Source organism: Vicugna pacos, chromosome 4 (assembly GCF_048564905.1).
Source record: "Vicugna pacos chromosome 4, VicPac4, whole genome shotgun sequence".
Taxonomy (NCBI): domain Eukaryota; kingdom Metazoa; phylum Chordata; class Mammalia; order Artiodactyla; family Camelidae; genus Vicugna; species Vicugna pacos.
This window is the reverse complement of record NC_132990.1, coordinates 60476658-60732878: the sequence shown is the minus strand read 5'-3', so window position 1 is coordinate 60732878 and position 256221 is coordinate 60476658. Positions and strand designations below refer to the sequence as shown.

Sequence of the window (256221 nt, the reverse complement as noted above, 5' to 3'; positions counted from 1 at the left end):
TGCAAATCAAAAACCACTTTACACTCACTAGAGTGGCTGGAATAGAAAGGGTGGAAAAAACTAAGTATTGACCAAGGTATAGAGAGACTGGAACCTTCATACATTGCTGGTGGTCATGTAAAATGGCACAGTCACTTTGCAAAAGTTTCGCAGTTCCCCAAGAAGTTAAGCATGGTTACCAGCTACTGAATTATCTACATACAAAAGAGCAATTCCACTGTTGGATATATACCCAAGAGAAATGAAAATATGTTGAGAATAACCACTAGATGGCACTGGTATGTTAAAATTCAAAATTATGTAATACTGCAAAATAATTTATGAACAATATTGTGATATACATTATAATCTGACTTGGATTAAGGCAAAAATATCGCGAAGTTCTTTGTAGGACCCACACAAAGGGGAAATAGGAATAAATTTTAAAATCCTCAAAAAAAGTAATACTTTGTATCATTAAACAGGATGTGATAAGTCAATTCATTTTACATTTTTTAAATTTTCATAAAATAGTCACTTATTTGTGACTTCTAAAGTCTATCAAGTTTAATTCTCCAGTATTAAAAAGTGGTTTTCAAATACATAGGAGATTGAAAATGCCAACTTAAGTTGAAATATCCAGATAGTGACATTTAAAGCAATTTTAATTTTAAATTATCAAATAAAGATTCTTCTAACTCTGACCTTGCATAAGACTATATTAAAATGTATGATGCAGACACATTCAACTTTGTTGACTACAACCTACATAAATAAATTATTCATCCAGACCTAGGACACACACAGTTTTAGCCATTCTATTTTGTTTGACTATATTGTATACTATCCTTTAAAAAAAAGTGATCATAACCTACAAAATTATTTTGATGACTCATTAATGGATCATAACCTACTGCTTGGAAAACACTGCTTAAGTGTTGTAATTTGCCACTGTGATTTTTGAACTTGTCTTTTAAGATATTCTAGGCTTCTTCAGTCAGATATAAAATTACTAATTCATGGTCAGAGGCCAACAATATGATGTGACTAAGAGCAGATGATTTCAAGGGTGTTAGAAGAGTCAGTGAGCCCTTGAAACTTTCCATTTCTTTTACCCACAAGACAGCTCACCCTGGTTCAGAAGTTCAAATGGGAAAATCCTTGGAGTTTTGAGAATATAGCAATTGTTTCTGACAATGTACCAAATCTTCCCAATAGGATCCCTAGCTGTACCTTTTGTTACTCAGTGAATTCTTGCCAGTCATTTAATTAGTTAACTTTTGGATATTAACCTCATTGCTGTCCATATTTTTCTGACAATACATTATTCCAACAAACTAGAGAAAATGAAAATTTCCCTCTAATTATCACCCTGCAGAGATAATCATTGTTAAGAGTTTGGTATGTATCCTTTATGACTTGGAAATTTTTATATAGATTTGGATTGTTTTTAAAGCATAGGGGAGATCATATAAGTATATTGTTTGGGAAACTGTTTTTGTTTTACTTAATGCATCATAAGTATCTTTCCAAGTTTACACCCAAAAGTTTGCCTTAACTTTTCTTAAATAGGTGCATAGTCTTCTTTTATATGAATGTATTCCGAATTAATTTTACCATCAGTGATGGCAACTGAAGGTGTTTCAAAATTGTCTCTATTATAAACAATTGCAATAAAAGCCTTTGTGTGTACATCATTGTTCACTAGTCAATGCCTTGTTTAGTTCTGGCAAATGTGAGGTCAGCTGGGAAAGGTTTTCTTAATTTAAGAGACCACAGAAGAACAGATTGCCTCTTTTCTTCTAGATGTTTTTCCTGGATGTGATGCTTGGCTCAGCTGCGTCTATCTTGCAACCACGAGGGGAACGAGACTTTCCTTTTGGTAGGCAGTTGTCTCAGAACCCTCCTGAGTCTCCCACCTAGTTTTATGATACTCCCACTGCTCCAAGATACACTGTGGGTTTTTCTCACTTTGTGCTGGACATCTCTTAGAATTCCATGGGAACAGTTCCCTTGCACAAACAACTGCTCCCTTGCACGAGTGGACGTAGAGGAGTGTTTGTGTGTGTGGATCACGCCATATTTCACTTTTTTGCTCTGTTGGTTTGTTCACTACACCATTCCCACACAACTCTTTGCTAAAGAGTTGAGGCTTACATGAGGGAATTACTCTCTATACATACTTTTAAAATTAACTTTATATAACAACTGCTATGTCAGAAACTATTTGCCTACCCGTTACACATTCTCCACTTCTTACCAACGGTGGCAATATGTCCATTAAAAACACTCCATCTCTCAAGGCACCCTTACTACTAGGGGTGACCAAGCCACCAAATTATGGCTAACGAGGTAAGTGGAAGATGTTGGAAAGGACTTCTGGGAAAACGTCTTTAAAAGGCTTCCAGCCATTTTGTGACCTTAAGAATGAAAGTCATATGCACCCATAATGGAACAAAAAGGAGAGAGTTTTAGATGAACATGAAGTGTCATAATAGCCCTGAAACAACAACTACTAGGCTTCTTTTGCATGATAAATGAATTTTTATCTAGTTTAAGGCACTATTATTTTTGGTTTTCTGTCATATGCATCTGGACCTAACTCTGAAATTATACTTTGTCTCAAGGCAAAAGTATACATATATGTATCTAAAACACACATAAAAATACATATCAAATACATACAAAAATACATATATATATATACACATATATACGTAAACCACTGTAGGGGTTCCCTCTTGAGCACACCAAATGCCTAGCTTTGCTCCTTGTCTTCATATCTGCTTTTCTGCCTGAGACCATCAATTTTGTTCAAATTTTTCTTTAAAATTGCCTTTAATATTTCCATCCCCTCTCAGAAGATCCCATGCCCTGCTCACAGGAGTTGGTCTCATACTAAGATCCTCCTTTCCCAAGCCAAACATTTTCCCTGAATTATTCATTTTATTTAGAATATGACTTTAGCAAGAGAATTATTCATTTTATTAGAATATGACTTTCATTTTATTTAGAATATGACTTTAGCAAGAGAATCCAGGGTGGGTGTAGATATTCCAAATCCAATTCCCTAGGAGTTATTTCCACCTAGTTCTTCCTGGTGTCCACTAAGTAACTATTATGTCAAACACACCCACATCTCCAAAAGTCAGGCATTGATTCTGAGATGCAGCACTCTCTGTGAGTGTATGTACTCTTTCCATGCTGAGAAACATCAACTTCCTGTAATTAACATAGCATCGCCCCTGGTCTCTTTATATAAAGATAGTATTTTATCATTTTATGTTGCAGAACAGTGCCAGTTATCTTTCATCTTCTAGCTTTCAAACTGTGCCTGGTAGGTTCCAGGCATTTAAAAAAAAAAAAGACACTCAAAGTTAGCTTAAGAATCAGGCCCACACGTAAGCCAGAAAGAGAAAGAAAAATACCATATGAGATCGCTCATATGTGGAATCTAAAAAACAAAAACAAACAAACAAACAAAAACAAAGCATAAATACAGGACAGAAATAGACTTATGGACAGAGAATACAGACTTGTGGTTACCAGGGGGGTAGAAGGTGGGAAGGGATAGACTGGGATTTCAAAATTGTAGAATAGATAAACAAGATTACACTGTATAGCACAGGGAAATATACACAAAATATTATGATAAATCACAGAGAAAAAAATGTGACAATGAGTGTGTATATTATGTCCATGAATGACTGAAAAATTGTGCTGAACACTGGAATTTGACACAACATTGTAAAATGATTATAAATCAATAAAAAATGTTAAAAAAAAAAAAAGAATCAGGCCCACAATTGAGCCATCTATCTCTTAATGGACACTAGTTTGCTACAAAACTCAAGCTTTGGAATTACCCCATGTCTTCATGCCAAATTAAATTCTTCTATGTGTCATCCTCCTACTACCCTCTACTAAATTAAATTCTTGATTAAAGGCTCATACTCCCACTGGTCCTGCAGAAGAGAGGTTATATGATGACTTACTATCCTCTGATACAAGTAATCCTCTACCTCCAAGTGGGGTGTGGAGGTGGGGTGTCGGCTAGGGAGATTTGCTTTTCCAGTTACATAAATAACATATTCTCATAGAGAAGTGCTCCGGATTTTTCTTTTGTTTGTTTTTCAGCTACTGACCTTTTGCTTATTTGCCTGTTCAAGGCTGAACATTTGCCTGGTGCCCTGCAGGATCACATGCAGTTAAAAAATTTTTAGAACCATGTTAGGGAGGGAGAGCAATAGCTCCATCCAGTCATCTGGCATCTCAGGAACCTTTCCACTGACCTTGAAGTCTATGATCAACTTTTTGCACAAGGCTATTTCAACAAAGGGCAAACAAGGAAAAAGAAAAGAGATATACTTAACCAATCTATTTGATTGCTTGTTAAACAGTTTAATCAAAAATTTTAGGGGAAGGTTTGAATTAATGGCCAGAATGAAGGCCTTGTTCTAGTCAAAAATAAAATTTATATTTCCTATTCGTGATATCGTCTCAGATTCCTAAGAAGGGACTGTTTAGTCCCAAATAAGAACATTTCAATATTATAGGCATCTATAATATGTATAAACTTCATGTAACTGTAGACAAATGGAATACCAAGGCAGGGAAGGCAAATCAACTCATTACAGTTAGCTAACTTCAGTTCAGGGAGGAAGAGTTATAGGCAACAGGTTAATTGGGAAAAAGGGGGGGAAAAGGAGTTGATCTTTTTCTTCTGCTACTCAGAGTTATTCCCCTACCTCCCCTTCTTTGAAAAGATTGGGGTGAATCATATGTTAGTTAACTGGTTAAGGATAGATAGATTAAAGGAGAATCCTGATAAGGGCTGGTGAAAGGATAGTATCCAAGGTTTCTTCTGAAGACTGAATATATTTTAGAAAGTCATTAATTGTTATGTAACTTCCAGGGAAGATGGAAGTCTAGGAAAATGAACAAAAATGAACCAAAACCAGAGAAGAAATTTCAAGTATAATGAAACTAGGGAACTGACATAACCTTGCCACAAACTAGGAAGAAAATCTTCCAATTTATTTACAAATTAAGGAAAGCAATGAGATTCGACAGGCATTTCTTTTATTTTTTAATTAAAATATAGTCAGTTACAATGTGTCTGTCAATTTCTGGTGTACAGCACAATGTTTCAGTCATACATACATATACATACACATATTTGTTTTCATATTTTTTCATTATAGGTTACTACAAGATGTTGAACATAGTTCCCTGTGCTATACAGAAGAAATTTGTTCTCTATCTATTTTATATATATTAGTTAATATTTGTAAATCTTGAACTCCCTATTTATCCCTTCCCAACCCCTTCCCCCCCCGGTAACCCTAAGTTTATTTACTATGTCTGTGAGTCTGTTTCTGTTGTATAGATAAGTTCATTAGTGTCTTCTTCTTTCTTTTTTTAGATTCTACATATGAGTGATATATATATTTTTTCTCTTTCTGGCTTACTTCACTTAGAATGACGATCTCCAGGTCCATTTATGTTGCTGTAAATGGTATTATTTTATTCTTTTCATGGCTGAGTAGTATTCCACTGTGTGTGTATATAGATACGCACTCAAACATACATACACCACAGCTTCTTTATCCAGTCCACTGTTGATAGACATTTAGGTTGTTTCCATGTCTTGGTTATTGTATATGGTGCTGCTATGAACATTGGGGTGCATGTATCTCTTTGAATTAGAGTTCCCTCCAGATATATGCCCAGGAGTGGGACTGCTAGATCATATAGTAAGTCTATTTTTAGTGTTTTGAGGAATCTCCAAACTGTTTTCTATAATGGCAGCCCCAAACTACATTCCCACCAACAGTGTAGGAGCGTTCCATTTTCTCCACAAACCTCTCCAGCATTTATCATTTGTGGACTTTGAATGATGGTCATTCTGACTGGTGTGAGGTGATATCTCACTGTAGTTTTGATGTGCATTTCTTGGATAATTAGCAATGTTGAGCATTTTTTTCATGTGCCTATTGGCCATCTGTACGTTTTCATTAGAGAATTGCTTGTTTAGGTCTTCTGTCCATTTTTGGATTGGGTTGTTTGTTCATCTGTTACTAAGTTGTATTGGCTGTTTGTATATTCTGGAAATTAAACTTTTGTCAGTTGCATCATTTGCAAATATTCTCTCCCAATCCATAGGTTGTCATTTTGTTTTGCTTAGGGTTTACTTTGCTGTGCAAAAGCTTGTAAGTTTAATTAGGTCCCATTTATTTTTGCTTTTATTTCTATGACAGGCATTTCTTTTAAATAATAACCTAGTGCTATTTTTTTAGAAAGTATATGAGACAGTACTGAAAGTCCATCAGTAATCTGAAATTTGAATAAGGACTATTGACCTGGGTGGACCATGGGAAAGTAAAGAAGGCCATCCTTCAGGGGATCCATTTCCAGATGGTGAGGAAGGTAGAATTGAAGAAGAGACAATGTGACACACATTTTGATTTTCTAGGACTCAGTTTCCTGGCCCATAACTGAAACTTGGCAGTGAGGGGCTGCTGAAGGGTTTACAGTGAACTGCAACACAGGTCGGCAACTATTGACCAAAATGAAGTGAACAGAGTAAACAAACATTGTTTATAAGATTAAAATCCTATCAAGTGCAAGTAATGGCAATTTGCTTTCTCCTTTCCAATATTCACATCTTTTATTTCTGTTTCTTGTCTTACTGTATAGGAACTATAGTATGATACTGAACAGAAACATTTAAACAAAAGGCCCAAAACATAAACAAAAAAGATTAATCATCTTACTTTGTTAAAATTGAGTTTTTGTTCATCAGAAGACACCATGAAGAAAATGAAGGAAGAGAAACCACATTCTGAAAGAAAATATCTGCCGTAGATATTACCAGGGACCCCTGCAAACCAATAAGTAAACAACAACAGTCAAATAGAAAAAAGTTGGTAAAATGCATTAATAGAAATTATACTGAAGAAGATTCATGACTGGCTAATAAAATATGAAATGATATTCAACTGTATTAATAATCAAAAATGAAAATTAAGGGCACATAAAATATTTTTAAACTCACTGACAAAATTTTAACATTGTATAATACCAATTGAGGAGATGAGCAATGGGGCTCTCAGACACTTGATAGTGGTAGTGAAAACTGATAAAATCACTTTGGAAACATAGTAAAGATGAAGATTAGTAAATTCCATGACTCTGCAATTCCACTTCTGGACGTATAACCTAGACTGTAAAGTCCACAGAAATCTCTATGAGTGCCTCAGGGGATAGGTACAAGAATATTCACAGAAAAGTTATTTATAATAGCATGACAAGAAGAAGCAGCAGAAACTAGAAACCACTCAAATGTCAAATAAGAGGAAATGGATAAATTGTGGCATATTCTCATAAAGAAATACTGCACAGCATTGAAAATTCAGGAACTACATGAAATTAATCACAGAACCAAAATATTGAGTGAAAAAAATCAAATGGCAGAAGAATATTAAAAACATTATACCATTTATATAAAGTTCCTATGGTTGAGGAATTTGCACAAATGTTTTAAAACTATAAAGAAAGCAAGGAAATGATTAACCGAAAGTCAGGATTACCACTCCTTACACAGGATAGGAAAAATTAGAAATGGCATTAGAAAAAGACATAAAAGGACCTTCAACTATACCTTTGATATCAATTTCCTAAGTTCTCTTTGGTGGTCATTTTATGATTATGCTTAATAATTTATGTAAGTGGCATATATGTTTACTTTTTATTTTGAAAAAAAATTTAGACATTCAGAAACACTGCAAAATTTCTGCAAAGCATTCCTGAATACCCTCTGTCCAGTTTCCTCTAATGTTAATCTCTTGCATAACCAGAGTAGTTATCAAAACTGAGAAAGTAATAATTGTACAATACTATTAAATAAAATACAGACTTTACATGTGTGGTAGGCAGAATTCTAGAGGTTTTTCTCACCTTCCCTCCAACAATATTCCAACGCCCTGCTTATTTAAATGCTAATCGTAGGTACTGTTGTAAAGGGATTTTGCAGATGTAATTAAAGTTCTAGTTAGCTGACTTTAGGAACAGAGATTACCTGACTCAAATGAGAGCCCTTAAAAGCAGAAGCTGTCTCTGGCTGATGGCACAAGAGGAAGGCAGGAGAAATCAGAGATTCAAGGTATTAGAAGGACTAACTTTGAAAATGGGGGGGGGGGAGCACATAAGAAGGAACACAGGTAGCCTCAAGGAACTAAGGGTGATCGCTGGCTGACAGCCAGCAAGGAAACAGAGATCTTGGATCTACAGTTAGAGGGACTGGATTCTTACAACATGAAAGCGCATGGGAGCTGACTCCTTAGATACTCCAGAGAAAACCCTAGGCTGGCCAATATCTTCATGTCAGCACTGTGAGACTGAGGAGAGACTCAGTCAAGTCCACGAGGGCTTCTCATCTGTAGAACTTTGAGATAACAAATGTGTTGTTTTCTATTTCCCGTATTCTATGCCTGTTAATTAGAATTATTCTGTAAGGAGGGGCTTTTCCCTCATTTATTTATTAAATTATTCATTTATATTAGGATTGGCTCATGGTTATTTATCTTATGGGCTATACAATGATTGTTATTTATTTTGTTGCTCAAATTATTTCCCTTTTGGTCACTGGGAGATCTTTCAGGTAGACTCCTGTGCCCTTTTGGCATGTCCCTATCATTTTATAAGTACCTCTTTACTTTTCAGCACAAGATACTCTAGGCTCATCTAGTATTTTTGCCTTTACAGCCCCAGAATCAATGATTTCTCTAAACAGTCCTGGTTTCTGTTATTGGGGAATGGTATTTAGAAACTAATAAAACATTGGCATAAGTTAATGGCATGTCATTGTTTAGCCCTGTCAGCAGATAAAGCTTGGGAATACAAGAATATACACCAATGCATGCCTATACATCTCTGTATTTAATTCTATTCTATTGTATGTTACAGAGTTGATCCAGTCCTCTGTGAGGAGGACCTTCTCATCTTAATCAGAGTGGAGGTAAATGTGCCCAAATAAAACGTGGGTACTTAGCAGAATATTCAAAGGATTTTGTGAAAGCATACCTTACTTGCCAGTTGTCTACTGTTCTGAACCTTTTCAGAGTTGTTCCCCACGCTGCCATCCCCACCAAGTAGTTGAAAGGTGAAACAAGAATAAAAACCATTGATATCTAGCTAAATCAAAAGCAAAAAAAAAAAAAAATCAAGAATTCACAGGCAAGTAGAGAGATTTACGAACCCTCGACTCACACTATTCTCTAGTAAATTTCAGGTCAAAATAGAACTGCCATCATTCAAAAATGAGCACCCTTCCCTTCCCCACAGAGACCAAGGGAAAAAAATTCTAGCAGAAATCCATGCCAAAAACAACAACAGCAAATGAAGTAGAAGCATGTTAATAGGTAAAAACATAAATTGTACTCTTAAAGAAGAACAAATATGGGTAAGAGGAAGACTTTAGGCAAAGTACTTCTCTGCCCTATTTAAGCAATTTAAAAAGGATTCCATGAAACACAAGGTTTTAAAATATACATAAGATAATAACATTTTTAAAATTTTTTAAAAAGCTAGCAGAGCTACTGAAAGAGAATAAGGAGAAAACAAAATGATTGTTGAATTTTAAAACACATAAAGAATAACAAGGAATCAATCTAGTACTGCAGAAATCTGTTAGGGTTGCAGAGAATAGGCTTGAAGAAATCACACAAAATATTAAGGAAAAAGAAAAACATAGGACATTAAAGAAAAAATATGGAAAGGATCAAACAGAGGCATAATGAATAACTGGTTAGTAATGCTAAAGAAGACAGCAAAACAAGTTTAATAGAAATTAATACAATAAATAATTTCCAAAACAAAAGAAAGATTGTCTCTGTAAGGTACAATCAGTATTCATGTATTCATTTAATACAATGCTGACTGGCTATTATGTGCTAAGTATAGTTCTAGTTGCTAAGAATACAGTAGCAAAACTATTTACAGTGGCCAAGACATGGAAACTACCTAAATGTCCACTGACAGATGACTGGATAAAGAAGTTGTGGTATATATATATTATATATACACATACACAATGGAAGTCTACTCAGTCATAAAAAAGAATAAAATAACACCATTTGCAGCAACATGGATGGACCTGGAGATTGTCATTCTAAGTGAAGTAAGCCAGAAAGAGAAAGAAAATGCCATATGATATCACTTACATGTGGAATCTTAAAAAAAAAAATGAACTTATTTACAAAACAGAAACAGACTCACAGACATAGAGAACAAACTTATGGTTACCGGGGTAAAAAGGGTGGGAAGGGATAAATTGGGAGTTCAAAATTTGCAGATACTAACTACTATATAAAAAATAGATAAACAACAAATTTCTTCTGTACAGCACAGGGAACTATATTCAATATTTTGTAGTAACCTATAATGAAAAAAATATGAAAATGAATTTACGTATGTATGTGTATGACTAAAGCATTATGCTGTATAGCAGAAATTGACACAACAGTGTAAACCAACTATACTTCAATAAAAAAGAATGAAAAAAAGGAGAGGAAAAAAGAATACATCAGCAAACAAACCCACACAAATATCCCTGCTTTAATCAATTTTACATTTTAGTGGAAGGAGATGAACAATGAATAACATAAATGAGTAAGTTATATATGTTAGAATACAGAGAAAAATAAAGCAGGGAGGAGGACAGATTTAGGAGGGAGAATGCATGAGTTCCAATTTAAAATAAGGTGGTCAGGAAAGGTCTTACTGGGAAAGTTACATGTGAGGAAGGATACAAAGGTTTCCAGAAATGAAGGAGCAAACAATGTAGGGAAGAGCATCCCAGTCAGAGAGAACAGCAAGCACAAAGGCTCCTAGATGGGAACCTGCCTGGTCCCATCCAGGAATAACCAAATCTGATGTTCAAGGAAAAGTTCTAGGCTAGAGAAAAAATGTTGGTAATCATCAGGCTATAGATGATATTTAAAACTCTGATACTGTGTCAAGAGAGTGACTATAGTAAGAGAAGAAGGTCAAATACCCGCTTTGCTACTCTCTTACATAAGTCACACCCATCTCCTTCTCTTTCCATACCCTCCCACCCAGTTCCTAACCCCTGGCAACTACTAATCTATCTGTTCTCCATCTCTGTAATTTTGTCATTTTGAGAATGTTATATAAATGGAATTATATGGTTTGTGGCCTTTTGAGTTTAGGTTTCTTCATTAAGTATAATTTCAGATGTTTCTATTTTAGGGTATATATATTAGTGATTATGATTTTGTATTTGTCAGGGGATAAAATGGTATTAAAATGCCCATCTCCCAGATTCATCTAATGGCTCATGTCTCTCTTTCTCTCTCTTTCTTTCTTTTTCTCTCTTCCTTGCTTTTTCTTCCTTCCTTCCTTCCTTCCTTCCTTCCTTCCTTCCTTCCTTCCTTCCTTGTCCTTCCTTCCTTCCTTTTGATGATGTGGTTTTATCTTTATTGATAGGGCAAGATGTCATGACATAGTGTTTATTTTTTTAATTTAAAATTTTCTTAAAATTTTATTTATTTATTTATTTTTAATTGAAGTATAGTCGATTTACAATGTTGTGTTAGTCTTGGGTATACAGTGATTCAGTTACACACATATATATTCTTTTTCATTTAAGGTTACTACAAGACACTGGCTGTAGTTCCCTGTGCTATACAGTAGGACCTTGTTGTTTATTTTATACTAGTAATCATAGAGGCTCAAACACATTCTAAAAAAAAGAAAAGAAATCTACATTTTCTTACTCCTCTCCCCCCACACTTTATGATTTTTTTTTAATTGAAGTATAGTCAGTTCACAATGTTGTTAATTTCTGGTGTACATCATAGTGATTCAGTTATAGATACATATATACATATATATTCCTTTTCATATTTTTTTCATTATAGACTATTACAAGGTATTGAATATACTACGCTGTGCTATACAGTAGGACCTTGTTGTTTTATGATTTTGATGCCCTCTTTTATATCTTCATGCTTATTCTTTTACTGTTCATTATAGTTATTGTCACATTTCCAATTGTGATTTTTTTCTAGATTCTTGTTTCTCTTCTATTTAAAGACCTTTCAATGTTTCTTTTAGGATAGTTTTAGCATTGCTGTAGTCTCTTAGTTTTGCTTGTCTGAGAACTTCTTTCTCTCTCCTTCTATTCTGTAAAAAAAGATTTTTTTTAAATTTTTAATGGAGGTGCTGGGAATTGAACCCAGGGTCTGGTGCATGCTAAGCATGCGTTCTCCCACTATGTTTTACCCACCTCCATCTCTCCTTCTATTCTAAATGATACTCTTGCTGGCCAGAATATCCTAGGTTGCAGGGTTTTCTCTTTCAGGAGTTTCAATGTATCATGCCACTCCCTTCTGGCCTGTAAAGTTTCTGCAGAGAAATCAGCTGATACCCTCACAGGGGTTCCCTTATAACTGACTTTTTTCCTCTTGCTGCCTATCGAATCCTCTCTGTATCTTTAACTTTTATCATTTTAATTATGATATATCTTGGTGTGGATCTGTTTGGGTTCATATTGTTTGGGACCCTCTGCTTCCTGTACCTGGATGTCTGTTTCCTTCTCTAGGTTTGGGAAGGTTTCAGTGATAATTTCTTCAAAAACATTTTCAGTCCCTTTTTTTCTTTGTTCTCTTTCTGGGGCCCCTATTATGCATAGATTGGCATGCTTTATATTATCCCAGAGGTCTCTGATACTGCTTTCATTTTTTTTTCCTCCATTTGTCTTTGTATCTGCTGTTCTGATTGGGTGATTTCCATTAGTCTATCTTCCAGATCACTTATTCATTCTTATGCACTACTTGGTCTGCTATTTACTGCCTTTACCTCTGCTTTTATTTTGGCAATTGAGTTTTCTGATTTTAATTGGTTCCTCTTTATAGTTTCTTGTTCCTTTTTAAAGTCATCTGCATTTCTGTCGATAGCCTTTCTTAATTCCTTCAGTATTTTTATTATCTCATTTAACTCAAGCTCTGGTAAACTAGAAAGGTCTATTTCATTGTTCTTTCATGGGATTTCTATCGTTCTTTTAATTGACAGTGGTTCCTCTGCTTCTTCATTTTATTTATATTAGGAGTAACAGTTTTCTACTGTGATCTTGAAGAGCTGTTTTTATGTGGGAGCATCCCTGTATAGTCTCTGTGTGTCTAATATTTTTGTGGTAAGGGATGTTTTTAGTATGGTTGGTTGCCAGGTCTTTCCTCTATGTGTGTTGGCTGTTATCCTTTTAATAGTGGGTGTGAAAAAAAAATGTGACAATGAATATATGTATGTTCATGTATAACTGAAAAATTGTGCTCTACACTGGAATTTGACACAACATTGCAAAATGACTATAACTCAATAAAAAAAGTTATAAATAGATAGATAAATAGATAGATAGATAGATCGATCGAACGAACCAATCTGAGAAATTTTGTCGTTTTAGCAGAGATAAAAAAACCGAATTCTAATTTTGCATCAGTCCAATATTGGGCTCTAAAAAAAAAAAATAGTGGGTGTGATTGGTGTGGTGACCAGAGCCTGCACTGGATATTGAACAGGCCCTCTTTGCTCTGTGCTGTCACAGCCCTGTTGGGGGCTGGGTCTGCTCCCCAGTTGTTGGAGTAGAATCCCCCAGGTCCATTTCTGAGCTGTTGTGTGAGGTAGGTGGGACTGGATTACTTCTGCTGGGAGAAGAGCTGCTGAGTATTCTTCCGCAGGAGACGTCCACTGAGAAGTGCATTCTGTGGTGTGGAGTCACCTGTCACCCACCGTGCATGCTCACAAAGTTGTTGGCACTGCCCTCAGCCCTGCTTCAGCTGTAGGAATCCAGGTGGTCTGCCCTGGTGCCCTTCAAGTGCTGTGCTCACAGAGCCACCAAGGCAGATTCTTTGAAGTCAGGCACCAAGACCTGCCATACTTAAACACCTCAATCCACCATGGGCCAGAGTCAGCCCAAACCCTAGCCCCACCTCAGTGTGCACGTGCCTACTATTAATGCTAGACTAGCCCCAGCCATGCACCAGCTCTCCACTCAAGACTCCCACATGTGCCAAGCTCACAAAGGCATCAAGAGCACAGATCTGCCAAAGGTCCTCCCTTTGCCTGCACTAACAATAGGGGTTTTTATGGCAGACCTGTGCTTTCTGCACACACTCCCAATTTCAGCCTATACCCCACTCCAGCCCCTTCAGTCTGCTTCCATGCAAGCCAACTCCAGTCCTCCTCCAGATCTGTCTTTTGTAGCCCGAAACTCAGCACCCGACCCCTGCACATATCAGCAGGCTCACGTCTTGGGTTGGGGGGTACAGGCGGGTGGCCCAGATCCTCTGCACCAGTTTCTTTCTGTTCTGCCTGTTGCGAAGTGGCTTCTGTGTTCTCCTCTGAGCCTCTGCAGCTCCCTTTCTGTCCTGGCTGATCTCCCTGCTAGTGAAGGGGCTTTCTAGGGTGAGGGAACCTTCCTTCTTTTACAGCTCGCTCCTCAGGGTACAGGTCATGTCCCGGTTATTTTTCTTTTTTTCTGTCCTACCCAATTATATGGAGAATCCTCTTGTAGCTTTACTAGTATAAGATCTTCTGCCAGAGTTCAGTAGAAAGTCTGTGAAAAATTGTTCCACATGTACATGTATTTTTGATGTATTTGTGGGAGGAGGTGAGCTCCACGTCCTTCTAGTCTGCCATCTAGAAGCCCCTTGGCTGATCTTATTTCTGACTTATATTGGCATCTTTGCATTATTTTTAGTCTTACCTAATAGGGTAATAAAGTTGGTCAAATGATACCTACCTACCACTACATACTGCAATGCTTCAAGGCAAATGTCCAAAGATTACATTTTGTCCAAAAATAATAATGGAGGGGGGGGTGCTCTTATCAGATGAAGGTGTTTCAAGGGAATTTCTTAAACAAATTAGAACGAAAACAAAAGGAAGGCAGAGTGTTAGAAAATTTATAAACTAAATTATTGTAACTGTCTTACTTTTCAAAAGTATGGAGCCATTAGCAAATAAAGAATGTGTTATTCTCTTTACCATCAAAAAGCGAGTATACAGAACATAAAGTTCTCATGCTAAGCCAGGTCATGTGAGTGATATCTGATCATTCCAGAAACTCAGTGACTTCTGTTGACATTATAGGCCATGGTTTTCCCATACCATATGGACTATGGGAATAGCTAGAATTCTAAAAGTGGGCCTAGAAGAAATAAATTGCATTCTATCTACTGCTTTTAAATCACAAACCTATGGAGCTTAATCTATGAGAATTTTTTTAAACTTATGATCAAGAAGCAGGGGAAAGGGCAAAGTTTCTCCTTGTTTTCTATTGTGAGTTGTTTTTTATTATCTAGGCTTCTCTTATAAAACTGGATGTTAAGTGTTTAGGAAATGCCATACAGTTTTGTTCATTTTAGTCAGGTACACTTTACATTGGAGACTTTGCAAACTTTTCAATATGGACAGAGTTTGAGACAGACTTCACATTTATTTTTTAATACTGAAACTTGTTAGCTATCTTAAGGCATGGGCTAAGAGAAAGGTAACTTTTCTTTTTTAAATACAGTGTAAATGGGTATAGCCTTATGGGAATCATTTTGGCAATATTTATCAAATCTGAAGATGCTTATGCCCTTTATTCTGCAATTCTGCTTCTAGGAATCTATTCCTCAGATATGATTATATGCGTGCAAAGATGTTCATACAAACACGATGTTCTTTGCACTATTGTTAGTTATCTTGAATACTTAGAAACAATGTATATATTTCCACTATTTTGGAAAAGGTTAAATAAAATTACGGCACATAAAATTATGAAATATTATGCAGTATTAGAAAGAATTAAGTAGATGAAAAGTACTGACATGAAAAAAAAAATCTCCAGAATTTTTTTAGTGAAAAAAGCAAAAATTGGCAAGGGTCTAAAACGATGCACACAAAACTGTTAACGCTGGTTATCATGGGCAGGGGGCATGAAGAAAAATAAGTTGTTAAGAAAAGTAATTATAACTTTTTAATACTTAATATTGTTTGAATTTTCCAAAATGAGCATATATACATATATTACTTATGTAGCTAAAAAGAAGAATTAAGGAAAGTTCATCAAGAGAATATATCCGCAAACAATAGCAGCAAGACTGCATCAGCTATTTATCTTGCTGATATTTTTAATATCCATTTGGCAATGTAGGTTGGCAATGCTTACAAAGACAACTTAGTATTTCGATTTAACATACAAAACAGAATATATTTGACCTTTTGGAAAATGGGATTTAAGTTAGCTACAGTACTTAAAGGATGGTCTTCCCTAATACGATACCTGAGCTATTTGAATATTGTTTTTTGAGAGTAAATACATAACAGACTGAGGAATCCATGCAACCGTGAATCCTGGACCTGATTTTCTTGGGTAGCTCCTCAGTGCTTGGCACATAGTAAACAATAAATATTGACTGAATGACGAATGAATCAACAGTTTAAATCTTTTTTTTTTTTTTTTGGTGGCACTCGCTTATTGAAAAGCAGGATAGTAGCAAGGATATCTAGCCGACTGAGCTTCTTGTCACTTGCTTTTCAAATGAGGCTCAGAGGGAGCAATTGCCTCCACTCAGGGAGGTTAAGCATTTGGTGGAGGGCAGCCTTAAAGTGGCTCACGTTTTGGTGATATGCGAACTGAAAAATCGTTCAATTTCAAAACCAAACAGACCACAAAAGGGGGGAAAAAAGCGAGTTGCCACTAGTTATATGCTTATAATTTTGCACAGACTAAGAGGAAAGGGATCTAGTGGCGGGCAAATCATTCTATTCATGTGTACATTTTCATATAAAAAAAAGAGAATAATCACACCCTCATTGTTGTTTGTTGTTGTTTTACAGGGAGGAACGTGGAAACTTTTATAAAATGCTAGCAATATAGTGGCCATTCCATATTGTGCAACGACTGTTTCCTATAAATTCAATCCCAAAACCATCGGGGTCGAAAAGCACTCAGAGATTAAAACTGCATAAAAACGCAAATATTCTCAAGTTTGGGGCAGTCTCTTTCACCTCATTCATCTTCATCCTCACACCACCTATCCGGCCGATGCGGGTCGCCGGGTAGGCGACGGGCGGGTCCCGCACTGGCTGGAGGTCGCCGCTGCCCAGGTCCCAAGCCAGGGCTTCCCTGGGCTGCAGGGCCGGCAGGTTGGAAGACCACAGCCAGCCCCTGGCCTCAGTGCTTGGGGCCGAGTCTCCGACACCCGTGCCCACTCGGGACAATTCCGCCGCGGTTCTGGAGTCCTCGCGGGACACTCCTACCTACTCTCCCGAGTCCGGTTCCCAACGGTTTTCCCGCCGGTAGAGGGAAGTGTCCAAGCTAGGCCGCCCTGGGCGGAGAAGCCGGAAGGCCGGCCGAGCCCGCGGGAGCGCGGGCGGGGCAGCGAAGCGGGAAGCACAAGGCGCGCGCCCCCGTGAGCGCAGGAGGGAGGTGGGGGCGGGGCGCGCGCGCCGGGGCGGGGGGCCGGAAGGCGGGGTCTTAGGGAGACCGCAGGAAGAGGGCGCCCTGGAGCCGAGCCGGAGGGCGGCTGAGGGCGGGGCCCAGGGAGGGCGTCGACGCTGAGGGGCGGGGTGAGGCGAGGCGGGGACGCGCTCGGGGGGTGGGGAAGGCGGGGGCGCGGCGGTGGCGGGAGCGTTCCTGGTCTCCGCCCCTGTTTCCCACTCTCCTTCCACCTCCGACCGGCCGGGGCTCCGGAGAGGCGCCGCTGGCCGGTCCCCGGAGCCGCTCTGCTTCGCCGCCTCCTCCCTCTGCTCGCGGTGAGCCCGTCAGTCCCCGCACTGTGCGCTTCTCCGTCTGGGCCATGGATGGGTAAGTGCTCGGCGGTGCGGCCGCCACCGGACTGCGCTCGCCCGCTTCCTTTCGGCTCTCGGCCGGACGCGCCGAAGCTGGGGAGTCGGGCGCGGCGCCGGCGGCCCGAGGAGTGGACGCGGCCGAGCCCGACGGCGGGTCTTCCGGGCGCCTCCTCGGGGAGCCCCGAATTGCGGAGGGGCGATCCGCTGCAGCCTCTCCTTCCCCCACGGGGCGCCTGGTAATGTCCGCCCGTTCACACCGTCGCCCCGGGAAGCGGAGGAAAGCCCGGTGCAGCCCCCGGGTGTCGAGGTCCGCCCTCCGCCCGAGAGTCCGGGGAGCCCGGCCCGGCCTCCCGACACTTCCTCTCAGAAAATGGTGCGCGGCGCTGGGGGAGGCGGAGGCGGCGCTCGGGGCGGGCGTCCTGCCGCTCGGGGAGTTGCTGTTTACCGGTGAGGTGGGGCGAGCGCCGGAGCTTCCTCTGGCGGGGAGGCGAGTGGCCGCGGAGTGGCCGACGGCGAGGGCACGCGTCGGTACACGTCTGGGCGGCGACGGGGTATCGGAGCCCGGGCCCCACGCGGGGTCTCGGTACTGCCGGGGCTCCCGCCGCGGGCTTGTGCTGTGAGCTCTGTTAACGATTACCGTACCGGGCGTCTGGACTTGGTGACCATGGACGTGCCCCCCCACCACCTCCCCTCTAAAGAAACTTCGTGAATTCCCTGCGCTGTATGCAAAATACTGTATACGTGCAATTTTTCCGGGAGCTTTAAACGCTCTAAAAGTTAATGAGGTCTGTGACCAAAATGAAAAGATTTAGAATCACCGATGTAAATATTTCTCCGGGGACCGGGAATATGGGATGGGACCAGACAGAATTTTGAATGATTAAGGAAACATCTAGATTAGGATCTTGGTGAATTAATTGAAGATCGTAGTACATCTGCTTCAAGATTAAAAAGAAAACAAAACCTCTAGCTCTATTAGAGCCTGCAAATCCATTTATTTTCATTATGCACTTGAGAGTTTGGCCCTTTGCTTGATTTTGATGACTGGATTTCTGCAAACCTCTTGGTGGTGGGATATATGGAACTTGCTTGAACAGAAAAGCTGCGTAGATGTTACCGTATGATTGTTGTCATGCTGTGTAAAGACGATGGAATTTTCAAACAATTTTTGCCTTCATTAGATTTTATTTATCCTAGTTCGTAATAGTAATTCTATACGATACATTGGGTTAACTCATTTGAATGCAGATTGCAAGATTGCACATGGCTATAGACGTTAGACAAAGTGCAGTTTTAGATTTCATTTATGGTCGCGATGTTCTTTCAAGTATTTTTAAAAATTTAACTGAAGCTACTTTTATTGTTCAATTGAAGCTTCGCTGAGATCATTGTTAGACTCATTTCAAACCACCTTTTTCAATTACACTTTAAACGTGGGCAAATTTTTGCTATTTTAATTATTTGTGTAATTATGCCCTGCTTCAGTTGAGAAAGGCTGTGAAATTAGTATTTCATTATGTGTAGTGAATTGTCGTTAGACGGTTTGACTTGGGATTTGGAACCAGGCTAGCTTTTTGTATTGGAAATTTTATAGTGATAATAAAGAGTACTGTTGGATTATGAGTCTTGGCTGTTAAACTCTTAGACACCTGTGATTTGCAAACTTACTCTTTTGGATAGTGTTTAAGAAGTTAACTCTCTTCTCCCTAAATGTGGTTTGAAAGCTGACAATGAGTTTATTGGTTTAGATATGTGGGTCAATAAGGCATAGTGGAAGGTAAGTTCATTTGGGAGTTCAGATAGGAGCATGATTTGCTCTCTTCATCAGGACCAATACCATAGTATATTACACAATCTTATTTTTTATGCACAAATGATAGAGTTATTTATCACACTTAAATTTCAGACAAATGAAATTTAAGTTTCAAAAGTCTAAGGAAAAAATTTTAATCTACATGTTATTGCTTGAAACAATTAAATTTTACATCATTAAACAGTCATAAATTTGTTTACTTTTATTAAGTAATGATTTAATGATACGTAGAATTTTGTTATAGCTTTCTTTTAGGAGATATGGAGTTAAACTTAATTGAGGACAGTTTCTTTGGGGTTAGAAGAGATGGATTTACATCTCGTTATTGAGGGATTATGGTTTTGAACACAGTTAATTGATGGTTTCAGAAGACTAATTAAATTTTTACATTTTCCCACAGCCTGAAAAAGGTCCTTTTTCATTATTTTGGGTGGTTAACAAATAACAAACCACCAGTCAACATACCTTTCTAGTTCTTCCTCAAATCCCAGCTGTCTTGTGTGTGTGTGTGTATGTGTTCATTTTCTTCTGAGGTAATTTATACTTAGACATAGTTTTGATGTGGTAGAATTTTTTTAAGCAGATCTTCAAAATTTTTGATATCTGAAGTTTGATATTTGTATTTTAATTCTGAGAGATGCCTTAGCTATATTTTGATGAGCCATTTGGGGGGTAGATACAAATTTGCAAGCTATCTTCTATTTTCTGTAAAATCCACTCCCTGGTCTTGTTTCATTTAAAACTTTAGATACGATAATCATACCAGTGATTTAGAGGAATGAACTTTAGTGATTGTAAGTTTTGGTTTGAATTTGTTAAATAGAGGTAAATGGATAAACACATACTCATTTTATTGAAGCACAATTATATTTTTCTAAATACTAAAAGAGAATTTGATTTATTTTTTGTTTCTTACATTGCTATTAAAACTTTGCTTTTATACTCTGCTGTTGCTAGACCTTCCCATTCACTTTTCTTTGTATTAATGTTTCATAACTCATCACATTCTTATTTTTATTATTTGTTATTATAATGTCTTTTCTTTTTTCTTTAATCTTATCTCTGTCTTTTAAAAACTTGTTCTCTAACTTTGTTTTCCATTTTCTCTTTACTTTTTCCATACAGTGTTGTTACAGATCTTATAGCAGTCGGTTTAAAGGTAGGAATCTTTTAATATCCTTTCATAAGCATTTTTAAATCTTAGTTTTGTCATTTTTCTCCAGTGGTGAAATCATCTCACCTATTCATAAAATTATCTGTTTTATTGTATGCTAAAAATCTTTCATTTTTATTTAGCTCCAAACTAAGTAGACCTGTAATTCTGGATTTTATATGTGTATAAAGAGTGGTTACAATATTATCTTTTTTATCTAAAGTGTGAACAAAAAGTTTAGCCTAGAGTTTCACTTGAACTATCAGGGTGTGTGTTTTTATTTTGTTTTAGCGCCCAAACGTAACCCGGGCGCTAACTTATTTTGTCATGTTCTTTCTTATATCTTCTCTTGGATGAGCTTATGAGTAATAAAATAATAACAGCTAAAGTTTCTTCAGTTCCTATTAAATGTAAGCTGCTTTACATCTATTTTCACTAATAATTATAACACTCCTTTAAGGTAGGGATTAATATTCCCACTTTAGAGATGAAAAAATAGGTTCAGAAAATTTGTGTTCAGGGTGTGGTGCACCAGAGTTCAAACCCATGTCTTCCAGGTTCCAAAGCCTGATCTTTTTTTCCCATTGTATCTAGCTGCCAGTAATGAGGGTTCTGTCTAAAAGGTGAACAGCAGGAGAGTTAAATAGATAATATTTTACAATAATGATTCTTCTAAGTTACAGGTAATTTCAGTTTTATCAAAGTCTTCCCATTTATTGAATTCTAAATATAAATCAAGTTTATTGATATGAGGCTTTTAAAATATAAATGGATGCATTAAGGTTTCCTTTAGCAATTTAGTATTTGATATAGCTTAGTTGAGAATCTAGTTCTTACAGTCAGATTACTGTAGAAAATAGAAAAATAATTCCTGTGTATCTTATATGTATTTTATGTTAAAAGTCATTCTGTTTTCTGTTCCATCATCTCTTATCGCTAACAATTTCAACACTTCTGTATTTGGGCTTATTAGATCTGAGGGTGGTGCTCATATCCTTAAAACACCATAAAAGTAAACACAAATACAGTAAACGACATTTTAGGCTAACAATCAGATATTCGAGATTAGCATGATTGAGGACTGCTGCTTATACTGTCTTTTGAGGTTGGATGGAGTTAGCTTGCTTTGGCAAACTTTGAACATACTTTGTAAGTTGAAAATAAGTGAGAGTCTCTTTTAGTGGGATATCCTTTTTTTTTTTTTTTTTTTTTTAGATACTTAAGTCAGTTTCTCATCTGGGAATGATGCTCAGAGATTAGAAGCTGCAGCCTCATATCCAGGATCCCTTTTGGTGTCTCTATAGGTGCCTGTGAGGGAAGGGATATTTAAAGTGAGTGTTGTTTCAGTCTTAGCGGAAATGTAATTTGTGATTCTAGAGTTTATCTGGGAAAAATGAATACATTAGACATTTTAAAAACTTACCATTTGGGAGTTGAGGAGTTATGCTTGAGAACTGTCAGGCCAATTTTATTATGGGGAAAAATACATTTTAATGATAAATAAAAATTTTAATATTAGTCTCAGGAACCAGATTTGAATGCACAATGTGGATTTCTGACTATCTGTATTGCAGCAAGCACTTCAGGAAAAGATAACCTGATTAGTTGATTAACTAGGCAGTCTTATATTTTTATAGACTTGAATAATGGAAGTATCTATAAAATCATTATATGGAGAAATTTCTCATAAGATTGTTTTGCTTCTTTCTTGGATCTCATCCAAGGAAGTTTAGTTACCGAGTAATAGGCCAATAAGGCTTATATTTCCTCTAGATTGTATAAACCAGAATTAGCGAATTTAAGTAAGTCTATCAAGAGTGTCAATTACTTATTTTCTTCAGTTTGCTGTCTGAATATGATGACACAACAAAAACTGTTAGCCAATGTCAAGAGGGGATTTCAGATTATGCCCCTTGCTTTTCTGGATGCAGAAATGTAATATGGATTTTATTTTTAAAGATTTGAAGGTACCCTTAAATATGAAATCCATTGTCTTAGGGGAAAAAACAAATATTTTTTGAGATTAAGTGAGTCATTAGAATGTGTCATAAGGGCAGGGATTTTTGCTGTTTCCTTCACTGCTGTGTCCAGTGTCTGGCACATAATAAGCTCTCAGAAATACCTGATGCATGAATGGATGCCAGATTGTCACATACCCAGTTAGGTGGCAAATTTATTCTGGACCCCAAGCCTTCTAATTTGCTAGTGTTTCTTCTAATATGTATATACCATGGTGAGAGAGAATTAAATTCATTTTTTAGGTTGGAATTCTCTTGAAAATAGATATTTTCAGGCAGCTTAGGGCCATGTCATGTTTGAGATTTTTAATACCTAGTTGTATACCCTCGATGTTCTTTGCAGGGTATCAATTCTTGAGCCTTGCCTAAATTAGGCAAAAAAATTGGCTTTTGATACTTCTCAGAAAACATTTATTTTATTTCCACATGTTATTTCATATTTTGAAATGCTTTTAAGTGAGAAGTAATTGCTATCCTTAATTTTCAGTTTTTTTAAATGAAGAACGAACCAGGTAGTTATTAATGAGTATATTGGGCATGTTTCAAGAACTTTATAATACCAGATAAATCAAAGTGAATTGTGGATAACATAGCTTTTTATGTATGTGCCTAAGTGTGCTTTAAATTTCCAGCTTATACATTAATTATTACCAGTTAGTTTATCTTAAACTCAAAAATTTCTTGCATTCCTGGATTTTTTTTAGAATATTACAGTAGCTGTTAAGTGATTTTTTTAAATGATGATCTTCCATATTAAATATGTTTTTGGCATTTTCTCGTTTATCTTCCTATTTTAAATGAGCAGGTGAGTAAAGAAAAATTCACAAATTTAGGAAGGACTATAATTGGCTTCTGGTCACTAGAAAGAACAATGCAGCGTGTTTAAATTAATTTTGAAGTTTGATTTTCTATTTGCTCCATTAGAAGTTAGCAAACTACAGTCTGTGGACCAAATCCAGCTTGCCACCTGTTTTTTTGTAAATAGTATTATTGAAACACAGTCATGCTCTTTTGTTTCCATATTGTCTGGTTGCTTTGACAATACAATGACAGAGGGGTTATAGCACGGACCATATGACTGCAAAGTCTAAAATACTTACTTTCTGACCATTTGCGGAAGAAGTTTGTCCACTGCTTGCTGTGCTTGAACTACAGAAAATATAGAAGGCCTTTGCCAGAAATCTTTTTTCTTTTCAACTGAGGTGTAATTTACATAGAGTGAAAAGCCCAGGTTTTAAGAGTACAGTGCAGTAAATTTTGGCAAACCCATTTCCCTCTGTTTCCTTACTCCCAAATCAAGACAATAGAACATCATTCCAAAAAGTTTCCTGTTGCCCTTTTCCAAACCCAGTCTAGGCAACTCTTTTGATTTCTGTCATCATAGATTAATTTTGTGTGTTTCTGAGCTTCATATAAATGGAATAAAATATTCACCCTTCAAATATACAGCATAAGCTCTTTGACATCTGGCTTTTACTCAGCAAAATGAATATTTAGATTTATCCATGTTGCCAGTATCAGTAGTTTGTTCTTATTTTCTGAAAGTATTCCATTGTGTGAATTTATCACAATATTTAAAAATCCATTCTCATGTTGATGGACACTTGGGTTCTTTTCAGATTTGAGCTATTATGAATAAAGCTACTATAAACATTTGTGTATATCTTTAAGTAGATGTGTGTTTCATTGTACACCATGCCTCGGAGTAAAATTGAATGTTTATGTGTATGTTTAACTTGATTATTTCACAAAATGTTACACCACTTTACACTCTGACCAACTTTGTATTAGAGTTCATGTTGCCCCACATCCTTGCCAACACTTTATTGTTAGCCATTCTAGTGGGTGTAACTAGAATGGCTAGTAGTTTCTCATTATAGTTTTAATTTGTCTTGACCTAAGGACTGGTGATGTGTACCCTTTCATGTGCTTATTAGCCATTCACTTAGCTTTTTTCTTTTCTGAATATTAAATATTTTGCCTATTCTTTTGAAGTGGGTTTCTTGTAGACAACACACAGTTAGGTCTTATTTTTTTTAACCCACTCAGACCATCTGTCTTCTAATCAGTATACGTAGACCATTACCACATTTACACTTGAAAGGATGATTAATTTAGTTGGGTTAATAACTACCTTGTTCATGACTATTTTCTATTCATTGGCTTATTCTTTATTTTTATTTTCTTTCTCTCTTATTTGCCTTTTGATTTTAACTGAGTATTTTATATGATTCCATTTATCTCCTCTGGTAGCATATTACACTTCTTTAAAAAATGTTTTTACTGGTTGCCCTATACATTTTAGTGGTTGCACTATACATTTAAAACTCATTTAAATCCACCTTCAGATAACACTATACTGCTCCATGCATAATGCAGGTACCTTAGAACAGAGCATTCCTAATTTTCTCCTTCCTGTCCCGTGTGACACTGTTATCCTTCATTTCACTTAACTACATGAAATTTACTGTTATTACTTTAAATACACAGTTATCTTTTAGATCAATTAAGCAGTATAAAATATTTTACCTTCATTTATTCCTTCTCCTTTTCCTCATGTAGATCTCAGTTTCTGATCTATTTTCTTCTCCCCAAAGTACTTCTTTTAACATTCTTTCTTTTAATAAACGATGCAAGCAGGAAGAAAGTAGAGTGTAGTATTTAAAGTGTTAATGGTGAGGGGAAAACCCAGCAACCTAGAATTTCACATGAAAAATATCTAAAGTAAAGGAAAAATAAATACTTCCTCAAACAAAAACCGAGGGAATGTATTGTCAGTACACCTGCCCTGCAAGGCATGGTCTTAGATGTGTGGTTTGGTGTCTGTCAATGATTATGGAAAACTCTTGGTCATTCATTGCTTTCAAATGTTTCTTCTGCTTTATTCTCTTTTTTTCTTTTCTTTCGTTCCAATTCTTTTTTCTCTTTGCATTTCAGTTTGGGAAGTTTCTATTGAAGTGTCTTTTCTCAGCCATATCAAGTCTGGTGATGAGAGTTTGTATAAGATTAGTGTTACTGCTTCCTTAAATGTTTGATAGCATTCATCAGTGTAGCTATTTGAGGGTGCATTTTCTTTATGGGAAAGTTTTTAATTATTAATTCAGTTTAAAAAATAGATATTGTGCTATTTAGATTTTTTTTCTTACATCCCACAAATTTTGATATGTTGGGTTTTAATTTTCACTCAATTCTGTTTTCACTTTTCCTGTGATTTCTCCTTTATCCATGATTATTTATAAGTGATTATTTAATTTCTAAGTATTTCGGGGTTTTCTTTTTTTTTTTCTTTTAAAGAGATAGCCTTCATTTTAAGGATTTTTACGTTAATGAACTGAAAAATTGGTAGTTTTTTTGGAATTTACTGATTTGCATTTCAAAGGAACTGCTGACAAAGATATATCAGAAATAATCCGAACAAGTGGAAAAATACATTAATATTACTGACAGCTACTAAACTAAGTCCAGGCCATTTGGTTTATCCAACATAAAAGTACCTCTAAGTGCTGTCACTGGTATGAAACTGGCCTCTTCTTTTCTAAACACTCAGTGGTATAATTAACAATACTCAATCATTTCTGTTCTTTTCTGAATATATAAAATTTAAGTACCAATTAAAAAACTAATATATTCTTCTCTTTAAATGTTTCTTACAGATACAATTTCAATATTTTCATTCAGTAGTGGTGTGGTGTAAGAGATTTTTTCATTCGTGCGTCAAACAACAATCCACCCAAAGGGAACTGATAGTCTGTAGGCTCATAGTGCAAATAAAGAGTTTGAGAATGCAGCAACTGACGTTTCTAAAATACAAAACAGATGAAATTCTTAGGAGATACATGCAAGAAGTTCTCCTAAGCAGCTGGCCACAGAAGTAGAATATCTGATCACTTTACCGGTGATTTCAGTGGGACTCCAGATGTTTATAAACTTGAACTCTCATCTTAGGCTTTGTTTTTGGCTTTTCCAGTTTCACTAATGACACAAACATGATTCACACCCCTGAAGTTTTCATTATAGTGAAGACATATCCTACGACAAACTTATCTGAAATTTCAAATCCAACAAAGTCTGGTCTGTATCCAATATTTTGAGGGGTCCTTTTCACTAGCAAACTTGACCATCTTTGTATTTTACTGCTGACCAAGGACAGCAAGGTTTGCATTGTTTTGCCAGTGTCAATTATATCTTCAAAAATCAAGACATTCTTTCCAGTTAAAGTTGAGAGATCGTCTCCACCAATTACTCTTATATCACCTATTGACTGGTCATTTCAGTTGCTCTTCAGTCTGATAAAATCTACAGCATAGGAACGGATCTCTCACTGTTTCTTTTCAGTGCTTTAATGTAATCCGACAGGTCAGCAAAGAATTTGTAGCTCTCCTTGAGGACAGAGAGGGCCACTGCGTGATAGCCTCCCATATCCTTCATCACATCTCGAGCAAGCCATTGTCCGTAATTAGTCCATGAGGAATAAACATCTTTTCCAAATCCTCAGCATAATGATTACATAACAAAATAAATCTAGATCATAACTGCTTCATCATCACTAATCATGATGCTGGGTCTGCTGGTCGCCATAATGGAGCCCGCTAGCGCGGGCTGAGTGCAGTCTGGGGAGAAGGAAGCCTGTGGCGGGCTGAGCAGAAGGCAGAGGTGCAGCATATTTTGGGGTTTTCAAACGCAAATCTTGGGATGTCTTTCTGTTACTTTTTTTTTTTTAATACTACTGTGATCAGAGAACATGCTTTATACCTTTTCAGTTCTTTTACATTTCCTGAGATTTGTTTTAATGTCAAACTTATAGTCTGTCTTTACACTTGAAAAAAATGTATAGTTTACTTTTGTTGGATGTGGTGCTTTAAAAATGTCAATAGGACAAACTTGTTGAAGTTTCAGGTCTTCTCTAACCTTTTTATTCCGTTAATTACCGAAAGAGGAGAGGAGTATTAGAATTTCCATCTGCAATTGCAGATGTTATTTCTTTTTGTAGTTGTCAGTTTTTGCTTTATGTGTTTTAAAGCTGAACTATTAGATGCATTCATATTTTGGAATATTATGTTTTCTTGATGAATTCCCCTTTTAAAAAAGAAATTTGTAATATACATCTTTATGTAGTTATAGTTTCTGTTCCAGTATCTGCTTTTAATGCAATCATCCTAGTCATTCCAGTTTTCTTATGATTAGTGTTTGTGTACATCTTTTTCCTATTCCTTTTCTTTTAAAGCTGTCTGTGTTTTAAATGAAGGATGGGTGAGACAGATAACAGATAGCAAGATGGTAGATTTAAATCTACTTGAAGAATTAGGTTCCAAAAGACTGGCTTCTCTTGCTTTCTCTTTTGTTTATTCTGATAAAAGTGAGCTGCCATGTTGTGAGCTACCTTGTGGAGAGGCCTATTTACAAAATGAATCCTGCCAGCAGCCACTTGTGTGAGCTTTGAAGTGGAACCTCCATTTCCTCTATTGAACCTTGAGATGATTCCAACCTGTGAGAGACTTTGAGCCAGAAGACCTAATTTAAGCCATGCCCAGATTCCTGACTGTCAGAAATTGAATTAAAAAATACTTTTTTTTTTAGCTGCTAGATTTTGGGATAATTTGTTATGCATTTATACATAACTAATACAATTCCCTAAATCAAAGTAGTGAATAAATATTGAAAAAATGAATAATTAAATAGCTTACTAATGTCCAAGTAGGATTATGTAGTTGCAAATACTTTTTGGTTATAGATCGTTATGCATATATGACTTTTTTATATTACCACATTCTCTCTCTAATAGCTTACCATAGTTTGTATATGCTGTGATTTTCCTTTTTAAAGGTTTTATTTTTTCTTAGTGTACTAACATGAATTTCACTGATTTTTTTTAACTTTATTTTACTACAAACTTACAGAAAGGTTAAAGAATACTACAAAAAATTCATATAACCATTACTCAGGTGGTTCACATTTGCCCCATTTGTTTTATCATTCATTTATATTCTTTCTTTCTCTCCCTTGATTACATATATGTATGTTACTTTCTGTAGATATACATATATCTCTCTACATTTTTTTTTTCTCCTTCTGAATCATCAGTTGGTTACTATGACTGTCAGCCAGGCTTCTCCATTATATTAAGTTACTAATTTTCCCTTTGTATCCAATAATTTGTCAAGGGGATTCTTTGAAACTTCATTGGTATATTATTTTACTTTATTCTTCAATTCCTAAATACTTCAGAGTGTATTGCCTAAAAACAAAGACATTTCACATTAATTTAGCATAATTATCAAAATCTGGAAGTCAATCTGAAGTGTTTCCTCAGTCTTTTTGATTCATGACATTGACATTTTTAAAGAAAACAGACATATTATTGTGAAGGGTGTCCCTTTGAATGTATCCGATCCTTTATAACTAGATTTAGGTTATGTATTTTTGCAGGAATATCACAGAAGTTTTGTTATATTCTCTGTGTTTTGTATCAGAAGACAAAGGATGTTGATTTGTCCTATTATAATGTTAACTTTGATCACTTGGTTAAGGCTGTGTTTGCCAGGTTTTCTACTGTAAATTTACTGTTTTTCTCTTTGTAACTAATAAATATTTTGTGGAATGATACTTTGAAGCCATGCTAATATTATTTTAATTCCCAAACTTCACCTACTAGTTTTAGCATCCGTTTGATGGTTCTTGCCTGAATTGGTTATTATAATGATAGTTGCAAAGTGGTGATTTTCTGATTCTATTTTTGGAGTCAAGATTTCACTAGCCTCTTAAGATGAAATGAGTAACTCATTCTTTGGCTGTTTTGTAGAACAACTTATTTCTTAAAAGTTTGTTTGATCTCATCTGTAAAGTCATGTGGGCCTAGGTTGGAGTGGAGCATAGGGATATTTTGTCTATTATTTTACTATCTTTAATTCTATGGTCAATTCAGGTTCTCTGTTTTCTCTCACTAATTTTGGGTTTGGGGCTTGTTCTGTTGCTCTTTTTCTAATTTTTTGGGATAAGATGATTAACTCACTTATTTTTAAATGTGCTATTTCCTGATAAATGTATTTACAACTGTAAGTGTATCTTGAGTACTAAAGCTGGGTCCCACAAATTTGAACTTGTGTTTTCATTTTCATTATATCTAAGTATTTTTACATATTCTTTATGATTTTTTAAAAATTTCCTTTTTAACTCCAGGATTATTTAGTGGTTTTAAAAACTTAGTTTCTGAGTGCACACTTAGCATACACAAGGTCCTGGGTTCAATCCCCAGTATCTCCTCTGAAAATAAAACAAACAAACAAATAAATAAATAAAACCTAATCAACCCCCCCAAAAATAAAAATAAAAATTTAGTTTCCAGACATTAGCTACTCTTTTTTATTGTTTGTAATTTTATTGTAGAGAGTCTAGTATGTTCCGTATATTCCTTTGGATAGTACTGAGACTTCTTTTATGAACTAGTAAGGAAGTTGTCAAAGTGGCTCAAGGGGTAAACAGGGCTCACTGCCGTCTGTTTTTATACGTCCTGCAAACTAAAATGGTTTTTATACTTCTAAATGGTTGGGAAAAACCTGAAGATTAATATTTTGTAACAAATGGAAAATAGATGAGATTCAAATCTTAGTGTCCATAGATAAAGTTTTATTTATTGGAACATAGCCATGCTTATTCATTTTCACATTGTCTGTGATGGCTTTTGTGAGTTGTGACAGAGACTGTATTGCCCACAAACCCAAAAGTGCTTTACTGTTTGGCCCTTTATATATAAAGTTTGCCAACCTGATACAGTGTCTGTATCTGTTCTTTTTTTTTTTTTTTTTTTTTTTTTTTACATTTTTTTATTGATTTGTATCTGTTCTTGTGTTTATTCTTAGCTGAATGTCTGGTTCTGCATTCATTACTGTGATTAGCTTAAGTTATTGACTGTATTGCTTGTTTTTTCTGATCATATTTTGTAAGTTTAGTCTGTCAGTTTCTAAGAGAAATGTATTAAAATTTCTATTCAGCTATGGATTTATCTTTTTCTTTATATTTCATCACAGTGATCATGGTTCAGAATTTTAGTTTTGGATTTAAAAAGATATACTTTCTCATTTTCTCTAGACCTCAGCATTTTTTTTTTTGACAATAAACTTCACAAGATACTTGATCACTTTTATTTTTTGTATCTCTTGCATCATGTCTTAACTTTGTTTTTCAATTGATTTGAGTACTTTTTTCCAAAAAGTATAATACGTATCTTTCTGTGGCAAATCTCGGGAGGCTTTGTATTTCTGAGAATATTTGTAGGCAGGAACAGAATTTTAAAATCTTTCTTCCAACTTGTTCCTTCACTGAGACTTCTCAACTACAGTCTGTAGCCACTCATCTCCATCCTCCACCCCTCATCCCCCCACCATATACCAGTTCAGGTAGGCTTTCAATTTTCTCAAGGTTTTTCTCGTTATTTTGGTTCCTGAAATCCACACTTCCCTCCAGCTTCTACAGTTTCTCCATTGTTGATTTTGGAGATGAGAGTTAACAATTCATGCCAGTTTCAAGGCTTTAAACCAAACTATTTATTACTTAGTACAGGAAGTACAAAGGGCAATGGTAGTTTCAGGGTTCAGACCAATTCATGCTAGTTTCAGGCTTCAGACCCACCTATTTATTGCCTGGTATGACAAAGGACCATCACCTAGATAGGTTATTGTGAAATTTTAGAATTCCATGGATGAAGAGATGATTCAGAAAACTTCTAGGGCAGGAAAAAAACAAATCAACTTCAAAGAAATGACTTCAGACTGCCATTTTACCAGTCATACTATGTGCTAGATGAAAATAGGACAGTGTTTTTAAATTTCTTAGAAAACGTAATTTTTAACCCAGATCGTCAAATAATTAATAATGAGGATAGAGTTCTGAGGTTAGAATTTTCAGACATGCATGTACCCAGAAAGTTTACATTGGTGTTTACCATCATTTAGGTAGTTAATTAAGGATGTACTACAGCAAAATGATAATGTAAACTAAGGACAAGGAAAACAGAAGTTTAAGAAAAAGTTGAGCCAACCAAGAAGAAAAGTAAAAGGAAGACTTAGGTTAATAGCTTTTCAGAAGTCCTAGAGAACAGTCATTCTAGACTGAAGCAGGAGAAAGAAGGATTTTAGGAGGGTCTTGGGAAGAAAAATGGGGACTAGATAGAATGAATGGTATCATGAAGAGTCTGGGAAAAATGTGAGGTATAATAAAGGATGATAGTGTGAAGAAAATAGAGATAGTTAAAAATGTCATGGAAAGAATGAATGAATGAATGAATGAATAAATGTATAACTGAACAAAATTAGAATGTGACATGATATTAAGGATTTGATAGAATATGAAAGAATCCATTTGATTTTGATTCTAGGAACAGTCTTTTCAAGCGGTTCTAAGGTTGTGATGTTAGACACAGTAAGAAGTGAAGTGTGCCAGGATTATGTTTCCAGGAACAGTATTTACATAGTAATAAAAATGTAAATGATGTTTATTGATTTTCAACTTTGAGTCAACCTTTGGACCAAACACAGATACACAAAGCCCAGAATGCTGTTGTTGCAGAGCAGGCAGTAACAACTATAGGAATAAAAAAGCAGAAATGAAGCTGGCAGAGGAAGGGAGAGAAGGGAAGAACACGTTATTAACCCCAAAAGCTTTCCTTCAAAATGGAGAATCAAGAGATAATGTCAAATTTACAAAATAAGCAATAAACATACAAGTACAGTATTTAAAGTTCAAGGATATGTATATAAGAATTAAAGTTAATATCATATATTTCAAACATTGAAAGGATAGGAAAAGGAGGAATTACAAGAGATAAATTCTTAAGTTTTCATCTTAGAGGTGGGTCAGTTTATTTTTAAAGTTGATAACCCCAAAATAGTAGTATAAGCATATTATCTAGGGTTATGGCCACAACTGTTAGGAAATAACTGTTTAAAGATTGGGTTTGGGGTCAGGAGATTTGTTTTTATCATATAAACTCCTTTGTAATATTTGTTACAGCACATGTATTTGATAAAAATAAAAATTACATTCATAAATAAAATTTAACTGAAGTAATTCAACAAAAAATAAATTTTTGACTATGTATAGAGAACTCTGATTTACAGTGTTACCTCCCTTGTTTTCTCCCCAGAAGTGACAATTTTATTAGTTTTTTTACCCACTTAGTATGTTTTTAATGCAAATATAGGCAACTATACATATATTTCTCTTTTTCTTATACAAGACAGCATATTTATATGTACTGTTCTACACTTTGATTTTTTTCACCAAAACATAGGGAATCTTCCCAAAGTTACCCCATTCTAATTTTTAACAGCTTTAAAATATTTTATTTTGTGTTTATAGAAGTTATTTATTGGGTCCTTTGTTGATGGACTTTTATATTATTCCAGTATTGTGCTCTAATAAACAGTTCTCATGAATACTCTTGCACATATGTCATTTCATGTGTATGCAGGTATATCTGTGAATTAAGTTCAGGCATGGGATTGGCATATCAGAGGTTAAGTGTGTCATTAGGAAATAGTACCAGATTTACCTCCATTGGGGTAGTACTATTTTGTACAACTCAGTTCTTGCCAAGATTGTGTTGTCGAACTTTTGGATTTTTCCCAGTCTTATTGGTGAGAAATGTTATCTAAATTTAGTTGCATTTCTTTTATAAGTGAAGTAGAATATATTTTTGTATTTTTTTATTACCTTTGGGATGTTGGTTCTTGTCCTTTATTTGTCTGTTGGCTTAGCCTTTTTCTTCTCAACTTCCAGAAGCTCTTTATAAATTAGGGAAGTAAATTCTTTGTCTATAATGAGCTTCAACTATTTTCCCCAGTGTGTCATTCAACCTGCTTATGAGACTTTCTGCCATGTGGAGGCTTTTGATTGTTGGATAATTAAATTTATTTCTAGTAGTAGTTGTTGTCATTGTCGTCATAGTAATATAACTCAGGATTTTAAGTCACAGACAGGCTCTCCCCATTCAAGGGTTATAAAGGCATTCGCTTGTGTTTTCTTATAATACTTGTGTGATTATTTTTCACATTTAGGTCTTGATTCATTTGTACTTTATCTTTGTGTGTGATGTGAAGTATAGAGTCAACTTTATCTTTTTCCTGATGACTACCTAGGTGTCCAAATGCTGCTTAATATAAAGTCCGTTTTCTCTACTGTAAGTTGATGATACACTTTGGTACTGTAGCTGTTGCTGCTGTATCATGACCGTGGGTATAAGGCCCTGGTTATTCTAATTGTCAGTTAACCTGAGATAGAATGATAGGCAGAGAGGGAGGAAAACTTCCTTTTAAAAAATAATAAGTACTAAGTCCTTCATGTGTATTTTTGCATTAATCCTCATAACATTATGAGGAAGATGTTCATATTCTCCCCATGTCAGATGTGGAAACTGAGGTGCAAAGAGACAAAATAGCTTATCCATCACACAGTAAGTAGTGGAACCAGGATTTGAATCCGGAGGGTGACTCCATAGCCTGTACCGTTGATCACATTTAATCCTATGATGCTGTATCCTGCCCCTGATCCCATGGAGGCTACACAGAGCCCCTTCAGATCGATTGCTAATGTAGCAACAGCAGTGGTTGTGGATAGAACCTTAACAAAAGAAGTGTGTCTGGATTTTAGCTGTAACAGCTGAAAGAAAAATTAAGACTTGCTTGGCCAATTGGGCTTGGCAAGTGGGCAGAAAGTAGTTAATGTAGCAGGCTGCAGACTGCTATCCTTGGAAAGGCTGCTTGGAAGGTTGGCCCTTAGCTGGTAAACAGTTCCCTATATTGGTATTACCTGTCCTTAAATGATAAGAGTGGCTCATTGTGCCTAGACTGTTTATGTAAATGATAAGGTTTATCCTTCTTTCTGGGAGTTTGAAATTTTGGTACCCACTAGGCAGAGGATGTCTGTATGACCAGCCTCCAGTAAAAATCCTGGGCAGTGAGTCTCTAATGACCTTCTCTGGGAGACGACATTCTGTATATATTGTTGCAATTCAGTGCTGGAAGAATTAATGTGTCCATTGTGGCTTCACTTGAAGAGAACTTTTGAAAGTTTGCACCTGGTTTCCTGCAGATTTTGGCCCCATACACCTCAATCTTTTGCTGATTTTGCTTTGTATCCTTCCACTGTAATGAATCTTAGACGTGAACACAAGTATATGCCAAGTCATGTAAGTCCTTCTAGAGAATTATTGAACCTGGGAGTGGTCTTGATATTAATTCTAGACACCGACAGTTTCAGTGTTAAGCACTAATATTCCATTAGTTATAATCTTGAGGGAAAAAGACTTGAAAGAGGCTCATAACTTAAAATGTAGAAAGGAAAAAGATAGAACTAGTATTTTTAATGAATGAGATACGAGTAATTTTTGAACCAACACTGGTAACCATAATATTGCTCAGTCCTTAGAATTTTGTGAGGATTTGATATTTCATTGATTCAAAGGCACACATTTTTTATATTAACATTTCCAACATCAGGGTGCATCTTAATGTTGATAGTGTATTATAATTTAATTGACAGCACTTTTTCTTTCTAGATGTTAGATGAAATGATGGGGTCTTACAATTGAAGACTTCTTAGATTACAGGAAATATATATGATAAAGTGCATAGAATAGAACTGTCACATGAGCGGTCAGTATTAGCTATCCTTGTACTTTATTTTGTTCTTGTAAAGAATTGCACATACGTATCTTCACATACAGTTCTAATATAAAATAATGTCTAGATGTGGATCAAAGGATTGGCATAATATATTGAGAGGAGGTTGTTCATTAGGCTGAAGAGCAACTGGTATGAGGGGTGAAAAATAAATCAGGGCTGGATTTTAATTGTACCACCTACCACCTCTTATCTCTGTCAGTTAGTGTAATCTCTCCAATTCTTTGAGGGATAGTCATACCTATTTTGTGGATTGTGAGAATTGAGAGAATATGTATAGTATAAACTTTAAAATGTCTATGAACTGACAATAGGACAGAGTATTTTACATTTAGGCCTATTTGGGATAACCAGGGCATCTTTGACTTCTTTCTTTTCTCCCACTCCATGTTGAATTTATTAGCAAATCTTTTTAAGTATATTCAAAATTCAGTCCCTCTCCCCCATACCACACTCCTCTGGCTCCTCAGCTGGATTGTCACTGTGGCATCCTGCAGTCTCTGCTTCCTCCCCTGACTTATTTCAGACTGTCCTCAACACTCCTTTAAAGAGTGTATCAGATCACGTCACTCCTCTGTTCACAACTCTTTGCCCTTCATATTACTCAGTAAAATTTTGTAGAATGTCCTTCAAGGCCCCACATGCTGACACACTGTCCTAGTCTCTTCAGTTTTTTTCTCTCCTTGCTCGCTCTCCTTCAGTCACAGTTGGCCTTCTCACTGTTTTCTAGAACATGCAAGGCATTCTATCTTAGTTTCCATGGCCTACAACATTCTTCCCTCAGGTATATACATATCTTACTCCTTACCTCCGTAAGACCTTGCTTAAACATCACTTTCTCTTAAATCTTTAAGGAAAGATTTAAAATCACAGTTTTCTTTACCCCTAGCTGCTCTTTATCCTACGTTTTAAAAACTACTATGATTTTAAGACATACTACACAATTTTCTTTCTTTGATTATTATGTATTTCCTTCTGCATAATTGTGAACTCCATAAGGGCGGGGATTTTTGTTCACTGGAATTTTCCTTAGTGCTTAAAGAGCTAGCACGTTGTTTGGTGCTTAGTAAATATTTGTTAGATTTATTGAATGAATGAATATTATTGCTAAGACACTTACACCTATTGAATTCAGTATGTATGATCTATGCCTATAAAGTAGGAACTAAATAAGTATTCAAATGAATGGCATTTTAACCAGATGCCATGAATTAGAAGGCATTTGGAGGAATAATTTGCTAGTCATTGAAGAAGTGTTAGTATTTTATTGTTAAGATGTCATGGAAAATGAAGACAATCAAAAACTGTGTCATAACAGGGAATTTTAAACATTGCCACCACTGTATATTTGAAGAATTTACCCCATCTTTACCACTTTTTTTTATTCTTATCCTGAAATCTCAACAATGGCAGCCTTGGAAAGGAAAATGTCACAAATGAACAATTTGCTAACTATTCTTTTTTGGGGTAACTGATCTTTAAGAAATATTTTTAGGCATAATCACACTCATTTAGTAGATGAGAATATTGATGGGGCCACAGTGTTGATGGGGATATGATCTCCAAGTCATTTGTAAGGCTTTGGGGTTTAGATGTGTTTAGAGCAACAGGAGCTATGAAATTGTAGATGTTAACAAAAAGCTAAACGTTAAAAAAAACTTCAAGTTATCTTGTACTGCCTCACAATTAATCTAAAACCCTCACTGAATATTCAGTTTATTCACTTGCCTTTATAGTTATTACTCATTTTTTAAGCAAAAAACTTGAACACAGATTCCATTCCATTATATTAAGTTCTTTGGAAGAGGATATAAAGGTGAGTAATAAGCAAGTGTGTATAATATGATGAGATTATGTAATATCACTTTTATTTCTGTTTATGGAAAAACATAGTAACAGAGCAGGATTAATACGAATTTTCTGTTCTGGAAAATGTTTACAAAGGGTCACAAGACCATTTCCTAGAAATTTTATAGAAAGGACTACCTTAGCTTCAAGGTAGGACTTGAATATTAATTTCAGTATTGAAGATTCTTTATTTAAAAAAATAGTTCTAGTATTATGGAAGATTGTGAAGTGTTTTTTTTTTAAATTTTTTGATAGTTTCTTTTTTATGGTCAGAGTATCTTAATAGTCTAAAACAAATGATATCTTACTCTTGAATTTCATGTGCATTTTAGGTATGATCTGAAGTTTAACCATGAGTTAATGGTTTATTTTCAGAATCTTCCTTATCTGTTACTTTATTGGCTATTTCTTAGTTCTGTGGATTGCCTTTTATCATATTGTAATCTCACTTTAATTCTAAGTAAAACCACTTCCCATCAAATTTGATAATAAAACACTTTATTTGTGCTGCTTAATTACAGTTTGCTTTGTTGGCCCTGTATATTTAATTATTCTTCATCAGGAGAGAGCTTCAGTAATTGATACTCAAGGCAATGAAGCTGATAGGTGTGTGGGCTTAGAGAGCTAACAAGTCCATAGGACAGATGCTGCACTTATGTAAATTTACTGTGTGTTTCTAAGGAGACTGTTGATTGAGAGCTGTTGGTGCCACTACCTGCCTCCTACTCCCGTGATGTCTTCATTATTTGGGTTGTTAAAGTCTTTTTGTGTAATGTTAATATGTTTACCTGTGGTACAGTCTTTTTCCTTTCCGTTTTAAGCAATTTCTTCCTGTTGATCATCTGCAGTCACTCACCCAAATAAGCTTTCCATCATTTATTAAAATGTCTTCATTCTGCTTATCTTCCATCTGTCTCTTAAACTATAATCTCTTACCAAAGCAGTCAGACCTTACGAGAGTGAGAAGTAAAATGTGCCACCCCAAAGTATGTCACTTTGGCATGTTGATTGTTTTGAATTAAAGTTATTTAAAAACAGGTAGGACAAGGACACTCTGACCCTCCTTTGTTCCCCTGAAAGCAGGAAATAAATCTCCCTGTGAAAGTATCCTTATACCAGGAAGGTAGAAGGCATCCTTATCGCCAGAGATAGGGAATTTAAGGCAGAGAAGGCTGATTAAACAAACTTTGTTACTTGTTTATTAATTTGCTACCCCAAATCCTAGCCCCCTTGTTTTGTCAAATCTTCACGAATAATTGTTTCTATGTCTAAAAGATATAAAAGTTGTATGCTTTGGTCACTTCTTGGAGCCTCATATTTTTATGAGTTCCTGTACATATGAAATTAAATATGTTTTTCTCCTATTAATCTGTCTCATGTCAGTTTATTAGACCAGCCAAAGAACCTAGAAGGGAAGAAGGGAAAAGTTTTCCTCCTATACAAGACATATACTCAGTTTTACCTAGGTCTGCATTCCTCTTACTTAACTATAATGGAAAATTGCTTTTCAGACATTTAAGATATAAATATTAAACATGATTTTCAATACTTTTTGTTTTTCACTCTAGTAATCTGTAATTATAGGCAGCAATGTATTTTTAGGAGAAAGAATTTATGTCTAGGAAAGAAAAGTTTTGTTTTCTTAAAAGAAGGGAATCTTTAAAGTAATACAGAACTAATTGTGCTTTTCTCCTTTTACAAGCTTACCAAAAAATATGACTTTTGGGATTTGAGCTTTATAACATTAAAAAACCTTTTTTTCTATAATTTGAAAATGAATTCTTGGGGGAGAAAGCTTGGCCAGTTAATTTTGATTATCAGAATTTTTTTTAATGACTGCATTTTCAAATATAAGCTCCTTTTGCTCTTCATTTTTTGTTTATCTAATCCGAAAATTATTAGGGTCAAGAAGTTACTAGTTTTTTAAAGTATCATAATTATTTGAGATATGTGTTGTTTATTCTATATAACGAATGGTAAATCCCATTTCAGATGTAAAACAATTTTCAGATATGAAACTTTAGGATCAAATATTTTAATTTTTTTATTGTATTTTTTAAGTTAATAAAAATAAAAATAGCCACTCTAGCATTTTGCTTGATACTATAGGACTCACTTTATTTATGCATGATTTTAGGCATATTCTTTTTGAAAGCTCTTCCTGTTACTTTTGAAAGATCTAGTAGAATGACTTAAATGGTTTTATTTTGAAGACTGTAATTTCACCATTTCCTTATTATGATAGTTTATACTTTGTGTCTATACATTGACTGACAGTTAAGATGTTGCATTAATTTGTTTAATATGCCACATAAATTTAATTTTCCCAGTTTTTCAGTACATGAATTTTGATCACATTTTTGGACTAAATTTTTCTTTTACAGTTAAAAGTCCAAATGGTAATTTGGAGATGAAGCATGAAGTTTCAAAAAGTGTTAAATGAATATTTCCTTTTTTTTTTTTAAGTTATATTTGCTCTGTTGATTCATCGTTTATCCATAAGAGGAGTTAGGTCCCCATAATTTGTTAGAATAACTTAGAGAACTCACTGAAAGCTTTTGTGCTCATGATTACTGGTTATTATAGGGAAAGGATATAGATTTGAATCAGGCAAATGGAAGAAACATAGGTCAGAAGTCTGGAGAAGTATCAAACGCAGAGCTTCCTTGTCCTCTCCCCATGGTGTCAGGACACATTAGTTTCCCATCATCGATGTATAACAGTACTCATGAAATATTGTCAGACAGGGAAGCTCCCTTTGCTTTGATGATTACATTTTATTGAGGGGCTCCTTAATCCTTTAGGTAAGCACAGTTGGTTGCTCTTGAGGCTGATCTTAGAATGTAGTCTACAGCCCCTCTAGGCTGACCAGGAGTCCCTACCCTGACACATTGTTGATTTTTTTTGGTGGTACCAACCCTGACTGTAAAGCTATGTGGTGACTCAAAGCCACTGGGTTAAAAAGAAGACTCTTCTTTCAGGCATGACCTTCCAGGGGTTTACAGATTACTTCCCAGAAGAAGGCAAAAGCCAGACCTCTCTTTGAACAAGGTTAAATTCCTTACTACACAAATGGTGAGCCATATTCTGAGTAATATTAAAATGGGGCAACCATAGACTGATTCTAACAATATTTGAAAGACCTCTATAGAATAAAAATACTTCTTAGTAGTCACTTGTAGTGTAGTAGTAACTTGAAGTTACTCTACATTGTTAAGTAGAAACTTGAGATTTCTGGCTGTTTTACTTTCATTCAAAAAGAAAAAATTGTCTGTTTTACTTCTGAATATTTATTCTGTGAATAGAATACAAATACAGAAAATGCTATATTTGTCTGTTTTACTTCTGAATATTTATTCTGTGAATAGAATACAAATACAGAAAATGCTATATTTTAAATTAATGCAGCATAATTTTTGATATCGGTAAATTGCAGTTAATCCAGTATTTAATAGTAGGGGAATATTAAGTATGCCATTATAGAATTTTTAAAATTCATTAAAAATAATTATGATGGAGACTATGTAACAATGTGGCAAAAGCCTATTATCAGTTAAAAGGATTACAGAGAAAAGCATAGATTCATATTATAACTTTGTACAGTGCATGTTAAGGTAAAATTGAAATATCAAAATGAAAAGTGATAATAGCTATTTAACATCTACATATTTTTTCTGAGATAATTGGATAAGTATTCAAAGATGTTTAAATAAGGATGATTATAGTGAAAAATTTGACCTCCTTTCTCTCTAAACAAATAGCATCAGTGTACTGCAAGAAAAATGCTAATGCCCAGACAAATACATGCTTTATTTCTCATTCTCAAAGGTTAATCATAAATGAGACTTTATTAAATCTCCTGTCTGTTCCTCTACATTTTGATTTTATCACATTCCAGTATTTTATCAATTCATCTGAAAGAAAGAACTTTTCTTTTTGTTAGTATTAGGAGTTTGAATTTCTTTTTAAAACTTTAGGAAGTTTCCTTTATTGAAAGAATATCTTTCACCTTTGGGAGATTGCTGTTCAATACTAATTACACTGCATACATTTAACCATTGGCATCTATAGCTTTTGAAAAAGATTGAGTGATAAATCATTAGTATGTGTTTGTCACTGTTTAATGAGACCTGTGTATTAGAAATATTAATCCTCAGAACAACCCATGAGGATGGGTACCATTATGACCCTCATTTTGCAGATTAACAAACTGAGCTTTAGAGAAGTTAAATAATACGTATTATCACACAGAGGTAAGTTTGTGAAGCCTTTTCAAACCTAGATCTGGTCTACTCCAGGAGAGTACATTTTAAATCACTTTACTATTATGCTTCTGTGTCCACCTGTTTATAATAGCTCTCAATTAGCTACACATTAAAGCTTTGGAAATACACAGGTGCCTAAGCCTCAGTCTAGACCTACTGGTTAAGAACCTCTGGAATGGGACATGGTATATAGTATTTATTTTAAACTTGGATATGTGATTTTAATGCATAGCCAGGGCAAAGAGCCATTGTTTTGTACCTGGCGCAATGCTGTAGGGCATGTAATCAAGTGTCAGGCACCATAATAGACCTCAAAACAGCTGAGAAAAAACTTTGTGTATATATATATATATGACAAAATGGGTGATATTGATAGTTATACATATAGGAAGAATATATTATGTGAGGTGTACTAAAATCCTAGAGTCTTGTACATTTTAATGTTGAACGACAATCAAAATTAAGTTCAACCTCTTCACTTTGGGGTTGAAAAATTTCCCAGGATGTGGTACTGTTTACCTGTGACCATTAGGTAGTACTGGATATGTCATGAAGGGACAGTGTTTGAGGTGGGAGAGTAACATAAAAAGAGGCAGGAATAAAGATTACTTATTTGAGGAAAAATTCCAAGACAGGAGTGTTATTGTGACTAAGAGGTCCAGATTAGAAAGAGCTTTTAATCACCATCACAATACATTTAGACTCAATTCAGTAAGTACAAGGAATAATTTCACTTTAATAGTTGATTGGAGATTTATTTGTTAGGAAACTAGGTAACAGAGTTTATCATGAATAAATCATTTCTCTCCCCAAATTGAAACTGAAATGGCATGTGTGCATTTTTGGACTCTTAGCTGGCAAGCCTTGTCTGGGGCAGACCTTCTCTAGATGTCTTTTAGGTAATCTCATGTACCTCAAAGGAAGTTCTTTCCTGAAAATTGATTCTTTGTAGCTTTTTGATATTGAAATTTTTGAGTAAGAATTGATTCCTCTCAGCACGCAACTTCTTTGGAAGATAGAAAGATGTTTTGCACTTCTGGCCCTCTTAGGCTTCTCTGAAATGTTTGACTTGTGGCCCTGTTTCTTGTTTTTCATCAGTCTGTCTTTTAATTCCCTTGGTAGAATTCTGATTTGCCTCTCTCTTGAGCTGTTGTATCCCTTTGTCTTTTATTTAGGAGAGACTATTATATTTTCTAAAATTTTTTTTTCATTTTACACAGAACCATTTGCTCATAATGTAAAGTTGTATAGTTGTTCTGTTGTACGCTGTCTTTTGATTCTTTCCTTTTTCCTTGTATATAGATTCCAATAAGGAACTCATGTGGTTGTTCTTTGAATGTTGCTTGTTTTTGAAGGATGCCTTCTGGACCACCATTGTGTAGACGGATAGTGTGAGGGATGAGCTCTGAGAATATGATAGTTGGCAGCTTGACCAATTTTTTCTTATCCACGCGTGAGGTACGCATGTGACGGGAATGACTGTTCTAGGTTAGCAAGAAATCTCTCAAGTCAGTAGGAAGCCTCTGGCTCAGAATGATGTTATCTCATTGCAGTTTGTTTTTGTTTTACTTTTGAAAAAATTGGAGATTCTCAGAAAGTTGTAAAGGTACTCAGAGAGCTGTGTACCCTTCAGTTACCTCCAGTGGTTACTGCTTACATACTTATAGTACGCTATCAAAACAAGAATATTGACATTGATACAGTACCTGTGTGTAGTTCTATTTTATCTTATTTATTGCATGTGTAGATTCATGTAACTTTCACCACAGTCAAGATACAGAACTAATCCATCACCACAGAGAGCTCCCTTATGTTACCTTTTACAGTCATACTCACTACCTTCCCACAACATCTCTGCCTTCTGGCAATGGCTAGTCTGTTTTCTGTCTCTGTAATTTTGTCATTTTAAGAAAGTTATGTAAATGAAATCATAGAACATGTGAGTTTTTGTTTTGGACATCTGATCTTTTGAGATTGCTGTGTATGTTTAGTTGTGTAAGAAACCACCAAACTTTTCAGAGTGGCTATACCATTTTCCTTTCCTATCAGCAATGTATGAGAAGTCCAGTTTTTGTCACATCTGCACCTTCATTTGATATTGTCACCATTTTAAATTTTAACTGTTTTGATAATGACTGTGGTGATATCATTGTCTTGATTTTTATTTGAAGTAATCTCTTTGTGGTTTTGATTTGCATTTCCTTAATGACTAATGCTGTACTTCTTTTCATGTGCTTATTGACTGTATATTTTCTTGGAGAAATGTCTGTTTAAATCTTTTGCATATTTTTAATTGGTTGTCTTTTTGTTATTGAGTTATAAGAGATTATGCTATTTATTCTTTTTTCTTTTGTCACTTGTGCTTTTGGTGTCAAGAAACCACTTCCTAACCCAGAGCCATGAAGATTAACTCCTGTATTTCCTATTAAGAGTTTCACAGTACACTTAGGTGTACACCCTTCTTGAGTTAAATTTTGCATATGATATAAGAAAGGGGTCCAACATTCATCTTCTGTATGTAGATATATAGTTTAGATATATGATTTAATTTTGACTACTTTTTGAACTCTATATAAATGCAATAATATAGTAAGTGTTCTTCTGTGATTGGTTATGTTTGTGAGATTTTTATATATTGTGTGGAGCAGTAGTTCATTCTCATTGCTATAAAACATTGACTGCATTTACAGAAGTTCTTCACCCGTTCTATAGTTGATGATATTTGCTTGTTTCTAGTTTGGTTAGTAGAAATAGTGCTGTTGAGAACATTCTTACATGTATAGATGCACATAACAAGCAATCTCTTGAGTGTACGCATAGGAGTAGAATAAAAGTATATTTATATATTTAGCTTTAGTTTGTTGGGTCAGTTGCACCCATTTACATTCCCACTAGCAACACGTGAGTTCTGTCACTTCACATTCTTATCAACACTTGATTTTGTCAGTCTTTTTATATTAATATTTTAGTATTCCCTTGTGGTTTTAACTTGCATATCCCTGATAACCATTGAGGTTAAACATCTTTTCATATTTATTGGATATGGTATTAGTCATTTAGATATGGCTTGGAAAAACACTTCTTTTACACTTACAAAGTTGGTGGCTGTTGTGGAGCTATATGTGTTCTTACTCTGAGAATCAGGCTGAAAGTAACAGCCCCTATTTTTCTGCTTGGATTTTGTGTATGTCATGTCCATATGTATTACATAGGCCAAAGCATATCACAAAACTGTGCTCAAAGTCAGTGGGTCAGGGAAGTGTCCTCTCTCAGAGGCACTGAAAGTCACATGGCCTTAGTTGGGAATAAGTAGTTCTTTCACAGGAAAAGGAGAGGGCACAAATACTCTGGAACAGTAATAAAGTATACCACTTTACTTGTGAGGTGTCTGTTCAACTCTCTTGTCCTTTCCTGTTATCTTGACTTAGAGATTCCCAGTGCAGCCCCTGCCTCACCAGCCTAGTTTTTTTCTTTTTCTTAGTAAGTTCTGGATATAGAGTCTTTCTTGGTTGTATGTATTACGGGTATTTTCTCCCACTCTATGACTTGCCATTTTAATTTCCTGTTGATGTCTTTTGATAATAAAAATTTTTAATTACTTTTTTTTGTTATCTTCTACAGTCTTTATTGTTTTTCCTTTTACATTTCATTCTGCAGTCCACCTACAATTAATGTTTAGTTGACATTTTAAACTACTCCTGAAAGTCCGAAGTAGAGCTAAAGTGATTTCTAAGTGGTTTCCAGGATTAGGTTAATTCAGTTTACATAATAGAAGCATATTGATACTAAACTCACATATGTATAGAATATATATCTATTAGTAATGCATACTTGAAACCAAATTCCTCATATATAAAAACACATTGAGCACATTTAAAGTTTTACTATGTTTAAAACTGCAGTAACTTACCTTTCCATATCCGCTAGTGGTCAGCTGCAAAGTCTATCTTTGGCTGCCAATATCTTTATTTCAGATATTATCAATATTTCAGTTATTATCAAAATCTTTGCTTTTAGTGAAGTCATAATGTTGGTCTTCCTGGAATTCGAGATTTTCAGTTTTATTTCATCTTATATGCTCACTTAATTCCTTCCTCTTGTTCCAGGCTGTCTCTATAACCTTATAGTGAAAGAACCAAAGGGAATAATTTCAAGATGGCTAATAAAGGAATTGTTTAAATAATTATTCTTACTATTCAAACATGTAGTTGGTTTGCCTTTCTTCAGCAGAGGCTGAAGTTGTTCCCTACAGAAGTGGTTCTTAGACCTAAACATTAAATATCTGTCAAAGCACTATTGCTATTATAACATTTATAGGATAGTTTGGGGATTAGGTTTTATCCTTTAATTAGACTGAAATATTTGTTCTTAAAGATGGATCAAGCTAAACAAACTATCATTTGAAATAGGTTGGTTTTAAATTTATACTTGGTGTTTATTGTCCTTCCTAGATGTAAACTTTTTAATCTTGGTAATAGACCTTATGTTTACAATGAAAAGATTTGTCTGATTTGTCTTTTAACATTGACAATTCAGCTTTGGAATTGATCAAAACTCTTACCTGAAAAAAAGAGTAAATTACTTAGATAGTAGTTGTTTAAGAAAAAGTACACATTAAAAATCATTTTGAAGATTAATGGGTGAAAAATCACTTATAAAGGATTTGGCCAACGTAGAAATAAATTGCATCTTTGTGTTAAAAAAAATACGTATGTATGGGAAAGTTGGGGAGTGCTGCACAAATTATTTGTATGCAAATACTTTAAAGTATATTACAAAAACTTAACATACTTAATATACCAAATATACTTAATATATACTTAAAAATATACTATGAAAACAATGTCAGGATGTAAACCTAAGTATGGTTTTTGGTACTTCAAACATAACATCTCAGAGGATTGGGTATGGAATATTAAAAAGGATTGTGGGATTATGCCCCCAATTATGGAATGGCAGTTCTGTTTGGTTTTTTTTTGTAACAATCATGTGGATATGCAATAATTTTTCATTACTGTTAAGTTCACTTCCAACCTTTAGATATTGTGATTCTTGAGGACTTCCCCATAAATGGCTTGATATTCAGATGAAGTAATACTATTAGCTTTTAATAGTTTCAGAAGTAAATATGGACCATTATCCAAGACTTGTTTTATTAACAGAATATTGCTCTTGCTTTTCAGCGGGGATCTGATGAGCTTCTTTCTTCTGACATCATTAACAGACCCTTTACCATGAACAATTCCACTTCTTCTACAGGTGTGTATGGTGAGTTTTCATTTTTTCGAAATATAAAATGTTTTCTTTCCCTGGGTTTCAAAACAATTCTTTCACAATGTTTTAATTTTGCTTATCTTATAAACATGTTGAAGTGCTACTATTTGTAACAAGAACTAAAATTTGTTGCAGTGAAGTTTATGTAGATGAAATTACTAGTTACAGCTCTCTTAAATTTTAAGGATTAATTTGGATCTAATTCTGTAATTCTTTTTTTGATTAACATTCTTTGCTACATAGTTATGATAAAATTATCAATAAATTGGTGATTTGGAACTATTGGGTAAAAGAGCTAGGTTAAAAAACTTGTGATGAATACTGATGGATTTAGAATAAAAGTATTAAAACTATAAGATCACATTTTAAAAAACTGAAACATAATTCACATCCCTTAAGGTAGCACATGATTTTAAAATTAAATGTTCTTGAAGTTTGAGGACTGTGAAATGAAAGGGAGGAGTGCAGTACTAGAGTAGATAGCTACCAGTTAAGAGGCTATTGTTGTACAGGAAATCCTAGTAAGGGAGGGTAATTTATACTAGAGCAGTAGCAGTTGTGATGGAGAGAACTAAAGAACTTACAGATGGTGACATTAATAGTAATTGATGATTAACTGAATGTTTGAATAAGGGGATCCATTGACGATTTACAAGTTTTAGACTTGGATAATTGGATAGCTGAATGATGGTGCCTTCATTTATATTGGTAAATACAGGAAGAATAGAATTGGACAACATGGCAAGTTCAGATTTTTATGTATTGAGTTTGAGGTTCCTCTAGAACATCCAAATGGAATTGTCAGGTAGGCAGTAGGTTCTTCTGGTCTCAACATTGTAAGAGAAATTTGGAAGACAGTTGACGACTATAGCCATGAGAGCTGGGAGTCTCAGAAAAGGTGAGATGTTTTTGGAGTTATAGGGAGTTAGGGAAAGATTGGATCTCACTTTCCAGACCCTGAGTTACATGGTGTTTGGGAGAGTGAACAACCTTTATGTGAGGACCTTATAAGAGAAGTGGAGTAGGTTCAGTTAAGACAAAAGATGAAAAGAAAATCTAGTGAAGAGATTAAGAATTATGGGAATTGGTCAACCATGGTACATTGCTCTAGAAGACTAAATGGAAGGATTTTGTGGGCAGGGCGTCAGTAGGGGGTTTGTTCGTATGGAAGTTTGAACAGTGATACAGGCATGAGACTAAGGGGCTTTCTCATACTTGAGCTGACATTAGTGTCACCCGGAGGGCTCGTTAAAGCACAGTTGCTAAGTCCATCCTCAAAATTTCTAATTTGGTAGATTTGGGATGGGCACCGGGAATTTGCATTTCCACAAGTTCCCAGGTAACAGTGATGCTGCTGTTTGAGGAACCACACTCGAAGAGAACTACTGGATGAAGGAAATGCTAGAATCTAAAGTTCCTGAACCTGATTAACCTCTTAATCTGGTAGGCTTTTAAGAACATTTCTGTCCTTACTCCCTAGAGTTATAGTACGTCTAGGGTGAGGCCCATGTGCCTGTTCTTATTTTAAAACCTGAGGTCAGTTTGTTTGGTCATGTTTACAAACTACTGGGATGGATGATCAGAAACACTGACATTCTAGTTGACTGATTACTTAGGAAAAGAGAGTATGAGTTGTGAGCTTAGCTGGCAGCAGCAGTCTGTTGTATTTTGTTATGTTCTGGATTTCTTTTTGTATCTCATTCCATTCTAAATTCAGCGTTTCTTTTCCTGAAGTGCATCCTCTTTAGTAACTATTTCAGCAAAGCTCTATAAATGATAACCTCTCAAACTGACTAAAAATATCTATTTTGATATTGCTATTGAATGGTAGTTAGCTGTTTAAAATTCTAGGTTGACAGTTATTTTCTCATAACTCTATGAAGATACTATTTTATTATTCTTTTGGCATCTTTTGTTGAGAAGTCTTGTCAGTCTAGGTAATTATTTTGTAGAAAAGTATTAGTTCTCTGTAGTTGTTTTAACGTTTTTCTCTTTAATTTTGTTCTGCAGTTTCACTAGCTCTGTCTAGGTATGGATCACTGGTTCTCAACCCTGGATGCTCACTAAAATAGTGTGGGAAGCATTGAAGAAAATACAGATACATTGACTTACTCCACACCAATTCCAAAATTTCTGGTGGGGGAGAGCAGTTTAAGGTCTATTTCTAATTTGTTTTTAAAGCTTTTTAGGTAATAACATATAACATGCAGCCAAGGTTGAGGACCATTGCTGGAGCTTACTTTCATTTATCCTGTTTAGGAGTGACCCAACTCTCCGCAGAATTACCTCCTTCTGGAACTTCAGTTAGATGTGTAAGGACCACCTCATTTAGTTCTGCATTTGTTTTAACCTCTTACGTTTACTGTCATCTCCTTAAGGCCATATATTTTCAGTAATTTCCATGAAATGACTTTCTGTTTCACTCATTATCTATTCAGCTTTGTCTAATGTGCTGTTTAATTCTTCTATGGGTATTTGATTTCAGGATATATATTTTTCTTTTTTTATGTTCTATTTGATTTATTTTTAAACACTATCTGGTTTGTTATTTTCAAAAAAAAAAACAGTATGCTGTTCTGTTCTTATGGTTTCTATTGCTTTTTTCCCCCTAATTTTTTAAATTATTTAAAACAAAATTTTTACAGTCTCAGATTTTACAATTATGGATTTCTTGGGAGTGCTAATATTTCTGTTTTTTCTGTCTACTGATATTTGCTGATAGTATATTATTTTTCCTTGATTCATAATTTTTGGTTTTGAGATAATATATTGCTTAATTATTTTTTCTTCTGTGAGAATCTTCAGGGTAGTTTTGTGTTTACTTTGCTAGTGTATCACCAGCCCCTAACATGTTCTAATATATATGTTAATTTATTGCTTTGGGGATTCCTACCAGAAAGGAGAAAATTTAAAAATCCAGACATTTATATTTCCCTATTCAAATCCCTGAACAGATAGACTTTCTTCCTTTCTTTTTTTTTAATTGGGTTATAGTCAGTTTACAATGTTGTGTCCATTTCTGGTGTACAGCACAATTTTTCAGTCATACATGAATATACATATATTCATTTTCATATTCTTTTTCACTATGAGCTATTATAAGATCTTGAATATATTCCCTTGTGCTATACAGTATAAACTTGTTTAAGATAGACTTTCTTGTTAAATACTTCTGGTAGATGAAAAAATCCTAAGTTTAGTTTGGCCCTTCTGAGGGACTTGCCTGTTGATACCTGGAAATTTCACTGTTTTTTTTTAGGTCATTTATACATTAAAAATACTTCTGTAATGTTTGATTCAAAATTTGCAATTCTCTAAAAGCTTCAAAAATGGAAGAATTTGGTACTCCATTCCTTGACTGCTTTGAATGAAGACTTCTAACTGATTTTGAACAATTAAAGAAAGTTTTCAGGGCTCATTTACAAAGGAGTTTAATCCCTTTGTAAGATACTTAAGTAATTCTTCAAAGACACAAGCAATTTTAAAAATCACATTGATAGTGGGTAGCTAAAAGAAAGCCATGTATAGTCTTGTACTGAAGGATCTTTTTTGTATTCAGTACAATCTTCACAAAGTTTTCATAGTTCAATTAATCTAAATGTAGATTTTAAAATATTTGTAAAATTTGACAACTATACTTTCTAATTTTATCCATAAACTATTACTTCTTTGGTAACAGGAGTTATATGTGCACCAAACCAATTGCAAATACGTCTACTCCATAGGACTATCAGAACAGTGTTTTTACCTTGACATTTTGCCGCACCAAAATTTATATTTGTATTATTACCCCCCAAAAGTTTTATCAGGCAAACTGAGGCATGTGGTCATTTTGCTTCGGTGTTCTTAAGTATTAGTTATTAATATTCCTTTAAAAAGGTCTTTTAGCTTATCGTGGATGTATCTTCTTCCATGTGAACTTTAAATTATTTTCTCTAGTTCTAAAACAAATAGTTCTTCATTCTCCATTCTTTCCCCACAAAATCTTAGGGATTCTAATTAGAATTGTATTAAATTTATATGTTAATATGAAATGCTGATCTTTTTGTGGTGGTGTTTTTCCATCTGGGAACATGACATGTGAGTCAATGTTTTTAGGTCTTATTTTATGTCCTTTGGTAATTATGAAAATATTTTATACTTTTCTAAATAAGTTACATACTTTCCTCCTAAATTTAATCTTAGGAATCATGGCAGAAACTGTTAATTGTATACCCCATTACTTTCTATTTTCCTCAGCAACAGAGCCCTAGTTTTTATCTAGACATGTTGCTCCTAGATTAAATGACTGCTTTTCCAGTCTTCCTTATAGCTAGATGTAGCCATGTGATTAAGTGCTGTCTAATGACATATAAGTGGAAGTGTTACTTCTGGGACATCTCTACATGTGTACACTGTTTTTCCTCTTATTATGCTGCCTGTAGGAATTCTAGTTTTCATCTGTGAGAAAAGTGCTCCATAAATCTGCCCTTAAATTGCTGAATATTAAACCACATGTGCCTTACAGAGGTTGTATACCAGCTCTAGCATAAAGGCTATTCTAAACCCACCCTAACTTTTTTCCAGAAAGAAGTCTGGCACTTTAAAGGGGTAAAACAAATCCTAGTGCTCACAGTGTTAAACATTCAGTCAGAAATTTTCAGACATGGAAAGAACCAGAAAATTGTGGACTCATAACCAGGAGAAAAATCAACCAGCAGAAACAGATCTAGAAAATGATAGATGATGAAATTAGCAGATTGGGACTTCGGAACTGTTATTAAAAGTATGTGAAAGGATTTAAAGGAAAATATCAGCATAACAAGGGGAAAATGAGGAATTAAAAAAACCAAATGGAACTTCTAGAGATAAAAATAATATCTAAAAAACATGGTGTGGCTGTAACAGCATTAATATTCTACAGAAGAAATGATCAGTGAATTTAAAGACAGCAATAGAAACTAAAGCACATAGACCCTGTCCCCCACCCCAAAAAATGAGAAAGATATGAACAGAGTCTTAGTAACCTGTAGAATAAAATCAGGTGGTCTAAACATATGTTTAATTGAAGTCCCAGAAGAAAAAGATAGGGTGGAGAGACAAATATATCTGAGGAAATAAGGACTGAAAATGTTCCAAATATAGTGGAAACTGTAAACCCACATATCCAAGAGCTTCACTGAACCACAGGCAAGGTAAACACAATGAAAACCACACCAAGACTCATTGTAATCAAATTGCTGAAAACCAAGAATGCAGACAAATCTTAAAAGTAGCCAGAGGAAAAAAGTCACATTTTATTCAGAGAAACAAAGATAAGAGTAATGAGAGATTTCTTGCGTAAAACTGTGCAAACCAGGAGACAGTGGAGCAGTGTCTTAAAAGTACCAAAAATAAATACAATCAAACTGGAATTCTATATCCAGTTTAAATATTTTTCAAAAATAAAGCCACCTTTGAGGCACACAAGAGCTGAGTACATTTGTTAGTAACAGACTTAGATTTTACGAAATGGGAAAGAAAATTCCTCAGACTTGAGGAAAATGATAGGGTGGAAACTGAATCTACACAAAGTGGTAAATGTGTGGATATGTGACTTTTCTTCCTTATTTTTTTGGCTAATTTAAAGGATAATTGGGGGATTCTGGGAACATGGTAGAGTAAGGAGCACCAGGAGTCTGTCTTTCTACCTAGACAACAATTGCACAGGCAGAATCTGTCTATAGGTAATCTGAAATTCTGGAGTCTATTGAAGGCTTGGAAGTTCCAGGGGAAGACTTGGAAAGTAAATTGTGGGTAATTTTGGTCAATTTCAGCTCCAAGAACAGTAGTAGCTCTCCATTCCTCACCCTCAGCACATAGCAGGCAGCTGTGTAGTTCCAGAACAGCTTACAAACAGGAGCCAGGGTGGGCATAAAGGACCTTGTCCTTCAACTTTAAGGGATCTGTAGTCTGATTGCTGATTGTTTCTTCTGATCGCACAGTTGCAGACAAAGAGACAGGCAGCCATTGTCCTTGCATCTACCCCTATTGTTGCAGGCCAGCACCCCCCTCCCACACAAACATGACTTCCAGGCGATTTAAAGGTCTGGTGCTTTCCATCACCCTTCATTTTTCCTTTTTTTCCCCTTTTGGGAGCCACACATTGAAGACTAGGACATTAAAAAGACAACTGCATCAACAGGGAAAATTAGGAAGTGATTGTGCATGCCCAGGAAAAGGCTCAGAAGAAACCTGAGAAGAACTTAAGTTTACACTCAGCCTGATCCTTGCCATAGAGACAGTCTAAATAAAACAATCGGGAAAACAGTAAACAAAAACAGCAAAAACTAGAAAACCCTAAGAAAGGGGAAGAATCTGATTTCCAGAGTTAACAAATCCCATTTGATGAAAAACATGAATATAAAGATCCAAGAAGCTTAATGAACTCCAAGTAAGGTGAATTCAGCGAGACCCATACTGAGACACGTTTATAATCAAACCTCAAATGTCAGAGACAGAGAATCCTAAAGGCAGAAAGAGACAATCAACTCATTATGTACAAGGGATCTTCAATAAGACTATGAGCAGATTTCTCTTCAGGAACTTTGGGCAGAAGTCAGTGGGCCAGTATATTCAAAATGCTAAAGGAATAAAACTGTCAACCAAGTATCCTATTTGGTAAATCCATCCTTCACAAACAGGAAAGGAATTCAGATATTCCCAGTTGAGCAAAAACTGAATGTGTCTGTTACCACTCGACCAACCCTGCAAGAAATATTCAAAAGAGTCCTTTAGGGTGAAATAAAAGGACACTAGACAGTAACACAAAGCCCTGTGAAGAGAAATATCTCAATGAAGGCAATTGTAAAAGCCAATATTACTCTTTTAACAGTGGTTTGTAATCCACTTTTTGTTTTCTGCAAATTAAAGAGATGAATATATTTTTTAAAAATTATTGATCTAAAAGCTACCAAAGTCAGAATGACCATCATTAAAAAGTCCACAAATGATGAATGCTGGAGAAGGTGTGAAGAAAAGGGAACGCTCCTACCCTATTGGTGGGAATGTTGTTTGGTGCAGCCATTATGAAAAACAGAATGGAGATTCCTTAAAAAACTAAAAATAGACTATATGATCCAACAATCCCACCCTGGGCATATATCCAGAGGGAGCTTTAATTGAAAAGATACATGTACCCCAATGTTCGTAGCAGCACCATATACAATAGCCAAGACGTGGAAACAACCTAAATGTCCATCAACAGATGATTGGATAAAATACACACACACGTATACACACACAGTGGAATACTACTCAGCCATAAAAAGAATAAAATGCCATTTACAGCAACATGGATGGCCCTGGAGATCATTATTCTAAGTGAAGTAAGCCAGAAAGAGAAAGAAAGATACCATATGATATCACTTATATGTGGAATCTTAAAAAAAAAAAAGACATATGAACTTATTTACAAACCTATAGTGAAAAAGAATATGAAAAGGAATATATGTATGGATATGTATGACTGAAACATTATGCTGTGCACCAGAAATTAATATAACATTGTAAACCTACTACTACAATAAAAAAAGGAAACAAAACCATAAAAGCTACCAAGTGACTTGGTTTGCATTTCACATTTTGTTTTCTACATCATTCAGAAAACTAATGCATTTAAAAGAATTGTGGTTTCTGTTTCTGTGTACACATTGTACAAAGATGTAATTTTGTGATATCAACTGAAAGGGGTGGGGACAGAGCTGTAAAGGAATAGGGTTTTTGTATGTTATTGAAGTTAAGCTGGTTTGAATTCAAATTAGAGTGTTATAACTTTAGGATGTTAAACGTAATCCCTATGGTAACCACAAAGAAAATAGCTATAGACTATGCACAAAAGGAAATAAGAATACTTTGAGTAGTGAAAATCTTAGAGACAGAGAGTAGAATGGTGGTTGCTATGGGTGGGAAGAAGGGGGACATATGGAGTTACTGTTTAATGGGTATAGAGTTTCAGTTTTACGAGATGAAAAGCATTATGGAAATGGATGGTGGTGATAGTTGCACATTATGAATGTATTTAACAATGCTGAATTCTACGTTTAAAAATGGTTAAGATAGTGAGTGAATTCTATGTGTATTACATCACAGTGAAAAAAAGTGTAGAGCACTCTGTGGAAAGGTCTGTAAGACACAATAAGTGAATAAAACAAGATACAAAAAGCCAAAAAGTATTTGACTATTTAAAGCAAGATAATAATATATTTGGGGGTTATAGCTTATATAAAAAATAAAATATATGACAGTCACACAAAGGATATGATAAGGAAAACAGACATACACTTTGAAAAGTGTATAGTATTGTTATTACATGTTGTAGTATTTTTAAAGGTAGACTCTGGTAAGTTAAAGATGCTTATTGTTGATTTAACCCCAAAGCAATCACTTAAAAAAAGTAAACAAAAGAAGTACAGATTATAATTAAAAAGCAGAGATTATCTAGATTATCTACCTTTTATGTGTACAATATTTGTGCCTTTTACTTGTGACATATTACGTTTTCTGGGTAAACTGATCCCTTTATCATTATGAATTATCTCTCTTTATCCCTGGCAATACTACTTTTTCTGAAGTCTACTTTGCCTGATATTAGTACAGCCACTCCAGCTTTCTTACAATTAGTATTTACATATTTATCATTCTTCATCCTTTTACTTTTAACCTGAGATTTTATATTTAAAATGGATTTCTTATTCACACTGTATAATTGAGTCTTGCTTTTACCCAGACTAATAATCTCTGCCTTTCAATTGAAATTTTTGTGTCATTTTCACTTAGTGTAATTTTTCCTGTGGTTAGGTTTAAGTCTGTCATCTTGCTATTTGTTTTCTGTTTGTGCCATATATTCTATGTTCTGTTTTTCCTTAGTTTCCTGGCTTTCTTTAGATTATTTTTTGTATTCCTTTTATTCATCATTTATTTATTATTTATTACTTTGTATTCCATTTTATTTATTTATATTTCTTGATAAATATATATATTAAATATATATTCACCTAATTACAGAGCTTCAGAATACATGAAGTAAAACTAATAGAACTCACCAGAGAAATAAACAAATTATAGCTGGAGATTTCAGTATTCCTCTTTGAGTAATTGATAGCATAATAGATAGAAAATCAGTAGGATACGAAACAGGGGTTAGCAAACCCTGGCATCCGGGATCCATATCATTGCCCATTTTTGTATTGCCCGTGAGCTAAGACTGATTTTTACCTTTTAAGTGGTGAAAAACTTTACAGAGAACATTTTGTGATATGTGAAACTTATGAAATTCAATTTTCAGTGTCCACACATAAAATTTTGTTTTGAACACAATCATGCTTATTCATATACATGTTACCTACGGCTGCTTTCATGTTACAACTGCAGAGATGAATAGTTGGTGACAACCTGTATGGCCCACAAAGTCTGAAATATTTATGTGAACATGGAGAAGAAGTTTGCAGATCCCCTAATATAGAAGTGTTCAACACTGTCAACCAGCTTGACATAACTGACATATAGAATAGTCTCCCCAGCACCATCAGAATACATATTCTTTTCAAGTTCACGTGAAATAATCACCAAGGTAGGCTATATACTGAGTCTTTAAACAAGTCTCAGTAAATATGAATGCATTAAAATTATATAGAAATGGAATATATGGGAAAAAATATGGAATTATATTAGAAATTTTTAAAAACCATGATCTTTAAATAGCTGGGAAAAAATCTCCAGTAGTTTAGAAGAAAAAAGTGACACTTAATCCAGGGGTCAAATAAGAAGTCACAAGGGAAATTAGAAAATATTTTGAAGTGAACACTGCTCTGTTTATGTTCTGAGATATATTTATAATTTTAATACACAATTAAATGAATGATGAACACTGTTCAAAATATTAAAAAAAATTTAAGTCCAGGTTCAATGTTTTTTGTGGTCGTAGGTATATACACTTGCTAAAAGTTGTCAAACTCAATGAATATATGTATGTTCATGTATAACTGAAAAATTGTGCTCCACACTGGAATTTGACGCAACATTGTAAAATGACTATAACTTTTAAAAAAAGTCAAGAAAAAAGTTGTCAAACTCTGCATTTAAAATATAGGAGGATTTTATTATATCTAAAATATACCCTGATAAAGTTAAAATTTTAGAAAGGTTATATTTCTAGGATAGTTTTCCTGGTAGATCCCTTTAGTTTTGAGATGAAAATATATGAATTTTTTAAAAAGCCTCTTCTACTTATATGTTTGGAACTTGATTAATATGTGGTAGGCATTCAGGAGTTTTCACTTTATTCAAAAAATACAAGATTTACGCAAGCTAGGTATTCTGAATGCTTATTTTCATGATAAAAATTTTGGAAAGTCTGTATCTTTTGTACAGAGAATACTTTGTCAGAGTTATGTATTCAGTGCTTTAGAATTTCCTTGTTTCCTCTTTTATTAAATTATGGTTCCATATGATTGCTTATATACATTTTCCATTTTCAGATGATTATATTTGTCAAGTCTTTAGATGTAGCCTTATTTGGGTCATCTAGATGAGTAGGTCTTAGACTTTTAGATTTCCTAGATTAATACAATTTTCAATTAATTTTGAGCAATGTCTTAATTTTGCAAAATAAGATCATCAAGAGAGAAAAACCACTGTTGTCTACAATCATCATTTTAACACCAGAGAAGTAAAAAGAACATAATTTCCAGGTAAAACAGGCCCTCTTAAGAAAATGTAGACATGCATAATAGATCACTGTGTACTAGGTAATGCACCTAGCATTTGAATATGTTATCTAATTTAATTTTCCAAATACTCATTTTACATTTTCCAAATACTGTTATCCTCATTTTATAGGAGAAGTATCTGAGACTCAGTTATGTCAGGTAACTTGCCCAGAACAAGATGTCTGATTTCATGCCCATGCTCTTAACATAGCACAGGCACTTTTATAATGCAGAACAATTAACAACATGAAATGGTGATTTATAATTGCATATTTCTTGATTAAAATTTGTCACCATAGGTCTTTATTTGATAGTGCAGCACAGGCTCAAATAGCTTGTGTAGGTATTCCTTTTTTCTCACACATAGTTTCACACAGATTATGAATATTGCAGTTAAAGAAGCAACCTTCTTAATGTTCATTCATTTATTTTGGAATATTCTGGATAAACTGGTAAGAAAGAGCCTTTTGCCTTGAGGATGTTTTTGTGGTCTTTAACACCTTGTCCTGGTTAAGAATGCACAAAGTGGTGGTATTGTCTAGCCATCTAGGCTTATGGGGAGGGTGCACAAAGCACTTCGTGCTTGGCTTTCACTTTCACTCCTGTCCAGGAGGTAGGGTTTGGTGTTTAATCTAGGGACAATAATTGCCATAATCCTCATAAACCTGCACATACTCTTGTTGTCACTGTCAAGTTGCTTACTTTTTCCTAGGAATGGTAAGACACTGAGATTTTTGTGGTTAAAAAATTATACCTTTAATCTTTAGCTTGAATAATGCTTTTTTCACTTGCTAGCTATATACAAAAATTATTTAATCTCAAGCTGTGTCTCTTCATCTGTTAAAATTAATAAGATTTAATGTAGTATGTTTTTATGTGTCAACTCGAATGAGGCAATGTGAGAGAAAACAGTGTGAAAACTAGAAACTGATGGATACTTTATGTAACTGGAAGCCCATCAGGGTTTTTTAGACTAGAATAATGGCATGATACGATGTTGGATCTGAGTGGAAGTGGAGGGTGAGTGAGACTAGAGGAAGGCAGAATAGAAAGGGAGAAGATTGGCGACATTGGGAGTGGAGAGGAAATGTAATCAGTCATTTTGGAGGGGGAAAAATCAGTATTTCATGATGACTGATAAGAAAGAGGAGGAGAAGGAACCTCTTACCTCCCAGATTAATTCCCAATAAATATTTGTCTGTTATTTTCCCCATCCCCAGTCTGTCCTATATATTTGTAGTATACAGACACAGACCTGTAAGGACCTTTAGGAATTGATAGTCTTTGGGTCAGGATAGGGTGCTGCCTGCATTCATGTACTTGGAGAATTTGTGAGCAAGTGCTACTTTTGATATTAAGTCAACCTGTTTACTTGAAAACAAGTTAGATTTTCTGTCATGGATATGGGTACAAAATATTGCCAGATAATTTTTATGTGGTCTTCATGAAATTTGTTTATCAGATCACAGATATCTGATAGTACAGTTCCATCAGTGTTTAGAAAAATGACAATTTTAGGCATTTGGAAAGATTATATTTTCCTCCTACTAGTGTTAAGCATTGTGTTGAAACTTTTGGTTTTCAGATAATTTGCATTCAGCACTTACCTAGTGCTGTTTCTGGGAAAAATTTTTCAGAATTTTTTCTTAATCTTGCTTTTTATTGAAATGTAGTAGATTTACAATGTTAGTTTCAGGTGTACAGCAAAACGATTCAGTTATACATACACATATATATTTTTTCAGATTCTTTTCCATTGTATGTTACTGCAAGAAATTGAATATAGTTCCCTGTGCTATACAGTGGGTAAAAAAAATTTCTGAATCTTATGTACATAAATTTGAGTATTCATTACAGGCTTATCAGTTCTAGTTATTGTCATTGTTTAAATATAGACTTTAAATAAAATTTGGCTATAAACTGGGATAATGGATTTCTTTGTTTTATAGCAGTGGTTCTCAAACTTTAGGTTGCTTCAGAATCATCTGGAGAGCTTATTAAAACACAGGTTTCTGGATTGTTTCGGATTCAGTGGGTCTGAGTGGGGCTAAAGATGTTCATTTCCAGCAAGATGATGATGTCTGTGTTAAGAACTACCTATTATATGATAAGGAATAAGATTATCCTAGGAAACCACAGTTTAGCTTTTAAAAATACTTCTAAAAATAGATCAGTAAAAATTACACAGCATCTAGGAAATAAACTTAATTTTCATAAACATACAGCTCAAATCCAAATCCTCTTAGGGTGTAATAAATACAAAATTTTATTATAGTCTTTCATAAAAATTATTATTCTTATTTATTTAGTAATAGGATAAATTAGAAAAATATCTTTAAAATATATTTAAGATATTATAAATACTTTTCTCTATGCACAACAAATAGTTAAATATTTAGAGGTTTTAGAAAGCTATTAAGTATGTAGTTCATTTACCCAGCACTTTTAATTGAAGTTAAAAATTGGACTTCAGTGCGGAGGGGTAGCTCAGTGGTAGAAGCACACACTTGGCATGCACGAGGTCCTGTGTTCAGTCCCCAGTACCTTCATGTGCATGTATTTGTATGTATGTGTTTGTGTGCGTGTGTATCTCAAATCAATTAACCATGGATGTATGTTTTTTAAAAAATCGGACTTCAATTTTTAAAAAAGAAAATACAATGAAAAACGAAAAACCCATTCATTGGAAGGTGGATGGATTTGTTTCCCACTGTCTTGTACTCTCCCCCTGTCAGCCCCATAATTCCTTGAATTTCAAAACCTGAAACTCTTGGAAGATCAAATGTGATAATATGGTTAATATAGTATGTCAACCCAAATTGGTTTTAATAATTGTTTTAAAATCTTGTATTTTTTAGCTAATGGGAATGACAACAAGAAATTTAAAGGAGATAGACCTCCCTGTTCACCTTCCCGTGTTCTCCATCTTCGCAAAATTCCAAGTGATGTTACTGAAGCAGAGGTCATATCATTAGGTCTACCATTTGGCAAAGTAACTAATCTTTTGATGTTGAAAGGAAAAAGCCAGGTATGTAATTTTTAAAGATTAATCCACAGTGATTATCTCTGGGTGTTAGTGTTAAAAGTGATTTTTATTTCCTTGAACTTTTCTGTATTTTCTAAATTTCATTCTATTTATATAAAGTGGTTTTTAAAATAGAATTTTTTTAATGACAAAAAACAACAGATTTTAATACAGAATTATCTCGTATTCATTGACTTGTTAACAAACATATTTTATATTGTTAGTTACAAAATCGTTAATGAAAATATCTTATGATTATAAGAAGACCCTGACAGAGAAGGGGAGGATATAAGCCATACCTCATTTGGCAAATTAAAGAACTTTTATGTTTTCTAAAATCTATTTTTAAATGTTTAGTATATTATAGTTGTAGAATTAATATGTAGCTTGGTTAATAATTTGGAAGAGTTTGTAAGAGGTTCTTCATTTCAGAATTTAATCAGTTTTTCTTAAGATGAATAAGGAAACTTGTGTTTGTGGTGACCATGACAAAAATATAATACTTGTCATTGGTTTGAATAATGGTGTGCTTTCTTGTTTCAATTCTGACCTCAGTGGGATGAATTCTTCAGTTCTTTCCTTGTTTTCGGTTGTCCTGAAAATTTTTACACTCAGCATTGCTGAAAAAAAGAGGACCACAAATCTGGCCTTAGACATTTTGCAGTACATTGTGTTAAGTCACTATGTTTCTTGTACTTTTCGTAAATAGGTTTAAGAAACATTATAGATGTATCGTGAAAGAGACTGGATGATGATGTCTGATTCAGACTCCTGTTTTTAGTAAACTACTTACTTAACACCCCGATTTAGTGCAGATGTGGTTATTAAGAACTGGAGAAGTTAAATGACATGTCCTAGTTATGTTTACACATTTATCTTAACATCTTTTGCAGATGGTACATGCACTTAGATCTTTATTTTGTCATAGTTGCCACTATTGAGAAGAGTGTTGTTTACACAGTTTGAAAAGAGTCAGCATGGCCATGTCTAATGGCTGTGAAGTGTCTTAACAGTTACGTGTTATATACATTGTCATGTTTCATATAGTATATCCTATAAATTATGTCAGATAGCTCTGAGAGGCAGCAGAATGTCATAACTTTCCTTTGTCTCTTCTATTGGCTGTAGTTTATATTTATCTGTAGTGTTAATTGACTGTACTGTTAATTGCTTATCTTGATCATAAATCCTGTTTAGAAAACATCTTGTTAGTAATATACTTCAGCAAGAGATTCTGATGTGAGTCACTAGCAGTGCTTGTAGGCGTAATCTTTCCCATGGTTCTTGGAGGTGGTGTTGAAGGCAGAGTAGGGGTTATTTTCATCAGCCTTTCTGTGGGTAGTGACTTGGTTTTCTCTCCACCTTACATTATAAAACTTGATCCATTTGACTAGATACTTTGGCAAAACATAATTCTTTTACTGGACTCCATGTGAAAAAATATATTTTTCCATATGAATTTTTAGGTCATATATGTATTTAAGAAAAATTTCCTCTGACAAGGATCACGTATTCCAAAGACATTGTTTAACCTTTCCTCTGTGTGACTGATGTTAGACGTGGGAATTCTTAACACCTAGTAAAGAGTTTGTAGAAAGAGACTCTCCCCATACAGTGTATATTGTTAGAAGAGTTTGAAGTTTTTTTTGTTGAAAAGATGATTAAATCCAGGTAGATAGGAAGTATTGCCACAGCTATTTTTATTAACCTTGATCATTTTTATCTACTTCTCAGAAAACTTAAGAAAAGTATACTACTGATACAATTGGATACCGGCTTTAAAGTGTGTCGTGGACAGTTACAACTTTTAGATACTGTAAATGTCTTGAAGTCTGTTTTATTCCTCAAAGACGGTGGAATTTCGTTTATTGTGGATCAGTTAATGATATGTGATCCACTGTATTGTGGCTAATATGACTACTTCATAGAATATTGTTAGTTAAAGCGTTTAATTGATTCAGTTGTGACATTTTATTGTTACAGTTAAGCATCATATTTAATATTTGTCAAGTTAATATTCCTTTACTGGAATATTTGCCAAATGGAAACACTTGACAAGTAAGGTAACTATAAACGAAGAAATAGTTTGATTTATAGCTATTTGCAATTTCCTCTGTTTAATAAATTTTGTTAGTAATAAATATATTTCATAAGTAAATTTTAAATGTTTTATACATAATGTGAAGTGGTTACTATATGCTTACTAGTTAAATGCTCTATTGTGGTAAAAAGAATTGAATTGTCTTCACTAGAAATTTGCATTGATTTGGATCTAGGGTTCTTTCTGCATTTTAAATTTGAGATATTCTTACAGATAGTTCTGAGTGCTCAGAACAGTTAGTATATGATTGTACTTTATCTTCTAACCATTAAGATAGGGTGGTAAAACCTGCCACCTTAAAGCTCTGTAAGTATCCGATTCCAGTCTCAGAAGTTACAGGAGTCCTGACAGAATATAAAGAAGAAGACATAAATACCAAGGAGCTTCTTCCATCTCAGTTCTTGGGTTATTCTTCAGGTAGCTAAGATTAGTACAATGATTACAGGTATCCAAGAATGGTTACTTGAATTACTCAAATCAATATTGACTTAACGTAGGAAGTTCTTCCAGAGGCTTTACACATGAATGCTCTAATTATATTCATAAATAGCTGTTTCATAAAAAGGTAAAGGAGAGCAAATCAATATGCCTCATGTCTGAGAATTTTTTAGGAAGAAACTATTAAATCTCAACACCTGAAAGCATCCATTTACAGTAGTGATGTGTACATTTATTTTTGCCTTTTTAATTACTTACAGGTTTTAGGAGAAACAGAAATAAGAGGAAAACCAAAAACCGCGTAAAACCATTTAATCAACGGGCAATTTCCCAACCCAAAATCCTTTATTGAACCCAACTTTTTTCAAAAATACTTTCAATTAATATCAAAGATATACTTTGAAACTAAAGTCTTTTCATCCCTATGGGGGCAATATAATTTCTGTTGCGAATGCATGAGTTTAGAGCAAGCTAGAATGCAGAATAGTTTGCTGCCTTTCAAAAACAGGCGCTTTCACTTTACTTTCTTGTGTTTATTGCAGGCTTTCTTAGAAATGGCTTCTGAGGAAGCTGCTGTTACTATGGTGAATTATTATACTCCTGTTACTCCTCACCTTCGAAGTCAGCCTGTTTTTATTCAGTATTCCAATCACAGAGAACTTAAGACTGACAATCTACCTAATCAAGCTGTAAGTATTAAAGGTATTTTTGGAAACAGTTATGAGAACACATGGTATAATAAATTTAATTTTCTGTTTTTCTGAAGGGGGAAATCATACATTTTTCTTCATCTTAGGATACTCTATTAATAAAGATTGTGTATGTAAATTCTTACCCAAAGGCTTAAGAATAAGAAAGCTGTGCCATTTAGAAATATGTTTGAAAGTAATAGTGTTAGAAATGGCACGTATTTAGTATTCTATTCAAACTGTTTTCACAAGACTTACATTGTTAAATGTCTCCCTTCAAAATCTCAGATCTTAAAGGAATTATAGAAGTCAGTTTTTTCTTTTTACAGAATATATAACAAAAGCATTAAGAAGTTGAGTGATGTTTCTATTGTGATGTTAAGTAACTGAACTTAAGATGTTAATAAGAGTTTGTGTAGATATGTTCATTAAATGATTTTTGACTCTCCAAGATGAATGTGGAACGTAAAATATGAACGTTTCTTACCTTATTTTCCAGTTTTTATTTTGATACAGCTCATATTAAAACTTTTGTGTCTTCCAGGTTGATTTTTAAAACAGTCACTTGAAATTACTATAGGGTAGGAAAAATTTGTCCACAAAGCAAGTATATTTTAAGAAAGAGGTTTTTATTACGTTAAAGAGCATTTTTTGGCCCCTGTACTCTTGCTCTAGGCAAAAGAACTCCTTCAGCTCTTTGATTCAATGTTGAGAGTCATTGTAATGCAATCTGCTAAATTTAAATTATAGTTTTCCACATTTTTAAATACAGTGACATTTCCTGCAAATAATCTTTAACTTGTTTTAAGAGATTTTTATGGCATATAATAAAGTATGTAAACCTAAGAGTAAATAAAATATTAGATACTTTAAAATAGAATAAAACTTTCTAAGTGAAAAATTGCCTTCTGAATTATAAATAGGATACATGCTAATGGTAAAACATTTAAACATTCCAGAAAAAAAAAAATCCGGTTACCCAGATATAACTAATTAACTAACATTTTGCTAACATTTTAGTGTGTACCCTTTTCCATTCAGGTGTTATTATTATCTATGTATATAATTTTATACCGATGGAATCCTAATGTTTTGAAAGCTGTTATCTTTTATCTACAGTATGTTATGGATGTTTCATGACAGCAATTTAGAATTACTTTATAATTTTTTAATGATTAAGTAATATTCCCTTAAGAAGGTCAGCCATAATTGTCATGGGATCCAGTGGGCTGGTGCATGGGTGGTAAAAGAATTTACCAGAGATCAAGGAGTTTAATAGGTAAGCCCCCATAGACAACAGTGGGCCACAGAGGTGCCTATGTGAGCCCTAAGGGTTGGTTGCTGAGGTCTTTTATTAGGGAGGGTTGCATCAGGTACCGAGAGGTCACAAGGTGTATGATTGCCTTGTGCACAAATTTTGTTTTGTTTTGTTTTTGTGCACGTTTTTGATTGGTTGGAGGTGAAGTAAGAAGTGTAGGACAGTGGGATTTATGACTCTGTTAAGGTGAAGACGTGGGCTGAAACAAACCAGCCTGAGCTATTGTGAGATTAGGCATTACCTAGGGGTATTAGTTTGTTAGGGCAAACACTCCCAGTAAAGAATGTACTTTATCTTTTGAGGGATTGCAGGCAGACATCTGAGAGCCCAGAAGTGGGGGTCATTGGACTTTGAAGGACACCAGTTGGCCCCACAATAATTTATCCAGTTTCTTGTTAATAGATATTCAGATGGTTTGCAATTTTATGCTTTTACAGACAGTACTATAGAAGCATTCTTATATATCTCGGCACACTTGCAGCATTGTCTTATTAATTTATGTTTATGACAACAAAATTACTAGGACTAAGAACATACATGTTTTGTGTTTTGATATATGTTGCATGATTGCTTTCTGTAAAGACTATTTGCTGATTCAAGGTGCCACTGGTAACATATGAGCAAGCAGTTTTCCTGTTCATTTTTGTTAATATAATAGATGACAGATTATATCTTATTGTTTACTTACTTTTATTTAATAACTTGTGAAGTATTTATACTAATTTCTGTTAATACAGTTTTTCCCCCATTTTTAAAGTTGTGGTAAATATGTATATATAACATAAAACTTAACCATTTTAACTGTTTTCTTAACACCTTTATTATGGTGTGGTTCCTGTACAATAAGCTATGCATATTTCAGATATACAATTTGATGAATTTTGGTAGATATATGCACCAGTGAAACCACCAGCACAATCAAGATAGCTAACATTTCCATCACTCCCCAGGAGGTGCCGTTTTCAAATGCCAAGTTTATTTTTTCCTACTCCCTTTACCCCCTGGTAACCATAAGTTTGTTTTCTATGTCTGTGAGTCTGTTTTGTAGATAAGTCCATTTGTGTCCTTTTTGTTAGATTCTACATATAAGCAATATCATATGGCATTTTTCTTTCTCTTTGTGGCTTATTTTGCTTAGAATGATGATCTCCAAGCCCATCCATGTTGCTCCAAATGGCATTAGTTTATTCTTTTTTATGGCTGAGTAGTATTCGTGTGTGTGTGTGTGTGTGTGTGTGTGTGTGTGTGTGTGTGTACATCTTCTTTACCCAGTCATCTGTTGATGGACATTTGGGTTGTTTCCATGCTTGGCTATTGTAAATAGTGCTGCTCATCTTAACTATTTGTAAGTGTACAGTTCAGTGGCATTAAGTACATTCACATTGTGCAACCAATCACTACCATCCATCTCCAGAACTTTTCATTTTCCCAGACTGAAACTTCATACCCATTAAACATTAACTCCCCATTTCTCTTACCTCCACGCTAGCAACCACCATTCTAGTTTCTTTGTCTCTGAGTTTTGCCTACTAATGCAGTTTTTAAAATACTTTTTATTTTAGTAGTCAAATCTCTTAAATTGTATTATGGTTTCTGACTTGGGTACCATACTCCTAGAAGCCTAACAAGATTTAAATAAAAATTTTTTTTCTATGTTTTCTTACCATACATTCATGTGTTGGTTGTCTTTAATATTTAAATCTTTGTTTTTTTAAGAATATTTTCAGGATGATGAGTGAGAATAGGGCTTTGGTCTTTTTTTAATCCCAGTGACCAATTTCTCTTGTTTTTTGTATAACCCATTTATTAACCACTCATGTGAAACTTGTTCTTTGTCATATTCTAGTTTTCCAAACACATGCTATGCCTACTTACAACATGCATATATTCACTTGTTAGACATGACTACACATTCTGCTTACATGACCCCCGTCTACCCATATGTGTGTGTTGCTCACATGATATGAATTTCATGTCTAATCTGGACTACCTTTTGGATTCCATTCTGTTCCATTCCTGTTTCAGTGTCTCTGTGCCTAATACATTGAAGGGCAAAGCCCTATTCTTTACTCTGTCTTTTTAGAAAAATGGTTACTATATTTTGTTTATTTTTCCAGATACATTAGAATTCTTTTGGTAACTCCTAACCCCAAAAAACACAATTGGAATTGTGTTGATTTTATAGATTAATTTGAAGATAATTAATATGTCTATATTGCTATCTAATCCTTTTGAAGAGGAAGTTATTTTTTATTTTCTGTCTTTCAGTAGAGGGTTTAATTTCCTTTATGTAAGTCATGCAGTTTCCTCATTAGTGTGATTCCTAAATATGTTAGTGTAATTCTTGAAGAAGCAATAAACAATTTAATAAAACTCTTAAAACACTGGATTATTCTAAAAGGAAACTGTAAGAAATCCCAGTTGCTTGGCAACCAAAGCCAGCCCAAATGACCTAGTTTATTCTTAGATAGCCTTGATTTCTTCCCAGTACCCTTTCCATTTTGTTACTTTTGTCCAATTTTTTGCATTGATGTTTGAGAAAGTCATCATTTTTAAAAATTCAAAGTCCTAAATATATATATATCTGTATATGTAAACTGTACCAGATGTCTTCTTATTCAGGCAGCCCCAGGAAGCTGATAAATTACTGTTTTATTCTCTTTTGTTCTCTGAATAACTGAATATCCGAAAACATGCACATAACTTATTTTCCAGCTTATGGACATAGTTTCCAGAGAGTCGGGTGAATATCAAGTATTTCTGTCCCTTGATTTAAACTAAAATTATAGCTAAATAATTTAGATCGTATTTTGAGATACAGTGTTTGAGAAATGGTTGTATTAAAAGTAGTCATTTTTGTATAGGCACTTTTTCTTGACCTTGTAGATGGAAGTTTATAAATCTGCAAAGAGGTGACTATGGAAGAACTTTTCCTTAAGATTTCCCTAAAGATCATCAAACTGAACACTTAAAATCTGTGCATTTTATTGTATATTCATTTCCATCTCAATTTTAGAAATGACTTCTCCACATTATCCAGGCATGTTTAAATTTTACATGGAGTATGTTGACCTCCCCCATGTCGAAAAAATATTTGTTGGTTTTCTGAACATACTACTGCTAGTCCCTTTACTAATAGTTAATGTAAACATTTCAGATTTGAAATGTTGCTGAAACATTTAAAAATTATCTCCCATAGTAAGAATTCTTCTGCGTCATAATTTTAGCATTAGATACACAGAAAATGTCTTCTGTGTGTCTGAAATCTCTTCATATTAAGAAGACATTGTTTTTCCTCAGACTTTTCGATGTTACTTATTAAATAAATCAATCTTTTCTGAGATTTTTATTGTCAAAAGCCTTTCTTGTATGCCTGCTACACAGAGATCCTTGTACTCGATGCTCCATGAAGTACTAGAGAATATTGACAAGTCTGGAATAATTGGGACAATATATACCATGGCTTCTCATGTTTTTCCACTGTGGTATCCCTTGTACCAAAGAGGAAGGAGTGAAGGGAGAGGAACAGCAACGACAACAGTAGTAACAGCGACAGCAGCAGCAGTGAGCATATGTGCAGAGTTGTTTAATAAGAAGGATTGATAGAATGATTGATGGGGGTAGTGAAGTAAAGTCAGTGAGGTTAAGTTTACTTTTGAATGTGCAGGCTTAGTTTTGATAAGACTTAATCATCCTAATCTAAAAAGGAAAGGAACCATCATTCCATTGAGAGCCTCACTATGATGACGTTTTTCCCTAGACAGTCTAGGCTTGTGATGTCTAATATAGTAGCTGCTGGCTACGTGTGGCTTAATTTAAATAAGTTAAAAAATTCAGTTTCTCAGTTGCATTTGGTACATTTTGAGTGCTCACTAGCCACTTGTGGCTAGTGGCTATCATACTGAATACTGTAGATATTGAATATTTCCGTTATCACAGGAAATTCTGTTGGACAGCACTGTTTATCTTCCGTGTCTCTACTTAACCTTTCCTCTGTGTGTATGTGTATGTGTGTGTGTGCCATACAATTATAATAACTAATGTTCTTATCTGCTAATTCTAACACCTGTGTCAATTCTGGGTCTTTTTTGGATGACCTCCTAACCTCACCCTTGCCTAATGAAAGGCTCAAAGTGGAAGTGTGAACCAGTCTTCAAACTTGAAAGCAGTACAACCCTTTTTGTCCAAATCAAATCTTAACTGGGGAGCCCAGTGTAAAGTAAATAAACCTCCATGTTTGAAACAGGATTGAGTTGCTCAGTATTCCACACACCTGGCTTTATGAGAGCATAGTTTTAAAAGCTAATGACATAAACAAATAATTCATATATTGTTCTCAAAGATAATGATGATGATGTGGAAATGGATTATTTGGCAGTTTATGCATTACCTGATACATAAAAATCTGTGTATAGCATAAAAATGCTATTAAAAGGTATAAAAAAGATTTGTGTATAAGTATAAAAGTGGAAGTTGTTCAACTGTTAAACATACGGAAAGTAAAAGATTGCTAGTTTTCAGAAAGATATTTATTTTAATATTATTTATCATACAAAAATATTGGAAAGCTACTCATCTAATACTGGAGATGTGGTATAATAAATAGTAAACTAAAAAGTAAAATTACGGAAACAAAACAAGAAATTTTACTATAAAATAGCACACAAAGTACTGTGATCTTTAGAACTACAAGTGAATACAATATTTAAAAATGAAAGAAGCTGCATTAAAGTGATAGGATTTTTTTCATTTTGTGGCATAAATGTTTTACTAATTATCACTGTTCTTAAGAATTATAAGTATGAAACAATTTGACTAATGAAAAGTTGCATTTCATTTTAATAGTCATTAATCATGCTTTTTCCCCCTTCAGTTTTCCCTTCTTTCACCTACTTAATTTTTTAAGTATTTTAAATTTTGAGACAGTCACAAAATTTTTAAAGAGTGGTAGATACAATATAAAGAACTTTTAATTTTTTTTTGAGGCATTTGGGAATAAATTGTTAATGTAGTCTTACTTCATTGACCAAAATCTTAGTGTGCATGTCCTTCGAGCAAGGACATTCTCCTACACAACCAGAGTACAGTGATCAAAATCAGGAAATTAACATTGATGCATTACTTCCCTCCAATCTTCAGTCCCCATTCAAGTTTTGCCAGTTGTCCCAATGATGTTTGCTTTAGCAAAACAAACATTATTCATAATCACATGTTCCATTTAGAAGTCACATTTTGTAGTCTTTAATCTGAAACAGTTACTCAGTTTTTCTTTGACTTTTGTAACCTTGACACTTTTGAAAATTATAGGCAACTTATCTTTTAGGATATCTCTCAGTTTGAGTTTTTCTGATGTTTCCTTGTGATTAGATTCAGTGTATGTAGCTTTGACAGGAGCATCACAGAAGTAATGCTCGTTTTTTTCTCATTGCATCATATAATGTGGCACATAATTTCAATTTTTGCATTAGTAATGGTGGGCTCTTCGATCACTTGATATGATGGTGTTTGCCTAGCTTCTCCACTGTAAAAGTTATGACTTACAAAGGGGGAAAGAAAAGTATTTGGGAGAAAGTTACTATAAGACAGTGTAAATATACTGTTCCTTATCAGCGGTTAATTTATATCAACATATGGACTTAAGGTTTCCCATTTTATCTGATGGGTTTTTATTCATTACAGTCATTATTTTGGTTCTCAAATTGTCTTATATTTGGCCAGTGGGAGCCCCTTCAAGCTGTCTTGTGTGTCCTTTTGGCATGTTCCCATCATTCTCTGAACACTTCTTTGCATTCTGGTACAAAACAACAACAACATAACCCCAAAAGAACAAAAAAAAGTTATACATTCATCTATGCTTTTCTTGCTCTAGCTATAGAACTAGAGAGTTTTTAGAGCATATCCTGATTCCTTTCAGTGGAGCATGATATTTGGGAACTTGTCTGCCTGACCTTGCTTGAGCTCTAACATCTCATGCCAGCCTGCCCCTCATGGACTGATCTCCTTTTCACCCTACTCAGACTGTCTTTACTGCGTTGGCTCCCTACACCACGTGGACCCCTTCCTGACTCTTTCTGGGCTTTGACACTCTGGCTAGGCTGCTCTCCTCTGGATGACTTTCTTACCCTTCTCATGCTCCCCAGGTCTGACAGCCAGCAGTGAGCCACCCACACACAGTTAATTTCCTCACCTTGTTTGGGCTCAGGTTACACTTGCCAGGCAGTCCTACCACAGGGATGTGCTCCTCACATTGCTCAGGCTCTGATGCTCCATGCCAGGATGCCTTCGTCTCAAAATGTCCCCTTTGCCCCACTCTGAACTACTGCAGCTCCTCTCTTCCTCTGTATTTACACCTATCATAGGCCACTCATAGGCTCTAGAACTCAATTGTTCAGGGAAGAAAAAAGAAGAGGGACTTGAGTGATTTTTAAAGTGATCTTTAGTATTTTACACTGAATTTTTTTGCTATTGTCATTTAAAAATAGGAAATAAAAATCATATTCAAGCTTCTTTTTTGACCATGTGGGTTTTTTTTTCCCCATTTGTTGAAGCAAATTTAAGCACCTTTCTTAAATATTGTGTCATTATGATAAGAAAACAAGTCTCTTGATTCTTGACTGATTACAAATTTGGGATATATGCATCCAGAGAGAGTAGATACGTATATTTTTATTTAACTATATTACTTCATATTACTTTGCCTCAGCTAATTTTAAGGATTATATCATGCGTCTATGTAATGGAGAGTTCTCATTTTGGATTGTTATATAGAGAGCCCAAGCTGCACTGCAGGCTGTTAGTGCTGTTCAGTCAGGAAATCTGGCGCTTCCTGGAGCTCCCACCAATGAAGGCACAGTCCTACCTGGGCAGAGTCCTGTGCTCCGAATAATTATTGAAAACCTCTTTTATCCTGTTACTCTGGAAGTTCTTCATCAGGTAAGGAGAAACAGTCTTGTGAAAGCAGAGTCAAATGCGACCTCTATACCTTTTGATGTTTTATATCTTTAATTTTTCAGGTTGTTGATTTGGGTTAATGTATTTATTTAAATAATTTTTAGAAATCTTCAGCATCCTGTTTCATGCAGGAAGTAGTATCAGTTAGAGACAATTTTTTGGCAGCCTCCTTTTTCTAACTTAAATACTTGATTTGAAAAGATGTAGAAGAAATTCTGTTTTTTTAATACATAAGCATGAAGATGAACAAAGCATATACTCCTGTAAAAGGCACTGGTAGTATTTATTCCTGAGAAAGTAACATCAGTATAGGAAACAACTAATTTATTTCTATTGACTCCTTCCTACATTTGAGTATTTTTATTTTAAAAACTCTAAAAGGAAGCTGTGAGTAACTCTTCACATGTGACATGGAAGTGCCATGTGAAATACTGACTGATGCTCAGCATACCTTTCGTAGACTGCCCATTTCTGTATCTAAACTGTCTTGATAAGAGTCAGAGTACCAAATCATAGCTGTCTGTGAGTATATAGAATTTTAAAACTGGGACATCGATCAGCTAGTTATATAATTGTATAGTGAATAAAACCAAGATAATTGATGAGTTCAGTATTGTAAAGAGTAATTGAAGAGCCAGTTAGAACTCAGGTGTCCAGTGTGAACTCCAGTATTCCGTTTCATTATACTTGTCAACCCATGTATTAAAATATTAAAACACTAAAACATTATCTGCTTATTTCATATTAATACCTCTATATATAGAACGGCATGATACTAGCCTAGAATCATTAACTGTGTACACATGTGTTTAAGAATTGAAATGCATCCTGTCCTCACCTTTTACAAATAAGGGAATGAGGGAACCTTGGAAGTTGTTACTTTCCCACAGTCACTGTACTGATTGGTGATAGAGCTCAGATATATTTCCTAATATGGTTCATATGCCATGCATGTAAATATCAAAATGTACCATTTATTTTGCCTACTATGTTCCCTTTGATAGTTTCCTGAATACCATTTTCTAACCATGTGCATTTGTGAAGCATGTCCTAGGGAGGGCTTTAGCAGTGATACCCGTAGCCACTGTTGATCCCCAAAAAGGTTCAGCAGTTACTTAAGTGATTGGCTTCTTTGTTTTGGTGGATTTTCTTCACTTCTGTTTGTCCCACAAAGTGGCGTTGAACACCCGGTGATCCATCAGCAGTGTTTTTCACTTTTGCTGCTGCAGCACTGTAGCTGCTGCTAACTTCTACTGCTTTAGGAAAGTTGATCTTGAACCTGTGGCTCAGCATTGCCCTCAGTCAGCAGTGAGGTTAGCCAGGTCATGTGGTCCCGTCTTGTCATTCCACTTCTCTCCTGAGACCAGTAACAAACTTTGTTTCTCTGCCAAAAGATGATGGGTCCTTCAGGTGAAGAGGAGTCATTCTGAGAGTCTTCAACAGTAACCATTGGGGTAGGACTCTCAGCCTTGTTTAATCCTCCTTCCCACTGCTGCTGAAAGAAACAAAACCCCTTACCAAGGCCCCTATGGCCCCCGTATTCAGACTTCTCCCCATCTCTTTAGCCTCATTTCCTAACTCTTCTGCTATTTAGTACCATGGCTTTTCTGGCCCTTTGACCCTCTCCCCCTTCCCACAACTTATTCCTGTCTCAGTCCATTTCTGTCTTCTATTTCCTAGGCCTAGAACACTCTTTACTGAGATGGTCGTTTAGCTGAATCTACATCATTCTATTTTCAGCTCAAATTCACCTCCTCAGAGAATCTTTAATTATGTTAACTAAGTCCCCTCCCCCCGGCACTCTATCCCATTAGCCAGCTAAGGGTACAGGGTCTGGAGCTGGGTTGAATCCTGGCTCTACAACACTTACTACCTCTATAACCTTGCAAGTAACTTACTCCCTCTATGTCTTTTTCTTATTTATATAATGGAGATGAAGATGGTATCTATTTTATACCTTCAAGAAATGTCAGTTGTACATATCAGATGCTAGTAAACTGATTCTTGCTTTTGTGGTCTTGTGGATAAGATAATTTCATAAGTAATAGCATAAAATGTGATAAACATTGTGATTGGGAAATACATGAAGTGTGGAGTTGGTTGCACATGTTTTAATTAGCAGATTACTTTATATTCTTTGCTGAAGAGACATTAGCTAAACTGCTCTCTAAATATCTATCCTTTAGCTCATAATGAGGGGATTAAGAGTGACTGAGATGGAAGTGGTGCTCTTTCAGATAAGGGAAGCTAGGGGAAATATTTCCAAAATGATGACATTTGAGCAGAGGCTTGAAGGATGTGAGGGTGTAAGTTATGTGTAAATGTGGTAGAATAATTATCCAGTCAGAAAGAACAGCAGGTGCAAAGTCCCCAAAATGGAAGTGTACTTAATGTGTTCAAATATCATAAATAAGACTGTTATTGGGGTTTAAAAAATAGGAAAGCCATGAATGATAGGCTTAGAGAAGGGGTTAGGAGCTAAATGATGCAAAGCTTTTATAATATTTACACTGAGTAAAGTGGGAAGCCATGGAGGGTTTTGAGTAGAGTGATAGATTTATGTTTTAACAGGATCACTCTTGTTGCTATGTTAAGAATAAACTGTAGGCATAAACGAAGGCTTTTATCATAGTCCAGATGAGAGATGGTGATGACGCAGGTGGGTATGTGGGCACTGGAAGTGGTGATTATGGATATATCTGGAATGATTTGCTGATGAGTTGAGTAGATGTGGGTTATGAGGAGAAAGAGAGTAATCAAGAATGTCCTCCAGACTGTGAATGTGACCCTCTGGTAAAATAGAGCTGTCTTACACTAAAATAGTACAGACTGAGGGGAAGAAGAATTTGGGGCAGGGGTGGGAGTGAGGGCAGGAACCAGGTGTTGGGACATATTGAATGTGAAATAACTGTTAGACCTCCAAGTGGGAGATGTTGGGGAGGCAGCTGGGAAGTAAATCTGGATTGGGCATAAGAATTTGGGGCTGGAGAATTGATGATCATCGGCGTATGGGTGGTAATTAAGGCCATTGGATTGGATGGTATCATTTAGTGTTTGTAGATAAAGAAAACATTCATTGACTGATCCATTATATAAAGTCAACACTGCATTCTAAAAAATTTCTTTCTGTGCTGAAGGAGTAATTTAAAACAGGTTTCTCGTGGAATCCATTACTTCTAAGTTCTGTTATATATGGGGTTATTTTATGAATGTCCAATAGCTGAATCTCTTCAGGACAAAGGACTGATCTTTCTGAACTGCAGAATAAAGATAAATAGCTTGCAAAAACCAGTTATTATGGTATTAAGTAAAAGACTCAAAACTATTAATATTGTTTCTTAAGTCTTACTGTTTTGTTGGCTACAAAAACTATTACAAACAAATTGTGGCCAACGTGCTTGCTATTTTAAAAAGTTCTAATATAAGTATGCTTTTTACAAGTGAATGCTAGTGAACATTTTCAGTTTCTGGCAGGTTCTGCCTTTGTAAACATCACCATGAAGATTAATTTTACCAGTATTTGATCTTCAGTATTTTATTAGTCCCATTTTAAAGTCTGAAAAGATTAAAATGCCCAGGAGATAACAAGAATGAAGTCTATGTGCTTGTTTGTATTTACGACAGCAAAATGAATATATTAGGAAAATAGTCAAAGACCTTGTAATCAATAAAGATATATGTTAAATTTTACATACTAAGCTTGCCTAAACAATCTTTTGAGACCAAACCTGTTTAAAAATTAGTATTATGAAAAGATGTTAAAAACCACAATTCAGGCATTCCTAAATTCCCTGATGTTGGTGCTCACTTACTTGAATCAAAAGTATCACATTGACCTTTGTAGCTATTCTCTTAGTAAATACAATCCAAGGGGCTCTAGAGAGCTATCCATGTTAGCAGTTGAGTAAATATATATTCTCTTAGCATAGTCAGATGGAAATCACACAGCCCAACACATCTGTCAGTGAGACTATGCTTCCAATTTTTGTTCGAGTTAAATGAAAGTCTAAAATTAACAAAATCTGAAGGTTAAGTGGAAATTAACTAGGTTCTATAGTGTAATATAGTATAAAATCCCAAAGTTTAGAGCAAATTGTATGTTCTTATTACTTCATTAATGAGATATTTTACATTAAAATGTTTATCATTTTAAAAATTGCATATTGCCATAATTCTTCAGTCAGGTCTCAGAGTGTATTTGTTGTCGATTAATAGTAAGTATTTACTTTGTGCCTTTTATATGCCAGGAATTTACTCAATGATATAGAAATGATTGAGACAAGGTATATACCTTCAAGGAGCTTTCAGTCTAGTTAAAGGAGACAGATATGTAAACAAATGTATAGTACAGTATAAGTAAAACAACAAGATAAATATTTGTATGCAGCCAAGAAGGGGATAATAGTATTTGGGAAAGAGAATTAACTCTACTGAGATTTGGGGGAGGTTGAGAATTTACTGGTGGCATTACTCCCTGAGCTGAGTTTTGAAAAACATTGACAAACATTTACTAGAAATTATGCACAAAGTTACAGGAAAAGGGAAAAGCCACATATATAGGCATAGAAGTCTGAAACCACTTGGTGTATTTGGAAAAATACTGTAGACAGCTCCATATTGTTGATATAAATAGAGTGATACAGAAAGTGTCAGGAAATGAGGTTGGAGAGGTACACCAGGAAGAGACTGTATATGGTATACTAAAAAGGTTGGATGGTACTGTGTAGTTAATGGGGAGATAGTAAGGAGTTTTAAGCAGGGACAAATTTAATCTGACTTGTATTTTGGAACACTAACTGTGGCTGCAGTATAAAGGAGGGAGGTTAGGCAGTTATTATATCTCCTTTTATATATTTCCTTAAAAAGTCTATTACTTCTCCTTTATCAAGTGAAAAAAAACTGCCCAGTTGATGCACTTATAATATATAGATTGATCTGTGTGTGTGCACAACACCACAATATCACCAAGAATAGAAATTAAGAAAATATATGACCTTTTCCCAAGAATGCTTACACCTGTATCTTAAAGAAAGATACAACATAAAGTCCATATTCTTAGGCACCTGAGAAGAAAGTAAATTTGGTATTCTTTTATAAACTTTAAGAATATTATCTAGGACATGAGGGTGTACTGAGGAAATAAGCTGTTACAAGACTGGATTTTTCGTTAGAAGAACAAAACAAAAATTTTCCCTAGTGTTTTTCAGAATACAGTTAAATGAGAGGTTAAGGTCTCAAAGTTCTAAGCCCTGGAATATGACCATAATGAAATTAACCACACTTAGAAAAAATTTTTAATTTCTACAAAGAACTCTCAGACTATCTGATTTTAAGGAATGGCATTTTCTGGTGGGCCCTTCTGAGACAGATTGGCTCCACAAATCTTGATGATGATCTTATCTCTTATAAGAAGTATCTGACTCTAATTACATATGTTAAAGAGTATCTTGCCAAAAATGAGTATTTAGACTTTAGTATAGTTATTTTGTTTTATTTTGTGTGGTGGTAAAATATACATAAATATATTTTAGCTGTTTAAAATTGTACAGTTTCAGTGGCATTAAGTAGATTCACATTATTTGCAATCATCACCAAACATTATATATCTCCAGAAATGTTTTCATCTTTCCATTGAAACTCCTATACCCATTAACTAGTGACTCCCTCATACGTCCTTTCCTCAGCTCCTGGCAGCCACCATTCTACTTCCTGTCTCTATGAATTTGTCCACTCTAGCTTCCTCATAGAAACAGGCATGTATCATTTTCCTTTTGTGACTGGCTTAACATAGTGTCTTCATTATGTTCATTAATCACTTAACATAATGTCTTCAGAGTTCATCCATGTTATAGCATGTGCCAGAATTTCCTTTTTAAGGCTAAGTAATATTCCATTCTATGTACATATACATTTTGTTTATCCATTTATCTGTGGATGGAAAATTTGGTTGCTTCCATTTTTTGGCTATTGCAAATAGTACTGCTATGAACATGAGTGTACACATACTTCCTGAATTTCTGCTTTCAGTTTTTGTGGGTATACACCCAGAAGTGAAATTGTTGGATCATATGATAATTCTATTTTTAATTTTTTTTAAGAACCACCGTACTGTTTTCCATAGCAGCTCCTCAATTTTACATTCCCACAAACAGTACACAAGGGGTCCATTTCCTCCACATCGTCCCAACACTTAATCTTTTCTGTTTTTTTGTTTGTTGGTTGGTTGGTTTGGTTTGTTTTTTTTTTTTTAAATAGTAGCTATCCTAATGGGTGTGAAATGGTATCTTATAGTTTTCATTTGGATTTCCCTAATGATTAGTGATGTTGAGCATCTTTTCATGTGCTTATTGCTATTTGATTATCTTCATTGGAGAAAGGTCTATTCACATCTTTAGCCTGTCTTTTAAATTGGGTTTTTGTTGTTGACTTGTAGGAGTGTTTTTTGTATTCTGTATATTAACCTCTTATCAGATAAATGATTTGCAGACATTGTCTCCTATTTTGTTGTTTGCCTCTTCAAGTCTGTTGATAGTCATTTTGTTTCTTTTTGGGGGGTAATTTAATTAGGTTTACTTATTTATTATTATTATTTTTATTTTTTATTTGATGGAGGTACTGGGAATTGAACCCAGGACCTTGTGCATGTTAGGCATGTGCTCTATCACTGAACTGTATACCACCCCACCCCACCCCACCCACTGTTGATAGTCTTTTGATGAATGTTAAGTTTTAATTTTGATGTAGTTGAATTTATCTATTTTTTCTTTTGTTGCCTATGCTCTGGGATAGTTATTCTTGATTATTCTTTCTGATAATTAAAAAGCAGGACCATTTGCCTATTAAGGACATAAATACATAGTATTTGATAGTAGCAAATTCTTACCAGCATATGGAGTACTTACGTTTTTATTCTTAGAAGCAGAAGGACAAATTTCTGACTCATTAAGATCCAGATTAAAAATGGGATGTCAGAGGAAAGCAAAATGCATTGTAGTAACCCTGGCCATGAACCTTTGTGGGGTGTCTACTTCCCCACCACAGGTACTGTATCGTAAGAGCATTTGGTAACCAGGGATCTGTCAGGAAACCTTCTCCCACTCTTGTTTATTCCTCTTCTCCAAAAACAATTCAGAAAGACTGAATTGAGCACTCTTGAGCACTCTTGCACATTCCCAACTTGCATTCCAATTCACTTTCACCCCTTTCCCTTTAATTTTTTTTAAACTTTTTTTAATTGAGTTATAGTCATTTTACAATGTTGTGTCAAATTTCTAGTGTAGAGCACGATTTTTTGGTTATACCCGTTTCCTTTCATTTTTAAAGTGTAACACTTTTTTTTTCTACCAGACATTGTTATTTATTTGCTTATTTATCATCTGTCTTCCCTCAACAACAGAGACTTTTGTCTCTGTTGTCTTCACTGCTGATTTATCAGGGCTTAGAACAGTACTCTGTAAATATTTGATGAATTAATAGAGCATTGAACATTTTATTGAATATTTTGTATTTTTTTCTGTCTGTGAAAATTTCAAGAAGTAGATGCTGATTCTCAGGGTGAAATAACTCTTCCACTTCCATTTATATGCTTTGTGACACAGTTATCTCATAGAATTAGTTAATTCCTGATGTAGCCTCCTATTTTAGTACTGTGCCATTTATAATATGCTATAAAATAAGTTAAATATTTAGTGCCTATTGTGTGACAAGACACTGTCTTAAGCCATGCAGGGGGGTTAACATGAACATCTTCAGCTTGATTTAAGTAATTTTGGTACCAAAAGCTTTAATAGAGGAAATTATTTTCATTTAAAAATGGGATTCATGAATCAAATTGTATTTATAAAGGTATGTTAGCTAAATTTTTCCCTTAGATTTAACCTCATGTGAACTTTTTTCCAGATATTTTCTAAATTTGGCACAGTCTTAAAGATTATCACCTTTACAAAGAATAATCAATTTCAAGCCTTGCTTCAGTATGCTGACCCATTGAATGCACATTATGCCAAAATGGTAATTATGATCTTTTTTTCATTTTTCAGTTATTAATCAGTCACTTCAGTGATACCAAAGAAAGCCATCATATCTTCTCTGCCCCAGATCACCATGTGTTTTTTTAAATTACAATAAAATATGTATAATATAAAATTTACTATTTTTAAATGTACTGTTCCATATGCTCTTTTTATAGTCTAAAAATTACTTCTTCATATGAAATGGTTTCAAATCACCTATCATTTCTCAGTTTTCTGGGACTCATTTCTGTTTGTCATATTTAAGGTCTAGAGTTGAGCACAGTACTCTTGATGTAATCTGACTAATAAAGTAGAAATATCTTTGCCCTAATGCCTTCATTTACTTCTGTTAAATGAGTCAAAGATTGATTGATTTCAGTATTTTTGCAACCACATTCACTGTTTAATCTCATTGAGCTCTAAATTGGTGAACACATTAATTCCTAGGAAATATGCTGCTGTCAATTTTATCTTTTAGTACATGAGTGCTTGATTTTTGACAAGGTATATAAAATGTCGCATTCAGTTTGGTTACATTTGACCCTTCTCCTGTTGAGATCTGTCCCTAACTCTGATTCTATCTTGTATCAGTATCCAAATTATTTCTGATTTTTTTTTTTCAAAGATAGAGACTAAGGTTTATAGTACTTCTGTGTATTATACAGTGTCTGGCTCTTGATTAAGAATAGCCTTTATATTTGCTGTACCCTCTACCTGCATATATTATTTTGTAACTTTATAATGATGTACTCATAAATAACTGATTATGTCAGGGATTTTTGTATATTTGTATATTTTTTGTTTTATTTTTTATGATTTGGTTTCTGGATCTATTTTTAAAAATTTGAGTATTTGTACAAGTCCTAAGTGACTGTAAGTATCCATTTGGTAAATCTTATCTTTGCTGATCTTTGATCTTATATCTAATCTGACTCAAATTTTCCTCAAGCTTAATATTCAAACAAAATTAATTTACAGGAGAAAGAACGTGGTAGATAATATTTCACATATTGTGGTTCTGACAAATACCATTTACAAAGGCTTTATTTAATCTTAACCTGTATAAACTACACTAAAATGAATTAAGATGAAATATAAAATTTAAATATCTTTAAATATTTGTTGTGGACAAAATAATCATAGTAATAGCTAGTACAGTGTGTAATAATGTGTAATAGTTTTCCAAGCTTATACATTTCTCCTCTTTCATTTGATCTTACCACAGACAAGGTAGGGATCATTATCCTTACTTTACAGAAGGAAAAATAGAAATAGAGGTTTTCTTTTTCTCTCTTAGGCTCATGCAGTCAGTGACAGAAGTTAATTAAAGTAAACATAGGTCTTTGGCTTTTAGTTTAGTCCTCTCTGCTTTTATGCCTGATAGCCACTCTTTGTGAAAGTGAAGGCTACTTGATTTATCATTGTTGTCTTGCAAAACATCAGTCCCTTTCTTACGTGCTTTAGGCTCTGGATGGCCAGAATATCTATAATGCATGCTGCACTCTGCGTATTGACTTCTCCAAGCTCACCAGCCTTAATGTGAAATATAATAACGACAAAAGCAGAGACTTCACTCGCTTAGACCTTCCTACTGGTGATGGCCAGCCATCCCTTGAACCCCCTATGGCTGCTGCTTTTGGTGAGTAGTTCCATTTTGGATCACAGAGCAAGTTTTCTGAAGTTAAAAGTTTCATTTACTAATCTGTGTATGTCAGCTAGTTTCTTCTTGGATTCTCTCAGGATTTCTAAAGGAAAGCAAGAATCATAGAACAAATGTGTCCATTAATTAAATCTTCCTATTAGTAGATTCTATTAGTTGGCAAAAACAAGTGGATATTTGAACTTGAATTTATTTTCTAACATTGTTACTACTTATTCTTTATAATCCTTACAACCATCGCATCAAATTAATACTCTTACATATTAACATTGGTTTAAATAAGTTGATTTTTAGTGAACAGAATATTGATATAAGTGCTCTTGAGAGAAATATGTTTCCATTTTTAAGTAGTGATTTTTTTTTTAATTGAAGTACAGTCAGTTACAATGTGTCAGTTTCTGGTGTACAGCATAATGTCCCAGTCATGCATATATCTGCATATATTTGTTTTCATATTCTTTTTCATTTAAGTTTATTACAAGATATTGAATATAGTTCCCTGTGCTATAAGGAAGAAATTTGTTTTTTAATCTGTTTTTATAAATAGTGGTTTATCTTTGCAAATCTCAAACTCCCAAATTTACCTCTATCCACCCTCCTTCCTCCAATAACCATAAAATTGTTTACTATGTCCTACAAGTCTGTTTCTGTTTGATACATGAGTTCATTAGTGTCCTCTTTTTTCTTTTTTCTTTCTCTTTCTGGCTTACTTCACTTAGAATGATGATCTCCAGTTCCATCCATGTCGCTGCAAATTGCATTTTATTCATTTTTATCGCTGAGTAGTATTCCATTGTGTAAATATACCACATAAGTAGTGATATTTTAAAACAAAGGCCTAAATGAGTGTGGTATGTTCTTCTTTTATTCAAAGAAGAGGGTTTGGAGTTTTTTTCGGTTTTGTTTTTTAAACATCCGAACTTTTCATCTATACCTTAAGTTTAATGTGAAGTTGCATTTTTGCACAAATAAAAATAGTCTTCTGCATTGCTCATGCAGATGTTGCTTTGAAGAGCTTCCTTTTTCATTTAAAATTAGTTCTCAATATATTTATACTTTTAAAATAAACCTTTATGTAAAAGGAGAAGTAGTGCATGGCCTAGTTGGATATATCATTAGGCTAGTGTACTTTTTGGTTTTGCAGCTCTCAAAACTGTGGTTTATTATTTAGATAGAGTATTAAATTTTATTGCCCTTTGTGATTGCTTTTTCTTTCCCAAATGACGCCATAAAATATTGAGACCTTAGTGGTATTTAGTCTATCTTAATTTTACAGATGAGAAGAAAAATCTTTAGCCAAACAGTTGTCTAAATTTTTCTAGAAAATAGTTTATGACTTTAAAAGCTTTTTGTTATTTGTAACTGAAAAAATCAAGTGGGTTCAGTTCCTAAATTGTTGAAGTTTCTGTTTGGTCTGACCCAATTTTTGTGTTTTGTAAGGTTGGCCCTCCAATATCTACTGGTCTGGCATCTGCACATTCAGCCAATTGTGGATCAAAAATATTTGGGGGAAAAAATTTCCAGAAAGTTCCAAAAAGCAAAACTTTAATTTGCCTTGCACCAGCAACTATTTACATAGCATTATACTGCATTTACAAGTACTTACATTGTATTAGATATAAGCCATCTAGAGATGATTTAATGTATACAGGAAGATATGTAGAGATCGTATACAAATCCTATGCCATTTTATATGAGACTTGAGCATCCTTGGATTTTGGCATCTATGAGATGAGGGGCTAGGGAGTGTCCTGGAACAAATACTTTGTGGATACTGAGGGACAGCTGTATTTGTTATCAGCAGCAGTCCAGTTTGGCTGAGCCAAAGGTCTTTTTAATTACCATTTTAATCACAAAAGATAGAAACTGGGGCTGTCATTCAAGTTTGCCAACACTTGCTATCAAATGCAGAAATGCACCCATTATACCAATTTTTGGAATTAATGTTCTGCATTGTGGGAAGAAGACGTTTTAAAAGTATGACTAAAATTTTTGGTTTCTGAATATAAAATATCAGACTGTTACCATCCTTTTGTATTGTATTAGTAAATCCTTAGTCACTACGAGATAAGGTCTACATTCCAAGATAAGTGATTCAGCAGAGAAGGATACTTTTTTATTATGTATTGTGTGAAAGTTTACTCTGCCTCTTACAAATACTTGACATAATTCACTATTCCCTCCTTTTTTTCTCTTGGATTCTGAAACACCACTCTCCCCTCTTTTCCTTACCTCACTGGCTGTCCTTTCTTTTACAACTGCTCTTTAATGTTCTTAGGGCTAAGTTGTGAGCACTCTGTCCCTGTTTTTAGAGATGTACATTATACCTATAGAAAAGCTTATAAAACATGTGAAAATATTTTTAAATACTCATGTGATTACCACCCAGGTTAAGAAATAAAATGTTTGCACATAATGGAGAAGCACTCTTCGTACTCCTCATTTGTTGTGTTCCCACCCTCCCTGCTCCAGGATAACCATAGTCTCAACTTTGATGTTATTCTTTTGCTTCTGCTTTCCCTGTAGTTTGTTTTTGTCTTTTTACTACTCATTATGCAGACCTCAGTGCTAATTAAAATTTTTTTCTCCTATGTTTAGAACTTTATGTAAATAGAATAATGCTGTGTATTTTCTTTTGTGATTCCTCCATACTCATATATGTGACTATTGCTTATTCATTCTCAATACTGTTACGTGTATAGATTCCTATTGTATGAATATACCACAGATTGTCTTTTCTACTGTTAATAGACATTTGGGTTACTTTAGTTTGAGGCTATTATGAACAGTGCTACTATGAAATTTTCATCATTACTAGTGAAGTTGAACATATTTTTATTTGTTCATTTGCCATTCTCTTTTATGAATTTTTTGTTAATTCCTTTGCCTGTTTTTATGTTTGGTTTCTTATATTTTCTTCTTTATTTGTAGGAATTCTTTCTGTATCTTAGACACTAGTCTTTTGTTGGTTATGTCTTGCAAATAGTTTCAGTTTTGACTTATTGGTTCTTTCTCTTCATGGTATTTTTATGTAGTCAAATCTATTTGCCATTTCCTTTATATTTGTTTTTTCTGTCATATTTAAGAAATCCTATTTTAGTTTGATGTTATAAAGATATATACTTATATTCTAAAGTTTATAGTGTTTTAGTAACTTTTTATTGGAATAATTTAAGTTGCAAATATAGTGCAAAGAATTTACTTATATTCTTCAGATTCCCCAATTATTAACATCATGCCACATTTACTTTATCATTTCTCTGCTTATATATGTGTGTGTGTTGTTTTTTTCTTCCTCTGGATCATCGGAGAGTAAGTTGCAAGCATGCCCCTTCTGAATACTCATTGTGTGTTCTCTTAAGAGCAAGGACATTCTTATCTAAATACTGTTATCAAAATCAGGAAATTAACATTCATGCAATACTATTATCTAATTCGTAGACCTTCAAAAATTTTTGTCAGTTGTGAAAATAATGTTCTTTCTAAGAAAATTTTTTCTAGTAAGGATCCAAGCCAGTATCAGGCTAATTTATTTGTCATATTTCTTTGGAGTCCTTTAATTTGGAACATTTTCTCATTCTTTGTCAATCATGACCTTTAAATTTCTGAAGAGTTCAGGGTTGGATATTTAATAGAATGTTTCTCGATATATGAGTGTCTGGTTTTAGGGCTGAAATAGTATGTTTTTCTCAGTTTATTATATCAGGAAACACATGATGCCAGTTTATCCTGTTCCTGGTGATACCAACTTTGGTCACTTAAGGTGGTTTCTGCTGCGTTTCTTCCCTATAAAGTTACTGGTTTTCTCTTTGTAATTTGTAGGGAAATTATGTTGAGATTATATAAATAGCTTGTTTCTTATGACTTTTCACCCCCATGGTTTTAACATCCATTACTAAGATTCGTTGTTACGGGGATGATGTTGCCGTATTGGTGATTTGCTAATTCCATCGTTCCTTCTAATTTATTAGCTGGGATTTTAATATAAAGGACTTTCTTCTTACCACTATTTCACTCATTCATTCATTTATTTTTATTATGTAAATTTGTATGAATTTCAGGTATATAATATGCTACTTCAGTGTATTTACATATTGTAAATAATTGCTGATGTAGTGATATTTACCACTTTACACAATTTTAGTGTAATGTTGTCTGTATTCATTGTACTGTGTATTAGCTCTCTATGGCTTAGTTACTACTCATTATATTTATTTTCTTCATGTCAGTATGGACTCGTGTATTCTTACTATTCTGTGGTTAATAATTTTATACTATCATTTTTCATTTTATGCTCAAATTTTCCCAGATTTGGTCAGAGGGAGCCCTTTCACACTAGGTTCTGTTGCCTTTTGACATGTCTTCATCATTGTTGGAGCTCATCATTACTTTCTTGCAGAAGATATTTCAGATCTTCTTTGCCTTCCCTGCCTTAGCTTTGCAATCAGCCATTTCTCCAGCGAGCCCTGGTTCCTTTTAATGGGAAATAGTATTTTGAAATCGGTGTCAAGGTGTTAGATGTGCTCATTGTTAATAAGGTGTCATTGCTCTAAGGCACTTTAAATGGACGTGACTAAGATATGTGTGTATGTGTGCTTCAAAAATTTATTTCTTTGTGTGTGTTTGTGTGTATGTTTTTAAAAACCACAAGTTTTAACTGATACCTCCAATTCCATTTTGGTACCCTTTTCATTGGTAATTCCCTTCTTCAGGAATGGAAATCTAGTTTCCATTGGCCACAGTGTATTTACTTATTTGCTGAATTCTATAATACACAAAAAACAGTTGCAGAATTTTTAACACATACCATTAACTTGAGGTTAATATTTGCATAAGTAGTTTTCTGGGCATTGTTCCATTGGTCTATTTGTCTTTTTATTTTTATTTTTGTCATTACCACAAGTCTCAGTATCTGATAAATTTAAGTCTCTTCTTAGTATCTGATAGATTTAAGTCTCTTTACCTTCTTCAAGAGTATCTTGCAATTCTTGATCATTTACATTTAGGAATTTTAGGATCAGCCTTTCAAGTCCTCAAAAAAAAAAGCTATTAAGGTTTTGATTGGATTACATTGACTTTATACATCACTTACAAGATAATTGACATCTTTACAATAGAGCCTTCCAGTCTGATCATTGTACATCTCTTCATTCATTTGGATGTTCTTTAATGTCTTTAAGTTAACTTAGGTGACTTTTCCTCATAAAGGTTTGCATATGTTTTGTTAGAATTATTCCTAAGAACTATACTTTTTTAGATCCTAATTCTAGGCCAGTCATTTGTGATCTGTGTAACTTTGGGCAAATTGCTTAACTGCTCTGCATTTTCGTTTCTTCATGTGTGAAATGAACATAATAATAGTATTTAACTGGTAAGAACTGTGATGAACGTTAAATGTAGTAATGTACACAAAGAGCTTGGAATGGTACAATGTGAGTTTCAACTCTTGTGTTTTAACCGTTGCTAATATACAAGTGCAGTGTTGTTTCTTGATTTCATATTCAACCTTGATAAACTCTTACTATTCTTTTTCTAAACTCTTATTGATTTCTTTTTCTTACTTTAGTGAGATGCACTGAACTAAAATTTATATAGAAATGAAAAAGTATCTAAAATAGTCAAAGGAAATAAGTGCAGAACTTAATATAAAGCTGCAGTAATCAAACAAGTTTGATAGTGTTGAAAGGAGAGATATATAGATTAATGGAGCAGCAGAGAGTGTAGAATTAGACCCACATGTATGTAGTCAGTTGATTTTGAATGAAATTACCAATGTAAAATTCAATAGTGAAAGAAAAATCTTTCAACAAGTAATTTTTGGACAGGTGGATGTCCATATTGGAAAAAAAATTGACCCATATATCACACCATACTGACAGACTGACTTAAAATGGATCTTAGGTCTATATATAAATCTTAAACCTATAAAACTAGAAGAAAGCATAGGAGAAACTTTTTGCAACCTTAGGATATGGGAAAGTTTCTTAGAACACAAAAAGCACAAGCCATAAAAGGAAATAATTTATATATTGTACATCAACATTTTAAAGTTTCGCTTCTTGAAAGATATCATCAAGAAAACAAAAGACAAGCTGTAGACTTGAAGAAAATACTTGCAGCACATATATCAGACAAATTAGTTATATCAAGTTATATAAAGAACTCTTATAGCTCAGTAAGAAAATAAACCATTAAAAATGGGCAAAAGATTTGAAGAGGTGTTTTAGATTTCAGTAATTGTGCTTTTCATTTCTAGAAGTTTTTTTTTAAGTATCTGCCCTACAGATATTTTTCAGCATGTACTTTATTTGTTCAAACATACTGTTTAAAATCTTCATCTGATAATTCCAGTGTCTGATATCTTTACGGTTATTCTACAATTAGATTTTTTTTTTCTGAGTTATTCATTTTACTTGGAGAATTAATTGTGAGAGTTCTTTGAGGCTTAGTATCAAGCTGGTGAGTTCCTCCAGAAGGAATTTGCTTGTCTAGGGGTTGCATTGGGTCTGTAGATTGCTTTGGGTAGTATGGCCATTTTGATAACGTTGATTCTTCCAATCCAAGAGCACAAGGTATCTTTCCATTTCTTTATATCATCTTAAATTTCCTTCATCAGTGTTTTTGTTTTCAGAGTATACGTAACCTCCTTGGTTAAGTTTATTTCTAGATATTTTGTTGTTTTTGATGCAATGGAAATGTTTATGCCAGTTATAAAATTCTGGTTTTTGAAGTGAAAAAAAAAGAGTGAATGAAGGGCCGCAAATGGCTAAATATCCTTTTTTATTGGTGAGTTGTATTCTATTACATATATATGCTGCATCTTCTTTATCCACTCATCTATTGCACTTAGGATGCTTCTATTTGGCCATTATAAATAATGTTGCTGTTAATAGCAGGGGGTATGTATCTTTTTCAATTAATTCTTATTTTGTGGTTGGCTTTATTCCTTTGATAACTATGTAAGTTTAAAAAGCTAAAGCTCTAAACATTCTCAGAAACAATAAAGAGTACATATATGTAAATATTTAAAAATATGTGCAGTATATTGTTATATGTATTTACATGCAATATATTATATACGTGCAGTCAAATTATAACAGTTCTACTTAATAAAACTGAAAAATGAGAAAAGAATAAAAATAAACAAAGAAATGTGAGGGGAAAATTTTAATCATACATCTGTTAATGTATGTATGGTATCTAAAATACATACAGAATTCTTACAATTAAATAATTTTAAAAATAACAAAATATTTTTTAAAAAAAGAGAATTTGCTGTCTGCAACATTAAAAGATCTGTGTTTGGGACCATTTTAATCTAAATCCATGATTTCATTAATTTTCCTTTGAACTCCTAAAAAATGTGAATTTGGACCGCAGATTTGCACTGGGGCTTGCTTTTGGATAGAAATTTTCAGGAACTTTTTTGTCTCTTTTCTGTTAAACACGAAGGCAGCTTTCCTTGCAGTCTTCTGAGGATAGGAGGAGCAGGAATATGGAATGGGTTATTTTAGGCTACAAGATTAATGTCATGGAGGTCTCTTGTTTAATTCCTTCCTTGGGCTAACCCTGGAATTTGCATCTTGTCTGCTACCTGTGAGGCTAATAAAATTAAATTGTTTCACAGGGTTGTTAGGCCTAGTTATGCTGACCGTCTTATTAGCTATTAGATTTTTTAAAGATCTTTTCTTTTCCTCTTTCATTGGGCATTTTCTGCAGTAAAGTTGGTTTGTATTATTTAGTCTGCTACTGTACTTGCATTTTAAAAATATGTAATAATTGTGCTTTTTTCAAATAAAAATTGTGCTTTTTTCATAGTATATACTGTCTAATATTTTAAATGTCTGTGTTGTGTCTAGTGACTCATCATAATTCAATCATTCTCTAATTTAGACATTAAGCTTGGTTTTTTAGGGTTTTGCTATTGTAAATAACACTGATAAACTGATTTCATAGGTAAAAATGTTATCTATTAATTTGTATTGCCTTAATTGCTATTGTGGTGGTACATTTTCTAAGTGTAAAATAGCTATTTTTAGTTATTCAAGTCTTAAGCCTTTTTCTGAAAAGTTTAAACTTTTCATGAAAATACTGACGAAGTTTAACAGGTTACTTTGCAAAAATATTTGTTTCTGCTTATTTGAGGAATGTAGATTTATGGATACTTTACAAACGATTCTTTTGTCAAATTTTAACAAATGTTCTTGTTAATCATATTTTACTTGGAAATAGTTATATAAAATTTGGCTGTAGTAATTGTTTGCCACTTCTTTCATTTGTTGCTGTTTAATGTTCAATGATAGTTATCTCAAAAATTTTCCTCATTTCTCTGAAACCTACTGCTAGTCTTCTGCCTCACCCTCCCCCCATAGCCATTTGTATTAGTCTCTTTGTTGTGTTTAGAGAGTACTTCCCTTTCCCTCCCCACAAATCTTAGTGGTTTACGGCAATTAACATTTATTTCTTTCACACAACTGACACTTGGACAGCTTTGGATCAGCTTTTGCAGCCTTCCTTCATGTGTCTTTTTGATCAAGGGTCCAGGCTGAAAGTGTTACTACATTTGAGGCATGGCATTTTGTGGCAGAGAGTGAAAATAAGAGAGCTGGTGTAACATATAATGCCTCTTAAAGCTTCTTTACTGAGGCAGTATATGTCATGTCTGTGTATGTGTTCCTATCACATGATCCAGTGCAGTTGGTCACTCCTCCCACAGAAGGCACTACAAGTCACATGACTGGACAGAGTCTCATGGAAGGGTCAAGTAAATACTTGGGAACAATAATACAATCTACCATATCTCTTCTTATGTTTAACTTTCTAGTGTAAATTCATGATTTCTCATATTCATATTCAAGCCTCTTTGTCAAGTCTTCCTTAATGTCTTAAATACACTTATTTCTGTTTTGAAAGTGGATCATTTTACTTCTGATCTTGAGCCTACTTGAATGTAAGTTTAACAGGAGCATAGATTGTTATCTGCTTTGTTCAGTGTTTCCTCAGTCCTAGAAGAATGCTTGACTCATAATGTGCTTTCAATAAATGCTTCCATTCTTATTTCATCAGTTATTATCAATTATTCTGATTTTTTGTATCTTCATTTATTGTCAACTCTCTGCTAGCTCTGTCCCTGAAGTCTGTTAATGCCTGTATTTTCTTAAATTATTTTAATAAAGCACAGCTAGATATTTGACAAATTCTGTTAATTGCCTTTAATGAAGGAAATAAACTTACATGGTCTTTTAAATCCCCTGGAAAATATATGTACTTCCTCCTATAAATATGCATAACACTCTTCCATTAAAAAAAAAAAAACCAAAACCCTCTCTTTGACTTCTGAAATCTAGCTTCTCACTATTGCTCTAAAACTATTCTTTACCTTTTACGTTTTTCATTCTCCTTTTTGAACCCTCTGTCCTCCAGAGCTCTGCATCTCTAGATCTTGGGGGACTTTGATTCACTGTTTGGTTTTTGGGGGGTTTTTTAAAAAATTTTATTTCTATGGCTATTCTCTTTTTCTCAGAATGTTCTCTTTCTTCCTCTATACTTAAGTACTCCCAGGTTCTGTTTTCAGCTTTCTTCGTTTCTTGTCCTGTTTCATTTTTTAATGGAGCTCTCATTTGTATGGCTTTCACATTTATTTATTTATTTATGTTTTTTGTTTTTTTATTGAAGTATTATCAGTTTAAAATGCTGTGTCAGTTTTCTGGTATACAACATAATAGTTCAGTCATACATATACATACATAGATTCATTTTCATATTCTTTTTCATCATAGGTTACTATAAGATATTGAATATAATTCCCTGTGCTATACAGTATAAACTTGTTTATCTGTTTTATATATTAGTATCTGCAAATCTTGAACTTCTGATTTATCCCTTCCCACCCCCTTCCCCTCTGGTAACCATAAGTTTCTTTTTTTATGTCTGTGAATCTGTTTCTGCTTTGTAAATAAGTTCATTTGTCTTTTTTTAAGATTCTACATGTAAGTGATATCATATGGTATTTTTCTTTTTCTTTCTGGCTTACTTCACTTAGAATAATGATCTCCAGGTCCATCCACGTTGCTGCTGATGGCATTATTTTATTCTTTTTTATGGCTGAATAGTATTCCATTGTATAAATATACCACAACTTCTTTATCCAGCATCCATCGATAGATGTTTAGGTTGTTTCCATGTCTTGGCTATTGTAATAATGCTACTGTGAACATTGGGGTGCATGTATCTTTTCAATTTAAAGTTCAGTACAATTTAATAAGTGTTTGATTATTAAATAATCAGAAACAATGCTCTAAATAAGGGCAAGAATCTCAACCTAAATAAAAAAGCTGAATAAAGTAAAACCAAGTAGTAAACTAATAACTCAAACAGCTTAGCTGTACTCTTGAACTTTGAACCCAGTTGAAAGGGGTTGGCCTTTGAAAATGGCATTACGTATTCATTAAGGATCACCCGTTTAATGAAACTTTACTTTGTAACAGAATCTCTTTATCAATAATATACCCTCACATAGCCATTTGGTATTGCTTTGATAACCATATTTATAGAAGATGGTTTTTTTATTTTAGCTTCTCTTTCCCATTAGGTGCACCAGGTATAATTTCCTCACCATATGCTGGGGCTGCTGGATTTGCCCCAGCCATTGGATTTCCTCAAGCTACAGGTGACTGACTCTTTTAAAGTTCAATTTGAAATGATTTTTTTAATGATGGTATATATTTTCTAGGAACTTATCAGGATGAAAAATATTACCATATTTGAAGGACTTACAGTAAAAGCGTTATGTGTATCAATCATGAAGTGGCTCATGCATCATGTATGATGCACAGCTTCCTTGTGTTTATAAATAATTCTCTCTGGTTTTATTCTCAATCCCAAAATTCTGTTGTATTTTCTTCATCATTTATACTTTGTCACAATATACGTTGGCACAGACAACTATAAGTTGACTATATTAGATAACCTAAGATTTGCCTTTTTGGTTGTTATATAAAATGTAAGTTCATCAATTACATGTTAAACAGACTTGTGTCTTATTTACCTCTGTGCCTTTAATGCCTTTGATGGCATTCAGTACATATTATGCAGTCAGTAAATACTTGAACTAATAAATACTTATAGTATTAAACTTATTTGTAAATTCTTTTTTTGTTTGTTTGGTTTTTTGTCATTAATGGATTCTGAAGATTTCCATAGAGGGTATGCATGCGGTTTTATTCTAGGGAATTTTTTTTTCTTTAGCTAATGGAGATAATTAAGAGATAGCAATTGGTTAATATTTTGATAATCACTCTCTTTTCCAAATAGTAAACAAAATGAATTAGATCATAACTTAAGGAGAAGAAGAAATTACTTTGATTTTATCTCTGGAGCGTAGCAAAAACACTTGAGGTTGGTGATTAGAAGAGTGGCATAGTGTTAAGCCTAGTCTACCTAATATATTTCCAGTTTCCAGCTGATCTATGAATATAACTGTATTTTAAATTGCAACATAGCTGCTTTCTGGCAATAATATTTATATCCTACCTTTCTAATTCTGGGAATTTTAACTGTTCTTTTCAGTGGAAAGGATAAAGTTAACTAAAGAGTGATTACAGAGGTTGAGGTTTATTTAAATGTGAAGTTTTTGGTGGTTTTAAGACATCTTAACATATGCTTAATTAAGTGAATATTCTGTCTGTCCCATTAAAGTGAAGACATTACTACATTGTTTTATTTAGGGAGTTGAAGCTTCCAAAGTTTCATTGATACACATTTGGAAGTAGTGATACACGGTTTCCCTCATTTTAGGTATTTCTTTTTGACACAGTGTGTATAAAAAAGCACTGTAATAGATGTTAAGAAAGAGAAAAGATTTTTAAAGAGGGCTCCTGAGTTGATGAGACTTTTAAGGTCTAGTAGGGGGATATACATATACACACACACACACAGGTATATATGCTACAGTGCAGCTAAAGTGTACTTTTGGCAGTATATAACAGACTTTAAAAAGCTGTTCAGAAGTTGCAGGGTTGGATTGGAGGGGCATAGGAAGAGGTCATGTGACAGACTATTGAGTATTAGATTTTATGGAAAAGCATCCAGCCTGAGAAGGTGTTCTCCACAGTTTTAAAACTCAGCAAGGTGATGGTAGTAATATTACTTCCTTAGATTTTCAAGCAGAATAATTTCATTGTAAATTATATTGCAATTTAATTATATGATTCGTGGTCAAGTGGCCAGACTCTGTCTGCTGTAAGGAATTTTGAACTTAAAAGAATCAATAAATTAAAGAACTGATTCATTTTATGTAAACTGGAGATTTTATCTTAGGTAATTTTTAAGCTGAGAACACGAATAGTGGGACCTGCTAGGGAAATGTGCTGTTTTAGATATAAGTATATAGTGTCAATATTCCAGTATTATAGAACTTTCAGTAGTTCTGCAATATTTAGGGGGAACAGAGAGTTCTGAAAATTCTTGCTACGAAAGAGTATTGAATTCTATAAATCTGTTGTTGATGGTAATGTTTTTATAGCACTTTACAAGATTACAAAAAGCTCTTTCCTGTATAGAATGTCATACATTCTGCATGTATACAATTCATCTGTTTTAGGTATACAATTCAGTGATTTTTAGAAAATTTCCAGAATTGCACAGCCATTACCACAGTCTAGTTTTAGAAATGCAGTGCTACCTCGCATGCATATTTGTGACGACTGCTGAAGGACTCTTTTTTAAAAAAAAAAATACCTGATTATATAATAGAAGTTAATACGAAAATTACATCTACTTTATAGAAATGTGCTAGAATATATCTAGTTCAAGAAACAGATGGAGTGCTTGAACTTACAAGCCCTTTGGAAAGCCTAATGGCTTTTAAGACCAGTGAATTTGGTTGCTCTGCAAAGTGCTGTGTAAATAATCAAGTACTAAGTATGATAATGTCAAAGGATAAGGGACTTTCCTTTAGATACACTCTGCAGGACAGAAAACTGACCTTTGAGATCCTTACAGTAGCTTTGACACATTTTCTTCTGTATTTTTGCTTTTGTCCTCATTTATTTATTTAAGTTATATCAAGTGTTACAACTTTCCAGATAACTAGAATATGAAATGCTTTCGATGTTTTGAAAAGGTCTGTCAGTCCCGGCTGGACTAGGTCCTGGAGCTCTTGGTCCTCTCACAATCACCTCCTCTGCTGTCACTGGAAGGATGGCCATCCCTGGAACTAGTGGAATTCCGGGAAATTCCGTTCTGCTTGTCACCAACCTTAATCCTGATGTGAGTTGAAAAGTAACATATGTAAAAAGTCTTTCAGGAGGAGGTGGTGTAGCTTCTGATCTAGGGTTGAATTCAAATGAAAATAAAATTCATCACTAGTATACATAGAAGAAGCATATAAAATAAATGCTTTAACAAAAGTCAACTGTCATTTCTACAAGTAAACTTACTTTAAAATTTTACTTAAATTAGTTGGACACTTACATTTTGTTATCCTTTTCAAACAGCTTATCACACCACATGGACTTTTTATCCTATTTGGTAAGTTGTTTTTTGGGGTTGCGGGGGAGGTTTGCTGTTTTTTATAATACCTGTGATATAAATTGAGCACATTTCATCATTCAGTAATACTTATTACCACTTTGTGCCACTTAGTGTGTCTGACACTGAGGGTAGAATAGCAAGGAATATTTAGTGAGTGATTACAGTTAAGACAAAGTTTTATAAAAAGCGAGATAGATTATAATGGGAGCATATAGCTTGGAGACCTAACTTAGCTGAGGGAAAACAAAGACAATGTACCAATAAAAATGAAAGTTAAACTGACTTGGAAAAATGAGTAAGTGTTAGCCAGGCAGAAAGGGAGGACTCCTGTCCTTTCACAGATACTAGCAGTGAGAGACAGAAGTCCTGGAACACAGGAATGAAGGAAGCCCGATGGAGGATGTAAGGGAGAGACATGTTGAAGCTGGACAGGCTGATTGCGGCAAGGTCATTCAGAGCTTTGTAAGCTATATTAAGGAGCTTGGTTTTTACCTACGAGTGGTGGGAATCCATTGAATAGTTTTAAGCAGGAGAGAGGCATAAAGAGATTCAGGTTTTAAAAGTAATCTTCGAACTTTATAGTAGCGTACCTCTATTAGTTAAAAAAATATTTAGCATGTACTCCTAATCTGTATATGATTAATTATTCATAACTTAATACATCTTTTACTATATTCTTTATGTATAGTATAATCAATATAAACAGAAATGTAAGCAATGAAATAAGCAATATTTAATATTCTGATGATTATTAATGATTTTTAAAATTAAAAAATTACTAGCATTTAGTGAGAAATGTAATTTAAGATGCGTCATTATTTTCAGAAATCTTTTTTATTTTGATTCAATATTCCAAGTTCTGATTCTGAATTCATTTTATTTTAGTACTTGATCTTAATGGTTGTCATAACTGAAAAAGACACCTTGTAACAATATGTGATAGAATGGAAGTGTTTCATTGTCACTTTACCTAATTAATTATGATGCTAATTTTTCAGCCCAGTCTACTAAGTTTTGTTGTACTTTACCTAGAAAAGTTTCATTTTTCCGCTTATAAAATTAACTGATCTTGAAAACTGTTGCATCAGAATAATGAGGTTAAAACTCACTAGTACTCTTCATTTGGAAGAATTTCTAATAGGGTAGAAAACTATTTCAAGTTTTTTGAGTTGGTACTAGGTTTTTTTAACAGCATTTTGGGGGTATATTTTACAGCCATACAATTCACTGGCCTTAAGTATGAAACTCAATGAATGATTTTTAGTAAATTTACAGACTTGTACAGCCATTACCGTAGTCCAATTTTAAAACATCACCCCAGAGAGATACTTCATACCCATTTGCAGTTACTATAAAAGTTTTTATTCATGACACATTTATGTAATTTTTAGTAATAAAATTGTGTATTAATGATAAATTTTCATGTCTCTTCAATAGCCAGAGCACATTTATTTCCAAAAGTAGTTAATTTCTCACTCATTTAGAAAAGTATCAGCCACAGCTTAAAGAACAAAGTGTATGTTATTTTTTAAAGAATGTCTATTTTAGCAACTTGTCATTTCTGAGAAGTACAGCAAATTTGGACTATTTGTCTTTTTGTTTTAAATTTTACGAGTACCATTCATGTCTACGTTCAGTTGCTCTTAGGTGCTTGCCCACAAGATAACCAGCACTCCTTTGTGTGCCTTGAAGATGGACATAGTCATTCTCTCATCCTAGTACAAAGTATGATAATGATGCTGCTATTTTAAGAGTCTTATTTTTGCAATATTGGTGATACCCTCTTCCACATAAACGGCAATATATTTTAATACACTAAATGAAAAAAAGAGAGAATGCCCTTCATAGTGTAGAAACTTCTGCCTAAAATTTCATCTATATATTAAATATTAGTAAAATATAGTTTTTCATATTGGTTTATATAAACAAATCAGTATAAATTACAGCTTATATTCCTCCCTTACTCCAATGAATCATTTTGTATTCCCTTTGGGATGTAAGACCCATTTTCAGGAACACTAGTATAGAAAAATCGGATGTAATAAGATCAATTAAGAGGCTATTCTGATAGTCGAGATATGAAATGGTGATAATAGATTTGACGGTAGTGAAAATGAAAAGAAGTGGACAAATGTGAGAGATATTTAGGCCATAGAATCAATGAGTAGTAAGTACTCGTTGGTGATTAGATCTAAGTGTTTGAGGAAAGGAGTAAGTCAAAAGATGACTCCCAGGTATCTGACTGAAACAAATACATGCATGATGGTACTGTTCATCAACAGAGTAAATGGACATTGGAGAGGACAGGAAAGGGGAGGTGTATCAGTTTGGGACATATTAAATTAGAAGTGTTTATGATAGGTACATCCAGGTGAAGTGGGGCACTAGATTAGTAAATCTGGAACCTAAAAGAGATACAAATTTGGGGGCATATGTATGAAATTGCCCAGAGAAAGTATATAGTATGAGGAAAGAAGCTTTCTTTAAATATATTAGTAAAATTAATTGAACGTTGCACAGTCAATCTGAAAAACTGTTTTGTTTTGTCTTTTTTAATTAGGAGTATATGGTGATGTACATCGAGTGAAGATAATGTTTAATAAGAAAGAAAATGCCTTGGTTCAGATGGCAGATGCAAATCAAGCTCAGCTAGGTACTAGTGATTAATGATCATGACTTACTGCCTTTGTATGTGAATTTTCCTATAAAATAAACTGATAGCTAGTAGGAAGTGTACCTCCTTCTGTTAATATAATTTCTTCATTATTATTTGGATCTGCCTATATTTCAGGATTTAAAGATATTTATTACTCTTTGAAGTTCATTTATCTATTTGAACATATTATGTTTAGAGTTTTGACTCTTGGATTTTTCCACTGAGTTTAAACTAATAAACATGACTTGTTTTCTTTCATTTTATTTGTTTGTTTGTTTTTCTTTCAAATTAAGTTTTCTTGAACTGTTGCATGGCTTAAAAGTTTGTGCAAACTTCCTAATAATGGTAGAAGGAAGTGTCATTCCATGGTCTCACCATTCATTATTATAGTGGCTATTGAAATATTACTACTCAGATTTTTTATAAAAAGTGCTTTGCTTAAAGATTAAACTTATTTATTCAATAACTATTTCCTGAGCATTTGCTATATTCCAGACACTGGAATTTCCTAGCACTCTGCTAGGAAAATAATTATTTTTTGTTGTGTGGCTTTTCTTTTGTGGTAGTGAAACAAAGTCATTTAATGCATTTCCATATGTTGGAGTTTTTATGACTAAATAAAGAGAATTTATGATAGACAGTTTTATAGAGACTCTATCTTAATACTCACACTTTCCTTATTATCTTTCTGTGCACCAGCAATGAACCATCTGAGCGGACAGAGACTGTATGGGAAAGTGCTTCGTGCTACTCTGTCCAAACATCAAGCAGTTCAGCTTCCTCGAGAGGGACAAGAAGACCAAGGTCTGACTAAGGATTTTAGCAATAGTCCTTTGCATCGTTTTAAAAAGCCTGGATCTAAAAACTTTCAGAATATTTTTCCACCATCAGCCACTCTGCATCTTTCCAACATCCCGTATGTATCTAATTAGTTAGTGTTCATTTAGATGATTAATAATCTACAGTATATGATTTGGGGAGGTAAAAACTCTAAAATTACTCTAATGTAGCAGCTGTCCTATTCACTAGTTTCTTGTTAAGATGATTATTTGCTGTTATGTCTTAAGAAGGTTGTATCTCTAACCATACACTCCAGAAGTGAAAGATAGCAATATTTTAAAATTTTCTTTCCAAATAATTAGAAACTAGTTACCTTTCAGTTATAAAAGAACAAAAATACATTTATGCATTAATATTCCATTGATACATACTTGTTTATCCCTTTGTAGAAGTAAAGACTCTTTAGTAATCAGCATAGCAAAATCAAATAATTTATGTATCTAAGAATTTGGTAAAACTGAATTCTCTTATTTTTTACCCACAAGTTGTAAAGCCATATCTGTAACTAAAAGCGAAAAATTATTTTCTTGTGACCACTCTGTATTAACCAGTGTTCCAGCAGAATTGTTCTTTAGTCATCATCTAACTTGGAGATCGACCAACTTCAGCCCATGGGCCAAATCCATCAGTGTTTGTATGGCCTGTGAACTATAGGAATCTCCAGGTGGCTTAGCTGAGTTGTTTTGGCCAAGTCCCTCAAGATTACATCTTTACATTTTCAAATGGTTCAGGGAAAATAGTTTTGTGATTTGAGGAAATTATATAAAATTAAAATTTCAGCTTCCATAAATAGAATTTCACAGAACACAACCACATTCATTGATTTACATATTCTTTATGGCTGGTTTTGAGCTATGACCACAAAGCTAAGTAGTTACAGCAGAGCCTGTGAGGCCATCAAAGCCTAAGAAATTTACTTTATGACCCTTTAAAGAAAGCACCTGGCAACCCCTGTTTTAATTCTTGAAATCCTTGACCTGCAAAGATGGCAGTTTGGTATAGCTTAATCTGATGCATGAAGTGGGCAAGCTTTGGCAAGGAATGGGGAAAAGCTGTGGGATATGGTTATGTCTGAGCATGCTGTGTGAAAATTTGAAGACTGAGTGAATGGAGAAAGGTACAGTTCTGGAACATTTTTGAAAAAGAGAATGGAAGATGAATAGGTTTAGAATAATTATTCAAAATCATGTTGAGTACCCAGGCTCCTAGCTAGTCTCCAGTTAGATAGGCTGCATGGAGAAACCTTGAATTTGAATTGGGCAATGGCTCAAACCTCCTAACAGCCAGGAAACTAGAGGAGTCTAGATTACATGCATCTAGGAATTTAGCAGTTCATCAATATAGTCAGGGAGAGAAGGAACATATTAAGATACTAAAGCAGGCTCCTTCTTAAATACATTTGCCAGGAGCTGGTCTCAGGTTGCATCCTACTTTGGACATGTAGGTAGAAGAGAAAAGGGACATTATTATTTTTTTAATCATCTACAAAGTTCTGGCCACTATGCTGGTGTTTCACATGTGTTACCTCATTTAATCTCCATAATAATCTTTTTGAAATTGTGGTAAAATGCATAACCTAAAACTTACCATTTTAACCATTTTTGAGTGTGCATTTCAGTGTACACTCACGTTAAGTACATTCATATTGTGTAACTCTTACTTATATCCATCTGCAGATCCTTGTCATCATCTCAGACTAAAGCTCTGTACCCATTAATCAGTATTTCCCCACTATCTTACTTTCTGTCTCAAGCAGTTTATCCATAAAGTCTACTTTATCCGAGTCTACTGCCTTGCTGGCAGATGAGGAAGTCTACTGTTAGTCTGTTGATTCTAATGTGATAGACCAGTGTATTAGTTATCTACTACTGCATAACAGATCACCCCAAAACTTAGCAGCTAAACAAAGTAGTAAATATTCATTATGTCATTGTGTTACTGTGAGTCAGGAATCTCCAAGTGGCTTAGCTGAGTTGTTTTGGCCAAGTCCCTCAAGATTACATGTGAAGGCTTAAGTGGAGCTAAAGTGGCTCACTCATGTGCTTGGTTGTTGACAGGAGGCCTCAGTTCCTTGCCACAAGGACCTCTTCATATGGCTGCTTGAGTGTCCTCATGACACAGCAACTGGTTTCTTCCAAAGTTAATGATTTAAGAGAGGGACAGGTGGAGTCCTAGTGTCTCTCAGCCTCAGAAGTCACATGTGTTATTTCTACAATACCCTGAGCATTACAGAGGACATCCTTATTCAGTATGGGGGATGAATTCACACAAGGGTGTTAATACTAGGAGGCAGGAGTAATTAGGGACCATCTCAGAACCTGGCTACCACATACAATTATTCATAATTACCTTGAAAGTAATTGAAAATGTCTTGGACTAGTAATGTACTAAAAATCTACTGGACTAGTAGTGGAAAATGCCAGACTGTAGAAGACAAGTCAGAGCTAGGGAAGTAGCTTTGATAGTATACTAGAGTTAATTACTGAAGCCAGTGGTATGGGTAATAACCCTTTTGAAACAATAAATATAGAAAGATTTTCTTGCTTTTTATATACTGCCCATGTCTTTACAAAAGACTTGAGACAAAATTTCATTGTTTGAGAACATGTATGTGTCAACCTTGAACATCTTTCAGGGTACTTGCAAATCATGTTTTCATTGCATGGCTTTATTCTCTTTGACATGTTGAGATATTCTGGAGACTTGATGATTTCAAAAGTTAATCTGCTTTATTTGAAAATTGGGGCTAAGATAGTTGACTCTCTCTGTGATGTTTTCACAGCCCCTCTGTTACAGTGGATGATCTGAAGAACCTTTTCACAGAAGCTGGATGTTCAGTGAAGGCTTTTAAATTTTTTCAGTAAGTCCATGCTTTCAAGAAATATATTAACATTATTTAATATGATATGCAAATGTTTAAGGTAGCTTAATGAAGTCTTCTAGGGTTGAGAAAAGTTTGTAGGCAAAATTAATTCTATTATACTTCTAATATTTCTCCTACTGTTTTCAGGAAAGATCGCAAAATGGCACTCATTCAGTTGGGATCTGTGGAAGAAGCAATCCAGGCCCTCATTGAGCTTCATAACCATGACCTTGGAGAAAATCACCACCTCAGAGTTTCCTTCTCAAAATCTACAATCTGACTTTTCTGTGAATTTTTCTCCTAAGGCTGGACCATAATTTCAGTAAAACCTTCAGACATAGACTGAAGCACTCAAGACCAATTCTGCCTCTTTCACAAAAATAACTTTCTGAATTTGATATTCGAGTATGTTTAAAAAATCACAGGATGTTCTCTTTTCCCATTTTTTTCCCCTGCGAATTTGTGATCAAAGGTGTGTTTTTCTTTTGTACCATAGTTTCTATGAAAATAACCTTCAGGAAAAAAAATTTTTTTGAATAATTTAATTCCCTATATTAAATTGAATTTCAAGAGGACAGACTTTCTTTTAGTTTGGGTCCAGATCAGCCTTATACAACATTTCTAACCTTCTTTGTACTTTGAGAAATTCAAACGTACAGACTTTTTAAATTACTTGATGCAAGTAATTTAAATTACTTACAACCAAGTTTTTAACTTTATGATTCAGAAGTTTGACTCCTGTGGCAGATTATGTTCATGTATAAGTTACATCAATTATTTGGCATATATTGATACTTACAATACCTAAACAAATTGGGTTGTATTGGAAGCAAGTTTATAAACATGAATGTTTTCTTTCCATTTTTTTTTCACTCTAAGACACTCCTTTGCGTATCTTTGACTTTCTAAGACTATTTGGAAAATGAAGTGTCTCAACTGTCTCTTGGAAAATTAAGTGGAATCCAATCAGAATCTGTTAAGATGTCAGAATAATTAATAATTTTATTAGGAAAAATTATGTTTTAAATTTCAAAATGACACTTACTTGCCTAGTAATATAATATGATCTTGGAAAATTTAAAAAGAAAAATAATCCTACTTATAAACTACTTTTTTATAATTGTTTTCAGAAAAAAGTTTACAGTCTTAAGGAAAATATTCAGGTCTATCATATGGTTTGACAGATTTTTAAAAGTTATTTTTGGTAAGGTCTTCTTTTAGAAAAAAATTAATCTCAAGGGTTTTTTGTACCACTATAATCTCTAATACTTATTCAGAATTACTGTGTATTTACTTAATTTCTTATTATGTGCCTTATTATGTGCTTATGATACAATAGGTTAGAGTTTTATCTAAGTATCTTGAAAGCTATATTGTGGGCTTGGTGAGCGTTTGTTTTTTCTTTCCCTGTTTTGGTAAGGATTTTGAAGTTTTTTTTTTAATTGCAGTTTTAAGTGGTTTTCAGTAAGTAATAGTTTCTATTCAAATTTTTGGTGCTTTGGTGTAGAGATGGGGTGGAGACGGGTGAATGGTTTTGGGACTAACTCAGTGCACACCTGTAGGCCTCTTCACATGGTGACCAGCAGTGGTCATTGCCAGTAATAGCATACCAGTTTGGGGCTATAAAATGCAAGCTCAGTTTCTGGATCTTGTCTGATCTTTATCACCCATTAGAATTTGTCTCAGGATTACTTGATTTTTGTCATAGACTCAAGTGAGAACTTGCTTTTCTTTGTTCGTGTAACTCCATTCCTGAGTGCCCACATACATGGAGTATGAGAAGGTGGGTTCTTTCTCATACTCTGTCTCTGTTTTTGGTTGAATGTAATAGTACGTTTTAATGTTGCTTCAGTGATTGTATAATGTAAAATTGTTTCTTTTTAATTAGATAATTTGCTTTTGTTAATTATTCCTTCAGTGCTTGATCAAATTTTTTTAAAGCAGAATTTGTTAAAAGGGTCATTTTGTCCACCCCTTTTACACTTTTCAGATTCTCAGAGTGGCTCATCTCACCTTTTAAAAGAATATCTCAATCTCTTTGCTACATTCAAGCCTTTAATTTGAACACAGGAAGGTTTTTACAAAAGAAATTTTATAGAAAATTAGAGACTACAAGAGATTTAGGTTGTTAAAAAGCATAGTTGGTGGAACACAAAAGAGGACACCACATTGAGTCCTTTCAAATTGACCCATTTTAGTACTGGCTGAATAAATAGATGTAATCATTTGTCTAGTTTTTATTTTTTCACCTATGAAAAATATTTTCACCAAAACAAAGAGTAAGAAGGGAGGGGAGAAAAGTTTTTTTTCTGTTAAGAAGTCTCCTAAAATTGGCTTAATTTTTTTCCTTCCATACAGGCACTATTGTAATTTTCAATGGCATATTAAATTGGATTATTTCTTCTTCTTTTTTTTCTTTTTTTTTTTTTTTTGAGTTAACTGTGTAGTTTTAAATCTTGATACTCATGACATTCAGTGCAAGTGTAGCAAAACTGTAGCAGAATGGAGATCATAATGGTGTTGAATGTAATTTTGAAGTAGGGAATGGCCTTTATATCTGAGAACATTTGAATCCTTTTCAGGGATTTGTGTGTGTATATACATACATACACTGTTCTTATGTTGTACATACATATGCATATTACATACATTATAATTTATTGACGAAATAAATCAAATTAAGATTTGGAAGATGAGATATTCTTGTTTAAAATCGTTGTGTTTGGAACCGTCAATTTGTGTCTAAAATTAGCTGTAGCACATGGATGTTGTCCATATTGGGCTACTTGCTCTTGGAATTATAGAGGTCTACAGTATTTGTGTTGGTATAGTTTCTGTAAAAAGATTTTAAAATATCAGGGTAGTGGAAAAATTAGATCTTTGTATTTTTGTTTGGCATGCATTTATTTGATATCTTCTAATAAGCACTGTTTGTTTTCACTGTTGAGCTGTCATAGTATCCTATTTTTAAGTTTATTTACTTTATTTTAAGGAGTATTGTCTTACCACTTTTGGAGGTGTCTGACTTTGACACAACATATGTATATATTCAGGACTTTAAAAAATAGCAGTACACGTTTAACAGTAGCAATTTATGCCAAAAAGTTTTACTTTGAGATTTAAATCACTTACATTACAGTAAATTGTGTTTTGTGTGAGATACAAATAGAAAAATGACCCAGTATCTTAATTTGATACCTTACTGGGGAGTATCAGAATTACACAGTAGCTCCTACAAAATGCCATAAATTCATTCTATAATGCCATTTGTAGTGGTGTTTCTGATTTTGTTGTTGAAAGTTGCAGATCTCTCTGTTTTAGAGACACAGTTTCTGCCTGCCTAATTCGTTATGGAATTATAAAGTAATGCCTCCTTTGGCTCCACCTAGAATGGTGGCCATAGGTTCTGTTTCGTCTGATTGGAAGAACTCTCATGAATGTCTCTGTTCAGTTTTATATAAACTTTTCAAAGCTTCCATGTCACTGGACAGCAGAGTTTATACACTGAGTATATTATCATGTAATTCCTCTTCTGTTCCCACTAAATATTTCTGCACAAAAGATGACAAGCTCAAAAGTATGTGTTTTTCTCTCCAATGAGTCACTTAAAAACCCTAAGTCTGCCGAACTATCAGCCCATCTCTTAGAGAAAACCTAATGTGTACTGCTATTTTTAAAACCAAAAAGACAGCATGACTACGCGTAAAAAGCATTTTTCTTAGCCTTTCTTTTGTCTTGATATGTTAACAAGAATAAAACTGCCGGACTTAAAATATTCTACTATTGTGCTAGAAGAAATACAGTTTAGACTGCATGAAACTTTTCCTTGAAAGAAAATATAACTCAGCTGTCTTTTAAGAGCTGGTTATCTACAAGACTATTTGCAGTCTTTTTTCAGAGCAAATTTTAACAGCTAGTTGTGAATGGTTTAAAAAATAGAAAATTACTAAAATAATAGTTTTGGGGGTTTTATAGAGGGAGAAAAACAACACAGGACCAAAGTTTATGTGCCTTCTTCAGTAGTCTTAATTGATCTTTTCTTCCTATTTGAGACTAAGGTAGTATCAGTATTCTGGTTTTCAGGAAATGTATACTATATAGTTTTAAAAGAATGTTATCCCACAGACCATCCATTCAAGCAAACAATTGTAACTGTAAAGTAGAGTCTCAGTTACACGTTTTGTCTTTATCACATAATAGTCATTGTATAGCATCGTGCAGGTCCGAGAACAGAGCTGCTCTAAATCTTTGTGGTAGTCATCTTAGTTTCTGTAACCTGAGGCATATGTTCCAGAGAGCAGGGATACTTGTCTGGTCCAGTGGCCTTGGTGTTAATAGTCATGATTGAAAGCTGCTTATGGCAAGCTGAAATCAGCACTGCAAACAGATTTTTGTTGTTGTCTTGTTATTTTTAGTTCTTGAATCTATGTAGTCGTTACAACAACAAATATTTAAATAGCTATTTTTGATGTCATTTAAAAAAAATCATACTCTGGCCTTTTTTCTCCTTACCATTGTTTACCCAGATCTTTAAAAAAATTCATCCGACATTCAGAAAGTACTAATTATAAAGATTGCTGACCAAGCAAAGTTTTGCATCAAAATGTCACCTCATTGCTCTGACCAAAGACTGACTGTTCTGGTTTAACTCTTCTCTGTTAAACATTGTTTTCCCAAGCTCCTTTCTGAAAGAAGACCCAGTGCAAAGCGGCCTTTATTTTCTATTTCCTATCGGTGAATAGACTACTTAGAGAAAATGGGAGTTTAAATGTGAACAGAATGGATTAGGATGACAAGAGTTTGATGGGTTTTTTCAGTACTGTATTTAAGAAAAAAAAAAATAGCACAGCTAGGAGCCTCTGATGTTGTCTAGTGTTTTACGTGGTCTGTTCATAAAATCCCCTTTTTTCAGTTTATAAGAATGTTCATCTAACAGAAGAAAATGCTGTAAATATTTGTAACAACATTTTTTTTAACCAGGCCAAAAAAGGAAAAAAAAAAACGGTTTTTGGGAACAAGTTAACATATAAAGTGATTTTATATAAAACATCAGTTGTCTTGTATATTTTGATAAGCAACAGAACCAGCTTTTATTTGTAACACAGTTTGTGGCATTGGAAGAAAAAGACTCTGTGATTGTTGAAGTGAATTATGTTATAAATGCAAAGAGAAGATAAAATATTAAAAAAAATATTTTCTAAGTGCGTAGTGCATGGTTAATTCAAGCTTCTGTACACTACAGTATATTCCATTTTCGTTCGGTTTGTATATTTGCTGACTATTACTTGATATCTCAAAGCTCTTTTCCTAACAAGTATAGCATTGTAGCATGCCTTTTAATAAATGTCATGACATCTGTACTCTCTTAAGATTTTTTTCTGTGTTCTTGTCTGTACTTTGGGTTTCCCCTTGTCTTACCTGTAATTCTAATGACGTCATATTTTCTTTTCTTTTTCATAGCCATCATCCAAACTTGTCATAGCTAGAGAATAGCAAGCACTGCTATATTCATACAACTTTAAAAACTGAAAAACCTTAAGTCAACTAATCACCTCTCTTTTAATTAAGGAACAGTTCTCATTTTGAGAAATGAAGTGCTTTTCTAAGTGTCCAGTAATGCAGCTTCTTCAGTGTCACCCCCCCACCTTAGTACAAGTACCTGTTGGCACATTTTCGTGAGTGCTGTCTTTCGCTCTCTTTAGGTGTATCTGTCTGTCTCTCTCTCTCTCTGTCACTCACACTCTCATACACACACACACACACGACATATGTGCAGTGCCGAGCAGGAGTTGGAACACCTTCCAGTTCAATGTTTGGCTTCCTTATGGAGTTGGTATACATAAATTTTGAGACATGCGGTGTGATCTCAAACCAAGTTTGTGTTCTTTTTAATTAAAAGGTAACATAGTTACGAGCTGCCTATATTTTGCTTTTCCTTAGATGTTTTATTTCGAGGTTCTTCAGAGCGGTATTGGATTGTAGGAGTCTAAGCAGTCATTTAATTTTTTACTCTAGGATCTTTTGGAAGTGGGAATTTATTTCTAATGGAATAGAAAACTAGGTGACTACTACTGATCTTTGCTGGCTCATATAAAATTTGTTCTTCATTAAGTATAAATGTAACTAGATCAGTTTTTTTGAGCATGAGGCATTTTTATCAGGAAAAGAGAAAATAACCCTGTGGCCAAATAGGTTTTTATAAACTTGCTTGACCTTGAAATGCTTATTTACACAGTGGAGGGCTTTGAACCATCAGTGAGTCACACAGTTTTGAGTATAAATAGATCTAAGAGACCACCAAGTTCAATTTCCACTTTTTAAAGATAAGCAACACAGAGAAGGAAGTCACTTGCCCAAGGCCACATGCCGGTTGATGGCAGGGTCTGGACTAGAACGCAGGTCTCCTTGACATTACCCAGCACTCTCCATTGCACCCAGGGGTTGCAGTTCTGTCCTGCCCAAGTGCTGTGAGGGTTATGATCCAGAAGGTTTATACACGGATTTGGGGTGTTATGTCCTCTTCTGAGAATTGCCAGAACCAATTGAAAAGCATTTGCATACATGGTGGAGGTGTTTCTGTCTGCTGAAGGGTAAAAATGCCTACCTACTTATGAAAATTTTAAACTAAAAGTGTACTTTCAAGTTGTAAATTTGAGAAAACTCTTTAAAAAATGTAGTTACCATTTGTGTTACTTTGCTAGGACTGATAACAAAGTTCCACAGATTTGGTAGCTTAAACAACAGACGTGTATTTTCTTACAGCTTTTTTAGAGGTTAGAAGTCCAAGGTCAAGGTGTCAGCAGGGTTGATGTCTTCTGAGACCTCTTTCCTTGACTTGTAGATGGCCATCTTCTCCTGGTGCCTTCACGTGGTCTTCCCTCTGTGTGTGTAGGTGTCCTAATCTCTTTTTATAAGGACACCATTTTGGATTAGAGCCCGCCCATCTGACCTCATTTTACCTTAATCACCTCCCTAAAGGCCCCACCTCCAAATACAGTCACATTCTGAGATACCGGGGCTTAGGACTTCAACGTAAGAATTTTGAGGGGACACAATTCAGCCTAGATCACTTTAATAAAAATCACTCCTCCATCTCCCTTAGTACTAATTGTACCAGAATTGAGCTAGGTGCTGGGGAAATAACCAAGAGTTAGGGACATGGTGATTTACCTTTTAGAACTGTGTGGTCTAGTGGAAATACCAGCCGGAATCTGTAAATCAAATAGTCTTGAACTCTTGCCCTCAATGGGAAGCCCTCAAAATGGATCATGAGGACTCTCTCTAGGCCATTCTAGTCAGAATTCATACGGCTGAAGCTGCTGTACAGCTGATTATGAACATGCAGGAACATACACCCTGCAATAATTATCTATCCTTTACTCTCAAAAATAAGCCATTTCAGAGCAATGGTCTTTTCTAAGACGTATGCCGTTACTTGAACAGTGCAGAAATAATAAAGAGAACACCATTCAGCAAGCTGTGCTCAATTTTTATTGCCCAACATTTGCATATCACTGAGCTGGGACGCTGTATTAGGAATGGTTAGGAGTATTAGACCCACTTCGTGTGCTATTTGATCCTACATCGACAGATTTCTTTCCTATTTCAACTTCTAATGGAAACTCTTCACTGTTCTTATCAAAGCAATTTATACTGAACTGATAAAATTCTAGTAACACTTTTCTTGGAATCAGCGCATTTGAAATCATTGGGTTTGGATGCAGAACGCCTGCCTCTGCTGATGTGAAAAAGTATAATTAAGCAGGAAACATTATGATTCTATGTTCCATAAAGATCCCTGTATCTATCTTCTTTCATTCCTGTTTGTTCTAAGGATATAGCCAGGAACAGGAAAAAATCAATGGTTTTGTTGGAATAAATTGCCTGCAGTTAGTAAGCACCTATATCCTATGCCTAAAGTTACAGATTTAACTGCTACACCCTTGATCCTGCAGAAAGCAAGTGGCAAATGCTAACCTCCAAAGAGACTGTCTTTAACTAAATGACAGCCGGTGTTACTTATATTAATGTTAGACAAAGTATGTGTTAGGGCAACAGGTACTATTAGAGATAAATTTCATGATGATACATTTGTATAATGGAATATTTTATACAAATGAAAACAATAAAGCTGCATAAAAGCTTTGGAGAAGAATCTCACGTCATGTTGAACAAAGGAAGCCATACACAAAAGAATATATAATGTATAATTTATTTAGATCAAGTTCAGAAACAGGATAGTGGTTACCTTTGGGAAGGTATCTGAGGGTGTGAGGAGAGATTTCTGGTCTGTGGTTAATGTTTTATTTCTTAACCTTTGTACTAGTTACCCAGGTGTGTTTACTTTCTGATGATTCATTGAGCCTGTACATTTAGGATTTGTACATTTACCTGTGGAGTATACTTCAATTAAAAGGATTTTGAAAAATGATTGTAATTGAGCAAGAGCTAAACCATTCTCCTTGCTGCTTAGATCAGCTGACTATTCCACCCAGTAAGAAAGACTGTATTATAAAGTATTCAAGATACCACGTCCTGAGTTTTCACCATGACACTCTCTCGCATACGTATATATTGTATTTCTCTGACAAAACAAAAAATACAAACTGTGTTTTTGAGTAAATTTTACATCTTTGAAAGGTTTTACATCCCACTGGATTAAAAAAAGATTTCCTTAGTACACTTTAGTTTTGTTTTTGCAAATATAACTTGATCTGGTAAGCTGTTTGATGTCAAACCCTTACATATTTCCATTAAGAATAGCCAAAAAGATCTACCTAGCTCTCTAGCATCCTAAAAAGAGACTTTTATACATAAGGTTTAGGAAAACTTCCTGTCATTAAGATTCTTAAAACATGTACCAATTAGTATAGTATGATGAAGCCCCATGTACCCAGCACCCAACCGCGACTAGTGGCCAATCTCTCACCTGTTCTTCATCCCACTTCCTGGATTATTTTGAAACAAATTCCAGTCATATAATTTCACCTCTAAACATTTCAGTATGTATTTCACTATGTACACATTGCGATGTTTGATATGGTCTTTTAATAGCTTCCCTTTTCATCCTTTTTTTTTTTTCCTCTTGCAACTTATTTGTTGAAGGAACTGAGCTCTTTGTTCCATGAAAATTCTAACAATCTGGATTTCACTGATTATGTCCCCATGGTGTTATTTAATATATGTCCCCACCTCAGATTTTGTAAATTGGGAGCTGGTTCTTTCCTTACTACCTGCTTGCCCCCCCCCCCTCTCTCTTCCCCAGGAATGCTGTATAGATGGCACTGGGCACTTAGGTAATATGTCTTTTCTTGTGATGGTAGTAACCATTGACCATCACGTAGATCTACTACCATTTAGCAATTGCAAAACGGCAAAGCTCTACCATTCCTTTTGCGTGCTTTGTTTAGTTTACTTTTATATAATAAAAGAAACTTCCCCAAATCTACTATTTGGTTACTCTGAGGTACAGTTTCTATGGGAAAGACAAGATAAATGCTTGATTCTTTCACTTGCCTGTTTTTGAAATGATTGTGTTAACTATTATGCTCCAAAAAATTGTTCACCTTGATTTTTTTTAAGTCTGTGTCTTTATGGGAAATTTCAAACATTTGTAAACCACAGACTAGTATAATGATACTCATATTCCTGTCACCTAAATTACACAATTCATATTCAGTGTTTTATCTCCTATAGCCCTATTCATTCTCCCCTTCTACTTGGAAGATTATTATCTGTTAGTTCATTTTATATAGTAGTTTTCAAACTGGTAAAAAAAAAAGTTTATAACATTTAAAAATCTCTGTCTAACTGGTAATAATAGCTATTTTTTAATTGCTGGTTTTTTTTTCAGCTGTGCCTTTTCCCTTTGTTTAGCCATCTTGCCAGAAGAATTTTCAAAGGACCTGTTTTTCACCTGTTTTGATCCTTCAAAGAAGTTTATTTTTTAATTCATTAATGACTTTTTTTAATGCTATCTTTGGTTTTATTTTCTGGTTCTTCTGCTAAAGATTTTTGATGTGTTAATCATAGCTGTCTGCTTTGATTGCCTTCTTTATCCTAAGGATTTCCACTGCATCTCTATCCTTTATGACAAAAACAATAAATATGGGCTTGAGAATGAAATAAAACTACGTAGGATAAAAACTTACTTCAGAAAAAAAAAAAGGTTTAGGATTGCCTGAATGATTCTCTCACCCCTATACCTCTTATTCCTGTGCGACTAGAGTAGGCTGATTTGATAAACAAATATATTTACCAGAGGGTTCAAAGTGGTAAATTTTACTCTAGCTATGCCGTCAGGGAAGTGTATAAAGTTCTGGTATGTCCTTTCTTTCAGCATGATACTAGCTTATGAACTAATTCTAAGGAATTTACCAGACTCACTGACATCTAGTGTTTTTAAACATCTCCCTATATGGTTTAAGAACAGTGGCTATCAGCCCCAGATTTTCCAGAACAGGCATAAGATCTGTATTTTCAGTTCATGCTTCCAGTTTTGTTTTGTTTTTCAAAAATATAGTTCTTACAGCTACAGAATTAACTGTTAGCCTGTGTGGTTGGCATATGACAAGTTAGCTCACTTGTAGACTAGTTTAAATTCTCACAAAGAAAGGCATCAAGACTTGAGACATTTCCGGCTTCTAGCGGTAACCCGTATTCCCTAAGCAAGCAGAGTCTCCTTAAACAAAGCCCTCATGCAGAGACCAGTGTACAGTAGATTAATAAATAAAGTGAATAAATACAGATTTGCCGATTCCTTACAGCTGGTAGGAGCATCTGGTGAAGCCAGCTCCCAATTTTTTTCCCTTGGCAGTCCCTATCCTTCACCCTTGAAATAAAACTACTGAGACCATGACAGGTAGAACCCTGGTACTTCTGGTGACTTTGTAGGCAGCAAACTGGTCTGTTGATAGACCAACACCTTGTCTAAGCCAAGCTGCCAGCTGATCACTGAAATAAACAGGTTGCTGAGTCAAAACAGAAGGAAATGGGGGCCCTGCCTCAACCTACCAAAACCCCTACCCTCTGCTCCGCTTCAGGGCTTTGGGAGTTCGGTGACAAACTCCAATTGCACATCTATCTTTCAGAGGTGTATGTATTCACAGGTCCCTACCCTTACTGAAACTATTGCCTCTGAACTATACATTTTTGGGGGTAGCCATAACTTCTTCCATGATGACCCCCAAAAGCATAGATTTCCCAGATATGATCAACCCCAAGGAAGCCAAAATATCCCCTTGCACAATATATTCGTTTGCTAGAGCTGCCACAGCAAAGGACCACAAATGGGGTGGCTTAAAAAGCAGAAATTTATTTCCTCAAACTCTCGAAGTTAGCTGTCTGAGAACAAGGGTGTCAGCAGGTTTGGTTTCTTCTCTGTGTGTGTCCTAATCTCCCATATGGACAACCAGTCATACTGGATTAGGACCCACCTATCTGACTTCATTTTACCTCAATCACCTCTTTAAAGGCTCTATCTCCAAATATAGTCATATTCTGAGGTACTGGGGTGTTAGGGCTTCAACATGAGAATTTTGAGGGCACACAATCCATAGCACACATTTTTTCCTTAAGAGCTCGTGACCCTGCTAAGAAACATGAGGACCTTGGGAGCCAGACTCCCAGAAAAGCTGTTTATTCTTTCATCTTATTGACTGAGGCCTGTGCTGTTTGTGCAGGAAAAAGAGAATTGAGGTTTGAGCAGCAAAATTCTTAAATTGTTAAAAACAATTCTCATACGTAGTGGACATGAGTTTAAGTTTTACTTAACTCATTAATGAAGGAGTTGGCAGAATGACAGCTGGAAAAAACAGAATTAGAAGGACTAGGTTTCATATAATTAGTGGGGATATTCTGAAATGAGGTTTCTAATTTAAAAATAAAACCATTACCTAAACAAGCAATTCTCCAAGGAAGACATACAAATGATCAATAGGCACCTGAAAAAATGCTCAATATCACTAATTATCAGAGAAATGCAAATCAAAACTACAATGAGGTATCACCTCACACCAGTCAGAATGGCCGTCATTCAAAAATCCACAAATGACAAACGCTGGAGAGGCTGTGGAGAAAGGGGAACCCTCCTACACTGCTGGTGGGAATGCAGTTTGGTGCAGCCACTGTGGAAAATAGTATGGAGATTCCTCAAAAGACTAGGAATAGACTTACCACATGACCCAGGAATCCTGCTCCTGGGCATATATCCAGAAGGAACCCTACTTCAGGATGACACCTGCACCCCAATGTTCATAGCAGCACTATTTACAATAGCCAAGACATGGAGATAGCCTAAATGTCCATCAACGGATGACTGGATAAAGAAGATGTGGTATATTTATACAATGGAATACTACTCAGCCATAAAAACCGACAACATAATGCCATTTGCAGCAACATGGATGCTCCTAGAGAATGTCATTCTAAGTGAAGTAAGCCAGAAAGAGAAAGCAAAGTACCATATGAGATCGTTCATATGTGGAATCTAAAAAAAAGAACAAACAAAGCATAAATACAAAACAGAAACAGACTCATAGACATAGAATACAAACTTGTGGTTGCCAAGGGTGTGGGGGGTGGGAAGGGATAGACGGGATTTCAAAATTGTGGAATAGATAAACAAGATTATACTGTATAGCACAGGGAAATATACACAAGATCTTGTGGTAGCTCACAGCAAAAAAAAATGTGACAATGAATATATGTATGTTCATGTATAACTGAAAAATTGTGCTCTACACTGGAATTTGACACAACATTGTAAAATGATTATAAATCAATAAAAAATGTTAAAAAATATAAATAAATAAATAAAACCATTAATCTCTGCAGGCGATTAAACCGTAACATTTGAGGTTCTCTTCTCTACTGGATAGTTGAAAGAAAAAATCACACCCTTAACAGTTTTTTACACGTTAACCTCCCATGTTACAGGATTGTTAGTCACATAATCATCATTTTGTATTATTTCAAAGTTTTACTTTTCTTGAGTGAATAAAATCGCTGCTTAGAATCTAATACACATTGTCCTTTATCCTGAGCCTTCTTGAACGACTTTGCCAGCCCTGGGCCTTGAAAGAAACAGTTCTAAGACCGGCTTCTGGCATGACAGCATGAAGGGCTCCACTGAAGGGAAGGGCTTCCCAGCAAAACGTGAAAATCATGTTTAAAACAACCATTTAAGAACTCTGAAAATGGTCCTAAGGATAAAAAATGCACCAAGAAACATGTATTCAAGGACATCTGTAAAAACTTGGTAAGAAAGGTCAGAGTGTTTGATGCTTGAACCGAGGTGGTTCCCTCTGTCCAGTCCCAGCTCAGACACAGCAGGATGCAGCCAGGAACACCCCCCAGAGGGTTTTCTTCCTGGGAGGAGCAGAACAACAGCTTTTCTCACCCTGCCCGCAGCCGACTGTTGCTGAGGCAAAATCCCGAGTGTGGTCAAGAGGTGGGGGCTCCCTTCTTCCCCCCAGCCCCCAATCGTGGAGCAGAGGCTCGTCCTCAGATGTGGCGTGTTGGGAATACTGGGCCCTGTCACCTTTGCCCTGGTTTGTGCAAGGGTTGTTCCACGCCGGGAAGGGCAAGCCAGGGGGACCCCGGGCTGCTCCCCACTGACAAAGACTCTGATCGACCAGACTGTAGCCAGTCTCCACTAGGAGACTCTCTTCTTGACTAGGCCTCCTCCTTGGGCCTGACCTCGAGAGCCCAGTAGTAGCAAGAAGTCGGTTTAGAGAGAATCTCCCTCTCCTTGACGTCTGATCACTCTGGCCTACCCTCATCAACTGGTCCGTCTAGCAAGAACTCCCCCACCCTTGATGTCCCCTCTTAGTAATTTTTCATCCACCATCCTACGTCCACACCAACCTGCTTCTTGGCTCTATAAATCCCCACTTGTTCCTACTGTATTTGGAACTTAGTGACACATGACACCTATTGTGATAATCCTGATTAAAGTCTTCCTTACTGTTTTAACAAATGCCAGAATAATTTTTCTTAGCTGCCCCCTCCCTCTTCGACCCCCCACAACAGCTGAGAGCTCAGCCCCTGCAGTGGGGGTGTCACTCAGCAAAAAGCTTACTATTGTCCCCCGTCCCCAGCTCCAGTGCCCTGGCTCAGGGATTGTGCACAGAGGGAGAAGCAGGCCATAAAGCAGGTAACTACACAATCTCCGAGTAGAAGCAGTGTGTCAGGTAGAAGTACTTTCAGCTGCAGGTCACCAATAACCCAAAAACAGTGGCTTAAGCTAGAAAGATACTTTTATTCACATAAAGAGTCTGGTGTTAGCAAGACCAGAGACGGTGCAGTAGTTCCACAGTATTGACAAAGAACTAGTCTTCTCTCACCAGAAAAAAAGAAAATAAAGTATATGAAGTTGTGTGTTAACAGAGTGACTCTTTTCCCAGGAGATAGATAGATAGATAGATAGATAGATATATAGATAGATAGATAGATAGATAGATAAAATCATCACACTGTACACTCTCCTCTTATAAGGACACCAGTCATATTGGAGTGGTGCCCCATTCTTATGACCTCATATAAGCTTCATTACCTCCAAATACAGTCCCATTGGGGATTATGGCTTCAATCTATGAATTTGGGGGATCGACACAATTCAGTCCATTACACTTGGTGTTTTGGTTGCGTCTCTATAAAATGGGAATGATAATAATACGTTTTTAACAGAGTTGTGAGGAATACATAAGTTACTATACATAAAGTATTTACAATAGTGCCCACATGTGGTAAATGTTACCCAAACGCTATCTGTTGTTGACCAGTTGTCTGTTCATCCAGGTCCTCAAATGATATTTTTGATTTTCATCTCCCCAGAAGGAAATGCTCCACACCCTCCAACTAAGTCAGGAATTTGAATTGAATAGGGTGCTGTCAGCATGGCAGAGCCTCTGCAGATAGCTCCTCCTTACCCCTCCACCAGAGTCTTTTCAGCACTATTTTTTTCATTTGCAGCAGTCTTTCTCACCTCTACTCTATTCTCCTTTGACAAACATACACATCTCATGCTTCCTCTAGGGCCATTAGAGGGTTTATCCTAATATAAACATCATGGCTGAAAACAAATAAAACACTGGCAATTTGTTGAGAACAAATGTATTTTGGTCTTTAAAAAAAAAACCCATGTTTTTTTAACCTTATTCAGGTGGTTATCAATGTAAGCACGGAGTACACAGTTTGCCATGAAAGCCTTTCATCTTATGCAGCCGGGAAGGCACAGCATTTTCAAAGTTAAGTCCACCACTGCTTGGTTTACACAGCCAGAGGTGCAGACAAATCACCTTGGCAAATGTACATTGATGGAAATCCTATGATGGCATACAGCTAGGTGCTCCTCTTTGTGATAAACTGGGAACTACTTTACCCCTAAATTCTCCAATGTGCTTTTCTAAATATCTTCTCATGTAACTGATTCAACCTTGTGTTCACTTAAACCCTTCCTGAGATTTTTTTCCTGGCAAAGACTGGATATCAGGAAGGAAGAGATTTCCCCCGGCGTTTCCCAAAGGAAATTTGGGTGTACCCCTGACACGAGGAAAAGTTAGCCTGAATTAATCCCGCAGCTGGACTGGATGGGGCTGGAATTTGTTTCTCTTGGAAGCCAATCTCAAAACCCTTGTCCTTTAGAGCATCATCAAAATGAGAAAATGAAATCCATTTCAATATCAACGGGAAGAATCTAGAAGTGAGTTTTGTTATAAATGCTTAAAGGAACAAACAAGCTTGATATCTTGAGCCTGTATATTTCAGATTCAATGTCTTCAGGGCTTCGATTCTACATTCCAAACAAAACAAGCTCAATTGCCAGTTAGGCCTTTTCTTTTTTTAATTTTTGCAAAAGTTAGCCTCACCCCAGAGTAGGGTAATAGTTTCTAAATTTGACCAAGGGAATATTTCTTTGGCCACCCATGAACTTCAGTATGAAACTGAAGAAATTTGTAGAAATATGGCACTGGCATGCAGAGAGTCACAAAAATAGGCAAACAATCTAGTTGTTTTCTTCTCTCCCACCTCCCACCCCCCCATCGCCTTGATGGCCGGTAGTCCGGGTTCCCATCCCCTCCTACCTGCCCCCGAGATCTCCCTCTATCCACGATCCACCATCTCTATCCGTTGGCCCTTCTCTCCTGTTTCTCCCACCTTAACTGCTCTGCTGGATTTTCCTATCAGCCTTGTAAATATGCTCAAGTCTCTCCCGTCTTAAAACAAAGAAATAAAACCCCCAGTGTTCCTTTGCCTTCCGTTCTCCAGCTCATCTTCCCCTTCACAGCCAAACTTCCAAATAGAGTTGTCTTGCTCAGCCTCCTCCTCTTCCTTCACTCATCAAAGCCACCCCTTTTTGGAATTGGAAGAACTCTAAGTCAGAACTTGCTTTAAAATAAAAACCTATACTCGCCTTAAAACAGAGAACACTTACTCTGTGCTTGCAATAGGAATGGTAGCACAGTTGGTACCAAATGTACATACAGATGTGTGCCAAGCGCCGTCTTTGTCCCTCAGCTTGTTCTCAATGCTTCCTCCTTCCATGTTCCCCACATGCCTGTCAGCCTAGTGTCCCACTTGAATCTCTGTATTTTGTATTAGGAAATGAGTTTTTTAAAATAAAATAAAAATATTTTCAATGTTCCACCCATTCTGAGATTCTGATATGCACCCTTCCCACCCCCTGGTGAGAATCACTGATCTAGAGAGAGAAAATGTTTAGGGAAATAATCATTTCTTTTTTCCTCTAGGTGGACTATGGGCCCAGACTTTCTGCATCAGTGGCAATGACATTGCGAGGAAGTACAGATGACTAGGATGCAAACTCAGCCTTGCAATTAGGGCTTCTGAATGCCAGTGACCTTTTTCTTTCACAGTGGAAATGTCATTGTCATGTTTCTCTTTTAATTTGTGACTAAGAATGAATGTCGTCACCCACAATCTCTTGCTCAGAAGAGGTTACCAGTCACTATATAGATAACACAGCTACATGTAATTGAATTTCCCAAGATTACAGACCTTTAAAGGGAGGTGGTCCTTTATTTATGAAATAGCAGAGATAAAAGCTGGAGAGGTAACGTCCTTGGCGAGACCAAGGCGAATATGAAGATAACTCCTGGCTCTGAACTGGGGAAATTCTTGGCCATTTATTCATTCAACACACGCTGAAGTACTTACTGTGTAAGGTCCTGTGGTCACAAGTCAAATAAAACATGGCTCTTTGCCCTGGTTAGAAGGAGAGAAATAACTAGGCAGGCGTTTATTAAGCATTGTAAGAGACGGGTTTCTAAAACACCAGAGGAGCACAGTGGAAGGGGAAGGAGCCAGAGTGGGGTCTGGGCAGGGTCTTCAATGATGTAAGTGTCAAGGGAGTCTAGGTGATGGGGTGATAACGGATAAAATCTCAAAATTCACAGGTTCCAACAATAAATCGAAGTTCATCTCTCTGGGCCAGGCCACCAACCTCCACCTTGTCTGTGTCTCTAGCATCTAAAATACCTGGCCTCCAAATTCTCCTCAGCAGGGAAAGAGCGATGATTCTTTTTTTCTTTTCTTTTCTTTTTCTTTTTTTTTTTTGCACTCTTTTGTATTGAAGTATAGTCAGTTTACAATTTTGTGTCAAAATTTTCTGGTGTACAGCATAATGTTTCAGTCATACATGTACATACATATATTTGTTTTCACATTCTTTTTCATTATAGGTCACTACCAGATATTGAAAAAGGTTCCCTGTGCTCTATAGAAGAAATTTGTTGTTTATTTTATACATAGTAGTTAGTATTAGTAAATCTTGAACTCCCAACTCATTCCCACAGCAATGATTCTTAAAGACCTCAGTTCTTAAATGCCCCACTTCTTGTTCTTGTTTGTCTTTTGGGGGAGTAACTAGGTTTACTTATTTATTTATTTGTTTATTTAGTGGGGGTACTGGGGATTGAACCCAGGACCTTGTGCACACTAGGCACGCGCTCTACCACTGAGCCATACCCTCCCCCTTAAATGCCCCACTTCTTGTCTGAGCAGGGACACACAGGGCACCCTCATATCATATGCAATATTATTGCACAAGATATTTATATTACATTATGCATTATTATTGCACGGGTCATATTTATACAGAAACAGGATTTGTTGTTTATCTGAAATTCCAATTTAACTGGGCATCCTGGATTTTTATTTGCTTAAATCTGGCAACAGTGAAGGAAAGGTTTGCCAACGTTTTGTGAATGGTTGCCACTCCCAGCAGCAGAGATGGATGGGCCCTGAGCTCTGGCCTGACATTGAGAGCTGCAGCCACCACAAGCAGCACTGGCTCTCGCTGGCACGGAGGTCCTGCTGGAGCAGGCAGAGCAGAGTCCGGACAGTGGCCAGAAGACCACAGCTGTTGGAGGGAACGCAGATCTGCCGCTGTGGGCGGGAGAGCCCTCTCTGCGCTGACGATCCCTCGGGAGTTCCTCCAGAGGCCAAACCTCCCACACACCTGGCCTGGAAGCTCACATGGGCTTCTAGGGTCAAAGCTGCTCCCATTCGATTTGTTGCAGAAGGGAAAGGAGACCCAGAAGGCACTGTGTATGTCCAAACGTCCTAGTGGCCACCCATCCCGAAGCAGGGCTGGGACTGTGCCCTCCATGCAAACTCCCTTCAGAAGCACAGGGCCCATCTCCCAAGCCCCAGCATGCAGACCCAGCCCTCAGTGCAGCAGCACCTGGATGCAGTTCACAGCAGATGCTGGCAGGCCTGCCCCAGGCCTCTGCAGAGCCTGGGGCAAGAGTAAACATATCTCATATCAAATAATACATTTTCCTACAGAATTGAAAAGTAAGGGAAAAGCTCAGCGACTTTTATACGACTAGAAGTTGGCAGACTGTTAAAATGACTGAATCTAATTATTATTGCACACGTCTGGGTGTTCCGTTGAGTAGCCAGGGATGTTTGGATGAGTAATAAAATAAAGGCATACACAATGTATAAGATTTATCTATGTTTACCATAAAAAGTTTTTGCTATTCATTTCAGCAAGATTATGTTGACATATTAAAGATGTTCACATAATTTGTGCTGGTGTGAGAGTGAACGTTCAAAGTAGAAGCTGGAAAACTTTTTCTACAGAGAATTCGACAGCAAAAATTTCAGGTTTTGTGTGTCATTCGGTTTCTGTGAAAATTACTCAACCCTGCCACTCTAACATGAAAGCAGCTGTAGACAACATGTGAATGATGCGTGATGTTCCAATAAACCTTTATTTACAAACCAAAAACAGGTGGTGGGCCTGGTGTAACCCTGCCACATTAAAAATAAAATGTGATTGTGTTCACAGGGTACAAAATTTGAATACATTTGATCAAAAACAGTAAATCAAAATCAAATTTTAAATTCTTTTAATACAATTGAATAAGTTGTTTTCTAAAGTATTCAAAATCCTCTTAAAATGGAGAGTAAGATACAAATTGGTTAATATCAATATTTGAAGTCAAAATCATTTAAATAAAGCTGATCTGTAATTTAATTTTGTAAAGGTTTGACTAAATCTATAAAATCTGAAAAAGAAATCTATAAAACTAAAACTATTCACAGGTCTAGCCTTTAATACTTATTTAGTTGCCAACAATAAAGAACTGGTATCATGCATCATGCACATTAGATATAGAGCAATATGTTTACAAATTCAAGTCATATGAATTGTTAATATTGCAAAAAATGTTTCTTAGCTGTCAAGGGCAATTCTTGCAAAAAAGCTGTACAAATCTGTAAGTACCTCTAGAGGCATGAATTAGATACAATGTGAAGAAAAACACATAGTGGACCCTCAACACTACCTGAAAATGGTATTTCATCACGCAGGAATCTGTTATGTTCATACTATCGCAGAGAAGGGATTTCTTAAATTAATCTGTCTTCTCTCCTTTTTTAAGTACTTCAGTTCTCAATCCTCACCTTTTGAAGCCTCTGCCTCTGATGTCAGCAGTGATACAATGAGAAACTTTCTGGGCATTTGGAAACTGCCACCTCTTATTTCAAGAATGTGGGGCAAGAGTTATGGAGAAACATTTCCTGAGACTGGGTGGGGTTGACGACAGGGAACTGGATATTTAGAGTTACAGGCTGCTTATGCCAAAGCTGTGACTAGAAGACTGGGTGATTTTTAATAAATTCATCTTCATGTTTTTGCCAAGCCTTTCTTTTCTTCTTTATAATTTTTCTGTATTAAAATGCTTTACTTTCCCAGGTGGTAGCAGAGGGTCAGGTCCTGGTGTTGGATGGTCCCGGCCACCTCCCTGGGCAGCTGGACACCCATCATGGTCAACCAGGTACTGCTGGGCTGGGAAGCGGTGGTCGTGCGCTGTGAGGGCATCAACATTTCCGGTGATTTCTACAGAAACAAGTTAAAGTACCTTGCAAACTCTCCTCTGCGGGAGGATGAACGCCAACCCATCCTGCAGCCATAACCACTTCCGGAGCCCCAGCTGCATCTTTTGGACTGTGCATGGCAGTCTGTGCTCAGGACCAAGTGATACCAGGCCACTCTGAGCACCTCAAGGTGTCTGATGGGATCCTCTAGCCCTTGACAAGAAAAAGCAAAGGGTGGGTCCTGCTGCCCACCGGGCTTGCATGTGAAGCCCGAGTGAATGTTTGCCCCCCGGGGGTGCCCGGCTCATAGGGTTGGCGCTGACAGCCCCCTGGAGGAGAAGAGAAAGAAGGCCCAGATCGGTTACAGGAAGGAAGAACGGCTCATGAGGCTACGGAAACAGGCTGAAAAGAAGGTGGAGAAGAGAATTGACACATACACAGATGTCCTCAGGACCCTCCGCTTCATGTCTGAGCCTAATAAAGACTGGTCGTTTATTCCTCAAAGGATAAAAAAGTTCCATAATTCACTGTATTACTTTCATAATCAGACAATGAAGTAGAAAGTGCTATTTTGTGCATAAATACATTTAATTCTTAAGAATATGTTTGTAAAGGCAGGGCCCTCTGAAAAGCAGGGTTCAGAGTGGGGGCTCCTCTTGCTTCAATTCAAGACCATCCAGGTTTGGAGACATTTCCTGGGGAAGCTCTTTGAGAGCACAGAGGCTTAGGGCCGGGCACGAGCAGGATTTTCCTTTTAATTTCTGATTTTATTCTCTGAGTATCTGTGGCAAATCAGATGTATCCGTCCCTTAGCAAACTTCTTTGCAGTTTTTTTTTTCTTCTGAGAAAAGTCCTTTTCTGTCTATCTTGTGTTCCCTTTTCAGTCCTTGTTTCCACCTGTTGAAAACCTTCCCATCTTTTAGGGTCTGGCTTGAAGGCTTCCTCCTTAATGATACCTTTCTTGAGCGGGCCAGCTGGAAGGCCCCTTATCTGAGGCCCAACAGGCCTCTGTTTAAGCCAGATCGAAATGCTTCTTCAAAACTATGTTGATCTAGAAGCCAGAGTCCTTCCTACATCTTTGCAAAGGCTACAAGGGTTGTGTGTAGTTTAAGAAAGCCCTGGAATCTCCTTGTCTCGTACCTCCCTTTTTGGACCACCATGAAGAGGTCCTGGCAGCTAGCCTGAGGAGACTTCAGGCTCATTACTCCCAGGTGAGGTGGAGAGTTGGTCTCCAGAAAGCCATTTCTAGTGTTTTCTGGAGTCATTATGTTCTAAAAGACCAGAGGGTAGGTGCAATGGACTGCATCCAACAACGTAAACTGTGATGGATGTGTGTTTGAGGTCCTACCCTTGATTTATACAAACTTCGTGTTTACTGTCAGGACCTGTGGGAAAAGATTTGATTCTACACTGGTCAGACTAATCCCTAAGCACTGCGTTCAGTTTGGGGTGTAAATAACTCTTTAGGTAGATGTAGTTTAAAACAGCAACAGCACCAACGAAATAAAAAAGTAGTTTACCCAGAATGATCAGAAACTCAAGGTCACGTCCTAGAATGCCACGTAGACAGGAGTCTAGCTGGAATAAGTTTTGATTTGTGAAAATGCATGTTAGTTCAGTCAAAAAGGGAGGAATTCTGCAAAGCCAGTGTGCTCACAGGTTACAGTCACACCTGCTGTTTTGGCTGCCTGGCACCCTTTGCTCTTCTGATAAAACATTACCTTATATTTCCTTCGAGAACCACTCCTTCCCAGCTCAGTTTCCACACTTTGGATCATATTAAGTCACTTGAACCAAAAGTCTCCTAAGTTGTACATGGCAGGGCAATGAAGCAGGACCCAGGACAGAGGAACTCTGACAGCAGCTGGTGAGTGGGTAGTAGGGGAAGCTAGTCTGTCAGGGCAGGTGCTGGTGGCCTGACTTAAACGATGTGTGACCACCTGTGTTTTGTGTGAGCATCTAGCGTTTGCTGGCCTGTCAGCCTGACATTGGCAAGTTGTATTTACGAGGTAGCTACCATGATGAGAAAGAATAATTTGATTTAAAAATTACCCATGAGTGCTTCGGGTCTATTCCACAAACCTGCCAGAGAAAATCAAAGCACAGGAAATCTTTTCAACTGGCTAATACATGCTTCTTTTCTCCATTACACACTTCGGCACAGATTGAAAGTTTCTCACCCATATCCATTTTAAAACAACTGTGTGAGCAAGTCAGTACAATGTGGGTGTCATCAGAGTCCTGGAGACAGCGTGGGAGACAGTCACCTGGGTATAGATCATCTAGGAAACACCGAGCCCTTGAATGAACAGGAAATGAGACATGTAGGGGGATGACTAATCTGAAATTTTTCTACATTGGCTTCCTCCAAGGATGCACAGCTGAGCTGAATATTAACATCCACTGGTAACCTAGGACAGACAGTGACTGACTCCAGTCTTTCCTTCCTTCCTCAGATATGTAGAATACTTACTAGGTGTCAGGAGTTTTGCCAGATATCAGGATCGCTGGTTAATACGGCACTCACCATAGCCTTGAGCAGGACAATTAAATGCTAAAAAGTGACTTACAGGGGGACTTTGGGAGGGGAAATCTACACTCACTATTAATGCATTTCACTGTGTGTAAATAACACCTCACTTAAAAAAACAGGAAGAACAACAACCAAAAAAGAATCACTTAAAAGCAGTACTGGAAATCCAGGCGGGGTACTATCAGAGCACCAAAATAGAGATGCTATATAAAGCAGATGTGATCAGATTCACACAAGCAGATGTGAAGAGATAAAGCAGATGTGATCAGATTCACACAAACACGGAAGAGCCAAGGCACCCACAACCCCATGAAAGCAGAAAGAGCAGCTCTCCAAAACAGTGAACTTTCTGGTTAGAACACCAGAATAACTTCAAGTTCAGAGGCAGTGGGAAAGGGAGAAGGAACTGATATGATGGTGAGCTGGTTATTAATTTAGACGTGTTGAGTCCTGAACATTTTCCCCAAGTGAAAAAAATTTTTTTTTCCAAGTGAAAATTTTAAGTAAAGCTCACTGCTTACCAAATAAGATGAGAGTTACGATACACGAGAAAAGTAGCCATTTTGCCCATTTTCCCCTTCCCGCCCTCAAAACCCTGGGACCGCTGTACCCAAATCTCCCTTTACTCCTGAGAAAGCAGGGATTCTCACCTGGGCTGAGGAAACGTATCCAAACTACCAATTCTACACAAATGTGGTTCTCATGTAAATAATGACAGGCAATCAAAAGTCATGAAACAACTGGCAAAAGAGTCATCAGCTCTACAAATAAATGAACAACCTCCAGATGAAGCAGCTGATCGGGAAAGAAAAGAACTTTCAAATACTATAGTGATATACTCAGAGGAATTAAAAAAGCTCTCACATTCACAGAAATAAAAGCGTCCTAGCAAAGGAAAAGGTTCTTGGAAATTAAAAACTTAGTTGCTGAAATAAATATTTCAACAGATGAACTGAAGAGCAGAATGGGTGTGGATGAAGATCAAATTAGTGAACAGGAGGACTGTGTCTCCCACATTCAGTAAACAATGGCAAAGAAGATGAAGAGAATAAGATAAATTCTGTGCCAGGGAGGTCAGAGGCAAGCTTTTAGAAACTGCCTACCATACACTCCAGAAGGGACACACAGAAAGAACTGAGAGAATGAAATAATCAAAGAGTTCAAAAGAAAAAAATGTCCCTGCTCAAATGTACACATTGAAAGGGCCCGATGAGTGCTGGGTAAGAATGAGAACAATTACATCCTCGTGAAATTTCTGAATTCCAAGGATAAACAGAAAGTCCCAAAGCTTGGGACGAGGGTCGTGGGAGATACACCACCTGGAAAGAATTGGTAATCAGATTAGCCTGGGGTTCTCGTCTGCAGCACAAATGCTAGAAGACAAAATTCTGAGGGAAAATTATTTTGAACCCAGAATTCTAGACGCCATTAGCCTATCATTGAATTATTTTGAATTCAGAATTTGAAACTCAGTTAATCTGTAAGTAAATTATGAGAGCAAAATCAAGATATATTTGAAAATGGAAAGATTCTGAACATTTACCATCCAAGAATACTTTCTGAAAGAGATGCTCAAAGATGTACCAGAAGATGAAGGAGGAGGGTGAAATAGGGAGACACAGGGCACAAAGAACAGCAGTTAGCAAAGAAACCAGTAAAACCTGTACCTAAGTCCACTGCAAAATAATTGAATAAGGTCTGAATCATTGAATAAATATTTTGAAGACTGCACTGTTTCCCAGGGTCAGTGACAGGGGTCTTTGCTGTCAGCTGGTTTTTATCAAGCGATGTCCAGCTCCATCAGCCTTCACAGCTGTTGTGGGCTTCCTCAGCAAATGTGTCAGTCTCTGCTGGCTGTGCCCCACTTCTCCCCAGGGGTGTGGGTGGTTGCAAGGGTCCACAGGCTGATTCTAGGTCCGGAAGTGGGCTGTCAGCAGGCTTCCTTTCAGGGTTTGCGGAACAAACAGACCAACAATTGAGGCTTCCTCAAGTGAGGCAGGTGACTCAGTGTGTGTGTGTGTGTGTGAGAGAGAGAGAGAGAGAGAGAAAGAGATATTGGGTGACAGAGCCCCAGTCTCAGTTGGTGTTGCCCCTACCTCTTGAGGTCAGGGGGAGGTTGGGTGAATACTCTGCCGGCTGCTCCCTCAGCTTCATTTGGAGTTTCTGAGGTTTTGCTTCCAAATCCAAATCTTCCACTCCTCCAGCTCCTGCTGGTGGGATCACAGGGTGTCTGAGTCCCATCAGAGCGCACTTGCCAGTGTAAAGAGAGGAGGGAGGGCATGACTGTCCTGGGGGACCTCCCTGCTCCACGAAGTCATCCCTTTACCACCCACACTGGGTTTGCTTTTCTGAGCGCCCTGGTCTTCTGGGCGGGCTACACGTCAGACAGCACGGTTTCTAGCACAGCCCCGTCTGGCAGCCGATAGTCTATTTGCTACCCAAGCTCCACAGACGAACTCCCAGTAGTGTTGTCTGAGTGTGGGTTTGGGAGGAGGGAGAGGCATGTTGAGGAAGGCAGGCTAATCCTGCTGTTTTCCATGTGGCAACAAAATGTCTGAGAGTCACTGAGCTTTTAAGAATGACAAGTCTAGAAAACATATGTATGTATATATATGACTGAGACATTAAGCTGTATAACAGAAATTGATGAAACAATGTAACTGACTATACCTCAATTAAAAAAAAAAAAAAAGAATGACAAGTCTACCTGTACTTGACTTAGAGACAGTCATCAGCAGAGCATTTCTCCATAGAGACAGGTCCCCGTTATCAGTCTTGACAAATCTCCCTGAGATGATGACTCCATTCTGGGACTGTCAACGTGGCTTCTTTCAAGTGGACTCGCTGTGTTCTCAGATGTCGTGTCGGCCAGGGACAGACATGTGGAAGAGACCTGTGTAAGCATGGAGTGGGGGGTTCCAGAGGGACTCACTTCCAACTGTTTCAAACAGTTCGTCAACCAACATAACTCAAAGGCTTCAAACATTTAAATCACTCCTGTTAACGCAAACTTCCAGCAACAAGTTCAACACCAGAGTATGTCAAACTCATTACAATTAGATATTACAGCTAATATCTAATATTGGGTAAACCAAATACCCACAGGTAAGCAATTTATTTATAATTTGCAAGCCTGCTAGTGGTATTCCCAGGCCAGCCCCTGGGGGAAGCAGTACGACATTTCTGGTCAGGAGCATGATGACCAGGCAAGGGATTTTTCCAGGAAAGCTGCAGGATATTTGGGATCCAGACTCCCTGTCCCTGTCTTCTTCTGGTTTTATATTGTATCCAGATGAGAACCCACCGGGCAAAGCTCAAATTTCACATAGTAAGCAGACACACTGAAAGGCAGCCTGGGGGAAAACTCTAGAGACACTGGACCAATGTTCACCTTCTGTTTGCCTGGCCTCTCCCTCCTCACATCCCTGGTTGCCTCATAACCCTCCAGGCTCTCTTGGAATCCCATCCACTTATGTCTCAGGGACTGGGGGATGGGGCTTTCCAAGGAAGCTTTCCTATAATTCTGATCTGCCAGGATCCAAAATTGATTTGGGGAATCCTATATGTTAGAGCCTGCCTGGTAAAATAATAACTGGTACCTAAGTTTTTTCTCATTGATTTCTAAAAAATCATTTAAACCACTTTTAAGAGTACAGTTCAGCAGTATGAAGTATATTCACATTGTTTTGCAACCATCATCACTATCCAACCACAGAACTTTTTTCATCTGGCAAAACTGACTCTCTACCCATTAAACAGCAACTCTCCATTCCCCTCTCCCCCAGGCCCCTGGCAACCACCCTTCTACTTTCTACCTCTATGAATTTGACTACTCTAAGTACCTCATAGAAGTGGAAACTTACAGTATTGGTCCTTTTTTAACTGGCTTATTTTACTTAGCATAATGCCCTCAAAGTTCCTCTGCAGTGTAGCATGTGTCAGAATTTATTTCCTTTTTAAGGCTGAATGATTTTCCATTGTATCGCTATAACATATTTTGTTTATCCATTCATCCCTTGATGGATATTTGGGTTGTTTCCACCCTCTGGCTGTTGTGAATAATGCTGCCATGAACATGGGTGTTCTCTGTTGTCACAGAGTGTTTTGATTGTGTCACAAGACGCATTAGGATAGACTTCAGTATTTCTTAATCTTCAAGGATGGACAACAGGAACAAATCGGGAAGCTGTCTTGATTGTGTGTCCCTTCCACGATATTGGTCAGTAATCTCAATAGTTTAGGTAGGATTTAAATATTTTGTCTAACCACATGAAGACCCACTGATGAGTATATTATTATAAAATTTTTTTTAAAAAAAGTTAAAAATTGTTTTTTTTTAAAGTGTGGAAATGGATAGTTTTTCTAAAGGGCCAGGAAACAGGCTTTTGGTGGCCTGAAGCCTGAAGAACGGGCAGATTACAGTGAACACTATGTACACAGATGAGGAAAATAAAATGCTTTTAACTGGTAAGAAATGTACTTTCCATTTTTTTCAACAATTCCTACATAGCAGTTCTGGAGTAAATTTAAAAACATAAAATCTGCACATGATATTAATTTGTGGAAATAATAACTTAAAGTGTGCACATAATTTTAAAAATCTTTAAATTACATGTCTTTTTTTTTTTTTTTAAACTCTACCTGCCATGACTTTCAGTGGACTTTTTTTGTGGAGAGGAGAGCATGAGGTAAATCTAGTTCAATGCAGTTCTCAAAGCTATCTGGTTTACTGATGTCATTCTATCCTGTTTGAAAGCACTGTTGCCCGTACTTAGCTGTGGTGTGTGTGTGTGTATCTCTGGCCGTTTTGCTGTGGTATGGGAAGCAGGGGAGAAAGATCTTTCAGGGTTTATGATGCCATCTTGAAGCCAGAAGTCAATTTTTTCTTTGAAGAGTCATTACAATCTTGATATCACGGAAAAAAAGAGCTCTCTTTAAATTGGCTTTTAGAAGATGTTGGTGTATTGGCCGTGCTTTCTTAAAAGAACATTTTTCTTAAGCTAAATATTTTCTCGGTGGGCAATAATCCTACTGCTCCAAAATTAACACTGGTTCAATATTGTCTTTTAGTTCTAGTGACAAATACTGATGAGGAGATAATATTTCATTTTGCGATTCCATGAACTCACCATTGGGTAGGGTGTGGTTTTTTTTTTTAAACAAAAAAAAAATTTGTGTGAAAGCCAAAAATGAGCCAATAAAAAGACCTGCTGAAGGTCACACAATCTAATGTAGAATATAAGGGTATCATGGATTGTACTAGTGTAAAATTTACAAACTATTAAAAACATGGTTCATGAAAACATAAAATGAAAACAAGTTTTTATTTCAACTAATTCATTCATGAGGGACTCGGCAAGATATTGACTTCAAAGGAGAACTAGTAAGATAATAAGGTACAAAGGGAAATTTGAAGAACGTATACATATATAATACAATATGTATGTATATTATGTATATATTTCAGTTAGGAATGATGATGTGAATTTGCTAAGAGATGCAAAACTGGTTAACTGGTTACTATCATATAAGACAAAATCTAATTAGGTTTATCTTATTTTTACCTGGCAGAAATCACCTGTATCTGTACTGGAAAAAATAATTTGCATTTTTATGGACAAGAATCTTTTGCATTATCATCAACTTTCTGCAAGTTAACTTTACCCCTATTGAGAAAGTCCATCAGAGGTACAAGATTCTACAGACTCAGGTAATCTCCAGAAGGGCTCCTATATGACACACAGAACCCGACTGAAAAAACCTACGGAATCTCTTTTGCCTATTTCCAAGTTTTGGATATTTTCCCCTGACATCACCAATTAAATACATATATATGTAATTTATGTGCACATATTTATACACATATATACACAAACGTATTTAAATTTATTTATTCATTCTGCAGGGGGGCATGGCAGAGAAGGAGAGATATAGGTTGGCTTAAAAATGTCTTGAATGCATTTTTGTCGAGACAGTTACATGATTTCAAAGTCCATGGAGAGCTGAGCTTAACAAAAACCTCCCTAAATAATATGAGATAGACTGCTATCCCTGCACTGTTCACCTCCTACTACTCTAATCTTTGCTGAGCAAAAAATAATTAGCGAGAGAGCCTGCTCCAAAAGGGCCTAGGAAGTTTATTTTTAACTCCTTCTTTTTAAGGCTGCGCAATAAGTTTAGCCCTTATATGGGTGTGTTCATGGATGGTTAAGGTTAGAGACAGCGCATGGCACAGAGAGAAATAAAGTGAGAAAAGGGGTGAAGTGGTGGGCGTGGGGCGCTCTGTCCTGGGGAGCGCCACAGGCACCCCAAGCTGAAAGCTTTCAACCTGGAACTTATTTTTTCTCCCCCTGCAGCCTCTCCCTAGCTCAGTGACTCCCACCACCATCAACCCGGTTGCCCAAACCAAAAGTTTAGGCGGCATCTGTAATTTTTCTTCCCTTGTGTATCACATTCTACTGGTCATAAAATCCAGTGGATTCCACCCAATACCACTCTCACTTGCCACTTCTCTCCATACTCACTGCCAATGCCCTGCTCCTGGACCTGTCCTCTCTCGCCTGAATCCCTGCAGCTGCTCCAGGCCGGTTCCCTGCTTCCCAGCCCCAAACCCAATCGCACAGAGCAGACCCTGGGGGCTTTTCCTGATGAGGTCACTCCGCTTAAAACCCTGTGACTGCTTCTGAGCAACCTCCTTTACTTGGTTTATGAAGTTTTCTTTCTGCAGCTCACTGCCTCTCTCCAGCCGTCCGTTCCCACTCTTTGAGGAGGTCCTGCTCCCGTTTCTAGAATGCGACTTGTCTGTGTCTGCCTCTCTGACCGCTTAGATCCCTCTCCCGCGTCCTTCTCACCCTCAGGTCTCCACTGTCTTCTTCCTGAAGCCCTCCCCGACGCCCCAAGCTGAGTGTCCTCGGAGCAGCAGGAACTCCCGCCAGCTCTGTTGCCCCCGACGGTCTTGTCGCCTGGTCAAGTCTGTCGCCCCTGGGTGGCCTGGACCGGCGGCTTCTCGTCCTCTCACCTTGCCCTTGGAGCTCCAGCCCCCTCACCCAGCTCTTTTTCAGCTCCCGGAAGATTCCCGCTCCTTCTGCCCTTCCTTCACCTCTCTTCCTCTGCCACCCCGGGGGTGCCTCCCCGCGCGCCCCCTCGGCTTGGATGCCACGCTCGTTCCACACGCTTAGAGCGCGGGAGACCTTCACTCCCGGCCCAGTTAGGGACTCTACGTTCAGCTGTGTCACTAGGCCGGCCCCGCCGGGTGTCCCCGGGAGCCCCCGCGCGCCGAGCGCGCAGCAGGTGCACGAGCGGGCGAAGGAGCGAGCGGCGGCGTGAGCGTCCCCCGGGCGCGCAGGCCTGGTGGGTGGGGGGGGGCCCGCCGCCCCCGCCCCCGAGACCCCGCGGCGCCCTCCGCTCCTCCGCCCGGCGCCGGAAGCGGCCGGCCCGGCCCCCTCCGCGGGGCGCCCGCCGCCTTATCTCGGCGCCTCAGGGCCTCCAGAGGAGTCGCGGTAGCGCCCGGAGGGAGGCGGCGGCGGCGGCGGCGGCATGGCCCGGGGGCCCCGGGGCGCGGGCTTCCCGCCCGGCCGCCTGCTGCCGCTCCTGCTGCTTCTCGGCCTGGCCGGCGGCGCGCCCCGAAAGCCGCGCGCGGACGGTGAGTGCGGGCGGGGAGCGGGCGGGGGTGGCCCGGGCAACGTCAGGCGCGCCCGGGCCGCTCCCGTGCTCCTGGGCCGGCCGGGCGGGGAGCCCGGGCGTGGGGCGCAAGGGGGGTCGGCTCCCGCCGTTGGGGAGCGGAGGGCGGGGCTCGGAGAAGCGGGAGGACCGGAGAGTGTGCCGGGCGGCCGGCCCGCGCCCCCGGGGGACCTAGCGCGCTTGAGGGCTGGGCCGAGCGGCCGGGGCCCGGGGAGAGCGGCGCCCCGCGCTCGAGGGCGTGGCAGGGCGTTCCGCCTGCACTGTCACGCTTCCGGCCCGGCTGCGGCTTTTGCACGACAAATTATTGGCCCGAAGCAGCTTTCTTTCTACCTTTTAATTTTTGCTTCTTGATGAAAAACCAGATGCTAAGATAGTGAGAAAGAAGTGTAAGGAAATTTACGAGAATAAAGCATTCATTAATCAATTCGTTCATTCAACAGATGGATGGTCCTTGAATGGTTTCCCTGTGAAGGATGTAAGGTCGCTGTGCTGCACATCATTGAGCTCATATTCTGGAGAAGACAGACAAGCAAATAGTCCATTTCCATTCAATTAGAGTAGTTTTTATCCCCCGTGCAGGACGCAGTGTTGAATGTGGTAGGAGTTATGTGGAGGATTCAGACACGTAGAAAAGGTGGCATTTACTCAAATATAACTAATAATAAAGGCAGAACACCATGAAAGCTCTGAAAAGGTGGGTGGTCAGAGGAGGGAAAGACTACATCTAACTTAATTAGGCATCTGGTGGCCTCATGGATGAAGTGACCCTTGAACTGGGCCAACGAGGATGGGTGATACCTGGGTATGGGAAGATGAAGAAAGACATCCCAGCTCATAGCACAGGACACAAATATGTGTAGAATGAGTGAATTCCAGATAGAGGGGACGAAGTGAGGAAGCACATGCAGGTGCAGAAGCATGGAGCCTGTGGGTGTGGTTCAGTTTGGTATGTGGGAGATGGGTGGGAAATGGGGCTGGAAAAGCAGATTGGATTTAACCACAAGGCAGGGTGTTATGACTGGCAGACCAAGATGTTTAGACTTAGCTGTTCCTGGGCAGTGAGAAGCCATTGGAAGGCCGTGGAGTGAGTTTTGGGAAAGGGAAGCTGGTGTTGCCGGGTTGAGCCTCCTCTCCCTGTGTTGGCATTCTCCCATTGTTCACAATCTGGTTTGATTAAGGGCGAGATTCCTTACAGTGGACAATGTGGAGATGTAGGGGCCATTGAGGGAGTTGTAATAGCTGTTCGAGAAGTTCTGAGGCCTGGCCCCACAGTCACGACAGCAGGAGATGAGGACTGCATGTGGATGATAAGGTGGAAATGGAACTGGAGGGACTTAATGACAGATGTTAAGGTGCAAGGGAACAGTAGGAGGGAGAGGGAACACTAAGGTGTGGGGACTGGGTGGTTTGGGTATGTGGTTCCATAGGAGGAGAAAAAAGATTTGGGAAGGAAGATGACTGGTTGTTTTGGATATCCTGAATTTGATATGATGTTAGGACTTTTGGAGGGATGAAATCAATAGAGCGTTGAGACTGTGTGTGCAAATGATGGAGACTCAATGGCCGCTTGAAGCCTTGAGGTTGATGAGAGTAAGAGGGCCAAGGATGGATTCTTGGGAAAGACCAAGTTTCCAAGGTAGATGCAAGTGCAGGAGAAAAAGCCTGAGCCACATAGGTTGGAGGAAGCCTGGGCTAGTAGAGCATCAAGGAAAGCAGGGGAGGGGAAGCTGAGGGAGTGGAGATTGAGAACAAGGCTTTGGACCCTGTGACTCTGGTCAGTGGGGGCCAGAGCTGGCAGAGCAGGGAGGGTGAGAGCCAGATACAGGGGGTTCCGGGGAGTGCAGGACCATGGCTGCAGAGTAGATACTCTGTAAAGAAGGTAGAAGGAAAGAGAAGATAGCATTCAGTAGGGCTGGGCAGATCAGAGCAAGATTTTTTCTTTTTGCTGGGGGTGGTGGTAAAACATTCTCCAGCACATTTTAGAATGAAGGCCATTAGTCAGTAGAGAGGGAGAAACTGAAAATACAAAAATAAAAGATATTTAATGGAGCAGGTCAAAAAGCAAAGTTGCTCTACAAGTGGGAAAGCTTGGTACGGAGAGGGGAGGAAGGGAGAATGGAGAACTGCTCTTTCTTCCCCCCAACAGCGAGCTACCTAGTGAGTGTTGTTCGTTTTTCAAAACCAGCCCAGTTGTCCTCCCTCCTGGAGGCCCCTTGGGGTTACCCAGTTCCCTCTGCAGCGCCAGCGACACCACGCCCTCGCCTCACCTGGTTCCATATTGTCCGGGACACTACACGCTTACTTATATATGTACATATTTATATATGGTGCTCTTACTCTATACACTTCGGCCGTATTGCAGTGATACTGTTACTAGACTAAGAAGTCCTTTTGAGTAGGGTATTAGGGATCTGATAGGGAAATAAAATCTGGAGACCATCCATATGAGAACAGGCAAAGCTGTTTATTCAGAGCTTGCAAGAGAGTCTAGCAAGACTTAACATTTGTCAGAGACTCACAGACAGGCTGCGGAGTGTAAAGCTTTATAGTGGAACGAAGGGGAAGGCGTCAGGAGTGCCCGGGTTGCTGCGTCTTGGCATGGGGAAGCTGGAGATAGCGTCCCTCTAACGGCAGGCGTCCTGTGATTGGTTGGAGGAGCGTATTTGGCTTTCTCTGATTGGTCCTAAGGCAAAAATTAGGGAAGCTGGTTGATATTGATTGAATCCTGACCATTTGGGTTTTATTGCTACAGAGGTTGTGGTTTGACTTCCCAGATCCATGGCTGCAGACTGTGGGTCAGAGTTCTTTCTGTTTTTATGTATGGTCTGGCCATTGTCCATTTGTATATTCAGTCTCTCGCTGGGAACATGTGCTGAATTACATTTAATTGTTATCAAAGATGTTTCAGGGAGGAGAGAGTGAAGGAACCGAAGTCAAATGGCCTGAGTGCGAGGAACCTGTGAGACCAGAGTTGGTAGAGCAGGAGGGTGTTGGTGGGTGGGGTGCCACGCCCTGAGGGTGTAGAGAGGTTAGGAATGGGTGAGAAGTCATGGAACCAGTCAGTCCTGTTTCTTAACCTTTCTCTGGCTTTGCTCCGACTCTGGGAGTGGCTGGGGAACTTGTTGGCTCAGGCCTGGCTGGGGTTTGGGAAGGCCAGGGGATGGGCAGAGGCCTTGAGACTCTTGGAAGAGCGATGGTGGAGAAAGCTGGGGAAGTTGTTCTTGCTGTATGAAGTACACCTGAGTTCACGAATCATGACTCGCAGCAGCATATTCACTGTTCAGAGTGAGGACGAGGAGGAAAGAGGGGAAATGGAGGGAGTACATTGTTTCAGAGTGATTTACAGCTGGTTAAAGTAACAGGGCAGGATTAGAACTGATGAAGACGATCCCCACTGTGGCCTGTCTTCCCCCGCCAGGGACTTGGCACATCCTCAGCTTCTGGTCAAATCCTACAATGGGCTCCCAGCTCTCTGCAGCCCGAGATAGCAAGTGGCCTGTTGGCCTTAGCTCTGCAGAGGAGACTGGGGTGGGGTGGTGGTGGGGAGGCACGGATTGCATGGATTAAAAAAAAAAATGTGCAGCTTGCTCGATGGTGTGAGACAGCCTGTTAGTGAGTGACATGCAGGATATGAACCTAGGGTGTGGCTGCTTCACCCAGAGCTCGAAAGCATTGAGATTGGGGCCCTCAGCGTGGGTTGGTTCCTGGTCTGGAGGCCAGGTGTAGTGGCCCCACTGCAAGTTGGTCTTGGTCAAATAGGAAAGTGGACAGAAGAGGGCAAAAGGGCAAAAAGCAGCTGAGGGCCTGACAACCATTTTTCACAAGGAGAGGTTACGGGTTCTTGATAGGGAATGGCAGTCCCGGGCTTGGACGGGGAAGGGGAGTGGACGAGGGTTCCCGCTGCCCTGCAGTGATTGATTGTACTGCTCGAAAGAGGAGAGTTCTCGGCCTTGGAGGCTGTGCTGTGTTGTGTTGTGTTGTGTTTTTTCTGTTAGGGATGTTAGAGAGGAGAGACTATGAGGTCTCTCTCGTTCCTTCTGTCTCTGGAATTTGATGCGGTCTGTGAAGAGCAGCACAGTTTTCCATCCTGTTGTAGAAGGCTTGCGAATGCTTCCTCTTCCTGAGTTTTGGGCCCCTTTTGCTTATTTCCTCAGGTCACTTGATCTGTTTCCACGTGCCTCCACGAGACAGGACCTCAGGAAGGCTGTGTAGTGGGTTTGGTCTGACCGTGGATGGCTTGGATTAGATTAAGATTTAAATTCAGGCTCTCCATTTGTGCTTTTAAACGTCCTTCTTCCCCTGACAGGGGACGAAATGTCTTCATTCTTTTGTCAAAGCCTATCTGCTGTTATTTCAAGAGTGCATGTAAGTTGTTGCTTGAGAACTGAAATAAAGCGGGAGAGTAGCTCGCTCAGGCTGGCAGCCTCCACTCCATCCCCAGCTCTAGGTTTGCTTGGTGCATGGCGGAGAGGAGGGAGGGTGAGCAGGGCTGAAAGGGTGAGGAAGCTGGACTTACTCCTTCCCAGTCAGGTATTACTCAGAAGGCTGGGAGGATTGTGGAAATAAAGGTTATTATGGTTCCTGGACTGTGAGTCCCAGAATCAGGTGAGCATCTGTCCACACAAAGATACTTCTTTGGTTTTTTGCATCAGTGCAATTGTCCATCACTCTATTCATTAGTATAATCAGGAGCTGGCCAGCTGTCAGTACCTTCATTTATTCATTATCAAAGAGTTGCTGAGTGGTTGTTATAATAATGTCTAACATTTTCTAATTGCTTTACGTGTATTACTCAGTTGCTCTTTAATCCTCACAACAACCATATGAGGTAGGTTGATTATCATGCTTGTATTATAGATTTACATGAAACTGAGGCACAGAGGTTATCAGGATTACACAGCTAGCAAGTGGCTGAGCTGGGATTGTAGCCTCAGTGATCTCTCTTTTAACCCTGCTCTGAACCAGTGTGTCGAACACCGGGCACTGCATCATGCATGACTCATTTCTAACAACAGTAACAATATCTATGGAAAGAGACATAAATATTCATGTAAATTAGCTCTTTGTCTAGTGCTTTAGAGTGCCTACAGCATTTCTATTTCGCATTTAATCCTTGCAACACGATCTCCATCTTACAGATTAAAACCAGAGCTCTGACAGTTTAACTTGCTTTCTAACATTAGTCAGCGAGCATGAGAGAAGACTCCAATGCAGGTTGAGACACTGGCACCTGTCTGATCCTCTCATTGTTGCATGTGATTTTAGCGGGTGTAGTCACTGCAGAGAAGGGAAGTGAACCTAGGGGGGCAGCCCTCAGTTGGGGGACACAATCATAGGAACAAAGGGTACTTGTCAGGCTTTTCCTCCGAGATTTTTGGGGTCCCCACTCTCCTGCTTCTCTGCCAGTACTTCTAGGCATCCCTAAGGTGGAGGGACAAGGTGGGGCCCTGACCTCTGCAGACGGTCCCTCAGTTACTACAGGGCAGCCACCTCTCTGCTCTCTCCGGCAGAATCTGCTGAAGACAGGAGGAAGTCATCCTTAACGTGGATGCGAAGCTGTCCCTGACGCAGTTCCCCCTGAGGTTCTAGCGAAGGCACAGTGATCCTTCCATTGGCCTGGAGGGTCTCCTCCCTTGGGTTATTCTCTGTCCCGTTGGTTCTATCGCTAGGCTGTGCATCAGTCTAGACTTGGTGAAAGACGTCATCGATATTGCCTTTTCTTTCCCCAGGATTCTGACCCAAGTCCTTGAGATTGAACTAGACTTTCAAAGCTACTGGTAGTGTGGTCATCTGGAAGCTTCTTAGAGATGGAGATTCTTAGACCCCACCCCCACCTCCTGAATCGGATTCTCTGGGGATTCTATTCTAATAAGCTCTCCGGGTATATTGACCAACTGCCTTGGTTTGCACCGAACTGAGGGGTTTCCTGGGACATAGGACTTTTAGTATTGAAACTGAGTTGAATTGGTTACCCTATTTCCAGGTGATTCTTAGCTGAGCTAGGAGCTGTTGACCAATGGACACTGTTGTGTGGTCAGAAACAGGCCTCCCCCATCCCTCTATCTTTCCTTTGTTTGGAGTTGTGCTTTCTGTTCCTTTCTTTAGGATAAGTTGTGGGGTTTTTTTTTTGTTTTTTTTTTGTTTTCACCCCTAGAAGGCAATTTGGTCCCTCAAGCAATAAGAATTCAGAGGGCCTCCCTGCCAGGCCGAGCAGACTCGGCTAATCATGGCTGAACAGGAAGCTTCAGCTGAGGTCCCTCTTCCTCTGGAAACCACTTTGCCTTCTGCAGGTGGTCTGGGAAGCCTTTGGTAGCCTGGCACACGTCTTGTCTTTTTTGGCAATATGGGGAACAAACACTTAATGAGCCAAACATGCCAGGTACTGTTCTTGGGACTACACTTAAGCTAAGTTATTCTTAGTGGGTACCCGAAGGATGAAGCGTCAGAATATTAGAAGGTAAGGACTTTAGGGGCCCTTGAACCCTCTGCTGCTCAAAACATGGTCCACTTGGCAGCTTGCTAGAATTGCAAAATAGAGGGCTCCACCCCAGACCAGCTGAATCAGAGCCTGTGGTTTAACAAGCTCCGCAAGTAATTTGGATGTACTTAAAACTCTGAGAAGCACAGATCAAAAACTGAAAACCAGAGAGGCCAGGTGATTTGCCAAAAACCACACGATGACTTAGACTCAGCTAGATTTAGGATCAAGTTCTGTCTCTCCAGTTGAGTGCTTTCCTATATCTGACTGACTTCCTGCAAGGCCGTATTTTGAGGGTCTGGTTCTATTTATTGAGTGAACTTGAACTTAATTCTATTTATTTAAAAACCCTTTAACTTCTGTCCTTCACTAATTCGGATTGGACTTCCTTTAATTTATGAGTGGGTGGTGCTCCTTTGCTTCTTAATATTTTGTGTTTGTTAGATTCACTCAACAGTTTCATGATATATTTTCTATCTAATATAAGTTTCTGTAACTGGATGGATATAGAAATGCTGCCATGTTTATAAAGACAAGTATTCCAGATAGGAAAAAGATCAAACATTTTACCGTGTTATTGTTTATTTCATGAGTACAGTGTTTATATATATCTGCTGCACTACGCACACATGCTGGGGTGAGTGTTCATCTCCATATGGTTGATCACAGCTGGGTTTGTGGACGTGACCCAGGATCCATTATTTAAAAGGCATTTCCAGGATTTTGGTTGCATGTGATTATGAATTGACAGTGACCTTATGGTACTGTTTTAAAATGCACTAATGTCAAAATGGTTAAATCAATTTACCCACTATTGATGGACGCTTAGTATGGGCACGCATTCTCACCTCAGCTCTGACTGTTGCCTCTATAATTGGGAGCCTTCCTGGCCCACTTTCTCCAGGCTGTAAAACTCCATCTTATAGGGTTAGAGAGGGGATCTGGGTATCTAACGACTCCTCCATATTTTTAACTAGTTCCTCGAATTCTCAGCCCCTACCCTTTATGCCTGCCTCCTGGGGGCACTCAGTGACCCCAATTCCTGAGCTTTTCAGGTTGCTTTTTATTTATTCTTATTTTATTTTAATTGATTAATTATTTTCTCTCTCTCTTTCTCTTTTTTTTTTTTCAGGTTGGCTCTTAGTTTTTCCTCTCAGGCAATTCCCATATGTCCATCTCTTCTGTCTTCTGAAATATTATCCACATCCTTGCCTTCCATCATCTTCTCTCCCAGGGCTTAACTTGATGTCATTTTCAAATTTTGTGGGGGTTGAGAGTGTATTAAATCTGCTGTGTTTAATTGGAAGTCTTTCGTTTGTAATTTAAAAGGAATCTTTTAGTGGGGAGGGCTCAGTGATAGCGTGCATGCCTAACATGCATAAGGTGCTGGGTTCAATCCCCAGTATCCTCATCAAAGATAAATAAAAAACCTAATTACCTCCCCCCCAAAAACCAAAAATTAAAAAAAAGGAGTCTTTTATGTATTTTTTGTTATAGCTCTTTTTTATTCCTAATGTAGTGTTTTTGTCTATGCTCTTTTTTCCCCTCACTGGTCTTGAGTTTTGACTCCTGGTCTTTATGACACATTGACTTTGAGAAAACATTTTTTTTCCAATAAATTTGAATGTATTTTCTAATTCTTTAACATCTTCTTAATCTTTACTAAGTACTAACCCCCTCCCCTCCCATAAACCCCTATTTTGTTTTTTCCTGTTTTGAAACTTCTTACATTAAAATTCTAGTTTTTCCCCCCCACTGGCTGCCTGCTTTTCTTTTTCTCTTTTCAAGTATAGAAACATGTCAAACTCAAATTTTCTGGAGTAGATAAGCTTTTATGTCTGGTTTTAAACATATCAATGTTGATATCCTCTGCGCCCCAAGGATTATTTAGTAAAGTGTTCTGTAGTTTACAAGTAGGCTTTCTTTTGGGGATGCAAACCTTATGTTTTATTTTGTAGCTTTATTATATTATTACATCGTAGTCAGTATGACCTCTACAATTTCTACTTTTTTGAAATTTTTTGCACTTTTCTTTATAGTCTGGGATATAATAAATTTTATAAATATCCTATGGTTAATTTAGTATTAGTCATAAGCATGGCTTGTCTCATTTTTGTGTTATAGTTTGTTTAAAGAAAAATAAAAAGCAAGCCTGGTTAAGCGTGTATCTCTCTCTTTCTCAGTTGGTTTCATGCAGCCTGAGGGCTAGGTCTTTATTACCTAGGTAGTAATGGGGCCAAGACTAAGATGAGATTCCATGCTGAAATATTCTCCTCACCAGGTTGCTCCTGATATTACAGACACTGAGAGTGCAAAACACTATCGCACATAGCCTCGGGTAGAAATTCTTGTTTGAGCTTGGGCCATATATAACCATCTGGTAGATTTGGATGTTTCGAGAGTTTTAGCTCCAAACATTTTTTTGCTGTTTATCTAAAAAACTGGGATCTGGTCATCCTGCTGGGACCTGGCTGTTCTCTCACTGACATTTTAAACACATTCGCTTTTTCCCTTAAAGGAAAATGGATAAGGCGATAGATGAGTTCTTTCCCCTTCCATTTGCTTTTTAAGTTGTAGCAAGTAGGATTGCAGACTCCTTTATCCAGTTGGTCAATAAAAAATATATTGAATGTTTATACTGTGCCTTCATGATCTATGGGTGAATGACATAATCCCATAATCCTTGAAAAACTCATTCATCCTACCAAGGTGGGAAAACAGAGGTGCAATAGAACTTAATGACAAATTAGCATGGTTGATATGCGAATGTACAAGGGTTAGGGGAGCACAGAGGAAGATACATTTAATTTTCCTCAAGAATGGAGGAATGGGGAAGACCTCAGGGAGACTGATGTTTAAACTGGGTCTTGAAATAGCAATAGTTGCTGGTTGGACAGAGAAGGAAGGATAGGCATCGTGGATGAAGGGAGCCTCGTTAGCATGGCATGAATAGGACAATGGATAACATGTATGGGAAAGAGTAGTCGGCATCTTGCCTGGAGAACACTGTGTGTATTTGGGTTTGGGAGCCATGAGGCTGCAGAAGTTAGTCTAGAAGCAGACTCTTAAGAGCACTGATTGCCAGGTAGAGAATTTGGGCTTTGCTCCATGGGCAGTGAGTAGCCACCGCAGGTTTCTTTTTTCTTTTCACATTTAAAAATAATACATTTATTTATAGACAGATACCTTGGGAAAGCTTCCAGAATTTATTTTATGATGAGTATGTCCTGAGTTCATGATACAATTTTTAAACATGCGGAGGGACTACAACATGAATATCTGTTAAGTGACTGCATGCAGGTGTCTGTCTGTCTTGCTTTGGTTCATATCTCCTATTTATAATTAAACAAAGTACATGCAGTTTCAAATGGGAAAAAGGAAAGGAAGCACTTACACTTTGAAAAAATTAATGTGACTTGTTATAGATACCATTATAAAGACAGTTGTTGAATTCTTCTTTTTGGGAAAGTAAAGTATTTTGAAATGCATGTTATAATTTAATCCACAGAGTAGTGAACATTTTTCTGTTTTTTTTTTTTTTTTAAGGAACACTGTCCATTGGCCTGGGGAAATATACACTTGTTTGATTGCAGGTTTCTAAGGATGGGATAAGGTCTACCCTTTATAATTTTAGTATTCAAAGTTTGGTTCTCCATTGTGAATGTCTACAATCCCAAATGTGACTCATCTTGAGTAGGTGATCGAAATATTCTTTTCCTGATATATGTGATTTATAATTGAAATTTAGATGTCTGTGTCACTTGCCATGAATATGCCACCTGCCATGAAAGAGGAGGGAAGAAGATGTGTATTTGCAACTACGGATTTGTGGGCAATGGGAGGACTCATTGTATTGGTAAGTCCTGGATCCTGGGTTAAGCTGAAACATTGAATCAAGAAACAAGATTCTCTAGTGTTAAAGAGTTGACGTCCTTGAGAGGAGGAAAACATGGTTATTCTGTTCACATGTTTTTATTACAAGAAGTTTTGTCAACTGTAATAAGTCTTTGTTTTAGTGTTTGGTTATATCCTTTCTCTAGCGTTTGCTATCATATTAGAGGCCATTGAACTTGCATCTCTGGAAACTGACCTAATACAGATTTGAAATCTGTTTCAAGTCTTGAGTTTAACTTAACAACTCGAGTATTTCATTTTTTAATTTCTCTGGTTGTTTTGATATAAAACTATGTTAGTACCATGAGGAAAAATAAAAACATAATTGCCTATTGAACTTTGGGGCTAATTGGTGAAATACTGTTCCTCTGACTCTTATGTCTACCAGAATCCATCCTCAAAATTTTTTTGTAGTTGTGACCCTTTAGGGTCTTGGGTGACTTACGGAAATACAAAGAACTTTAGGCTAGAAGCATTATTTTTTGCCTCATGGCATCCACCGTGCCGTGAGAGTCAGACAACATCCAGGTTCAAGCCCAATTCAGAGAAAGAGAGAGTTTCATAGCAACTTTATAATAGTGAATGTTAGGATAACCACAGTTTCTTCCCAGCAGCCTTGTTCCCTGCTGTAAAAATATGGATCATTTTGCCTTGAAGCTGTGGATCAACAGTATTTACTATACTTGTTGTGGTATCTTTGATTTTTTTTCTCCCTAAGAAAAAACAGCAATTAAGCCCTGAGTTTGAAAAGTCACATTCTACTTCACAGATACAGGTTTTCACAATCACATGCCATTGCCTGTTCCTGCAGGCAGGAGCTGTGCCTTTCTGACCCTCTCTCTTGAGGATTCTGCCCATCAGATTCTCCCCCCACCGCTTGCTAGCAGGGCCTTGGAAATGAAGTTGGAACTGGGGAGCACGGACAAGCCTTTTCTGCTCCCTCGCCTAAAGAAGTCCTCCTCCCGTGAAAGCTTGCTGCAGTCTTGATTGTTCTTTGACTCCTGAGCAATAGAAACTTCTCTTAATGGCTAGAGAGGGCTTTATTAATTCGGGTGGTACTTGCTCTCAAGCGCTAGACACCCTAGTAGGTGGCCTGCTGAGACCAGAGGTTACAGATGAGGTCATACCTGTGCCAGGGGTGCTATCATGGTATTAAGTCAAGGGACCTAAGGATTCTAGAATCCCCTACAAACCCAGATGTCCCTTCTGATGAAGACGGCAGGGGAGACATGCCTCAGGAACGATGGCAAAGGACAGGAATATCCTATCGTATGGGCGGGTGGACTCGTGTCTGAGACCCCCATGCCTTTCCCAGGAAGCTGGACTGAATACTTGGCCTGGCTGTGGCTTGAAGGCCTGTTCTGCCTCTGTAAGCTCTCACACAGATCCTACTCAGATGGTTTCAATGATAAATTGTGTTCCAAGTTTAATTAAAATTTCAGAAAGACAATTTAAAAAAAATTTTTAAAAGAAACACCAGATTTGGGAGTGGGGGAGCACTTTTGAGTTAGCAGGAATTGAGTGCAGTTGTGGGAGGCAGGTGAACTGCTTTGAGGGAACCAGTTGTGTCACAGAAACACTACATAACAGACGGGAAAACTCTGGTTCATAAGCTGATGAGTCCCTCCACCAAAAAACGAGCTGGATCCATCAGCTCTCAAAGAATGTGTAAGAAACCAGTCACATTGGAGTTTCCTCCGATGGTAGAGGCTGGGCACACTCAGCAAACTCTAGCCTGGGGGCCAAACTTCAGACTGCCTGTTTTTATAAATAGAGTCTTATTAGAACACAGCATCCCTCATTTGTTTACCTATTGTCTGGCTGCCTTCGTGCTGGGAAAATTCGAGTGATCAGTTGCATCCAGAGTCTGTGACTGGCCTTTGATAGGAAAGGTCTGCTGACCCCGGGCTAGAGGACAGAGACAGGAGGGAGATTTACTTTTGCTTTACATCGATGTCAAGTTATTGAATTGAAAATACTCCGGGCAAGGTCTGTGGACTCATCAAGCATCCCATGTTCCAGCTCCTCCTCACCGGGTGACTAATGTTATTCGTGTGCATCGCTGACGAGCAGCAGGAGCTGTTCCTGCCAACATTAGCCCTGCCCCCGGATGAAGCTTGAGCACTAATTCCATTGTGTTTCCCGGTAACTCAGAAGTAACAAAATTTTCCAGTTAATCATTGAATGTAAAAATCATCCTACTCTGGTTTTCGTAGAAATGCAAGAGAATGGCTGGGCTGGAAAAGTGGGATTCAGGTGGATTTGTTTCCCCAGGCCTATGACAAGGTCTGTTTCAGTGTGGAGAAGTTCAGAAAGCGTCCCCTTCTCCCAGTCTTCAAATAAGATGGACTGTCAGATTGAGACATCGGGTTTTTCTTGTGGTTTCGTACACACCTGGCCCATGACTATGAGGGGCCCGCGTCCTGTCATCTGAGAGGCATGGAGGAAGGGGAAGGGGCTGGGGAAACAGATCTTTCAGCACTTGTCTGAGAATATTGATTCCCAAATCCACGGCACAGAAGAAGTCTGGGTGGTTGATAGTGGTGAGGATTGACAGCTCTTTCTGTGCGTTGTCTCAATGTATCAACAGATAAAAACGAGTGCCAGATGGGAGCCACTGTGGTCTGCGGGAACCACACGTCTTGCCACAACACTCTGGGAGGCTTTTATTGCAGTTGCCTGGAAGGATATCGAGCCACAAACAACAACAAGACATTCATCCCCAACGATGGTACCTTCTGCACAGGTACTCAGGAAGGGGCTGCCGTGATGGCAACATGGTGATGGCGGGACAGTCCCTGGGATGTGGAGGAGGGAGGGGGAGGGCCAGGGCAGGGTGTGATTTAAGGGAGGGACTCTCCTTGATCTCCGAGGATTTGGACAGGGACTGAGGATCAGTTAATATTAGGGAATTGTTGAGGGGAGGATATAGCTCAGTGGTAGAGTGTGTGCTTAGCATGCACGAGGTCCTGGGTTCAATCCCCAGTACCTCCATTACAATAAATATTTAAATAAATAAACCTAATTACCTCCCCTGCAAACAAAAACAAAACAAAAAAATGTTTTAAAAAATCAGGGAATCGTTCATTTTGTTAGATGGAATAACTGTATTGTGGTATTTAAGATAATATTCTTCTGGGAAGATACATTCTGACATATCTAGGGGTGTTATTATTATACGTATCCAGTGTTATTTTATCTGTTAAGGCATTTTAATTAATTTATTTTTTGGCAGGAGGAGGTAATTAGGTTTATTTAATTTTGGAGAAGGTACTGGGGATTGAACCCAGGACCTCGTGTATGCTAAGCATGCGCTCTACCACTTGAGCTATAACCTCCCCCCTTGTTAAGGCATTTTAAACAGCAAAATATGAACAGTTATTGAATCTTGGGGGTGAGGGTGGGACTAAAAGAGATTAGTATTCTTTTCCTTGTTCTGTGTGTTTGAAAATTTTTACCACAAACGACGAGGAGGGGCTCTCAGAGACGATGTGCCATCTGCAGTTTCCTTGGAGGGACTCTGGTACCCGCCAGCTCCGTGCACACTGCCAGGGGCGGAGGGGGTGGGTCTCGCGATGATGCAGCAGCTGCACCTGTTAGAGATGTGGGCTTATCTCCCAGAGGAGGAAGCCGAGTGAGGAGGGCAACTTTTAGGACCTCAGGAGCTTCGCAGGTCAGATTTTGGGCATATGTTGGTCAAACACAAGGAGGGGGCAAAAGCCTCCTCATTTTCAGTGGCTCCTGTATTATCTGAACTCTACAGCATGTCATGATGATATAGCTCTTGGGTTTTCTAAGAAAATCTTTGAATAGTAATGAAGAGGAAAGGCTGGAAAAGACTCCTGGTTCTAAGATGGCTTTGGATAGACTTAATGGCTCTCCTTCAATACTTTGTGATATTTAAAGGTTTGGGTGGGGGTGTGGGGAACAGGAAGAGAGAGGGGAGCATGTTTTATCTTCTCATTCACCACAGGTTCTGCTACTGTGATTCATTCTCCCTCTTGACCTGTGCCAAGGTAAAAATCCCTCAGAGAGTACATTTCATTTATTCTTGGCATGAACACCTTCCCTCAGAGAAGACATTTTAAAATATCTTGTTGTTTCAGGTAGCAAATTACTTGCTACGTGATTGCAGAAGTGCAATGTTGCAGAATTAAATTAGGTGCCTTAAAAAAAAGATATCAGTTAAAAGAAACCTTACAAGACGGTGATCTAGTGTTCAGTTCATTGAATACATATTTTTCATGCGCTTCCTACGTATCAAGTCTGTGCTAGTGGGAGGTGATGGTGAACAGCTAATTTCAGTATAAACTGTAAGTCATAGGTAAGCAAAGGGCACTTAGCGGAATCCAGAATCTGTGGGGGCACTTACCTTGGAAGTGGCTAAGGGATCAGGAATTTTCTGGAGGATGCGATACCTGAAATTGTGTTTTTAAGGCTGTGGGAGTTGGACAGGAAAAACTTCTGAAAGTGTAGATATCAGTATACTTTCTAAGGATGCATTCTGTTATTAAAAAGGTAGAAAGAAGAAGAAGAAAGAAAGATTTTATGCAAGGGCCAAATAGATGTCAGCCCAAGAAGAACCAATCTTCCTGGAACAAAATCCTGATCTAGGCTCTGCTTCTATTTTTCCCAGTTTCTGTAATTATTTAGTGACCTTTCCCTTTAAAAAAATTGAGTTGTAATTCATATGCCGTAACATTCACCCTTTTGAAGGGTACAGTTCAGTGGTTTTTAATATAATTCACAAAGTTGTACAGTAGTCACCACTATCTGATTTTAGAACATCTCCATCACCCCCAAAAAGAAGCCCCATTTCCATTGACATTCATTCCCCTGGCCTTTTTTTTCTTTTTCTTTTTCTTTTCTTCGGTCCTCATTTATCACTTTGTAAAAGCTGATTGAGGACTTCTCTTGATGACACGGAGTATCTTTCAGAATCACAGCTGCCACAGAAACTTCAGTGGACTTTCTCTCTGGGAGAAGCTTTGCAGGTTTTGGGGTATCAGCAGTTATCCAGTGTTTGCCTGGAACCAGAAGATTGTGAATCCTAGCTCTTGAATTCTGAGAAATCCTGAAACCTGGTGTTGACTGTACTTTTTGCAGATTAAGTCAGTTCAGGAGCTGTTTGTAGGTAGGCCTCTTCGGGTGTCACTGTGTATAGATGAGGGATGAGTTGCAGGGCTTCTTGTGCTGGAGAACTGGCAGATGTTCTGGCCCCCAGGATGCCCCCAGAATGACTCCTGGGGATCATGGACACTTTGTCATGAGCCACAACCGAGAGGAAGAAGCTCTGTGGCACTTTCGGTGTGAGGGCATTCCAAAATACCGGAGGCCTTGACAAAGGTGTCCCTCTTTGGGAGTGATGGGGCCGTGCCTGAGTTCCCCCTGCAGTTGAACATCTCCCACACTTTACTCTTGCCTCATACCTGCCTTTTGGTTGGAGTGGGTCAGGAGTAAGTGGAGACATATGAGACTGATGTGGAAATAGGCCTGGGGCTGTCATCTCCCTCCCAACATGAATCCAGACAGGCATGGACCTAGTAGGATCTGCTGAAAATTGCAAAATGGTTCTCCTGTGCCTTTGAATTCCACAGCTTTCGCGAATCTATCTTGACTCTATTGACAGCAACAGCCTTCTTTTTCATAAACTCATTTCCTGCAGTATCAGGACCTGATGCCATTTCTTCCAACAGCTGTTCAGCTTTGGCTCAGAAATGGGGAAAATGGGGGAAAAAAATAAAAACAACCCAGAGGGAGTAAATGCTTTGCTGTTCAGTTCCTGGAACCTGCTGCCCCAAACCTGTATCTCATAGGTCTGCCTGTAGTGAAGTAAACATCTTTATTCCGAGATGTAAATCTCTACCAGTCCAGACCAGTGTAGTCTGTCGGTCTCTCTCCCGGGTCAGGAGGCTTGTTCTTCGGCTGAGCCTTTGCCCACGAGCTCCTGCCCTGCTGTCGTGGGTCCTGGAGCAGCCGGCTGTGGCCTGGGACACAAACACGCAGTCCCGCCGAGATTCTGCTCGCTCTCCGTGGGCTTCAGAAGGCTTGCAGCTGTCCGGAGGTTTTTCCCAGTGCTCTCTCCAAACGTAACTTTGCTGCCCAAATCCCAACCCTTTATTTTAGCTGGAATTATTCCCCAAGTCATGCTTTACCACTCTGGAAGAAGGGAGAAGCAAGGGGAATCACACTGCAGGGACATTGCCCCTACTGCCCAGAGCAGTGCTTGTGACCCCTGGCTCCTTGCCTACTTTTCCTGTGGAATCTCCGACGCCTGCTTAGGCCTCCAGCTATGGCGGGTGACAGCTTCACCGGCGGGCGCCTAGGAAGGAGAGGCCAAAGATTATGGGTCAAAAGATGGTTAAGCCGAACTCCATCCCCCCAAATGCCAGAGGCCTCGACAGAGACACCATTGTCCCTCTTTGGGAGTGATGGGGCCATGCCTGGGTTCCCCCTGCAGTTAACACCTCCCACACTTTACTCTTGCCTCTTACATGCTCAAGCCCCAGATTGTGGGTATTCCAGCTTCTTCCCAAAGGCCCTGTTGAGTGCAGTAAACTATACACACAGGGTTCTTTTTCATTCCATTAATGTAAAGTTTTGGGAGGAGTCACAGGGACAGGAGCTGGGCTTACATTGATTTTGGAACCATGTGTAAAGTAGGCTTTCCTAAGCAAACTCTGAATATTTGCAAGATTGAGAAGGAAATGTTTAGCCCTTTGAGTTCAAGCTCTTTGCTCATGACCAATGCATCTCTGAGCATAAAAGTGGTTTGAAATGGTTCTCCATTTATTCAGCTGCTGCTTTAGCAAAAGTTACGTGTCAGAAAGGATGGAGCTGTTACCCGAGGATGAAGCTCTGGAACAGAGTAGGGTAAATGGATCATTTACCTCTGACTGTAATGATCCATGATTGCTCTTTCCAAAAGGAAACAGAAGAAATAAGTCAATATTTTTTCCCCCATAGGAAGGACTATTGCTCTGTTTTTCCCATTTACTAAAAAAAAAATACTACTGTAGAAAAGTCAAGCAATTATGAAACATATAGAGGAGAAAGAAAAAAATCATCTAATATTAACTCAGAGGCAACAACTCAATATTATGGGAAATTGCTTTTAAGATGCCTCTGTGCATATTTCCTGCAACCAATATTTTAAATTAATAATATGTATATGTTGTTCCATAATCTGCTGTTTCATTCCTATAACATACGATGTTCTTTTCTCCATGTCTGACTCCATGAAACAAGAGAAGACAAAATTTATTTCACTCACAACACATGATCTTTTCATTTCAATAAAAACAAATATATAACTCAAGAGAAATGAAAATGTATGTTTACAAAAGACTTGTATACAAATGTTCATAATAGCCCAACTGGAAACAGCCCAAAATGTCATCAGCAGGAGAATGGATAAATAAATTGTGATACATTCTCACAGTGGAATACTGATTAGCAATGAAAAGGAACTGTCTATTGATACATGCACAGCTTGGAGGAATCTTGAAAACGTTATGTTGAATAAAAGATGCGACACACAAACACGTGTTTTATAAAAGAGTCCATTTATATAAAGCACGGACAAAACTAATTGATAATGACAGAAATAAAAAAGTGATTTGCTTAGTGGGGATTGACTAGAAAGAAAAAGAGGGGACTTCCTAGGGTGATGGAAATGTTCTGTATCTTGTTGGCTACACAGTTGTGTGAGATTGTCACAACTCATTACTGAGCACTTAAGATCAGTATGTTTTATTATTTGTATATTATAACTCATCTGTAAATTAATACAGAGATAGATATATAATACCTTTTAAATTAACTATATGGAATTCATTAAATGGCTGTACTCTGTTACTAAACAGATTATTTTTTTTCCTCCTTTTTGTGATTATTTTTCTGTTTTGGGCCTTTATAAGAAATGCTATAATGAACATCCTGGTACTTACATCCTTACAAGGAATTATCCCCCTGTTATTAATTCTGGAAAGTAACTTATGTGTCAAAGGGCTACCTACACATTTTACATTTTGATACATAGTGCCAGACTGTCTTCCAGAAAGTTCATGCCAGTATTCTCTCACTCATCATTTCATGAATGTCTTCATTTCTTCATACCCTTGCCAACGCTGCATAATATCAGTAGATGATATGAATTTAACAGTCCTGATTTTAAATGGGTATTTGTGTTCCTTTAATGTGGCTTCTTAAGATGTAGGCTTCTTAGCTGAATCTGGCAATTGAGGAGGGAAGGTGGCAGGAAAAAAATAATTTTACTTTCCAAGATGTGAAGAAGTAATTTTTGCCTCCTCTTACTTCATTGAATTGGAAAGAACTAGTTCTTAGAGCGATGTGGAGAAAGAAAGTAGGCTGTGAGAACATTGTCATGAATTTGAAAGTTCCTCAGTGCCTTTTTCCCATGGAGTCCATTCTGAGTCTTCACATCTTAGAGGTGTCTTAGGACAAGGGCTTGTGTTTAATGGGGGTATTCCCAGACTAGCTTCTTTTTAAACTCTTACCTCTTTGATACTCCTGTTCTTTGATATTCCTGTTCTAGCTAAGGGCCTTCCAGATGGATTTTTCGCTTCTGTCTTAGAGCATTCGAATCGAGTGGAACAAGCCGTGTGGCCACTCCCGGGACTCCAGCCAGGAACTCGGAAGAGTGTGTTGAATGTGTGTGCATGCTCATTGCTCACTGTCAGGGCCAGGCTCAGGCATGGGTCATGCAGGAGTGGCTTGTGCTTCGGGGAGAACTGAGTCAGTAGAGAGGCAAGACCCATTCACGTGTTAGCTAGCACGTATCGAGAACCAAAGGTCAGCCAAGCACTGTGCTGAGTGCTTTCCACATGTTTTATTGAATCTCCACAAAAAGCCTAGTATAATTAACTTCATTTTACAGAAGTGATTTGGAAAGGTTAAGGAACAGACATTGGTACAACTAATAAGTAGCAGAATCAGTTCTCAAACCTGGGTCTGTTTGACTTTCAAATCCACACTATTAATTGAAAGGATTAAATATAGAACATCGGGACCCGGGGACCAGGTCAGAGTGTCCTGCTCGGTCCTGCTACTTTCTAGCAAGGAATTGTTCTGGCTACAGATAAAGCTACATGATCCTGTATAAAGAATGGGACATAGGACATTTCCCCCTTGATTAGTTGTATGTTAGCAAGTTTGCTCAGAACATTTTTCTTCACCAGCAAACATGTTATAACCTTGAAGACCCCCATGGAATCAACTGCTACTTGGAGAAGTTGTTCTGGTGAGTTTCTCATGTTTTGTCCAGCCAAGATCCTAAACGGGATTAAAAAAGAGATGGTTTGTGAGCATCAGGAGGGATTAAAAGTCAAAGTCAGGTCATACTAATTGATCTCAGTGATACGTGTTAGATACGTGTAGACTTCGTTAAGGCAGTTGACATCTTTGACAATCTCTCTGGACGAGATAGAGAACTGTTGATTGGGTGACGGTAGGCGTAGATTGTAAAGGGAGAAACAGTGCAGCCTAGTGGTTAAGAATATGGTCTTGGAAGCGAGATACCTGGCTTCACATCCTGGCTTTCCCACTGCTTAACCTGTGTGACTTCAGCCCAGTTCCTTAACCACTCTATGCTTCAGTTACGTCATCTGGAAAATGGGGATAATAGTAGCGTCAACCTCGCAGGGCCACTGTGAGGATGAAATAAGGTGCAAATAACAGTAATAAATAATGAAATGTTTAGAGCAGAGTTTGGCTTGTGCAGGATGACATGCAGGAGTGGTTGTATTTAACAGTCATTATAACAATTATTGTCATTACGTTGTTGAATGAGTGTACGCAAAGCAAACTGATGACTACGGTGACCCATAAAGAGCCAGTCAGCGCCTAGAAACTCCACGTCTTTTCCATAGCGCTGCATGTTTGCCCTGTAATACTTGTACCACTTATTTTGAACAGTCTACTGAAAAATCCATTTACTCCCACTCACTCTCCTTTGAGGAGTCTGGGGCAGGTGATCAGGCTGGAAAATGGTTTCTGCGTCAAAGGTATATCCATAAACACCTTTTACAAATTCCTCCTTGGAGTAAGAAAATCTTGATAAGCCAAAATGATGAGTCCAGTCTAGGAACACATGCATTTAGAAATGATTTTACCATTTCTTAAAGTTTGTGCTAGATGGAGATTGATTTTATTTTGTATTATTTTTATTTTAAGAAGCCTTTTCTTCCCAGTTACCAAAGCCTCTGTGATTCTGTTATCAACAATTGTTTAAGTTTTACTGGTTTCACTTCTCACCACTCTTTGTTGTGTTTTATGAGGCCTTCCCCTTTCTGGGCATTATTTATTCTGATGTTTCTCACTGGCTCAAGTAGAAACACAAGTGTCTGAAACACAAGAAGTCCTAGGTCAGATTGGTTCTCTTTTCCTCCTAAATTACCATTCCTTTCTCTCAGGAGGTTTATAGATTTTCCTTTTATTCCATGAAGTTCAGAATGACTTTCACTTTTCCACATTCATGCCTGTCACCTCAGAAAGCTACCTGAATTTGAATATGTAAGCTGAGTGTTTTTTTTTTCTTTTGATATTGATTCTTATACATTTATTCCACTCTTCTGTAATTCCTCTCAGATAGATAGTGAATATTTTGGACTGTTCTCATATCATTTTTCTGTCCCATAGTTTCTGTCATATATAATTTATTTTTCTATGTGTTTTGGAAAATTCCTCAGGTTGGAATTTGCGAGTTTATTTTCTAGCAGTGACTAACCTATTATTCAGTGCCTCTATTGAGTTTTTATTTTTGGCATTCATATTTTGTTTTTAATTTCCAAGACTTCATTGTTTTCTCAGAAACGTCCCCCTCTTTTTCATTGATACATTATCCTCTTAACTTTGGTCTCCAACGTCTCTTCACAGGTCAAGATTGGTTATTTCTTACTGCATAACTCTACTCCTCCCACCCTCTCCCACTCCCCCAAATTTAATGACTTGAAACAGCAATTTACTATTCCTCACAATTCCATGGCTGGGTGGTTTTGTGTGTGTGGATATATTCAGCAGGTGGCTGGGCGAGGCTGGGTTGGGCTGGGCTGGCAGATAAAAGGCCTCTCTCACACTGGGGCCTTGAAGTGACCAGGGCACCTTAGTTCTCCCCAGTGTGGCCTCTGTCTTCAGGTGTCATCTCATCTTTAGGGCCTCTCTCCCAAGCACAAGAGTCTGGATTTCCTCAGAGAGGGGACACTGGGTTCCAGCAGAGGCAGAAGGAAGCTGCCAGGCATCTTCTAGGCTCGGTCTAGAGCAGGCACTGTGTTACTTCTGCTGAGTTCTTTTGGCCAAAGCGAGTCTCAAGACCAGCCCAAGGGGAGGGGAAATGGACTCCACTCTTGATGGGAGGAGACGCCTGCAAGAAAGGAAGGGGCAGAATTGTCCACTGCCATCTTTGGAGCCGATCTCCCACAGAGTTCCCCAAAGTGTGCTGCCCTAAAGATGGACATTGATCAGAATTGATAACGTGTGTCGGCTCCTCCAGCAATTGAATGAATTACTGGTTCCCAGACAGCAATCAGTGAGAGAAGAGGGGTTCACCGGTCCAAGACCAACCAACCAACAAACAAACATAAAGAATATAGTGAATTTTAATACAATTACACCAAACAAAAATTTAGAAGGATTCTGAGATTATTTTCTTCCTTCTTTGCAGAGTTCTGGGGTTAACATGTTCTTTCTTTTATGAAATGATAGTAGTTCTTTTTTGCGGGGTGGGGAGTCTTTACCTGGCAAAATACAATATTGGCCACCATATTTCAGTCCTTCCAAAATTACTGGTCTTTGAAATCCCAGAGTCTGGGAGCAACCAGACTGTCTTCAGTCATGCTGCTCCCTGTCCTCTGTCCCCCTGATGGTCCTTGCCGATGTCCTGGGAAAAAATCCCATTTCACTTAAGGTCCTTTTTTCCTCTGAGTGAAATTGTGTGTGTGTGTGTGTGAGAGAGACTCTGATGAAATTCTTAAAACTTTATGTTTTGTGCTCTAAGCCAGGTCTGGGGTAAAAGACCGCTAACTGGCAGAGAGATTTCTTCTTCAGCCTCTGAATCATGTGATGTTTATTCCTGGACCTGCTATCTCTGACCATCTTCAGTCAAGGGGGAAAGTCTGCTAAGGAGCATGTCTTGTCCTTCTTGAAGGCTGGTTTAAGCCCCTCTAATCTTGCTAAAAATTAGTGAGACCCTTCTGAGTTATCTTCTTCACTTCCTGCCTCATTGTCCTGCACGTAGAAGCTGGAAAGCATTTTTCACTCTCGTCTGAATAATTTTTTATTAGGAGTTCTACTTCAGATCTTTTAGTATGAGGGTGAGTCCACCCTTATTTTATAGTAATTGATTTTTTTAGCATAGTTCTTTGAGTTCACTTTGCTGGGCGATTGAGAGTTGGTGATGGTTGTTGGTCTCTAAATATTTTCATAACACATTGTCAAATATTTATCGAGCACCTGTTAGTGCCCACGATGTGAGGGATCTATGAGGAGAACTCTTAAGGAGTAAAATAACATGATACAATTGCAAACAGATGCATCCACTTGTATACGTGCAGACTGAGAACATGAGAAATGGCTGTCACAATGTCCCACCATTTTTTTTTTCCTTTTTCTGTTTTTCTCTCCCTTGCATTTGGGATGGGTCTCAAGATATAGATGAGTGTGAGGTTTCCGACCTGTGCAGGCATGGAGGACGGTGCGTGAACACTCATGGGAGCTTTGAGTGCTACTGTATGGAAGGATACTTGCCAAGGAGCGGGCCTGAGCCTTTCCACCCGACCAGAGATGCCACGTCATGCACAGGTGGGTTTCTGCCAAAGAATGCAGCATCTGAAGGTGAGATTCTCCTGCTCTGAACCTAAGCCTGTGGGTCTGTGTTGGCTGTGTGGGCGGGAGCTGTTCCTTTCCACATGTGTAACCTTTGAAATAAAGCAACAGTCATGATTTTAGAAGGGACTACTGAAAAAGCCAAAACTAGTAACTTCAGGGATTTTTTCAGTAGTCAATAGGTATTCAGATACTAACCATTATGTTAGGTGGTAAACACAGCTGATCTGGAAAGGAGCAGCGTCTCAAAAGTGACCCTGAAACTTACAAAGGTGTATACATCTGAAGATAATGGGCAGTTTAAATTTTTTACTTCATTGGGCCAGGCTTCTCTTTAGTTAGTGTGAATTAATGAGGGCTGATGGCCAGATTCTTCCAGTTTTGTGCATGTTTAGGTGCTATTACCTGTGGAAGGAGAAGATTAAGTAGAGACAGTCACTGGAAACATGCCCAGAAGTCATGTGGAAACGAACCAGCCTATTTAAACTTTGGCTTGGGTGTGTATGTGTGTGGGGAGAGGGGATGAGGTAGAGGAGGAGAGAGGTTACGAATTTTGAAAATTCACATTCACATAGTAATGAACTTGCCATTAATTTATTTTCAGAAATAGACTGTGGCACCCCTCCTGAGGTCCCAGATGGCTATATCATAGGAAATTATACCTCTAGGCTTGGTGACCAGGCTCATTATGCTTGCAAAGAAGGATTTTTCAGTGGCTCAGAAGATACAGTTTCAAGATGCACAGCCTTGGGCACATGGGAGTCCCCAAAATTAAACTGCCAAGGTGAGTTTCCAAAGGTCCAGGATCCCAGCTTATACCATCTTGAGACTGGTTTCATACTTCTCTCTGAATCTCTTTTTGGGGTAGTGAATGAATTAAATAAATCCAATACGTTCTTATTGTTTCTAATAGGTTTTCAGTAGCTGCTCTTGGTATTTACAGGAATAATATTTTATCATCCTCCAACAATAATAATTCATCTTTCATTTTTCTGTATTTGTAGAAGTATTTTTCTCTTGACTGACCACTTAGTGTTTTCAGAACAAAAGTTTAAATAGTAGTATTGACTTTGAATATTCTCTTAGTCCTGACTTTCATGGGAATAGTTCTAGAGTTTCATTATTCATTCACGATCTTGCCTTTTTGATGTTACGCACGTCTGCTCATAGTCTTATGTATACTGGTATAGTACTATGTGCCAAGTGCTGTTCTAAGCATTTATATATATTGACTCATTCAGTCTTTACAATATCCCTATGAGTGTGTACTATTATAACCCCATTTTACAGATTGAGAAAACTGAGGCATGGAGAAATTAAGTAATTTGTTTGAGGTTGTACAACTGGTGATCATGCCGAAATTTAGATTTAGAGTTCTAATTTCCAACATTGTATGCTTAATCACCCTGGTACACTCTGGTATGCTTCTGTTTTTGTGATGATGTTGGATTTTGGTGTGTTTTCTACTTTTGGCTTTCTCTCCCTTCATTATTTTACCAGTTTTTTACTACATGTACATAATCTTAAGGAAGCATTCATTTATTCCCATTTTACTGGGATTTTCTTAAAAATCAGAAATGGTTTATTTTTATCACACCTTTTAGCCATGTATTAAGGTGATCACATATATTTTTTCCCCTTTAACCAGTTATATGATTAGATTTCCTGATAATGATCAGTACTAATTGCTAGAATGGATTCTTCTGGGTCTTTGGTGTTTTATTCTTTTAATCTGGGTTATATTTGCTGGACTTTACTTGGAATTCTTGCGTTGATATTCACAAGTGAGATTGGTCTCGTTTCTTCTTCTATACCATCTTTGTTGGTTTTAGTATCACTGGTATTCTAAATTTTGAGAACAAAAATGTGAAAGCCTTTCCTTCTTTCTCTATTCTCTGGAATACTATAAATAGCATTTTAAAAGATTTCACCTAGAAAACCATCTGGATATGGCACTTTTGGAGAGGCAGACCCCTTGGGATATTTATTTATTTATTTATTTATTTATTTATTTATTTATTTATTATTTGAAGGGGGGATAATTAGGGTTATTTATTTATTTATTTCTATTTGGAGGAGGTACTGAGGATTGAACCCAGGACCTCCTGCATGCTAAACATGTGCTCTAACACTTGAGCTATAGCCTCCCCCTCACCACTAGGATATTTAAAAAAAGTTTGGCACTGGTCTGTTTAAGTTTCTTATCCTTCTTGGTATCCATTTTGGTAATTTACATACACGTAGAAAAATCATATATTTCAAATTTATTTTTAAATTTTTTATAGAGAGAACTGTAAGGCACTCCCCTTTTTTTATTGGCTGTAAAACTTTATTTTATTTTTTAAATTGAAATGTAGTTGATTTACAGTGTTGTGTCAGTTTTTGGTGTAGGCACTCACATTTTTTATTTTCTGAGTTACATTTGTTTATAATAGTGAAATATTGGAAACAATTTCAAATGTCTAACAATAAGGAAATTGCTTAAATAAATCATAGCATATACATAAAATGGACTATTTTGTAGCCAATAAAATTAAGTCGGAAAGAATATTTATTGACATAGGTAAGTATTAACAGTATATTACTGAGTTACAAACTGTGTAACATGCTGTTAACTTTAAAAAAGTACATATGTACATGTAATATTTATGAAAAAGTTTAAAAAGCTATACATCAAAATGTTAACGGTGGTAATTTCCACTGGGAGAGATCCTGGCTGAGTTTTGTATTTTAAATACTTTCTGTATTGAAGGAATTTTTAAAAACATATTAGACAAAGTAACAAAGTTGTTTCCATTTCAGAAAAAAGAAAAAAAACCAGTTTTCACTGAATTTGTTGTGTAACTGAGAAACCTCAGTGATGGCCTTGGCTAAGTTAATTGGCTAGATATTCTAATTTGCAATTCAGGCTCTAAACATATTTTGATAATTGTCATCCTGGGGGTTAAGAAATTCTTAAAAGTACATTTTAATCCTAACATTATCTTTCAATGGATCAATTAAAATACAGAACTTAGATTAAAATATGCCGTAATGCAGATCAAAGAACTCCCTCGAGATTTATATAGGAAACCCCATATAAGACGATTTGTATTAACTTTGAAAATCAGTAGTTGTCCGGATTATTGGACTGAGAATATAGAGAGTTAATTTAGTGGGGATTGCTTGTTATATTCTCCAAAGAACTGTTCCTGAGCAGGTCTTCAATTCTTTCTTCCCTCCTGTAATAACCGTTCCCTTCGCCTGCTGACACCCTCCCCCCGTGCCTCCCCCGTGTCACCACATGGCCACCAGCGTCTCAGGGCTGTGCACGCTCCTTATTTATCCCTCAGTCTTCTTTCGGGCTCCAGAATCTGGGCCGTGTGCCAGCCGGCTCTGTATTTTTAGCTCAGAGTTATAAAGCCACAGGAATTGGGAATTCCACTGAAAACACTAGCCAACTGTGAACTTGGAGGCTGAGGAGCTGGTACTCGAGAAAGGAGCAGCTGTGCATTACAGATGGTGGCGTTAGTGTCGGGTAACAGACTTCCCCATCAGAGGAGGTACCGTTGGCGGATCCTGTTTGTCTTCTCCCAATTCCCATGTCCCTGGAGGCTCTGCTGCCTTGGCAGGGGAGCTGTGACACGAGTTCCCCACGTGAACAGGCCTCGGAAGTTGATGCTCGGAGTGAGGGTGAAATCGTCCAAAATAGGTAGGAATTTATGGAAATGTCCATCCCACGTTTCCATCAACTCTGAAAAAGATAGAAACTCTAGCTTGCATTTCCTTTTACTTTGTTATTATTATTTTAATTTTTAGAAAATGTGCAAGTTGTAAGGGACAGCTTAAAGAACTTGAGTTTTAAAAAATTCAGCCAAGCCAGGAGCAAGGTGAAGGCATCACTTTAACCTTATCATCAATTTATCTTAAGAGTCCCGGTCTGATGTTGTACTTAATAAATAGATCCTGTGACTAGGAAAGTCTGGAGTCTGTGAGGGGAGAAAAGACGGGCACACCACGAACTGTTACATAAGGGTGAGCTCCTAAGTGTCATGTGAGAAGATGGGGAAAGACTAAGAGGATTCAGGTGGGAAGATGGGGTGGTTCTTGAAAGAGGTGGCATTTGTACGCTTCCCTTTGAATAGTTTGCCTCTCGTGAAAGAGTCCAATGACCAGCAGGTTGTACTGTAGGCGGTTGGAGGGTTCTGGGAATGTCTGTCTTCCAGGTATGTTCCCATCCTTTCTGGGGCTTTATCTTCTTTTCGGGCTGGGAATTCTCACCGGCAGTGTGTCTGGTACTGAATAGTCCCTTCTAATAATAATCCACTTCTACACTTGCCTCCCCTTGCTTAAAACCCTTCTGAAAACATTGAAATGGCCACTGCATTTAGAATAAAATCCAAACTCCTAACCATGGCTTCTGAGGCCAACAGGAGTTTGGCCGTTTGGCTTCCCTGCAGGTTACGTCTCCCATCATTCTCTCCCAACCAGCATGGCAATCTCTTAGCTTCAGACCTTTTTCCTTCTGCTTGAAATAACTGCCAACCTGCTTTAACATTTTTATTGTAGTAAAATGCACATAATATAAATTTACCACTTTAACCCTTTTTAAGTGTACAGTTCAGTGGCACTGTGTGTTCACAGTGTTGTGCAACCATCACTGCTGCCCATTTCCATGCGGTGATGAATATTCACTAAACTCACTGTGATAACCATTTCATGCTGTAGGTAACTGGAATCATTATGCTGTACACCTTAAACTTATACACCTCATGTAGATAGCAAATTAAAGAACTAGAAAAACAGTATTTTTTTCCTTGTGATGAGAACTCAGGATTTACTCTCTTAACAATTTCCATATATAATGTACAACAGTGTTAATTATATTTATCATGTCGTATATTACTTCCTTAGGATTTAATTGATTTTACAACTGGAAGTTTGTACCTTTTGAAGAACTTCATTCCTTTTTAAGGCTGAATAACTTTCTTTTTGTTGTTGTTGTTGTTCTTCTTAAACATTTGAAAAAATTTATTTACAAAATTGTCCCAACCCTAATATCCTTTTTAGAAAATTTTTTTTATTGAAATATAGTTGATTTACAATGTTGTGTCAGTTTCTGGTGTACAGCATAGTGACTCATCAAACTCTTCATCTTTTGAGATTTTCATAGTGGAGCCCAATCTCACCTCTGCATGGTTGGGGAGAGTTTGAAAAAGTTTTGACATAAATTGGAATACAAATGAGTGCATTCAGGTGAGGTCATTGCACTGCCATCTCTGAATTTTTAGTTGTGTGCGAGGGTTCTGAGTTCTTAGCCAGGCTTAGCAGGGAAGAGTGCTGTGGTCGACTCATGATGTCCACCTGGGTGAGAGAGGCTGGACTGACAGCACCCTTACCTTGTTTGTGTTCAGCGTCTGTGTTCCAGGCGATGGGAGTTTGGCTTCATTTGAGATAGATGTTCTGGCATCTCACTACGTACTGATCTTTTAAAGCTTCATTGACTTACTCGCTGCCTGCAACAAATCTCTCACGTTACCCCTTTGCCAAGTAAATGCCATTGGAATATGTCACTTACAAATGGTTGGAGCCACTTGAGTGCGCAAAGTAAGTAATGACATTGGTTAGAAGACTCAGGGTGATGAAACATGAGCTTTGGAATAAGAAAGACTTGTGTGAGTTCTGGCGGAGCCACTCACGGGTTCCATAACCACCTCTCAATTTTTCCAAACTCCAGTTTCCTTCTGAAGAAGGGAATAAAACTCATCTTCCCCTGTTAGAGTTACTACAAAGATTTAATGAGGTGATGATATAAAGCACTTGGCATTGTGCTTGATGCAGAGTGGCTGCTGGGTAAGCGTTTGTCATCATAATAAGAGACTCATAATCTAGCAGGGAGTGGCAGGTATTGCTTCTAACAAAAAATTAAGGTCTTTCTGAAACTTCCTACCTTAAAGTGGGAAGGTCTGAAATTCTTCAGCTTTCACTTTACCTTACTTATTGATTTTTAAAATTCAGATATTCTATATACAGCTAGACCATTTAAGTGAAGAATTGTAATGTTATTTTTTGAAAAAGAAAGATCCCTGTGCCTTTCAAAGCATCTCACCTCTACAAATGAAAGATCCTTTCAAGAGGTATATTGATAAACTTTTTCCCCCTACCAGCACTCCTGTTTTAACCTACCCTGTCACCTCCTCTAAGGTTTCTGAAGTGTTCAGATTCTAGCTGTTTCCATATTAGACACCGTTGACAGTAAGTGTTTTTATGTGAAGTGGAAAATTTTGTTTTTCCTCCAAACGATCTGTGAATATCATCTGAAGGAAATGTATTGTTAGTTGAGGTTAAAGTTCACGGGAGACTTTGGAATACAAAATCCATCAAAAAGGAATTCTTTTTTCTTTCTGCTGCCTTAAGGGCAAGTGGACTTTTTATTACTAATGAGCTTGTTAGCTTAGTTCCAGCAGTTTATAAGCTCCTCTTGTTATGTGCTTCATGGAATATAACCCTCCCATTTCCCTTTGATGATTGTGATAACATTTTCTAAGTTCACGTTGCCACATATATTGAGATGTTAGATTCCAATCCCAACATCAGTGATATATGTGATTTAATGCCCAAGGGATCCTGGATTGAGGGTCTAACCATATTTTGCCAAAATTAGAACATGCCATAAAGTGCTTGAAACTTTCTTAGAAGGTTACACTTTTCAACCCCATTCCTTGAGTCATATTTCCTACATATAAACGTCACAAAATTTAACACTCATGGTAATATTAATAACCCACATGACTGCAGGGGAGGTTTTAAAAATACAGGATATAGACACAGCCCACAGAGAACTTACCGTTCAGAAGGGGAGAGAATATTCTTACAAATGAAAGCAATGAAGAAGGTGCAGGTGTAAGTGCTGAATTATCTGACCTAGACCGCGAGTACAGCGTTCGCTCTGGTGTTCATCGGCCGAGACTGTTCGGGCCCTTACAACCTCCCGTGTTTCACTGATTTCCAGGTAATATGTAAACCTTCTGATTTGATCCCAAGGCACAAGGGAGGCGTATTCCTGTTATTGTTGTGTAAAGATGAAAAATGACTTTGATGTGATTTTCTGCAGTTTTCGTACTTGTGTCTGCCCTTTTGTCAGAGCCTTCCATCTAGTAGTTTATTTTTCTGGGAAGTTTTTTTTTTTTTTTTTGGTTCAATATCAATAAGTGGAAAAGGCCTATCATTCATTCCCCTGGCATTTGGCAAAATGTCTGCCTCAATTTGTAGACATTATTGGTCATTTTTTTTTTCTTTTTCAGCCTGGTATTTATTGGCCTGTAAAACAGTCTTAGATTAAGCCTCATATTACTCTGTTTTTTTTTTCCCTATCATCAATCACATAATTGTGCTGATGTGGATAATAAACAGCCATCAATGTGGCTGACATTAGTGACGGAGCCAACTGTGGATTAGAGGCCATAAATTGCCTTTACCTTTCATCGAGCAGATTTCCTTCTGGAATATTTTCTTGGGTAGAATATTAAAGCTAGCAGTGTGGATAAACATTTTTACCTCAAAGATATGAATCAGAGTTACAGTGTAAACGTGGTCCTTGAAACTGGCCCCATACATTTCCCCTGAGGGAGACCTATTTTGAAGGTGATTATTTGAATAAAATCACAGGTAATAGGATAGATAGTAAGGAAAAATTCCCAGCCATGGTCATAATTAGTCGACTCTATTCCTGATGCAGATCCAAACGTTGTTAATTATATAATTTGCCAGAGAAACATACCCTTTAATGAAGACCCCTGTGCATATGCAATACAAAATTTGTGCTGCTTAATTTTTCTTTCCTTTGGATATTAACTTAAATTTTTTTTTTTTGTGGGAGAAGGTAATTGGATTTGTTTGTTTATTTCAGTGGAGGTACTGGGGATTGAACCCAGGACCTCGTGCATGCTAAGCATGCACTCTACGACTGAGCTATACCCTCACCCTGCCCTTAACTGTTTTTAAATGGCTTATTTCCCTGTGATGGTAAGAGCTTTGAGATTTTCATGTCAAACTATATTTCCATTACTTATTGCAGCCTCTACTGAATATTTTGAATACTTCTTAATAGGGGCCACCTGCTTCCTTGGGTACCATTAAGTCTGAGTAGAAGTGGCAGTGGCTGCCATCTCTGGGAATATCTGTGATTCGCTTATGTTCCAGGCGAGACCCCCTGCCAGACCCTCATTTCACGGAGTTAAACGTCGGTACTGGGAAGGCTTCAGGGCATCACGCAGCGGCAGGGGAAGTTCATTTCCAGCAGCTCTGTTGCCCTGGGACAGTTCTTGGAGACAAGACTGGGGAGAGGGAGTTGTTACAGAACCCTTCCTGACTGATGAGAATGTCTTTTCATGCAACCTTTTCTTCTGAGATTTTAGCTCGCCTGTAAGGTCAGTCCCTGTCAAGGCTTAGAGTGGACACCTTCATCGTGAGGCTGCCCAGATTTAATGGGCCTGGACTTTGGGGTCACACAAACCATGGTTTGAACACTGGTGCTGTGTTTAATAGTGCTGTAACTTTTGAATGAGACTTAAACTCCAAGGACCTTCATTTTTATGTCTATAAACTACATGAGAAAAAACTACCTTGCAGGGTTTTCTGTGAGGAGTGAATAAGATAGTGTGCATCAAATAGACTACCTTGTGTTTAGTAGGATTTTGATGAATGCTATTATGATTAAATTTATTGGGGTTTAAGCAGCTTTCCCAGAATTCACTAGTACGAGACTGATACTAGTTTTTGTGGGTCTTTCATTTACCTGGTGTTTGGTAGGTGTGAGTTACTTCTGTTGGATAACAAATAATAGAGGTAGTGTGTTCCTGTCTTGTTGTTTATACTTAGAATTTACTCAGAGGCTGTTATCATATCAAAGTATCATTTATTGCATCTTAAACAATGATAAAGTAGCAGCAAGCTACTAATGAGCAAATACTTATTGACTATTTCCTGTGCAACACACACTTTTTAAAGTAGGAACTATGTGGATGCAAGAGATCCTAAGATAAAGATTCTGGCCTTATGAACTGTCCGTATCTGGGGTAACATATTCATTAAAAAACACTAAATCTTCAAGTAGGAAATAAAGGTCAAATGAATAAGACAGATAATTGTTCTTTTTTCTTTTCTTTCTTTCTTTCTTTTATTTATTATTATTTTTTCTTTCTTTTTCTTTTTTTAATTGAAGTATAGTCAGTTGACAATGTTGTGTCAATTTCTGGAGTACAGCACAATAATTCAGACACATAGGAACATCCATATATTCTTTTGACAGATAACTGTTCTTGATTCTACCTGTTCTCTCGCCTTCACGGTCAGTCTATCACCAAGAAGCTTACTCTGCTTCCAGACTACGTCTCATACCCACCCACTTCTTTCCGTTTCCACTGTCGCTTCTCAAGTGCCTCCAAGACCTCGTCTCTCTCGGCTGGCCTGCCGCTCTGGACCCTAACCTGACCTCTCCTTTTACTCCTGTTCCTCCCATCCATTCTCCAAGCAACAGTCAAAATGGTCTTTGAAAAATGCAAGTCAGATTGTTTCATTTCCTCTGCTTAAACCCTCCAAGGTCATTCAGCTGCTTTTACATAAAATCCAGGCTCTTTCCTGAGGCTAACAGGGCCCTGTGTGGCCTGGCTCCTCTCTTCTGCCCACCTTCACCTCATGCCACTCTCCCTCTTGCTAGCTGTGCTCCAACCAACAGGTCGTATTTTTTTTTTTTCTGGAACACGCCTAGAACTTTCCCGCCTCAGGGTCTTCACATTAGTTATTCCATTCCATCGAAATGTTCTTCCTCTGGTCCTGAACGTGACTGGCTTATTCTCAGCCTTCAGGTCCTAACTCAGATGTTACCTCCTCAGAGAGATCAAACAGTTCCCAACCACTCTATTTAAAAAGTCTTTCCCATCATATTATTTTACCTCCTACATAATAGTTACCACAGTCAGCATTTATCTTGTTGATTTATTATTACTATTATTATTTTTGTCTAATTATTCTCTCCCTAAGTTTTGTAGGGCAGTGATCTTACCCATTTTGTTGACTGCTGTAGTGACTGACATAGTGTCTGGCATGTACTATGTGCTCATTAAATACAGGAATAAATGAACAAGTGAATTTAGGCCACAAAAGTTCAGAGGAAGAAGGGATCCTTCTGTTAGTCATGGGGCAGATCTGTCATTGGGAAGGAGTAGGCTAGGTATGTGGGAGAAAGTATGTACCTGGAGGAGAGAGAGTGTGAGTAAGGTGGAAGGGGGTGGAGAGGGGCAGATACTGTAGATTTTCAGAAGTGGAACTTATCTTGAGGGGCAGTGGGTGTAGGAGAAGGAATCTGATGGATGTAGGTTCAGCTCCTAGCCATCACGTAACTATATGACTTTGGATATTTCATTTAACCATGTTGAGCCATTTTGCCTATAAAATGGGGGGAAATCATCTCTATCCAGGATGGTTACTGTGCATAGTAATGATACATACTTGGGGCCCTAGGGCGATGCATGTGATGATAAATGGTAGCCATTCATACAAATATTTAATTTAGATTCTCAGCTGCGAGTGTGCATACAGATCAAATTGGGAGCTCTGCAGAAATGTCGATGCTGAGAACCCAGCTAAGTACTACTAATTCGGAAGAGTTATGGGTCTGGGTGAGGCTAGGGGTGTGCGTGTGAAAGTCCAGCATGTGTGTGTTTTCAAAAGCTCTCCAGGTGATTCAGATGTATAGCTGTTGTTGAGAACCATGTATGTAATCCAGGTCATGCTGGAATCCTCTCTAAATATCTCTTGCCCAGGGACTGTCCAACTTGAATAGCTCTGTGATGGGAACTCACAGAATAAGGCCCAAGTTGCCTGTCACTGGATATCTACCTGACCCTCCAAACCTTAGTCTCTAGAGAACAGGCTAATGCTTTCTCACCCCCTAAATTAATATTTTTGGTGTTAATTTAAAAAAATCTTGTAGTCCCAACTAAAGCCACCGTGCCTTCTGTTATTCATGGTCATGTCCAAGGTGGAAGCCAATTTGGTTATCTTCTGAATTCTTATCCCTTTAGTATCTATGCTTTTCCCTTAATTCAGCTGTGTGTCTCTGAGTTCTCTGCCGAAGCTCTCCAACGTGCTATTTAGAACTCCAGCGTCAAGGTCCATAAACCTACATAAATCTATACCCTCAGTCTATTCACTGATGATCCCTCTATTTCCTGCTGTAACTGAACCCTGGCTTGAACTAGAAGATGTTTTATATGTCAACAGTGACCGGGCAGTCTTAAGAAACATTAACCACCTGTTCGGTTGGTTGCTCGTGTACACACAAATATACTCATGTCTTGGAATGTTTGGGGCCAGTAAACATGTCTAAAGGTTTGGTGCTGGGAAAACATGCTGAAGGCCAAGGGATCTTGTGTCCGGTAAACGTGTATGAAATGGGAACAGATCCCCGGGAACAAACACTGGGCTTGAGAGGTAGACAGGGTTAGAGGATACATTTAATGACCACCTCATTCTGGTCCCATAGCTGCTCATGATTTGAATTGGCACTGACCAGAGACTAGCTCTTTTTAAAAAAATCTCAGAATCAAGGGACTGATTAGGTGGATTGAACTATTGTATTGAGGATCTTATGATAACTCCAGTGACAACTCTGCTCTGAGAGGCCTCCCTCCAGGAAGTAACTCGGGGATTCTGCAACAGACCAAGCATCCATAATGGGATGGAGAACAGTACAATTCCATTAAATCCACCAGTTCTGTATTAGTATCTCATCTCAGAGAAGCCACCTGTTTCAAAGGCCAAGAATGGTTGATGGGGAATAGGGAACAGATCATGCCATTTTCTCTATTTTGAATGCTTTGTCTCTATAAATGGACTTCTGTTTTAAAAGCTTGGATGTCAGGAGTGCTTAACTTTCTTGACTTTCTCCAGACTGGGGAGAAAACTAAAAATCAGAATAAATGCTGAAAGTTACTTATTTTTTCTTTCTGGATTGAGGTGTAATTGGACTAGTGATTACATTTGGTACTATTATGGCTACCTTATTTTATTTATTTTTGGTTGGGGGGAGGTAATTAGGTTTATTTATTTATTTATTTAAATGGAGGCACTGGGGATTGAACCCAGGATCTTCTGCATGCTAAGCATGTGCTCTACCACTTGAGCTATATCCTCTCCCCATGACTTGCTTATTTTATAATTATATATTTATTATGTTTTCTTGAATAAAATTGTATCTGTGAGCTCCCCACGACTATATGGGAAATTTAGCATGTTTTGTTCTTCTTTTCATCTCACTACTCAGATTTCATTGAAATAATTTGAAATTTAATTTGCAAATTATTACTTTTTCCACACTGTTCAGCTTTCAGTGCTGGAATCCTTTACTGTTAGTTTTCTCAAGCTCTACAGTCACATGTAAATGACTATGATTACCCATACATCATGCTGATTTCATGGCCCACTAGTGTTTCTTCTAAAACCCTGTCCTTCTCCTTTCTTAGAATGCTTATTCTCAGTTTTTTTGTTGGACTGAAGTTATTTTTGAATTTTTATTCAGAAAAGATACATTTTTTTTTAAATTGTAAAATATCTGAAAATGACTCTTTTATTCTTATATGGAGTAGAGTTTGGCTGGGTCTGAAATGGTAATGTCATAATCCTTTTCCCTCAGTTTGTTCTCTGTTAATATCCCCGTGTCTTCTAGTAGTCAGAGTTGCAGAGAAGGAATTTCATATCAATTTTATAATATAATTTTTGTCTCCCTCTATGCAAGTAACTTTTTTCTTTGAAAGGTGTATATAAATTAAATGCTTAGACTATAAATACTTTCCCCATCACTTTGTTTTAAAAAGTTTGGAGATTTTATATATATTTCATTTAATATTCAATTGGTAACAAAACTACAGTTGCATTTTCGTCTAGTCAGGAGTTAATGATCTGAAGATACATAGTAAAAGATACTAGAAAAATCTCAATATTTTAAAGAATTCTGAGATGGATCATTTCATTGACCAAGGAATTCTTTGTAATATAAATAACCTTATAATTGGTATGTTTTCTCTATATACTTGTTTGTAAATTTCATTAAACTCAGAGATACCTGTTTTTCTTACTTCTGAACAATCTTATTTTATATACCTCACAATTGGATTATTTGATAGGGTTAGTGTTTTCTCTTTTCCCAGTTGACTGGACTCTATCATCACTGAATATTTCTTTCTAAAATATGAATGATGGGGTGGAAGTCATGGGGCATAACTAGCGCTGTGCTGTTTCCCATTGCAGAGATCAACTGTGGCCGCCCTCCGGAAGTGCAGCACGCGGTCCTGGTGGGGAACCACAGCTCCAGCCTGGGCGGTGTGGCTCACTATGTCTGTCTGGAGGGCTTTGAGAGCCCTGGAGGAAAGATCACTTCCGTCTGCACAGAGAAAGGCACCTGGAAAGCAAGTACTTTGTCATGCACAGGTACAGACTCCAATGTGGGGGGCTCTTGTTAGAAGCAAATGGCCAGCAAGAGCCTGGAACTTAATGCCTTCATTTGATTGCTCACTCTGTGTACTGTGCCTGGCTGTGCCATTTACCTGCGTGGGCACCTGGCTTTAGGTTTGTCAGCTAAATCCTGAAGATTTAGGGGCTGGATTGGGAAAAAAAGTAGGATAGAGAATCTTACGCATCCATCTTTTGAACCTCACCTTAAATCATAGCAATTCCTGTTTCCTCTGCTTGGCTAGCTGAGAAATTTTTCTCCATGAACCATTTTCTCAGCGGGCCGTGCTTGAAAGTCCTAATTTAGCACATGTTGACAGCTTTTCAGAGAAAGGGTGGTATAATGTATAATGAGGTTTTTAATGTTTATTTTTAATCATGGTAAAATATACACAACATAAACTCTACCATCTTAATGATTTTTCAGTGTCAAGTATATTCACATTGTGCAGCCAATCTCCAGAATTTTTTCATCTTGAGAATCTAAAACTCTACACTTGTTAAACAACAGCTTCCTACTTCCCCCTCCCCACAGCTTCTGGTACCACCATTCTACTTTCTGTTTCTATGAGTTTGACTAATTTACCTCATGTAAGCGGAATCATACAGTATTTGTCCTTCTCTGACTGGCTGATTTCACTTAATGTACTCCAGGTTAATGCATGTTGTCAAAAATGGTGAGTTTCCATCTTTTTTATGGCTGAATAATATTCTGTTGTATATATATGTGTGTGTGTATATATATATATACACACACCACATTTTGCATATCCATTCATCCATTGATGGACATGTGTTGCTTCTACCTTTTGGTTATTGTGAATAATGCTATGAGCATGGACATACACCTCTTTGAGACCTTGCTTTCAATTCTTTTGGATGTGTAGCCCCAAATGGAATTACTGGGGAAAAGAAATTTTGAGACTTCAGTTCAAATTCTTGCAGTGCCATATGTTAGCTGGGTGTAATCAACTAAGGCATTATTCTCTCAGAGCCTCAGTTTCCTCATCTATAAAAAGGGGAAAATAAAGTCTGCCTTTCCTACTTCAGTTATTGAGAGAGAAGCAAATGAGATAGTCAATGCAGGGAGCATTTGGAAAAGTTTAAAGCACCGTGCGTGTGTTCGGTCTGCTGCTGGGATTGTGAGCCTTGCTTGAAGAGGGTCTTCTCACGTGTCGGAAGCGTGCACTTCCACATGCTTTATTTCACGCTTCTTCCTCCAAGAAACAAGGTGAGATAAGGCAATGATTCTTATGTTTATAGTGGTTGACCAGGGCTGTGACAAAGGTTTGTCACACAGTCTTGAATAGCTCTGGAAATTTATTTCTAGATGTTGACTTGCTTGGCTCTGAAGAGTGAAATCTCGAGGCAGCTTTGATCTGGGTCTCTGGTTTGCCTTGCAGCAGAATTTTGGTAGAATGTCTCAGGTCTTATCAATCAAAGTTTTCCATGGGAAAGTCTAGCCAGAGCAGTTTCAACATGCAGACTGCTGGTGATTATTTTCCAAAGAGTAATGTTTGACCATTTAGGGGATAGGAATTTGATGAAATCTGTCAATTTATTCAATAGATATTTATTTAGCATATGCTATGTGTGAACTACTTTGCTGGACACTACCTTCTTGGAATTTATAGGGCAATAGGGTAAATAGACTTTTCTCCAAAGAAATGCGCATACACATACACACGAAATGTTTTACAAATTCGAGGTGTTCAGGGACCTCTGAAGTCCTCGGGCAAAGCATCCTCGAAGTGGATGAAGAACTCAGTTCTGTAGCCAAGACCCTGTCTGTGCCATGTAGTTCCCACGTTCAGTTATCTCCACTGCAGATGCAGCAGGAACAGGCTAGAGATGGCAATCATGGAAACAGAGAAGGGTAGACATGGGTGAGAACCCAGAGATCTAGTTTGGCCTTCTCTTCGGTCCCCTTGACTAGCCCCACTTGCACAGAGAAGCAAGGGAAGACCTGTAATTACCTCCGAGGACTGCAGTCTTCGTAACTGGGGAAATTGAGAAGAGCTATGCCATTTCCAGCCAGACTGATGGTCATCCCAGACTAGTATTGCATCCCCAACAGTCCTTCGAAGAGTTCTTTGGAGGAAGTGAGGCAGCTGCCTCATAGGTTGCTGAATTCAACCTTTGGGGAGGTGGTCTTGGCCCAGAGCGACCTATAGAGTCACCCAGCAGAGAGCTGGGCAGAGCATGTGGACCCTCAACCATTTGCTTCTTTGCTCCAGCTCCTGTGCCTCCACCACTCGGAATTCAGTGGGGGCATGGGGATTAGTCACTACATGAAAAACCAGTGGATCTTCCCAGGGCATAGTAAGCTATTAATTAGCTGATGCTTGTAGAGCACTTTGAAGAACAAACATGTTATGTAACTGCTAATTATAATTACCGACTTCAGCCTGCCACCTTCCACCAAGTCTGTGGCTCCGGCCGCAGCTGTTTCCACGGGTTGATGCAAGTGTTGGTTTAAGGAGAGAAAAGGCATACTCCCTGAGAGCTGTGATCTTTCTGTGAGGAGGCCTCGAGGCCCTCAAACAAGATTGGCAGCTAAATTCAATTTCCGCTGATAAAGGGAGTGATTTACATGCTGATTAATTCCTGGCACAGTGCACACAGCTGCTGGGTGGTTAGGTAGGAGAGGCTTCTGGAACTGCAGTGAGAGATGCTCATTACCATGGCTCTTGCTCAGCTGCCCCCCCCTCCTTCTTTTTCCTGTTGTTCACCCATTTCTTCATACGTCTTCGCCTGTCCCAACTCTCTTTGTGTATTTTATATTTACCTTCCTCAGTGTCGACTTCTGGGTTTTTCCCCCCGTCTTCTACTTTTCTGCCTAACCTCTGAATGTCTTCTACCGCTGTCCTCTGTTTTCATTCCGTTTGCCCCTCTTTTTACATTTGATTGTTTAGTTCCAAGTTGGGTGGAATAATTTATCTTCACTTTACTTGGATTGTTTTTAGTTAAAAATGTTTTTGGAGTCCCTATTTCTTTCGATTAGTGGCACACATCTGTATATGTTTTTAATGGAGTGTGAACTCCGGCAAGATGGGGAGTTTTTTTTTTGTTTGTTTCAAGGCTGGTTTAGACTGGAAACTCCAGACAGCTGAGAATTAGGCAATTACTTTAGTGTCTGGAAAAACCCCAGGTGGAAGCTTGATGTTCAGTGAGTCGGTTTACCTCAAGATCAAAGAGCCTGATTCATTCTTGATAAGACTGTCCCTGGCTTTCATTCTGCACTGGTCATTTGGCTTTTTATGTTTAGAATCTGAGTTAATAATTATGCGGTTGACGCTCACGCACTCCAGGCTCTTCGGGGAGTTAACATCTCTGTTGATACCCAGGCTGTGTGATTGCTGGGATCCCTTCTGAGCCCCTGACCCAACTTGGGCCCTGAGTCCACATGCCTCCAGGCCTCCTGTTAGCCTCTGCCCCGTCTGTTTTGTTGTTGATCCTTTTCTCCAGCCCGGTGAATGCTCACTTGCAGCTCAACGTATTTCAGATAGCAGAGAAAGGTCAGCCGGAATAAATGGACACGTTTACGTCAACAGCCACATGGCTGGGATTTGTCTGAATACGTGTGCGATGTTTAGACCGTCAAGCATGGGTGCTACCTCAGATGGGGCACCGACCTCAACGCCCAGGGTTCTGCCAGGAGCCCGGATGCTTGATTTCATTTTGTCCTCAAAAAAAAAAAAAAGAAAAAAAAAACCCTGTGAAGTCAATTTTCGTTTCATAGGTGAGTCATCCGAGACTCACAAAAGTTACGCAACTTTCACAAGGTCATTCAGTGACCAGTAAGTGGCAGAGACAATTCGAACTCAGGTCCTGAATCCTGGAAAGTCCGCGATCTCTCTCCTACCAGAGTTCCCAAGCTTGAATTATTTGCAGACCACCCTGATCATGTTTGCCATGACAAAAATATTATTTACTCACTAAGTTTCTTAAAATAACTTACATTTAAAACTTAAATTTGTAACTTAAATGTACTGATCAAAGACACTTTGTCATATATGTAGCATCATGAGTTTGATGAACAGTTAGTTTTTGTTTCAGATGTACACAAAAATTGACACAAAACGGACACGTGGAAGTTTATTCATGTGCCACCAAAAATGATCCTAAAGTGTGCAGTGCATTTTAGGAAAGCACTGCTCTAAGCCACGTTACTTCAACCTGTTTTATGTGACCCTAAAGACTTAAAAACAAGAAAGGAACCTGGCAGAAGTCTTATAGCCAAACATACATTTATTCAAGGTTGTCACCTTGGGAAGCCTTACCCTCTTTTCAGTGACGCTGCTTTATCACAATGTGTCTGTTTTGTAATCTCTGTTTGAGAATTGCCTTTGGAGGTAGTTTATTGAGTCATATTAGAAGATTAGTCATATTACTTTTGAAATCTGTTTTTGACTAGAAATGACATTGAGCTTGACCATCTGTTAGGGCCTCCTGAATTTACTCTGTTTTCAAAAATAAAGAGAATGGATATAAAATTGGAATCCAAGAGAGTGTGCAAGGCCAGTCCTTGCCCACAATGGCACTTCTGAGAGTGTAGTCTGTGCTCTCTGTCCCCTCCCACCCCATTCTCTTCTCAGCCTCCTGATGGCGAAGAATCAGGCATCCGACCCCCCCATTCACTGTAGCTCTCTCACCACGGTCACTAATGACTGTAACTCTCAAGTTCATGTTCTAGTTTCAGTCTTGATTTCTCTTAACCTCTCCACAACATCTGGCAAGGGTGATTATCTATCCATACATTCATCATCTATTCAATCAATCAACCAAACAGTGAATATTTAAAAAGCACCTGTGTCAGGGAACTGAATTAGGTTCTGGGGATGGAGAGAGAAACCTGGTTTTTGCTGTCATAGAGTTTACATTCGGGAGAGATAGACATTAACTAACTAATTACGAATTTATTTATTTACAAATATGATGAGTAGCCCAGAAAAATGCTGGATGCTAGTAGAATGCTAAAATACGTAACTTTATATATATATGTACGTTTAGACAAACACACACACGCACCACATACAGAATCTAAAACAAAGCAAAGGTACTTTATTACCCATGGAGGCTTTGGTTCCCAAAGCCCAGTGCAGAGTTCAGTTGGATGCTGTGGGGGCCTCCTTTGGTTAAAGCCAGAGAGGCCTAAGTGTCCTACAGCTGGATGAGCAAAAGACCAGCTCTGCCTGCCTCTAGCCGGAGTCCAACCTCAGATCTAATCATGACACCGTGTGCACTGCACTTGGGGAGAAGGAGCCATACGAGAGGAGAGAGAGAGAGAGATTGAGTCCCCAGTGCCTTATGTTCTGCTTCAGGCCTCTCCTGGGTGAGGGTGAGGAGATTGGGGGAACTGGTGGGAAGGAAAGGAGATAGCTTTTGAGGAAGCTGACACTCCGTCAGATCTTCTCCATCCTTGACTCCCTAAGCATCACAGTCTCACAGCCTGCATCCTGCCTCTCTTCTGCCGGGCTTTCTCCTCTGGTTTGCCCTTGGGCTTTGGGGTGTCCCAGTGCTCTGCCATCGTGCTGCTCGCTCTCCATGTCTCACCTGGGTGTCCCGCCTGCACCCAGAGCTTCAACTAGCATGCACGCTTTGATGACCTTAAGACTATTTTTTCACCTGGTGGTCTAGTCTGTAGATAATTCAGATTTAGCATGCTCTAAGCACAATTCATCAGTCTCCTCCTCAGACCTGGTCTGCTTCCTCTTATATTTTTCATGAGAACAGCAAAAGGCAGTCTGTTCAGACTCTCAGGCTCAAATCTCTTACCTCCCGTTGCTTCTCCTTCAGAATTGTCTCCTGGTTTTAAATATAGTTGGTTTCCTCTTTTCACTTTTTTGCTGAATAACTGCTCCAGTGCAAAGGCTCTGGGCTTTGGCGTCTGACAGGTCCGGTTTTGGATCCTGACTTGACTGCTTTCTCGCGTGTGACCTTTGACAGGCTGCTTAACTTCTCTAAGCCTCAGGTCTATAAAATCGACCCGACAATGTCAGACTCGTGGAGTTATTATGAGGATTAGGTAAACAATACATCTAAAGTACTGTGCGTGCTCTCTGGTTCATGGTAATCACTCAGTAAATGTTCACTCATTTTTGATTTTATTCTTGCTGCCTGTGACTGCTGTGAAGATGTGATCACGTCTATGAAGACCTCTCTTTCAGTGTTTGATGTAATGTAATCACTGAGCAAAGGGGATCAGTTCTTTCCTTGTGACCTCCAGTGTCTCCTTCAGAATACACCCGAGTTATCTTTTTATTTAAAAAAGGAAAAAAGTTTCCCATCATTTTCCAGCTTTTAGCTCTCTGTCGTTCATAGGAGGAAGTCTGCACTGTCTGGCGGTACAGTTCTCTCCCCACGCTGAATCTGCCACACCTTTTACACTTCCAGGCATCAGCCCTGCTGTTCTGTCTGCTTAGATGTCTTTCCCACTGTTCAGCCATTCATCCCGGAAGGTCATGCCCTCCATGAAGCCGACATCCCCAGGTCTTCCAGGGAGAGCTGGTGGCTTCTTTCTCTATCCTCCGTGGTACTTGAGCATCACTGTGTCCTGATATTCATCGTGTTATGCTTATATGTTTGCTCCCTCCATCAGACAACATGTTGCTGTGGGAAGGGCTTATGTTCTGATCATCGTCCAGCCCAGTGCCTGTAATGGGAGAGCGCTTGGCATTCGATAATTGTTCCATTAAGGGTGAATGGCGAATAAAGAGCCTTGGCGTCAATTTCAAAGAGAACTTCCAGAAATGTTTTCAGTTTTCAGTACTATTGGGATTAGGCCAAGTCATCTCTCTTAAAGGGGCAGCATTAATTTGGATGTTTAGTATCTGATACGTTTATGAAGAAGTCTTCCCAGCTGATTTGTAGACACCCTGGAGGGAAAACCAACCGAATTTTATTAAACTGCTCCTTGGGATGAAATATCTGACATCCCTATAATCAGATCTGGGCCCCATCTGTGCAGAGAGCATGGCACAGGCTGGAGGCAGATGGCGTTTTTGAGATGTCATTTGCGGTTGTCATAGTGAAAGAGCAAAAAGGAAGAACAAGAAGGGAAACTTTCATGTCTCCTTTCTAGTCTCTGCTTGGGTGGCAGAGGGGTCCTGAGTGGGAAGGAAATGTGCTTTACTGGCAACTCAGAAAGAAGGTGAGGGGTGGGATGTTTCCTTTTCCTTCTGGACCAGGTGGTGTGTTAGTATCAGAGGGATGTGGGCATGAGCAGAGGAGTCCAGAGCTCTAGAGCTTAGAAGGGCTCTCAAGAAGGAAGGGGTTGGAATATTTGGGACTTGTTCAAGCTCATGAGACTGGTGTCAGCATCATCTTTGTACCCAAGGAGGTGAACAAACAGGGTCTTTGCATCTCTCAGGGAACTAATGTCCAGGAGTGGAGAATTTCTTTGATTTCAAACGATCTGTGCTTGGGGAGAAGCGTTGATGGAGAGACCGAGGAGTGCTTTGGACAGGCATCGCTATCCTCTGGTACCACTCCAGAAGCTTGCCTGTTTTCCTCTCTCTCCTTTATTTATGTTCACATACAGGCAGCTGACCTGAGCCTACCCAAGACCAGGTGTAATGTGCCACCGAGAATCTCGGTAATGCTGCTGTGACTTAGTAAAGATACAAAATCTTCCATGGGCAAAGAGATCAGTAGACCAGCGTCTATCTAAAGGTCGTATTCCTCCTGAGCACAGGAGAAATGAGTCCACCATACAGGTGCCTAAGGTGCAGAATCCCTTTCCCACTTGGAGGCTGAGAAGAGATGTACTAGAAGGAAGGACAGGAGCCGAGATGAAGGAAGGCATCTCCTGGGGTGGAGGCTTATCTTTCTCACCCTTCATGATGGGAGCCTTACCTTGGGTTTCCCAGAAAACAGGGCCTGAGGCAGAGGGCTCATGTTTCTTACACGACAGGGAATGAAATCTCAGGAGGCAGGGGTGAGGGTGGAGGTGAGGGCAGCAGGGCAGGAAGGAGAGCCAGTTTAAGGACGCCGTGTTGCATGGATCTTCACTAAGTGCAGGTGATTCTCGGTCACTGCAATGACGCCCTGAGAGGTCTTTGTAGGACTGGCCTTCATGGGGAAGGAAGATCAGGGGCAGGATCCCCTGCCTCCTGTCCCTTGAGGTGTTCATTCCCCTGAACCTCTAGGTTGCACGTGCTTGGTGTGCAGCAGGGAAGCCCCAGAACAGGGGACAAGACATGGTCATGTTGTCGAAGCCCACATGGGGCTGGAATAAGGGAGAGGAGAGGCTGAGAGGCTCTAAGCGTCCACGAGGGGTGTCTGATTCAATGGGGAAGCCTGAATGTGGGCTGAGGAGTATCCCTGTTTGGTGAGGTGATAATTCCCTCCTCCAGAGCTGGTAGTATGGTAACCTCTATCTGCAGGGAGCTTTCTTTCTTGTGTGTGTGTGTGTGTGTGTGTGTGTGCATATATATTTTGATTGAAGTATAGTCAGTTTACAATGTTGTGTCAATTTCTGGTGTACAGCATAATGCTTCATTTATACATGAACATACATATATTCATTTTCATAAGTTGCTACAAGATATTGAATATAGTTCCCTGTGCTATACGGTATGAACTTGTTGTTTATCTATTTTGTATGTATTAGTATTTGCAAGTCTTGAACCCCCCCATTTATCCCTTTTTTTTCTTTTTGATGCTGTTATAAGCGAATTTTTTAAAAACTTCATTTTTGGATTGTTCCTTGCTAGTGTACAGAAATAAATTGATTTTTGTACATTAGCCTTGTACTCTGCAACCTGGCTGAATGCCTCTCTTATCTTTAATAGTTTGTGTGTGTGTGTGTGTGTGTTTGTATGTGTGAATTTCTTAGGATTTTTTATAGACAAGATTATGTCAATTGCAAATGAAAATAGTTTTATTTATCTGCAGGGAATTTGTTAAGTAGATAAAAAACTAGATCCTTGCTCCCTTCTCATCAGAACAACTTCCTAGGTGGTTTACTGGGTCCACTGAAAACTCTGTTACCTCAGGAACCAAGGCCCTAATACAGTTTCCCACGTTGCCAAATTTATTACATGAAGTACACACAGAATATTTAAAGGAAGCAGAACAACTTGAAGAAATCAGTGACTTCCTGATAAATCAGGATGCAGTAGTGTCAGTTAAAGGAGCCCCAGAAGTATGCAGGGAGGATTTATTCGGTTCACTCCAATGGGTAGCTCCTGAGGAATGGCCCCCCGTGGTGATGCGTGTCATTTCCCTCTGGGGCACAGCAGTCACCTGGAAATGAGCGCTCCATCAGCCAGGTGGGATGAAGAAGGCGGAAGCTGGTCTTACCTGTGCAGCTGCAGGGAAGATTCAGGGCTCAGCTCTGGGCCTCTTTCCACCCCACCTGAGTGGAACACCAGGGGCATCCAGTGGCCTGTCAGACCAACCACAGGTTGGGATTCACACCTAATCTTTCCTTTTCCTCCAAGTCAGGTAATGGGCCAAGCTCCTTCATGATGACATTACGTCGAGTGATTGGCCCCAGATAGCTTGAATTGCTGATTCAGTTTCTGTATCAGAGCATGAATGGTGATCTGCCGAGACACCAGCGGGGCAGAGAAACTGCATCGTGTCCTCTCCCGTGGTGGCCATCGGGATTTTTCCAAAGCCCATTGATGCATTTTTGTGAGTGGACTCTCTCCTTTTCCATTTTAGAAATAACTATAGAAATTAATGACGTATCTGTGTTTAACAACACCTGTGTGAGGTGGCGAATAAACCCAGGAAGAATAAACTCCAAGACTGCATACCTGGTAAGTAAAGTGATCTCCTTTCTCCTGCTAGAGCGGGAATGGTAACCCTCGGGAAGGTGAGTTGGCGGGACTTGCTCCCGGAATTGCTCCTCAATCTCATTGCTTCCCGATCCCATAGTCCTTTTAAAAAGTGGACAGGATTCTTAAGACGTCTGGATGATTTTATTTTAGGTTTTATGGTTAGTATATTTGTCATTCTCCAGGGTGTGTGTGTGGGGGGGATGCATTTTTATTTGGCATCATTATTGCTTGTTTCCAAGCTCTTGTATTTCACTCCCCCAGAGCAAGCCTCGAAGCATCTGCCGCCTCGGTGACAGGATGCAGCGAGTGAGTCTCCGGTGGTGACTGCCTCCCCTGATCGCCGGTCATTGGAGTGTAGGCTAGCACTCCCTAGAGAGACTCCTCAGTTTCTGTCCTGGCTCAGGGTTTATGGATTACTGGGCGGGTCAGATTTCCTCATCAGATACCTGATAGCAGAGGTCTGCCTTACTTCTCTCCCCCGGGATGAGCAGTGCAACGTGAAAGGGAGTAGTAGGTGTGTAGGTCCCAGCACCACAGCGTCTCTCTTGGTTGTTTTAACTGGAGCCATGCTGGGTTCTCTTGTCTTCCCCCCTCCGAAAGGTGCACATAAAAGGACACCGGTTGGACTCAATGGAATCAGTTCATGAGGAGACGGTCAATTTGACCACAGAGAGCAGGACCCCAGAAGTGTGCCTAGATCTGCACCAGGGCACCAACTACACCGTCAGCATTTCTGCCGCCCCTCCCAGACGCTCTGTGCCAGCCATCATTGGGTTCCAGACAGCTGGTAGGTGGAGGTGAAGTCTCATTTCCTCCTGGAAGTTGCTAAGCACAGGATGTGGGGAAATGTGTTTCAGAATCCACTGGTCAGGAGAGTTCACAGTTGCTTTCTGAGATTTGTAGCCAGGGGACCGATTGCTCCAGGAGGTCAGAACCAGAGCGGGTCTAGTAGGACAGATGCCCATCCTGTTGATGCCAGGCTGAACGGGCACTGATGTATTGCTTCTCAGCTAGGTCCTCTGGTTGACGTGGAAGGTAATAAGAAGGCATTTAAAAGAAGAGAGCAGTAGGTGATGGTGCAGTTTCAATTATCCAAGACAGTAGAGGGCAGCCACGTGGCTCGTCTTTGGTAGAAAACTCAAAAGTCATTCCTTACTCTTGCCCATGAGAAACAAGGAGCCAGGGAAGGCTTTACAACTAGGATGGGAACTGACCCTAGGACTGATGAGGGTGGAGAATTGAGCTGAGAGGAGGCAAGTGGATAAGGGGTGGCAGCCCTAGAATGCAGGAGGGCAGATGTTGGGTGAAAAGAGGAGTGGACAGGAAGGAGCTTCAAGAAGTCATAAAAAACCCCAATGCACATAGTTATTATTAAGTGGGTTTTTATAACATTGTGACAATTACAGTAGGTTTTTTTTTTTAATAATGCTGCTTATGGAGTGTCAGGACTAATTAAATACCTTATAAGCAAACCTTGAGAAGCCATCGGTGTCATTTATTATTTTGGGTGAGTTGAGGTTGTTCTCAACTAGCTATCTGATGTCCCACTTAAGAAGACCTAACCTTCAGGTATTGCTGCCCCTAGAAACTGGGAAGTAACACGGATTTGGCAGAAATAATTGAAAAGTCTGCCAATCTTAACAATATAAAGCCAGCTATGAAATTATACAAAATAGGCCCCAGGGTACTTAAATAAAATAAAACGACTTCTTTCTAAGTAAATACTATGTAGGGAAAGATATTGTCCAATTAATACAGTAACTAATTCGAGAAAGTTGTTCAAAATTGACAATAAACTGCTATGGGTTTATTAGGAACATGTCTTCTTTAAAAGATCATCCCAGGACTTCAGACTCATCTGTCACTGTTCAATCAGAATGACAGCTTGCTGTTCAGTGTCAGCTGTTTTTAACTAATATGCAGTTACCTCTTCAAGTTAATTTCCACTGGGAGAAGCATGGTCTTTGGAGGTCAGGCAAACCTGGTTTTGGCTCTTAACTCTGCCGTTTAAGATTTGGGGGACCATGGCTGAGTTTTTTAATGTCTCCAGACCTCCTTCCTCTGTCTGCAATTGTAAGTGGAATTGGATTAAATTTGCAAGTTAATCTAGTGAGAATTGGGATTTATATTGAATCATCCCATCTGGGAACAAGGTACGTTCCTACATTTACTCAATGCCTGTTCGAGTTTTGTCTTTCCTGTTTACTTCTGCACTCTCGTGAAGATTTGTCATTCTCCCCGTCTAGATCCTCTGATTTCATTATTAGCATTATGCTAGTTCTCTTAAAATGAACTGGGAAGTTTTCCGTATTTTTTATGCTCTGGAAGAGTTTATATCACTTTAGAATTATTTCCTTCCTTTAAAATTGGACACATTTACTCATAAGATCATTTAAGTTTCACCCCCTTTGGAGAAAATCCTTTGATTACTGTGTCAATTTCTTTTATGATTTTTTTTTGGGGGGGGTCTGCTTAAGTGTCTTACATTTTATTGAGTCAATTTTTCTAATTTATATTTTCCTAAAAATAGCCATTTATTTGTAATTTTGAACATATGGGCAGAATGTCATATGGAATATTTGTTTACAACTCCTCTGGGGTTACAGGTTATTTATAAACCCAGGTTATTTTGATTCCTAATGTTTTTTCTCTCTTTCTAAAATTGAGTAGCTTAGTTTGGGTTGTCTGTTTTATGACTGTTCTTTTCCCCACAAATAATCTCTGGGGTTTTTTAGTTGTTTTTCTTTCTCTGCCTCATTAATTTCTCTCCTTATTTTATTTTTTTTTTTATTTCCTTCTCTCTGATTCTCTTTAAGTTGGTTATGCTGTTCTATTACTAAATTCTTGAGCTGAATGCATAATTCAACTTATTTCCATTATTTTCTGTTTGATAAGAAAAGTCTTCAATGCTTTCTCCCTTCTGTTTTGGGGGGTGGGTAATTAGGTTTATTCATGTATTTCTTTTTTTAAATAGAGGTACTGGGGATTCAACCCAGGACCTCATGCATGCTAGGCAGGCACTCTGCCACTGAACTATACCCTCCCCTCTTTCTCCCTTCTGGATCTGAGCTTTGGCAGAATTCCTTAGGCATTGATATGTTTTTTCTTTATCTTTACTTTCAAGACATAATTCCTATTCTGATTTTCCCCTTGATTAAAGACTTATTTAGGAAGATGTTAATATATGTTCTGTTTACCTTTACTATCAAAGCATTATATAATTGCTATTTTGACTTCCCCATTAATTGGAGGATTAATTACAAGTGTATTATCAAGTGGTAGGTTTAAAATGTTTTTAAACATTCACACTTTGTTGTTAATTTCTAGTTTTCTTATATTTGGTATTCTTTGGGGGGATTTATTGACATTCTTGAGGATTACTACTTGGCAAAGTTTTGTGGTAATAGACAGAGTGCTTGAAAGTAAGGTAAGATCTAATCTTCAATCAACTCTGCTAGTAAGGGTTTTCAGGATTTCTGGGGTTTTTTGTTGTTACTGTTTTTTGCTTGCTTGGATTGCTGTTTTTCTCAGTTTCTCTTAGAAACTCTAATTGTTTTGTTTCACACATTTTGATGTTACGATATTTATGTTCGTGATTGATATCTTAATTGTGTATTCTAACTTTCACTATTAACAAATGACTCACTTTACCCTGTTCAATATTTTTGTCTTGAATTATACTTTGATAGTAATATTGGTTTTCTTCCTTTCTTTGTGCTTCTATTTGCATGCTATGCCTTTGACTACTCTTGTTCTTTAGGTGGATAACACTGCTATAAATGTACTCTGGGAGACAGCATATGTTGCAAACCTTTTTGAGAAAAGCAGTAGCTAAGTTAGTTTACATTAGTATTGTTTGTGGTATGATTTTCCTCTCTTCTGTCATCTTAATTTTTTCTCTTTTTATGCTGTGTTACTATGTTTATTGTCTTCTCTTTTTGATGCACAGATTTGCTTTTTTTAGTAAGCCAGACAGTATAGGTTTTGCTTTTATTCTACATTACTCATTAAAGAACAAAGACGAAAAAGTTCGATTCGAATGTGTATTTCTCTGATTACCAGTGTTAAGACTGAACTATGCAGATACTAACTACTATATATAAAATAGATAAACAACAACTTTCTGCTGTATAGCCCAGGAAACTATATTTAATATCTTGTAGTGACCTATAATAAAAAAGAATATGGAAAGGAATGTATGTATGCATATGTATGACTGAAACAGTGTGCTGTACACCAGAAACTGACACAACATTGTAAACTGACTGTACTTTCAATTAAAAAAAAAAAAAGACTGAACTGGTGTTCACTTCTCCCCCAGTAATATAAGGAAGTTAGCATTCTTTACTTCCTTTTATTCTTCCCCTCTCTCTTGCTTCCCATATGTAATTGGTTTAATATGGCATTTTATTGCCAGCTTCTTATTTTTAATTATTTTAAACATGTATTAATCGTTAAAGAATTCATTTTTATATTGATTTATAGCAATGTTTATAATAATTATTTAAACAAGTATATGTTTCTATAGTTTCAGTACTGTCAGTCCTTTGGTACCAGTTTCTCTGTTTTTTCTCTATTCTTATTTTTCTCTGTATAGTGACTTTTGTCTATTTACTGAAGAATGGGATACTTTCTGAGCCCAGGATTTTCTGAGAATGTCCTTTTATTGTCCTCACAAGTGAATGGGAGCTTGATTGAAAATAAAACTCTTGGGCCGTAACCTTTGTTATCAGAATTCTAGGGGCATTTCACTTTGGTTTTGGGAATTTAAAGTTTTGAAAGAGGAATTTGAAGGTGTGATTTTAAATAATTCCTGTGTAGGCAATCTGATTTTTCAGCCTGAATATCACAGAGGCTTTCTTTATGTGTGAGGGTCGAGACTTTAGTCATTTACTCATACACACGGTCAGTGTTTATTGACCACCTACTATGTGTTTGACATTGTTTTAGGCATTGGGATTTCCATAGTGAATGAGACGGAAATCCCTTCTCTCATGAAACTTCAGTCGTGGGTTATATACATGTTAATGTTTTTCACTAAGTTTTCCTAGTGCCCCTGTGACTTTCTGGATCTTCAGATTTCAGTTTATCGACCTATTAGGAACATTTTCTTTCATTAAATCTCTGATTGTTATTATTATTTGGATTCTTCAAATACTCCCATGTGGAATTTCTTGTCTGTCTGGATTGGTCTTCTATTTTTTCTTTCTATTTTTTTTTTCAGATCCATGCCTTTTTTTTCTCTGCCTTTTATGAATAGGCAACATTTCTTCTTCTTTTTTCTTTTTAATTGAAGTATAATCAGTTGACAATGTTGTGTCAATTTCGAGTGCACAGCATAATGTTTCAGTCATACATATACGTACATATATTCGTTTTCATATTCTTTTTCATTAGAAGCTCCTATAAGGTATTGAGTATAGTTCCCTGTGCGATACGGAAGAACCCTGTTGTTTGTCAATAGGCAACATTTCTGATGCACTTTAAATTCTGTTGTTGCACTTTCATTTCCTTTGGTTTTTTGTCTTATCTAGTTCCCTTTTTATTTCTGCCTCTCTCAGCCAGTTTCCTCTCTGCTGTCACATTCTCTTACCATGTCATCCTTTATCTGCTTGAATCCATCTTTAAAACTTTTTTCCGAAAGTACGAAACAAATGTTGCTGAATTTTACCATTCTTTTGCTCAGTTTTTTTCCCAGAAGTGTTCATTCTTCGCCTCCTGAGCACGACCTCCCTGTTCTTCTTTGTAGGAACATTTCATAGACTCCTCCCCTCCCCCCAGATTACTTATCCTTGGAAGATAAAAGTTTTATCTAGGTTTGATGTTTCCTTCATAATAAAATGAACGTCAGTCCCTTTGATCTTACATTTTACTGGGTAATGTTAGCGTGCTTCTCTCAGATCTCATCCTGAAGGATTCCCTGCTGGTTGGATGAGTCAGTGTCCTCTGCGGAGCAGCTGTGGGAAAGCCTACTGCCTGGAACTTTACTTCTGAGCACTTTGCCATCTTGACTGGTGAAGCTGTGTAGCTCTTGGGCCAGCTCAGCGTCGCCTGGCTTCATTATGGGGCTGTAGCCTACGGAGGCAGGGAAGAAGCAAGTGCCTCCTTCTGCCAACCCTGGCTCCCTGTCAGGCGGGGCCTCCAGGTCCCTAGGCGTCCCCTTAGAAGTCCCTTCCTGGTGCTGATCTCCATTGTGCTAAGGAAAGGCTATTACTATTATAAGAAGTAGGAATAGTAATCTTACTAGCAGTGTATATACCCTGGGTGCCTATCAGAATTGCCTGGTGAATTAAAAAAAAAAAAAAAAACCACAGATGTCCAGACTTTACTTCAGCTCTGCTATGTCTAGGTGATTCTGATATGCATTTAGGATTGGAAACCACCAAGCTAAATGGCTCCAGATGGAGCAGGGCTCTGGCCTGTCCTTGCTCCCAGCCCCACCTCTGTGGGCACCAGTCCTCCCCCAGTTGGTGCCTCTAAGAATTTGGGACCCTGCCCCTTTGCTCAGAAGGCATGGTGCAGAGTCGCTCTCAGCGAGCATCCTTCTTTGCCTGGTCTCTTCTACACTGTGCTGAGCAGAACCATCTTCATGTTGCTGCCTTGTGGATGGCAATCAACCCTTCTTTCCAACCCAGATGCAAATTTTGACCCATTTTCATGATTCTCAGTCGCTTCTGTCAAAATTGGTGGGTGGGAACTGGGAGCCAGGTGCCTTTGTTTTCCCACTATAATGGCTGTAAGTGGGAAAATCATACTGAGATGGAAACTGTGCAGACAGGACCTCTGCTGTACACTGTGTGTGTGTGTGCAGACAGATACTGTATGTGGAATTTCTCCCATACACATATTTGGTGTGCCTCAAAATCATATGCGTGCATGTGGCAATTTTTGTTTCTGACGTCCTCACGAAATCGTTAAAATAAAAGTCGGGAAGATAAAGGAAGCACATGTGATAGGTCTTCATTCTCTCATAACCATACTTTCACATTTTCCAATTATAGCCAAGACTGTTTTCTCTCAGCTAACTGCCGGGTGCTGTGTATGTCGGTGATATTTGAAATGCTGCGGACAATTCCCATTTTGAATAGAATAATTTATTGTTATCATTACTTCTTAGGTAGCAGAGACTCCCGTGGGAGAAATACACCCAAAAGGTCGTTATCAAAAGCTTCTCTCTGCTAGACATTGAAACTTTTTCTTACTCTTAGAAAATGTATGGATTTGTTTGTTAGGAAATCTGCTTTTCCTTGAAAATTAGCCACGGTACTACTGGACTCTCTGTGAGTTTTTTATTCATTGGTAACAAACTTCTTCTTCGTCTTTTTTTTTTTTTAATACATTAAGAAAATAGAACATCGAAGGAATGAATTAGACTAGGGGAGACATGAAATGACTTTCCTTTTCTGTACAGTGATAGAAATACAGCTGTTCTCTGATTATTTTACTGCCTTAGTACTCATCTGAGTGGCTCTTGAAATACTGTCTCCTATGAGAACCAACATCTTGCCCGATCATCTACTTTCTGGTCATCTTCTAGGTTGGAAACACCTGCTCTGAGAGGTCTAAGAGGTCTAATCCATGACCTTTGGCTTTTTAAAGTAATTCTTATGTTTTATTGACGTGTAGTTGATTTACAATGTTAGTTTCAGGTGTATAGCAAAGCAGTTCAGTTATACATGTACATAGTTTCAAATTCTTTTCCATTACAGCTCATTACAAGAAACTGAATATAGTTCCCTGTGCTATACAGTAGGTCCTTGTTTATCTGTTGTATATATAGTAATGTGTACCTGTTAATCCCCAACTCCTAGTCTGTCCGTCCCCTCTCCTTCCCTCTCTGGTAACCACAGTTTGTTTTCTATGTCTGTGAGTCTATTTCTGGTTTGTAAATAAAATTTGTATTTTTTTTTTTTTTTTTTTTTTAGATTCTACATCATGACCTTCAACTGTATTCAGCTTTTCCCTTAGTCTCAGACTTTCTGGCTATTGATATACTTAATTTCATGACATTTTATTTGTGGACTAGCCAAGTGATAGAATTAACTTTTTAAAAATCTCACAGCTTTGTTGGTTTACAGCAGTTTAAGTTTATGTGTTACTTCATTTGAGTCAACAGCCTGTGATGTAAGAAAAGGAAACCAGACTACTTGGTGTCACAAATAAAGAAACTGAGGTTCAGAGGGGTTAAGTGACTTAGCTAAGGTCATGCAACTAAGTAGTTATAGAGCCAGGACTGGAAGCCAGATTTAATGTTCTTGCTGTCAGACACTCTGTTGGCTCTCAGAGCTTTGGCTGTACTTGGCCGTGGTATGTTTTGCTAAGATGATGCAACCTTCCCCTGTGTTCTCTCTTATCTTTTAGAGGATGATCTCTTAGAAGATGATGGGATTTTCAATATTTCAATATTTAATGAAGCTTGTTTAAAATTGAACAGGCATTCTAGGAAAGTTGGATCAGAACGCATGTACCAAGTAAGACGATTTCTTGTGCTATTTGTTAAAAGAATTGTGTTGCTTAAAAATTTGAGTGCTCTCCAAGTGAAGATCCAGAGTATTTAAAAACACTAATGGAATGAACTTCTAGACTGATTTTTGTTTCTAGAGATGGATGTGAGATGGATGCAGGTGAGGGACTAAATTGAAGGAAGGCACTGTTACTTGGCGATTTGTTACCATTTTCTCTGTCTGGTATTTCACATATATTTTAGTACATTTATAGTTGCAGCTTATTTTGCCATCAAATTCACACTTGCAGATGGATTTTTAAGAACGTTATTGCAGGGTTCTTGGTCCTCATTTCACTTGAATTTATAAACACCACAAATCTCAAGTAACGTTATAAGTGTATTCCGGCAGGAACTGAGATTTCTTATTTTGGTGTCATTTTTAGTGCCTAGCAAATCATCTGGCAGAGAGTAGACTAAATGTTAAATTAAAATTAATTCATTAACCATTTGCCAACAGAATATCATGTATTGAGACCTGGACGTTCTGATTCAAATTAATACAGATATACACATAAACAGATAACTACAATGTGGTATAATGAGGGCTTTGGTAAAAAGCAAATAAATGGAATAGGAGATTGTATGTTTGTGTGTAGATGTCCAGGTGCAATTTTTTTTTTAACAAGAAGCAAAAGCAATGCTATCTGCTTTTTTTTTTTTTTTTTGGTGGCGAGGAGGTACTTAGGTTTATTCATTGATCTGTTTTTAGTGGAGGTACTGGGGATTGAACCCAGGATCCTGTGCATGCTAGGCATGCACTCTACCACTGAACTATACCCTCCCCTGCTGCTGTCTGCTTTTTAACCAGATAAAAGAGGTCAGATGAGGTGAAGAAGGGCATCGTGGGCAAAGAGAGTAGTTTATTGGGTAACAGAGAACATGGCTTTCTTGGGGAAGAGAGAAAAAGCAAGTAGAGGTGAAAAAAGGTGAGTCAGAAATCTTAGCAGTGACCTGATCATCCCTGTATCCTGTGCTTGAACTTGGATCTTATTTTGATGTTTGTGTGGAGGCACTGAAGGATTTTAAGCAGGTGAGTGGGATATAAGAACACTGGACCTAGAAATATATTCAGGTACCCTAATAATTTAATATTAAATAAAGATGATTTTTCAAATGAGCACAGAAATAAATGGTTCTGGGACAGTTGGTTAAGACAACTCTTAATTCTCACTCTTAAGATGATTAAAGAGTTCACTTGAAAAAATTGCTATTTTTTTAATATGTTAGACAAAGATTGATTTGGGTAACATGTGAAACATTCTTAACAAATCCTGTGTGGGAAAAAGTGAGCATTCAAAGGCAGTTTGCAAAAGACAGTATCCACACTGCCAAAACACACATGAACACATTATGCCTCAAAAAAAAAATTTAAACCATGAGATACCATAATTTTTCTATAAACTTGGAGAGAGTATAGTTACACAGCTGTGGGCACTTAAATTAGCATGACTTTTCTGGAATCGTTATGTGCTAGCATCTATCAGTAAACTTTCAAAAGTGCACTGTAATTATTCAGACACATACAGAAAGATTAAACTGTTCTCTGAAGCTTTATTTATAATAGGGGAAATTGGCAACAATTTAAATGTCCATCAGTAGGAATTTGGTTCAATACATAATCATACATTCACCGGATAGAACACTACGCAGACATAAAATATGCTGTGCTCCACACCAGCCAACATTTGCTGCCGTGGGCCAATATTCCTACTGACAGTCTCTTTTTCGCCTGTTGGTTTGACCCCTCTCAGTCTCCCTTCCCCTGCCTAACCCTTAAATTTGATTACTATCAAAGTTGCGCCTTGCCTGTTCTCTTGTCATTGTAGACCCCTCTTTGGGTGTCTTACCCATTCTCTTGACTTCCTTGACTATCTCCATGCGGAAGACCCCTAAATCGACTTCTTCGGGCCTAATCTACTGTATAACTCTGGGCCGTGTTCTTCCCGACAAACTTCCTGCGCGCCCTTCAGCCCTGTGTCTCCACATGTGTGACCCCCCACCGGCAGTGCCCTTCCCTCCCTTACGGTAGCTGGCTAACTCCTGCTGGTCCTTCAGTGCTCAGCTCAGTCATCGTCAGGCCTTCACTGACCTCCTCCTCCAAACGCTGTTGCTGCTATCTGAGCTGTTTTTTGTACCCTGACTTTTCACATCCCCAACTCACCTGGTTCATGCTAATTTTCTTCAGTCCACAATTAAGATGGGGAGGCCTTCCCAGATCCCCAAAGAGGAAGCTCTGGTGTCTCTCCTGGGTGCTCCTACAGCCTCATGTTTTATGACACTTATCCCTGGGTGTCCTATTTGCCTGAATACTTATCTGTGAGTTCCCTGAAGTCAGGGCCTGTATCTTCTTTTCCATTGTGTTCCCTGGCTGGCAAACCATAGGCACTCAATCTATTCATAGAATGAATTCACGATAGAGAAAAACCTTTATGTCATTGAAGAAAAGGACATTATGAAATTGCACATACAGTGTGATTCAAAGTTTGTAGCTAGAAAGTAATTTTTTTCTTTAAAGACTGAACTGCATGTAGTTTAGGATGAGACCGACTTTGTAGAAGCAGCCTGCGAAGTTGTGAGGTTTTCTCCAGCAGATGGCAGAAGTCTGAATGCAGACGGGGTGAAGTCAAACATCTGGATGGACCCAGTGCTTTGGGTTTTCTAGAATGGGTGGAATTAAGAACAAAGGGGCAAGAGTATAAGGGTATGAGGCAAAGAGACTGGTGGAAGTGACAGACAACGGTCTCTGAGAGCAATGGGGAAGACTAGGATGGGGGTGGTAGAATATTGGTAGACAGTCTCGAGTGAGGAAATCTTGGGGGCAGAAATCTTGAGAGAGACCGGGCATGGTGAGAGTGAGTGGTCCAGAAGAATAGGGGACTGTGAGATCTTGGTGGAGCAGTTCAGAGGATGGTGCCGCCTAGGATGTGGCCATGGATATGGGCAGCTAAAGTGGAGTGGAGAAACTTCATAGCACTGAACTCATGGAACCTGGGAGGTCAGGTTTTTGTGGCGTATCTATATGTTACCCAAGAGCATATTAGGAATTGGGGGAGAGAGGAATCTCCCGGTGAGCCAGGTGTCAGGGTCTTGGATGCCTGTGGAAGAATGACAATGATGATGAAGGATAGAGTGTGGAATAGCCAATGACATGAACATCAAAGGAAACACAAAATACATGGATATCCAGCTAAAGCACATTGATTGATCAAGGGCTGATCATGTTACTCCTGGGACCTTCACGTATTTTTTTCTCTTGTAAGTCCCTATATTATACATACATCTTGAGTTGGCGATGATTAGAGTTGTTATTGGGTGAGCAGTGTGTATGGTGACTCGGTGGACCAAAAACTCTTTACCAGAGCTCTAACAGGAAGGATCGAGTGAAGGACAATTGCTCAGTTGCTTTAAATGCGTAATTTGGGGGTAGTCCTCATGAAGTTTAGAAAATCTGTTCCATGAGGCTTATCTGTGGATTCCCCTATTGAATAAAAAGAATTTTACCCAGTCATTCCAGTATAGTTTCCTTTTCCTGGGGAGGCTCAAGGGATTACTTTAGAAGAGACTGGCACTTTGTCCATCTGAAACATAGTTATGCATATTCTAAGCTTAGTCTTGTAGCTGGTTGAGGGGGAGGTTGACTAGGGTAGGTGGGTTAGCTTTGCAAAGTCCTCCCCTAGTTCAGCTTGCTACTGTATTAAAAATAATTCTCTGTCGGTGCGGACAAGGAGAAGGAACCTTTTTGCTTTATTTCCATTTTGCTTATAGTCTAAATATCTGCAAGCCAAACAAATTCAACACGTTACTTTCTTTCAATCTCATGACAGTTTCAAGTTCTGGGTCAAAAGTGGTATCTGAGTCATTTTTATCACGCAACATCATTGAACTTCACAACGAGGGAACAAGCTGCCGTGGTGTGTTTAGATCTCTATCCAGCAACTAATTACACCGTGAACGTCACCCTCCTGGGATCTCCCGAGCAGCACTCGGTGCAAACGACAGTAACCACACCAGCCGGTAAGTGTAGGCATCTTCGGTTTGGTATCCCAGGTCAACGGTACCATGTGGAGGAGCGTAAAGGATGCTAGTCTCGGAGTCAAGAGACCTGAGTTCTCGTTCTGACAAACTACCAACTTGGTCTGGGGTTCAGGGTGCCTGAATCTTACCACCTGTCCCCTTCCTCACGGGGGCTCCGGTCGGAGAGGGTACAGACCAGGAAGGGCTGCCTTACTCAGGGCTCCCCAGGAGTGGTGGGTGGAGAATACTGTAAGGCTTCCTATCTCTCACCCCAAACCTAAGACAGGTGGACCCTGGGGGAGTCATTATGGACTAGAACCAAGGAGATCAGAAACGGGAGCTGCACTGTGTGCACTGCTGGGAGGACAAAGAAGCCTCCTGACTGAGCCTTGTAGGAGCTTGTTAGACACAGAGGACAGTGGCCTAAGCAGGTCAGGCTCCTCCCCCTGTGGCTGGTGAGGAAGTTGCATAGAGGCCGGCTGTGCCAACTCCACAGCTCCCCCTAGTGGGGAGGGATGCCGACATCCCTACAATGTCTTTTGTCTCTTAATTAGGTTTAACACACACATTTCTGGGCAACCCCACAGAGAGGCTGCCCGCTTCGAGTGAAAGACAGTAGAATAGGATGGGTCTTGCGCCTGCCTTCCTGCGGCCTTTCTCTGTTCACCACTGTTCTTTGTGGGCCAGGAGTGGGCACTTCGGTCTTTGGACTTGGAAGGCTCTGAAATGTACTAGACACTACTGAGGGCCATGCAGCCCCGGAAGCTGGAAATTCACTTTTATTCTATTTTTTCATCTCAGATTATACCTTGTATCAGAAGAGGCTGCTTGAATACCTCAGGACAGCATAAACCTAGTCCCCAGATACATTTCCACATCACAATTTGAATATGCATTCCCTCCAATTATTAAATCCTCAGAGAAATTAAAGTTTGAAAATAAAATCCACTTCCCCTTGTAAACTCTAGTGTAAAGGCTCTAAAGTCCCAGATTTTCTTCTTCCACAGCATCTTCTCTGCCAAGCCTCAGCCAGAGCGGTCTTGCTGAGGCGGAGAGTGTGTTGCAGCCTAGAAATCTTGTTCTGTACTGGATGTTACTCCTCTGCTGCCTCCAACGTTGAATTCATCTTATTCCAAGTTTCATTTTCCCCATTTCTCAGTCTAAGTCCCAGAGATACAAAAGTTAGAAAAGCAAAATTATGTGACAGTTCCACAACACTGAATGTACTAAAATGTCACTGAGTTGTACAAAGTGGTTAACTTTATGTTGCGTGGATTTCACCTCCCATTTTTTCAAAAAGCTATGTTCCCTTTTTTTCTTTTTACAGGGGGCGTTAATTAGGTTTATTTATTTTATTATTATTTTTTTTTTAGTGGAGGTACTGGAGATTGAACCCAGGACTTCGTGCGTGCTAGACATGTGCTCTACCACTTGAGCTACACCCTCCACCTGGATTAGATGTTCTTCTTGCACTTGGGTCTCACACCTTTTGAGTGATACAAGTGAAATATTTAGAATAGTTCCTAGCACGTAATAATGATGATGGCAATAATGACCATGTTGACTGAGTCCTGAAGATGTCCAAGTAGTGTTCCCAGTGCTATCCCTGAGTCAACTCAAACCTACCCAACCTTTTGAGGAAGGCATTACTTTTATTCCCATTTTACAGATAAAGATCATGAGGCACAGAGATGTTAAACAACTTGCCCAAGATCACACATCTAGTGAGATGTACAGCTGGGATGTGAACACAGGCTGTCTGGCTCCAAGGCCCTCATTTTAATACACACACCTACTGGTTTTTACTAAATATTTAGTTCTTAAAAAAAAAAAGAAAAATTGTGTTCCAAGAACCTAGTGCATAGTCAGTCCAGACCCAGCTTGCTCTTGTCAGCCTTGGACCATGAGCAAAACCTTCAAATGCCATGGGGGCGTGAATGTATTCATTTAATAAATGTTCATTTCCTATCTACTGTCAGGCAGGTTCTGATAGCTGACCAATGCAGCAGCTATAAAGCAGGCTGGAGTCAGGAGGTTGGAGAGGAGACAGATAAGGAAGGAATGTGGTAGGTAGGGCTAAGTGGTCACATGAAGGATAAAGCTTGGCGAAGGGAGTGACAATTGGTGGTCAGGGAAGCCCTCAGTTATAAGGAGACATTTCAGCACCGATCTGAAGGAAGGGAGGGACTAACGTGGGCAGAAGGGGGACACCATGGGTCTTTGGCATGTTCTGGGAACATCAGGGGAGCCAGCATGGCTGGAGCAGAGTGAGCTGGAGAAAGTGGTAGGAGATGAGATCTAAATTTCAACTTGTGTATAAGCAGGGAGCCATGGTGTCCAGTTCTGAAAGTAAGACCAGTGTCACCTCCTCCTTTGCAGAGTGGACCCCAGATTATCAGTAGTGAGTATAATCTAGCATGTGTTGTTGCAGCCTCTCTAGGTTACTAAGCAGTCTGAAGGCCATCCCCTGTGAATTGAAACTTAACTGGGGAAATCTCTTTTTCTGAGGTTACTTGGATTCAGCTGACACTAGGCTTCCCATCTGCTGTGGGGGAAGGGAATCTGCTCTCCTTGAACGTTTTGGAACTTGACTGGGGTGGCTCCGGGTCTTTCTCAGTGCCCATCCCATGTATTTAGAACCTTTTCTTTTCATTTCTCCTTTCATTCTGTTTCTACCCACCCTCCACCATCGCTGAAGATCTTAGTCTGTTCAGTGAAAGAGCCTTCTTTCTTGATGGGCAGGAGACTCCACATTTACAGTAAGAAACGCTCCAAGTGAAATGCATTGTCTTGCAGCCCCAGTTTCCTGCTCTTTTCTCTGAATTTCTCTCTCCCTAGAGAGATCCCAAGAGTTGTTTTAATTCTGAGCAGCATGCCTTCCTACTATTGAATGCCTTGCTTCTGAGTCCTGCTTCCTCATTAGAAGGTTCCCCTTGTCTTCCCTGGAGAATTACCCTCAGTTGATCCTTGAGCTGCTGTTGAATTTCTGGAACTCATGCTTTCACTGGCCTGATGAGGTCCAGGAAGTTCCCTAGGTCAGTGATTTTCCACCCAAGCCCCACCTTTCCTTAGAACTGAAGTTCATATGACTTCAAGTTTTCTCTTCCTCCCTGATGTGATTTCCTTTGCTTCATTTCATTCTCTCCTAGTCCTGTCCTATTGGCAAGACCAAAGCCTGTTCTGTAAACTGATTTCATTCCTTGTTCAGAGACTGGGCAAATCTCACCTCTAGAAATGGAGGGTTCTAGGCATATACCTTAGTGACTCCTCAGCACTCGAGTTTGTAATCATCCCACTGGGTTTTGTCCACTTCCACCCACAAAGAATCCGTGCTGCCGAACCCCCAGTTGGGAGCTCTGTGAAACAGTCCAGGGCAGTATGAGAGCCCGTGGTGCTGGGGTGACCCCGAGCCTGTAGACAAACCATGGGTTCTATCTTCTCTCAATCTCTCTCTTCCGAACATAATAAAAGAGGAACAGAATTTGGGGCAGCTAACCTACTGTTGTCTGCTAGTGTCCGGCTCCCTCAAATGCTCTCTGAAATCTCTCAGAATCTCCCACTAAGGCTCTTTGTGCTTCTCAAACTTCAGCACACATAAGAATCACTTGGAGAGCTCACTAAAACACTGGTTTCTGGGCTCCATCCAAGAGGCTCTGATTCAGCAGGCTGGGAGTGGGGACCCCAAATTTTCATTTCTAGCAAGTTCCCAGGCCTGGTGGATGCCGGCGGTCCACATTTTGAGCAGCACTGCTCTACCACATAGACCTCCCTTACCTCTGGGCAGTTAAAAGCCTTCACTTGAAAGAAAAGACGTGGTAAAAAGAAATACCAAAAAAAAAAAAAAAAAGAAAAAAGTGGTTCCCAAAATAATTCAATCCCAAAAATAATTCTTAAGCTCACGCTTAAGAAACCTTTGTGTTGAAATTTTGCCTGATTTGTGAAGTTTTCCTGGTAATCGAAACATCATCCATTCTTCCTGTTCCAGCATTGGGAACCGACAGCCTCCATCTTCCCCAGTCGTGCTTTGCTGCTGGGTGGCAGCCCTTGTCTTTGTATAAACTCACAGTCCCTCCCAGTTAGTGTACTCACGTGTCGCAGGCCGGAAAGACTGCATCTTAGCCCTGCTTCCCACAGACTAACAAATGAGAAGTTAAGTATCCATTTATTGCCCGAGCAAGTTCCCAGGAACTGGCCCCCACCCCCACCCTCCCCGGACTCCACCACACAGTTTTTAGTACAAGCTACGCCGGAGCATGAGGCTTAGACGTGTGGGCAAATGAGGTTTCCTGCTGCCTTTCCCGCGGAAGTATGAGCCATTATATCTGCCCACGAACCTTGCCTGGCCGTCCCCCCCAGGCTCAGGCTGAAAAGCCGAGGAGAGGGAGGGGGCGGAGACTGGCTACTTACCTCTTGGAGGCTGGGGATGCTCATGCCTCTTGTGCCTGAGCACAGGCAGGTCCCGGAGAGCAAAAACTTGCATCTTGTTTGGGCAGTGACCTGTAATATATCAATTCCACCCACTAGGAAATATGACCCAAGGAGTTGCCTTCTTACCTGAAAGATTGTGTATTTACTGTTTCTCCCTTGAGGATTAATCAGTACAATGTGGAGAGAGGCCAAAACTGTCTTTTCCTTTATAAAATTGAAAAGACAGGGAAATGGTAACCTTTCACACATGTGAACAAGATAACTGACCTCTGTAATGTCAGGGAGTTGATCAGGAAAGGTCCATTCTAGTTCTAAGAGTCTGTGTTAGGAAAGCAGTTTTAAATTCCTTCAATTCATTCATTTCAACCTCCAGATTTCTTGGCTGACTTATTTACCATGATTATTTCACTTTTCTATTCAATTTTGTGTTCTTATTGACATATGCAACGTATGTATATAGTAATAGTTTATTATTTGTGTCAATATTTCTACTGTTTCATTGTTTCTTTTAATTTTGCTTATGGTGTTTTGACATATAAAAGTCCTAGATTTCTATGCAGTCAAATCTATTGATCTTTTTTCTTTGTGATTTGTTACATTTATGCTAAATACAGAATTTTTTTAAACAGAAGTTTTTACTTTTATCCCATCTTTTTTTTCTGGGAAGGACTTTGTGACCTGCATAGGTATATAAGATAAAAGGAAATAAGTTAAATAGTTAACCTACACAAGACTGAAAGCAAAGTCAGGGACATAAAAAAAGATGTAGGAATGAAGTTAAGAATAATTTATATTCTTATAATCTATTCACTCATTCATTAGTGGCTCACACAATTAGGTTTACGTTTTCGACCCATCCAGTAGGAAAGGGAGTGATTACATTGCCCTAAGGTTACAACAAAGCAGTATTTTTGGAGAGAAGTACAGCTATTTTCAGCACCACAATCAGACAGGAATTTGATTCCGGGAGGCTTCATAAATAGTACAATAGAAGAGCAGCATTTTATGAGGATTTTATGAAGCTGTTTCTTGTGTCGCCTCTCAACACGGCACATTGCATTTCAGGAGAGCCCAGCTCAGTGTGGGGTGGACACGGAATGTTGCCTCAGAAATGCCTGTGTTCTGCTGATCTGGCTTGATTCTGGGGTCAGACTAGATTATTTCAGATTATTTGGAGGCATGACTGGAGTCCATGTGTTTTCAGGTAGTGTTTGCTAAATATTGTTTCTCTCAACTCAGATTTGATATACTGTGGGGCCATTAAGTTCTCTCTCATCAGCGCCCAGGGAGCAGTGGGTCTGTGTTGCCAGTTGAAATAACAAGGATCTGTGCCTGAAAAGAAGGCTGTTGGCCTCTCTTAGAAGGCTGAGCCGAGTTTAGGGAGCTGAGCTAAGGGAGTTGTTTGAATCTGCTTCTCCATGGATGAATCCCAGTTCCTCTCCATATAATCTGATCACATACCTTTGGCCTGGAAATCTCATGGTAGTTGTAACCAGATACCAAATTTGTCTTAAGAAAAATTTCAACAAAATAGCAGTAAAAAAAAAATCTTTGCACAATGTTACATCCTTCTAAGACAAACTGTGAAATGTGCATCAGAGGAAACTAAAGGATAATAAAATGATTACCACCATTTATAGAGCTGTAAAGGGGTTATGGAAACAGTAGCGTTGCTTTCAAGCGAGTCGATTTGTAGCCATTCTCTGTGACAATATTTACCTTGCAAAGCCAACTGTCTATTTAGGCTGCTCCTAATTAAGGGCTTTAAAACCATATCATTTATGACTAAGAGAATGCTAATTTTCCTGTTCTCTTTAGCAGAGAATTGCATGCATTTAGTTACTTCTAAAATAGTGTTGGTAAATTAAAAAAAGAAAAACAAACCTAAAGAAGGGAGAATAGAATAGCTTTTATCTAGTCCCTGGTAGAATGCCTAACTGTTAAGGTGGCTGATGTTGGCAGGCTTTCTAACAGCGTGCACAGTTTGAGATCTGCGGTGTCCTTGTAAAACTTCCCCCACACTGATTCCTGTTCACAAAAGCAAAGTCCGAACTAAAGATAATAAAGGCCATAGATAAATTAACATTGTTTGTGATATCTTCCCCACAAAATGATAAATATTGTAACAGTATTCTGTAGTGGAAGAATTATGTCTGAAGTCTGCCTGCTTCTCTTATAAACCGTCGGTCTAAGAGACTCATTCTCGCAGCTGGGCCAGGCCAGAAGTTGGCCTGTATTTTGCGTGGAATTGCCAGTCACCTGTAATATGCCCAAAATGGGGAGAGTTAATGGCTGTTCTTTTTAAGATAATGACATTGTAGAGCCAGCCTGGTAGGACCATACCCATGGGGTAGATAACATGAATAAGTTGTTTGGACCTGGAACCCATCACTAAATGGGTTTCAAATGGCCCTGGAGGCAATGGGTTCATCTCATTCTTTTCAGGACCACCGTATTCTAAGCATGTGTACAGACAAAGGGGCTCCAAGACGGTCTCCCCACCTGAAATCGGAGAAGACTGCTTACTTCTTACCATTCCATTACCGTTAATACAGTGCAAAGGAAAGCTAACTACAAGATGTTCGTTTTTGTTTTATTTCCTTGTAACTTTGAAATTTGTTACGATTTCAAATTTCTCTTTCTCTTGTTTTCTCTCAGTCTCTCTCTCCCTTCCTCAAGTAAATTTCACTTGGTCATGGTACATTATTTCTTATATGATGTTGGATTCTGTTTCCTAATATTTTCTTTAGTATTTTTGTACCAATATTCATAAATGATGTAGGTTTATAGTCTTCTCTCTCTCTCTTTTTTTTTACACTATCCGTATCAAGTTTAGGCATTAGTATTTACCTTGTTTCATAAAAAGAATTTGGAAGGTTTCCTTCATTATTGCAATTCATGGAGCATTTGGACTATCTGGTCTCAGCTGGTTTGGTAGAATTCCTCTGTGTAGCAGTTGGGCATGAGGGGACTTTCTGTGGTAGTTCCTTGATAACTTTCTCAATTTTTTTTTATGGAAATTAGTCTGTTTGAACTTTTTATGCCTAATGGGGACAATTTTGGTCAACTGTATCAGGAATTGTCCATTTTATCTCTGTTTTCAATATGTATTTGCATAGTGGTCTGCAAAGTGGTTTCATGTAACTTTTTGAATTTTCTTTTATTTCAATGATTACTTCTCCCTTTATTTGATTTTATGTCTTTTTTCTTGATTGGTAGCTAGCAGGTTGTCTATTTTTTGGTATTTTTTAAAAAGCCAAGACTTTGTTTTATTAATTAGATCTACTATTTTTTCCCCCTTTACATCAGGGATTAGCAAACTACGGCTTGTGGGCCAAATCTGGCCTGTCTCTAATTTTTATAATAAAGTTTTATTGGAATACAGCCAAGCCACTCATTTACATATCGTCTGTGGCAGAACCAGCTGTCCCAGAACCCAAGATATTTACTGCCTGACCTCGATAGAAAGCATTTTCTGACTTCTGCTCTACATTCTTAGAGTCTGCTCTCATATTTATTGTACCCTTTCTTATGCTTTACAAAGGTAGTTGCAGTTTATCTTCATTGTGCGTTGTAGCTTTTTGCATTAAAAAGTGTCCTTCATCATAGTGCTTTTTGATTTGAAATCTGTTATATCAGTATTACCAGTGATTTCCAGTTGTCTGCTATACTACTGTCCATTGCTTTATTTTAGGCTTTTTGAATCACTTTGTTTTAGGTCCCTGGAATGTTTAGCATGTAGTTGGATCTTGCATTGTGAGACAAATCGAAAATCTTTTGAATTTTTTATTAGGTAAGTTAAATCCATTTGCAGTTATCGATAAGACTGGTATGTTTGGACTCAGCTCTGTCCTGTTATTTCCTGTTATCACAACCATATGTATTATGTTGTAGTTTTTTGTATTTTTTCTCTATAATGTATTTTCTTTGCTGTTTTACGTATGTATGAAAAAATATATATGTGTATGTATATATATATATTTTTTTTCTAATGATTAACTTTGAACCTTTTTTAAATGCCCTGTCTTCTGTTTTCTTGTTTAACTTTTCACCATCTGGTTTGTTAGTTTTTAATGGCATACTTTAACTTCCATTTATTGCCTGTGTTCAAACTAGCTTCCTGTTTCCCTGTTCCTTCTCCTCTCAAGTTTTCAGTTGCCTTTATTTCTATTTTATCAGAACTGTTTACATTTTATTCTTCCATATGTCCCCACCTTTATTTTAGTCTTAGATCTGCAATTTAATGTATGAGATGCTGACCATCCGTCTTGTTGCTAAAGTTGCCCCAGTTACCTCTTGGTTGAAGCCCATCTAGAGGGCTCCCCACGAGAACAGTATGCCCTGAGTTCTTGCATGTTTAAAACTGTTTCTCTGTGGTCTTGATACTTGAAAGATAGTGTGGCTGGATATAAAAACCTTGATTTACACTTTCTTGATTCTATCTCCTTAAAATTCAGTTCTTTTGTTGCCTTTTTATGTAGCTTTTGAGAAGTCTGATGCAACCTGATTCTTTTACCTTTGGATCTTAGTTGTTTATCTGAATGGAGATACTGAGGATGTTTTTCTTTATCTTTGAAGGCGAATCGTTTTTCTTAGATAAGTCTTAGGGTAGGCTTTCTCAGGTATCTGGTGGGTCCTTTCAGTATTTACATTCAGGTATTTTTATTTTTGTAAGGCTATCTTGGATTATAGTTTCAAATATTTATTGTTTCTGTGTTTTTCTTCTTTAGAGACTTTAATTATACATGTGTTGGATCTTTGCCTATATTCATTCCATGTCAAGCACTTTGTTTTTTATTCTTTTTACTTCTTTTACTCTCATTTTTATTCTTTTTGGTTGTTTTCCTGTATTTATTCAATGCCCTGTAATAAATTTTTATTCTAATCTATCCTTTGGGCATCATGAAATTTAGTCTTCATTTCTGATGTGATTTTGTCTTTTCCTTTTGCTTTTCTCCTGAATTCAGTCACTTGTGTTTCATTTCCTCCCCACTTTTTGTTCATGCTGTTTCTAGCTTTTGAATTTCTAACTCAAGGTGTTTTTTAATATTCCATACTGCTTGTCTGAGGACACTTGTTTATTGTGTTACGGGTTTTTTCCCCCCTATTTTGTGCATTTTTTTAAAAAGTGGAGTTTTTCATAAGCTAAAATGTTGCGATTTTAATTTTCTGTTTTTGTTTTTAAATTAACGTTCCTTTCATTTATTAATTCCACGGACAGAATTGGCCATTTAGGATGGTTAATAAGATTTCTAGGTTAAGAGTGCCCTCTTCTGTCATGAGGTGCAGTTTCCTTTAAAGGATTTTTTTTTTTCTGATGAGGGTGGAGATGAATTGTGTATTCTTTTAGTTTGGGTTCTCCTTTGACTTGTAGGATCTTACCTTTTCCCCATACTTCTTTTTCCCATCACCACTTAGTTTCCAAAGGACATCTATTCTTTCCTTTTTATCCTCTTCTTTCCCAGAAGCAATGCCTTTCTCATGTCACTACCTGAAATCTCATAAACTTTTCTTTCTTTGCTTGTAGTCAGTACTCCGACATACCACGTCTCTTTTTCAGGGTTTTCAGGCTTACGGTGGAATTTCTCTTTCCAGGAGTGAATCTCTTTCCGAATGTGAATCTAACTCATGTTTGAGCCCTTTGTTTCCCTTTTCTCTTTCACACGGCTCTTCTTGTGGAAGAGAAAGTTCTGTGGGAAACTGAGAGATAACTTTGCTGGAGTGTGGTTTATTTTTCTATTAAATGGTGCTTTAAAGTTTGTAGTATTCTCTCTCTTCCAGTTGTGATGACAGCATTGGCTTTATGTTGTTTTATTTGCTTTTCCAGTTGATCCGAAAAACATTTTGGAGAATGTGTAGGGAGATTTGAATTTAAGGGGCCACCATTATCCTTGAACTAATCAGAACTCTAATCTGAAACGAATTCTTAAGTGCTAAGTTTCCACCTCCATATCTCTGCTCATGTCACTTCTTCTACCTGGAACACCCCGCTTCTTTTCTTCAGTTTCTATATTCCCTCCTTTCATAATCTCCCCAACTGAAGGTAAGTTTTCTTCTTTCTGAATTTCCATAAGGGGAAGTACAAGTAGGCGTTTGGCACAGTTACCCTGGCGCCAGGCTATCTAACTTCAGATCTCAGATCTGCAATTTACTATCTCTGTGCCTTTGGGCAAGTTACTTAACCTCTGTGTGCCTAAATTGCCTTAACTGTAAAAATGACACTAATAATGTGGATTTGTTGTGAGACTAAACATGTTAGTGCATAAGGAGAACCAGCACAATACCTGACACACCATAGACATCTATGAAATGTTAACTTCCTTAAATTTACCTTATGACAGTGGTTACATACTTCCTTATATTTTTGTTATACAGTGTAACTCCTCTTCTAGATTAAATACATATTAAGGGTAGAAACCATGTCTTATTCAGAGCACCTGTGTTCCATTTGGTTACTATGATATCGGTGCTTCGCTTTCCCCTTACTGCTGATTGCTTACATTTAAACAGCCAGGAATGCCGTGCTCGCCACTGTCCCGGATGTGAGGAGTCCAAAGACAAACGAGACGTAGTCTCTCATCGTGCACACACACATAATAATGCAGTGGATAAAGTGTGGTTTGAGGTATTTTCAGGGGACTGTGCGAGCACAGAGGAAGTAATGACTCGTTTTGCCCAGAGTTGCTCACCCACATTAATGAGGCAGAAACAAAAGTTTCAAGGAATCTGATAAACTGAGAGCCACATTTTCCTTCTCTAAGGGACTTCCACAGGTCTGGTTTTTCAACTTTAAGCTTCTAGATTAGACTGGCTCTGCAGGTTGGGAAAGGAGAGAGGGAAGACAGAGTGATCGCTGAAAATGGTGGAGAGAAGGGATATTTGTGTGAGAAACAGAGCATGTGCTTTCTATAGCAAAGGATCAGAGAGCAGAGTAGGAAGGGACTCAGGATGTGCCATTAGGATCCCCAAACCCAACCCCCAGTGAATTCAGCACGAGTTTAACCTGTCTGTGGTCCAAGCTGTGAGCCTCTTGACTGGAGAGAAGAGGACCTAGCATGAGAGTCACTCTCTGACCATGGTGGAACTGAACTGAACCAGTGAGTTTCCAGAAAGAAATTGCAGACCCACGACCACTGTAACATTATATGTGCATTCGTGTGTGTGTGGGTGTGAATCCTTTGAAACAAAACCAGGATCATATGTGTACCATTTGTCATCTTGCTTTTTTGTTTCATTTTTTTACTTTTGGCTTTGCAATATTCTATGGACATACTTCCGTATCAGTTCATATAATGTCATTTCATTCTCTTTGATGGAAGCATAGTATTCCACTGTGTGAAAGTTCAGTAACTTATTAATTTAGCTACTGTGGAAGGATATTTAGGGTTTCCCTTTCAAATTTTTCTTGTTATAGACAATGCTGCTATTGGTATACTTGCATATATTAAGTTTTGTTGATTCTCAGATGCACATTTTTTCACATTTTAATATCTGTGAATTCTTAGCAATTGTTATACAGTCAGGTGGCTGCCGTGAGCATAATCGCCATCATCACCCTTGTATACATCAAATTGGTCATAGCTGCTTGCAGTGTTGCTACTTTTAGTTAGTTATGGACATTAATGGTATATGAACATTTTGTTTACCAGAAGTTTTCCAGTGATTTGACATTGCAACAAAAAGTTATTGTGTATGTAGAAAACTATGGAAATAAATCAGCAGCATATAAAAGCGAGTGTCAGCATCAGAATGGCTTGCAGGAAAGAGAAAATAGAACATGTAAAAGAAATACTACCTTATCAAACTCTGAATAGTGCAGAGGATGTGGAAAGATATAGACACAGATAACTCTTTTAAAAAAATGTTTTAAATTGAAGTATAGTCAGTTTACAGTGTTCTGTCAATTTCTGGTGCAACACTGGTAAATCCTAATTAAAAAGTGTTTGAGCAGTGTTACCTACTGAATATGAGAAAATTTTAGGAGTGTCTCAATCAGTTTTGCTTCAATTTTTCTTTTATGATATACTATAAAATTTTAATGTCTCTGTGGGTCTGAAAAAAACTCTTTCAACCAGTATAAAATAATTCTAAGAGACAAGAAAATAATCATGACAGTTTACTTGGAAGGATTTTTTTTCTTTCTTAGTAAGGCAAATAATAATAGTGTGTCTTACAAGAATGAAATCTTCGGTTTGATGAGATGGGCTGTATCTTTGCATCCTTGGGCAGGGTATTTCTATAGAACTGAGTCTTGAGTGGGATTACGAAGATAAAGAGCCCCATAAATTCTTCTCCACAGAGACTGTATCAATTTACACACATACCTGTTTTCCAGCACCTTCACCAATGCTGGATATTCCAATTTTTTTAATGTTTGAGAGCCTAATAAGTGAAAAGCTTATTTGATTTTGTTTCAATTTGTATTTTTTTGCTTATTGAATGTCCTATTACAGTTTTCCTATGAATCACTTTTTCTATTTTTGCTTCTTTTGTATATGTTGATGGTGATGTTTTTCTTCATGGTAGGTTCTTTCGACAGCAAGGCCATCAACTTTTTCAAACATGTTAAAGTTTTTTTTCCACACTTTGTCGTTTGTCTTTCAAACTTAGGTTGTTGTATCTTTTGCCTTAAAGAAAATTAAAGATTTAGTCAAATAAAAAGATATGTATTTTCTAGTTTTCTTATTATTTCTTTCTTTGCTAACCAAGATTATAGAACTATTTTTCTATATTCTTTTCTACTGTATTTTTTGACTAAAAATTTTAATATAGTTGGAATCATTTTTGCCTGATATGTCAAGGCAGGAATCTAGTATTAGTTTATCTCTATGGATAGCTATTTCCCAACTTAATTTATTTCCTACTGATTAGAAATTCCCCTTTTATCTTATACAAGTTCTCCTGCATAGATTGGTTTCTGGGTTCTTCTCTGTTCCATTGATCTCTTTGCTTATTCCTTTGCTATCAGCAAACCAGCAATTTACTTTAGCATTCTCAATGGGGGTGGTGTCACCCCAGGGGGATGCAGAACCTCCCCGCCATGGGCAAAAATTGGTTCTTGAGGAGTGAAAAAATATTATTCTTTTTATATGTGAAGCATTGCTAAACATATAGTAAATAAGAAACATGCATATCTGTGGTATTAAAATTTTATAAAGGGTGAGAGATTAGGGGAAAAAATGTTTAAAAAGGCTCTGGGTAAGGCTATAATGAAAACAGGTTGACAAACACTATTATAACTTTATTTTTTGTTGTTGTTATATCTATTGATTTTTTTAGACATTTTTATTGATTTATAATCATTTTACAATGTTGTATCAAATTCCAGTGAAGAGCACAATTTTTCAGTTATACATGAACATATATATATATTCATTGTCACATTGTTTTCTCTGTGAGCTACCATAAGATCTTGTGTCTATTTCCCTGTGCTATACAGTATAATCTTGTTTATCTATTCTACAATTTTGAAATCCTGTCTATCCCTTCCCACCCTCCGCCCAATAGGTACTGATACCTAGTTGTGTCCTCTTTCAATATTTTTATTTCAATTTTTTTCTTGCTATTCTCATTAATCTCCCCCCCCCCCCAAATGTTAGCAGTAATTACTCTCTGTTTGTTGAATGTCCCAAGCTGAGTCCAACCTACGGGACTCTGACCTTGGAGCCCCCCCCCTTCTCCATCCTCCCTGTCCACCCTTTCTACCCTCACACGATGATTTTCTTTGTGTCTTTACCCGTGCACAAGACTGTATTTTTAAATTTTAGCTTTTCACTTGTTCATTTTCTGCCTTTCTCACTAGAATGAATTCCGTTAAGTGCAGGGACTTGGCTTTCTCACCACGTTATCCTCAGGCATGCCTGGCATATGGTGAGAACTTTCTAAATGTTCACTGGATGAGTGTGTAAGTTTATCCCGTTCTAAGATGGTCCATTGGAATCACTGTTGGAAGTATATTCCATTTATAGATTAATTGGTGGAGAATTGACATCTTTTCGCTTTTCAACCTTTCCCTCCAAGGATGTAGCATTTCTCTCTCTATTGTTTTCTTTTATGTCCTCAGGGGGGAAAAAAAAGTCTTTATATAAGTCTTGGACATTTCTACTTAGATTATTTCTAGGTATTTCAAGTTCGTTCATGATTTCTTCTCTTGTGAGTAGAGATCTTTTAATTTTTCTATTATATTTTATTTGTTTTAGTTTCCTATTGTTGGTATGACGAATTACTGCAAATTTAGTGGCTTAAAACAACACAAATTTACTTACAGTTCTGGAGTTCAGAAGTCTCATTTAGTTTCACTGGGTTAACATTAAGGTGTCAGCAAGCCTGTATTCATTCTAGGAGCTCAAGGGGAGAATCCACTTCCTTGCTCTTTCCAGTTTCTAGAGCCTGCCTACATTCCTTGGCTCATGGCCCCATCCTCATCTTTAAAGCTCATCAGTTTAACCTCTGATTTTGTCCTTAAAGCCCTCTATCCCTGATCTTCTTGTTTCTCTCTTTTAAGAACCCTTGGATAATCCAGGATCATTTCCCTGTCATAGTCACATTTGCAAAATCTGTATGCCATGTAAGGTAACATGGTTACAGAATCCAGGGACCAGGACGTGGGCTTCTTTGGGGGACCATTGTTCAGCCTACCATACTTGTTGTTGCAGATATGTAGATAGTTATTCATTTTTCTATGTTCTTGTGTTTGGGTGCACTTTGCCAAGTTCCTATTATTTGTATTTGTTTTCTATTTTCAAACAATTTCCTATTTGTTTTTCTGTTGATTGTCTTAGACTTACTGGAAGTTGCATCATTTGTTCCCTTTCTTTCTGCTATTTATAGCTCATTTTTTTTCCTTGCCTTTTTCTGCATTGTCAAGAATTTTCTGACTAATGCTGAATAATATCTTTGAAATCATGTACCCTTGTCTATTTCTTAACTTTACTAGAAATTGCTTCATTATTTTGCCACTAAGTATGGTGGTTTCTAATAGACACTCTTTATTTTTAGGTTTATTTATTTATTCATTTTTGATGGAGGTGCTGGGGATTGAACCCAGGACCTCCTGCATGCTAGGAATGTGCTCTGCCACTTGAGCTATACCCTCCACCTTAAACACTCTTTTAAATCAAGGAGTTTCTATCAAATTAAATGCCAAGATTTTTAGTCAGAAATGTACATTAAATGTATTAACCGTCATGATTATTAAAGTGACCATATGGTTATCTCTTAATCTATTGATAATTTTCCCAGTAGTGATCATCTCTGTTTTCCCGGAATGAATCTCCCCTGTGTATAGTGTATTGTTCTTTGAATGTACTGCTGACTTCTAATTGTTAATATTTTACTTTGGATTTTTGTATTCATGTTAATAAGTGAGTTTGACATAGTGTGTTCAGTGATGGGTTATGCTGTCCTTCTGCAGCTTGGGCATGTGAATTACCCAGTTACACTGAACGAATTGGGACACTTTCTACCTTTTTGTATGGTCTGGAACTACTCATATACTGTTGAACTTATATAATTTTTGAAAGTTTCACAAATGTGAGTTTCCCTGGACCACTACTGCTTATCTCTAAAGCCATCTTTCATACCTAGTGGTGAAGCTGAATCATCTATACTTTCTTCCTTCCTCTGTCTTTTAATATTTGAGGTATAGCTTGTGACCAGGTTTTCCCTGGGCAAAGCTGCCCAATCCATAAAAAGGGGCGATGCCTATCAACTGGGCTTCATTCACAGGGACCTGTTGGGCCAGGGGCTTACACAATAAAGATCTGGCTCCCATAAGACTTTCTTTTTTCAGGTGCTTTGGTAATGGTCTTTATCATATATTAATCATCACAGTGTTTCTATGAAACTTCTCAGCAAGTCTGCTATGTTATTTTCAGTTTAAGGACAGGGGTCATCGCTGAAGGAAGTAACCTCTGGTACTAGAGTTTTGAATAACTAGTCTGTTTTTAAAAGCTTCTTGGGGGGAGTATAGCTCAGTGGTAGGGTGCATGCTTAGCATGCATGGAGTCCTGGGTTCAATCCCTAGTACCTCCGTTAACAAATAAATAAATAAAAACCTAATCACCGCCCCCTCAAACAAAATTTAAAAAAAAAAAAAAAGCTTGGGGTATGTGCCTCTACATTACATGGTACCAGATCTGAAATATCTTTTGGATTGATTACTGTGAAATTGAGCAGAGGCGAACAGGTGCTTCTTTGGTCATAAGAGTTGAAGAAGCCCAAACCAAGAGTTACCCCTCCCCACCTTTCATCATGAAAAGCCTGACTGCTTGAGGTAGCCTTTTTCATTTCCTCAAGGAGCAATTCTCAATTCTCTGCTGAAATGTTCCTCTCAGCTCAGAATTTCAAACCTATGCTAATTTGTCTAAATGAGGTTGTCCAAGGCCAGGACGATGAGTTGCAGTTTTATCTTAGTAAACCAAGGGAATCTGCAGTGAATGGACTTAAATAATTTTTAAGAAGGAGCCTCAGAGTGGGTATCTTTTGATCTTAAGTCTTTCATCAGGGCTGAGTTTACATAAATATAAAAGTCATATTCCTTGGGCTGCTACCATTAATTTCTAAATTAAAATAGTGCTATTTTAATTCAAATCATCCTATGTAAATGCTTATCCTTGGAAGATTGTTCAGTTAAAAGGTAGCATTTTTGTATAAGGTGTAAGTTGATTTCTCATTCTTTTCCCCCTGCAGTAAAACAGACCATCAGTAACATTTCAATATTTAATGAAACCTGCTTGAGATGGAGAAGTTTGAAGACAGCTGATGTAGAGGAGATGTACTTAGTAAGTTACTGAAAGTTACTGTATTTATAGGTGTTTGTTTTTGGGGGGTGGGGCTTTCAAAAAATATCAACAAACCAAAAAAAACATATAGCTGCTGTTATCAGTGGAAGATTTATAGTGACAATTGCAATAAGAAGCAAGAAAATGGGCACTTCTGCTGCATAGTTGAAGACAGAGACCTAAGGAATTGATGAGAAAGCCACGAGAGTTTCTTTGTGCAACATAGCCTGATGCAGAGCCAATGTTCAGGGTATCTGTGGGAGGAATCCAATAGCTTTTGCATGTCTGTCTCTCTACACCAGTGTCTCTGATTAGGGCTTGAATGTGTTGCCTAGAGAGTCCAGAGGAACGTGTGAAGCAAGATGTGGTTGTGAGTAGGTAAGGTAAAGACCATGGGATGAGCTGCTGCTGGAAGAAATTAAGTCAGAAGAAAAACGTGTCTATTGATCCAGAGGCTGGGATGTTACAGGAAAGTGTAGGGAATGTCAGAAGGGGGCGGGCAGAGGAGAAAAACCTTTCCCAGATTTTACCAGGCCTGTTAGAAGTATCCTAGTGCACATCCTGATCTCGAGAAGCCTTAGTTCAGATTCTTAATTTTTTTCTAGGAAAATGTTCTTTGGCTTTGCTCCTGCACTTTTGTCCACGGACTTTCTCATTGGTCATGTGCCATTATGTGTGTGAGAAGGAGAAAGAGACAGTTGGGGGCTCAACCTTTTGTGCATTTTGATTTTAAAATATATTTGTTATATTGATAATGTTGCCATTACAATATTTATGGTATTACAACTCTAATATTTGCTTGCTGCCATATTTCACTTTTTGAAGAAAGCTTTGAATCGAGAGCAAGAGAGCTCGTGAGAAAGGGTAAGTATCCAGGCATTCAGAGCCTTTCAAGCAAGCAGTTCACCTAGTGAACTTTTCTATGTTTCAGTTCCACATTTGGGGCCAGAGATGGTATCAGAAGGAATTTGCCCAGGAAATGATCTTTAATATCACTGCCAGCAGCCAGGCTCCTGAGACCTGTTTGGACCTGCATCCTGGTACCAACTACAGTGTCACTGTCCAGGCTTTGTCTTCTCAGAGTCCTGTGGTCATCTCCCTGACAACCCAGATAACAGGTAAATCTTGAATAACAGCATTTGGACGAATGAAGTCACCACAGAGCTGTGTAGGCTCAAATAGGAGGAACATTATTACTTTCTTTCAGTATATAATGAACTTTAAGAGAAAGAGGAAGAAAGACATGGAGTTGGAGGGGGTACTAAAGGGACTGCAATGGGAGCTGTCATGTTTTATTTCTTAAAAAGATACCCGAAAAAAAAAAATGGCAACATTGATTAAATCTGGGTAGGGTGTACATGATGTTGGTTAAATTCCTTCTGGATGTTTGAAATATTTTAAATAGTTCATACTTGAAAAATTTTTTCTTATTACTCTTTCTTTTTCAGTAGCTTATTTGATTGTTATTCTGTTACCGGTACCTGAAGAGAAGGTAACTCTTGGGGAAAAATGACTGCATTCCCACTCTGGTCCCCTAGAAAATTCACTTTCTGCTCATTTCCTCATCTTCCTTCAAATCTGTGATGCTCCCCAACCCCTCAACACACATACTCTGAGCTAAAACTCAGAGTACTAGCTTCTTATTTCTTATTTCACTGAGCAATTAGCAGTGATCTGGTGAGGTCTTTCCACTCCCAAACCTCCCATTGCTACCTGCTTGCAGAACCGTATGTTTTGTCTTGTCTCTTGTCCCCACTCCTAAGGCGACCCCCTCCCCAGCTGATGTACTGGATCCCACCCCTTCGTGCATAATCATCAGTTCCCCCCAGATAGAATTAGTCCCGACACTGCATAGGCATGTTGTAATTTCTCCTCTTTAAATGAAAACAAAGAAAAGATAAACACACTTCTTTCCGTCTCATATTTCCCTCCAGCTACTCTGCCTTCTCTCATCCCCTCTTTACAATAAAACTCCTTGAAAGAATGTTGTGTAGGGCTCCATCCACATCCTTACCTCCTCTTCTCTCTTTCGCTGGTTCCAGTCCAGAAGCATCTGTCCTCAGTGCTTTACTGGAAGTGTCTCCATCTTGCAAAATCCACTGGCCAATTCTGTTCTTACCTGATTTTCTCTGCAGCATTTGGCTTTCCCTCCTTGAAACACCTTTCCTCTTGGCTTTTGACTCCTTCTCCCTTGCTGGCTGCTCCTTCCCAGTCTTTTTCACTTAGTTTCATCTACTTTTCTGATGCCCCGCCCCCTGCCTTCTTTCTTCTCTTTCTTTTTCTTCACTATCTACCCTTTCTGGGTGATCTCTACCCAGTGATCCCTACCAGTCTTATGGCTCTAAAAATTACCTATATGCTGAGCATCCCCAAATTTGTATCCTAGTCCTGATCTTGCCTCTGAGCTCCAGACTCACGTATTCACCTGTCTCCTAAACATATCCTATTGAACATCTAATAGGCAAACCCAACAGAACTTTTGATTTCTCCCCTCTTCTCTCACCCCCAAATCTATTTTCCACCCAGGTTTCCCTATGTCAATTACTGGCATTCCTGTTCACCAACCACTCAGGCCAGAAAGGAATTATTATTAATTCTGCCCCTCCCATCAGTTTCTAATCTTGTCAACAACTCCCACTGGCTTGTTTTGGAAATATATTCTGAATCCAATCACTTCTCCCCACCTTTGCCTTTACCACTAGCAACCTAATCCAGCCAGCAACCTTTTGCTTGAACTCCTGCAGTAGCTTTCTTCTTTTTTTTTTTTCTTTCTTTTCCTTTTTTTTTCTAAATTGAAGTATAGTTGATTTACAGTGTTGTGTTAGTTTCCGGTGTACAGCATAGTGATTCAGTTATACACACACATACACACACACACACACATATATATTTATGTTCTTTTTCATTATAGGTTATTACAAACTATTGAATATAGTTTCCTGTGCTATACAGTAGGACCTTGTTGTTTATCTCTTTCATACAGAGTAGTTTGTATCTGCTAATCCCAAAGTCCTAATTTACCCCTCTCCCCTTCCCCCTTTGGTAACCATAAGTTTGTCTTCCATGTCTGTGAGTCTGTTTCGGTTTTGTAAATAAGTTCATTTGTATCATCTGTTTAGATTCCACATATAAGTGATATCATTTGGTATTTGTCTTTGTCTGACTTACTTCACTTAGATAATAATCTCTAGGTCCATCCATGTTGCTGCAAATGGCATTATTTCATTCTTTTTTAATGGCTGAGTCTACAGTAGCTTTCTGACCCTTCTACCTGCTTTCACAGTTGCCTGTCATCTCCTGTCCTAAGCCTTAATCTTCACCATAACTTTAAAAAGATCAATCAAAGTACTCTTTTTAAAATGCATATTAGAACACGTCACCCTCGGCTCAAAACAGTCCGATGAGTTTGCAATAATGTTCAAAAAGAATCCAAGTTCCTGACCATGGAACATGTGGTTTTTTCCCCCTGCCTACCTCGCTGACTTCATCCCTCTCTGCTCTCTCCCTTTCTCACTAAGCATCAGTTGCCTCCCTGCCCTTGCTGTTTCTCAGTCAAGTCAAACTTGTTCTTGCCTCCAAGTCTTTCCATCTGCTGTTGACTCTTCCTGGGACACTCTCTTCACATGGCTTCTTTGTAATCACTCAGCTTTCTGCCCAAACAGACCAGAAAGAATTCACCAACTTTTGGGCTGGAAAGAGAAGTAATGTTCAATTTGGACATTCTTTCCCATGGTGACTTATTAAAATGAATAGCTATTCAGTCTTCTACTCCTTGGTCCTTCTCACGTTTGGATGGTTTGCATTGCTGAATCACATTAGCATTTCATAGTTTTTGAGTTGGGGAGAGGGAGTTTGGTCTTGAGACACATTTCTACCTTGTTTTGTAGGCTGAGTACAGCCCAGTAGTGCAAACATCCTGCGTCTGTGTTTATGGCCACCAGGGGACGCTGTTGAGCTGTTTAAGTTCCTTGAGACCATGCCTGCATATTTTCCAAAATCTACCCTACTTTAAAGAATTTGCGGTTTTATAAAAGTGTGAAAATTCAAGTTGTTAAGATCTTCTGAAGGGCTAAACAAACAAACAAAACAAGAACAAACCCCAAGCCCTCTCTTTAATAAAAGAATCTTACATGTTGATGTGAAGAGGTATGCCTAGTCACCCAAGATGTGGCTTTGTTTTAGTAAAATTGTGAACTTTTGAATTTTATGAGAAATATGAGGCAAGGGGTTTGGACCTGGAATACGCAGCAGCTGAGTTCCCAGGAGAAAAGTGAATGGAATTTCCCTTCTGAATGTCTTGCATTAAACTAAATCCTATTGATGGGAACAGGATGAAACCACGCGCTTTAAATACATTGCTGACCTCAGAGGAGAGTTTGGGGCATGTTGAAGGACAGAGGCAAGTGCTGCGGTGAAAACAGAAGAGGGTGCTGGTGAGAAGGGTGGTGAAATGGAGTGTTTCTGACTCACGGCTGGCAGCCCGTTGATGGGAGTTCTTCAGAGCAGCCCCGCCATTGACAGTCCCCTGAGGACACGGGGGAGAACAAACTCGTATCCTCGATGGAGACCCAGAGGGTCAGAAGACCTGTCATACATTGGTTATGCTGTTTTCTAGCCAAGTCAAAAAAGCTTGTAGAAAAAAATTTACTTCTCATAGAGAGAGGGAGAGAACCGGGGAGGGACGGGAAAGAGAGAGAGAAAGAGCGAGAGAAAGCGCCTGCGTGAATGTCAAGATGAAGCACTTGTTCGGCACAACATCGTGATCATTTGAGGCTGAATGTTTATTATGGTACCAAGAATGCTGGAGGAGAAAAGGGAAACAAATGTGTAAAGGAAGTCATTCCTTCCCATCTTTAGTACCAAGCCTGGCACATGTATGGGAACTTTTCCATCTCTGCCGGCATTCGTCATAAGAAAAAGAGAACGGACTTTCTCAGATGTTCAGGAGAGCCACTGAAAACACAGGGGTGTCCCACGCGTTATCTGACTCTCCCTTTAACGGAGCGGTCCGGTGAGGATAGCTCTGATTCCCCGCGCAGGACCAGGGACCACTGCCCCCGCCTCCAACACCTCCTCTCTCACCGTTGAGCGTCCTCAGGAAGGGCCGTGCAGGACCAGGTTTCCTGAGTTTTTCTGCTGCGGGCTTCTCTTCCACAAACCACCCAAGGACAGTGTGCTCCTGTGTCCTCAGTGAGAACCCTGTCTCCCCAGGCTGGTTCCAGGGTACCACACTTATTCCTGCTGGTTGCCTTGGCTCCTAGCAGGCAGAAGCTGCACCAGAGGTCAGGAGAGGGGCTGGCCTCCATCCCAGCCGTCTCCCTCTTTGTCCAGCCTCTTTCAGAGTCTTTCATGGATACAGGTGCTTTGACATTTGATGACCTAATGTTAGGTCAGGGCAGGAGAGGGGCACACATGTCCTTCCATACCTCCATGGGCCACCTGTTCCTCTTGTTCCCAGGAAGTTCCCAACTGCTTTCTAGTTTCAAATCAAACCCTTACCCCTCAAGGAAATGGCCACATGGGGATGCATGTCTCCCCCTCCTCCCACTGACAGCATCCGCATCCTGGCTTCAGCCCCACTGAGACCGGGTGGTACCACAGAGAAGAACGGCTGGATGTATTATTTTCCTACATTCACGTTAGCTTTTTACAAAATGTGAACAGGAAAGGTTCTTTATATCAGAAGCCTAAAACCCAGGGTTTTTAATGTGTTAGGAGTGGGAGAAGGGTATGCTATGACTTAACAATTTAATTCAGCAGGTATCTGTTGATTGATTATGTGGAAAGACTGGTGCTAAGTGCTGGAGGGGAATAAAGATAGAAGATTGTTCCTCCTCCCTGGGAGGCCAGGTCGCAGAGCCTCACTGACAGGGGAGGTGGAGCTAGCCTTGTGGTACCTGACGATTTGTGGTGGAAGCTCCGTTTTCTCTAGTGCCATCAATGTCAGTTCATCATACCTCGCGTAGGGGGCGTGGTCTATCGGGGGAGGTGCCCAGGATTCAGAAAGAATTATTGGGGTGTTTTATTTATATGTGTTTATTTGTGTGTGTTAGTTCCTTGCCTTTACCTGAAGTTTATAGCATAAGATTGGGACCTTTGTTTTATTTTGGTGCAGCTCAAAACTTCTTCTACTTTTGGTTCTTTCGGTTCATTTTAGTGGATTTTAGAGGAACTTTAACACATTTGCACTAATGTTACTGCCTTCCTGTCATTGATTTTAATAGTTTGCTTACATTCATGATACTAGTCTTTTGTTATATATACATATTTTACTGTCCCCCTCCCCTCCGGTTATTTACTCTTTAATTTTCTTTCCCATATTCTTTTCAACATTTAGACATTTTAAGTTTTCCTGTGATCAATTCTATTGATTCTTTTATAGTTTCTGCCTCTGGTCATGCCAAGAAAAGCCTTCCCCACCCTGGAGTCAGATCAGTTCTGATTCTCTACTATTTTCTAATGCTTCCTAAGGGTTCTGCTTTTCACATTTAAGCCGAGACCCATTTGGAATTTGTTTAGATATAGGCTCTAAGGCTAAATTTACATGGTAATTTTTTTCCCCAAATGATAAGCCAGTTTCCCATCACCTCTGGAACGACAGTCCACGTCACACACACCAGATTCTCATTTATTTATGTGAGTCTCTTTCTCGACCATCTAGCTTCTTCCATAGCTTTGCCCATCCTGTGCTGGTACCTCACCACTTCAGTTGCTGTAAATTTGTGACATGTTTAACATTTGATAGGACAAGTTCTGCTTCATTGCTCTTCTCCTTACTCTTCAGAGTTTTCTCAGGAGGTAACCTCCGTGATTTCCCTGGTCGCTCGCTGCTAGTGGAGAATGGATGTTGTTGGTACCTCGGGATGGTGATGAGGCTCTCCCTGCTAGGTCTTCCCCCGTATCACACACTACATCCTCCAGCCCAGAAACGACCCATTTCTTGCCTTGGGTCTGCTTTGCAATGAGTAATGAGGCCACTGGAGAGAGGAGCAGGTCTGCCGAGGACAGCCGTTTGGGGGATGGGGAACGGCACCTTGGACAATATGGCTAGAAGGTAAGGTTATTTAACCTCAAAAACGTGGTGGAGAACCAGCCTGATGAAGTTCAGGCTTTGGCATTAGACAGAAAAGGCAGACTGTTTAAAATACAAGATGGGGAAGGCCTTCCGCAGGGAGCAGAAAGCAGCCTAGAAGTCGCGTGTTGATGGGCTCAGCCGCGCAGTCGTGCCCACGTGGAACTGAACGAATGACCCTTGGCTGGAAAAGGGCGACGTGGCGCAGGACAGGCAGGAAGGGCCTCCTGCCTCTGCCGTGGGTCCGCTTCTCCAAGCTGGGGAGCACTTTGTTCTGCTCTTACTGGAGAGGGTGAGAGACCGGGCGGTGTTGAAAGGTTAGCCAAGAGATTAGAGCAGCTCGAATTACTAATCTTGGAGAAGAACAAACAGAGGAAAAAGTTAAAAGAGCTGAAGGAGGGTTCTCATACAGTACAAAGTAAACAGTTAATCTGGGCTGAAAACAGGAAACGTGTGATAAAAACCACTTACTTTACTGTGACAACAAAACGTCACGAATGCAAAGGGCATTTCTATGATAGCATGAAGGGCTGAGCGCAGAAATACTCAGATACTGGCACATTTGGTTAGTGGCCTGCACATCTAAGCTGTGTGACCCGCAGGGCAGAGTGGCAGCTGATGCATTTGCGCTGTGAATGTAACTCCCAGTTCGATGCTAGAACCCTGGTGTCAACCAGTCAGTATATTCTCCTCCTGGTGGAACATCTATTTGGGAAATCTGGTTGCTGGGAAGAGCAAGATAATGACAGAGAGCTGTGTGATGATGAAGGAGCTAGAAGTCTGATGTGGTCCCCCGCCAAGTAAGAACCTATTGCCAAGTTAACCACAATGCCCACAGCATCTGCCCTCCGTCAGTGCTGAGGCATGAGTTTCTTTTTAATTGTGGTAAAATAATACATAACATAAAATGTACCGTGTTAATCCTTTTTCAGTGCACAATTTATTGGCAGTCACTCACCATGTTGTAAACCGTCACCATGATCTATTTCTTAAATGTTTCCGTCACCCCAAAAGGATACTCTGTTGACCATTAAGCAATAACTCCCCATTCCTTATCTACCCCTCCTCAACCCTTGGCAACTCTGATCTACTTCTGTCTGTCTGGATTTGCCTGGTCTAGATATTTCATTTAAGCGGAATCATGCAATATTTATCCTTCTGCGTCCGGCGTATTTCCCTGAGCCTAATGTTTCTGGGATTCATCCACATGGGAGCATGTGTCGGAATGCACTCATCCCTTCTTAGTTTAAAACTTTCCTCTTGTTGAGGACCACTGTCTGCTTCGTCTGATCATACGCCTTTTCTTCTTTTCAACCTGTTTTCAGAGCCTCCTCTTCCGGAAGTAGACTTCTTCGCCGTGTGGGGTAGGGCTCTGCCACGCCTGAGGCTGCGGAGAGCCGAGGAGAAAAATGGACCTGTCAGGTCAGTAGTGGCTCCTTTTCCGTGGCTGCCGCTGAGCCCCCGGGGACGTTTGGGACACTTTGGTTTGAGTGAGGAGGCACCTTCTCTTCTTGGCTTTACTTGGAGCAATGCAATCAGGGCCCCCTTTTTTGTTTCCTTGGGTGCAGCCCTGGCCTTTGATTCCCACCAGCATCCTCCCTAATGAACAGAGAGACTTCTCAGGGGCCAGAGACAAGCATTTGGGCAGCTGAGGTCAGGAAGTAAAATCCATTCCTTTGGTCACTGGGCAAGCGCTGGTTGAGTGTCTGTGACGTGTTAGGCACTGTCCCTTTCACTCCGTCAGTGATGGTGGATCAGGGACATGGTTTACCAAAGGCAGAACAGAGTTTCCTTTATTTCAGGATGGGCGTGTGTGTAGTGGTTCCTACACATGAAAGGGTCACTTGGATAATTCTCTTGATTCATTCACGTGTTGAGATGTGGGCAAGACGCTGCATCGTTAGTGACTGCTTCTGGGAGTCCAGATAGTATTCGGATGGAATGAATGCCCTCAGTCGGTGGGCTCTGCTGTGTTTAATTACACTTTTTATTCACAAAGTTCATGATAGGATGAGGAAAGCAGAATTTTCCCTTTTTGGAGAGGAAGATGGAGGTTCTCCTGGGAGATGAGCACCTTACTGACAGGAGTAAGTCGAGGAGGTGGCAGTGACATGCTTCCTTGACCTAACCCCCACTGCCTTATGTCACCCCTGGTCCTCTGGCCTCATGACCCTACAGTGCAGTCAAGGTGGAACGTGAGATGTCACACAACTGTGAAAAACAGGGTCTAAGATACTATCTGTGTGTCCATTTGGGATGGAACTGAGGCTTTGCCTGCCTTTCTGTTAGTTTGAGTTCAGAAAATGCGCAAAGATCTTTCCAGGCGTGGCTGTGGCCTCGGTTGTTCTGTTTCTTGATTCCCGACAAGTCACTGGAAGGCATCGCACTTCTGTTGCTGTCAGGTGAACAGAAGTTGTGATACCACTGCCTGACAGAATTTGCAAGACAAACGTGCTGTTTAAGCCAGATGACTATGTAAGGTGGGGAGAAAAGGCAAATGGCAGTCTGCGCTTGTGGCTCTGTGCCTGCCGGTGCCTCCAAAACAGGAAGTGGAGACCCGTGAGTCATTCGAGGGAGGGTGGTGATTAGAAAGAGGGGAGGAGTCCTTCCAGAACAGTCCTGTTCTAAACTGCCACAATTGCTTCCTCAGCGTCATCAGGGCTGATCACCAGCAGGTGATTGGGGCGGTTTCCTTGGCGGACTGCGTGGTTGGCGCCGGGGGTAGCAGCTTTGCTGGTGTGTGACGGGCCTGCGTCAGCCTTGTGTGTTGCAGGTGCAGGGTGCGGGGCGAGCAGTGGTTTGGGGCACATGGCGGAGGAGGGGCACTGGGACCAAGTCCCCCCTCCTTAGCTTGGGGATCTGGGGTAGGTGATGCAGCCTGTGGCTGGGCTCTCCTAATGCTAGTGTCTCCACACTTGCCAGATCACAGGAATCACCTGGATGCTTTATCAGCAACATTCATTCTCAGACTCTCCTGGAGATTTTGATTCAGTAGGTCTGGGGTGGGGCCTGGGAACTTGTAAAATTATCAGGCAACTCAGGTGATTCTGATCCTACTAACTGGGGAGACCGCTCTATGCCTCACAAATGGAGCCTCTAACGGGCAACGTACAGAACCAAGTGAATGCAGGTGAGCCTTGACCTTGCACTTGAACACCACCACCTCCATGGAAAGACAGGAGGGACTTGAAGACGTGCTTGTGGACAGCGGGGAGCTACTGTGTGTTTACTTTCTTTCCAGCGGCCCTGATTCATAGGGATCTTCAAGTCCCCAGGAAAGTTCTTGTAGGTGTTCCCTTGGAGACTTAGCAAACATTTGCCACTGGTGGCAGTGGTAACTCAGTGCCCTTAACTTTGTCCCTTTTGTAGAAAGCCCTTTGCTGAAAATGAACCCCGAAACTCCGTGGAAGTCAGGGGCCTGAGAGCGCTTAGGAATTTTGGGAAATGGGTGGGTGGATACTTCCCAAATACGACACCTGCTATCAGGGAAGGCTAGTAACTTATGTGCCCTTAGGAAGCAGGAGATGGGGCATGAGGAGTGTGGAGCAGGAAGTGTATATTTATTGGTAAAACAGAATTATGTGAGCTAATGAGTTTTGGACATTACACTAATCATATTTAGTGCTGATACAATTTCAACTCAAGAAACGTTACTGGGGAGTCAGTCATAGCCAAAGAACTGTGCAGGGATTTGTAAGGATGTAAGAGTAAACCATTCAAATCCCTGTTACCAAGCCTGATAGAGAAAGCAGACATCCAAGCACTTACTCTACTAGAGGCAGGAGATAAGTTCCGAATAGGTGGGAATAAAAAGGAAGGCACGATTCATTCTCAGAGTGTTTTTATTCTTGCACTTCCTTTCACTGACAGATTTTCTATTTGGTGGGATAAGTAATACTACTAAAACACAGGACAGAGTGACACCTGATTGCTAGTGTGTTTCTTTGTCCACGTCTAGGGAGCATGTGAGATTTTCCCTTTCTGGCTGTGGCAGGATGTTGTCAGACTAGATGAACTCATGGTGACTCTGCACTCCGTGCTTCTCGTTCATTTCACAGGAACTTTGGGATCAGTGCGTGAACTGTAGGGAATGTAAATCACATGAGTTCCATTTTAGGTCCCCCCATGTGATTGTGTGGAGCCTTTTTGCCGACTTAGTGCATTAACTCTTGTAGGCAGTTGGCCTCCATGTGACTGTTAAATCCTTTCCCCAGCTGGGTTTTATTTGCCCACGTGAAAAATCACCGATTAGATCAACTTTATGACACATACACTCAGGGCAGCGATACGTGCAACAGCGTCTCCCAGCTAAGGAGGACTGACTGGGCATCCATCCGCAGCCAGAACTTAGGAGATCCCTCACCCGGTGTCATCTGGCATTAACCGGAGTTCCGTGACTGTTGGAGCTGTCAGACCGTCAATCCCACGTGGGCAAAGACTTCGTCTTACCCAGCACTGTATCTCCAGTGCCTCAAAAAGTGTTAATCTCATAGCAGGTGCTCAATACGTATGAATAAATGAATGAGTGAATCCCCCCAGCTAAGGTCTGATAGACATTTTCTTTTTTCTCCCAGTTCATATCAGGTGTTGGTGCTCCCCCTGGCCCTCCACAGCACATTTGCGTGCGATTCTGAAGACGCTACCTCATTCTTTAGCAATACTTCTGATGTTAATGGATACGTGGCTGCAGAACTACTGGCCAAAGATGTTCCCGATGATGCCACGGAGATATCTATCGGAGACAGGCTGTACTATGGGAAATATTATAACGCACCCTTGAAAACAGGGAATGATTACTGCATTGTATTACGAATCACAAGTGAATGGGATAAGGTATATTTCTTTAACAACACTGGTGAATTCTATATTTTCCTCTTCTTGTGAAATTTAAGTATTTGAACATCCGTTCCCCTAATATTTGAGATGAACACTGCATGTAAGAACCCAAAAAATGTGTTGAATACTTTCACTTTTTAAAGGATGACAGGTGACATCTTTATGGAGGTTGATATTGTTAACTTCCTGGGGGACCTGTTTGGCTCTGTGTTTGGACTGGACTAGGTTTGGTTCTTCTTCTTAAGCTTCACAAACGCCCTCCTCCTATTGCGCTGCTGAAGCCTGAGTTGGAGAGGAAGGACTTGATCTTTCTGCGGCTTCCCTGTACTCTGTCCTAGGCAGCTGCCTCCCCTCATTTTCCCAGAAGCAAGAGGGAGGGGCAGATTAAGCTCAGCACTATTTTCTGGCCCCATTTTCTGCTTCCATTACTTCCTTGGCTATCATGTAAGTCCCAGTCTCCTCTCCTTGCCCGTGGAAAGACAATGTTCTTGCAGCGGTGGTTCTTTCTTGAGACGTAGAATTCTATTCATTACATAAGGAGCAAATGTAATGAGCTGGACAGGCAGAAGAGCAAGGGCTGGATCAGTCGACCAGGGATGGGAGATATTCTGAAGAACCATTGTGATGGTTGCCCTGGGAGAACTCAAAGCTTGTTGTAAGTTCATACTGGTTGGTAATGGAAAGGAGAAAGATTGTATTAATATTAAGAGAAACATCTCTTGGTGGATTTGAGCCATCTTGCATGTAAGATTCATCACATACTTAAAACCGAAACAAGCTATTAAATTCTGTATAGGGCACAAGTCTAATGTGGGATTATCACACTTGATATGAAACCAAGAATAGATCCGACCAGCAAAAAGGTCTGGTGGTGTTTTGTAACAATAATGTGAGAATTAAAAACTGAAAGACCAAAGTCCAGAAGATACTGCCCTGAACTTGTTCCAAAGGTGTTTATGGCTTAGACAAGGCCTCCTTGCTAGAAAATTAGGTGGAGATCCTGACTTGGTGTTCCCAGCACTGGGAGTACAACGTGAGTACCATTAGAGGTTGTGCAGAGAGCAGCTCTCTCAGACTGGGACTTTGATCTGGGAGGGTGTGTTGGTCAGCTTGGGCTGCCATTTCACAATGCTGTAGACTCGGCGGCTTAAACAACAGACATTGATTTCTCACAGTTCTGGAGACTGAGAAGTCCGAGGTTAAGGTGCAGGCTGATTTGGTTCCCCGGTGAGGGCCTGATTCCTGGCTTGCAGACAGCTACCTTCTTGCTGTGTCCTCTACTGGTGGGGAGTGAGTGAGTTCTGATCACTCTTCCTCATGTTATGTGGACCCTGATGCATGGGGGCCCTACCCTCATGACCTCATCTAAACCTAATTACCTTCCCAAGGCCCTCCCTCCAAATACCATCACACAGGAGTAGGGCTTCAGGGTACATATGAGTCCATAACACAGGGAATGAGGTGGGAGGTTATGATAAGAATTCTAGTTTGTAGTGTTGTAGAAAAACATGTTACAGCCCAGTGTTGCAGCTTGGTGTTACAGCTCAGTTGTGACAGCAACCTGGATCTGGGCGAGAGACCAGGCAGCACTCGGAGAGTTGGAGAACTCAGGTTTATTATGCCATTGGACCCAGAAGAGTTAATACTCCAAGCTGTGGACCCTGTCTGTAGGTTTACACAGGCTTTTATAGGCTGCCAGTTTACACTTTGCAACATCATATGCAAATAAGGTATAACAAAAGTTGACTAATTAGGAACAAGCTTTGTAGAAATGGACCAATCAGGAGTGAGAGAAATAACCAATCAGGAGTGAGGGAAATGGGCCAATCAGGAGTGAAAGAAAGAACCAATCAGGAGTGAGCTCCATGCAAATGAAGTACTACAAATGGACCAATCAGGAGTAAAGGAAATAACCAATCAGGAGTGAGCTCAGGGAACCAGTAGAATTTTAGGGGTAAGTTCCACTTTCAGTTTTAGAGGCAAAAAGTGAGATAGAGCTGCTGGGCCAGGGAACTGTATGGTGGTGGCAGGAGAGTAGTGGCCCTGCCTGGGGGTCCTGCTGGTCTTTTTTTACGGGGCTTCCCACCTCAGTAGGAAACTTCCCATGATGTCACTATACCTCTTTTTCATACAGTGAAGCCGAACATAGTTTCTGGTGTACAGCATAGTGATTCAGTTATACATCTATGTATTCTTTTTCATATTTTTCATTATAGATTATTACAAGATATTGAATATAGTTCCCTGTGCTATACAGTCGGACCTTGTTGTTTCTCTGTTTTATGTATAGTAGTTTGCATCTGCTAATGCCAAACTCCTAATTTATCCCTCCCTCCACTTTTCCCCTTCAATAACCGTAAATTTGTTAAGCTTATTCTTTGAAAAAATTTATATTTGGGCTCACCTGTTTGAATTGCTGTTACTTCCCCTGTGGGTTTCAAATACGTTAGTGTTGCAGTCATATTAAAATCAGTTGTGATTTATATATTTATGTATTTTCTTTTGTAAACAGCTTCATCGAGATACAGTTCACCTACTGTATAATTCTAAAACGTACAAGTCAATGGTTTTTAGTATATTCATGAGATGGTGGCAATGCAACCGTCTAATTCTTCAACATTTAGTAGTGATTATTTTTTATATTTATTTTTAGTTGTGGTAAAATACATGTAACATAAAATTTACCATCTTAGGAACTGTTTAACAGTTTAGTAGGGTTGAGTACATTTACGTTGTTATGAAACCAATCTGCAGAATTTTTCATCTTGCAAGATTGAAACTGTACCTGTTAAAAAACTCCCCATTCCTCCTTCCCCTCCCCAGATCCTGGCAACTGCCCCTTTACTTTCTGTCTCTATGAACTTGACTACTTTAGATACCTCATATAAGTTGGATCATACAGTATTTATCTTTTTGTGATTGTCTTATTTCATTAAGCATAATGTCCTCAAGATTCCTTCATGTTGTAGCAGGTGTCAGGATTTCCTTTCTTTTTAAGGCTGAATAATATTCCATTGTGTGTGTGTGTGTGTGTGTGTGTGTGTGTGTGTGTATACACATGGCATTTGGTTTATCCATTCATCTGTGGGTGGACACTTGGGTTGCCTCCATCTTTTGGCTATTGCAAATAATGCTGCTATGAACATGGGTATTCAAATATCTTTTTGAATCTCTGCTTTCAATTTTTGGGGGTATATACACCCAGCAGTGGAATTTTTAGATTGTTTGGTAATTTTATTTCTAATTTTTTTGAAGAATCCTCATACTATTTTCCATAGCAACTGCACCATGTTACACTCCTACCAACAGTGCACAAGTGTTCCAGTTTCTCCACATCCTCCCCAGTCCTTGCTGTTTTCTGTTTTGATGACGGCCATCCTGGTGGACGTCAGGTGGTTCCTCACTGTGGCTTTGGTTTGCATTTCCCTAATGATTTATGATGTTGAGCATGTTTTCAGGTGCTTTTAATACTTTGTCTGTCTTCTTTGGCAAAATGGTTACCCAAGTCCTTTGCCCATTTTTAAACTGATTTATTTCTTTGTTGATGAGTTCTAAGAGTTCTTTATAAATTCTGGATATTAATCCCTTATGAAATATGCGATTTACAAGTATTTTTCCCATTACATGAGTTGCCTTTTTATTCTGTTGAGAGTGTCCTTTGATACAGAAAAGTTCTTAATTTTTTTTGAATCACATTTCTTTTTTTATTGAAGTGTAGTTGATTTACAATGTTGTGTTAAGAGTCAGATGTATAGCAAAGTGATTCAGATTGAATATATAATTTTTCAGGTTCTTTTCCATTATAGATTTTTATAAGATATTGAATATAATTCCCTGTGTTATGCAGCAGGTCCTTGTTGTTTATTTTTTTCTTCTCCCCCATCCCTGCCCCCATTTATCTATTTTATATATAGTAGTGTGTATATGTTAATCCCAGACTTCTAATTTATCCCACCCCCTTACCCCCCTGGTAACCATAAGTTTGTTTTCTATGCTTGTGAGTCTATTTCTGTTTTGTATGTGACTTCATTTGTGTCATTTTTTGGGATTCCACAGTGATATTATATGATGTTTGTCTTTGTCTCACTTCACTTAATATGATCATCTCTAGGTCCATCCATGTTGCTGCAAATGGCATTATTTCATTCTTTTTTGTGGCTGAGTAATATTCTAATATATATGTATGTATATCACATCTTCTTCATTCATCTGTCAATGGACTTTAGGTTGTTTCCATGTTTTGGCTATTGTAAACAGTGCTGCTATGAAAAGTTTTTAACTTTAATGAAATCCAGTTTGTCTATTTTTTCTTTCATTGCCTGTGCTAAGAAGTCATTGCCAAATGGAATTTCCTGAAGCTTTTCCTTTATGTTTTCTTCTGAGAGTTTTAGGTCTTATATTTAGATTTGATCCATTATGAGTTAATTTTTGTATATAGTGTTAGGTAAGGGCCCCATGTGATTCTTTTGCTTATAGTTATCCAGTTTTCCCAGCACAATTTGTTGAAAAGATTTCCTTTCCCCATTGAACGGTTTACGCACTCTTGTCAAAAGTAATTTTTAAGCAACCATCTGATAAATATGCCAGAGTTTATTTCTGGGCTCTCTGTTCTGTTCCATGGGTATATGTGTCTGTCTTTATGCCAGGACTACCCTGTTTTGATTACTGGAGCTTTGTGGTAAAATTGGAAATCAGAAAGTACGTTTTCCAATTCCCGCTTCTTGTTTTTCCTTCTGAGTATCTGTCCCAGTAAACAGCATTACCATCTTCCCAGTTGCCAAGACAGAAATCTAGGAATAATTTTTGTCTCCTCCCTTCTTCTTGTGTAGTCCATCATCAAATTGTGTCAATCCTGTCACTTTCATGCTGTTTAAAAATCATCCTTTTCTCTCCTTCATCAGCACTGTTTTTAGCCTTTGACATCTCTTATCTGAGCTTCCGTTTTCTGACTCATCTTCTTGTCTCTGTTCTACCTGTCTCCTTCCTATCTCTGGCCTCCATCCTACTGCCCGAATGAGTTTTATAGAATCTACATCTGATCAAGGCACTCCATTTGAATGAGCTCCCTTCTTCATCTGGCCCTGCCAATTTCTCCCTTTTAGTACACTCCGTTCCTTAGTAACTTGCTGTTTGAGGTCCTTTTCCTCCCCCAGTGTCTTGAAATACACCCCTCACTGGTTCTTCTTGCATGTTGTCTCCCACTGGATGCACTTGATAACACTAAGCATCAAGGCGAAATTCAGTCGCATTCAGGACCTTATGGCCATTCTAAGCCTGTCCCAGAATTTCCAGTATGAATATAGGTTTTCAGTTTTTAATAAAATAAACCCAAAGTGCTCAAGGCTGTCACTTGAAGGAGAGTCTCCTAATGAAGTTGGTGGGGTCTTTCTCTGACCCTTGCTGTTTACTTTCCTCTGGGGAATGCTTTGCTGAGTTTTACCGTAGATTAACAGTGATCCCAGCATCCCTAAACTAATACACATGTAATAACAGCAGGGGAGAGAAAGAGAAGATGTGTAATTCCAGTGGGTTTGTGGGTTGCTTCTGTCATGAGTGAGCTTTCATATATATTCTTTTTGCTTTCTTCTGGTTCTTGGCTACATTTGGGTAAATATCATCAAGGCAAGTGAAGTATTCATATATGCCAGACCTTCTCGTAGCCTTGCCCGTAACGTGCATCACTGCTTCTTGCTGAACCTGGATGTGACCTCAGAATCCTTCCCGACATAGTTCTCCAGGCAGTCAGTGCCAGGTGCTGAGAGCTGGCAAGGGGAGTGGAATGTATCGCCATTCCTGCGCTTTCCCCGCAGTGAGTGCAGCCTGAGATCTATTGGAAAGCTTTAGAAGTGATCCTAGGGTCACTTCTGTCCCTGCTACCCGTGCCAGTCCCCTGAACACGTGGTGATCATATGGCCAAACTGTAAGATGTTAGAGCTAGAAGAGACTTTTAAGGAACTTGTGGTCCAAAATAAAAGATAAAAGCCCTGCGACTTGGGGGGCTAACGTGTGTTATTTGAACTGACACCACATGCCACCTACTCACACGTGTTGCTGTGGCTTCCTTTACAGGTGAAAAGAAGCTCCTGTGCACTCTGGGCCCGGGTAAAAGGTAAAACTGTTTTCTGCCTAAGACTGCTTTCCTTGTTTCTCCTCTGTCCAACTGCAGCGTCAAGTGTATGTTAATGAGATTTCTTTTTAAATTGTCACAGGTGACAGAAATGAATCTCATACTAGCCTAGAGAAAGCCATAGCTGAAAAGGATGAGGGGTGGGGTGGTGGGAGCAGCTCATGGAATCAGAACCAGAGTGGCTCCACCAGGACTCCAGGAACTGGGACTTGGGACTCGACACCGTGAGGAGGACTCTCCTTTTGTGGCTCTTGTCTCTCGTCTCTGTTTCTCGGTGTGAGTTGGCCTCCTTTTCTCCAACTGTAAGCTGTGTGGTGGGGAGGGATGGGCATGAGCTGCCCCAGCTTAGCAGCTTCGGTGGGAACAGACAATTTTTCAATTTGGGAAAAGAGTCTCTTGTTTTAAGTGACCGTTGGATGAATCACTGTGTGTAGGAGATGGAGCAGTATGATCGCCTACCTTGGGTTTGGGGCTCATTGCTATGGCTTGGGCGGGGGTGGGGTGCAGGTCAAAATAACCAGCAAACCCCACCAGGGTTGCGCGGAGAGGGGTTCACGGTCCCCGTCAGGAGAAGAGGCTCAGAAGAACACACTGACAGACCCAAACAAAGAGCTACAGAAGTCCACTCCTTTCCGCGGTTTGGCTGCTTAGCCTGTGCACACACATACATGTCCAATAGTAAGTAAAACACCCTCCTTGATGAAAGTGGAATTATCTTCCAGAGAGCCAAAAATGGCACCCGAGTGGAAGACAGCCCAAAGGTGGGTCCTGTTACCGAATCCAGCTCCAAGACCAGGCTTTTGGGGGCCGATCCATTCCTCTTGGTGGAATCTAGACGTGTTTCTCATGATCTCTTTAGCCGTCTATGGCTAAGTGGAAAATTCAGCCATTCTCAAAGCCACAGCATATAATATGAAATGGGAAAGTGGACCATCACAGTAAGTCCACTGATTTGGAAAGGAAGAAAAGATAAAGGACTGTGCAGTGGTCAGGGGCCCCATAACAAGGACCACATGCAGGAAGAGCAGGCATCTCCTGCCCCGGCAGCAGAACGGGTCACTTGGTCAGTCGGTTTGGCTGCCCGGGGCTCTGCCTGCTGGGGTACCCGTGTCCATTTCCTCCAGAACCTCCCGTAAGAGATGAGGTGAGGACGAACTCCGCTGAGTGCCTCACAGCTTAAACCTTCTGCCTCCCCTGCACGGGCGGTTATCCGGAAAGGGGAGTGGGGTTAGGGACTGAGCAATCGCAGGTCCTTGTTTGCCAGGCTGGGATTTCCCTGGCAGAATGTTTCTTTAAACCAGCAGCCAGCCTACTGGATTTGATTTGTAGGAATTCCATTAGTTTGTAGCTAATACCAGAAATCTTGTCAAGTGTATGACCTTTTGGATCTGGACCTTTTCCTTGTGGTTCATGCGTCCTAGCAACAGCCTGAGGAATTCTGCTCTTAGCCCGGAGGCTCAGGTTAACTCCTCACATCCTGTCCCTTACCTCAGAGCAGCGCATAACAATGGGCTGGGGTGGTGAGGAAGAGCTCACATAACCCTGCTTCCAGGTGGATTCCAGGGCATGGCAGCTTGCAATTGATTTGTTACCCTGTCAGGAGAGGGTACCTAGCAGGAAATGTTTGGAGGGACCTGGAGAACTGGGCTTCCTTCATCTGTCTGCTTATCCCCTAAACTCATTTCCCATCTTTTTATCTCTACTCACACCAAGTTCAGCATTGTAGGGGGCGTGGCTTTTCACCTGGGCAAGTTGTAGTACCTGACCGTCCGCCGTCTTGCAGTGCAGATTGCCAGGCAGTGAGCGCCTCTTCTTTCTTTTTCAGTTTTCTTGAGAAAATAATTTACATATCATGTTTAACGTGTACAGTATGATAATTTGATACGTATATATATTGCAAAATGATTACCACAATAGGGTTAGTTAATACCTCCATCACCTCACATAATTACCATGTATTTTATGTATCTATGTGTATATAAAATTTGTGCATGTGTGAGTGTGTAAGATCTACTCTCCTCACAGCTTTCAAGTATACAATACAGTATTGTTAACCAGAGTCACCATGCCGTGCATTAGACCCCCGGCATGTATTTATCTTGTATCCAGAAGTTTGTCCCCTGTGACCAGCATCTCCCCGCTTCCCCCACCCCCCAGCCCCTGGCAACCACCATTCTACTCTCAGTTTCTATGGGTTCAGCTTTTTCAGATTCCACACGTAAGTGAGATCACACATACTTGTCTGACTCTGACTTATTTGACTTCGCATAATATGTGAGAGCCTCTCTTAACAAAGATGTGTGCTGTTACATTTCTGTGTGCAGACGGGCTGAGCGCCCTTCCCTGGAATTTAATGACGGCCACAAGGAACAATCACACATTCCGCCATTTGGACATTTTCCTGCCAGTTCAGATCCTAAAGCTCTCAGGGTGGGACCGGAGTTTCCACAAGCAAAAAAAGATGCTTTTACCAGAAGAATGGAGGTGTACGAGCATCCTGGACCGGCATAGGAACAATAGTTTCCAGAATAATCCACTGCTTTCTGCAGCTGTTCGGTGTGATTAATAAACTCACACTGAGTTGAAGAAATGGCCAAAGAGCTGGCTGCAGTCATTCTATTGTGATTAAGTTAACAGGAAGGATTTTGCTTTGGGAATATCCAAGTGGCTTTTGGCAGTGCCTTTTCCCTCTCATATGGTAAGAGAATTTGAACCTTTGAGCTCAAGCTACTGGAAAGCTCTGAGATCATAGAAAACCTACTGTTATGTTGAAATTCTGGAGCCAGTTCCAGCATATACACATTTGTGTACCAAATTTACCTGGGCTGTGCACTCACCTGGCAGTCTCCTTTTGCAAAAATTTTGGAGACTGCCATTTCAGAAAGTAATTTGGACAGAACTAGAATCCAAATTCATCCTGAAATTGTTCCCGTTCACTCGTGCCAAACAACAGCCCCCTTGTTGCCATTGCCCGCTGATAAATTATGCTGTTTACCTTTGCAGATTGCCCCTAAAAGAGCTTCGTGGTGATTACCAGGGAACCAGCAGTCAGTTTGACAAGAAATGCAAAGGCCTGGGCTTCCCTGCCCCAGTCCTACTCATAGTCAGCCGAATGTCTTTGAAATTATATTTAACTTGGCTGGTTCTCTATTGTCTCCCTCCGGGATCTCTGAGAGCCCTTCCAGCCACAAAGTAGTAGGAGTCTCTGCTTTCTTGAGTCACAGGGCAAGGTCATTTGATACATGTGAGATGATGATTAAACTGTAATCAGGGAACATTCTTTAGTCATAGGCATGAAACCTCTGAGTCATTAGTGACTACTGCTCTTTCTCTTAGCCCACATTTTGCACTTCTCTGATTTTCATTTCTGTATTCACTCCCTGAGCAGGGGCCGTTGTGTGTGCAGCACGGAAGACGGGCCCAGCCTCCTTTCTCATCTCGCACCATAGGGTTCAGATTCAGCGTCCCCCTTCACCCCAGCCTGCACTACCGCCCGGCGTTTTTCTAAAGTGCAGCGCTGATTTTATGACTTCCCCTGACGGCGCCTGCATAGTTCTCCAACAGTTCTCAGTCTGGTTTCCAAGACCTCAGGTGGCCACCAATGTCCTCTTCTCCATTCAAACTGACGTGCCAGCTCTGTTCTGGATACGGCCCTTGCTTTCCCTCCTTAATGTCTTTGCTCATACGATTACTTGCTCACTTCCCCCCGGATTGCCCTGTAACCTTCCTGTAATTTCTGTTTATTACAGTCCCTCCCGTTCTTCAAGATTAAAATCAAATGCCGTCTCCTCTTTGACACTTTTTACAACTTCCTCAACCGGACAGAATCTCTCCCCCTCTCTCTTTAGCCATCCTGCTGTAATTGCAAGCAGCTGGTGCACTTGTCTCTTCTTACTTGATTTCGTCCCCTTGAGGGAGGGCATTTGAAGAGCTGCATGGTGCCTGGCACACATGAGACGCCTAATGAGGATTTATTGAATCGGGCTGAATGATTCCCGGGGAACCAGCAGGACAGTCTGATTGTAAAAGGAAGCATAGTAGGAGCAATACTTATCAAATTAAAAAGCCAGAGAAGACTGACATCAAGATATAAGCCTGGTGTGTATGTATACGTATGAATACGCTGCACCTGTGTTTGTGTACACACGTACACATGCACCCATTTTAAACCTTCGTCATTGTAGTAGGTAGAATTCTCATACGACCTCACAAATTCCTGGTCCCTGGGGTACACCCACCTTCTCTCCGTTACTCATTCAAAAGCTCTTCTAAGTGTTGCTGTGAAAGGATTTGAAGATGTAATTAAGGTCCCAAATAGAGAGATTATCCAGATAGACCTGACCTAATGACTACATGAACCCTTTAAATCTGTGTCTAGAGGTCACAGACCGGGGAAACTGGAGACTGAAAGGGAGAGATGGATTTGGCATAAGGGTTTCTCCTGCTGGCTTTGAAGATGCAGGGGACCACACGGCAGGAATGTGGGCAGCCCGTAGGAGCTGAGTGGCCAGTAAGAATATGGGACCCTCAGTCTTACAACGACAAGGAGCTGAATTTAGCCCATAACCTGCATGAGCTTGGAAGCAGATTCTTCCCCGGGGCCCCTAGAGGGAAATGCAGCCCACCTGCCTTGACCGTAGCCTTGTAAGACCCTGAGCGGAGGACTCAGTCACAATGTGCCTGAACTTCTGACCCATGAAACTGTGAGCTAATAAATGGGTGGTAGCTGCCAAGTGTATGGTAATTTGTTCAGCTGCCACTGAAGATGAATTCAGTAATGTTGCTGGTTCATGAGCCTTTACTTACCTCCAAATTAGCTATCTACTTCAGTCTCCTTTGCCATCTCCTGCTTGCAGGGGGTTCAAGTGAGGGGACCCCAGAATAGCAGAGATGAATTTCACACACTAAATAGAAGTCACAGTGCTAATTATTATCATACATTTGTGCCTTTCCAACAACCGAATTGTTGCTTTCAGGAAATGACCCTGCTGGTGTAAATCCATGAAAAACTGTCCACAGCCCTATAGGAAGTCCTCAAGCTGTCACGAAGTCTGAGAGTAGGAACAGGGCCTTTCTAACCGGCTCTTCAACACCTGTGATGTTTACGGTAGTCTAAGGGTTAGAGATAAGCCCGTGGAAGCCCTGTCACTCCTCCTGAGCCACCCTGCGGAGATTGGTGGAGTTTGAGCCTAATGGATTTCCTCGCTTTCGAATGAGTCATTGAGAATCTGGGGTGTAACTCGTGATTCACTCATTTGGGTTTTTAAAAGAACATTCTGCAAGTGATTTAGAAGGAAAATAAGTTTGGTTTCATGGCAGGAGACCTTGGAAGGGAGGGTAACCAGAGGATGACAAAGCTCTAAAAAATGTAATTCACGTTGGCCAGTTGTAAGTTTCCTTGGTAAAGAATTAACATGGGAAGTCCCTAAAGAAGCCTGGGGCTACACCGTGAGCGCTCAGGATTAGGTTGACTCAGATGTTCAAGAGAGTTCATATACAAAGCAGAAAAAAGACGTATAACCAGGAACTGTTCAACCAGCAAGAATCATGCCTGGAGCTACAGCCCGAGTCATGTTATGCAGAGTGAATAAGGGTGATTTCCCAGTACTTACCTTTAGAGTAGAACATAGGTGGGCTCCCTGCTAAGGGTGAAGGTCGTCCTGCTGCTGGATGGTCAGGAGAACGTCAGGTTCCTCAGCTCCTACTTTGCTGCTTTCCTGTGGTTTGTGAGGAGGGGGTATTTGAAAGCAAAAGAACAGCTAACCTGCTCTCTGTAAGTTAAAGTCTTCTGACTTGGATGAAGCACCTTCTAGCAGGTTGTTACAACTTGCAAAGGAGATGGAGAAACCACTGCAAGTGATCTTTGAGAAATCTTAATGAAGAAGGGAAAAATAAGTAGACTGGGGGTGAACAAAGAACATAGAACTCTGTATAAGGGAGACAGATTTTGCAAAGTATGGCTGAGGAAGACTTGAAGTCAAAGCCAGGCAAGATCTTCAAGAGACGGTTCTGTGTCTATCTGGGAGAAGAAGCCACGGTTCCCAGCAGTCAGTCTGGGACCTATGAGCAGATTAGGTGAGACTGCTCTTCTCTCTTCTAGCACAGAATCACTAATTGGATGGGGAAATGTGGTAGGTACAATGTATTTTGATTTCAGCCAACACTTGACAATGCCCTGTGGACAGTGTGGGGACGTGAGGGCTGTGTGTGAGCTTAGAAATGGCAGAATGACTATGCAAGTGTTGCTTATTAATGAGTTGATGTCGAATCCAGGAATATGCAGAATATGGGTCGGTGTCTACAGTCATCCTTAGCCCACCATCGTCATCAATCAGTGATTCGAAATATAGAGAGGACAAAACTATAGAGAAAACGTGGATGACCAGCGTTGGGAGGAACACTGGGTAGACTGGATGAAATGAGCAATATAGGAAAGTACCAGCTTCTTGCCACCATTTCCAATGCTCTATTTTCTCTTTAAAAAAAACCCCATAAAAACCTGGGGAATTTAGTACATAAAAACGTCTTCTCAGTATTTTAATTTGCATTTTTGCTTGTGAGAGGGAGAGCTGATCAAAGATTTGTCAGTCGTCTGTATTCAGGTTTCATATGTGGTTTACCTTTCGATAGAATTTGCTCCTTTTGCTATTGAGGTATTTGTCTTTTCCTTATTCATTTGTAACACTCTCTGTATGTTAACCCCTTGCTTATTAATTATTCTCATTATTTTACCCAGTTTTCCACTTGCCCTTTAAACTTACTTATGGTGGTTTTTGGTTTACAGAAGTGTATGTTTTTTAATGTGGTCAGATCTCTCATTCTCTTATTTTAAGGTTTCCATATTAATAAATGTGCTTAGAAAAATTTTACCTGCTTTAGTACTAAATATATAGTCACTTACATTTTGTCCCAATTCTGTAAGTCTTCAGCTTAAGTCTTTAATCCATCCAGATTTTATTTTGGTAGAGGGTATAAGCTCTAGTGGTCAAAATTACTTTATCCTAAATGGTTAGCCAATTTTCTCAACGTTAGTTAAGAATAAGGTATCATTTCCCCAGTGATTGGGGAATGACAATGACAAACAAAATGACAGCAATAATAATTAACAATAGCTAACATTTGCCAATTGCTTACTGTGTGCTAGGCCCAGGTCTGACATGTCTTAACTCATCTGTTTCTCCCAGTAACCTAATAAGGTGGGTACTATCATTATGATTCCTGTGCTGTTACATTATCCCTCTTGTGAGGAGACCGAGGCACAGAATGGCAGAGTAACTTGCGCAAAGTCACACAGCTGGGGAGTGGTGGTGTTCACATGCCAACCTGGACAGCCTGACTCCAGTATTCAAGCTCGGAAGTTATGTTAGTGCTTGGGTTTGTTTCTGGGCTTTCTACGTTGTTCCAGTGCTGATACTGCACTGTTTTAATATCTGGTAATTCAAGTCAGTAATCAGTCCTCTAATGTATGTATGTATGTATTTATTTATTTACTTACTTACTAATTTCTAATTTAACCACAGCTCCTCCTCCCATTTTCCAATAAGGCTTCTTAAAATATCAGGGCTTTTTTTCTTCTGAATATCAAAAGTAGCCAAAATATAAGCCGCATTTTTCGAGAAAGCCTCTCTCTCTCTTTTTTTTTTTTTGGAGAAAGTCTCTTGACAACACTTTCTAAGGTGATGGTTTGTTGGGCTCTTGACCAAGCGGTATGTTCCAGTAGAAAGAGTCCCCTCTTAGCCTGGTTGTCGAGATCCAAGTGATGCCAGTCGGCAGAACTGTCTGCAGTGGTACAAAGACGTTAAAGCCGTGTTGTCCAGTGTGGTGGCCACTCACCGCGTGTGGCTACTGGGCACTTGAAATTTACATGTGCAATTGAGCACTTACAATAGTATGACTGAGAAACTGAATCTTAAATTTAATTTAAATTAATTTAGGTTTAGACAGCCACATTGTGGTGTGGCTGCTGTGTTTGACAGCACAGAATTAATGATGAAGAAAGAAAGCAGCTTGAACTGTTCTCAAATGTGCCTCATTCACTGCCAGGGAAGTAAGTCACCTATGTTTTGAGGGTCTCAAGTCCAGAGGCTACTGTTTTTCCTCTCAAATCCCCCTCCCCTTCTTACAGTAACAGATCATTGCTTTTGGTGTAATCAGCTCTTCCAAGGCAGACTAAGCATATACCTGGGGCACTGGTAAAAGGAGCATACAGAAAAATGAAATCGTCAACCCTCTGTATCTGTGGGTTCCACATTCATGGATTCAACCAACCGTGGATTCAAAATATTTGGGAAAAAATCATTAAAAAAATCCAAAAAGCAAAACTTGAATTTACTGTACACTGGCAACTGTTTACATAGCACTTACATTGTATTAGGTATTAGAAGTAATCTAGTGATGACAAAGTATACAGTAAGTTATATGCAGCTACCACACTACTTTATCTATGGGACTTGCGCATCTGAGGATTTTGGTATCCGAGTGGGGGTGGTGGTGCCTGGAACCAATACCCCGTGGATACTGAGGCCTGACGACAATTTGATATTCCAACAATGACAACTGCAACAAATCGTCTGGAAAAATTTGGAATTGATTGCACTTCCTTCAATTTATTCCATGGCTTGGTGGTTTTAAAATTTTTAATTCTATACATGCAGAGTCAGCCCCCTGGAATCTTTTCAGTGTCTGTTGGCAGCATTGTACACAGACTTTTGTTCTTCCAAAGGGGATCATGAATCACCACAGCCTGAGGCCCTATCATCAACCTGTGCAGGAAAGATCTGGGCCTGTACGCCTCACTTCTGGGGGAGAACATGGCCCCCACTCTGCTGCAGACAGAGCTGGATTCAGATCTGTGCTGGGAAAGCATGTGCTGTGGTCAAAAGCAAAGACCCTGGAGTTAGACAGCTTGGGTTTGAATCCTGGCTCTGGCATTTACTAGCTGGCTCAACTTGGGCAGGTTTCTTAACCACTCCATGCTTCGATTCCTCATCTGTAAAATGGGAATAATAATAGTACCCAGTGTACTGTTATTACACTGGGTGCTATTATTATAATACTTGTTGCTATTATTATTGTACCCACTGAGGGACGAGAAGAGGTAATTAGATAGTAAGTGTGAAGTAAGTGTGTGTAAATTAAAATGAAACCTTTAGTTTAGAACAGGATGCTCTGATTTAGTTGGCCCCAATGTGCAGCTCAAATGTAGGTGTTTTTCAGTTAATAACCAGGGATCTCCCTGACGTTGGCATGTGATGCACCCCAAGATAGAACACATGTATGTCTTTCAAAGAGCTTTTCCATCAATTTTCTTATTTTATCCTCACAGCAACCTGCTGAGCAGAGCAGGGAGGTACCACTCTTGCTGATGTCTAGGGAAAATGACAGGTGACTCTACCCAACAGAGAGGATTTGTGTGCTGTATCTGACCACTGGAGCTAGCTGTAATTTTTGGAGCAAAAGTCCAAATGATGTCAGGACGACGTCTTCCTCCATGCAAAGGAAAACTGCTCATAAAATTCTATCAGGGTTATGGACTAGGGAGAGGACAGGATGCTGTATTTGTGTGCTCAACAGGATCAGATTCATCCCTTGTAATTTGAATGTGTCCTGGTTTATGCTTCCTTTTCAGAAATGCCATGGAACTGTGTTTTCCTGAGGCCCAGTTCTCAGGGCCAACTCAGGGGGCACAGAGGCACTCTGGGCATTCTTGGGATGGTTTGTCAGACGGGGCCAAGCTCTGGTTAAAACGGAGTGAGCACAGCGGGGTGTGCGCCGTGGGTTCAGTGTGTGGTTTCGTCCCGCAGGTTCATCGCTCGTGCTGCCGCAGATGGTGGGTGTTGCGCTGTGCTCCATGGCTGCTGTGATTGTCCTCGCATTCCTCTCCTTCTCAGCGGCCTGGTATGTGAGACTGTCACTTTGGAGAAATGAGTGGAATGGAGAGAGGATGGAGCTGAAGTCATGAAGAACAGCTGGGTTGGAGGCAGGTCAAAGAGGGGGCATGGGGAGATGTTGTCCCCGGGGCGCAGCGGATACTCAGCAGGGGAGAGGCAGGAGTAACTGCACCTCAGCAGGGGGAGGGGGGTGCCCTCCAGCTCCAGGAAAAGCAGGGTCAGTGGTGGCTGGTTCCGTAAGCGTGCATGAGCTGCACACAGGTGCACCACAGAAAACCAATGTGTCAGTGAACCCTCTTTCCTCCTCCATGTCTAGACTGCAGGTGGGTGCTACGTGAAAGGGACGCGCTGCTGCTGGCGCAGATGTTATGACAGCTTCTCAGGTGCTTTCACCGAGGCCTCTGAGTGTGGGCCTGCAACTTTCTCCATTCCCAGGTTGGCCCCCTTCCTGTACTCAAGACACTGACTGCCTCTTTGGAATCCCCCCAAAGGAGGACCCGTGGGAATAGCTGATGTCTTCCCTGCTCACAACCGGTTCTGTGTCTCTGAACTTGAGATCCTTGATAAACAAAGTAGCATTGACCACAGGCTGCAGGTCCCGTGGGTGGGCCCATGTTCCCCTCTGAGTGATGCCTGAGAGTCAGCCCCCCAAGACACGGAATGCAAGAGAGTCTCTCCGTCTTCCTTTATAGCGTCTCTCTTACTAATTCAGAATCCATTCTTTCACAGTAAGTAATGAGATAAGACTTAAGTGTAGGCTAGAATGTAACTTTGTGAAGGAGGTCATTGGAAAGGATAGAGATCAGTGACATAGGCCAAGGTGTCAGACCCTTTAGAAGCCTCTTTCCTACAAGTACGTTAATTGGAAAGCATGCTAGCCGGGCCCCTCCGGCAAGTTCCCCGCAGCGTCTGTTAGGCAGCATTGCTTTGACCCAGTCCTGTTTGTCTTAAATGTATTCAAAAGCCGTAAGTCTTCATTCCAGTAAAAACATTCTGTTCATCTTAGACAGCTCTTCTCTTCCACATGAATGTTTATAGCAGCTTTGGTTAATTTTTTTTTTAACTGAGTGTTTTCTAAAAATGCTCTCTATCCCTCCTTTTAGGTTCGGTGGTCATGCGGTAACAATGGGTTGAAACAATATCAAGCCCATGGCCAGAGTCCATGTGTTTACAGGGGAGGGGAGCTATGTGGGTGACATTATCATCCCTTTTTATCTACAACGTCAGTAACTGTGAATGCCACTTTATCATGAATGATGACACTTTGGGTGTAAGCAGTCCCGAGCGCACTGGCAATGTGCGGAATTTACAGCTGGAGTGTATTAGATTTGACTTTTAAGCCCGAATCAGTGTCCTTGAACTGTCCTCCCTAACCGACAGTGTAACTCCAAGGCTCAGCAAGGAACGGAGGGAGAAGGATGGTGGCTCGTGGCTTCTCTGAGTGACAGTGGTGCCCTCCTCCACCTTCTCCCTCCCTCTCCAAGCCTGGAGAGCAGATAGCATGGGATGGAGAAGGGGCGACAGTTAGATTGCACAACTCAGGGTGCAGCATGTAAGGACGCGGTCCTGGAATTGGGCAGCTTTGTGATCCTGAGGAGAAGGGACCGTCTTTCTGACGTGGTGGACTGGCATGGTGGGTGGGCTTGGGCTTCAGTGAGGCACAGATCGGAGCCCGCGCTTGTGAGCAGCTGAGAAGACACGAGCAACAGTAGAAACAGGTGGAAGCTCTATGAAGCTACTCCCCCTGCCGGGGATCTGGCCCAAAGCTTAAGCTCTCAGCAAGGAGGAGTCAGATTATTCAAGGCTAACTGTCAGCCCTGCCCTTCCACCAGTGTTAGGCAGTATTAGGAGTCATTGTCCCTTGTCCTCTGAGGTACCACCCAGACACAACTTAGCATCAATGTGTGGAGTGTAGAACCCTTCCTGCTCTCATCTCAGGTGAATTACAGAGTAAAGCTCTCAATAGGCTAGTACAGATAGCTTCCTACTTTTAATTTTTATGCACAACAGTTGAACTCATACTGTTTTCACAGCTGTTGAATTAAATTTGAAATCATTACAAATGATTGTAGTTAATATTGGGTAGGGTCTGTGATGAGGAAGGATTTTCCTAACAAAGCCTCCTTCATCCAAAGAGAGAAACTAAACCTCTCTTCTTCATTATTTTTTAACCGGCTCCGTAACACCACGCTTCTGTAGTCCCGCTAATTTCTAGTTCTAGAATTAACTGCCAGAGAAGCTGCAGTTGTCCACATGGAAACTTGGCATGATTGTCCTTGAAAGGAAGAAATCCCACTTGCTTGGTATCAACAAGTCTCTGGTTAAAATAAGTGACTAAATATTAAGTAAAATGTACTTCTGGGGACAGAGCAGAAATGTACAAGCAGTTCATGAAAGAAATGAGAACCGCCAAAACATAGACTTTGTCCCTCCCTCTGAATGTTCCAAATTGTTAACACAGAGTTGCTCGGTGTTAATACTTAACCGAAGCAGGTGCTGAGCATTTGCAAGAAGGAGGCAGCATTTTCCTGCAGTTCTTCTCTGACCGTTTTCTCATACACATGAAGGCAGCTTTAAGGTCTCTGGATTTGCCAGGGAGCTTTTTACGACAAAAAGCTCTTTTGTCTCCCAAGTGGATTCCTGGTAAAGGCAGAGAGAGCATCTGAGGAGACTGATAGTGAATCTTCCTAGGATCATGCAGGGTCCTTCTGTCCAAGGATTGATCGAGCAGCACTTGGAGTTGGGTTGTGAGTGCCCCTGAGTGAAGCTAGATCCCCAGGTGGGGATGGGGGAAGGAGCTTTCCCTTAACCGTCTTGGGGAGGCGAGCACTACGATCCAGTCTACGACTAGGGCTCAAAATCAGGGGGTTGCCCAGATATGGGGCAGATTGCTTGGCCCCTCTAGTTTTGTTTTTTTTTTAAACATTTTTTATTGATTTATAATCATTTTACAATGTTGTGTCAAATTCCAGTGTTCAGCACAATTTTTCAGTCATTCATGGACATATACACACTCATTGTCACATTTTTTTCTCTGTGAGTTATCATAACATTTTGTGTATATTTCCCTGTGCTATGCAGTGTAATCTTGTTTATCTATTCTACAATTTTGAAATCCCAGTCTATCCCTTCCCACCCTCCACCCCCCTGGCAACCACAAGTCTGTATTCTCTGTCTGTGAGTCTATTTCTGTCCTATATTTATGCTTTGTTTTTGTTTGTTTGTTTTTGTTTTTTAGATTCCACATATGAGCGATCTCATATGGTATTTTTCTTTCTCTTTCTGGCTTACTTCACTTAGAATGACATTCTCCAGGAGCATCCATGTTGCTGCAAATGGCGTTATGTTGTCGGCTTTTATGGCTGAGTAGTACTCCATTGTATAAATATACCACATCTTCTTTACCATTCACCTGTTGATGGACATTTAGGCTGTTTCCATGTTTTGGCTGTTGTAAATAGTGCTGCTATGAACATTGGGGTGCAGGTGCTCTCTAGTTTTTATTTATCTCCACCATAGCTTTTGTGTATACCCGTTCTTTCATTCCATCCGCACAGCGGTTCTCTGTGGTGGGAAGGTTAGGGGTTATCGCTTCCCCATCTTAGGATGGAGAGAGATGGCTCTGGGGCCTACAAGCCTGGTTCTCATTCCTGAGCTTTGACAGGACCCTCTGGTTCTTGGGAGAGTCAGGCCTTTACACTTCCAAACACACATAAATACATATATAACAGTATCTGTATTAAAGCATTGCCTTTACTATTACAGCACCGTGTCCTTTTATGTTTGTCTTTTCACTGTAGGTGCCTCCCTCTGTCACCTCTAGAAGGAGCCACAAACAACCAAAGAGATGGAGATTGACTAGGGGAAGTAGGTAATAGTCCATCCATGACTCAGGACCTAAAATTGCAACTGGGCCTTAAGAGTGAGACCAGAGCAGAAGTGGTTATCTTGAAATTCCACAGTAGCTGGACATAAAGTTAATATTTAAATTGATTTTAAAGGAAGTAAACAAGGATTCTCAGTGCTCCCTTTTTATTGCTAATCTCATGCTCTGATTTTCTACACCTTTTTTTTCCCCATTCCATTCACTGAAGAGAAAGCCAGTGGTAGTTGTGAATCAAACAGTGTTTCAAGGACCTTTTGCCTATCCCAGCTGTTGTTGGGTAAACTCAGGTGCCTGATCTTGGAGAGGAGAGAGAGTGTGGCTTTTTCTGTGCCCATTTGTGGGCAGGTGATGCAGCGAGGCAAATCAGTTGAAAAAAAAATAGGGTATGCCCATTGTTTCAGAGAGAGAAAGAGTATGAACTAGCCATGTTGGTGATGTGTGTGTGTGTTGTGTTTCCATATCCATATTTTTTGGGCACATCTCAGGGTTACCAAAACGGGGTCAGACTAGGCATGTAGTCTGTAATATGCTTCTTTCATTTATCAACACATCTTGGACACATTTTTTCTCATCAGTAGGGACGGCACTGGAAGTTTGTACCACAGTTTATTTCCCCAACACGCATAACTGTGCGTTGTGCATTTAGAGTGTTTCCAGATGTTTAGTGCTTTTATACATGCCTTTATAATTGTAAGCAAGTATCACTTAGACTAAATTCCTAGATTTGAAGTTACTGGAGTGAAAACTATATACATTTGAGGTTTACTCCATGTTGTCAGAGGAGTGTCATAGAATGTTCATACCAGCTTACACTCTCGTTGGCAGGAAGCCTCAGCACTGCTGGGTCTCATGGATATCTCTCTAATCTTGATTAATCTGGTCGGTGAAAAATGACCTTTCAGTGTTGTGTTTGCATTTCTCTAACTATTTTGCACGTTGATTGGTCACGTGTAATTTTGTTTCGGTGAACTGCCTTTTTTCCCCTGCAGTACTTGGCTTGCCTTATATTGATTCGAAAAAGCTCTTTGTGTTATAGTCATTTTCACTCTTAGCTGTCACATATTTTGTAAACAAAGTTCCTGCTTTGTCATTTCCATTTTGACTTTGTGCCATACATCGCCACACAGAAGCTTTCAATTTGTGTAGTCAAATGTATCAGTCTTTTTCCTCATGTATTTTGTCTTTGGTGCCATGCTGAGAAGGACCTTCCAGTCTCAAGGTAATAACTATAATTCAGCAGTTAAAAAAAAAAACCAACATTTAAATCTTGAATCCATCTGAAATTTATGTTAGTATGAGGAGCGAGGTGGGGGTGTCTTTTTATTGTTACTAAATGGTTTAGCCAGTTCTATTGATAGCCCTTAACTGAAATTTTCCCCCGTAGAGATTTGAGTTGTATACTGAATCACAGACTACAGTCTGTGTCTGAACTTTCTCTTTTGCTCTGTTGACCTATTTCTGTGCCAGTACCACCTGCTGTAAGTTTACAATAGTTTTTTTTTTAATATCAAGTAAAAGTCAGTTACTACTCTTTTTCTGTTAATTCTGAGTATTCTCAGGTTTTATGATATACTTATTCATGTATACATGTTTATGATACATAAACTAAAGAATTATTTGGTCACGCTCCCTGCCCCCCACCCCAAATCTTCATACTTTTTCCTTGGGAATGTGTTAAAGAAAGAGGGCTCCTCTCGCAGAATGTAGTATGTGTCTCCCTTTCGTTTTTATGTGTGTCCCTCTCTAGAGTGTTATAATATTCAACTTACAAGTTAATTAATTCATGCTTATTTTTTGTTGGGTATGGCCAGATACTTTATGTCTTGTCATCCTGAACTCCCAAGTCAGTATTTCAGCTCCTGCCTCTGAGAGCGCACCCCATGCCCTCTTACTGCTGGCACTGTTAGCGTCCCCTTGCTCGGGCGAGCTGCCTTTTGGGGAGAAGTCACATCACGATGGCTCCTCCAACTCAGTTACTTTTCTGGGTGTCTCCTTGACCCAGGGAAACTCTCAGATCTTTGCCGTGCCAAATGAGGGACTGCCCCACCGTCACAGATAGCTCCAGCTACAGACTTTAGTCTCCTTACCCGTTAGACCCTATGTCCTCCACGGTGGAAGTGTAGCTTCCAGTACTTTCCAATGTGGTTTCCACTTTTTTATCAGCTTCTTGACCTTCGGGTTTCTTATCCTTGAAATCAGATACCAGGCCACTGTGTCCTCTGAAGTTTTAGGGGACATGAATTCAAGGGAGTGGAGGTCCCCCTGAAGCTCCTTTTTCCAGGCACGGACTGAGGAAGGTCCCCTTACTCCCTACCATCATGGTGGGGGATTTAAAATAAACAGCTTGCCATCAGCTTTCCCAAAGGACTACTTTCTTTTGACTTTTTCAATTTTAAACCAGTTTCTTGGGTATTGGGCTAAGGGTCACAAGGCCATTTGGAAATCCTTATTTTAGAATATGGGAGTACTTGCAACCTATTATTTTCAGCTTTTTGGAACTTTGGTCAAAACAGAAGGTGTTCAATTTGGAGCCAAAGGAAAAGAAAATATAGTTCACAGAAAAAGAAATGCAAGTGGCTCCGAAACACAAGAAAATATGCTTGACTTGACTTTTAAGAAAAATGCAAATTACTGAGAGGTCATTTGTCACCTATCAAGTTGGGGGAAATCCGGAGACTTAACAACACACTGTCTTTGGAGGCTGTGGAGTAGCAGGCACTCACACGTCGTTAGTGAGAGCACGGAACCGTGCGACCTCTGTGGCGGGAAATCTGGCGATATTTACATTGCCTTTGTCCCTTAACCCAGCACTCCCGCTTCTGGGAGCTGCCTTATGGGTTCACCGGTACGTGTTCAAAATGACACATGACAGGGTTGTTCATTGTGACTTTGTTTATAGTAGCAAAGGCTTAGCAACAACCCCAGTGCCTCTCAGGAGGAAACTGGTTAAATGAACTCTGATACTTCTTTGCACACAGTGGGATAGGCTGAGTTGTAAAAAAGGAATGAGGAAGGACTCTGTGCACGGATATGGAGAGGTCTTTGAACTGTATTGTTTTAATGAGAGAAACAAGGTGGGGAATAGTGTACATAGTCTGCTGTCTTTTATGTGAGAAAGAGTGGGGAATGAGAATATTCAATTTTCCATAAAGAAACACTTGAACAATAATGATGAATTAATGAAAATGGTTACGAATGGAGCAAGCGAGAGTCTGTTAAGTGTTTATCTTCTTATTTTGTTTTGATTTTAAACATGTAAGCATATCACTATTTAAAGACAAAAAAATAAAATTTCATAAGAAAGAGAAAGTGTTCCATTGAACATCCTGTTGCACATGTCAAATCAAAAGCTGATGGGTACTGCTTGGCTTCCTTCTCAATGTAAATCCAAGACACCTAAGATTTGCATAAGATTGGTTTAATTCTCTATTCCAAATCTGTGGGAGCATTCAGTGCTGTCTTTTGAGATTTCTGAAAATTCCATGAGATGGTAGAGGTGGGTGCATTACACTGCCATGATTAACTCTAGGGCCTAGTTTCTGCTTCCTATGGATTGGTTTAGGCAATAGATCATCTCGCCTTCCCACGTGGAGTCCCTGTTCCACCTGCACTGACCTGCCTGCAGAACTCAGCTCCTTTCCATGATTCCCACCCAGAGCCTCGTTAAAGACTCGGGGCATTTAGATAATGTGAATGGAGAGTGTATTCGTTTCCTATTGATGCTGTAACAACTAGCCACAAACTTGGTGGCTTCAACCACACAGATTTACTGTTTTACAGTCCTGGAAGTCAGAAGTCTGTCCTGAGTCTCACTGGGGTACAGTCAGGGTATTGGCTGAGCTGTGTTCCTTCTCGAGGCTCTCAGGGGAATCCATTTCTTTGCCTTTTCCAGATTTGAGAGGCTGCCTATATTCTTTGCCTGTGGTATTTCTTCCATCTTCAAAGCCAGCAGTGTGGCATCTTCAGATTTCTCTCTGACTCTGACTCTCCTGTCCTCCCTGCCCTCCCCCCCCTTCAGTTAATAGGATCCTTGTGAGTACTTTGGGCCTCCTTGGAAAATCCAGGCTAATCTCCCATCTCAGGATCCTTAACTTAATCACATCCACAAAGCTGCTTTCGCCGTGGAAGCTGACATATTCACACGCTCTAGGGTTAGTACGTGGCCATCTTTGGTGGCCATTACTCTGCCTACAACAGAGAACATTATATTTCAGACATACAAATAGTTAAAAGTGGGTATTGGTTATCCTTCTTCAAAGTTCTCATCCTTCCCATCTTCATTATCAAATCCCTGAAATGCTGAACAATTTAGTTTTTTGTTTTTTGTTTTCTTGGCTAATCTATGACCTACATCCACCCTTACCCAAATATCTACCAAAGTAATTTTTTAAACAAGAAGAGTTTCCTCCTTAAGAATTATGTTGTCAGCTGTTAACGTGTTGTATTTTTGACCTTCTGAAAATTCTCTGAAGTTTCTGATTGTTGAATATCTTCTTCCTTGTTGCACAGTGTGCTGATGCAGATTTCTTTAAAATTTTTTGTGTGAATCTTTGGTAATGTGATTTTGGGGCACAACTAGAAACAGGAAGGTGGAATATTTGTGAGAAGATTATAGCAAAGGCTAAATATGCTGTTTTATTTTTTATTGCTGTGTAACAAATTACCTCAAACCTAATGGTTTCAAACAGTACATGTTTATTATCCCCCAGTTTCTATGGGTCTCAGGATTCCAGGTTTAGTGTAGTTGGATTCTCTGCTCAGGACATCACAAGTCTGCAGTCAAGGTATTGGCTCGGTTGCATCTTCATCTGGAGGCTTGACTGGGGAAGGCCCCTCTTCCATGCTCATTCATATTGTTGGCAGAATTCATTTCCTTGCAGTTGTATGGCTGAAGTCCCCAACTTTTTGCTGGCTGTCAGCTGGAAGCTGTCCTCAGGTCCTAGATGCCAGCCATTGTTCCTAGAGGCCATCTGTAGTTGTTGGCCATGGGGGCTTCCTGAACAGTCTGCCTAACTTGTCAAGTAAGCAAGGAGAATCTCTGAATGCAGCCCCTCTTTTAAAAAAGGGCCTTTGTCTGACTAAGTCAGGCCCACCTTGGATAATCTCCCTTTAACTAACCAAAAAATCAACTAATTTGGAACCTTAATTATATTTGCAAAAGCCCTTCATCTTTGCCATATTCTATTGGTTAAAAGTAAGTCATACTCAAAAGGAAAACATACAGGCTTTGGACACAAGTGGCAGGGGATGATGAGGGCTATCTTAGAATTTTGCCTACCATAAGTTACTAAGAAAAAATCAATTAGAAACTTTAAACCCTACCACAGGATTTCCTGGATTCTTTGGACATGGCTCTTTGATTTTACAGCAAAAGCCTAGGACTGCTTCTGTTTTCTCTAAGGAGAGGTGCCAAGGCTGCCAGGGTTGGAAGTAGCCCATGGCCCACAGGTTTCAAGAAGGTAACTGGATCTGTAAGACTGCTTTCCCACCCTGGACTGGTTGTACTCACTTGAGTGAGGCACAGAGATTTGGGGCAGAGAAACGTCACCATTTCTCGGGGTCCATGGGCATGCGTCCCATCTCTTAGCCTTTGGCTTAGCAGGATTCAGAAATTGTGAGCTTGGCCTGCAAAAGTCTATCTCTGCCAAACTCGAAAGAGCCTAGTGTGTGGCCTGAAGGGCTCGATCCTGTGGTCCCTGGAAGTGGCTGTCCTGAGTCTTGGTGGGCTGGACAGGATAAGGCAACCTTGACCAGATTCAGTGTTTCCAAATGGTGGTGAGAGCTCCAGGGACCAGCTCTGGAGAGCACATAGGTTTTCCCCAGCCCCAAGACCCTCTGTAACCAAGGACTTGGCAGTAGCTGTGTGCAGCCAAGAATGGCTGAGCTGGAGATTACCAGTCTTGGCCACAAGCCATGATTCCCTCTGTCCAAGGTGCCTCCCAGTGAACAGTGGATCTTAGAACCTGAAAGAGGGCTCAGCTCCAAGAGCCAGGAGGAACTTGGGTTGTCTTTGGATAATCACTGTTTATTGAGATCTCACGGAGACGAACACCAGATGACGCCGACACTGATGGTTTGTGTGGTCTTTGCTATGCTGGGATGGCCAGGGACAGCTGTGAGGCTGTCTACCATGCTGCCTTCTGGCCAAAGAGGGGCAGTGCCCAGGAGAGGGGAATTGTTATCACAGAACCTAGGAGGGGGCAGAGGCTGGGCTGTGTAACTTCTGTACCAAACAAAGAAGACAGTGTCCTTGATCTTGGCTAGAGAATGTAAATGTCCACACTGCATGTGGCCCTATAAGGGAGAAGGGGCACAGGGCTGCCAGACTTGAAGACTCCAGCCTGTCTCCAGCTTGCTGCCAAGGGCACAAAACAGCTGAGTCTGACTTGGCTGCCTGTGATCTGCATTCATTTCCTTTTTTTTTTTTTTCTGTGTGAAATAATTTAAAAAAAATTTTTTTACAGCATTTTAAAGGTTACGCTCCACTTACAGTCATTACAAAATATTGGCTACAGTCCCTGTGTTGTACAATACATCTTTATAGCCTATCTCACACCCAGCAGTTTGTAACTCTCCTTCCCCGACCTCTGTATTGCACCCCGCCTCGCTGGTAGCCACTACTTTGTTCCCTACATCTGTGAGCCCACTTTTTTTTTTTTGTTATATTCACCAGTTTGTTGTATTTTTTAGATTTCACATACAAGTGGTATCATACAGCATTTGTCTTTCTCTGCTTCCTGGATTTCTTGTAGAAAATTAATACATAGCTAACGGGTCTGGATGTCAGGCTGAGTTTGGTGCATGTTGGATAGCTTGCTGCATTAGACGGAGGCTGAAGGAACTCCACAAAGGCCAAAGGACCGCTCCCACATCGCCCTCGCAAGACGGTGTCTCTTAGTCTCCAGCTGTAACGCACCTCTGGTGTCAGCCGCTTTCCTCCACTGCCCCTCATCTCAGCGGCCACTCCTCTGACTTTCCCTCCTCCTCCCTGCCGGCTGCTGCTGCAGACCCTGGAGGCCTCTCTAGAGAGACCACTCAGATGGGGTTTGGAGCTTCATGAAGAGCTGGAACCCACACGAGAGATGCGTCTGGGAGAGCACATGAGTCTTCCTGAGAGCCAGGCACGGAAAGACCAAGGCTTGTCCCTGGATGAGATGGAAGAAGCAGAGACCTATTTCTGGAGGGCAGGAGGCCTGGAGGGACACACAGCGCTGGGGAGTTGACTGTGTGCCTCGGGAGGCTGCCTGTGCACGCTGGGATAAATACGTTTCTTTCACACTTGGCCTGGGATTGTGGTCTGATTGATTGCATCGCACGCTTAGCTTTCTAAGGTTAACCAGCCAGGTCATCGCCCTCAGCCTCTGCCTGCAAGCAGGTTGCCAGCTGGCCCTTTATTGCCCACCTAGCTCTCGTCAGCTTTGTCATCCAGGTCGTTGCCCTTAATTCCTGGGACCTCCCTTCAGTTTCCCAAGAACAAACGGCATGTGCTACGTCCGCTCCGCTGCTGCGCACTAGCCTGTACTTTTGGAAACTTTCATAAAGTTTCCAAATTGACTTACCTTTTTTTTGCTCTGTGGCTTCTGCTTTGCATAACTGCTTGTATGGTCAGCCACCGTGCTGTGTGCTGGTAAACGGAGAGAAAAAGAAATGGCTTGAACGGAGCAACAGGAAAACGAAATTATTTTGAGCAAATACTCTCTGAGTGGGAGGAGAGCCTGAAACTTAAGTCCAAAGGAGAGGATGACCAGTTCTATTGAACTTTCCAGCATTTCAACTGAGAAGCTCTGACAGTCTCTGATCTCAGTAAATTCACATCTAGTTTCAAGGAGGTGCCTTGCAAACCCCATTCCGAGGGTGGTGATAGGTCAGTAGAATCACGTACATCTATTTTTGTAAGATTTATAATGAATACTTACAGTGAAAGTAAAGCGCTTTTTTTTTTTAAAAACTCTCCATAGCACAAAGGGATGGGATCTGACACCCAGTGAAAGAAATCGTCACTTAAGTTAGTCTGAGTTACATTGTGTTTTGGAAATTCTCCAAACTTAATACTTAGGCCATGTACTCCAAGACCAAAGCGTGTGGGTTTTTAAAAATTATTCTTCTCAGGAGTAAGCTTGCTGAATCACCACAGATTTTTTTTTTTTTTAACTGCAAGTTTGCTGACTGTCATCTTCCAGCTGGCTTGGCGTTGCTCTGGCACCCCATTGAGCCCACCGGTAGAGCCGGTCTGTCTTTAGGAGAAGAACTTTACTGGTGGTCCTCCCTGCTAAGTAAAAAGCCCTGGTGGCAATTTCAAATGGGTGAGGAATGATAGATTGTTAGGGGATTGAGCGGCCAGCCATTTGGGGAAAACTTGTGATAAAAAAGAATGTTCACACACTGAGATACAGGGCAGTCATTCTGGCTTACACATGAGTTCACTTGAATTTTATGCTAACTACAACAGCCTGTTTATGGCCTATCAAACGTACACTGTACACCTGCTTTCATTATTAAAGAAAAGAGCACATTGACCAGAAGGAAAGAATGTCCATGTTAAAAATAAAGATTAAATGTCCCTCTTCCTGAGACGCCGATGCTGGTCCTCCTTTGATGGTAAGGCTCCCTTCCCAGGTGCCAAGTCCATACCGACTCCCTATGTACATGCTGGTCTGCTGTTTGTTTTTTCGTTTGAAACCTGGAAGAAATGTAACCCTGACTTGTTTAATGTTCTTTGTTCTGACAAAATTTAAAACTGTGCTGAAAACCCTGCTTCTCTGGAGCAATTTCTCAGAGTCATCTGGGAAGCGGGCTTCTGGGCTAGTCCTCAGTTTGGCTCAAATAAAACTCTTTTCTAGTCTTATTATTCACTGCTTGTTGATTATTTTCGTCAACACTTGTTTGCAATAAGTATGGTTAATAAAGAGTTAATAGGCTTACTACATAAAAGTCTTCCACATCACTAACAAGACCTGTCAGACAATTCACATGTTCTGCTGATGTTTTTTTCTGGAGATCACAGCTGGATTTTAATTTTTCTCGCACCAGCAAAAATGGGGCCACAAATGAAAACGTGAGAACATGGGGGTAGGAAGCCAGGTGGACATTAGACCTCTGACCTAAATGTTCACTGTCCAAAGGCTAGGTGTGATGTCCATCCTAACTCACACAGCCTGTGTCTTCAATCTTTCTATTCCCTGGTAGCATTTTTTCTTCTCTTGCTTAATACTCCTCTAATTGATGGCTTCCCAATTGATAGTCTTTGTCTGAGTCGTGTTTTTTAAACCCAAAGGAGGACTTGCTGTGTGTCCTCTGTCTGAAGTGTAGCCAGGAAGCTTCCCAGTACACTTTCCAAGGAATGAGACTGGAAGTGTAAAATCCAGCCCTGTCTGACTTTTGTTTAGCACCCGTTACGAGCAGATTGGACCCTTGCCCCACTTAAACGAGCTGATGTCATTTGCTTTCATTTGCCCCTGCATTCCCCCTTGCGATTGAGAAATCAGTCCAAACTTCATTTCGCAACACCGCCGTCCTCCAGTGACGGAGTTTCTCCATGACAGAGCAGTTCAGAGTGACAAGCAAAGTGACAGAGGGAGGGGGTGCAGGAAAAAGAAGTGGGAAGGGGCAGCGAAGGCTGCTCCGGTGGGGTCTGAGCTGGCCCTTGAAGGATTAATTAGTAGGGTTTTGTCAGGTGGAGAAGACTAGGAGGGAAATTCCAGTAATGGAAGAAGGGAGGCGCTATAGGACGTAAACAAAGGCAGAAAATTTCTTAGAGACATTAAGATCACAACAGAGGGGCATCCTAACGTAGGGCAGGCATTACCAAGGTGAAAATGAAGGCGTCGATGATGGGTTGGATTGGCTGGGTGGTGGAGGGGTGCATGGAGGTAGGTATAGGAAGGAGAAGACTTGCTTATTAAGCCTTTGAAAGTAACATTTAGAAAGATGAGAACACCTGCTGGGAAAATTGTGACTACTGAGACTTTCTTTCCCCCAAACATACTAGACAGTCATCTAAATAATTCTTCTCCTTCTAAGTGGTTACTGTGAAAGACTAAACAAACACTTATTCCAGTGATGCTGTTAGTGTTTTTTAAAGTCTTTAGAAACCCCCTTTGGGAACCGCTTTCAGAGTGTGTTTATGAGCTACAGTCGAACACCAAGTCATTTTATTCCCTCACAGCTTTCTCTGTCTCTGTTTCTCTACAAAAGGTGAAACCATCACATATGCATATAAAATACACATCATTAAAACCTAGCCAGTTGGATGTTTCTTTTCTAAACTAGAACATGTGGCAAATGGCTTTTACCTATTTCGCCAAATCGAATACAATCTGAAAAGGATTTCACTTGGGGACTCAGAATATCATAAAAAAAACAAAAATGTGCTGCAGGCTCTGATGACAATCTTTAAAGGATTCCAACAATATTTTGGACAACTGCAGCGTTGGAGTCGGTGTGGACTTCCACAGCTGTCCTCCACAGGTGACCGTACGTAGCCCAGGGACCCTGTTCCATGACGATATACATACTGGGGAATTTTTCTCCACGTGATTGCGCAAATTGTCATATGACCGTGTCTGGTCCACACTGGGCTCCCCTGCAGTCAGATTAGAACGCCTGCCTGAATCCCCCAGGGACACCTTGCTGAAACTGGGGAGGGACGAGGATTTCTTAAAACCATCAAAGACTAAGACAGACGACCTAAAGGCAGACTCTGCGGAGGACTGGGCTTCAGCTCACCACACACGCTGGCTTTGCTTCACAGAAACAGAGCCCTTTTGCAAAGGGAGGAGAGGCCTTTCCCATGACTGGAATCAGGAATTAGGCCACCTGCTTCCCTAGGCCCCGATTCCACTCCAGGGGGCACATGCCCCTCCTCAGCCACATCTGAGGGCAATATACTGGATCCAGAAAGCACGTGGCTTCAAAACAGCTGAACAGTGTCCCTGCAAGGTACACACTTCAAGGACGCAGGTGTGATTTCTCAATAAATTGCCCAAGGGGCATGCGTGTGTGTGTGCATGCGCGCGCGTGTGTGTGTGTATGGTGTGCGTATGGTACATGTCTGCACACGTGTGTTGTCTATTGTGTGTGCATACATGTGTGTACTGTATGGGGTATATTCATGTGGGGGGTGTGCATGTCTCGTGTGTGTGTGTGTGAAGGGCTCTGGGACGATCCTGGCAGGATGGGTGATAGGCGATGCCATTGGTCATCCTTCTCCCTTGACCTTCAGAGCAGGTGGGAATGGTCAGTAAAGAGGGGAGAAAAAATCCAATCCACTGACAAACTAACACCTTTTTACTGGGGAGGAGAAACAATGTATTCTCAACCACTACACGACTCTACAGACTAGAGTGGCAGCCGGTTGTCTGTCATTTGTACTGCACATATTTTCCCACATTTGTCCTTTGTCTTTCAACCTGACTTTTAGGGCTTTTGTTTGGTCTTGCCGTTGGAAAGTCTCCACTGTTGCATAGTTGAGGCGATCGATCTTTTGTTAGGGTCATGCTGTGCTCAGAAAGACCTTCCACTTGCAATTATAAAAATACTTGTCTAGTCTTCTTATGTAATTTTGGTTTTTACTTTAAAGCTTTTGTTGTACTTGGAATTTACTTTGTGTCGGGAATGAAACGAGAACCCACGTTTTATTTAAAGCATTTCACAGTAGCCTGTATTTTTCTTTCACACTATTCATCACAGTTATAACAGGGCAATTATTTACATGATTATCTTTTTCCAATCGCCATTGATTCCAAATACCACTTTTATCATCTACATGAATACTTTTTAAAATGCTTCCTCCCACAAATATCATGTTGGGGTCTTGACCAGAAATAGTCTGATTTTTCTGGAAGAACTTACATTTTTACACTATACTGAATATTTCTGTCCATTCACAGAGTGTGCCTTTTCACTTAATCACATATTATTTCTATGTCTTGGTAATTTTCTGGTTTTTTTCCCCACATAATTCAAAATTAGTTCTATAATTTTATGTTTTCACACCTTTCAATGAATTAATTTTAGATTATTTTTAATACATTATTAGACTTCGGATTTTTGAATGTTAATATTATATCATGAAAACTTTCTGAACTCTCTTTTATTCTTTCACTTTTTAATAATTTCCTGCTGAATCTTAGGCTTTCTATTATCTGCAAATAATGCTAATTTTGTCTTCTTTATTCTGATATTTAAACCTCTTATTTTGTCTTTCGTCTAATTGCAGTGTCTGTCACATAAAAAGCAACGTCATATTATATGTGCTTGATTACTAAGCAAGATACTGGCTTTGCTGTAAGATATGTTTCAATATTAAGGAAATTATTCACCTAATCCCATTTTACCAACAGCATTTATCAAGAATGGACATTGAATTTTATGAACATTTTCTTGAAATCTACCATCGGGTCATAAGCTTCCCCCTCTTTGATCAACATTAATATAAATTTTCTAACATTGAGCCGTCTCTGCACTGGAATACACAGTTGTAGTCATGGTGTACCGCTATTTAAATCTGCTCCTAGATTCTATCTATTAATACTTTGTTTTAGCACTTAAAAATCAATTTTGTTATTCCGAGCTCTCTCTTGTGCATCATCTATTTAAAACAGCAGTACATTGGCATTTGTTAATTGGCAAGAATTCCTTCTTCCTCTGACCTAGGACATTTAAAATATGCTTTTTAGCTGTTTAGGTAGACAGAAATGATCTCTTTCCATCTAGTTTTCCAAATGTGTCAGCATAAGATTATTCAGTGTTCTCTGTGATTGGGAAGTAGTCTTTTCCTCTAGACTTTTACTACCCCAATCTGATGGGAAACACTGACAGAGAAGGAAAGGTGAGCTTGGCAGGGCGGTATCCCTTACAGGACCGTGCCCCATAGCAGTCAATGGTGGGCCCCAAGGGGGAGTGTTTCTTGCTCTTCCGGCAGCTTGTCCATGCCCCAAGGACTCACACTGGTGGGAAACTCCAGAATTGCCTCCACTTACAACCTGCAACACAGCACTGTGGTCATGAGCTAGAAACTGGTGCAAGTCATGAGACACTCGGTTTGTTCCAAATGGCATTACGAAGGCTGCATTCTTCAGAGTGTAAGGCACAGTGCTGAGGCCTTTGCCAGCCACAGCATACCAACAGTACCTCTCCTTGCTTTTGGTTCTTCTTCATTCCTGCTTGTGTTGGCATAGGGTTTGGGGGCTCACAGGCACATCTGCCATCATCTTCTTCCTAAGTCCTTGCAGATCGCTTCACTTTGGAAAAGTCCATGAGCAAATCATTTAAGAGATCATTGGGGAGAATAAATGAATGTAGAAAGCTTAGACAATTTTGAAAAAGAAAAGGTTTTCCCTACCAGATAGTAAACTGTACTTTAAAGCTGTTATAAATAAAGTGGTACTGACCCTGAAAGAGATAAGATCAATTACATGAAAGTCCAAACACTGGTGTCGATGTTTCTATATAGGCCTAAATTCTGACCCCGACATGTGGGTCAGGGGAGACTAAATGAGCAACTCAGATTAAACGGAAGACCATGGAAAGATGCTGAAGTTACCGAGGTCAGGGACACCCCCTGCCCCTAGTTTCTGGCAAAAACCAATGCAAATCCCTTCTGAAGAAAAGCATCTTCAATTTAGATCCTCCAGTTCCCCGTTGATTATTATGAGCGATATCTCAAAGATCACTAAACATTCATGGAAACAAATCACTATGACTGAAAGTTAGCTGAATGTCTAAGTAGTGTGTGGAGATTCCAAGGACTTGCGATACTGGAATTATTAGACAATGAATATAAAATAACTATGCATGGAATATATATAGAAATAAAGAAGGAATTTTAAAAATGAGTAAGTAACTGGAGATTAGTCTCTGTGACTGGGAAGATTTCGAAATAACCAAATTGCAACATCTCCCAAATATGCTTTTAAGTGAAAAAAATTAAATTGATAATAGCATCTTTGGTATGCTAAATTTCGTGTAAAAAAAGAAAAATAAGAATGCATAGCTGTGGGGAGGCATAGCTCAGTGGTAGAGTGTGTGCCTAGCATGCATAAAAAATTTTTTTAAATGATAAACCTAATAACCTCCCCCTCCACAAAAAAAAAAATGCATAGCTGCATAAAGAAATACTGGAAGCAGAAGCAGACACAAGAAACTAGTAAAAGTGATTACCCTTAGTGGGTGTATAGGGATGGAGTAGAAATAAAACTTCTAATTTATTCCTTTGAATATCATTTAGATTTTTGAATCATGTGGCTTTTTCATCTGTTCAAAAAATTAAATTTAAAAAGAATCAAATAGAAGTTTTAGCAATGAAACATACAGTTAAAAAAAAAAACAACCTTTCTTGGGAGATGGGTTAAACAGACCATTAAAAACAGCTGCAGAGAAAATTAGCTAACCAGGAAGACAAATCTAAAAAAATTACCTAGAATAAAGCACAGAAAAGGGTGTGTAAGATATAAAGAGGGATGGAGACTGGGAAGATGGAATGCATAGGTCTGAAATACATACAAGCAGAATTTCAGAAGAGGAAATAGGGAGAATGCAGGAGAGGCGGTATCTGAAAATTCAGAGATTTAGGTGTTTGTAAAGTCCTAGGTGTGTCTCTACTAGTGTGAGAGTGAGTGATTAAAACGCAGTAATGGTGGCTGTCCCTGTATCTGGGACTATGAAAAACTATTTGAAAGGCCATGCATTCAGGGAGGAGAAGGGGGCAGAAAGAAAGACTGTGAAAATGGCACTAAAATAATGAATGTCCCAGAGGGCAGTACCTGGTAGCATTGAAGTTGGGCATATGGGAGGTTCAAAGGCATGTGGATTTTGGAAATGGTGGGGGCAGCAGAGACTAAGAAGAAAGCAAGCATGAGCTTCTGTGCTGCTGATGGGAGATGGGGATGTCTAAGAGAATCTGGAAACTTTAAACATAAACCATAGTTTGTACTCTGTTTACTCGTGTAGTTTCAGTTTTTCACGGAGATAGGGCACTAGGGTAACCGAGAGACAGGAGCAGTACTTCAGAAGAAGAGTTGTCCCAACTGAGGGCCTAGAATCAAGAAGAAAGATTCAGAATAGTGCATGTCTAAATGAAACCATGTGTCTTTTATTAGCGCCAAAGCATTTCAGTTATTTCTATAGGATCTTTACATACCAGATAACGACAGATTAAGGACATTTCTCTGGGTCTCTTAGTTTATAAATAGAATATGGCTAGAGGGATAATCACCATCTATTAAGTGCTTATCTTGTGCTAGGCGCGGAGGTACGCACTTTGTAGCTAAGTATCATTATCATCATAATTATCACCATCCCTATTTTAAAGATGATAAAACTGAGGCTTAGAGCAATTAAATCATTATCCGAGGTCACCGACCAGTACCTAGCAGAGCTGGAATTCTAACCCAGATCTTCATACTCTAAATCTTAAGCTTGGCAATTTTTTGTGTATACAAAGTTATGTAAATGCAATCATTTATCTCATTATTAGAGGATTCTCTGGGTGATAAACTCAATTTTCTGTGTTCTCGTTAAGAGATCACAAAAAGACTAACCCCTAGGGATAAAAATCAAATACCAGCAAATATTTCTTTTTGCTTCTCAGCTGTCAGGGTGACATCTTAGAGTTTTACTTTTTCAGATTTCAGTACAGTTCATTTCGTTTCTCAATAAATACAATTTTAGTTTTGCAACCTTAGATTTTAAGGTGGGTGTGAATATGTGTTTGTTCTAGTTCCTTGTATGTCAAAACAATTTGCAGTACAGTTAATTTTTAAATGCTTCTTGGCAGTTGTTTTAAACAGCATTCCAGCCACTAGGAGAGTTGAAAAATAAATGTTTGCTTCCTAGGAAACTACTGAATAAATGACTCCTTTCTTGTTCTTGTTAATTAAATTCTCACATTCAACTCCATATCAGCAGTGGCTTCTCTTTCAATTCCTGGGAT

At 38.8% G+C, this 256221-nt stretch overlaps 2 protein-coding genes, 1 non-coding gene and 1 pseudogene across 12 annotated transcripts; 2 read left to right on the top strand and 2 right to left on the bottom strand.

Annotated features, from left to right (window-relative positions):
- Nucleotides 1-17683: 17683 nt before the first annotated feature.
- Nucleotides 17684-107056, top strand: PTBP3 (polypyrimidine tract binding protein 3). 4 transcript variants are annotated; one of them, XM_072959929.1, is made up of 14 exons: nucleotides 17684-17854; nucleotides 46793-46868; nucleotides 60469-60638; nucleotides 63717-63863; nucleotides 71950-72114; nucleotides 80032-80142; nucleotides 81609-81783; nucleotides 92396-92473; nucleotides 94928-95073; nucleotides 95301-95334; nucleotides 97898-97990; nucleotides 98693-98909; nucleotides 101616-101693; nucleotides 101844-107056. In XM_072959929.1, exons 2-14 carry the CDS (start codon nucleotides 46844-46846, stop codon nucleotides 101974-101976), a joined length of 1572 nt encoding a protein of 523 aa, XP_072816030.1. In that variant the 5' UTR covers nucleotides 17684-17854; nucleotides 46793-46843; the 3' UTR covers nucleotides 101977-107056. The 4 variants fall into 4 exon arrangements, with proteins under 4 accessions (XP_072816030.1, XP_072816028.1, XP_015103835.1 ...); XM_072959927.1 differs by having other exon boundaries at nucleotides 17696-17854; nucleotides 46793-46877; XM_015248349.3 differs by lacking the exon at nucleotides 17684-17854 and adding an exon at nucleotides 20782-20810.
- On the bottom strand, nucleotides 26764-27400 carry LOC102539293 (hypoxanthine-guanine phosphoribosyltransferase pseudogene; annotated as a pseudogene).
- Nucleotides 107057-119616: 12560 nt separating the features above from the next.
- TRNAT-AGU (transfer RNA threonine (anticodon AGU)) lies at nucleotides 119617-119689 on the bottom strand. Its single transcript has one exon. It is a non-coding gene; the product is annotated as a tRNA-Thr (tRNA).
- An 11153-nt stretch (nucleotides 119690-130842) lies between these two features.
- SUSD1 (sushi domain containing 1) lies at nucleotides 130843-249138 on the top strand. 7 transcript variants are annotated; one of them, XM_072959921.1, is made up of 17 exons: nucleotides 130843-132220; nucleotides 142485-142592; nucleotides 145221-145376; nucleotides 155294-155446; nucleotides 156075-156254; nucleotides 168758-168937; nucleotides 178631-178728; nucleotides 179350-179536; nucleotides 187111-187220; nucleotides 191080-191269; nucleotides 208388-208479; nucleotides 209411-209597; nucleotides 216877-216973; nucleotides 220126-220384; nucleotides 226457-226496; nucleotides 236318-236493; nucleotides 247043-249138. In XM_072959921.1, exons 1-16 carry the CDS (start codon nucleotides 132115-132117, stop codon nucleotides 236473-236475), a joined length of 2301 nt encoding a protein of 766 aa, XP_072816022.1. In that variant the 5' UTR covers nucleotides 130843-132114; the 3' UTR covers nucleotides 236476-236493; nucleotides 247043-249138. The 7 variants fall into 7 exon arrangements, with proteins under 7 accessions (XP_072816022.1, XP_072816023.1, XP_072816027.1 ...); XM_072959922.1 differs by lacking the exons at nucleotides 236318-236493; nucleotides 247043-249138 and adding exons at nucleotides 226597-226790; nucleotides 228839-228949; XM_072959923.1 differs by lacking the exon at nucleotides 247043-249138 and adding an exon at nucleotides 236840-245339 and having other exon boundaries at nucleotides 130844-132220; nucleotides 236318-236411.
- The last annotated feature ends 7083 nt before the right edge of the window (nucleotides 249139-256221 follow it).

What these genes read in the sequence shown, in the direction of transcription:
- PTBP3 (XM_072959927.1), top strand. Translation starts at nt 46,844, where the DNA reads ATGAACAATTCCACTTCTTCTACAGGTGTGTATG. An exon ending in TGTTGAAAGGAAAAAGCCAG is followed by an intron (nt 60,639 to 63,716) that starts GTATGTAATTTT and finishes TGTTTATTGCAG; the next exon opens with GCTTTCTTAGAAATGGCTTC. An exon ending in TGGATTTCCTCAAGCTACAG is followed by an intron (nt 92,474 to 94,927) that starts GTGACTGACTCT and finishes TGTTTTGAAAAG; the next exon opens with GTCTGTCAGTCCCGGCTGGA.
- SUSD1 (XM_072959920.1), top strand. Translation starts at nt 132,115, where the DNA reads ATGGCCCGGGGGCCCCGGGGCGCGGGCTTCCCGCCCGGCCGCCTGCTG. An exon ending in TCACAAGTGAATGGGATAAG is followed by an intron (nt 220,385 to 226,456) that starts GTATATTTCTTT and finishes CTTCCTTTACAG; the next exon opens with GTGAAAAGAAGCTCCTGTGC. An exon ending in ACTCTGGGCCCGGGTAAAAG is followed by an intron (nt 226,497 to 228,838) that starts GTAAAACTGTTT and finishes TTCTGTGTGCAG; the next exon opens with ACGGGCTGAGCGCCCTTCCC.